The following is a 221,306-nucleotide window of genomic DNA, read 5'->3' as shown; positions in this document are numbered from 1 at the left end:
CCAAACTTCGTCCGTCCAACCCCCCTCCCTTCCCCGCTCGGTGGGGAGAGACGTCATCTCCTCAATATCCATTCGCAGCCCCGCTGGAAGGGAGCCGCAGCCGAGGGGATGTCGGCGGCAGCAGCTGCCATGGCGGCATCGCCGCGAACCTCCCCGTCCTCACGGGGGGCTGGGGACAGGCACAAAACCTCGGCAAACCCACCCCCCCGATGGGGGACAGTCAGCAGCGTCCCCTGCCAGCAGACAGCCAGCGATGCCAAGCGCAGCCGGGATCGAGGGGGAGCGGCTGGGACATGGAGGCAGCACTTCCAGGGGCTCCCGGGGTACTCGGGCTGGAGCCAGCAGTGTCTGCTGGTAGGAAACTCTGCCCAGCAGCGGGGCGAAAGCAATGGTGACAAAATTTGGGCTTCTGGGAGTTGAGGACCACCAGCACATCCCCACCACCCTCCCCGGATGCTCTGAACAATGTTAAGAACAGCCCCGCGCAATGAGGAAACACCCCAAAAGATGCTCGAACACCAGAGGTTTGGGCGCTTCCCCAGCCTCCCCGTGGCTGGGTGTCCCGCTTGCCCCCAGCACCAGAGATTTTGCAGCCCAGCCCCATTTACCCACGGTTTGCACCGTGCTGGGCGTTTCTCAGGGTTTCAGTTCTTTCCGGAAACGCTTCCGCCGCCGGCGGTACCAGGAACGGAGCAGGGAAACTGAGAGCAGCCCCCCCGGCCCCCTGCCCTTGTAACCACAAGCAAACGGGGTGGGGAGGCTCCCACAAAGCCTGGATTGATCTCAGAGCCCATCGCGTCCCCGTGCCAGCTCCAGAGGGAAGAAACCGGCTCTTGGATAGAGGTTGCACGGAACTAAAGGCTCATTTTTTCGCCGTTACCTTCTCCCAAGGGCTCAGACCAGAGAAGGTTGTTCTGCCGGAGCTCGGGGGAGTTGTTATGGTGAGCGTGGCACAGAGCAGACCTGCAGAGCATCAGCCTGGCTCAGGGTTTACTGGTGGGAGAGCCAGGAATCCCAGCTCAGGTTCTACTGACCTGGAGATGCAACTCATGCAGGGCCAGGTGCCATCCCACAGCTCCCGCTCCACATTTGGGAAACCCCACGAGGTCCAGGGTTTCATGCAGGTGCAAGTAGAGACTTATATTGTATTTATAACCCTGAGCACTTCCCCAAACCCAACAGCCACCATCTGGTCAGGCACACAAAGAAAACCATATCAAGCAAAACCGGATAGACCAAACATCGCCTGAAACATTCCAAAAGCTGGCACAGTTTGACTGAAGAAGCTGTGGCTGCCCCTGGATCCCTGGAAGTGTCCAAGGCCAGGTTGGACAGGGCTTGGAGCACCCTGGGATCGTGGAAGGTGTCCTTGTCCATTACAGGGGTGAGGAATAAGACGATCTTTAAGGTCCCTTCCAACCCAACCATTCCATGACCCTACAACTGCATCATTCCCTGGGGTTCCTGCAACCCCCACATCTGTCGGGACAAGGAGATGGGTGACAAAAAATACAGAATTACCCCGGGGCTCGGCGCTGCTGCAATGTATTTTCCAGAGCTCCATCCCTGCCTGGATGAAAAATATCCTGGCATAGTTTTCCTCCAAAGCCGTCTGCTTTCTGTTAAGGCTGCAGGAGGAATGACCCACCGCAAGGCAGGCATGAGGCCACCATAAATGGGCCCGTGGTCCACCCTGAGCGGGGCGAAGAGCCTCCTGCAAAGCAGAGATGGAGCTGGGATGTGCCAGTGGAAAAGGGTACAGGAAGCAGGAGTTGGTTTCCCACATCCCCTCGTCCCAGGTGCAACCATGGGGGGCTCAGCTGCTCCTGTGCTTCCCGGGTGTTTCCTGCATGGAGGGGCTGACAAAACGCACTGAGCTCCAGCTGGACAAGGCTTTGGGTGAAATAAATTCTTAAAATAGATATAATCACGTGTAAATATATGGATTTTTTTTACATTTATGCATACAAATATAATTTAATGGAATCGTAGAATGCCCTGACTTGGAAGGGACCCACAAGGACCACTGAGCCCAACTCCTGAATATATTTATATAAATGTATATTTATATATATCAGTACATCCCTCTGCTGCATCAGGACACCCCAGGGATTCCTGTGACCCCAAATTCACCCAGCTCAGTTTAACACCATCACCCCACTTTCCTTTTCCCGCTGCAGGAAGCTGATAAGGCGGGAAGGAGGTGGCTGATCCGGGGTGTCAGGAGCCAACGGTGGCTTTCAGGGTGACTCTGCCGAGCTCTGGGGACCACCCAGCCCCGGATGCAGCCACCAGCCCCCACACCACCCCCCCTCCCTGCCATGGAAACCACCCTGAGCACCCAAAACACAAACAGCTCATTTTTAGTTCCTTGCAAGGCGGCTTGGCCCGGAAAGGAAAGGGGTGGGGAGAGGACACATCTCTCGCCCGCGCAGGAATTTGGGGAGCGGAGAGGCCCTGCCCTCCCACAGAGGGGTCCCCACCTTGCAGGGCACTCCCCTTATTTCACAGAGTGCCCTGGGCAGCATTTTGCATCACCCAGCATGGTGGGACCCCGGCGCTGCCCCCCACCCGGGTTGAGGGTACCCCGCAGCACAGCCGTGGGGACGCGGATCCCGGACCCCCCTCGCTCCAGCCGCGCTCCTGCCCGGAGCTGAGTCATGCCAAGCTTTGGGTGTCCTGGGCTGTTCCTCCCCCCTCCCTGTGCCTCCCCAGTGAGTAATGCTCAGGCGACAAGAGATCGGCTCCCGGCTCAGCTCCCGGCTCCGGCATCTCCTTATATGACCGGAGAAGCTGCCGGGCAGTGTCACACGGGAGCCGGGCACAGCCCTCGTGTCCCTGGCGCCACTCAGGGCATGGAGGCACCTTGGCATCGCTGTGGCTGAAGCCACCGCAGTGCTCCTTCATCCCCTGGGTGCTGTGGCCTGGCAGAAGGCAGCAAAAGCTCCACGAGCTCCCGGCCGGGGCGGCGTGGCCCAGCCCCGGGAGGTGGCAGCCAGGTGGCACTGTGGAAACGCCGGAATGGGGCATCGCTGGGGACAGAGCCAGAGCTGGCACCTGGCGGCGTTGAGCCGGGGTGAAGCATCGCTCCGGCGCTCTGCCTGCACCCCGCTGTGCCCGGCTGGGCGGGGGTGCTGCCAGCTCCCCCCCAGCCAAGCCTAACAAAGCGCCTCCGCTGCCTGCAGCAGGAAAAACTGGACATGGGAGCAGCTGGGAGTGCCCTGGAGGGCTTCTTTGCCCCAAAGGGTCATCAGGGTCACCGCACCCTGCCCATGAGGCACCCCAGTTCCCACAGCAGCTACAGAGCCTGCCCAGCAGCAGTGCTGAGCACGCACAAACTCGTGACTGCAGGACAAGGAGCCAGGTTTCCTGCCGTGCTTCCTCAGCGAAGCTTTTCTCCTTTCTGCTGTTTTTTAACTCCTTTCTGAGGGGCTTTGAGGGCAAATCTCAGTCGCTTATGGCAGAAGCTGAGAATCGATCGGGAGGGGAAGGAGACTCCAGGTTTTGGATCGGGGTGCCCAGGTAAATCAAAGACAGCATCACCCAGGGACAGGTCCCGCTCTGGAGTGGGTCGAGGAGCCTGTCTGGGCTTCCGTGGGGGCTGGATGGGGTCACAGGGCTGGAACAAACACTGTTCCTAATCCTGAACCAGGGCATGGAGCACAGACCCCACTCCAGTGCTCAGATCCTTCCCCCTTGGATCGCAGCTCTTCCCCCTCCCCACCTCCACAGCATCACACCCTCCCGGCAAACCGCACCAAAGGCAGCTGCGGACAGACAGACAGACAGACAGACAGCTCAGCAAGACCCATCCCTGGCTGCCGAGCGCTCCCGCACGTGCCAGGGCACCGCTTTCTGCCGGCAAGCACGGGCAGGGCCCCGCCGGGGCGCGGAGCCTCGCTCCACCCTGCCCGCGGCGCCAGGAGCCTTGGGAAAGGAAAGCCAGAACAAAGATGACGTTTCTTCTGATCCGGGCTATTAAAAACAAAGGTGGAACGAGGCAGGTCACGGCTCCCGACGCTGCCCAGCTCCTCGGCTCCAGCTCCCAAACCCTCTCCCGCTGCCGGTGAATCACCCGCCCGAGCGTGTGCGGGCACAGCCGGTGAGCCCTCGCCAGCCGGCTCCTGGCGCCGCGGGCACATTCCCCACGTTCAACATTTCCTTCTGGCTTTCGTCATCCCCCAGCGGCCACATTCCCGCTGGGAGGGACGGGGAGAAACCCGCGGGGTCCCGTGCCGGCCCCTGGGCATCATCACCCCCCTCCACTAGTGCAAAAATGAGGATTATGGAAACTCGCAGACGGCAAGGCTCTTGTGGCCCCGGAAAACCAACATCTCAAGCACGGGGGGGGGGGTTGTGCAAATAGGGATTTTGGCTCTGATTACCCCTCCATTGCTCCCCATTTGGACAGGGAATCGTGGGAGCTGGAGCTGGGCTTCATCCGGATTAACCGGAGCAGCTCCATCCCACCCAGGGCTGCAGGGCTGTTCTGCACCAGCTCCCCCTGGTCTGCACCGTGAGGGCAGCACAAATCAATATTTGCCTGCGAATCTCTCTCAGAGCAGCTTCCAAAGGTCAGCTGGACTCGGCAAAACAAGGGGAGAGGGAAGGGGCTGGGAGGGAACCTCGGACACCCCCCCCAGCACTAAAATCGGAACTGAGCAAAAGGAAGCTCCAGTGATAAGAATGGAGACGTTCCCTTTTCCAGCAGACGTCTGGGCACCAAAATTAGAAAAATATCTTTAAAAAAAGACAAGACTTCCCTTCCCCAGCAGGGCTGACATCAGGGGGGACGTGGGAAAGGACCCTGGGACCACCTTGCTGTGGGACACGGAGGTGGAGGGCAGGGGTAAGAAGGTTCGAGGCAAGGCTGGAAGCAAACATCATTCCTGTGGCTTTCATCCTGCAAAGGCAAACGGCTGAGCTGGACGGCCACCTGCTCATGACTTAATCATTCCCCAGCAGCATGAACTCCTGGGCTGGAGGGCAAATCCCCCAGCACGGCAGCAGTTATGGGGTCTGCGGGAATGTGACATCCCAACAGGGCCCGTCCAAAGGGACCAACTCCAGCGAGACGGACAGAGCCAACGGGAGAGCCCAGGGCCTCGAGAATCTCAAAAATAACTCAGAAAGAGACCGTTCCCTTCACAGCAGGATCAGGGAGAGGCTCCCACATCTCCTGCAGGAGGAGCAGCCAGCATTCCCAGGGCACCAGCTTCCTTTCCTAGGTGGGGCTCACTTTTTGGTGTCCCAGAACCAGCACCTTTCCCACGGGCATCCAGAGCCACCAGCACTCCCAGCCCAGGCAGGGTGCCCGCCCCTCCATGCACCCCCCCAGAGCGACCCCAGCTCCATCTCCCCGACACGGATCCCAGCAGATCCTTGCCCAGGAGCCACGTGCACGCAGTGCCAGCCTGGATACATCCCATTCCAACTCTCTCCCGGCCTTTGGAGCTCTCCCTCCGCGCCGGGAGCGAGCGTCACGCTGGAGGGGAGTGATCTCACCGCTGCTTTCCCAGCATGACAAACCTCCCTCCATCCACCCTCCCCAAGGCTGCGGGGATTGTGCTGACGCGGCAGCTCGGGCATTATTTCACCGCTTCCCGCTTCTCGGAAGCCTCCCGTGGTTTGTCACCCCTCCGAGGACGCTGGCAGCGCCTGCTCATTGAGCGATGCCACGAAATTCACGGCCACGTAACCCCGGCTCCCGGAAAGCACCGAACCCCGCTGAGCTGGCACGGACTCGGTGGCATCGTCCTGCAAGGAGAGGGCAGGGAACGGGGACAGGGCACTGGGGGCACGGATAAAAGCTGCACGGAGAGCTTGGAGCCATCCGTGGAGATGCTGGGTGAGAGGGAAGAGGTGAAGCCGGTGCCGGAGGCGAGGAGGATGGGGATGAACGGGGAAAGGAACAGCAAAGGTCTCCCGGCAGAAAACCCCGTGGGCTCTTCAGGAGGGAGCAGCATCAGCCCTGGGCAGAGGAAGGCTTGCTCGCACGCCCACGTGCAAGAGGACACACACGTCTGCACGCCTTCCCAGGGGCCTGTGCTGACACGAGAGGTGGCTTCTTTCCCAGGCCGGGGGAGGAGGAGGAAGGCGATGCCATCTCCGGGTCCCTCCCTGCCCCTCCGGCCACGGGGACAACGCCGCACACCTCCACAGAGCCGCCGTCTCCGCGGCTGGGTAAACACCCGCTCCGCAATTCCCAGCACACCCCGACAGCCGAGGGAGAAAGCCATGAAAAAACAGAACACCGAAAAAAAACCCCAAACCCCTCCACCACTGAGATTTGATGGAAACCCCGGCAGAGGGGACGGGCACAGCCCCGTACCAGAGAGCAGCCCAAATCCCAAATCCCAAATCCTGCACCCGCTCGCACCGCCTGCACAGGAGCTGAGCACCAGGAATGCCCTGAAGGCTGGAAAAATCCCCCAAATTAAGTCCCAGGCCCCGGCCCCTCTTGGAGGAGCCAGACCCCGCTGCTCCCCAGCACCGCCAAGCCCCAGGGAGAGCCGCGGGGAGCCGGATCGGAGCCGCGGCGCTGGGATCATCCCCGGCAGCTCAAGTCCAAGCTTTGCACTTCCCACAGCAGCGGCTTAGGGAGCAGGAAAGCCGGGGGGGGCGGAGGGATGGCCGGCATCAAAACTCCTTTTCTAGCAGCTAACAAAAGAGCCGGTGTCTCCGCAGAGAGGCTTGTTATTCCAACGCCAGCCAGAGGCTGCTTGGCAGTGGGGGAAATAGAGAAATGTTGGCCTAGTGGGAACTGGCTGCGCTTTGTTTGGGGGGTGCTGTGTTTGCACAGCCCCCCACACAACGGGGGTGTTGGGGCCAGCGGGGTCAGGGCTGGGCTCTCCCCTGGGTATGGCCACCGGGTCTGGTGGCCCTGTCCTGCTCCTCACAAATAAAGCACAGAGGTGACTGCCCAAGGTGCTGTTGGGAAGCTGTGTCCCCCCTTTTTTCTGCCTTCAGCTCCCCAGTTGTGCCCCGAAAAGCAGCTCAGGGTCTCCCCACCCTCGCCACGCTGCGAACACGAGGACGGCAGCGTTGGAGCCGGAGATGTGCAAAGTCTCCTCTGAGAAATGGAGGTCAAAGAGAAGGAAGCGGCCGATTCCCTCCTCTTCCTCTGCAGATGGAGGGCAGGCAGCAACCCTGAGCCCTGATCTCATTAGATGTCCCAAACTAAGCAGTGTGAAACCTGATTAGCGCCGGGCGGGAGGCGGGCGAAGGAGCGGCAGCTTGCTCTGCCAGCCAGCCCCAGCACCCTGCCTCTGGAGAGGGGGGTCTGGGCAGCAGGGCACCCACAGCTGCCTCCCCACAGCACCCAGGACCTGTCCTGGTCCTTCCAGGTCCCTCCATCACCCCTGGTCATGGCTGTGCCATGCTCTGAAGTGATGCTTCATCCCAGCTCCGGCCGGCCTTGGCGTGCAGCAGCACAGAGAAATGTAGGATTATAAAAAAAGGGGAGGTAGGAGCCCAAAACCTCTGTTCCCTAGAGACCTGCTCTCCTGCAGAGAAACTTAATCCCTGTTAAAAAGCAAATGAAATAATCCAGTTGCTAACACTGCTCTGGCCGCTCCGTTCAAGCCCCAGGCCTGCCAGACCCCTCCAGCCTGGCCCAAGCCCAGCAGATTCCCTCAGCAGGGCTGAGCCGGACCTTTCCAAGGCTAAAACCATCCCTGGCACCACAGAGCTGTGGTGGGAAAGCTGTAAATCAACAGAGATCCTCAGTCAGAGCACAGCCCGTGAGTGTCCCTGCCTGGCTGTGCTGCCCAGGGGACACCTCTGGTGTCCTGCCAGAAAAGTGCCACCCACCCTTTCCCAGGGGACACCAGCACCATCCTCCTCACACACAGGGACACAGGGCTGGCAGAGCCACGTGCTGGAGGAGCCAAAACTCACCAGGGCCTCCACCCACGGCAGCCAGGGAAGATGTTGGCCCTGGATCTCTTATCACACCCGGCCACCTTGGGCGGCCTCGGCTCCTCGGGGAAGCCACCACATGATGGAACGACAGCAAACAGTGACAAGGGGACGAGCTGTGGCACCACTCCAGCACGGTGGCACACAGCAGAGCAGGATGCTGCTCCGATCCCACACATCCCTCAGGCAGCAGGGCCAGCACGTTACACCTAAACCCCTCTTTTTTAACAGCAGAAACTCAGCAGAGCCACGAAATTCCTCACCGCTCGTGCACGGTGGTGAGGTGACAAGAACAAGCATGGACCCACTCCTTGGTCACGGGGAGGGGGGGAAAATCTGAGCCCGGTTCCCCTGGGGAAAGCACGTGGCAGCTCCAAGGTCAGATGGAGCCAGATTAGCTGGCAGTGCACGGACAGGGCCGAGGAGATGTCGGGTTTGAGCCGGCTGCCAAGTAAACAACAAAACTCCTCAGAAAGAGAAACCAGCCGTCCTCGTGCTGCTGGTAAAATTAACCCAGCAATAAATTTGTAATCAAATGGGTTTCCTCAGCCAAGCCCAAAGGATCTGGTCATCTCGGGGCCGTGACCGACGCCGCTCCGGGAAACTCAAGATGGAAACTGTGTGGAAAGTCTGGGTGACCCCACTGGGGCAGGGTCCCTCCCGGAGCAGCACCCTTTGTCCCCGGCATGGAGACAGGGATCTGGCAGGGCCCCCCAGCCCCATCCCAGCTGGGCGGGCTGGGGGCACTGGGATGCTCTCCAAGCCCCTTGGAGGGCTGACAGGGATGGATGCTGGCACGGAGCCGGGGGTCAGGGGCCTGGACTCACACACACGAGCATTTACATATGAAACACTCCCAGCTCCAATATCCGCTGCTGCCTCCACCTCCCCGGGGAGATGAATAGAGATGAGGGGGGAGAAGGGAAAAGAAACCTCTCCAGCAATAAAACCTTGTTTTCCTCCAGCTCTGGCCAGCCCCACAGCTCAAGGGCAGGCTGGGCTGGCTGTTTTCAGTGCTGGGAGCACACTTAGATCCATGGCAATGCCAAACAGTGACAGCGGGATGCACGGTGCAGCATCTCCACGCCAGCGAGCGCCACAGAGCCAACCATTCCCTGTGGGCACCCCTTCTGTGCTTGGATGCACAGGGAAGCCCCCCCAGCAGCGTGGAAGAACTCAAACTGTGCTGGCTCGAGCAGTGTTTGGCCTCCTCCAAGCACAGAATCCCAGACTGGATTGGTTGGAAAGGACCTTAAAGGCCATTTCATCCCCATGGGCAGGAACACCTTCCACCAGACCAGGTTGCTCCAAGCCTTGTCCAACCTGGCCTTGGACACTTCCAGCCTCCACCCCTTCCCTGCCCACACCACCATCTCCTGCCTGCTCTGCTTCCTGAATTAAACCCACGAAGGGCTGTGGTGAACACAGCTGGTCACAGACAAAGTCGGCATCACTGGGTCCAGAGGCAGCAAAACAGACCCAAATCCACAGACTGGGGCTCCTTGGGGACGTGCCACCTGCGTTGCCACGTCCTTGTTCCAGGCTCGCGGGCACGGAAAGCGCCACGAGCTCCGGGATGTGGGAGCCAGAGCGGGAGCCAACGCTCCCAGCAGGGCTCTGGGCAGCACCTGGAGAGGGGAAGGCTGCCAGCTCAGCTCCTGCAAGCAGTCACCTTGTAAACACGATTAATAATGTCATGTGGGCTCCCCACGCCTCGCTCGCGCCGGCGGGACGGGAACTCGCCGAGCTGCAGCTGGAGTCGGGGCTGGGAAGCTCCGTGTGAGAGCTTCAGCAGCAGCCCCAAAATGCAGAGTTGGGGTCAACAGCACTCAAACCCAGCACCCAAACCCAGCACCCATCCCTGCTCCAGCTGCCAAGGGGCTGGACATGGAGGGGACAGCGCTGGCCACCGTCCCCGGCACACCCAGCCCGGCACATGGCGACTCGGGGCTCCTTTTACATTGATTCCCAGTGCCAGCTGCAGCGAGGCTCAGGAAAAATTTATGATGGACACCACGGCAGCATAAGAAAGTGAATTATATTCCTCCCAGACTCGATAAGTCAGGGCAGCTGTCAGCCACAGAGCGGCGGGATTAACCCTTCGCGGCGGTGGCGGCGGCTGCACGGGAGGGTGGGGACACTGCCAGCCTGCTGGTGACAACTCCCTTGGCTCCCTGCTAAATTAAACATGGAATTGATTCACCTTTGTTATACAATGGGATCAGCTGGTAAAGCCCAGCCGAGGCCTTGCTGCGAAAAGGGGCGAGTCAATGACAGCATTGTCGGATGACAGGCGATGGCATTCCAGGTGCCTTCTGCTTTCCTCTCCTGTCCTTCTAGCAGGAGAACACCTGCAGCAGGATGGGGCTGGCAGGGAATTCCAGGGGAAAAAAGCTCCTCTGACAGCAGGGAGGATAAAAAAATAGAGAAAGAAAGGGGGGAGAAAAAGCATTCTCAGAGCAGCAGGTAAGCCGAGCTGCTCTCCCGCAGCCCGGGCTCGCTGCCTGTGACAGCGGGACAACGGGTGCCTGCCTCCAGCCACCTGCCAGGGGCCAGCCCGGCACGATCGGGTGTCCCAGCTGGCTCTCCAGGGACAGCCCGCGAGGCAGGAGAGGGCACAGCACTGGGAAAGAGCTTTAGAAAGAAGGGAAGTGGGAAAGCAGCAATCTGCAGCCGCAGCCACGCGGCGAAAACACCCTCGGCAGAGCAGGGTCAGCCCCCACGCCGTGGCAACAGCAGCCCACTCTCCCTCTGAGCAGGAATTGGAGCTCAATTCCTCTCCCAGTTGTTACTGAAGCAGCTTCCCCGGGCTCCCTGCGCTGCTCCCAGGGCTGGGCCGGCCGCTGCCCCAGCGCTCCCTTTGTGCCCAGCTCCAAATCCAAGGAGAGGACAAAAGAGGGAAGTGAAGCGGAGCCGTGGAAGCACCACCCCTCCCCGGCTGCCTCCCCGGGCAGCTCCTGGCCGTGCCGGGAGCGCTCGATCCGCCTCGATCGGCGATCGATGACAGATGGTGGGACCCAGCTGGAGCCGGAGCGGCTCAGCCTCTCCCCGCGCTGGGTCACAAATACCTCTCAGCGTGCCGAGCCCATCCAGGAACTTCTTGTACTTCTCCAGGTTCATTTTGCAGCCGGACCCACCACCAGCTCCTCAGCTGGGCGGCATCGGGGCACCCACAAGCTCCGGCCACTGTCCCCGGCTCAGCATTCCCGCTGGACTCCTCTGAGTCGCCCTTTGACCACTGGCAGTGTTTCCTTATTTGATGAAGCACATGAAAGCCTCCCAGGGCTGAGGCCACCCCCCTTTTTGCAAATGAGCCCAGCAACTGCCCCGCACCACCAGGGCCCCCTCCCCACCCCCGGCATCCCTCATCCCACCCCTCCACGCCGGAGGATTCAGGGATTGGATGTCCTGGGGATATTTCCAGCAGGGAGCATGGTCAAGGGAATTGGGAGGGGAAGGAAAAAACCCAATGGGATTTAAGGCTGGCAGGCAGGAGATGAGGTAAACGCAGGCAGTGGGCAAGTGGGTCCCAATCCTTGTGGGAAAAGCCACCCTGGCCAACAGTCTGGGAGAAGCCACCAGAAAAGTGCCATAAAATGCTGGAAAAGTGGGCCAGGTGAGACCCAGGAGCAGATGGGGAGCAGATCCCTCCTGTCTCTGCCCCCCGACACTCACCACATGTTCACCTGGCCCCGGCTGCGAGGCGCTCGCAAAGCTGAAAAGGAGATTTACTGGTTTTAAAGGAATTTTTGGCAGCAGGAACCAGCCCAGAGTGATCCAAGGGGATCCGAGCGCCTGACCCGCTCATTGCTGCCCTTCAGCAGGGCTGGTGTCCACCAGGTAGGGAGCAGGACTTCTGTTAAATCAAATAATAAAACTGATAATGATAATATCACTGTCAGTAGTGTTGAAATGTCCTGTCATAGAGGTAGATCCTGCTGTCGCCATTCCCTCTCTGGAAAGATCCCAGCAGATTGAGCAAGACCCACCACACGGTGCAGGATCATCCTGCCTGAGCTCCCACACAGCATCTGAGCTTTGCCAGAGGCAGAGGAGAGAGAGAAATAGAGCGAGGATGTGCTGCAGGAGCCAAATCTTCCCCCAAAAACCAGGGGGGAAGCTCCCTGGAAGTCAGGGGAGCGAGAAGATTCCCCCCATCCATGAATCCCTGGCTCCTTCACCGTGTGTTGAGGTGCCTCCCCAGAGCAACCCCCATCCCACGGCGACATTATCCATAAAAATATTCATAAAACCACAACACTCGTGGAAGCAGCCCCGTGTCCACCTCCTCCGCAGCTCCAGGACAGACGGACACTTCTCCAGGGACAGACACACACTGAGGGTATCACTTTGCATGGTGAGCAGAGCAAGCCCAGCAGGCCAGTTGCTGCTCGTGCCCCTGACAGCTGGGAACCAGGGAGCCAAAAATCCCTCTGGGAGCTCCAAGTTGGGGAAGGAGGCAGGTGGTGAGGTGCCTCCTCCACACTCGGGGTACCCCAGGACGCTCTGCACCCCTCTGAGCTCTGGTGGGATGGACGTGACATCCGTTCATCCCAGCAAGGAGCTGATCCAAGAGCTGATCCAACCACCAGGGAAGTGGCCACAGGAAGAGCCTGGATCCAGGGCTGGAGCTGGAGGTGCTGGCTGCATCCCTGGCATCATGGGGCCATTCCCAGCCATCCCCCCGTGCCCGCCGGCAGCGCCGGCAGCAGAACGAAGTTGTTGCGAGAAGCCAAGTTGTCATCACTAAAAATAGCACAATGGAATTTTCCTCTAAAGGAAGACAAAAAGAAACAGGGGGGGGAAAAAAAAAGTCCTGATTCTTCCTGACAAAGGGGCTGTGAGAAGGAAGGGTGGGAACAGCCCCACGGAGGGGCCACGAGGGCACAGCGGGTCCTTGCCTTCCAACAGCCCCAAACAGGCACGGAGAGCTGAGCCCATCACGGGGGGACAGCGAGATCCCACCTTATTTATCTCCATCCTCCCCTTCCCAGCAAAGGGGTGAGACCAGATCCCATCAGGATGGCCACTGGACACGGCAAGCAGGGAGCTGCTCCAAAACTACAGCAGCAGGAGGGAGATGGCAGGGAAGAGAGCCCAGAACCCACCGGGCACCCCCTGAACCCTGCCTTGATGGGGAGAAGGGCTCTTCCCTCCTCCCGTCCCGAGGGGGTTAATGGGAAGCGGGTCTGGCGCCACCAGATCCCATCCCCAAGCATCCCAGCTCCCTCTCCCCTCTGCCGGGAACGCCAGGAATTCCTGGAGGAGGGAAGGATCGCTCCAGCTGGCTCGATCATATTGAGAATGGGGCGGGGGGTGGGGAGTCAGGGGAGCCCCCGGCTCCCGCGGCGGCCACCGCGCATCCAGGAATCCCAGATCTCCCAGCACGGCAACTGCCCTCGCAGCAGGAACGAGAGGCATCCCAAACAGCCGGCCAGGATGAAATATCTCCACGGGCAGCAGCGTCTGGAGGCGCCCGCACGGAAACCTCCCGTGCCACCCGCGGCTGTCCCCAGCGCTGTCACCCCGGAGGTTGGGGCCGGGCCGGGAGACCCCACCAGCCCCGGGAGTGGGGATGGGGCTGTTCCAGCCACGCCGAGGATGCTGCCAGAGCCAGGGAATGGGGGTGTGATCCAAGGCACGCCTGAGGTGCGGGGTGGATTTATTTCGGGAGAGCCTGAAGGCTGCACCGTCACCGCCCTGGCGAGCCCCCAGCGGGGTCACAGGGACGGCCAGGGCCACACCGGCTGTCCCCAACATCGCCGTGTCAACTGAACGTGCCTGCAGCAGAGGGGTGGTGCGGGGGCACTAATTAACTAACGCTCATTAGCTGGCGGGGCAGCACGCGACCACCGGGCTGGGAAAGCATCCCGGCCCCGCTCCGTGGGGAGAGGAGTCGCTCCCACAGGATAGTTTTGAGTTTTACCAGGAGCAAAAGTGCCCAAGGTCACCTGGAATCTCTCAGCCAAGGGAGCCCTTGTATACAGTTTCCTGCAGGGAAAAATAAGCTGCTGGCAAAAGCATTTCTGTAGGGCCACAACAGATCCAAGTAACGATTCATAAAAACCAAGATGAGTCCCTGATTGGGACACGACCAGAAGTCAGCACAAAAATCCCACCGGGATCAAGGCAGGAGTGGGGTGGATGGCTGGGGGCAGCAAGGGCAGAGCAAGGGATTTGGAGAAGGAGCTGGTTTCAATCCCAGCCATGCCAGGATTACACCCCTGACCTGGGCAGGGGTCCCAGCAGAGCTGGAGGAAGGGGAAAAGTCTCCCAGCAGAGCTCAAGGTGGGCACAACAGAAGCTGGGAGAGAACACAGCCCACGCAGGTGCCGCAGAGATGCAAAACACAGCACTCATCACCTGTGGGAGGCTGGAAGAGCTTCCCCAGCATCATTAAAAAACGCTCATCCGAGCAGGGGAGGGCAGGTGGGGCAGGCGGCTGCCGGCACGCTCGGGCTCACCGGAGGGAAACAGGGCTCAGCAGGAAATGAAAGATGGAAATGCAGGCATGTCACGCACAGGAAAACAACCAAATAAACACGATTGTGGCCTCGCAGCACCCGGAGCTCGCTGGCTCAGAGCGCCGGTAAACAGGGGGTGACAAAGGGACACTCCAGGCAGGGCGAGGCCACGGCTACAGGGACCAGGCACAGGCAGGAGCCCTGCACACAGACCTGTCCCACCTCTGCCAGGCTGGGCTCCGGGGGGTGACAGGGAGCTGCAGCCCATCCTGCCGGGATCAGCATCCTGCTTCCCACCCGGAATCTCCCAACCCATCTCGCCCAACAGCCCTCCCCACTTCTCCCCCTCCCTCTTCCAGGAATCTCTGGGTTTATCTGACCCACAAGCAGGACACACATCTCAGATCACATCCCAGCGCTCGTTTTACCGTGTCCACGGCCAAACACACACCAAATCTGATCACTCAGCCTCCCGCCCCGCCACACATCCCTGTGGGAAGCTGGCACTGGAGGATCCCCCTCCCCAGCCCCTCCAGCCGGGTGGGATCCATCCAGACACACAAAACCCCACGACGTGAGCTTGGAAGTGAAACTTCCCAGCTTATTAACACAAGCATCCTCCGTGCAGGGAATTTCCTTGGCGGTTTCCCTCTCCAAGCTGGAGGCTGTTTCAACACCCTCAGACCCGGCAGCGGGCCCAGACCCCCCAGAGGTTAAATCTGAGAGGTTAAATCTGGAGTTTCCCAGGAGAAAGAGCATCTGGAAAGAAAGGGAGATCTCAGGGACAGCATCCAGCCAGGGATGAGGGGTGTTCTCCTCAGCTCCCTGCCTCCACCCCTGCTCTCCCACCACCTCCCAGCACCGGCTCTGCTGGTTCCCACCCCACCCGCAGCCTCCGATGGGATGGGATGGGAAAGGTGTGAGCAATCCGGGGTGCGGAGAGGAGCTGGTTTGCTGGTCCTGCCCATGGACCTGGGAGGGTTCACCCAGCGCCGGGGGGCACAGCGCGGGTGACCAGCCCCAGCAATCGGGGCTCCCGCTGCGTCCCCGCTGCCGGCCCCATCCCAGGTGTGCCAGCACCCCTGCACCGCCTCTCCCCAGGGCAGGGATTGCCTCACCTGCCTGGAAAACTCAGCTGGCGTTGCTGAGATCCGGCCACAGCACGGAGCTTCCACGGCAACACCGCCCTGGGCACGGCTGAGCCGTGGGAGAGCGCTGGGAAGGGCTGGATTTTTGGAGCTCAGGGTCCCTTCCAGGGCTTCCCTGCGCTGATTCCCAGCTGCTCCGTGCATCTTCCCACCACCCCACGCCTGTCCCGGCCCTGCTGCTCCAGCCGGCAGCGAAACACTGCCCCGTGCAGGAACCAGCCAGGCTGAGCCCACGGCCTGGGAAGGGCTCACAGCCCCTCTGTGCAGGAGGATGGAGCTGTATCCAGAGATCCCAGTATGGAGCAGCTCCTTCACACCCACCCCGAGCTCCAGCACAGCCTCTCCCAGCACCGGGATAGGAGGAACTGGAACCTGCAGCGCCCTGCTGCTCCCACAGCCTGGATTTATCCATTTCAGACCTATAAAAAAGGCACTTATCACCCGGGTATTCAAACAATGGTGCTAAGACACTTTACATTTAAATAAAACCTCTTGTTTTACTTCCCTCTGGGAGGTTCCTTGCCACTGGCATCAGCCACGTTATGTCCAGAGCAGTCTAAACTTAGCTGACACAAGCGAGACGAGCCTGGAAAGGAGGTTGGCTGGGACCCAGCAGACGGAGGTCAAAGACTCCGGTCTCGCCCTGGAGCATGAGCCGGGAAGGAAAAAGCTCCACGGGAATGCAGCGCTGAGGAGAGCAGGGAGAGAACAACCCCAGCCCTTTCCAAAGGCTCTGAGAGGAGATCAAAGTCATCCGGCACAGCCCCGCACACCCGCGGGTCACCTCCCGGTGACGGTGCCAGCGAGGTACCGCGGCTGCGGCCACCTTGTACCCACCCCCTGCCCTCCCAGGGGGTTTTCTCTCTGGACCAGAAGCACACGGAAAGGAGGAGAAGCAGCCAACAGCCCCAGGAGCTGCGAGAGCAGGGCTCAGCCACGGTTCTGGGTCATTAGCAGGGCACCAGGACAACGCCGGCCGTGGCTTCCGCTGATTGCGGGGATGCCGGCGGGATGGGGGGAGGCAATCCCAGCCAGGGAGGCACCGCTGAGCCTCGGGATGGGGATGACTCCACTGCCAAGGCTGCAGAGAGAGGCCGGGCTGGGAGGGGAGGATCCTGTCACCTGCAATGCCACCAGCCCTGTTTCCCTGCTGGCCACAACAAACACGAGCAGAACAGCTCCGTGCACCGAGCACTGGGGCTCTGCCTCGGACACCCAGGGCTGCCCCAGGCTCCTACCACCTCCTTGAGCCCCCCTTTGCCTCTGGTCCACCCCCCATGCCAGAGAAACCAATGACTCCCGCATGTATCCCCCCAAAAAATCCATGTTATTCACCCAGTGATGGAAAATCCCGTGGCTCCCAGCCCAGCTTCCCCCACGTTTGCTCAAGCCAGGGACTCTCCACTCCAAAAGTGGAACTTGGCCAACCCTCCTCCCGAGGGATGAAGGGGAAGAAGGGCTTCCTCTCCCCCGGCGAGGAGTCACCACCACGCCGCCAGCCCCAGCAGAGCTCTCACAGGCCACAGAGGCCTCGTGCAGCCCACTCAGCACCACCCAGGAGCGACGTCTGTCCTCGTGGGATGGATCTCCCAGCAATCCCTTGCATCCGGAGGCGGCTGCACGCTGGGAGAGCTGCTCGGCTCAAGGAACAAGGCCCCTCCAAGTCCCCAGACACCCCCAGTAGCATTTATTGTGGCACAACACCAGCCACAAGTGGAGAAAAGGAGATTCTTCAGAGCTGGGCATGGCCAGGAATGCCACGTACCACCAGGAGGGCTCCAGTCCCAACTGGGAATGAACCCTGGCTGATTTATACAAGGGTCCCCCACTTCTCCTGCCCACCCCAGGGTCTCCTCCAGGCCCTGGGAGGTTGTTCCCTCCCTAACTGGAGCCAGGTTACTCAGACAAGGTGACAAACCACCTTGTGCTGTCCCAGTCCAAACAAGCCAGGCCACGTGCTGGGCACTACGGAGCAGGCAGAGACGGCGTCGGGAGCGGGCAAAACCTTCCTGGATGCCACAGCTCCAGGTTTTCTACCCCCAATGCCAAAAAAACTCCAGTTAATTATGAAAAAGAAAGGATTTCACCAGGATTGATTAGTTAATGTTTACAGTGCTGGGAGCAGGGGAAGCATGACCTGTGTGTTCTGAGCTTGGCAGAGCTGCCGGACACCCTTGCGCTGCCAGCTCCTGCTTCCCATGGGCTGCCTCCTGATTTTCCAAGGGGACAGTGAGGGTCAGCACCCCCCAAAACACACCAGGAAGTTGCCATGGGAATGGAGAGCGGCCTCAGCTGCTGGGCCCCGCTCAGGGTAGCAGAGTCAGGCTGCCCTTCCTGCCCAGACCCCAAAAGAGAGGAGCCCAAAAAAAGCTCCACCATCACCCCCCACCTCAGTGCCGTCATTCCCACCTGGATCCGCAGCAGCACGTCCCAGCATGTGCTGCGGCACCGTGATCCAGGCACGAGGCAAGAGGGGCTGGAAACCGCCCCGTGGCCGGCTCCCTGCGGGGAACTGGCCTGCTGGCTTCCAACTGGGCCAGACTGCTGAAGGTCGTGGCATTGGGGACCTCCTGCTGCAGGTGTGGGGCTCTTCCCGGACAGGACAACCCCGAGAACACCAACAGCTGAAGGAAGTGAGAGAGCCAGGGAAGCGCTGAGGCAGCACCGGAGTCACCACCCCCAAAATCCCCACTTTTAGCCCCATCCTCTGGTTCAAGCCACCCAGCACAGCAGGTGGGTGCCCCCGCAGCGCTGATGCAAACGTCCTCCCCCGGGATCGGGAGCATCCCGGCGAGCCCCGGCGCCGCAGCGCTGCGGCACAGCTCCCCGGCACCCCGCTGCCAAGGGTGGGTGTTCTCAGAAAGAAAAGAATCACGGGGATCTGCCAGCTGGATCACTCCTGCTCACCAGGGAAAATCAGGACTCGCAGCTCCGGGACCCTTCCCGTGCCTCCACTCTCGTCGTCTCCGGACCGGTCGCAGCTCGTGCAACAGCAGAGGCCTCGCTGCTCAGATTGGGATTTTTTAGGGTGTTTAGTGGTGCTGTCTAAAAGAAATGCATTTGCAATCCCACCTCTGGCAGCGCCAAGTGTCCTCCTTGCCCTCTCCTTGCCCTCCTTGCAGCCGGTGCTGGCAGTGCCAGGTCCTGGATGTGGCAGGTCAGGGGTGGCCACCACAAGCCGGCCGCCAACGCCACGGGTCTCAGCCCCACTCGGCCCTCAGCAGTCACATTTCAGTGAAAACTCTCCTTTTTTGCAGGATTAAGAGGGGGAGGGGATGAGCCAGTGGAAAACTTGTTCTGGACAGGAAAGACCAAACGGTTCACGGGAGCTGCAGTATGGGATAACAGGGAAGAGACAACACAGCCACCAACTCGGGGCCAAACAACCCCAACTGGGGCTCCCACTCAGCCCTTGCAGCGTTGCTGGGATGCCTCAGGAGGGGTGGGGAGCTGGGAAGGGGTCAAAGGCAAAGGGAAGCTTTCCTGGAGGATAAACACTCATTTCCCCTACACCACAAACAAACTCCAACAACACCCAGCAGGCTATTTCCAAGTTAGCACCACCTTCCTAACACATCCCAGCGCAAAAATCAGGTATTCCCTCGAAAAACTCCTTCCCAGAAGGAGCCAATTGCTCATGGAAGGCGCCAACACCCAGAGCACGGAGCGGGCAAAGGGAGCCCAAGGTGCCAGGGGTGCTCCAGCTGGACCAAGTGTGCTACAGGCCCTGGAATTCCCATTTCTTGTTTGGAACGAAGCAAACAGCAGCTCCTTCCACGCCAGCACTGGCACCCGCGTCTCCACGCCGAGCCCAGCTACATCAAAGCAGCTTTTGGGTAATAAAAAAGTTTGCTGGGTACTTGGGCAAGCCCAAGTCACGTTTCCCAGCGCCTTTCCAAGGCGCCCGACGAGGTTTTATGCCCTGCTCCCTGCGGAGGCTGCGCGTCTCTCCCACCTCTGGGATGTTTGAGTGGCACCCCCTGGATCAGGGAGCCAGGGAATCCATTATTCCAGGCAGAAAGGAAAAGGAAACAGGCTCTGTGAGCGCCTGGCTCCTCTCAGCCCGGCCATTCGCATTTTAAAGAGACTTGGCTGCTAAACTTATCAAACGGAGCACTGGGAGCCCTGTGGGGCTGGAATCTGGGCTCCAGGACAAGCCTAGTGCTGCAGCGGGGAGGAGGAAAAAAAAAAAAATAATAACAAGCAGAAGAATGGGAACGCACACAGCTGCCGGGGATGAGCCGCTGACATCAAAACTGCACACTCACTGCCGGTACCGGCACCGGCCTCGGCAGCACCTTGGCCCCTCATCCCTGCCCGGCTGCGGCTCGGGGAGCGACCCCGGCGGCGTGGGGGGGCTGTGGGGACACGGATGGGCCCCCCACAGCCCTTGTGCCACCGCGGGTGAAGGCACAGGGGTGACGGACCTCGTGCTGCTCCGAGCGGCGGGGTGCCCGGGCGGGATGCTGGGCACCCCACGGAAGGGACGCAGGGACCCCAAAACTCTGGGAAAGCCAGGCGGGGGAGGTGGGAAGCTCCCGCAGGGCGCCCACGCAGGAGCCCCAGACACCCCACGCTGGGGACAGCAGTGCCGCTCATCCCTCGGGCACCCCACGCGGGGACGCGGAGCCCACGGGCAGCCCACGCCGGAGACGCGGCACCCAGGAACCCCACGCGGGGCCGCTGCGCCCCCAGACAGCCCACGCAGGAACCCCACGCAGGGGGACGCCTGGGACGCTCGGACGCTGTCCCCACGCTGGGGACACGCGGACCGGGACACCGAGGATGCAGCCCCCGAGCATCCCACCCCGCAGCGCGCCCGGGGCCGCCTCCAGCGCTCCGGCCGCGGGCACCGAGAAAACACCGGGAAAACACCGGGAAGGCACCGGGAAGGCACCGGGAAGACTCCGGGGAGGCTCCGGGACGGCGCCGGCTGAGCCCAGCGGGGCGGCCCCGGCGCGCTCCAGGCCCGGCCGCGGGCCCGGGCGGGCGCGGTACCTTTGTAGCGCTCCAGCACGTCCTCGTAGGCCTGCACGAACTCCTTCTCCTGGCTGCGGTTGGCCGGGAGCAGCCCCGGCACGTACCCGGCCATGGCGGCCTTTGTGCCCGGGCTGGGCGCAGCTGCCGGCGGCGCGGCCAGGGCCCGTCTGTGCCGGGGCCGCTTCCGCCGCGCCGCGCCCGGGACCGGCCCGCCCCGGGACCCGCCCATGGCCACCGGGACCGCCCATGGCCACCGGGACCGCCCAGAGACACCGGGACCGCCCAGAGACACCGGGACCGCCCATGGCCACCGGGACCGCCCATCGCCACCGGGACCGCCCATGGCCACCGGGACCGCCCAGAGCCACCGGGACCGCCCATGGCCACCGGGACCGCCCATGGCCACCGGGACCGCCCAGAGACACCGGGACCGCCCAGAGACACCGGGACCGCCCATGGCCACCGGGACCGCCCATCGCCACCGGGACCGCCCATGGCCACCGGGACCGCCCAGAGCCACCGGGACCGCCCATGGCCACCGGGACCGCCCAGAGCCACCGGGACCCGCCCATGGCCACCGGGACCCGCCCAGAGCCACCAGGACCGCCCATGGCCACCGGGACCCGCCCAGAGACACCGGGACCCGCCCATCGCCACCGGGACCGCCCAGAGACACCGGGACCGCCCATCGCCACCGGGACCGCCCAGAGACACCGGGACCGCCCATCGCCACCGGGACCGCCCATGGCCACCGGGACCGCCCATCGCCACCGGGACCCGCCCATAGCCGGGACCGCCCAGAGCCACCGGGACCTGCCCATCGCCACCGGGACCCGCCCATGGCCACCGGGACCGCCCAGAGCCACCGGGACCTGCCCATCGCCACCGGGACCCGCCCATCGCCACCGGGACCCGCCCATCGCCACCGGGACCGCCCATCGCCACCGGGACCCGCCCATCGCCACCGGGACTCGCCCGCGGACACGGGACACGCCCCTGGGGCACGCCCATTGTCCCGGGACACCCCCACCGAGGGGACACGCCCTGGGGTCGTGCTCACCGGACAGGGAGACGCCCCCAGACCCACCCGTGGCCCCCGGGATCCGCCCACGGATGGGGACACGCCCCTGGATGGGGACACGCCCATGGATGGGGACACGCCCATGGATGGGGATACGCCCCTGGACACGCCCAGAGCCCGCCTGTTTCGGTGGCCACGCCCAGAGCCCGCCTGTTTCGGTGGCCACGCCCAGAGCCCGCCTGTTTCGGTGGCCACGCCTGTGGCCGCGCCCGTCTGCGTTGGCCCCGCCCCCCGGAGCGCGCCCCGGCCCCGCCGCGACCTCTCGCGGCCACTCGGGGCAACACCGGGCGGGAGGGGCGGGGGGACAGCGGGGGGACACGGGGGGGTCACCTGGGGGAACACGGGGGGGACAGCGGGGGGACACCGGGGGGGACACCGGGGGGGACACCGGAGTGACACTGGGGGGACAACGGGGGTGACACAGGGGGTGACACCGGGGGGGAAACCGGGGGGGGACACTGGGGGGACACCGGGGTGACACTGGGGGGAAAACAGGGGTGACACAGGGAGGGACACCGGGGGGGAAACCGGGGTGACACTAGGGTGACACAGGGAGGGACACCGGGGGGGACACCGGCGGGGGACACTAGGGGGACACCGGGGTGACACGGGGGTGACACAGGGAGGGACACCGGGGGTGACACCGGGGGGGACACCGAGGGGGGCCACGGGGGCGGACACTGGGGGGACACAGGGGGAACACGGGGGGGACACCGGGGGGGACACCGGAGGTGACACTGAGGGGACAACGGGGGTGACACCAGGGGGACACCGAGGGGGGACACGGGGGGGGACACCGGAGGGGACACTGGGGGAGACAGCGGGGGGGACACTGGAGGTGACACCAGGGTGACACGGGGGGAACACCAGCGTGACACAGGGGGGACACCGGGGGTGACAATGGGTGTCATACCGGGAACGACACCAGGGGGTGACACTGGGAGTGACATCGTGGATAACACCGGGGAGTGACTGACACAGACAGTGACACCGGGGGTGACACCGGGGGTGACACCGGGGGGGACAGCAGCACTGACACCAGGGGTGACACCTTGGGAGGGGGGAACGACCCTGCTCGGCAGGGCCACGCGTGATGCCGTGACCTCCCAGTGCCATGCTGTCACCCAGAGACCCCCAGTGCATCCCAGTGAGCCCAGGGAGTTCATCCCAGTAGATCCCAGTAGATCCCAGTGCATCCCATCACATCCCAGTAGATCCCAGTGCACCGCCTCAGCCGCTCCCAGGACGGGGGTCCTGCTGCTCCTCCTCTGCTTCCAGCATGGGAGAGACTGGGGGGGCGTCCCCCGGGCTGGGATCCTGGCTGGAAGCTCTGACCGGGGAGGACCAGGCCCCCCGGGACTGCCTGGAGGGGCTGGGGGGGAATGGGGGGCCCTCAGCATCACCTGGTGAGGAATGGGCAGGAAAAAAGGGGCCCTGAGAATCACCTGGGGGACTTTGGAGGGGATGGAAAGACCCCACCAAGGGGAGCAGTGGGGCAGAGCCAAACGGGGAAATGGGGGTTCAGAGCCGAACCTGCCTGGCACCCCCATACCACAGAAACCCCACTCAGCCCCCCCCCCGCCCCCAAATCCCGGCCGAGCTGACGGAGCAAAACCTCCCATGGAAACAGCCCTTCCAGGGGCACGAGGGTGGCTGTCCCCAGGCCAGGGGACACCCCAGTCCCCCCAGCACACCCACGCAGCCCCCGCTGACCCCACAGGCCACCCCCTCGCCGCGACCCCCGCCGGACCCAGCCCCTCCCCTCTGGGGCAAATCCCGGCCGTTTTTTGGCCATCTCAAGATGTTGCTTTTTCACCCCGATGCGCCGTTCCCATGGCAACTGGAGGGCCCGGCAGGGTAACCATGGCAACGAGAAAAGCCCCATCCCGCTCAGGCAAACACCCTGTGTGTCCCCACTGTCACCCAGGGACCCCCGAGCCCCCTCGGGGGCGAGTGGCTGTACCCCAAATCTCTCCGGGGAATGAAGAGGGACCATGGGCAGCACCCCCATCTTCCTCCTCCTCCTCCTCTCCCAGCCCCCGGCCTGGGGTGGGGTTACACAAATCACTCCCCTCACCCCGGCTTTGGAGGCATCTCCCTTTCAGCGTGGCGCCTTAATTAGGAATAGTAATTAACGTGGCACAGAGCGCCGGTGTCCGGCTGCATCCCCGGCAGAGCCTCCATGGGGAGGAGGGATTCGATTGCGGCGACCTCGTGGCAGGGCCTTTGTGCCCAGCGGTGCCAGGGCCGGGCAGGCATCCTCAGAGGAGCATCCCACTGGGAATGGCCAGAAAATCCCCCGGGAACGGCCACAGGGGCGCAGCCCCCCCCGACTGTGCCCGCGGAGCCGCCCCGCACGGAGCCCTGCAGAGGTGCCCGCTCTCGCCACATCCCTCTGACCCAAAAACGCGTTCCCAGGCAAAGGGAAATTTGTGCCGGCCAGCTGGCACGCCGCGATTCCTCCCCGGGCAGCGGGAATGCTGCTCGGAACCTGCCCCGGCCCCGCGAGCCGGCGGCTCTGCTGCTCCCAAGGCAGCGGAGAACAAGGGGGTTTGTTCCCGTGTCCCCGAGGATGAAGCACAGCTCCCTCCCGCAGCCAGCGCTGGCTCTGCCAGCGGCGCGGGTGACGCGCCCGGGTGACAAAGGACTCCCAGGAACCTTTTCAAAGAGCCCTTGGAAAGCCCCCGCGACGCCTCGTCCATCACCCCTGTCCGCTCACCCCTGGCACCCCGGAGTCCCCCCCGCCCCAGCAGCGCCCCAGCACAGCCCTGGCAGCACCGGGTGCAAACGGATTTAGGATGAAAGAGCTCTTTTTTCCCCCAAAAGCGGCACCCCCCGCCCACCCTCACCCTCTGCCAAGCGCCTGGAGTGAGACAGAGGAAGGCAGGGCCAAGGGTCGGACTCTGACCCTCCACGTCCTGCTCTCCCCTCCCCTCCCAGCACTGCTTTCCAAGGAGACGCCAGAAAAGCAGGGAACGGCTCCAGAGCTGCCTGGGGACCTGGGCCAGCATGTCCCAGCCCCCCGCAAAGCCCTCCCTGGGCACGGCTGTGCCCTCCTTTCCTTGGCTCTGATGGCCAGAAGGGATGCAGAGACTGCTGGGCCCCATGGACAGTGAGGGGCAAGAGCCCCCCAGATCCCTGTGTCCCCCCAAAACCACTGAGGTCACTGAGGTGCCACTCCTGTGTCACCTCTGCCAGATCTGTGGTGGGTACAGGATGGGGCTCCCCAGCCCCAAATGATGCTCAGCTCCATCCCCAGGCCCTGGTGCCCCTTCCTGGGGATCCCAAGAAGCCAAAGCCCCATCCCCCTCCCCGGGCATTCTGAGAGGTGCCAGCTGCCCCAGGGCACATTCCTCAGGCCGCCATCCCTGCTGCCAAGCCTGATCCCAGTGGGAAGAGGCACTGGGGCAGCCAGCGCCCCACAGACATTCCCGCTGAATAATGCAGGGATCCCAATCAATATTTCAGCTCATTTTCAAACTTGGTGACACAAAACTGTCTCCTAACTCTTTTTTTTTTTTTTTTTCCCAGCTCAGCACTGTCTCACTGCACCTCCCGAGTTATTTTTAATGGGGAATCTGCATGAGACCGAATTTTGTGACATCCCCTTGCCTTTCATCACGGCCTGGATCCAGCCGGAGTGATGACAAGCACTCGGCATCCTGGGCAGGAATGGAGCTGGGGAACGGCCGGGCCTTGGCAGGATCCATCCCTGGGGTGTGGGAGGATGGGGATTTGGGATCCATGAGAAGTGGTGGATATGGCAGGATCCCGGTACCCCTCACCTCCCAGCCCCAGGGATTTGGGATTTGGGGCAGGGCCAGCCGCACCCTGCACATTTGCCTATCCCAGCCCCAGACGGTGCATTCTCAAGAACCATCATTTGAATCAACTGGTTCTTCCAGCCCCAAGATTCCCGGGATGGCACAGCGGCACCGAGGCACGGTCGGGTCCACACGCAGCCCCGTGCCATGGGGGCAGGCAGGGAGGGAGGGAGGGAGCAGCACCCATGGCCACCCCTGACCTGGTGGCACCCGCCCCTGTGCCAGGCGCTGTCCCTGCTCCCCAGTGCTCCCAGTCCGTGTCCCCACAGCACTTGGGCTGATTCTGTCATCGACTGGGGGCTGGGCAGAGAGGACACCTCAGCCACCCTTGTGCCCACCCCACCAGTGAGATTAAAGCCCAGCCCCGGGTTTGCCTTGGAGCAACAGCCAGGGACAGCCAGGCCAGGGCTCAGCGGGGGTCCCTCAGCACGGCCCCGAATCCCCAAATCCCCGTTTGCTCCAGCAGGGGCAGATCAAAGGCGCCCGGAGCGCCGGGAGATGTGGACAGAGCCCGGCAGACGCAGATCAAAGCCCTTGGTGGCCGTTTGGCCCCAGTGAAGAACTAAACCCCGGCTCTGGTGCCTGGAGCCACCGCCCTGAGCTAATTCCCCCATCCTCCCTCCCCGGCCATCCCGGAGCGGGGTCCCCACCACCCCTCTGAGCCGGCGCTTGGAGAAGGAGCCATCGGCCAAGGTGGGTCCATCCCTGTCTTTGTTTCTGCTTCCCATCCCCGTTCCTTCCCCGAGCTGTGACTGGGTCAGCAGCACAGCAGGCAAAAGGACACACGGGGCAGTGTCCCCTCCACACGGGGACACCAGCATGTCCCAATGACCACAGCCATGGAGCTGCTGATGGGCGCCACAAAGGAGCAGCCCCAGCTCCATCACCCGGGCGGGGAATCCCAAACCTCCCCGGGCAAATTCCTCCCCGGAGTTCAGCCAAGGGCGTTGTTGCACCAAGGAGCCATTCGGTCCTTAATTAAGCACTTTAATGGCACCCAACCCGCGAGCTGGAGGTGCCCAGTCATCCCTTAACCCCGGTGCTGAGGGTATGAACCGCCCGGGCGAGCCTGGAGTGGACAAAGCCACGGCAGACACAAGCCACCACCCTGGTCCTTAGCCACCAAAGCCACATCCATCCCTCCCCTCCTCTCCCCATCCATCTCCAGGCTCCCTGAGGAGCAGTGGGGTACAGGGATGACCCCAAGAGCATCTCAGCCACCGCGGGGGAGCGCAGGGAATCCCCGGGGGGGGGACCAACAAGGCGCTGCCTTACCTGCGACCCTGACGACAGCCCTCTCGGCCGGGTCCAGCACCGAATCCTGGCTCTTCCTCTTCCTCTGCTCATGGAGGGGTAAATTCCAGGGCAAGGTGTCCCCGGGGGGGCAGGGGGAGAGGCTGCCCGAGCGCTCGCTGCGGTAGGAGCGCTCGCTCCGGCACGACCGCTCGCTCCGGCACGAGCGCTCGCTGAGGGTCTCCTCGTCGGAGGACGACATGGCCCAGGCCACGGGCAGGAGGGCGGGCAGGACGTCCCCGCGGGCAGCAGCACCCTGGAGAAGGAGCAAACAGCGCGTGACACCGGGCCAGCAGCCGCGGGGCCCTCCCCGCCACAGGTGCTGGGGGTGGTGGAGAAGGGATCATCCACCATGGATGTCTCTGCTCTCTCGGCCAGGTGAATCAGCCCTCCTGGAGGTTCTAAAGGCTGCCTCAGTTTCCCCTTTGCTGGCATTCCCGGGGGCGGGGACAGTGGCACGGCTGTTCCTCTACCAGCAAAGCTCACACCGGCATCCTCCAGCTCACTCCCACAAAGCCAAGTCCAACCTTTTGGGCTCGATTTCTTTGTGCTCAGTACAAGAAGGAGCATCAGCTCGGCTCTGCCCTTTGTACCTGCAGGTTTTTCCCCTCTGAGAACGGGGATGGCTTTAAAAATCCTATTAATCATGGCAGGGGAAGATGGTAGGGCTTTCTGGAGCACGCCGGGAGTGAGCTGTGCCGCGTACACACGCTGGGCAAATAAGCACCTTGCCTGAGACATATTTAAAATAAATCTCATTGTGTCCTCTAGCACGGCCAGGAAAAATGCCTGAGACTCCTACAACCGATGTGCCGCGGCGCAGGAGCCGCCTCCATCACGCCGAGCCTTTCCTTATTCCCATCATTTAATCAGCAAAACAGGAACAAAGAGACCCAAAAAAACATTGAAAGAAACGGAGAAAGGATTCCATGAGTCATTCACCCCCCATTGAAAAGCTGCGAAAAAATGAATCGCGGCCCAAAACCGCGGCTCCCCCGGCAGCCCCCAGGGGCTCAGCCCCTGCCCTGCTTTTGGGGGACCCGGGGCGTGGGGCTGGGGGGGCTGCGGGGCAGGGTGGGGTTCGGAGCCCAGGCAGAGGCAGAGCCGGGGGCTGCGGGGGCTGGACCCGGGTTTGCAGCGCGGGCGGGGGGGCAGCAGGTGCGGGAGGCAGCGGGGTGCGGGCACGGCTCTGCGGGGGCACTCGGGGCCGGTGTGGCCCCCCCCGAGTCCTGCTCCCACCTGGTCCTACTCCCCGCCCGTCCCCCCGGCACCCGCCGGTGTCCGCAGCTTCGGCCCCGGCGGCTGCTGCCCCCCTTTCCTGGTCCATCCCCATCGCCGCCCGCCGCCCTTCCGCGCTCCATCCCCGCTGCATCCCTGTGTCCTGCCCTTCCCGCTTCATCCCCCGCTCTGACCCTGCGCTTTCCCGCTCCATCCCCGGCGCTTCCCCGCTCCATCCCCGGCCCATCCCCGCTCCATCCGCCGCCCTTCCCCGGTCCCTCCCCGGTGCGCAACCCCCGGCCCGGCTCACCCCCCGCCGGCGCTCCGGTTCCGACTCGGCGCGGGCAGGACGCGGCGCTCCGGTGCCGGCCCGGCCCCGCCGTGCGCTCCCGGTCCGGCCGCTCCCGGCCCCGCCGTGCGCTCCCGCCGCCGCGGCGCCTCCCCCGGCCCGGCCCGGCCCTGCCCACCGGGCGGCGGGGAGCGGCGGGGGGGTCCCGGCCGCCTCCCGCCCCGCGCAGCCCCGGGACCGGCCCCGCCGCCCGCCCCTGCGCCGGCACAACCGGCACCTCCACCCCGGGCACCCCCGGGCCTGCCCCGGGCAATCCCCTCGGGGCTCCCACCCTGCGCCCCCCAACCTGCCCGTGCTCCTCAGGGCACCCCAGCGCCTGCTGCCTCCCCACTCTGCGCCCCCATTGCACAGGGACTCCCCCCAAACCAGCCAACAGCTCCCCACACCCTACAGAGCCCCCCCCGGCATCCTCCCAGCATCCCCCTTCATCCTCATCGTCCGGATCCCTCCAGGCCCCGGGTAATTAGAACACCCATCGATCGGGGACCGGGGCCAGCAGCCGCAGCACATCGCGGGGGACACGAGCAGGGTGCGGGGGACAGGCACGGCAAGGTCTGGGAGAGCCGTGAGCTGCCCAGGGCCTCACCTGCGGGGCAGCCGGGCATCCCAGCCGCAGCCGAACGTGTCCCAGCGCCAGCCGCGGCGCGGGCAGGGACACCAGGAGCAGCCCGAAGGGGTGGCGGAGCTGCAGGACAGCCCCAGCCGCCTGGCAGGAGTGAAGCAGGATAAACCGCTCCGGCTGACGGCAGATCCAGCCGCCCCGCACCGACGGCGGCGTCCAACGAGCAGCAGCAGCTCCGTGCCACGGCCCCGGGCCAGCGCGGCTGCTCCCGCGGCGCCGCACGCGGCCCGGCCAAGCCCGGCGCCCCAGTCCCCCCGGGGTCTCGGCGCACCCGAGTGCCCCGTGGGCATCTCTCCCCCGCCGGTTTTCAGATCTCATCCCAACACCTCTGCTTCCCGGTGCCTGTTTTCCTGAGTACTCGCAGCGAGGGGGTGGGACGCGGTGGAGGACACACGGCGTGGGGTGTGGTGACACCCGCTCGTGGACGCTTTGGGACGTGGCTGGAGAGGAGCACGTGTTGCCCTGCGGCTCTGCCCGGTCGGATCCAGGGATGGGGAGGAAGCACTCGGCCAAAACCCGCCCGGGTGCGGATACACCCGTGGGGCGACCCCACAGATGCAGGGACAAGGCCTCGAAGACACGAGCTCCAGCTGGGAATGAGGCTGGGAGTTCCGGGGACCTGGGAACCCTCATGTGCTGCAGCCAGGCCAGACTGGTGCTGCGGAACTGGGGCAGCCTGAAGGGTGTACTGGAAAAGGGTGCGCTTGTGGGCTGGCACCAGTCCTGCCACCCCAGTGACAGGTGACAGTGACAGGCCCATCACCCTGGTGCCAGCCCTGCCACCCCGACGCTGCTTTCTGTGCAAGTCCCTCACCCTTGCAGGGTCCGTACTGGACGCTGATGGATAAATGCACTCAAGTCGGGGGGGCTGTGGTTCCCCACCATGACGAGGGACCCCAAACCCCGTGAGAGCTGTGGAGCAGGGAAGGCTCATCCCAGCAGAGCCCGCGGCCCCAGACGCGCTGGGAGGAGGGAAGCCCTGGAGAGCCAGACGCTGCCGCAGCGCCATTCCCAAAGCTCCCGGACGGGTTGGGCGGCTCAGCCTCGTGTCTGCAGAGCTGCCGGCCCTGAGAGCCCGGCCGCGGCCAGCCCGGCCCCTGGCACACGTGGGGTGATGCTGTGACACCCTCGGTCAGCCCTGCTCCCAGCCGTGGTGACCGGGCACCGCTCGCCCTCGGGACACCACCCAGGGTTCACGGCTCGGCCGGCTGCGGGAAGCCCGGTGCCGGCTGCAGGGTGACGCGTGCCTTTGTCACCCCGTGTCGCCAGCCGGGCTCCAGCCTCCTCCCTCACGGTGCTCTCCCAGCCCATTCCAGCCGTGCTGAATCCCGGAGGAGCGCGGGTGGCTGGGAGACGGCGCCTGTTCCAGCCTGCGTGGATCTCACACCCGGAACGCGCTTCCCGAAATCCCTCGCAGCGCCGGGAGGTGCTGGAATATTTGTGCTGCGAATCTGGGTTAGGATCGTGCGTTGTTTTGCCTACGTGGAGACGGGGAAGCGTTATTTCAGGAGGAAGGGGGAGGCAGGTCCTGCCTGAATCATTTCATCTCCCTGCTCCTGCGCTGCTCAGCAGGACCGTGGGGACCCCTGGGAGTGCCGAGACCTTGGGCATCCACAGGGATGCAGGGAAATGGCTCCTGGTGCAAATCAGGCAGGACCCAGCTCTGCCCCAGAACTGTCCCCTCTCCCTCATTAAAACCTCTGCCCAAGGCCAGGGCTGAAACCTGCCTTTTCCCTCGACTTTTGATAAATTATTCATCTCCCGAGAGTTGTTTATTCCCCCTCTGCAGATGATGCACGGCACATCCAGGGCTGTGGGAGCTGCACGAGGTGGGGGCTCACCCCAACCCCAGACCCCAGCTCCCACTCCTGGGGGCTCAGGGTTGTAGGAAAAGGGAATGAGGGGCTGGGAGGAGGGATGGTGTTCTGCCCTCACCGGCTCCTGCCCAGCCAAGGCCGTGTTGATGGCAGGAGCAGCTCCCCATGGAGATCTCCCACCCCATCCCAGCCTCGGTGCCTCCCACCCAGCCGGGACGTGGCATCACCCCGTGCCAGAAAAGCGACAAAAAAGGCAAAGAGCAAAATATAAAATTTGGAACTACTACAGGCTGGAAATGGATCCTGTTCAGGGCTCCGTGGTGAACCACACTGTGGAACTGAGGATGCTCCAAATCCCTTTGCCCAGGGGAACTCGGTCAGGAGCATCGGATCCATTTTCGATCCCTGCTGCTCAGCCAGAGCCTCGGCCTCGCTCTCCTCCCCGCAGAGCCGGGAGGTGTTGTTTTTATCCCTCCATGAATTTGATCGTTTTCATCAGGTCTTTGATTATTCCCTTTATTGGCCGAAATTCCTGACAGAGCTTTTAACTGCAGCAAACAGATCCTCCCGGCTCCGGCCACTCCCCGCGCGCCCTTGGCCGCGATAACGCCGGAGCAATCAGATTTTGAGCGGATCTAAAGAGCCACTGGGGAGCCAGGAGCGTTGGGATGAGTCACTCTCCACACCAGCGAGCTGCCAGGCTTTTTGCTGAGCCTGGTTTTTTCCCCCTCCTCTCCCTGGAAAAGCAACCCTTCCCAATCAAAGCACTGGTTGGGGTTTTTTTCCTCCCAAACCAGCAATTCCCGTGCTGCTGCGTGGCTCCCAGTGCCACCATCCTTCACATCCGGCTTGGGAGGAGGTTGTGATGCCACCAAGGTAAGGACTGTCAAAGCCTCCACCAGAAGAGTCATTCCCAAAGCCTTCTCTGCATTCCCGGTGCCTCCACAGTGCACATCTCTTTGGGAAAGGGAAGGATAATTAATAATAATCAATCAGCATCCATAATGAGCGATTGCAAGTGTGGAGGTTCACGAAGATTTGACCTCCTGGCTGGCCCCGCTGCCCAAATCTCCATCCGTGGGTGAAACCCAGGGACTGACCCCGGGGAACTGCGCTGTGGTTTGCTGAGGAATCAGCTCCTGGAGTAGCTCGGCCCTGCTCAGCACTTTCTGGATGTTCCATGTGGGTCCCTGCATCCCCCATCCACACAGTCCCATCCCATCCCCTCCCTCACTCCTCCTCCTCCCCAAATTCCCCCAGGATAACAATTCACTGGGGATAAACAACTCCAATGTCCCCCACGGCACCGCTTCATTTCCATCCTTTATTTGTTCTGGCAGCTCTGCAGCATCCCCAGTCCCTTTCCACCTGAAACCATCCCCATTTCCTCATGTGGCTCCCGTATTTTCCCTGTGTTTCCCTCCTCAGAGCTCCCCCTTGCCCACTTTTACAGCTGGAATGCTGAGAGCCATCGAGCACCGATATCCTGACGTTGGTTTTCCTCTGCTCAAGCTCATCACCACCAGAGTTCTCATATTTAAAGCACCCAACAGAACCCCTGAAGATTATCAGCCTCCCATCATTTACTGCAAGGACAGCCAGGAATCACACCAGGATCCAGCCAGGATGGGCTCTTGGGTCAATTACTGCTGCCATGGGCAGGAAACAGGAGAAAAATATAAAAATTGATGGAAAAACGATTCTTAAAAAGGACATCATTTCTGGAATGATCTAAAATAGAGACAACACAGCGGATCAGCAGTGCCAAACAAAGGCAGACACAGGGAAGAGCCAGTCCTGGGTCATGGATTTGAACCCAGACCGGGAATTTGGAGCTCTCCAGTGCCACCCTCCCCCAGTGCCTGCCCCTGCCAGGGAGAATGGTGGCTCCAGCCCCGGCCGTGAGTCAGCCGGAGCGCAGGGAATCCATCTGGGCTGGAGCAGAGGATCCATCTGGGCTTGGGGGAAGGGAGAAACCTCCGGGTAGTGCTTGGGAAGGCTGGTTTGGGGGGAGCTGAGGGATGAGGAGCAGCAGCAATCTCAGGAAAAGGTCAAACCCTTCCTGAGAGAAGTGAAATCCAGGGAAGTGCTTCTTCCAGGGCACTTTGTTCAAAGGGGAAACAACGGAGCTCTGCTGGTTCAGATCCCTGCCCTGGACACCCTGGGATGGCTCAGAGCCCCAAAACCACAGCACCCAGCTATGATCCCTCGTATCCAAGGGCACAGCCATCCCAGGAGTCAGGGCTCCATGAGACTCTTCTCCAGGAGAGATCCTGTGTCTCAGGAGCAGGCAGGGCAGGGGTCCCAGCCAGGAGAGCCTGGAATGTCCCTCCTGTCACATCCCTGCTCCCAGAGGCAACGCTGGGCTCAGCCTTTGTCATCCCAGCAGGGGGATTCGCCGGGATCAGGAATCTCACAGGCTCCACCTGCATGAAAGATCCAGCATTAACTCCACCAGCACCAGGATCAAAAACAGGGATTAAAGCACAGAGCTGGCCACTCTCCACTTCCAGGGACTCACCTGCTTCAGTGCTGCTCCAAAACGGAGAGGATTTGGAGGAAATGGAAGGAAAAACTCTCCTTGGGAGGGCCAAACCCCATGGCCATGCCAGGGACTCCAAGGATCCCGCTGGCACACGGGATTTCAAAGCCCCCAGTGAGGAAGTCTGCCTCCCACACACCGAAAAGGCACGAGAGATCCCGAATCCATCCACTTCCACTCCGAATCCGTGTGGAAACGAGCTGGTTTTTCCCCCCAGAAAAGACAAGACAGAGCCAAGGAGACATTCCAAAGGGATATTTACTGCCCCAGCAATGCCCGAGCTGAGGTGGGTTCCCCTTCAGCCACAGCACAGCCCCTGCCCCGTGCCCTGTGGAGCTTCTTCCAAGAGGAATTCCAGTGGGAATCACAGCCTGGGCTTGTCCTTGTCCATGTGGGGGGGTGTGTACTTCCCTTCTTTGATCATCTTGTCCCGCTGCTCCAGGATGGTCCGGAGCCGTTTAGCCTGGCAGGGACACAGGGGGGGGGTCTCAGGGATCCCTCAGGAGGTCCCCAAGGCAGGTCCTGGCAGCCCCATAGATGTGGAACCCACACTAAGCCTGCCCTGGGGCTCCTCACTCCAGTTTGAGGCTCCTCTCAAAGACTTTGAGGCTTCCAGGAGGTTGTAACACGTTCTGTACTGACGAGATTTGGGTTTCCAGCCCAATTTTCTGACCAGGATTTTGTCCCGGATGCGGATGCTGCTGGAGAAGGGCTGGGGGCAGGGGGAGAAAGGTCTGCTCCGTGCTGCCCGGCTGACCCAAAACACGGAATGGTTTGGTTGGGAGGGAACTAAAATCCCATCCAGCCCCACCCCCATGGGCAGGGACACCTTCCACCAACCAGGCTGCTCCAACCTGGCATGGAACACTTGCAGGAATGGGGCAGCCACAGCTTCTCCGGGCTCCTGCAGCCACTGCAGCCCTCGGGGAAGCGGCTGCTGCGGGGCCAGACCCCTTCCTCACACTGAGAACGACCAGGCAGCGCTCCCACCCTGGGCTGGAGCCCCCAGACCTTCCCCAGGACCCTCTGCACCCTCTCCCCAGCCTGACCCAGCACCCGGAGCCCCCTCAGCCCGGACCTGGTGCCCCCCCCTTGGTCAGGACCCTCCAGACCCCCGCGCCCCCCGTGTCCCCGCGGTGCCCCCCGCCCCCCCGCTCACCCACCAGCTTGGTGCGCTTCATGCACTCCATGAAATCCTCGTACTCGAGCTGACACTCGCGGCGGGCGCGGGTCTGGCCCAGCCCGTGCCCGCACTCCACCCACTCGCGCTCGAAGGCGTGGCAGGCCGCGGCCTGGCGGTGCGGCTGCGGCATGCTCTGCCGCAGCAGCCAGCTGTCCACATCGATGCCCAGCTGCTTCTGCAGGCCCCAGAACGGCATGGCTGCGCGCCTGTCGCGACACGGCCGCTGTCGCGCCGCCGACACCGCCGCCCCCCCCTCACGGCCCCGCCGCCGTCCTTCACCGGCCTTTCGCGACGCGCCCGCCGTCAAGCGCAACCGCCGTCGCGGCACCGCGCCGCGCTTTGCGGCTGGGCGGAGCCAGGGAGAGGAGCGCCACGAGCGGCCCCGCCTGCGCTGTAGCGCCCCTGGCGGAGCGGAGGACTCGCGGAACGCCGCGCCCCAGCGCCCCCTGGCGGCCGCGGCGCTCGAGGCTCTCCCGGTGCTCCCAGTGCTCCCAGTGCTCCCAATGTCCTCCCAGTGTCCTCCCAGTGTCCCCCCAGTGCTCCCAGTGTCCTCCCAGTGTCCCCCCAGTGCCCCAGTGTCCCCCCCAGTGCCCCCCAGTGTCCTCCCAGTGTCCTCCCAGTGCTCCCAGTGTCCCCCCAGTATCGCCCCAGTGTCCTCCCAGTGCTCCCAGTGTCCTCCCAGTATCCACCCAGTGCCCCCCAGTGCCCCCCAGTGTCCCCCCAGTGCCCCTCCAGTGTCCCCCCAGTGTTTTCCAAGTGTCCCCCCAGTGCCCCAGTGTCCTCCCAGTGCCCCTCCAGTGTCCCCCCAGTGCCCCCCCAGTACCCTCCCAGTGTCCTCCCAGTGCCCTCCCAGTGTCCCCCCAGTGTCCTCCCAGTCTCGCCCCAGTGTCCCCCAGTGCTCCCAGTGCTCCCACTGTCCTCCCAGTGTCCCCCAGTGCCCCCCAGTGTCCCCCCAGTGTCCCTCCCAGTGTCCTCCCAGTGCTCCCAGTGTCCCCCCAGTGTCCCCCCAGTGTCCCCCAGTGCTCCCAGTGTCCCCCCAGTGTCCTCCCAGTGTCCCCCCAGTGCCCCTCCAGTGTCCCCCCAGTGTTTTCCAAGTGTCCCCCCAGTGCCCCAGTGTCCTCCCAGTGCCCTCCCAGTGTCCCCCCAGTGTCCCCCAGTGTCCTCCAAGTGTCCCCCCAGTGCCCCAGTGTCCTCCCAGTGTCCCCCCAGTGTCCCCCAGTGCTCCCCGTGTCCTCCCAGTGCTCCCAGTGTCCCCCCAGTGTCCCCCCAGTGTCCCCCAGTGCTCCCAATGTCCCCCCAGTGTCCTCCCAGTGTCCCCCCAGTGTCCCCCCAGTGTCCCTCCCAGTGTCCTCCCAGTGCCCCAGTGTTCTCCCAGTGCTCCCAGTATACTCATCCCAGAGTCCTTCCAGTGCTCTGAGTCCCCAAATCCGGACATTAAGGGTGATCTGACCAACGCACGCCCCCAGTGCTCCCGGTGCCTCCACCTCAGCGTCACCCAGTATCCCCCAGTGCCCCATTGCTCCTAGTGCATCCCATTCCCATGAGCCAGGGTCCTCCCAGTGCCTCCCAGTTCTCTCAGTGTCCCCCTCCCCGTTCTCCCAGTGGCCCCCAGTTCTCCCAGTCCCTGGCCTTCAGGCTGTCACAGGGGCTGCACCCAGGGCAGGAGCCTTTGTGAGGGCTGACGAGGAGCCAGGGAGATGCCACAAGGCCTGGGTTTTCCTCCCACAAAACCTAAACCCATCCCCTATTTCCATCCCCTCCCAAAATCCCAGGGGTCCCTCTGGATGCCTGAACAGCACCCAAGGTTTGGGCGAATGGCCCTGCCTTCCCTAACGAGCAAAGCCTCATTAACTGCTGATTGCAGGGGGATTCTGCACCACCTCGGGCGCAGGGCGGGGAGGAAGAGCCGGGGGCTTCCTCACCCGACCCCTGAAGCCAACGCTGGGCTAGCAATTACCACCATCACTCTTAAAACCAGAGCCCAAACCTGCCAAACCCCTTCGGAAGGCGCACGCACACTGCACGAGCTGGAGGAGCAGGATTTATGGAGCAGGATTTACTTCCAAGTCCGTGAGAGCGGAGAGGGGCGATGCCAGAGGCAGGATGGCACCTTCCCCCTCCCTGGCGCTGCCATGGGATCCTCTCCCCCTCTGGCACCACCACAGGACCTCTCCCTTCTGGTACTGCCATGGGATATTTCCCACCGTGGCATTGCTGTAGGATCTTTATCCCTCCAGTACCACTGTGGCACCTTTTCCCCCGGTGCTGCCGAGGGATTTTTCCCACCCTGATGCAATTATGGGACATTTCCCCTGCCAGTACCACCACAGGACCTCTCCCAGCGTGGCTCCTTCCCCAGCAGTGCTCAGATGATGCCGGCAGGAGCGAAGACAGGGGTGACACAAAGCGTCTCTGCCATCTCCCAGCCGCAGGACAGAGGGGTGCAGAGGCTCTCACGGTCGTCTTCTGTCTGGGGTGGCTTTTCCTGGAAGAGCTGGATGGCTTTCCTGCAAATGGAGACACCTGAGGGGGAGCCAGGGGAAGGAGCAGCCCCCTGGGAATGGGAAGGGGACAATCCAGGGCTTTCGTGTCCCCCAGAACAACAGCCAGAGGTGAGCTGCCTGTGGCTCTCATGTCCCCCAGAACAGCCAGAGGTGAGCTGCCTGTGGTTCTCGTGTCCCTCAGAACAGCAGCCAGAGGTGAGCTGCCTGTGGCTCTCGTGTCCCCCAGAACAGCAGCCAGAGGTGAGCTGCCTGTGGCTCTCCTATCCCCCAGAACAGCCAGAGGTGAGCTGCCTGTGGCTCTTGTGTCCCCCAGAACAGCCAGAGGTGAGCTGCCTGTGGCTCTTGTGTCCCCCAGAACAGCCAGAGGTGGGCTGCCTGTGGCTCTCCTATCCCCCAGAACAGCCAGAGGTGAGCTGCCTGTGGCTCTTGTGTCCCCCAGAACAGCCAGAGGTGAGCTGCCTGTGGCTCTTGTGTCCCCCAGAACAGCCAGAGGTGAGCTGCCTGTGGCTCTCCTATCCCCCAGAACAGCCAGAGGTGAGCTGACTGTGGCTCTCATGTCCCTCAGAACAGCCAGAGGTGAGCTGCCTGTGGCTCTCCTATCCCCCAGAACAGCCAGAGGTGAGCTGACTGTGGCTCTCATGTCCCTCAGAACAGCCAGAGGTGAGCTGCCTGTGGCTCTCCTATCCCCCAGAACAGCCAGAGGTGAGCTGCCTGTGGCTCTTGTGTCCCCCAGAACAGCCAGAGGTGAGCTGACTGTGGCTCTCCTATCCCCCAGAACAGCCAGAGGTGAGCTGACTGTGGCTCTCCTATCCCCCAGAACAGCAGCCAGAGGTGAGCTGCCTGTGGCTCTCCTATCCCCCAGAACAGCCAGAGGTGAGCTGCCTGTGGCTTCTCCAGCGAAAAAACCGGCTCAAGCTTGAGAATATTAAAAAAGTAGGATTTTTGCCTCTGAGGCCATGATTTTACCCTGAATTTCCAGGTTCTGCGATTCAGATTTCACCCCCTCCCTCGGGCCAAGAGCCCAGGTGGAGGAGAAGCCAGCACCTCTCCCAGGATCCAGCCCTGCCCTCTCTCACCCTACCCTTCTCTTACCAGGCCATGCGGGACATGGCGTAGGTGACCTGCGGCTGGGGACACCCCGTGAGCAGGGACGGTGTTGTGATGGTGTAGGCTCCCATGTTCCCAAAAACCAGCCAGTCCCCCACGTGCAGCTGGGGCAGCTGCAGCCCGTCAGCGATGCGATCCTCGCCGTGCCCCGGAGGGCCCCGCAGGCTGCTGCTGTGCCAGGGGTGCTCCGGGCAGGGTCTCTGGCAGGTGAAAATTGTTGGGGAATAGAATTATTGGGATCAATAAAAGAACTGTGCAAGCAATAGGGCTGGAAGTTTTTAGGCTTGTGTGTGTGAGAGACACTTTCCATGGGAAAGTCCCTGTGGGAAGGGAAACAATCAGCCTGAGAAAAAACAGGGAGTGAAGAACTTGCAGCTGTGCTGTCCGGGAGTGAAACAAGGGAGGTGAGCACAAAATTCTTTTGATTGTAACAAGACTGTGGAGACTTGCCAATGTAGGTTCAATTATGTAGAAATAGAAATGTGTCTTGATAAGCTTGAAGCCACTTAGGAGCTAACAAGCTCTAGGGATACTAGATAAGTGCCTTTAGACTGCTAATAAAGGGAGTTCGTTTATCAACCATATTGGTTTGGATTGTCTCGCTCTCTCCCCCCGCTGGGATCCGGGCTCCTCGTCCCGTGCAGCTTCTAACACAAAATCATGCAGCAGACACAAGGATGAGGCTGTCCCAGTGTCACAGTGACACCCCAAAGTTCAACCCCGGCAGCCCACGGACCGGCTACAGCGTGCCCATGCTCTGCTCCCCTGTGGCATGGGATGCCAGCCAACGTGAGGGACATCCTGGGCTGTCCCCAAGGTAGGTGAGCCCCTCACCTTGTGCAGCCGAGGCCTGGGGCAGGGGCTGTCGAACAGGAGGCAGCTGAAGGCGCCGTAGATGCCGTCGCTGAGGTGATACACGAGGCTCTTCCTGCTGCCACACTCTTCCTCTGCAGCGGAGCAGGGACAGGGCTCAGGGGGGCTTGGGGACACGGGGGGACACATCCCGCTGTCACACCTACCGTCAGAGCCAGGCTGCTCCATGGGGATCTCCTCCAAGGCAGTGATGCTGACAGCCAAGGTGAAGGCTGAGGTGACATAGTAGCGCCCAGGCCTGGCAACCACGTCCACCCCACAGCCCTCGGGGAAGTACAGATCCAGGGCGGAGTTTATCACGGCAGAGATCTGTGTGGGAAGGAAAAGCAGCGTCCCCTTGGTTAGCTCGGAGCTCTGCAGGGAGCCAGAGCTGGGGAGAGCCTCCAGCCTCGGGCAGGTTTGTACCTCTTCGAGCGGGGCTCTGGTGTCCTCGGCGCCGGGGAAGCCGCCCCCGATGTCCAGGAGGTGCATCCGGAATCCCAGCTCTGTGGCCACGTCAAACACCAGCTGCGCTGTGGCCATGGCCTGGGTGAAGGTCTGGGGCTCCAGGCCACGGCTGCCGAGGTGGAAGCTGAGGGCACAGACCCCGTTTCAGCAGGGTTTGATCGTCCCCAGAGAGCAGAGGGAACACAGCACTGGGGGCAGCTTCCCATACACCATCCCAAACCAGACCCACAGAGCCTTTCTCAGGGTCAAACCTGCCCCAATTTGGTGCCAACAAGCTCATCCCAACAGCAAACCCCTGCCTTCACCTCACTCCTAAGCAGAGCAGCTGGAGCACTGCATTGTTCCAGTAGGGCAGAGCTCTCCAGATGCCGATCCAGGGGGGCTGAGCACCCTACAGAGGAAGGCCCACGTGCTGTACCTGATGCCAACAACCTCCACCGCCTGCTCCTTCGCCGTCTCCAGCAGGTGCCGGCAGGATTTCAGCGTGGTCCCGAAGGTCATGCTCGGGTGGGCAGAAGGGATGGAGTCAGCAGTGATCCCCAACAACATCCTGCACAACAAAGCCACACTGTTGTCTTGGAATCACAGAATCATGAAAGGAAAAGCCTTTGAGGGCTGGGAAAGCCCTCAAAGACCACTGAGTCCAAATATTAACCCCAACTCTTAAGTCCAGCACTAAACCACTTCCCCGAGCACCACATCTACGAGTTTTTTGAATGCTTCCAGAGATGTTGGTTCCACCTGGGCAGCCTGCTCCACTGCCTGACCACCCTTTCACGATCAGATTTTTCCCCATATTCAATGTAAACCTCCCCTGGCACAGCTTGAGGCTGTTTCCTCTTATCCTATCACCCAGGAGAAGAGACTGACACCCGCCTTCTACAGCCTCCTCTTGCACCCCACAGCCCCCTGGCCATCCCCTTCTCCAGCTCCCACTCCAGTGGCACTGCCAGACACCCACCTGGCACGGGGGTGGCTCCTGGCCACCTTGCTCAGCTCCACCTCGTTGTCGAAGGCCATCAGCCTGACCCCGTGGGTGGCCGCGTACCTGATGTGGGCGACCTGCTTGCAGGGGCTGCTGTAGAAGATCCTCTCAGCTGGGACCCCAATGCCTTGAACCCGGCTGATCTCTGCCTGCAGGGAGAAGGGGACACGTGCAGCAGGTCCCCAGGACCTGGGTCTGGACCAACCACCAGCTCTGGGTCTTGGCCAGCTTGCAGCGCTGAGGAGGGCAAACAGCCAGCGTTGCAGCCTGGGCTTTTCCAGGGAAAAGCGAGCAGAGCTCAGAGGGATCACAGTGGACTTTGTCCTGGCGTGGACAGGTTGTGGCAAGGTGTTTAAAAACACCACAAGAACGGGAGAGGAAACAAGTGGGGTGAGCAGGCCTGGGGCTGACCCCTGGTCTGAGCTGTGACAACTCCTGCACTTTCTCCCCCTGGAAACACGTCCTATTTAATTACATAAAAGTGACTTAATCTTGGCTTCTCCCTGGAAATCTGGCTGTTGCAAATGAAAAGCAGGAGGGAGCAAAGAGCTTTAGGCTCAGCCCTAAGGACACCGAGAGTTGGACAGCTGTGGCAGTGGCACCCCAGGGATGTGCTGTGCCACCAGCCAGGGACAGGAATGTCGGCCAAAGGGAACAACACAGAGAGGACAAGGATTCCTGGGCTGTGTCAGGAGGGTTCTGACAGCAGAGGGAGACTCCTGCCCCTGTAAATATCGCCTAGAGCAGAGACTTAGGAAAGGAGGGTGAGCTCTGCCACTCGCCCACAAACATTTCCCCTGGAGCTGTCCTCCCACAGCCCTACCTTGTTGGCACAGGCGAATCCTGCCCCCAGCTCTGCCAGCAGCCGAATCACCCCTTCGCTGCCGTTGCATTTTACTGGGAAATAGGGCTGCACTCGGGGCAAGGCCTTCAGGAAACGCAGGTGTTTCTTGACGATGTCCCCAAGGTCTGCCACGAAGAAGGCCTGCTGGTCGCTCTAGGGGACAGCTGGAGTGAGCAGCAGCTCCAGCAGTGCCTTTTCCAAAGGCAGCAGCAGAGCCTCAGCCCTCACCTCTTGGCACAGCTCCCCCAGGAGGTTCTCCAGGAGGTCTCTGGTGGTGAAGCCTTCCTCCACCATCAGGAAATGGGATTCGTTCAGGTACCCGTTCATGGTGTGATGGTCAGGGTGTGATGGTGCTCGTTTAAAGCCTCCTGGAGTAGGGGATGGATTCTAAGGATGAGACACACTGGGAAAAGAAAAGGGAATATTAGAGGAAGGGTCCAGAAGCTCCATCAGCGGGGACCACCCAGCCTGCAGCCAGGGGTGCCCCTGGGTAGAGCTCTGTGCTGCTCTGCTCCAAACCAGCGCCTCAGCAGAGCCCTGCTGTGGGTTACAGCATCTCCTCCGGGGGAGGAGACACATTTCTCTGCAGTTCAGAGCTCTGTTTTGGCACACAGCAGCCTTGTCTCCATCAGCAGGCACCAGCACAGCGAACAACAAAGCCAACTGCACCACAAAGAGGAGAGGTGCCTTTAGAGGCCAGGACAGGCCCCTTCACGCTCTGGAATGCAGCTGGATCTGCTGAGTGCTCAATGGGGCAAACATCCCTTATGGATTCCCAAAAGCTGAAGTCTCGTGGACACACTTTCCCAGCAGAAAACCCCAGCACAGGCTACTCGCTGACACCACCCCAGGACAGCCTGGATCCGTGCTGTGGGTCCTCTTTCACGGCTCTCCCACGACACAGGGTGTGGAACAAGGGGACAGTTGAGCAGCACAGAGTTTTCTGGCTCATCCTAGAAGATCTTTACCTTTGAGCTCACACCCTTAGCTTTAACAATCTCCTGCCCCGGATCCAGCCTGTCCCATAACCCAGGGAGCTGATGAGCTAGCAGGGAACATTTCCACTCCAATAATCCAGGTCTAGCCGCAGGGCTCTTCCAGGAGCACAGTCTCTCTGATTTGAAGTGAGCAGGAGGCAGAGGTTTTGTTTCTCAGAGCTGCCCACCACCTCCTCCCCACACAGACCTCCTGACAGCATTCCAGGGGGGCACTGGGAGAAAGACCACGCCGACCCCGGAGCAGCAGGGTGTTGTAATGCATTGAGCAAGCACCACCAGCGAATTCCAGAGACGGGGAATGAGGTGAAAAAACATGTTTTGAAGCTCTTAGAGCTTCAAATTCAGGAAAAAAGAGCAATTCCTCCAGCTCTACCCTTCACCAAACAGCACCCAGCCCACCCTGGTCGGGCACAGAAGGGATGAAAGGGATCATTCCTGTTGGAATATGTGCCCCAGCCTCGGACACCCCTTCCTTACCACCGTCCAGCTGTCCCTCCCAGGGGTCCTGGTGCGCTGTCAGGGGGGCTCCCCGAGGAACGCCGAGCTCCCGCAGCAGCCCGAGGTGTAGCTGTGCCTGGGGGTCCGGGGTCTCTGGGCAGAAGCAGTGCAGGGGCTGAGAGAGGCACTCACAGCCCGATGCCCTCCACCCCCATCCCCAAATCCAGCAACCACAGGCACTCTACAGCTCCCTCCTCACTGTGCCAGGCAAAACAGCTCCCCCACAGCCCCCCCAGAGCCCCCTCACCTCAGAAAGCATTTAAACAGATTCTGCCATGGGTCTCCCAAGAGAATGAACCGGCCCCGGGGCCGGCTGCTTGTCCTGCCCCAGCTCCCTGCCTGCCCCGAGCCCCTGCAGAGGATGAGGGAGCTCTGCACCCCTTCTCTGCCAGCACTGCCTCCCTGCTCTGCCTCCCAACCGTAACCATGACAACCAAATCCGGCCACCCCATTGGCTGAGCCGCCTCCGAGCATCCTTCATCCTTTTTGGAGAACGCTCCCCCTCCTCGCCCACCCTCTGCCAGGGCTGGGGCTGCCCCCAGCAGTCACCCCGGGCTCTCACCGGGTCCCCGCCGTGCCGGCAGCTCGTCCCCAGCCTGGCAGCCCGGCCCTGCTTCCCGCGGCTGCGCATCCTGAGCACGGGGACCCTCGCGGGGAAGAGAGCCCAAAATACATCGGAAATGCTGCTGCCAGGGAAACCAGGCTTCCTGCAGATTAAAGGCTGAGTGGTGTTTGGCTGGGACCCTGGAGAGGGGGAGGGAGTGGGGAAGATGTCAGGGACTGATGCTGCCCTTGCTGAGCTGCTGCTGGTTTTGGGGGGTGCCCCAGCAGCAGATCCAGCCCTGCCATCCATGCAGATGCTCTGTCTGGTCTGCAAGACCTGTCTTTGCTGCTTTCATGCGCTTGGAAATGGTGCCACTGCTCCGTCCCACACACAGGACGGGCTCAGCAGGGATTTTTTTAATTCTTCTTGCTAAATTTGGAGGTCTCTCTCTGGTGTTGCTGAGGAGCCAATGTTCTGTCTGGGGAGGGCTAGCTGCCCCCACTGAGGGGGGGAGTGAGAAGGACCAACTTATCCTGGGTTTCTGTATCCAACACTGTGCTCTTGGCTTTGCCACAGACTCTCCTGGCAACCAGGGCCAAGGAAGCTCTTGTCTGCTGTGAGATCCTGGCCTGTTTTCCTGGTGCTCTGGCCTATCACCAGCACTGGACTGTGCTGTGTAAGATGTGGGGGCCATGCAGAGAGGCCGGGAGAACAGAGAGAGGCAGAGCCCTGCAGTGCCAGTCCCTCCTGGATGTGCTGGGCAGTGCTGTGATGCACAGCTCACGCGGAGCGGGGCACTGAGCCCATCCCAGGCAGCGCCAGGGCCAGCACAGCTCAGAATCACAGAATCGATTAGGCTGGAAAAGATCTCTGCGATCACGAAGTCCAACTGTGACCGAACACCACAACTGGACCACGGCCCTAAGTGCCACATCCAGTCTTTCCTTAACACTTCCAGGGATGGTGACTCCACCACCTCCCTGGGCAGCCCGTTCCAATGTCTAATCACCCCTCCTGTGAATAAATCCAACCTAAACCTCCTCCTGCGTAGCTTAAGACTGCGTCCTCTTGTCCTGTCACTAGTCGCCCGGGAGACAAGCCCTACCCCCACCTGGCTCCAAACTCCTTTCAGGCAGATGTAGAGAGTGATAAGGACACCCCTGAACCTCCTTTTCTCCTGGCTCAACCACCCCAGCTCCCTCAGCCGCTCCTCATCAGCCTTGTCCTCCAGCTCCGTCGCCCTTCTCTGGACACATTCCAGCAGCTCAATGTCCTTCTTGAACCGAGCGGCGCAGAACCGGCCGCAGCACTCGAGGTGCGGCCTCACGGCCCCCAGAATTTGGGGACAGCCCGGCCCGAGCGCGGCGGCCCCGAGCGCCCCACGTGGCGCCGCGAAGCCCCGCCCACCGCGCCTTAGCCCCGCCCACTTCCGCCGTAACCCCGCCCAGTCGCTGTAAAACCCTACCTCTCATTTGCATACCAACCATCCTCATCTGCATAACCCCGCCCACCCGGCGGTGGCCCCGCCCACGAGGCGCGGGCCGGGCGCGCAGTCGGCGGCGGCCATGGCTCCGAGCGCGCAGGCCGGGGGCGGCCGCGGGCAGGTCCCGGCCGCGGGGATCCGGCACGGCATCCGCGCCGTGCTGCTGGGCCCGCCCGGCGCCGGCAAGGGCACGCAGGTGAGGGGGATGCGGGGGACTGTGCCGAGAGCGGCCGGCGGCACCGTCCCGCCCGGCCTTTCCCCACGCCCGGCGCCCGGCGTGTGACCCCCGCGAGGAGGGACGCGGCCGTCCGGCCTCCCGTTCCCCGCCGAGGGATCGGGGTGCGCGGTGTGTTCGTGCGGCCGCGGGCCTCCCCTCCGCCGGGGGCTCGGTCGTGTCCTGCCTCCAGGGGGCCCGCTCGGCGGGGCTCTTTGTCCCGGATGCCTTTGTCCCGGACTAGGGCCGGCCGCGGGGAGCCGGTGCCTGGCCCTGCTCGCTGAGCGCCGGGGCTCTGTGCCGGGCCCTGCCACGTGCTGGCCGGTCACCGACTGTCCCGCTGCCGCGAGGCGGGGACGAGGCCCCACCGGGGCGGGGATCCTCAGCCTCCGAGGTCCGGTCTCACCTCTGTCCTCCTCCGCAGGCCCCGAAGCTGGCCGAGACCTACTGCGTGTGCCACCTGGCTACCGGCGACATGCTGCGGGCCATGGTGGCCTCGGGCTCCGAGCTGGGCAAGCGGCTCAAGGAGACGATGGATGCGGGGAAGCTGGTGGGTCGCGGGGAATGTGCTGGGAAGGGAGACGGGCTGGCAGCACGTGGAATGAGAGCAGACAAAATCCACCTCCTAATTAGAATTCTCCGTGGCAAAACTAATTAGGGTAGGAAGGCAGATTGCAGGGTGAAGGCAGATTGCAGGGTGAAGGTAGGGATGGGGTTGGGGCTTTCCTTGTATCACCCTGCAGGAGAAGCATGCTATAAAAACATCCTTCCTCTTCAAAATTACTATTTGCTTACCAGCAGCCTGTGGCCCTGGGTTGTTTTTATCTTTTAGGGGGTGTGGTCTGGCTGGCAATTTTCTGGCTCCTGAACACTGAGGTGACAGTGTATCCTTGGAGCTGCAGGATGTTACAGCCCTGTTTTGCGGCCCGTCTCTCTTCATGTGATACCTGAACTCTAGGTATCACTTCACAGGGTTCATCTGCATCCCAGCTCTTGCATAAGCTCGAGTCACCTGTAACTGTAAGGTGAAAAGAGACTTAAAGGCGTTGCTGTGGTAGTTACAGCAGCTGCTGTGTGCGAGAGACACTTTGGATCCCCAAGAAACACGAGTTAGAATCTCTGACATTCATTTTCTGAGGGTCTAATTATCTCACCCAAACGACTGAAATATCTCAGGGAAACTTGAGGGACCATAAATTGCAGTGACTTGCCCCAATGTGGGGCAGATCTCGGGCATCACTGCGGCCGCCATGGGCTCGTAACACCCCGGGGAGAATCTGCAGGCCCCAGATGGGGAGAGCAGCCTTATCTCACTTCTGCTCAGAGCTCATTGCAACACCGAGCCTGCAATACCCAGCTGGTTATGAAAGATAGGGACGTTATCAGGCCAGGCTGGTGGTATCTGCCACGTGTGTGCGTGTGGCAGCCAGCTCCAGGCTGCTCCTCAGGTACATCCCGCAGCTCTGTGATAACTCAGCTGGGAGCACGGCAGCATTTCGGGGTGGGCATTATGCTCAGGATCTCTTTTCTCCGAAGGGTGTAATCAGGAAGTCACAGACGTGACTTTTTGCTTACCCCCTCTGCCTGCAGGGCTGTTGTTTGTGTGTTGTGACAGCCTGGTCCCCAATCCTGCTGGGTCCCAGCTGTGTGTGCTGGAGAAAGCAGCGCTGCTGAGGAGAGCTGCTCCCAAATAAACAGCCTTCCTTGGGGCTGCATCACCTGTGAGTGCTGCAGTGTGGAAAAGGCACTAATCCCAGCGGTATGCTGAGATTGTTAGATGGGAAAAAACTACCCAGTGAAGCCAGAGCTTGTCAGCAACTATTGGGCCTTTACCTTCACACGAGGTTTATGGGAGTCAATGAGCAACTCGGCTGCTCTGCCCTTCCTGCCCGGGCCTGCCTCCCAAGGGGGATGTGTGGGTGAAGGTACAAAGTAACAGGAAATCAAGGTTATGTCGATATTTTGTATTGTGATTTGGTTTAAAAAAAAAATAACAATCTGAGGAGTTTGAGCTGACAGCGTTCCTTGCGATACAGCAGCCTTTGTAACAGTGAGGTTACAGTGCTGCTCCAAGTCCCTGCACGGGCTGGAGTGTCCCTGGAGTGAAATGTGGCACTGCCCATGTCCTGGTGTTGCAGGGAGTGTTTCCCTGATGTGGGCAGGTCTGAACAGGCAGCCTGAGCATTGCCATGAATCATGGCATCACAGAATATCCTGAGTTAGAAGGGACGCACAAGAATTACCGAGCCCAACCCTTGGCCTTGCGCAGGACAACCTCCAAAAATCCCACCCTGTGCACAAGGGCAGCTGCTGTGTGTAAATTCAGGGTGTCCTGCTGACCACACACCTGTCTCCCCTCTGCAGGTGAGCGATGAGATGGTGGTGGAGCTGATTGAGAACAACCTGGACTCCCCTCCCTGCAAGAACGGGTTCCTCCTGGACGGCTTCCCCCGCACGGTGAAACAGGCAGAGATGGTACGTGGGCCCCTGCTCGGGGGCTGCTCCAGCACCTCCTTCCCTCAAAACCAGGGGTCCCTGCTCCCTCAGCCCCTCTGAGGTGGGTGTTTGCTGTTGCAGCTGGATGAGCTCCTGGAGAAAAGGAGAGAGAAGCTCGACTCCGTCATTGAGTTCAGCATTCCTGACTCCTTGCTGATCCGGAGGATCACTGGACGGTAATCCTTCCCTCCCGATGCTCAGTGCACGGGCTGGGGTTTCCTAGTCTAGGGAACAGCATCCTAATTTCAGATCCCAGGTCACCCTCATGGTGCTTAGGGCTGGCTGTGGTGCTGGTCTCTATTTCTGCCCTGATCCCTCGCCTCTTCCCCCATGCCTGGGCCAGCCTTGAGCAGAGCCCCTTCCTTGCCCTACAAATTAGGGATTTCTGTAGAAAATCTCAGCTCACCCTTTAAGTTCCTCCTCCTCCAAAGCTATTATTGCTGCCTTACACAGGATGCTGAATACATTTGGGCACCAGCAAACTTCCTGCAGGGTCAGGAGTGTGTTCTCTTGTGTTCTTGTTGTCCAGACCCCTTTCTCAGCAGAGCAGGAAGTAAAACTCCCCTTCTCCACCTCCCAGCACAGCTGCTTTTCCAAACTGAAGAGGCCCTTGGTACAGAAATAACTGGAGAGAATTTTCTTACAAGTGAAAGGCTGATGGTGTTGCTGTGGCAGATGTTTCTGTGCTGATGAGTGGCAGGTTCAGGAGACCTTGTCCTGACCGGGCTGCTTTGCTGACACTTCTTTTCTGTCTCAGGCTGATTCACCCAGCGAGTGGCCGCTCGTATCACGAGGAGTTCAGACCCCCGAAAGAGCACATGAAGGACGATGTATGTGAGCTCCCAAGGCCGCAGCTTACCTTGCTTTGGGTTTAGCTGATGCTTTGCAGTCTCTCCCTGGAAAAACTCATTTCTTTCCTTCTCTTGTACCTTCTTGTCCTGGCTTTCTGGGGAGCGTGGGGAACTGCTTGGGCAGCCTGAGCCGACGGCACTGCAGGGAGCAAGGCCTGGAGGGATGGATGGATGGATGGATGGATGAAGGGCATGGCCGTTCTGCAGAGCTGGCCCAGGCTCTGCCAGCCTCAGAACTTGTTGGACTCTGTCCACAGCTCAAGTTGCGGTGGGTTGTGACTGCTTTCCATCCTGAGGAGCAGCTGTAGCTGGCGCCTGCTCTTGAGGCTCCTTTTAGCAAGCAGAGTGGGGTGTGGGGGAAAAGACCGCGGTGCTGAGCCCTTCTCTCTTCAGTGACTGCTCTGGGACTTGTTCTGGCTGCCCCGGGTTGGCTCCGTCTCCCCCGCAGACCTGGGGTCTCCTCTGCAGCTCCGCCTTGGAGGAGGGGAGCAGGGAGAGAAGTGGGGAGCATCCCAGGCTGCAGCCCGCTGGAGACTGTCCCCTTGCTTCTCCCAGGTCACTGGAGAGCCCCTGATCCGCCGCTCGGACGATAACGAAACGGCCCTGAAAACGCGGCTGAAGGCCTATCACACCCAGACCTCCCCCCTGGTGTCCTACTACAGCAAGCGAGGGATCCATACGGCCGTGGATGCCTCCCAGTCTCCCGACGTGGTGTTTGCCAGCATCCTGGCAGCCTTCACGAAAGCAACATGTAAAGACCTGGTTATGTTCATTTAGGGCTCTGTCCCAGAACGGGGCTCTCCTTTTTTTTTCCCCCCGCCCCTCTCTCTTTCTTCTGTCTCTGTCTCTCTGGGGTCAAGGAGGGTGAAGAGCTGAGCAGAGTAGAAGGGGAAGGCACGAGGTGGTGCAGCCCAAGGCAGGGCTGTGCTAATTCTGTAATTAAACGAGCTGTTAACGGTCTCTATCTCGCTCTATGTGAACGTCAAGTCTGTGTGTGGATGTTGGGATTTTGGCCTCTAGAGGCCGCAGCGAGCCCAGGCTCCAGCTGCCCAAAATGGGCTCTGCGCTCCTTCGGGCCACAAAGCCTTTGTTTCATCCTAGAGATGCACCTCCCTGGAAAGAACTGTACTTCCAGCTCCTCCTGGCTACCCCACAGGGGCCTAGGAGAAGGTTGGGGATGGGGGGGGAAGGATTTCAGAGGAGATGTGAAGCTGCAGGATTGAAACGTGGCGTTGCTCTGTGTGTGTTGCTGTGGGAGCAGCCAGGGAGGGGCAGCCTGGCTCGGGGCTGGGTGACAACGTGTTCTCCTTGTGTGTGTTTTATTCCCTGTGGGGTGGCAGGTTACTTGGGAGCACAGCCTGTCTTCCTGTTCTGCTGGCACTTGGTGGGGCAGAAAGAGGGGGTGGGAGGTTTCAACCTTTATTTATTTGTGGGATTTATAGCAAATTAGTGAGATGCTTCTTGCTCTTTTTAGTGTGACATCTGTGGTCAGAGTCTGACGGTTACTGTGTGGCAGGTTGGGATGTCCTGAGGATCAGAAAAGGATTTGGGTTTTATCTCTTCACTCTTGTCTTGGTTTTGACCAAGGAGAGGAAGATGTGTTGAGCTTCTCCTGATCCCAAAGTCTAAATATAATAAAGCCTTATTGCAAAACAAATGATTTCTCAAGGCTCGAGAGACAGCGTTATTAACCACTGGCTCCATGTGCCCTTGAGCTAACGACCTTCGTTATGAGCTCATGGAAATGTTCCTGTTTCTTGAGCAAATCCAGCAGCTCCGTCAGGCTGTGTTTGAGGACGCTGTGTGTGCTTAGTGCCTCGGCCTTTGCGGGGCATTGCGCTGCTGTGTGGTGACACTGCAGGGCTGGCACTGACCTTTGGCCATGAGGGATTCCAGCCCTTCCTAGAGGACCTTGCTGTAAATATGGATTGGCCCAGATGAAACTTTGTCCTTTCGCATTCCATGTGTGTTTAGTGATTGAGTGTTACTGAGTATCCTCCTCTGTCTCTCTCGGGATGGCCCGCTCCATCCTGTGCACTGAGCTGCTGTGGGCTCTGTGGCCAGAGCAGATGTTTAATCCTCAGGAATCCCTTGCTCTTTTCCTTGATAATTTCTCTTCTGTCTCACAATCCCCTCTCTGTCCTCTCACATCCTTTCCAGGGACAGAACATTTTCCCTTCCAGCAAACTGGAAATAACACTGGGAACCAAAAGCAGTTGACTTGTTGCTCTAGAAAGCACATGACTGAGGAGAAAGGCTTTGACAGTAAACAGGGCTGGTTTTGCCAGCAGCCTGTGGTCCCCTGGGAGTCCCAGATGGGCCTTGCTCTGTCTCTGGCAGCCCCAGCACCTGGAGTTGGCGTGCTGGGAGGTCAGGATTTAGGATGGGGCTGGTATGGTCCAGGGAGTGGGAAAGTGTGGGTTACAGCTGCCCCGGCACCTTGGTGACTAAAGAAGTCGTGTGGAAGCAGCTTTTATCTTGAGAGAGTCAAAGGGAGAGCTGCAGCCCCCTAAACTCTATGAAGGGTTCCCAGCCAGTTGGCATTCCTGGATTTGGTCAAGGTTTTACTCTACAGCAAGAGCAAGATGTTCCCCCACTCTCCATGCCTTTCCTCCCTTGTGCTCACTTCACATCCAGCTCACCAGCCTTTTTTTTTTTTTTTTTGCCATAAACCATGCTTAATTTTGTTTGTTTGTTTTTCCCTAAATGTTTTTTTTTTCTCTCTGTTCCCATTTATTCCAGCTGAGTGACTCCATCAAGCAGATGAGACACCACCAAACGCTGCACACTCTGCTACATCACCCATTGCAGCCCTTCCCTGGGTGCAGGGAGGGTGGCTGGGAGGGGGGGCATGATTGATGGGAGGGGGGGAAGGAGGTGGTAAACAAGGGGTTGGGGGGCTGATTTGGTTGGGTTTTGGTCAGATTTCTTATTTGGCAGAATCATTGTGAAGAGGAGACAGACTTCTCCGTAGAAATCATGTTTGTGGAGGCAAAACAATTGTGGAGAGGGGAAATGCCTCTCATTGATCAGCTGCAGGTCCTTGACCTGTCAGAGGGTAGGGCTAGGAGCTATTCCAGGCTTCTCCAGGACTTTCAGGGCTTGTCTCATGGGCTCTTGGTACTCTGAGGCCGCTGAAAGGTTTGCTGTGATTTTTTCCTAAAGTTGCTTCCTATCAGCGAGGACCAGAAGGAACAAATGATTCATCGTGTCTGAAATGGAAAGGAAAAAGAGACTCCATGGTCTTTTCCTGGAAGTTTTGTTTTTCTTGTTCTGCTGCATTCCTAAACCCTGGCATAGAGACTTCTCAAGGATTCTCTGCTGCTGAACAGAGGGGCCGTGGCTCTAGTCCAAACCTGCCTTACTTGGGAACAGGGTGGCTTTTCTGTGATCGTGACCAAGCTGGAATTCACACAATGCTGAAGAAATGCAAAAGAGACTTTCTTAATTGCTTGCAAAAATAACACTTAATTGGGTTTGGGTTTTTTTGCATTTCTTTTTAGATCAAATGGTGCCTTGTCTAACCTCTGAATCGGTAATAAAATAACCCCTTTACATTTGTATCTGGTGCTGTGTCCTCTTTGACCTGCAGACAGCGTGGAGGATGAGGAGGCAGATGACAGCATCAACTAACAATTGAGCTGGGTGGATCCTGGGGCCTGATCCTATCTCAAGGATGTTCTGTGCAGCTGGAAATGTGGCTTGTAATTCCTTTTATCTCTTCTCCTTGCTGAGTGTGTCCAATGCTTTAGATCACCATAGCAATTGTGCTTTTTGCTGGTTCTCTCTCCTGTTTCTTCGTGCGTGAGGCTGAAAGCACCAAGCCCCTGTGTATCCTTTCTGTCCAGAGCTCCTTGCAGTATTTTAACTGATGTAATCCCTTTTTTTCCTCCTCCCTTTGCATCTCCAGTGTGTGGAGGAGCTGATGTTATTTCCTTCTCTCCTCCTGCAGCAACTGGAAGCCACATTATTGTGTCTTCTGCTTCTGCTCGTTTGCTTTCTGCCTTTCATACCTTGTGGCGTCCCTCCCTCTCTCTAAATTCACAGGGAAAAACCTGTCCTAACACAGGGAACAAGAGCATTTCCTGGCCTCCCCTTCTCCTGCCTCCACAGGGACCCTGACCCTCTGAGGTACCCCAGAGGAGGCTATTCCTGATGGACTGATGGAGGGTTGTTGTTTACCCACAGTTCTTGCAGCCCTGCTTGTGTTCAGGCACCGTGGCCCAGCACCAGGAAGGGTTGGGTTGTGTGTACCCATTTCCTGCAGAAATTACAGGTTTTCCATCATAATTGGGCTCTCCTGCTCCTCCGCCATTCTGTCTCTGTGCTCAGGTGTTTTCATTACCTCTCTGTACCTCCCATTACCATTCCTGTGCCTCTCTGGCCTTTGTGGTGTTCTTCCCTTGTTCCTTTTGATGCTGGATGTTAAACTATGTTCTTCCTCCTTGTCTGGGATTGTGTCCTCTGCTCCTTGCCTGCTGTTGTTTTGAAAACCTGTTCTGCCTGCTCCTCCTGGCTTTCTGGTCTGTGGGATGGAGGAGTCTTGGCTCCTCTGAGCTGGGCTGCCTCTGTTTGATCCTTACCCGAGTGTGGAGCATGAAATGGATTGCTGGGGAGCTGTGGGGAGGCTGCTGTGGGGAAGCTGTGAGCTCAAGCCTGGATCCTCTGGAGTTGGATCTGTGCTGTGACCTGTTTCTCTCAGGCTGACCTTGAATGTTTTCCACAGCACACGATGCTCTGCAGGTGCTGTAAATTCCTTCTGCTCAACCATTTCGTTCCAGCAAGCTGCTTATCAGGCACTCTTTTGAAAACTGTGTTCATATTTCATACACACAATTATTCAGCAACTATAAAAGGGGAAATTTCCTATTTATAGCACAAGGACCAGCATCAAATAGGACACTGAATTCTCACTGATAGAGGAAGTGACCTGTTCTCTAATGCAGCAATATTTCTGCTGAAAAGAAACAGCATCTTGAATGGGGGGAGGGATGAAAGCCCTGGGCCATCTCTTTCCATTAAAAATGTGCTGCAGTCCTAAAAATCTATCTGCCCTTCTCCCTTCCCAATGAAACCATCGGCGACAGGGATTGCAGGAAAACCTTTCCCTGTGGCTTTGTGGTTAGTGGTGATGAGCCCACTGACTCCCGATGGTCTGGTTTAGAGCTGGTCTTAAGTTTCTGATCAATAACCTGATCTCTGACCTTGATGTGGGGGTGAGGAGAAGCCACTGCAGAGATGTCTGTGGGGACTTAGTGCCATGGCGGTGCTCATGTGCACAGCCCCGAACGAGCGAGCACGTGGGGCTGGGGAACAAAGAACTGCCTGGGAGCGAGGAATGGAGGGAGTGGGAAGGTGGGAAGAGCTCAGGGGACACGGGAGGAACTGCTGCGGGTGGGGTGAGAGCCTGTTCGCTCTGAGCCTGCTTCCCCTGGCTGCCTCTGCTCTCCCTTCCCTCCCAGGTATGTTGAGCCACAAGGCCACCACTGGCCGATCCCTGCTGCTGTCCCCTGCCGCTGTCGCCCTGTCCCTCCCGCGGCCTCTTTAGGACGAGCTGCAGTGGGTGATACCAAGCGAGGCCCTGGGAGGTGGAGGACCAGAGGATGGGATTCCCCTCCTGTCGCTGTGGCAACGCTGGGCAGGGAAGCAGCAGCAGCAGCGGGATGCGATGGGCGGCTGCGTGGCGTGGAGGGTGCGCTGGGGAGGCTGCGGGGGCCGGGCTGCGCTGACATCACGCGGGGAGGTGGCGCAGAGGGAAGGGGAGTGGGGAAGGGAGAGCGGGGAGACTGCGGAGGGGAGAGCGCGGCACCGGGAGTGGGCTCCGGGGACAGGTAAGGGATGCCCGGGGGCAGCGGGGCAGGGGAGGGGGCTCCACGAGCTGCTGTGGGATCAGCGCCTGCCTCGGCATCTCTCGGGGTGATGGGGGATGGCTCCTGGGCAGCGGGAATGTTACACAATGCCTCAACAGCCTGGCACAGCGGGGCTCGGCTGTGGGACAGTGAGGCCAGGTCAGAGCCCAGCTGGCTGGTGCAGAAACTGGTGCAGATGCTTCCCCCAGGACAGCAGTGTGTGTGTGTCACTGGTGCTGTACTGGAAAGAGCCAGGAGTACCTGCACTTCCAGAACAGGATAAAGGGACTGGGGAGCAGCCCTGGCCCCTGGCTGGAGATGGGGAGCAGAGTTCTCCCTAGGGATTAGAGCACGGATCACTGACGAAATGAATCAGAAGTTTGAGACTCCATCCCCCGAGCTGCATCTATCTTGGAGGAGGCTGTGAGCAGAGCTGGTGCACTGGGACCGAGCCCAGCAGCGCGTTTGTGGTGGGAATCCTAAACTGCACATCCCCAGCAGCCTCAGCACTTACCCTGCCTGTGCAGCACCAATAGTTCTGGGGAAGGCAGCCAGGTGCGTGGTTACTGCCAGGAGCTATCTGGATGTGGATCCTGGGGATTTGCAAACCCAGAAGGCAAAATAACAAAGTCCTTGAAGCCTCTCTGGATGTTGTGTTGCCTTTCAGCACAAGGGTTGCATAACGGGATCTGTTTTGTTAGCGGAGGGAGCAAGGGTGACGGTCACCCCTGTGCCCTGCAGCAGCCCAGCAGCACCTGGGTGCTGTGCTGGCCTGTGGTCCCAGGGGGAATTTCATCTTTCCTCTAAATCCAAGAGCTGGGCTCGTTCCCTGATGCTTGTGGGTTCCCAGCCCCGATCCCACAGCAGCGGGGCATAGGGATTCTCCACCTACACTTAGGCTACACAGCCTTAGCAAACTAGAAAATGAGTTTGTGAGCACCCCACTCATCTGTGCTGACCTGATTCTGGCCTGGCAGGATTCTCAGTGTGTATCTGACTGAGGAAAGCACATTTGGGGTCAGAAGCCCAGTGCTGGTAACCCCTGTGGGTGTCAGAAACCAGTACGGGGGTGGAGATGGAAAAGGCACAAAGTAGAAACCTTGCTTGAAATCTAAGAACAGGGAGAGGCCAATGCTCCTGTCACGACCATTTTGTTGAAACAACGCATTTCCCGAGGCATTTAAAGGGCTGGGGGCTGTGACCCAGTGGGGCCATGGAGAAGTGTAGCCAGAAATGCTTGAGAATATAATTGCAACAAGAAGCATGAATATGCTTTAATTAGGGAAGCGATTGCTGTGTGATGAAGGATCCTTCCCCACCAAGGCACAGATGCTGGGTCTACTGGGACCATTTGGGAGTGGCCCAGGTGGCCATACTGCTGCTTATGGGATGGAAACTGCCAACAGCAACAGCTTGTGCTGCTCTGTGGGGCTTCTCTGGGAGCAAAGGGTGGGAGCCCCACACTTGGAGGGTGACAGGCAGTGCTGTCACCCAGGTGGCTGCGGGGCCAGCTGCATTCCAAGCCTCTGGCATGGGCGGGCAGGGAGGGGAGGGCCCATCAGCTGCTCCGTGCCAGCCCTCAGCTCTGCCCAGGGCAGCTGTGCTGGGAGGGAGCCAGCTCGGGATGGGCCCCGGCGCTCCAAGTGGGACCTCGCTGGGCACAGCCTGAGCTGGGCTCCCAGGGCCAGTTTGGGAAGGGTGCAGGGAGGAGTTAACGCTGCTGTTCTGCAGTTTCATCCCCGAGGTTGTGGTTCTGCATGACCAGCAGCGGGACTGCTTCAAAGTCATGTTCCAACTTGATTTTTTTTCAAGGTTATTCAAAATTCAGTGCGGGAATGGCACCAGGACCTCTCACAAACAGAAAGGCCAAGTCACCCCCTCCTAGTCCTTGACCTTCTCCGTGGCTCAGCTGGCTCTCCTCGCTTTCCCCCATACTTGCCTACACTGCAAAAGCGATGATCATGTGAATATTACAAAGCCTGACATCCGCACATCAGCTGCAGCAGCTGAGGCTCTGACATGTTCCCGGTGCCTTCGTGTGACCCTGTCCCCACAGCCATGCTCTGTTACCTGTGTGTTCGGCCCCACCACAGGCTGCCACTGCCAGGCACACAATAATACAGAAATACAATAACTGGGAACTTGTGCTCCCTCCTGGGAAAAGTGCTGTGGATCTGTGAGCCTCTGCAGAGACCCGGAGCATCGGGAAGAGCTGCCTTTGTGCCAGTGGCCAGAGAAGGCCCTGGGAGCTGAGCCAGGTCCTGTGAGACATTTTAATCCTTCCTGTTCCACAGTCTATCTGAGTTACAGGATCTGCTGCAGCGAAGGTTTTCCCGTTCCTTTGTCAGGGGCACTCACATGCACCTACCTTGTGTTTGTTTTCACTCCTTATCTGGCACCACTGGGAGCAGGCAGGGCAGCAGTGCAGCAAGGACAGTCAAGGAGAGTGGGAATACACATTCCCACTATTGCCTGGCCAGCCTGGAGTCCCCTGGATCCTCTCCCTGAAGCCAGGCTGAATTTTCTTTCTGCTGAGGTAGCTGTTTGTTAAATAGTTGAGGTTACTTGAGTAATCAATAGTTCTCTGGCTCCCAACAGAAATGTTATCCCTTTGGCCAAATCAGCTTTTCTATCTTTGCTATAAACCTGCTCCTGACTCTCAGCTCTCGAAGGATCGAGGCACATTCCTGATTTACCCTCACAGAACCCCACTCCTCTTCCTCCCTCCTGCCAGCACCACTTTTTCTCTCTGAGGTTAAGCAAGAAGGGCTGGGAGCACACGGAGAAATCGCTGGAGTCATTGGACTCTTCAGTCTCAGCCCTTCTCTTGGCTCTGCCCCAATAGCTCCTTCTCTGTGCTTGCTTCTCTAAGGAGCGAGGTGAGGAGAGTCAATATAATCCTCGTGGCCAAGGGCATTGCTGACATAAGTCCCAGTCCATGGACTCCGAGACAACTTGGCTCAGCTGCTGCCAGCTGAAGAAAAATTGTTCCCATCCCACAGCAGGAGCTGCATCCCAGAGAAGCAGGGCTGGAAGACAAGGCGCCCATAGTAAGGTTCCATGGCTGCAAATAAATTTTCCTTGCAAACAGGCAAAGGCACCGACTCCCTGGAGCTGGAGTTCTGGTTCCACCCCAGCAGCCAAAGGCTGGGCTGTGGCTCTGGGCTCCAATTTCCTGTGACTGAAGGAGGCCACGAGGTTTGTTCTGCTGCTGGGGCAGTGGAAACAGCCTTGCTGTGCATTGTGAGCATCTCTGCACATCTCTGTTCTTTCCAAACCAGAAAAGGTCACAGAGACCCAAGAGAAACCCACTTCCCTCCTTCACTGAACTCCTTCTGCCTCGCACATGCTTTTGTTGCCATCCTTTGCTTGCCAAAGGCAGGAACAAACACTGGGGTTTGGCAGGGCTCAGAGCCTTGGCGTGTTGGATGGGAAAGAGGCATTCTTGGTCCTCAGCCCGGGGACAGGGCTCTGCTCCACGTCCACTGCCAGATTTTCCAGCTGCGATTTTGCTGCTCATCCCATGCTGAGGGCACCGTTCTGGGGCTTGGGAGCACCCCTGGGTGCTGGGCTGTGAATCCTGCAGGAGATGCATGGAAAGGGGGAGGGAATAGCTGGAGCAGGACCCAGAGCTACGTGAACCCCTGCATGCTGCTGCAGCTGAGCTTCATATCCAGGGAGAAGCGCAGGAGTCGGCGCTGCCCTGAGAGGCTTTTCCCAAAGAATGATTCCAGGGGAGCAGGGGAAGGCAGAAGGAGGCCATGTAAAGCCAGGCTGTCTCTGCTTTGGTTAAATAGGGCAGGTTTTGCTGACAGCTCCTCCTCAGAGACTGCAGGGAGGGATCCTGTAACTCAGGGGCAGCTGGGAGGCTCTTGGCAGCTACCGCTGTTTCAGTGTCAGGCCCTGGACTTTTCCTGGTGCTCGGGGGAAAAGGGATGGCAGCCTGGATCAGAGGCTGGGCAAACGAGAGGCTGCTGCCTCCCTGTTAGAAGGATGCTCTGGGACAACAGCAGGGCCTGATTTCAGAGAAGCATTTGAGGTCTCAGTGTGCACTGATCACCCCAGAAACCTCCTACTCAATTTTCTGCTGTGCACAGCCCAGCCTGAGCTAGCACAGGGGGCAGTTTGCTCAAGCCCTGGTTAAGACAACCCACAGATGACAAATCCCAGAGAGGGACGAGTGTTTTTCATGGTGGTGAAGGGCTGAGGGAGAGGAAGGAGGGAGAAGAGGAATTTTCTGGCTGTAGTAAAGGTGGGTTGTGCTTGAAGTTAGAGAGAATGGGCTTGTGGTCATGGCATCAGGCTGGGGAAGGAAGGCATGGGTCAGCAGCAAAACCCAGCAGAGCAAACCCAGTTTGCCTTTCTATGCCGGCCCAGGAATGAAGGACAAAGTACAGCTCCCCCTCCCTTTGCCCACCTTGTTGTGCTGCAGAGAGAACAGAGCACAGGCAGATTGAGCCAGGCTGAGAGCAGGGGCCTGGCAGCCAAGGGTGGTCGGGCTGGGGAAAGATCTCAGCTGAGACAAGGGAACCCTGAGCAAGCACATGTTCAGTGAGAGGCTCATTCATTCCCCACCTGGTTAGTGCTGGCTCAGCCCTCTGGAAAATGACACACGTTTTCCTTTCCTTTCCTGCGGGGCCACAGGGCTGTGCTGGGAGCTCTCTGCTCTCCCAGCCCTGCTGCAGGCGAGAGGTGCTGCTGGCAGGGTCCAGAATCGCTCTTCTTTCCCCTTTCCACAGCTGTTGCTGGTTATGAAAACGGGAATGTTCCTCAGCCAGTTCTTGGCAGGAACTGCCCTTTCCAGGGCTGACTGCATGGGCTTTCTTCCTTTTCCCACCTCCTGACAGCAGTCACAGTTTTGGGTACGTTCTAGTCTTGGCAAAGCACTGCCTTTCCCTGCTCCTCTTCCTCACATGACACATAGGAGAGAGAGGCTGTGGCCTGTGGAAGGGGAATGTTTGTTCCTGGACTGAGATCAATACAATTCTTGAGCCAGTTCTCTTCCCAAAGCACAAAGAGAGAAAGAAGTAAAGTTGGGATCAGTCCTGCAGTGGGGATTTACACCCCGAAGTGTCAGTGTGTTCCTAGCACAGAGATCCTGACACCAGCTCTCCTCTTCCCAGTGCAGGATGGGGAGCACATCTTGCAGGAACATCAGGGCGTGTTGTGGGAAGTCATTATTTCTTGTCACATCTGAAGCAGAGTGTCCACAGCACAAAGGAACACTGGGCAAAGTTTAGGGAAGGCAGGAAGGAGACAGCAGAGCCTGTTGCTGCTGGAAGCTGAGGGTACAGAGCTCAGCAGAGGGGTCCAAACACCTCTGCAGGCAGCGAGACTGAGCAGGAGTTAGTACAGATATCAGCTGCAGCAGGGTAGGAAACCCCAGGGTTCAGAGCTTAAGCCAGTTTCTAAGAGAAAAGAGCAAGACTAGCAGGAAAGGGGAACGACTCCAGGCCAGCTTTCTGGCAGTGCTGGATACTCAGAGGACACTGATGGCACAGAAGGGGGTGGGTTTGGGCCACATCCTAGCCAGGAGCTTGAGAGTTCCTTGGAAAACCCAAATAATTCAACTGAGCTAACTCAGAAAGAAGTGGTCTGGCTAAGGCCTAGGTCAGTCTGAATAATTCCTTCCACTCCCTCTTCCGCTTTTGTGCAGCGAGGCAGGAAGCTGAAAATTCCCTGCCTACTTTTGGGAGTGCAGAGGTCAGTGAGCAGTGATCATCCTGGTTCTGAGGAACAGATGAGTGTGTTAGCACCCAGCCCTGCCCTCAGCTCCCTCCCTGACTCCTCAGCACACAGCCACAGAATTTCCTGGCTTCTTGTTTCAGAACTCAGGGAAAATTTCCTGCCACCAGCACTGAGTTAAATTCAAAGTCGGTAAATTCAGGAGGCTTCTTGCAACGAGGCGCTAACCTTTGGAATTGCCTCAAGAGTTGGTAAATGATAACTGGCTTGGAAAATCCTGATGGTTTTATGACCTTTCACAATGTCTGTACTTCTGTACCCAGATAAGGGTCACCACACTGCTCCAAGGCATGACCAGGGGGATAAAGGAAGAATTCTCTTCCTGTCTTTCCCTGTCCTGGTGTGACTGCCATTGCTCAGCTCCATAAAGCACAGGAAATCCCCCAGGCCGGAGCAGCTTGGCTGGAGCGCTGAGCTCACCACACGGCCTGTTCCCACCAACCCCACTTTGGGATGAGAATTCAGGTCTCTCCATGATCTCCTGGCAAGTGAGGGAATGAGGATGTGGCCATCACCAAAGGGGCTTCAGAAGACCCTGCTGAAGGCAGTCGTGCTCTTGTCCTCATAAGTTCCACAGAGACCTTTCCCTTCCCTGGTGCTTCGTTGGATTGAAGCCCAAACCTCCTTGGAGGCCAAGCAGCCACGGGGAAAGGCTTCATCCACCAGTGCCCATGGCAGCAGGTCCCAGTGGTGCTCAGTTCACTGGAGCTTTCTCCCACGAGCAGGTCACTGTGAGCAGTGGATTATGCCCTGGCAACAGGGACACTGCAACATGCAAGCCCCGAAACTGCAGCGCCTGCTCCACTACACAGCAAAATAGGTCGTGCATCAGCAAATGAAAAAGGACAGATGGTGTCTGCTAATACAGCTTAGTTTATGGCCTGCAGGATTAACTCACTAGTTGTCATGTCTGCAGAAAATAGGAAATGGGTGGGCCAGCTGAAGGAAACGTGTGGTGTGCCCAGCCCTACCTGTGCTGTGGGATGCACCAGCTGGAGAGGATGTCAGAGATCCTGTGAGGTTTTGAGATGCTGCTGAAGGGCTGCCAGTGTCTTTTGGGGGGTCTGGGCACTGGACACAGTGCCTTGTACCAAGCCTTCCCGTCCACCTGGGATTCCCACACTCCCACTACAAAGGTCAGCGCTGCAGGGATTGATGCTGAGCCGAGCAGGGATTTCCAGCAGAGACAGGGACCCCCTCTGTGGTCTCTGCTCCAGCAGCTCTGCAGGAGGAACCCACAGCTTCCTGTCCTCTGCCAGCTGCAGGACAGCCTCCAGTTCAGCCTTTTGAACTCCCAAGCACCCACGTGTCTGCAGGAGTAAGACAGAAAGCTGAGGCAGAAGCCTCAGGTCTTTTCAATGCCTTCTCTGTGACACACTGTTCTCCTTTCCTGGAAACCAGGCCAGTGCCTCACTCTGTTCTCCTTGTAGAAATCCAACCCCGTGCCAGAGCTCTGCCTTGTGCATCTGCTCTCTGAAGGGCAGAACAAATTCTTCCTTAGCTCTCCATGAGTGCTCCTCCTGAAGATTTCACCTTGATCTTGCTGCCTTTACTGTGGCCAGGTTTGCTCATGTCCTGCAAGACGCTGAGCATCCCCAAAACCAGCTGGCATCAGGGAGACACTGGGTTCCTGCCATGCCATGCCACGCCATGCCATGCCATCTCTGTGCCTCTTGGCCTTCTGCTGTCACTGGTGTTTGTCAAACCACAGCCAGCCACCACAGGTACTGGGGTTTTCTCCAGTGACTAATTTGCCTGTGTTTATGCCAACACCAAACACTTAATTGTCTGTTGAATGACTCAGGTGAGGAGGGAGTCTGGCTCCTTCCTCCTACCACAGGGATCTGGCCAGCCCTATCCTGATGGCAGCACCCTACAGTGCTAAACCTTCTCAGTTATAAATCCCCCATCATTAAGGGTAGCAGGTCACTGCTAAGAGTGACTTGAGAGCGGGGATCATTGTCACTTCTATCCCCAAAGCCGTTCAGTGAGCGTGGAGGTGAATAAAGAACACAGAACAGCCTGTGCTTTTATTACAAAAGGAAATGCTGCTTTTGTAGAGGGGAAAAGCATGTCAGATTACTATTATAAGCAATTGCTTAATGATCCCTACCTTTGCGTCACTGCTGAAGTACATCCGAGTCCCTTTTTGGGGTCTCTCCTCACTACACGTGTGTCACCAACGGGGCCAAGCCCGTGGCCATCCTGGCTGCTGGAGCCCTGGAGGAGACAGGATGGGGGAGCTTCGTGGGCATGAGAGCCTCCACATTCTTCCCCCTCGAAAACTCCCCACCTCCCACCTCTTATCAGCTCCTGACAAGACTTGCCATGTGTGTAGGCGGCTCCCAAGCTTACAAGATGATTCCCCGCTCCCCCCACCTCCCATCCATGAGAGGAGCGCTCAGGATTTCGGGGAGGGGGAGCGCAGCGTTCCTCCGGCTGTCGGCCTGTTCTGCAAGGCCTGTTCTGATGCTTTCAGAGAGCTCCATGTGGTGACTCTCTCCCAGGATTTCACATGACAGCCTCTTCCCCGGAAAGTCACAGCAGGGAGTGGAAGATTGCTGTGCGTGTGGGTGTTAGGAGGGAGCAGAGTGGGATGGGGAGATGGAGGGGAGAGGAGGTGTAACCACAGACTAAACCAGAACAAATCCTCTTGGAAGAGCCTTGCATTTCTGATCCCAAGGCTCCCATCTCCTGCCTCTTCCTCTTCATTTAAAAGAACGTCAATCCTTGTTAAGTCCAGCAGAGGAAAGAGGAGTCAAGCAGAATCATCTCGTTCCTTCCCTGAACACATCTCAGGGGACCAGGAGAGGCAAACAGAACACGAACTAACTGGATAGAGCCAGAGAGCGTGTGCGGTGTGCACACTGGGGAGAGCCCTCCCCAGCCACTGGTGTCTTCCCTGGAGAGACGTGAAGGGCTGTTAATGACATCTCCATCTGACAAACGATCACAGTGCATGTCATTACGACCCAGTGCTTCCCCGGGGCCCTGGCAGAAAATGACCCCGATGAGCTTCAGTTCTTGCAATCACAGCTGCTCCCCGTGAATGCTCAGCGTCCCTCCACGAAGAGCTCCAGGCTCTCCAGGGGTTAAGCCTTGCTGAATGCCTCGGGCAAGCCAAGACTGACATCCCTGCTCTGGAGCTGGGACCTGAGAAGAGGATTAGGGAAGCCCACGTGCCCCTGGCACAACTCTTCAGGGCAGGGAGCTGGGGGGAGACCTCGCACTGCACCTCTGAGAGGTTTAAAATGACCTCTGTGCTACTTGGATCTGTCTGTCCCTCTTGTGTTCCTCCAGATGCTGTGAGTGCAGCACATCTCAGGTGGGTCTCGTGGTGGGTCCTCAGCAGAGAGACCCCTGAAACTGCCATCTGCATTTTGGCATCCTGATGCACCTGGACCCCTTTAACAGCCCTGGCTGTCCCACCTTAATAGGGCCAAAGGTCTCAGCCTGCCCAGCAAGACCAGAGCTGAGTCATTCCCGAGTGTCCCTGTGCAAAAACAAGGAAGAATTCCTGGTGTAAAGCTGCTCCCCTCCTTCCCGCATTTCATCAGCAAGCAGCAGCACGAGCTGCATTTCCTCTAAACTCCATCTGCTCTGCAGTGCAGCCTGTCCCCCTTCAGTAAACCCCCATCCCTGCCTGGGAAAAGTAGGGGAAACCCCGAGGAGACCCACGGACTTCTAGAGAAAACAGCCAGTGCTGGGGAGGGGTTCACACCTCAGTGCCTGAATGAGCCGGAGGTTTAAGGCAGATTGAATCTTTGTGTGTCCTGAAATAGCTGCTTCAACACCCGCTGTGTCCTGCAGGCCAGGGAGGAGAGCAACAGGCAGGTATTTACCATCCCTGTGATAGTCGGGTAACCAGGAAGGGGGGGACGGTGAGCAAAAGGGAAGTGGTAGGAGCTGGAATTTCAATTTTATCGGCTGCAAACCCAAGCCGACGTGTCCCACCGCAGCGATATTCCCGGCCAGGCACACCCCAGTTCCTCCATGCAGTGTGACTTTCACAATCCCTTCCCAGCAGCCTAGCCTCTGCTTTCACTCTCTGAATTACCGAGGGAAATTTTCATTACATCACCAGAGGCTCTTCCTCCTCGACAGCGACAGAGCTGCCACTCTTCTTTGCAGGGGGGGGTTTGGGGCTGTGGGTGACGAGAGTATTTCTCTGGAAAGAGAAACACCTCCCAAAAGCACGTCCAGCCCAGCTCGGCCTCCCCCAGTGGCTCCATCCAGGCTGGGAATGGCACTGGGCAGTGCGGGGTGGCTCCAACCGGTGTCTGGACAAAGCCTTCTCCCTGGAAGCCTTCCTGAGGGATACGACGCTTTCAGGCAGTTTTAAAAGTCGCCTGTGCCAAATCCATCGGGGTCGGAAGTCAGCAATCTTCCAGCTTTCTGCCAGCGTAAGCAAAAGCAAATTTGCCTATTGGAGCTGGGATTTGCAGAATGATTCGCTGCAGCGTTTGAATTCCCCCCACGCCCCCGCCTTCTGTATCTTTTTTGTTTGTTTGTTTTGGGTTTGTCTTTTCAAATATTCCCCAGTTTAACGGTCGGGCTGGTGGCAGCTTCCCCGCAGCTCTGGGGAGGGGCTGATCTGATCGCACTCCCAATCCGGTGACCTTCCAGTCAGCCTCTTTCCTTTCCTCCCTGGCAGCTTGCTTTCCTGCTCTCTCCTTCCAGTTCCTGGCTGTTTGTTTTGGGGTGGGTTTGTTTGTTTTGTTTTTTTTTAAATCAAAACAAACTACCGGGTTCAAACTGCTAGTCAGGAACACGCTGAGCAGGAGCCTTTGCTCCTGGCAAGAGCTGCGGAAACTCGCCATGGAGAAACACCTCAGCCACGGAGAACTTGTTTTTTAAGTAGCTGGGATGTCTGGACCACAGCAGGGTCCGGACAGTTGGAAATCTGTGTCTCGGAGCTCCATAAAAGCACCGAATTCCCTCAAATATGGCAAGAGCTCTGCACAGCTTGGGAGCAGGGAAGATGGCTCTGAAGTCACTCGGATTTACGCTGGCCACCCCCAGCCCTGTTGGTATCGTGATTCCTCATATAAGGCAATGAAGAGTCATTTGTGCCCCATCAGAAAGCCGATGCTTTTCCCAGGAACTCCAGATGGTTTTGCTCTCTGTCTCTCTGTGTCTGCACTACTGGTAATTCAGGCCTGTCTGACATTAGCTTTTGAGCTGAAACCTTCCCACAATTAGTTACAGTCTGTGCTCCTGCGCTGCAGAGGACGTAGGTCTGAGCTGGCAGAGCGCTGTCTGGGAGATCCGTCCCACACACGAGTCCTGTTCAGGTTTCTCTATTTCAGTCAAGAGTGTGATTTTGCTAGTGAAATCATCAAAGCAAAGACAGTCTCTGCTACAGATGGGCAGCGACAGCCATTTGAAGATGCCTCATACCTGGCTCGTCTCAGACAGGAGTAGTTTCTTGCAATATAATCCCATTTTACACCAATATAACATCTCTCCCTTCTTCATCTGGCCCTCCTTTCCCAAGGAAAAGGGTCCTTTTCCTCTGGGAGCTCCATACCACAAGTGTCAGGGAAATGTTAAGAATCTTCATGCCTGCCCAAGGACCACAGCTCAGCAACTCACTGCTCAGGGACAACGTGCTCCACAAACACCCTCGTAGCATCCCTGCTTCTCTTGGAGCAGAGCTGTTTGGCCCTTGCCAAATTAACTTGCTAATTAACAGGGTTTTTGATCCCAGGCAGGAATTTACCACTTTGAGGCCAAACCTAAGTGTGGTCCAGAACTTCCAGCTGGTCCAAAGCCCTGTGTGCTGTGGCAGGAATGTGAAGAGCTGACAAATGTCTGGGGAATGCGATCTCCGGGGAAGGACTTGGGTGTAGCAGACATCTTGGGATAAGCTGTGAGGGAAGGTGTATGGCAGGCACGGAATTAATGGAGAAGAGCACAGGGAAAAGCAGGATTGCTGCAGGGCATTTAGGACAGGAGGAAGCTTCATTTGTGCTTGTGATTTACTCCTTCTGTGCCTTCATCCACCCATCAGACAGGGAAGTGTCATCATTATCCCCACTGTGCCGACAGATCTGGGGTCTTTGCCTACAGCAATCCAGCAGCACCAGCACCAAAATCCAGGTTCCTTGTTCCCACCCCAGCTCTTGGAAGGATCTTGGCAATAACAATTAAACAAACAGGCTTTGCTGAGAGAGATGATTTCAGGATGGCGATAGCTGGGAGACAGTGATGGAGCCACACTTGTCACATGAATAACCACAGTCTGTCCAGTCAGAGCTGACAGTCTCAGGCAAGGCAGCTCCTTCTGTGCTGATTTAAGAGGCTCTTCATAGACACAGCAGATCTTTCTGCTTCACCTCCCCTGCATAATAAGAAGCAGCATCCTTCCTGTTAGTTTATCTGCTTTTGGATGGGATATGAAGCTGGCAGACCCCTCTGGGCACGGGGGAACCCTGGAAGGAAGCGGAGGCTTTTAACTTTCTGCATGAGTGCAGTAAGAATGTGGGTTGTAGTTTCACTGCCTCTAAACCTGGCACTCGGGGAGGAGTTCCCAGCTGAGTAAATCTTTACATGATCTTCAGAAACATTATCAAGGAGGGACACACAGCGAGGGACAAGGTGCTCCCCTAGGATGGATGGATTTAGAGGGGACTCCTGAGGTTGTAGACACCCCTCTCCAACGAGAGATGTTAAAAAACAAAGTGCCACAGGGGTTTTTTTAACAGAAACCTTTTTTTTCTGCACAATCCAGCCAGGAGATTTACCCCATTCCAGGCCCTGGGTGAGGCAGCCATGGCAGTGCTGAGTGAGGGCAGTCAGGGGCTGAGGGGAGATGGGGAGCTGAAGGGAGAATCACAGAATAGGCCGAGTTGGAAGGCACCCATCAGGATCCAACTCCTGGCCTTATGCAGGACACCCCACGAATGCCACCATGTGCCTGAGAGTGTTATCCAAAGGGAGATAGGACATTGAGGAAATCGGGGTGCTGAGGGGAGCCAGGGACTGCGGGGAGGCGGGTGTTGAGAGGAGCCAAGGCGCTGAGGGGAAATGGGGAGCTGAAGGGAGACGAGGGTGTTTAGGAGAGATGGGGGCACTGAGGGGAGCCGGGGGTGCTGATGGAACCGGGATGCTGAGGAGAGTTGGGCGCTGAGGGGACATGGAGGCGCTGAGGGGAACCAGGGACTGAGGGGACATGGAGGTGCTGAGGGGACATGGAGGCGCTGAGGGGAGCCAGGGGCTGAGGGGACATGGAGGCGCTGAGGGGAGCCAGGGGCTGAGGGGACATGGAGGTGCTGAGGGGAGCCAGGGATTGAAGGGACATGGAGGTGCTGAGGGGACATGGAGGCGCTGAGGGGAGCCAGGGACTGAGGGGACATGAAGGCGCTGAGGGGACATGAAGGCGCTGAGGGGAGATGGAGGTGCTGAGGGGACATGGAGGCGCTAAGGGGACATGGAGGCGCTGAGGGGCGGGGGGCACTGAGGGAAGCCCAGAAGCAGAGCGGAGGCTCAGCTTTACCTCCCTGAGATGTTTCAGAGCCACTTACGGCACCGCAGGCTCCAGGGCTGCCCGGGGGCGTTGCCCACAACCGAAATGGCGGCGGCGGCGGCCGCGCCCGGTGCGGGGCGGGACGAGGCGGGGCCGCGCTCACCCGGCCCCGGCGCCGCTTTCGTTACAGCGCGGCCGAGGCAGCGCCCGGCGGGACGTGGCTCCCGGAGCCCTCGGACTGATCCGCTGCCTCCACCTCAGCCTCCACCGCCGGTGACACCGCCGGGCCAGCTTCGCCGCCATGGGCTCCGAGCGGGACTCCGAGTCGCCGCGCTCCTCATCCATCCACTCGGCCGCCGCCAAGTGCCCCAAGCCCGGCCGCCGCCGCCGCCTCTCCTTCCAGAGCGTCTTCTCCGCCGCCGCCGCCTCCGCCGCGGGCGGCCGCCGCCGCGCCAAGGCCGAGCCGCCCCCGGCCGCCCCGCCGCCGCCCCCCGCCGCCCCGCCGGCCCCGCCACCGCCGCCACCGCCGCCCCCCGAGGAGGCTCCGGTGGTCCCGGAGGGCGAGGAGGAGCTGGAGTGCCCGCTGTGCCTGGTGCGGCAGCCGGCGGAGAACGCGCCGCGGCTGCTGTCGTGCCCGCACCGCTCGTGCGGGGCCTGCCTGCGGCAGTACCTGCGCATCGAGATCACCGAGTCCCGCGTCAACATCTGCTGCCCCGAGTGCAGCGAGCGCCTCAACCCCGCCGACATCCGCCGCCTGCTCCGCGACTCCCCGCACCTCGTCGCCAAGTACGAGGAGTTCATGCTGCGCCGCTGCCTCGCCGCCGACCCCGACTGCCGCTGGTGTCCCGCCCCCGACTGCGGGTGAGTGCTGGGGGACGCGCTGGGGTGGCGGTGGGGTGCTGCCACTCCGCCCTAGGACAGCCCGGGGAGAGAGGGACCTGTTCTTCTCTCCATCCTGGGATATCCTGGGGTGCTGCCACTCGGCCCTAGGACAGCCCGGGGAGAGAGGGACCTGTTCTTCTCTCCATCCTGGGAGATCCTGGGGAGTGGGGAAGCCGCTGTCCCCGTAGGATGCTGTCCTCTCCATCCTGGGGCAGCATGTGGAGGGGGAGATCCCTGTCCTCTCCATCCTGGGACAGCTTGGCAGGGCAAACCGGCTGTCTCCTTAGGGTGTTGCCCCATCCATCGGTCCTAGGCTGTATTGGGGAAAGGAGACCGCCGCCCTGGAGGGATGCTGCCTGTCTCCAACACGTGCTGGGATAGCTGGGTGAGGTGGAACACACTGTGGGTTGCTGCCTATCCCCAGCAGGTCCTGGGGATGGCATCCCATCTGAGATGGTCCTGGGACTCACTGTCCTGCCCGTCCCGACGTGGGTCCCCGGACAGCACAGGGAGGGGTGGCTCACTTTCAGTGGGGTGCTGCTGCTGATGCACTTCTGGTCCTACTGTGTCCCATGAAGAGCCCTCGCTGCAGGGGTTCTGTGCTTATCTGCAGTCTGTTCGGGACAGCTGATAGACCTTGGGTACCAACATTCCATCCATCCCTATTATCTCTCCAGAGCACCAGGATTTGACCTTGGGGGTTGTGAAAACACAGCCAAATCGGGTAGGAGTGATACGACTTGAAGAGGGCTTTAGCTGAGCCATCGTTCCCCTAATTTAACAGAAACGGTTTTTTTCTGCACAAATGGGAAGTGTGGAGTTTCCCAGCTGCGTGTTTCGCTGCCTGTCCTGGGGACAGGGCATGGAGACAACACTGCAATCTCCAGGAGTGGGGAAAAAGGAACCGTAACCTGTCCCTTTTTCCCAGGGAGGACGTGAATACATGGCAGAGAGGAGGGATGTTGACTCACTGTCCCTTGCCCAAGTGAGGAAACGTCTGTCTGTCCAGAACTCAGCCCAGCCAAGCTTGATGACTGTGTAGTTATGAGCGTGTTGCTTTCATTTTCTCTTCCCTTTTCTTTTAAACGAGCTCTGTTAGGTTTCTGTTTTGGGCGTGAGCCAAAGCTGCCTGGAAAAGGGCTTTGTCGGGGAACTTAAGAGAAGTGCTGCGAAGTTGAGCTACGACTCAGCTTGGATGGCAATTCTGGGTAGCGAGAACATGAAAGGAAAGTCTGACCTAGTAGTCGGAATGGAAAAGGTGGTGGGAGGGTTGTGAAGATTTAATCAGAGCCCTGTAATAGGCATCCTATGCAAAGCAGTGAACCTGGCTCAGGTTACCCATTTCACGGCCTCTTGAGCATCCTGTATGAGGGCTTGTTCTTTCAGAGGGTGAAGTTAACAGCAAACAGCACCTTTGCTCCTTTCTGAAGCCAAATCAAGTGCGAGATCTTGATATTTCAGCAGCGCCGGGGGTTGAGATCAGGGAGATAGAGCAGGTTGTGCTGCCACGGAGGGAATGCCTCTGCTGGTAACCGGCTGGAGAAAATCAGGTTCCTGCTCACCGAATCTCAGCTCCTTGACTGTTGTGATGGTATCTGTGCCCAGGATAAGGTGTACAAACAGCGACGTCACCCAGGCTGGCTGGTTGGAAGGAGCCAGCTCCAGCACGGGCGTTGCCTCTGTGGCAGCAACGCAGCCTGAGCCTGATCCCTTCCTCTGGGGGGGGGTTCGGGCAGGCTGGTGTCACAGGCGGCTCTTTCTCTGGGCTAAGACCTCCTCCCTGGTTAGTCAGTGAGCAGGATGAGCCAGGTGACGTGCTGGCATCCTCCTCCCAGCTGCCCAGAAGAGCAAGAAGCGACCCCGGGGCTGTTGGAGATGTTGGAGACAGCTCTCGTGGACCAGCGCTGCTGGTGTGTCTGTAGCACTCGAACAAAGGCTGTTGGAATCAGCCCTCCGGCAGGGAGAGGAATTAATCACCCTATTCATTCTTCCCAGCAGAGCTTGTGTGGCTGTGCTTATGTAAAATCAGGGTATGAATTATTTACAGCGGGCTTTCCCCGCTGCTGCTGTAGTAGTGCCGGAGTACGGAGAGCGTAGGGCTGGGGGCACGGCTGAGTGATGCTTGGCACTGAATGTCACCCACCACTGTCACCGAAACCCCGGGAAAAGCAGAAACTCCCCAACAACATCTTTCTAGTGTCAGAGAATCAAGGCGTTACTTCATTGTGGCCGGGATGTGCCATAGAAATCGTTTCATCCACACATGCCCGATTTGTGCAGTGAAAATCCTTCCATCCCACCTGGTTCTTTACCAGACTTTTCACATATTTATACATTAAAGACCCCAAAGAAATTCAGGTTCATTGGTCTGAAATCACACAATGCTTAGGATTCGATCTCCTGTTGGTTATTGATCCCTTCGATGCTAATTTGGTCCTCATTATTTGGTTCTCTTATCGATCTTTTCCCAGACCAGGTGTCTCCAGCCTCAGCAGGGGGTGATGTTTGTTAATGTCCGTTTATCTCCTCTGTATCTTCTGGCTCCTCCCAGTCTGTTGATGTTCAGCTTATCAGGCCTCACTGGGGCTTTTGAAGAGAAACTTCACTTCCCCTCCCCTTGGGCAAAGGTGAACAAAACCCCTGACTGAAGTTAAGAAAAAAAAAATTTTAAAAAGCTGAAAGTTGTATAATTTCCACCACCACCAAAGTGGGCTGGGTATGGCCCTGGATGTCACCCCCACCGAGGTGCTGGCATCAAGGTCCTGTGACAGACAGGACCCTAAAAACATCCTGTGCATTCCTAAATGAAAGAGCCTGGCTGTGCTGCCGGGGGGGAGGAGGAGGAGGAGGAGAACACAACACCGGTGCGTGTTGCCATGGAAACCCCGGTCAATTGATGCGCCATCAATCGCAAAACAAATCCTTTTCTGTGTTTGCAGCTTCGGATTTTTTTTTCCCCCCTTGCTACAATCAGGTGGTATCGCTGTCTAGTGTTTGTCACACTGCAGCCTTCCCAAAAGCTTGGGAGGATAACAGAACCTTTGAAGAAAACGGAGCTGTGTGGGCTGAGATCCGTGAATGGGCAGGAGGAGGGAAGGAGGGAACTCGTGGCCGTCCAAGGAGGGGGCTGGAAGCGGAGCTGTGCGATTCCTAGGGTCTCAGGAAGACACTCACATTGCTTCCTGGGGAAAACTCAGGGAGGAGAACTCACTTTCCTCTCTCATCTGCTGGGAATTGATCCTGGAAATGGCCATTTAAGCCAGCAATGTGTCAGAGGTCAGTGGAAGAGGAGAGCCACTGTCTGTCCAGGTCCTGCCGTGACTATTCCTCAGCATTTCACTTCAAAACTCACTTTCTAGTTGACCTTGACGTGGAGATGTGTTATTTTTTTCCCCAATACACAGTCCTGGAGCTTCTTTCCCCACAGCTGTGGGCTTGTGCATGATATTTGTCATTTCAGCTCCAGCAATAAAATATAAATGCTGATGGTTTTAATTTCTTGAGTGTTTAAAAAAACCCAACGTTTTGAGCGAGGAGTTAATTTAGAGTGTGGGGTTGCTTAATATATTACACTGAGCTCTCCTAGCCTGCTGTTATGGTTTGAAATAGCAGTGTCACAACACAGCTGGGCAGATGAAGCTTTTCCTTTCTGTTTTGCCAAGGGCAGGCCTGGAGGATAGTGGCAGGGTGAAGACATTTAGTGGAATATTCCTTAGGCAAGGTGCACAGGAATTAAGTTTGTCCCTCCCAACCCCCTGGGCCAGCTGCATCACGGAATTATCATATAGGAACAGAGTGGTTTGGGTTGGAAGGGACCTTAAAGTTCATCCAGGTGTGGGCTGGGACACTTTCCACTAGACCAGGTTGCTCCAAGCCCTGTCCAACCTGGCCTTGGACACTTCCAGGGATGGGATTTTCCCATCTCTCCTCCTGCTGGGCTCAGGTGCAGGTGTGTGGATGCACAGGTAGAGCTGCAGTCGTTCCTCCCGGCCCTCAGATGTTGTTTCTTTGGCGATGATGTCGTAGCCTGGCAGGATGAAGTTGCTCAAACTCCCACGGGGTATGAATCATTGTGGTATGACACACTGAGCGGCTCTCACGCTGCTGCCTCTGAGCAGAAGAGGCAATACAACTCGAGCCACACGAGCTCTAAATATGAAACCCTAAATAGGAGTTACTCTCCTCTGACCACTAACAAAAATACTGAGGATGAGCAAGAAAAATACCCTTTTGCCATATGGGTGTCGCAGGACGGGGAAGGCACTTCTGGAATTGCTCATGGCAGCCCCTGCCAATGGAAACAGCCTCATCCTCAGTGGCTGTCGGTCAGATTTCTGCAGCAGTGCTTGGTGATGCTGCTTAGGTTCCCTCTTCCTTCTGGGAGTGTCACACCGCTGTCACAGTGAGCTGCTTGGACTTGGCCTCTCTCTCTGGCACAGTCGATTATTTCACTCCAATTTCGGCTTGTTCCAAAGGCAGGGCATTGTTCTTCTTCACCCCTCTTTGGAAGAGGAAGCTCTGTGGAGATCAGCAGGAGCTCGCTGGTTGACTTAGCTACATATGGAACTGTTACTCCACTTTTTTAGAATCATTCGGTTGACAGAAGTGGCCAGGACAACCTCAGCTTGCCTAGACTCCTCTGGACCACACAGCATCCACCCATAGGTCTGGCCTAAGGAAGTGAGGGATGTGTGTGCCTGGAAAGAGCAGCCAGAGCCTGCCCTGGGAGGAAACAGCGAGGAATTAGCTGGGCACACTGGGCCAGACAAATCTGGCCTGTGTGAATTGCCAGTGAGAACTGCCAGCAGTTACTGAGGAGAGAACTCGGCATCTCAAGCTGCCTGCATGAAAGATCCTGCCCTGAGTAACCCAATTAGCACTCTTTAATTTCAAGCCCTGCAGTTCAAGCCACAGGCCTGGAGAGCGCAGGAATGTGTCTGGAGGGGAGGCTGCTGCACCAGGGATCAGGAGTGAGATGGGGGAGGTGGGCTGGTGGCTCTGGGTGTCCTGCCCTGCTCGAGCAGAGCAGCTCGGGCACTGGACAGCCTGAAGGAGAGGACTCTCACTCGGTAGCTCTGTGTTTCAATTCCCACACTGTCTCCTCCCCGCAGGTACGCGGTGATCGCCTACGGCTGCGCCAGCTGCCCCAAGCTGACCTGCGAGAGGGACGGCTGCCAGACAGAGTTCTGCTACCACTGCAAGCAGATATGGCACCCCAACCAAACCTGCGACATGGCCCGGCAGCAGCGGGCACAGACCCTGCGGGTACGGACCAAGCACACGTCGGGCCTCAGCTACGGACAGGAGTCCGGGCCGGGTATGGATTTACCCCTTTTTCATAAAATATCCCAAGCTGGGACAGACCCACTAAGCTGCAGCTCCTTGCCCTGCACAGGACAGCCCCAAGAGTCACACCCTGATTTTTTGGTTGCTCAATTGTGTGTTTGTGTGTGTGCTGAGAAAGAGGCACCTCAGTGCACACCTCCCTCCCCTCAAAGCCAGCGCCCCGAGTGTCTCCAGCAGCTGTGAAACTCACGAGTCATTTCCCCTCCTCCTGTGTGTTAGAACACATCTGATCTCTTCCAGCAGCACCAAACAGATCAGTAGGTGATGATGTGCTTTGGGTCCTTCTGTGTCACGGCAACTCCCCTCACCCGCCCCAGCTCTGCTTGTGGCTCTTTTGATCTTGGATGTTCTCGCTTTTTTGCTGATCTACACCCTGAACAAGCAGTCACTTTTTTACCATTGCAGCTTCAAAGCTGCCTGGTGTGGTGGTGAAGAGCAGCATTCATGGCCAGCTGGGTGTGGGGAGCTCTGCTCTGTGCACTGTTAGGTGCTGGTAATGGCAGGTACCAAAAAAAATGCCAACCCACAGACTCCTCCGCTGCCTGCTGGGAGCTGCTGTGTCTGCTGAGTTTGTGTTCCTTAAAAATAACTCTATTGACTCTGGAAGTGGGCAGTGAGGCCATTTTTCAAAGCCCTGCCCTACCCCCAAACAAAATACCCTGTTTTTCCTTCTATGTGAGGAGTTTAAATGTTAATTCACTCCGTGTGGAGCTGTCGTTGGTGGTTCTGGGGTGGCTTAGTGGTGTGCCAAGGTCCAGCAGGCCCCAATTTAGAGAACCCTAAGAATGGACAGCATGGATACTGCCCCAGCCAGCAGAAAAACCCAGTGTATGAGTTTTTCTATCCTGTTAAAAGAGATCCCTGCCAGGAAGGGCACTTAGCCATGGAAAGGGAGGTTTTTGAGACAGTGGTTTCTCCCCACCCCGCTGTGCTGGATCCAGCCTGGTGATTAATAAGGTGTGAGCTGGGCTCACAGCTGGATTTCATCTTGCTGAGCTTTGCAGGGGCCAGCAGAGCCCCAAACCACGGCACAGCCATTGCATAACCACGGTCAGATGATGCCTGAATTACGGAAGGGATGAAAGCCCCTTATCCTGCTCTGCCAGCAGCAGGCTGGGGCCTGGGCAGCCTCTGCAGCTGTGCATGGCTGCAGCCCCATGTCCCCTAAACGCCAGGTTTAGGGTTTCTCCAGTGCCTGTTCTCCCAGTTGTTGTGTTTTTCTTGGCCCATGAATCATCTCAGTGGAGCAATTCAGTCATGGCTCGTTGTGCTGGGCAGGTAGGACTTGTTCCCTGTGTTTAAACCTGTTCTGGAATACATCCCATTCAAGATTTAGAACAAGCTTTTAAGAGCAGCTCTCATTCCCAGTCCCTGCTGCCGGTGGGGTCTGCCACATCAAAATCACCTCCTCTGAGATGAGCTAAAGCCACACCACCCCCCGTGAGCAGCAGCGACGGTGTTGTGCTGCAGAGAAAAGGAGGATTTCGGAGCGTGACGAGATTCCTTTGCTCTCACAGCAGAGATCCCATCTGAATTCCTTGTTTCCTCCCCTGCAGCCGATGACATCAAGCCGTGCCCACGCTGCAGCGCTTACATCATCAAGATGAACGACGGCAGCTGCAACCACATGACGTGTGCCGTGTGCGGCTGCGAGTTCTGCTGGCTCTGCATGAAGGAGATCTCGGATCTGCATTACCTCAGGTGAGCAGGGCAGCAGCACGTGCCTCTCCCAGGCTGCCTGGAGGAGTTCACTGCCTCCCTTGGACTTTCACCCTCCTGCTTCAGCGATCAGCCGGTGAAATTTTATTGTTTCTGACCCAAAAGGGGTGAACTCCGTTCCTGCTTCGCAGCATTCGGGTGTTTTGCCCACACACCAAAACAAAAGCTCCTGATAGAATTGCTTTTCAGAGCTCTTGGTGTACTGAGTATTAAACGTAGACCCAGTAGTGTGATATTCACCTTTTGGGGGGGAAAAAAAGACAGAAAACTTATTTGTGTTGTCTACCTGCTTCTTAAGTTCTGGCTTTTATTCATGTGCAAGTTGAATTTGGGTTCTCAGGAACATTTAGGAATTGCTGGCATGTTAATACAACTTTTTTCCCTTCCCATGAAGCCCCTCTGGCTGTACATTCTGGGGCAAAAAGCCATGGAGTCGTAAAAAGAAGATTCTCTGGCAGCTGGGCACGTTGATCGGAGCTCCTGTGGGCATCTCCCTCATCGCTGGCATTGCCATTCCTGCCATGCTCATTGGCATCCCTGTGTACGTTGGGAGGAAGGTGAGTGTGGGGGGCAGAAGGGTTTGGGCTGTTCTCTGTGCTGACCAGAAATTTAGAGCTGATAGGAAGGGTGGATCTTGTCAGAGAACCAAAATTCAGTTTTCTCTTCTAAAGCTTCTCTTATCTCCTGGGCATTGTGTGGGCAGGGGGAAGGTGGTGGCTGATAGCCCTGGTAGCCCTTTGAGTCCTCCCAAATGCGTTTTGTGTTTCTCTTGTGCCTCTGCCTTGAGCCAGGAGCACCCAGGGGGTCCCTTTTGAGCCCATCCTGTGATGCTGAGGGACTCTGAGGGACAGTGGTTGGACCTCGAGCATCACACTTTGCCCTGCAGTCACTTGTGTTTTGGTGCTGAGCCCAAACTCTGTGGTGCTGTTTGGGCTGGCAAAGAGACGTTGAGAGGGCAGAAGTGGCACATCAGCCCTGCACTTGTGGTTGCTTCTTTTTCTTAAACACAGAGCCTCCTGCTAGGTGTGCTCTGTGAGGAGATCTGTGCTCAAAATGAGGTTCTTCAAGGCTTCATGCAGCTGGCAAGGCTGGAAGATCACTTTTTCATGTCCTCTGGGTGTCTGCTGTTCTCACCTGGTGCTTTTCCTTCCATCAGATCCACAGCAGGTACGAGGGGAAGAAAACCTCCAAGCACAAGAGGAACTTGGCCATCACTGGTGGGGTCACCTTGTCTGTCATTGCCTCCCCAGTCATTGCTGCTGTCAGTGTTGGTAAGTGGGCTCAGCTTTGTCCTTTCTGCTGGCCCAGTAGCCACTGAGACAAGTGGGTAGCCCAGCCCTGTGGCATGGGGGTGGCCACAGGGCCGTTTGCAGAGTGCAGCTGTGTGTGGGTTTGGGCACAGTGCTCTGTCTCACACCCTGATGTGCTCCAGCTGGCCCAGAGCCAGCACAGGGCTTGTCTGGAGCACCAGTTGCCTGTGTCACATCCCATCGTGGAGCCCCTTGTCACACAGAGCTGTCTCTTGTGGTTTGGTGGCTGCTGTCATGGGGGTTCAGCGCTCTTGGGGTTCCCCCACTGAGCACAAAGGACTTCCTCCGCTGTCTGTCTGCAAAATTGTGAACTGGGACCTTTAAAAGCAACAAAAACACGACTGAGAGAGTCCCTAAAAAACCTTTTCTGTCTGCCCAACACATCCTTAAGCTCCTCTTAATTCACCTCATCCTCCTCTCCAGGAATTGGGGTCCCCATCATGCTGGCCTACGTCTATGGGGTTGTGCCCATCTCGCTGTGCCGGGGCGGTGGCTGCGGGGTCAGCACAGCCAACGGAAAGGGGGTGAAAATCGAGTTTGATGAAGATGATGGACCCATCACAGGTAATAACTGGTGAAGGGAAGAGGGTGCAGCAAAATGCTCTTGGGATGAAATGGTTGAGGGTCTTGATCCCTCCCCAGTCTGAGATGAGACATCGCAGCCGAGCGCTCCCACTGCCGATTCCAACCCCTGTGCTCTCCTTCCCCGCAGTGGCCGATGCCTGGAGAGCCCTGAAGAACCCCAGCATTGGAGAGAGCAGCATTGAGGGGCTGACCAGCGTGCTGAGCACCAGTGGCAGCCCCACAGACGGGCTCAGTGTCATACAGGGCAACTACAGTGAGACCGCCAGCTTCGCCGCCCTGTCCGGGGGCACCCTGAGCGGAGGGGTCCTCTCGGGGAGCAAGGGCAAGTACAGCAGGTAACTGGACTGTGGGAAAAGCAGAGAGGTTCCCAAGGCCTCTGTGGGTTGAGTGGGTTTATTTTGGGGAGCACTGGAGGAGTGTGAGTGAACGTGCTTTGATCTAGGGGTTGTGTCATGGTGGTTTTGTGCCGTGGGCTGTTGTGGAATAACCAGTTCTAGGAGATCACAGATTGCCCAGAGAGGTTGTGGGGTCCCTGGAGATGTTCCAAGACCTGTTTGGATGTGGCTCTGAGCAGCCTGGTCTCTAGTGGAAGGTGTCCTTGCCCGTGGCAGAGGGTTGGAGCTAGAGGATCTTTAAGGTCCTTTCCAACCCCAACCATTCCATGATTCTGTTTCTGGAGTCAGTCTAGTTCTTGCAAGGAGGACAGATCCCTGCTGAGCTCCTTGAGACCACGGAGCTGATGCTTCAGCTTAATTGGGAACAGCACAGAGCTCCTGCCTGGCCTGCTTAAAGCTGTTCCAGCCCTGTTATCCCAGCCTGGAGGCTTCAGTGCTTCCTGTTCTCCAGCAGCCAGGGTCAAGGCTCTCCAAGTCAGGAGGTTACACCGCAGTTTTCTTCCCAACTTGCCTGTGAGTCAGTTTGCTGGGTAATTAGAGCCACGTGTTGATGTGGCAGCCAGGATGCAATCACAGCTCTGTGCGAGATCCATGGAAATCAGCTCTTTGCAGGAATCGTGTGAGTCACGGATGCAAACACCGCTTTACCTTCGTCATGGAAAACGGAATGGATTTGCCTAAATGGAGCCAAAAATGAGACTAAATGAGAGCAGCCACTGGGGTTAAACTCCTGTCACGCTGAGCTGTGCCAGCTCACAGGGATTCTCACTTTCCCATGAGGAGCAGGGACAGGTTGGTGCTCCTTGGGGGCATTTCTGAGGAATCCTCTTTGTTTCCTGCAGGCTGGAAGTCCAGGCAGATGTCCAGAAGGAGATTTTCCCCAAAGACTCGGTCAGTTTGGGGGCAATCAGCGACAACGCCAGCACCCGAGCCATGGCTGGTTCCATCATCAGCTCCTACAACCCCCAGGACAGGTAGGAGGACGTGGAATGCTGAGAAGAGCGTTGGTGGAGGGTGTCCTGGAAAAATCCACGCTCTGTGAGCGCTGCTGTGGGTGGTGGGATGGCTGTGTTTGCACCAGGCTGCTCTCCTGCCTGGGATCCATCCTTCTCCTAGCCAAGGACAATTTGGGAGCAGCCTCCGTGTGGGGTGTGGAGGCTGAGGAGGGGATCTGCAGCCCAGCACCTCCAGGGGCTGTTCTGGCAGCTTGAGGGGACTCAGGAGCTTTCCCAGCTCAGCTCCTGGCTCAGCCTGGGGATATCTTGGCTCTGTTGGGAGGATCCAAGGAGAGCAGCGAGTCGTGGGGCGATGAGCAGCACCTTGCTCGTGTTTGGGAGGTGTGATCCTCCCAGTGCAGCCCAGTCGAACCCAGTAACTGCTCCCAGTAAAGTGAGGGTGCTTGTTCCTGCAGGGAATGCAATAACATGGAGATCCAGGTGGACATCGAAGCCAAACCCAGCCACTACCAGCTGGCCAGCAGCAGCAGCACAGAGGACTCCCTGCACGTCCACACCCAAATGGCCGAGAACGAGGAAGAGGAGGAGGAGGAGGAAGAAGAGGAGGAGGAGGAGGAGGAAGAGGACGGTGAGCAGGAGCAGACGTGCAAACACCAAAGCTGTGAGCAAAAGGACTGCATTGCCAGCCAGACGTGGGACATCACCCTGGCCCAGCCCGAGAGCATCCGGAGCGACCTGGAGAGCTCGGACAGCCAGTCGGACGACGTGCCGGACATTACCTCGGACGAGTGCGAGTCCCCCCTCTGTCAGACTGCAGCAGGCTGCCCACAGACCCCCAGAGCAAGAGGTGCCGAGAGCCCAAGTGCCCACCTGAGCCATTGTGCCCAAGCCGAGGGCTGCCGGCTGGACGAGATGGTCCAGCTGGAATGCATCGAAGCCAGAGTGTGACCTGAGCACGCTCCCTGTCACTGCAGCTCCTGGGCCCAGGGTTGTGTCCGTGTTGGCTTCTGTTTGCCATCCTCCAGCCTCGCCTCAGGGAGTTGCTGTTTCTTACGTGACAAAAAAAAAATAAAAGAAAAAGGAAAGAAAAACAAAACAGAACAAACAAAAAAAAAAGGAAATCCCCCACCCTCTTTTTGTTTTAATTTATTGGTTCAAACTCTGTGAGGTGTGTAAGAGTGTAAATATGTACGTGTGTCTGTATGTCTGCAACCATCCTAAGGGACTCTTGGAATAAAGACTCTGGTTGTCATTCGACCTGAATCCAGCTCGTCCTTTCCAAAGCTGCAGGGAAACCTTCCAGCTGCCTTTGCCCACGTGAATGCTCTTCCCAAAGGCTTGGCAAGAGGAGAGGTCTCTTCTCCCTGTGCAGCAGGGCTGGGTACAGGTTAAAGGAGGGGAAGAATGGGGGAAAAAAGCCAAATTTCCAGCTCTTCTGGGTGTGCAGGAGCTGAGGCTGCTGAGGGCGGTGGCTCAGGTGGGACACTGGGGCCAGTGCCTTTCCCCAGACCAGTGCCAGCAGCCAGGGCTGTCCCTGTAATGAAATTGTTGCTCCCCACAGCCCCTTGGTGTGAGCAGAGCTGGGGGCTCCTCCCACAGCCACCCCAGCACTCCTTGAACCTTCCCTGGAAGCTTCCTGAGGGCGATGGCCACCAAACCGGCTCCTCTGAGCCACCTTTTGGCCACCACCTGCCCTGACCCCTCTCCCTGCAGGTCAGTCCCTGGTGCCTGGCAGTGCTGGCCGGTGCCCCGTGGTCCGGCAGTGTCCCACCCCCAGGGGCTGCCCCTTCCCAGACCCTCAGGATCGCAGCCTGCTGCCGGGGCTTCGGGGAGTGCTGGGGAGCTGGGGATGGATGGGGAGGGGGGTGAGGAAGCATGGAAGGGTGAAGGGGCAGGGAAGGGTGAATTGGCACGGCACGGCATGGCACGGCATGTCACAGCACGGCTGCTGGCTTGGCAGCAAAGGGGAGGGCAGGGCTGGGACACGCGGGAGAAGGTGGAGTTATCCCTTAGTCCCGGGGAGCTGGTCCGACAGGAATCGGAGCAGCGGGCGGAGGCTCCGGTGGCCTGGTCCTGCCCCGTCCCAGCCCTGCTCCCAGCGGGACGCGTTTGGACCCCGATGGACGCGACTGCCCGGGGGCTGAGGGCAGGGCAGGCCCCCGGGGCATCGAGGGGCTCTGCTGGCCTGACCCTGGCCCGGTGAGGATGTGCCAAGTGGGTGAGTCCGGCTCTGGCGTGGGGATCGCAGCAGGAGGGCTCCATCCCTGCCCTCCTGCAGGGGGGAAACTGAGGCAGGGAGGGAGGGAGAGGAGCTGAGGGGCTCGGATGGGGTCAGGGAAGGAGCTGGGCTGAGCACGGGGTGGTGGTGGGTGTGTGAGGGTGGATTCCAGAGGGGGAACAGCCCCACAGTCACTCTTCAAAGTGCTGGGAGCCAGAACCCAGCCCCGGAGCTGCCATTTGGGGACAGCCGCTCTCCCACAGCTTCCTCATCACTCCGAGGAGCCCCAGCTCTTCCCAGCCCCACAGGGACCCTGTCCCCATGGTCACTGGCCCCACACCTTTGCCCCAGTCCCAGGAGAGCCGGCTGGAGCAGTGGTTTGCATACCTGGGCTACCAGTGGCTTCCACATCAGCTCCTGGCTTATCCCCTGCCAGCACGGGGCACGTCCTCTGGGGCTGTCCCCAAATGCCCCATCCCTGTGCCAAGAAGGGACAGCTCAGTGCCACCCCTCACCCTCCTCTCGCCTCGTCTCAGGCCACCTCGATCCTGGCAGCCACCGAAAGGTGCTGATGAAAACGGGGCTCATCCTCCTCATCGTCGGGCACCTCAACTTCATCACCGGGGCCCTCGTCCACGGCACCGTCCTGCGCTTCGTGGTCACTGCCCGGGACGCCACCTCCCTGCACTACGGTGTCACCAACACCGCCTCTGTCATCGCTGCGCTGCTGGTACCGCTGGGAGCGGGGCTGGGGACACGGGGGAGGGGATGTGGGGAGGGGTTGGGATGAGGGAGGGATGGGTTGGGGATGCAGGCTGGGAAGGAGACGGGATGCAGGATGGACGCTGCTCCGTCTCCCCTTCCCTGCTCTGAACAAGCCTTTCCAGCGCAAATTCAAAAATGAGTCGCCCAGGGATTTGTTACTGGCGAGGCTGCGGGAGATGAAGCACTGCCCCCTGGATGAGCTTCCAGGGACAATTCCAGCCGGGAATGGGAGCGGCGTCCCTGAGGCAGGCGCTGCTCCTCGCTGACCTCCCTGTGCTTCCTCCCAGACCATCTCCTGTGGAGTCTCTGCCCTGCTGCTGTCCCGTTACCTCGGCCCTGCTGCCCTCGTAAGCACCCCCAGCCCCTCTCCCAGCACCCGGGGGCTGCAGCCCTCCCAGGGAGCCCCCACAGCCCCTCTGTGGGCTCCGTCCTGGGGAGGGAACATCCCCACGTCCCCGCGCTGCCTCTCCTCTCCCTCCTGCAGAAATGGGCGCTGCTCGCCCTGAGCGCCTGCAGCAGCCTGTGCTGCCTGTGCTGCCTGCTGGGGCTGCTCGTGGCCATCGGGCTGACCCTGGGCAACCAGGGCCGGGTGCTGCTGGCCCCCTGCTCCATCGCCAACATCGCCCTCGCCCCGGTGTCCCGCGAGTGCCCCTTCGATCCCACCCGCGTCTACGTGAGTCCCCCGCGGGCTGGGGCTGGGGCTGGGATGGGATGGGATGGGATGGGATGGGATGGGATGGGATGGGATGGGATGGGATGGGATGGGATGGGATGGGATGGGATGGGATGGGGAGGACGTGCAGGGAGCTGATGTCCCCCTGTCTCCCAGAGCTCCACGCTCTCCCTCTGGGCCATGTCCCTCCTGCTCGAGGCCATGGAGATCTTCTTCAGCATCCGCTGCCTCCTGCTCACCCTCAGCCTCCTCCACCTCGGCCGCTGCTGCCGTGGGATGCTCCGGAGGAAGGTGATTCCTGATTCCTGGGCTCAGCTCCAACCCCTCCCCTGCAGGGCTGGGACAGACCTGGCTGGGTGCAGGGGTAACACTTGTGCATCCAAGGCTTCCATCCCTCTGGTCCCATTCTCATCATCCTCTCCGACTTCCAGGTCTCCTTGCAGGCAGCTCCTATGGAGAGCCCTGCCCCCGGGCAGTGCCTGGGCTTGCTGAGGCTGGACAGTGTGGAAGTTGCCCGGCTCTGAGCGGGGCCTGAGGGATAATTGACCCTGTGGATGTGTCCTGGCAGTTTCCTGCCCCATCCCAGCACCGGCACAGCCCCAGGACAGGACTCTGCTGCCTCCCAGCCCGGCTGTTGCTGTTGCGTGGACACATCCCCTGGAACACGAGCCCATCCCGTGGCCTGGGGCTGTAGCGAGGGAGGGAACCGGGCTGGATCCCGTCCCTGCAGGGAGGAACTTTCCCCGGAGGGTTCCATGGCCCCTTCCCCAGCACGGACTGCACTGACACGAACTTTATTCTGCAGGTATTAAAAGCCCAGAAGCGCGGCCCCCCCGCGGCCCCACCCCCCTGCACTGGTGTGGGGAAGGGGCTGACCCGGCCATGCCCGTGGCAGTGTCTTCATGCGGGGGGGGGGGGGGGGGGGATTTTTGGGACCCCCCAGCCACCGGGTCTTTGTCGCCTGGGCCGTGTCCCCGCGCCTGCCGGAGATGCAGCGGTGGCTTGTGGCTGCCAGGCTGGGTTGTCCCCTGCTCCAAGCCCCGGTGCTGGGGGGGACTGTCCTCACTCAGGGCTGACCCTGCCTCCATCCTCCCACCAGTCAAGCCAGTGCAGGAGCCCCCCCGGGGATGGGGGCTGTCCCCTGGGCTCCCCTCACCCAGCTGGGCTTCAGCTCTCATCCCACAGGGGGCTGTGGGGGCAGCAGGGACCGGGCAAGGGACAGTGGCCGTCGGCAGGGTCGGGGGTGGCGGGGGAGGCTGCAGGGGTCCGCGGGGCTCAGAACTGCATGGCCCCGCTGGGGTCGCACTGCAGCAGGCGCACGATGGACGGGTCGCTCTTGGCCCCTCGGATGAACTCCTCCAGCGAGAGCTTCCCTGCGGGGAAGGGGACACGGTTCAGCCACCACCCAGCACCAGAGACCACCCAGCGCAGCCCAGGGACACCCCCCACCACCCGGGAGGAGCACCCTGGGGTGCCCGGCACCCTGAACCCCTCTGGCCACTGGGGCCACGCCAGTGGACACGAGCCATTTAATCAGCGTGCGTGCGGCTCCCTCTAAGACCCCCGGATTTAGCCATGAGACCTTGCCCTAATCCCCTCCATCTCCTCTCATTTACCGTCGTTATTAGTATCCATCTGTCGGAAGATTTTGTCCGTCCTTTTCTCCGGAGTGGATTCATCTTCAGGCATGTTCATCACAGAGGAGACCATTTTGTAGATGGCCTGGGAGAAGGCGAGGGGGATGAGGGTGGGTGCGGGGTGGGCACCTGGTGTTGCCCACCTGGGACAGGGACAGAGCTTCAGGCTTCGCTTCCCTGGGAATGGGGCTGGCGTTTAACACCCTTCCCATGGGATCAGGCTGTGCTGGGCTTCAGCTCCCAGCGCAGCCAGGGCTGGAGCTGCCCCTGCAGGGAGGATTTGGCCACTGGGATGACGCCACAGTGGCCATGGGAACCACCAGGTTGGGATTTGGGCAAGGAGAGTGTCTCCTGCCCGTTTGCCAACACCGCCAGGTGTGCTCGGGGACCACGGGAAGCACGGGAGGAGTCCGGGATGGGGTAACAAAGGGACATCCCCGGGCAGGGAAGAACTGGGGATGCTCCGGGACAGCCTGATCCCTGACAACAGCAACAGGCTCATCCCTGGTGCTGCCAAGCTCTGCACCGGCGGTCCCACAGGGTGAAACCCCCAAGCCACCTGCACCCCGGGAGGGGACAGCCCCCGTGGCACTGCGGTGCCAGCCAGGAGCGCCCAGCAGGAACCACGGCGGGGCAGGACGGGGCAGCCCGGTACCTTCACGATCTCCAGCATCTCCTCCCGGCTGATGTAGCCGTTGCCATCCAGGTCGTACATGCTGAAGGCCCACATGAGCTTCTGCTCCAGCTTCCCGCGGGAGGTGACGCTCAGGGCGATGATGAACTCCCTGAAGTCGATGGTGCCGTCGCCGTTGGTGTCGAAGGTGCGGAAAACGTGCTCGGCGAACTTGGAGGCGTCGCCGTAGGGGAAGAAGTTGGCGTAGATCTTCTTGAACTCCTCCACGTTGAGCATGCCCGAGGGACAGTCCTTCAGGAAACCCTTGTACCAGCCCTGCAGCTCCAGGTCGGAGAACTCCGTGTTTTCCCGCAGGTCCTGGAGCATCTCCGGGCGGAGTTTGCTGTTCTGCTTCCCCATTCCGCCGGCACAGCGCTGCAGGGCCGGGGGCCTGGCCGGGCTCGGGGGGTCCCTCTGTGCTACAGGAGGGGAGAGGGACGGGGCAGAGCTCCCTGGCAGCCCCCGGACACCCGGCCGGACGCCGATGCTGCTCCCTCCATCCCCGCTGGCCGCTCTGAGCCGTCGGGGCCAGCCCCGGGGACCACCCAGTGCCAGCGCCAGCCCCCTCCTGTTTGCGTAATAAGCCCTTATAGCTCATTTGCATAATATATAGGTGATATATAGGTGGGATCAGCAGGGCAGAGCAGCTCGGAGGAGGGGACAGGACCAGATTCGGCCCCGGCAGAGCTTTGCCTGCGGTTCTGGGTCCAGCCCAGCTTCGGGGCTGGCCAGATCTGGGTCAGATCCCTTGGAGGAGGGTTATTTTCAGCTCCTCCGCTGTCTCCGTTAAAATTTGATGCCTCCGGCGGAGCCCCAGGGAGGGCTGGGGGTGGCAGGTCCCCGCTCGGGGCTCTCACCCACAGCCCACGGGGACCCAGCGCTCCCCATCCCAGCGGGGTCAGCCCCGAGGAGCGCAGGGGGGTCGGGAGGAGGGCGGGGAGGGTGTCCCACACCCGGGCACGCACCTCAGCTCCCCACCCTGGGGGCTCTGTGGTCACCCTGACCCACTGGCACTGCCCTGGGTGTCCCCCGGCTGTGTCGTGACCCCTCCGTGGGGGAGGAGGGGCTCGGGGGGATTCAGGGGTGCAGTGGGGGGGCTTCAGTGCCAGGAGCTGCCTCGTTCAGAGCAGGGAGAGGTCCCAGCACCCCCAAACTCCCCAAAGATTCCTTTGGATCACAGGGCAAACGGGAACCCTCCAAGAGGAGCAGCCGGGTAGGGCTGGACCCCTCAATTACAGGGGGATGGGACCCCTCAGAGTCTCCCCATCACCCCCCCCCCCAAGGCTCCAGCCCCACTCCAGCAGCCCGAGGAAGGATCTGCCTGTGCCCACCCCACTCAGGGCTCCCCAGTTTTGTCCCCCCAGGGCTGGCACGACCCCCACCCCCAATGCCCGGGGTCTGTGACCTTTCCCCACTGCCCGGAGCAGCTCCCGCCGCTGGGGAGGGAACCTGTGGGGGACTCACCACCCCGAGAGGGCTCTGCAAGGACCCCCCCAAAGGCGGACATCTCCGGAAGGGAGGTTGGGGACCCCCAGGGAATCCTCTCCCGGGGCGGGGGGGGGTTACAGAGGATTCCCCCCAAACCGGACACCCTCGGACAGAGAGGGACTGCCGGGGACACACCCCAGGGAGGGTCCCTCCCGTGGAGAGCCATCACCGGGCACCCCCGAAAGAAGCGTCCGGGACCTCGGGGGACACGGAGCAGCCCCGGCAGATGCGGCGGGGCGGGGGTGACTCCCGGCGGGGACGGACGTGCCCGGGGCTGGGTCCGTGCCGGTGCCCCGGACTCTCCGCTTCCTCAGTGCCCCCCGCCCGTGTTTGTGCGTGTCCACCCCCCCGCCCCGAGCCTCTTATCCCCGCCACCTCCTACCTGCCCGGAGATCGCCGCTGTCGCCGCCGCCGCCGCCGCCGCAGCCCGGGAGCGCCCGCCGGGAGCGCCCGCTGCAGAGGGGGGGCACCGGCACCGGGGGCAGCACCGGAGCATCCCCCGGGACCCCCACCCGCCCCGGCCACTGCCCCACGGAGGAGAGCTCGGGGTGCAGCCCCTGGGCCCCCCGGAGAAGGGTCTGGGGAGGGAGGGGGGATTGGAAAGGGCTGGGGGGGCTCTGGGAGCACGGGGAGGGCTTGGGGCGTTGGGGACAATGGGAGGACAGAGATCCTGGTGTTAATGGGAAGACTGGGAGCAGTGGGAGGTTTTCAGGCGCTGGGAACATTGGGAGAACTGGGAGATCTTGGGGCAGTGGGGACACTGGGAGCACTCAGAGCACTGGGAAGTCTTCAGGCAATGGGAAAACTGGGAAGGAGCGGTGGGAGCACTGGGTGGACTGGGAAATCTTTGGGCATTGGGAGGACTGGAAACACAGAGATCTTGGGGCACTGAGAGCTCTGGGAGGTCTTGGGTCACTGGGAGCACTGGGAGCACTGGGAGCACTGGGAGCACTGGGACAAGCTGTCTCTGCTGGCTCAAGAAGGTGGTGAGCCAGGTGTTTTGGGGCTAGAAAGGCACATTTTGGGTTTGGTGTCCCCAGGACTCATCTGAGGGCAGCAAAGCATCCCAAAGTCATTCCAGCAAGGAGCAAAGAGGTTTTGGAGCACTGGGAAAAGGCTCCAGGGCCGACAGACGCTCCCCATAGGGAGGTGCCATTCCCAGCAGGTTTTCCAGGGTCCCTGCACCAGCTCCCTCCGTTTGCAGTGCCCGGGATCGCCGTGGGGAGCAGATGGCAGGGGCAGATGGGAGCGAGAGCCACTCTCCTTGGAATTACACAACCAAAAATGCATCAAGTGATTAAATCACGGCCCCACAGCTGCTCTGGGGGAACAGGAACGTGCTGGGGTGGCTGCTCCAGCATGGGGAGCTGGGGGGAAGGACCCAGTGCGGGGCTAATTCACCCCAAAATCTGCTAGGCATTCAAAACTGTGGCTGCTCCATCCCTGGAAGTGTCCAAGGCCAGGTCGGATGGGGCTTGGAGCAAGCTGGGATAGTGGAAGGTGTCCCTGCCTGTGGCAGGGGTGGCAATGGGTGATCCTTAAGGGGTCTTCCAACCCAAACCAGTCCATGATCAGTGAGGCCAAGGGGCTTCAGGCACCCACCCAGGGAGACCTGGCATTGCCAGGCCTAAAACTGCAGCCTGAAGCAGGGCAGGAGGCAGGGACCAGTCCCGGCAAAGCATCCGAAATCCAGAGGTTTTGGAACACCAGTGGGCAAACAGAGGTTGAGAACAGGGCCAGCCCAGGCCCTGAGGAGCATGGGGACTTTGACACACCACAGGAATGAGGAATGCCTACTAATAAACCTGGGAACCCTCCCTGAGCTCCAGGTAGGGGGTTTGTGTGCTGGTGTCAAACCCCGTGGAGCGTTTTGGGAATGGGATTGGGCTGGAAACACAGGAACTGGTGATGGGAGCTGCTGCTGCTGCAGTGTTTCGTCCTCTCCCATTTAAGAAAGAGGTTTGGAATGGGGGATGGGATGGGATTTGAGTAGAAAGGTGAGGAAAAGAGAGATTGGTGCCGTTGGGAAGACGTCCTGGGGGGCTGGAGCTGAGCACCCCACAGGCAGCAGTGCCAGGGCTGGGGGAGAGTGGGGGCCCCAAGGTGAGGGTGCCACCTCCCCTCCGATAATCTTCATATCTATTTTAATCCCCCTGGGCATGAGTGACAGAGGCACGGCTGACGCAGGCTGATCTGAAAGCATCCCATTTCCGACTCCAACCCGACCCTAAACCCACCTAATCCCCGCGCTGGAAGGGATTGCGGGAGGGAGAGGGAGGATAATGCCCGTGAGGGGGGCACGGGCAGGGACATCAAACCCCCCGTGATTCACAGGGTCCTTGGCACCGGGGACAAACAAACACCCCCCAGCTCGTCCTGCCTGGTTCCCACCCCCTCCACCCCAAAACGTTGCGTTTGTTATGGCTGGAGCCCCCTCCAGCACCCCTTGCCACGGGGATGGGCACCACGGCTCGTGCTGCCAGGGATCAGGATGTCCTGGGAAGCGGGACCATCTCCTGGCGGTGCCAGGGCAGGCAGGGCTGGCCCGGGCGGGTCCCGCTGGCCCCGCGGTGCTGCCAGGAGGGTGCTGAAATAGCCACAAGCTGCGCGGTGGCACCTTCCCAAAGCTGCTGGGCACAGCCGTGGGGTGCTGGTGATGCCCGCCTGGGAGTTCCCCCTCGTTTTCCTCCCGTTCCTCCTCCTCCTCCTCCTCCTCCTCCCCTCAGGGATTTCTGTGGGGATTTCTGTGGGAATTTCCTGCGTTGCCATAGCAGCCGTGAAGCCCCCGAGGCTCCGCTGCAGCAGAGCAGGGCGGATTGGAGCTGCAGGGGACACCCCGGCAGGGGACACCCCGGCAGGGGACACCGCCGTGTCCCCGTGCCCCAGGACAGGGGTGCAGGGTTCCCCGGGCTCCGCACACACCTCTGAGTGTCCCGGGCGGTGCGTGATGGCCTCGGCGTGGCCCTGGCTGTGGTCCCCAAGCCGATGGGGTCGATGATGCTCAGGGTGCCCAGAGCTCGGTGGGTTTGGGGTCCAGCATCAGCCTCGCCGCCCTCACCGGCCCCAAGTGCCCGCGGGAGCATCCTCGTTGGTGCCCACACAGCCAGGGTGGCACAGAAGGAGCCCAGGTGTATCCAGGGTGGCACAGAAGGAGCCCAGGTGTGTCCAGGGTGGCTGTGGGTGTGTCCAGGGGGGTTTGGTGCTCAGCACACATCAGGCACCATCCCTAAAACCTGCTGGGACACTGGGACAAACTGGGAGGGGAGAGGGCAAAGCAAGAAGGGCTCAGCCCCTCGCTGTACCAGGGTGTCCTCAATACCCCACAGACCCCTCCCCGCTGCCCCACGCTGACTCCAGAGCGTGTCCCTGTCCCCACGCCCAGGCCCCGCGGAGGACACGGGCAAGGTGAGCAGGGCAGGGTGGGGCAGGGGCTGCGGGAATAGCCGGGGATTAAAAGCAAATACCCAGATAATGAGGATCTTTGGTAAAAAGCCCATTTGTATAATTTAAACCTCTAATAGGCTTCCTGGAATACAAAGCCCTTTGTGATGCCCGATCTCATCTGGATCAGGAGCCATTCTCTCGCTAAATCTTTGAGCACCGCGGGGATGCGGGCACGTTTCATAACATTTCCTAACGGAGCGGCTCCATCCCACGTCCCCGTGTCCCCACGTCCCCATGTCCCCACGTCCCCGTGTCCCCGTGCCCCCACGTCCCCTCATCCCTGTGTCCCCACGTCCCTGTGTCCCCGTGTCCCCACGTCCCCGTGTCCCCACGTCCCCGTGTCCCCGTGTCCCCACGTCCCCACATCCCCACATCCCCACATCCCCGTGCCCCCACGTCCCCACGTCCCCACGTCCCCATGTCCCCGTGCCCCCACGTCCCCACGTCCCCACGTCCCCACGTCCCCACGTCCCCACGTCCCCGTGTCCCCACATCCCCATGTCCCCACGTCCCCGTGTCCCCACATCCCCGTGTCCCCACGTCCCCATGCCCCCGTGTCCCCACGCCCCCGTGTCCCCACGTCCCCATGTCCCCACATCCCCGTGTCCCCATGTCCCCGTGTCCCCGTGTCCCCACGTCCCCACATCCCCACGTCCCCACGTCCCCACGTCCCCACGTCCCCGTGTCCCCACGTCCCCGTGTCCCCATGTCCCCGTGTCCCCACGTCCCCACGTCCCCGTGTCCCCACGTCCCCGTGTCCCCACGTGCGGTGCCCGCGGTGCCGCCCTGCAGCACGTCCCGCTCGCCTCGCCCAGCCGGCCAAGGTCGGGGCTCCTGGGGACACCGTGCCGGTCCCCGTGGGGCGCTGGCACCTGGACACGTGTGCCCTGAGCCTGTGGCACGGGGCTGCGACGTGGTTTGGGGCGGTTTGGGCACAGGCGTGTCCCCAACCCTGGCGGTGGCTGTGCTGGGGCCCCGTTTTCTCTGTCACTGCCCTGGCAGTACCCGCAGAGATGCCAGACCTGGAAGGGTTTCCCTACCATGGGGACAGTTGTGTCACCGTGCCCAGAGGGTCACAGGCTGCCCGAGCAGCCCACAGCCAGGCTCTGACCCAGTTCCCCCAGTTTGGGACCCCAGCAGGGCTCTGCTGGGGGGATCAGGATATGCCCAGGGCTGTTGGGGGGCTGCAGCTCGCCCGTGTTGTGTCCCAGCCTGGGGACTGAGGGCTGTGGAGGTGGCACTGCCATCCCGGGAAGGTCACGGCCACGCTGATGCAGAAATGGGTGAGACCGGGGGGGGTCTGGAGCTGGGAGGGCGCCCAGAGGGGTCTGGACCCAGCCTTGTCCCTTGTCCCCCCCGCCCTCCTCAAGGAACGGAGGGGTTAAACGCCATCACCACTGCCACCAGTGCCACCACTGCCACCAGTGCCACCACTATCCCCAGTGCCACCAGTCCCATGGCCGCGAGCGGGCCCCGGGCTCCCTCTCGTGGCGTCTCACCCCATCTCATGGGGTGACCGAGGGACCCTCGGGGACCCGTCGGGACAGCGGGGCCGGGGGACCTGGCCGGGGGGCTCCGAACCGGGGGGCTCCGAGCGTGGGGACCCCAGTCCGCTCCTTGCCAACCCCGGCTGCCCCCAGCCCCCTGCGCCAGAATCCCCCGGGGCGCGCCCGGGCGCGGAGCCGGGGTGCGGATCCTGTCCCGGGGGTGCCGGGGGGATGTTGGGGGGTCCCGGCTGTGCCCCCCAATCCTGCCCCGGCCCTCGGCGGGGCCGGACCCGGCGCGGTGTCGGCAGGTGGCAGCAGCGGCTTTCGGCAGCGCCGGGATGCGGGGGCTCCCCGCACCTCCTGCACCTCCTGAACCCCCTGCCTGTTCCACACCCTGCATCCCCCGCACCCCCTGCAGCCCACATCACCCTCAGCACCCTCTAAGGACGGCACTCAGCACCCTCTGCACCCCCCAGCCTCCCGCCCATCTCCCCCTGCCCAGCACCCCCCCCCCCAGGCACGACCCCACACCCAGCACCAGGAGCTGGGGGGGACCAAGACCCCAGAGAAGCTCCCAGAGGGTGCCCACACAGGTGAGGAGCTGCGGGTGGGGTCTGTGACGGGTGCAGAACCTTCCCCCCGAGGGTTTGGGGGGCCCCAGGGAGGTGCAGGTGAGGCATGGGGGTGGCTGAGCTGCTCCAGGGGCACAGTTACACCTGAGCCCCCCCAGATCTGCCAGCATCCCTCAGTTCCACCGCGATCCCCACTGTCCCTCTCGGGGGACACCCAGAGCATCTCTGCACGCACCCATTTCCCTCGTGGGCTGCACACGAGGCCCCTCACGACGGCCCCACGCCACAACGCGCGGATTTAGGGACAATTTTTTGGTGTCCCAGCGTTGTGGGCTCGGTGCTCGGCTCCTGCCAGAGCCCAGCCCGGTGAGGGCGAGGTGGGACAGGACGGGGCTGGGTGTGAGCAGTGGGACAGCTGGCGGCCTCCCAGGTGTCCGTCTGGTGCTGGGAGAGGGAAGAGGAGCGTCTGCGGAGCCTGAGTGCGTAATTAGAGCTGTGACTTAATTGGCAGACGGGGGACGCGTGACGGGCGTGGTGTGACTTGAATAGCGATGGGCTGGGGAGGTGGAGGAGGCTCCGCACTGCACGGGGAGCCTGGAGGGGACCAAGGGGACCAGGACACCCCAAAAAGCCTTGCCCAGTGGTGGGAAAGGAGAAGAGACAGGGGAAGGACAAGCACAAGGAGCCAGGGGCAGCCAGGACCTGAACCCCTGCAGGGGACCTCAGTGCATTGGTGACATCCCAGGGCACCTGCTGAGCGTGGCAGATGCCATGGGGTTGGAAAAGAGCAACGTTCCTCCTTTATTTGGAAAGGGGGAAAGGGAAAAAAAACAAGGAATTGTGGTGTTAGCTGTGTTCAGCCTCTGGAAAAATACCAGGACACATCAGAAACTCTCCTGTGGGAGCCTGGGAAGCAGCGGGATGACAGGGACCGGCTTTGCCACATCTTCCAGGAGCCACTGGGGCAAAACACTGCCTGTCCCACGTGCTGGGGCCCAGCCTCGGCTCCCTGTCGGCACAGGATGGGGTCCAGCCAGGCAGCAAATCCCTGGTTTTGTGAGCCAATCCCTCCATCTCGCTGCTGGGGGACTTGGAATTCCCTCTGCGGAGACAGGGAAGCGCTGCTGCTGCTGCTGCTGCTGCTGGCAGGGAGGCACATCCTGCTGGGACCTGGGCTTTGTGTTCCTGGAGCTGTTCTGGCATCACCAGCATCGAACTCGGGGCTTGTGATGCTGCCCCAGGTGTGCAGGCCACGGAGGAAGCGCCGTCAGAAGCCTGAGCCCAGCAGTGTCTCCTGCCCAGCCTCGTGTTCCGGGGAGGGAAGGCCCAGGGGAAGCAGCTCCTGGCCTGGAACCATCCCCCTGCAGGGCTGTGCCCAAATCCTGCTCCAGCTGTGCCCAAATCCTGCTCCAGTGAGCCCAGTGTCCCTGCAGGACTGTGCCCAAATCCTGCTCCAGTGAGCCCAGCCACCCCTGCAGGGCTGTGCCCAAATCCTGCTCCAGTGAGCCCAGCGTCCCTGCAGGGCTGTGCCCAAATCCTGCCCCATCCAGCCCAGCCACCCCTGCAGGGCTGTGCCCAAATCCTGCTCCAGTGAGCCCAGAGTCCCTGCAGGGCTGTGCCCAAATCCTGCCCCATCCAGCCCAGCCATCCCTGCAGGGCTGTGCCCAAATCCTGCCCCATCCAGCCCAGCCATCCCTGCAGGGCCGTGCCCAAATCCTGCTCCATCCAGCCCAGCCATCCCTGCAGGGCTGTGCCCAAATCCTGCCCCATCCAGCCCAGCCATCCCTGCAGGGCTGTGCCCAAATCCTGCCCCATCCAGCCCAGCCATCCCTGCAGGGCTGTGCCCAAATCCTGCCCCATCCAGCCCAGCCATCCCTGCAGGGCTGTGCCCAAATCCTGCTCCTTTCAGGACCGGATCTGGGGGGGTCCCCCAAGCTCAGTGCAGGCTGAACCCCCCCCCCCCCCTCCATCCTGGGGCTCCTGCTCCTCCCCTGCACCTTCTCCAGCACTGAAGTGATGAAATTTTAATCTGCTGCCAGGCAGGAGATGAAAGGGAGGCACCACAGGCATTTCCCTGGGATGCAGCCGGCACCGCAACGGGGAGCAGCAGCACGGACACGGACACGGACACGGACACGGACACGGACACGGACACGGACACGGACACGGACACTGTGCTGGGAATTGCCATCACCCAGGCTCGGGAAAGAGGGGTGGAACAGCGCAGGATTGGCAGGACAAGGGATGTCCCTGAGGCTTTTTGGTTCTCCCTTGGGTGCCTGTCGCTTGTCCAGGAAGGATCTCTGGGGACATCGGGATCTCCTCTGCACGAGGAGACGCCTCCACTGGGGGCCCTCCAAGCACCCCGGTGCCTGTGCACGGCCAGAGGGTGACGGCCGGAGGGAGGGTGCCAGCACCAAGCCCCTCACACCTCGTTCCCTCCCCTCTTCATCCAGCTGGATGGATGAGAAGAGAGAAACCATCGGTCCATAAACCAAACCGTAGGGACCGGGCTTGGCATAAATGCGAGGACCCCACTGATGCTCCTGGGAGTCCCCATCACACCTGGGCAGGTGGCAGATGAATACCTGGGACAGACGGACAGAGAGGGACACACAGCCCTCGCCCCACCACGTCTCACCCCCAGCATGGCCGGCTGCTCCCAGTCAGACCTGTCCGTGGGTGCTGGAATGTGCCACCCGTGCCCAGTGCCACCCACGCCATGTCCAGCCCCTCACAGGGCCAGGACACCTCATTGCTGGTGGGGAGCAGCGGGGGGGTCACAGCAGGGTCCCCCCTCCAGTGTCGCAGGATCTGGGAGCTGAGCTGGGGACTTGGATTCTGTTCCCATCACCAGCGAGCATCAATCAGAGGGTGCCAGTTAATTAACCTGGAGGCACGGCTAATTCCAGAGGCTCGTCGTGTCCTCTTCCCACGGAATTTAGCGCCTGGTGACTGGCAGGGGCTGTGTGACACCCCGGCGGTGACACGTCCTCGCTGCTGTGCCCCAGGACTGCTCTCGGCTGGCAACGGGACCCCCGGTGGCCCGAGCAGCCCCCGGGAGGGCTGTTCCGGGACCCCGGCGGGGGCGGGAGGGGCGGCACGGGGAAACTGAGGCAGCCACCGGGGCCGTACTGGGCGAGGGGCCCCGAGCCGCCCCCGTCCCGCCGCCCCCGGGGCCGGGGGAGGGCCCGGAGCGGGGCTGCCCGGCGCTGCAGCGGGCGGAGCCGGGGCTCGGCGGGGCCGCCTCCCGGTCGAGCCCAGCCGTACCGTACCGTACCGAACCGAGCCGAGGCGAGCCGGGCGCTGCCGGGCGCAGCGGAGCCCCGCCGAGCCGCGCCGCACCGGGCGGCACCGGGCGGCACCGGGCGGCACCGGGCGGCACCGGCGGTACCGGCAGCACCGGCCCCGGCGCTCTCCGCGGTGCTGAACGGCTCCGCCGCGCCCGCAGGACGCGCCGCCGGCGGGGCCCGGCCCGGCCCGGCCCGGAACGGCTCGGCCCGGCCCCGAGCGGCCGCGGGGGATGGAGCCCTTCCTCGGCTGCACCGGCGCCGCGCTCCTGCTCTGCTTCAGCTACGCCGGTCTGCGCCCGGTGGAGGCAGGTACGGGCGGCCGGGCCCCGGGAGCGGCTGCCGGGGCTGTGCGGAGGGGGCTCGGTGCGAGGAGAGACCCCCGGGGGGGAGCAGCGTGAGCGGGCAGGGCTGCGCCGAGGGGACGGAGTTTGGGGGCGCCGGGACTTTGCCGGGAATCGGGTGCGGTTTCGGACACGCAGCCCCGCGGCACCGGGCTCGGGCAGCGCCGGGATCTCGCCCCCGCCGTGTCCCAGCGTGGGCGCTCGCAGCCGGGCATCCCCGGGGAGGGCGGCTCGGGGGAGATGTGGAAACGGGGAGAGGGAGCGGAGCCTCTTGCCCAGCGCTGGGCAGGGGGAGATTTTGGGCATCTGAGCAGCGGCCCCGGTTCGTGTCACGGGGCTGAACCGGAGCCGAGGGGGGAAAGCCAGGTCTGCTCTGCCGGTGCCACGGGCACGTCAGCTCTGGCAGTGCCCCTTGCCGGCTGTCCAGGGCCCAGCCAGGCTCTGCTGGGAGCCCTGTGAGCGCTGGGGAAGCACCGTGGTCCCACAGGAACCATGGTGGCCCCCCAGGAACCGTCTCTCCAGGGGCACTGCACATCCCAGCCGTGCAAACCAGGCCCCTCCGAGCTGAGCAGGTCACCTGAGGTGGGGGATCTTTGGGGAAGGATGGTCCCTGCGAGCTGGACCTAATTCTGGAGCTACCAGGATGGAGCCAAGTCCACTCTTGCCTGCATTGGCCAGGCTGAGCCTTGGCCCCAGCTCCCTCTGTGTGGGTGTAAACTGGGCAGTGCTGGTGGAGCTCCCCAGCCCAAACCAGTCGTGCTCCCAGGCAGCCCAGGGTTGTCTCCTTCGCTGGCTGTAAGATGTTGGTGGAACAGCTGCTTTGATTCGCAGAATGCTGACAGCCAGGATATCTGGCATTCCAGGAGGCTGGGGGTGATTATTAGGGATGCAGAGCTCCAGGGAGTGGAAATTCCTTCGCCCCCAGCCAGCCCTGGAAGTTGCTGGAGTTAATTCGGCCTCGTCGGGGCTGCAGCAAACCCCGGCTCCCTTCAGCTCTGCCACCCGTCCTTAGCCAGGCATCGGCCTCTGAAGTTGCTGTTTCACAACTGCCAGATCCGGGGAGATTAATGAAACATTCCCAAAGGGAGGGAGCGATGAGGAAAACACCACGGCACAATGGAGGCGTCTGCAATTGTGACAGCACTCGGGGTTTTCTGTAAACTAGGCCACTTCCCTGCTCTTCCTTATCCTTGAATCACCTCGTTTGGCATCTGAGAGTAAACAGGGAGTTGTGTCTCTGCCCATAACCACCTCCTGCTCCTGCCTGGGCCGGGAGGTGTCCGTGCCACATTCCCGGGAGCTCATGGGGAGCTGTGTGACTCTGGTGTGGTGCCACGCACCCCCCGCTGCCTCCTCCTTCTGTGCCACCCATGCCAAGGGTCCTGACGAGCTCTCCCTGCAGCCAGGTGAGGCAGAGAACTTGTGCTGTCCCTGTTTTCCAGAGCAGGAACAGAGGGATGAGGGTACGGAGTGATTTTCCCAAGGTCACACAGAGGTAGCGGCAGCGTCACCGCCAGCTCCGTGTCCCCAGCCCTGCCCGATGATGTGGCCACAAGGCCACCAAGGAGGAGTCATTGGAAAAGCCCATGGGGAGGAAATCATTCCCAGGCAGGGATGGAGGCTCCAGGGTCTGTTCCCTTTGGACCCAGAGCTTGTGTTAGCGGGTTTAAAATAATTCCTGTCATGAAAGATTAAAGCCGTTGTTCCCGGGAGGGCACTGGTGCAAATTCCCCCCTGGCAATGCCAGGGGAAGGGCTGGTGAGCGGCACCGAGCACAGGCCCTGCTCTGGATTCAGGGATTTTGGCCAGGCAGGACCATTTTTTGCCAAGGTGATGCCAAGGTGAGGGAGGAGGGGAAGCAGGAGCAGGAGGATGAGGTGGCTGAGAAATAATCTCCACACCAACGCTCTTTGGCGGCCCCCAAATCCCACCCGTGTGGGTGATGCCCTCCCATCATTCCCACTGCTCCAGAGGAAACACTCGGGATGGTTGGCGAGTCAGAAATAGGATTTAATTTGGCCACAGCCTTGCTCTGCCAGCAGCCCCCTCCTCGTTAGGCTGAGCTAATGAAGAGCTGGGCTGGGCTGGGGGCACTGCTGAGGGCTCGAAGAGCAGTGGGGGTGATGATGGAAGACCCCAAAATAGGCCACGGACCCTGTGACTTGCAAAGAGCCTCGCTGCCAGGTGCCAGCCCGTAGAGCAGCTCAGTTCAGGTTTATTTTTGTCAGATGGAGAGCAGAGGTGACACACTGCTCAGGTAAAAGCTCCCCTGCCAGCACAGCTCTGGGCCAGCCTTCAGAACCTGGACAGACTCCAGTTTGAGGAGCCCCTTCACAGCTCCCCCACCTCGGCTGCCCAAAAAGCTGCCAAACCCCCCTGACTGGATTCTGGTCTCTACTCAGCTCTGAAGTGTCCTCACCCCCTGAGCCACTGCAAACCCCCCTCACTCCCTCCCCAGGAAGCCCCCCCCAGCCTCAGGGGGAAGGACAGCAAAGCAAAGGTGACAATCTCACTCCAGGTGCTGATTCCCAGCTTGTCCGAGCTGGATGTGCTCCCCTGAGCCCAGGGAGCTGGGATCAGCCACGGGCTGGCAGGATCAGGGCGAGCAACACGCTCAGCACGCTCAAGAGAGCAGGGAAAGGTCTCTCAGCTATTTGGAAAGAACAAAGCAACCCATTCCCAACCCATTCCAGCCCTTTCCCTGCATCCCAGAGGCCGGGGAGATTCCTGGCCAGCTGATGAGTGGCGTAAGCACTTTATTGATTCCTGTGGTCGGCGTAGGAGGGATTTAATTGGGATGTGGAGGTTTCTAACCCCGGTGTCAGGCTCTCAGCAGGGAGAGGCAGCCAAGGTTGAGCCATCCTCTTCCAAACGCTGTCTCCTGCTGGGAATATGCATGTGGAAAAGGGAGATTCCTCCCAGAGAGGTGTGTTTGCAGATATTAAGCGTGCATTCCGTGGCAGGGTCCTTCACGGAGTGTCATCCGTGTCCTGGTCCTGGATACATCCTCACCCTTTGCTAAATAAACTCTTGCTGGTTTATGAAGTGCCCAGAAGATGGATTAGGGCCTGGATCGAGCATAATTCAGTTAAAAGCAGAAATGTATTGAGCAATGAAGCTGCAAATCTTTATGTGGGCAGTAAAAAACGGGATACAAGAGCAGAGCCGGGCTAGGAGCAGGCAGCAAAATCCTGGGAGAGGTCTGGTGCCAGCAGGAAATTCCCAGGCTTCCTCACCCCCTCTGACTTCTCTGATACTACAGAGATGTGGGATAAGAGGAGCTAGAAAAGCCCGAGGCACCCAGTTCTTTGTGGATATTTGGGTCCTGCATAAAACATGTCAGGATGGCAACGACTCTGCTCCGAGTTGGCAGCATTTAAACCCAAACTGTGGCACTGGGGAGACCCAAGAGGATCCTGCCTGTCTTTGGGTCTCTCCAAGGTAGAAATATCCCTTCCTTCTGCCCTGAGGAACTCCCAGTGGCTGGCTGGCCACAGTCTCTGTGCTCCCTGGCAGCATTTCCAGCGGCACGTTTGGCCAGCTGCTCCCTGGGGAATCAGCCACGGAGCCAAGGGGTGGGCAGGAGGGGGCTGGGGGCCTATTAATATCCCATTTTTATAGGGAAGTGGGCGGTCAGCAGGAAATAATTGCCTCTTTCCCAGCTGAAGAACCACCAGTTGGCCTCTCTGCTCTTTGAAATCGCTGGATCTTTGCAAACAGCTCTGCTTCCCGTGGGGCTGGGAGCGGGACGGGCCCTGCTCCCACACATTCCCCATGGGGCTCCCTTCATTAAAACCCTCGGGAACGCTGAGCAATGTGCCAGCCCTTCCTACACAAGCCATAAAACCCACAAGCAATTACATCCACGGATGGGATCCATGCTGGGAGAGCACAGAGAGGCTCAGAGAAGCAGCAAAAGCAGCTCTGTGTGAATCCAAAGTCAGGGAAAAGGCAGCGGGGCTGGCAGAAAACATCACACGGGTTTAGGGTTGTTCCTTTCGGGTCGTGCCCTTCCATCTCCTGCATCTGCAGGGAAGGTTGTGGTGCAGGAATCAAGACTGGGAATCAAGGCTGGAATTCACTGCTTCGTGCAGGAAAGGGCAGCTGGAAAGCACGGGATGAGCTGCTTCAGAGCCTCAGCTCACCAGACCATGTCCCTGGGGCTCTGAGGCAGCTCAGCTCAGCTCAGCCCTTCCCAGCAGGGAAGGAGCTGCTTGGGAGAGGAGCTGAGTGACTTGGAAAATGCTGGGACTACAGCACAGCCTCAGCCATGCAGGATGCAACTCCCAGCACCTCCCTGTGACCGGGGTGTCTGGGAAAGGTGAATTCAGAAGGGGCTTTTGGGGTTTGAGCCCTTTGGCTGGGGAGATAAATCCAGGAACGTGCTCTAATTCCAGACCTATAGCCTGGACTTGGCTGGCCTGAGGTGACCCCCAGGGGTGTGACATTTCCACAGGTTCTTCCTTTCCTTCAGTGCTGCCTTTGTGGCCCAGGTACCTCCCTGATCCTATAGGACACCCCAGGGTTTGGACACCCCAATATTCAGCATCCCCACCCCCCACATTCCCAGCTGACAGCTGGATTTATGGACACAAATCTTCTCCCTGCTCTTTTTCCCGCTCATCCCATCCATGCTACAGCTCCCATGGGGAAGCCAACTCACAGGGAAGTGCGTGGGCTCCTCTTCCTTGTGCCAGTTGTGCCCATAACGAAGCCAGGGGCGAGTTGTAAAGTGTGTGTGGGGTTCCTCTCTCTCCAATTAAAGTCCAACAATAATGAGGAAAACATTTAATGGGAGGCTGGGAGGGGTTCTCAGCATCGGGAAGGGGATTCAGGATCATCTCCACGGCTCAGGATTTCTTGGTGCACAGAGGAGGCTCCGACCTGCTCCTGCCAAAAGGGCCCCAGGGGCGGCGGAGTAGGAGAGGGCTGGGACACGAGGGCCTGGGGGATGGAAGACTTCGGACTCTGTGGGAAGGAAACGAGATGGGATTTTAGAAATCCTCGGTTTTTTAAGCTGCCATTCGCCTTTAAAATTCCCAATTTCAGCCTAAATCACCAGGGTTTCCCTTAACGAGGGGTGGAGTGATTTCTGCTGACATGAAAATGAGAATATTTTTCCATCCAAATTCGGTCAAGCAGATCCTCTGCCAGTTTGCAGGGTGGGATTTGCTAAGCCAGGAATCCTGCACCATTCCCTCACGGAGCAGACAGGGAATGTGCTGCCCTCAGCAGCTCTGGAGTAAACAGGCACGAGAAAGACTTGATCCACAACCCATTCCCTGCCATCCCTGCAGCATTCCCACCCTCTGTGCCCGCTCCCAGAACACCAGCAGCTTTCCTGGCTGCCACAGGCACAGAAGCAAAGTTTCCAGGAGTTGCACATGACTCCAGAAGGAAGCAAAAACTTGGATTTGGCACCTCAAGGCCCTGCCTGAGCTGCCGACCCCCTGCAGCCAGCTGGGAAATTACAGGAATTGCACTTCTTCCACCTGATCTCAGCCAGGCTGGCACTAACAAAGAGCTGCAACAGGGCCAGGGAGCCAAAAGTCATGTGGAATATCTTGGAATGGTGTTTTAGATCTTAGGAAGTCATGATCTCATCATTTCATCTCCTGGGAACGGGGAGAAAAGCAACCTCATGGATGAAAATTGTGGTTCCAAATGATCCCTGCAGCTCTGGGAGCAGGAAATTCATTTTCCTGGGTTTGTATTTCTGTCAAACAGAGTTTAATTCTCTTTTTAGTGTTTTTATGCTGGTTTGACACCACTGATCTGGGTGTAGCTACTCCTGATCTGTGGCAGTGCAAGGGAAGGCACACTGGGATCTGCTGTCCCAGATTCCAGGATTTTAAGAGTTGCTGACTTCACTACCCCATCCCTCTCTCAGGTATTCCTATAAACAGGGGTTCTAGAATGTTCCTGACCATCCACTCCAGGTGATTTCTCCCTCACTTCCATCCAGATTCCAGTTTTGGAGGCTTCAAGCTCTGGGTTTCAGCTTTGCCAAGTGCTTCCCTCCTGCCTCACAGCTCTCCACCCTCTCCCACCACTTCCCAGAAGAGTTTTTTGCTCTCCTCCAGCTCTTCAAGGTCTTCCCAACTCCCCCACATCTTCTGCCATCAGGAAACTCGGACACCTTTTATGCTGTGCCTCCCTCAAGGTCACAAATTTCAACAGGCACCCGGGCACTCCGAGTGCCGTTCCCTTTTCCCAGTTTTTCCATGATCTCTGCTCTCTGTTCCTGTGGGGTTAATTCATCTCTTTTCAAAGGCCTCCTCCAATTGAAGCTGGGTAAGTCAGTGGTAGCTCCTAAAAAAAAATTATTTAGCTCCTAAAAATATCCAGGGAAGACAACCACGCCGGGATTGAGCGGTGCAGCCGGGAAGGGCGAAGTGCTTGGCTGCAGCTGGAGACTGTTTTGTCTCCCATCCCTCAACTCCGTCATGTCCTCCGTATGTTCCAGCAAATTCATCAGGCATGACTCACAGACCTTCCCTGTGCACATTCCTGTCTGCTGACCGCCCCTTCCTAAAATTAGACTCGACTTTTGTTGGTTCAGTCACGGGGGAAGGTGAGGAGCTGCAGACCCACGTCCCTTCCTGGTGTCACAGCCGGGTTTGGAAGGGTTTTTTTCCAGGATGGGGAGGATGATCTGTCTCCCTCCTCGGCTTGTCCTTGGCCCTGCTGCTGCAGGATGATGAGTGTTCCCGTTCTCCAAGAGGACAGATGGGGAATTCTGCCTCATTCCATGAGGGCCAGGCCCTGGGAGATGAGAATGCTCTGGGTCAGTGCTGACTCCATCATTACTCCAGAGAGGAATGACATCCCTCTGTGGAATCACAGAGATTTGCTGCTCCTCCTAAAGTCCCAAATTTGTGTGAATTCAGCCATTCAGTGACTTTTTTTTCTCACTGAGGGATTCACTAGAATCAGTCTGGCTCGAATGGCTTGTCCAGACATCCCATTCCTAAGGGTCTCCCTGCTGGCTGTGAAAGGAATAAGGGATCGCTGTGCCAAGTGACCTTCAGCTGGGGAATTCTGTGCTCCTGTTATTCCTCTGTTCCCGAGGGAACATTCACCAGGAGTGATGTCAGACACTGACACTCCAGCTTGAATATTTTCAGCCCCATCTGGGCGGCTGGGAACGACCATAAATCCAACAAGTGTCACTGGAGAGGGGCACAAGTGCATCCCTCTTGTACTGCTGACCTGTCCCAGCCCCAAAGGGGTGGTTATAATGATATAAAAGTATTAATTTCTTATAGAAGTCAGAATAAAACGACTCTTCCTCACCCTACTGACTCCCTGGGGCTAATCAGCATTCACTGCTTTGGGATAAGGGCACAAGCTGAAGATTGTGAATTAAATTTGACCAGGGGAGCAGGAACAGAGTCCAGCTGGAAGGGCTGTGCCAAGCCTGGGAGGTAAAACCTTCCCTCGAGATGCCAGGATGGGCTTTGGACTGGGCAGCTCCCTCGGGAAGAGGCTCCTGGGGAGGGTGTGCAGGAGCCCAGCTCTCCTTGGCAAGGCTGGGGCCATCCTGCTGGAAGTGCAGCTGCCTCTGGAATTGGGAATAAACACAGAGCCTCAGGCTCCTGCTTTCCTGGCCTGCCCTTCCCACATTTCAACATCCACCGGAGCCGTGGCAGCGTGTCCTGGCAGCTCCAAGTGGATGCTGGCTGGATGTGCTCCCACATCAGCCACAAAACATTGTAGGGAACATTTCCTGCCAGGCTCGCAGGGAAAAGCAAAAAGAAACTCTCCTGGTTACTCCACTCCCGAGTTTCAAACCTCCAGAGTGCTCATCAAAGCATTCCTTCTGTGTGCACTTCCAAGGCAGAGCTGGAATTTCCTCCCAGCTGTCATTGCCAGACCGTAATAGGGAACAACAGGGAAAAACAGGGCTGGGGAGGATGGGATGAATGAGCTGCTCAGGGCTCAGCTGTGGTCTTCAAGAAACTCTTCCCAAGGGTCAGGTATTTCACACATGGAACCCTTGGAAGGGACAGAAGGATCAGCCAGTGCCACCCCCTGCCATGGGCAGGGACACTTTGCGCTATCCCAGGTTGCTCCTTGGGCACTTTCAGGGATGAGGCAGCCACAGCTTCTCTGGGCAACCTCCACCACCCTCCCAGGGAAGGATTTCTTGCCCATATTTAACTTAAATTTCCCCTCTGCTAGTTTGAACCCGTGTTGAATGTAACTCATACTCTCTGCTGACATCTCCTAGAACCTCCTGGGAACTGAGACCTGGAGTACCTGCAATTTCCAGGTCACATACCCAAAATGGACCCTGAGGAAGGTCCTTTTGTGCTCCTTTCCTTGGCCTCACTGTGCCTCCTGCCCCTGTAAAGGCTCTGCTCTCCCTCCTTGCAGACAGCCCGTCGGCTCCAGTAAATGTCACAGTCAAACACCTGAAAGCCAACTCGGCCGTGGTCACTTGGGATGTCCTGGAAGACGAAGTTGTCATTGGATTTGCAATTTCCCAGCAGGTACCGTGCCTAGAATTACCCATTTTCAGCCATGTCTATCTCCTCCCCAGGTCCCTTCCGTTCCCAAACCCTCCTGCTGCAGTTTAAGCCCATTCCTTCTCGTCCTGTCCCTCGTGGTCCGAGAGGGGATTTGGCTCCCCGTCCTCTTTGCAGCGGCGCTTTGCGTGTTGGTGGCTGCAGAGAGGGAAGGATCCCGATGGTTTCTCCACGTCCACGTGGTGGGCAGGGCAGGAATCAGTGGCCTTAGGTGACAGCAGTGCACATGGGAGGCCTCTCCACCACTCTGTGCTCTCCTCTCTCGGCTTCCAGAAGAAGGACGTGCGGATGCTGCGCTTCATCCAGGAGGTGAACACCACCACCCGCTCCTGTGCCCTCTGGGACCTAGAGGAAGACACTGAGTACATTGTGCATGTCCAATCCATCAGCATCCAAGGCCAGAGCCCTGCTAGTGAGCCAGTCCTCTTCAAGACCCCCAGGGAAGCTGAGAAACTAGCCTCTAAAAATAAAGGCAAGTGTGGGTGAGTTCCTACGTGGCCCCTGGGACGCAGGGCTCCGCAGAGAGGAAGCAGGATCCTGTGTGGTGAGAGGAGCTGGGAGAAACCCTGGGGGATAAACACACTCCTGGGGCTGAGTGTCCTCTCAGGATGTGCTGAGGGTGCCCAGCAGACAAGGCTGGAGGGGGCACAAGGTGACAGGAGGTGGCTGCTCCTTTCTCCTGTTTCAGGTGAGATTTAACAAAGCGAGGAGGAGAAGGTTTCCAGCTCTGTGTCCTGCTCCCTACAAGTGGAGAATGCCGGGGGAAATTCCTGGCCAGCCTGTGAACTCATGTGGAACCAGCCCCACTTGCATGGCACTGGGCACACCACTGTGCTCACAGGGCACTTGTGGGATTCACAGAGCTTCCTGTACTTGGATTTCAGGGCAAAAAAAATACCCAGAGGCTCCCACTTTTCTTACATTTTCAATATTTCTGCCAAATCACAGAGAGCTGAGGTTGGGAGGGACTTCTTGAGATCACCCAGGCAGGGTCAAGCAGAGCAGGATCACACCCAGCTGGGTTTTCAATATCTCCATGGAGAAAATCAGGCGCTTCCTCACTGGCAACTCCTTCACTTGTTCCTCTTTAGCCAAACCAAAGGCTGATGAGGGTTTTCTGTCAGCAAGAATCCTGCTCCAAAGAGGGCCTGGCAGTGCAGGGCTGTGGGGACTCACAGGTCCCTCCCTGCCTGCTGAAGCCCCGGCCTTTTCCAGGGCTTGTTGGCCGTGATTCTGAGGACGTGAGTTCTCGACTCTCTTTATTAAACTGATTTGGAGGCTGTAAATCCTGAATTGCTGTTTATCTGCAAGCACTAAGAGGAGCACTGCTCCTTTCCTGGGGGCCTGAACTGTAATCTTCTTAATGCTTTGAAGGCAAGGAGGCGAATTACGCCCTGCAAAAAGGCTCCGCTCGTTTCTGAATCCCAGAGCTCCGCTGAGAAATATCCTGCCAGGCTCTCCACGCTGCTGAGCTGCAACTGCTGGAGCATGCAAGGCTTTGTGACAGGCACAGATGGCACTAACAGGGACAGGGACAGCAGAGAGAGCAGCCACGGGGACAGATAACGTGGGCTCACCCCGTGGCAGCCGCCTGTTGAGCCCCGTCCCCTCAGGATGTCACAGAATCACAGGATGAATCCCACAATCCCAGACTGGTTTGGGTTGGAAGGGACATAAAGTTCATCCCATTCCACTCCCTGCCACGGGCAGGGACATCTTCCTCTATCCCAGGGTGCTCCAAGCCCTGTCCAGCCTGGCCTTGGACACTTCCAGGGATCCAGGGGCAGCCAGAGTTGCTCTGGGCCTCCCCACCCTCACAGGGAGGAATTCCTTCCTAAATCCTATAACCCAAGTGCCCTAAGGAGTCTCGGGACTCTCTCCCTGCTGGCTCTGCCCCTGTCACCCCTGACTGGGGTCGGGGGTGCTGCTAAACCAGGGTCTGAGCCGGGTTTTGGGTCTCATGGTGTTTTTTTCCCCTTGTGCAGATGAGGTGACAATGAAGGAGATGGCGAAGAAAAACCAACAGCTGCGAGCGGGGGAAATTCTCATCATTGTTGTGGTGTTGTTTATGTGGGCAGGTCAGTCCAACCTCTCTGTCAGAAGCGTGTCATATCCATGGGATATCCCTCAGGAATGCCTGGCTGCACGTGGAATCACGGAAAAACCTGGGAAGAAACCCTTCCCCCCACAAAAAGTGGGGAGCTCTCAGCTGTAAGGGCACCTCAGGTTGGGCTTTGCACCTCAAGTTTGGTCCACCAGGAAGTAGAAAATGGATTTGATGGAAGCAATTCCCTATGGCTAATCCTGTAATCTCATTTTTTTTCCAGACTGCCCTGATTATGATGCCCTGATTATGATGGAATGGTTTGGGCTAGAAGGGACATAAAGATCATTTTGTTCCACCCCAACCTTCCAGCAGACCAGGTTGCTCCAAGCCCTGTCCTGGAACGTTTCCAGGGATCCAAATATCCAACAGGATATGCCTTGAGTCCTTCAGATATTCCAGGTTGCAGTAAATTTCTGGATATTATATGACTCCAGTGCTCAGGCAAAACAGATTTAAGAGTCTTGCTCACCACACCCGCTATTTGTATTTCTATTTCTATTATATTTTTATTTTTTATTTATAAATATTACACAGAAGGGGATGGAGGAATCCAGGTGACACTGAATCAGCTCCATGTAAAATATTGGGTTTTTTTGCCCTTATTTGCATCTCCACAGACCGGACAGCAAATTATTCCTAAAGCCAATAACCACATGAAAACCTAAAAGAAATTAGAAGATTTCCAGAACCTCTAGGCCATGTTTTTTTTCCCAGCATTTATGCCATGTTTTAGTTGTGCACATCCCAATTTCAATGCCCTGCCAGGGAAAATAATCATGAATAATTACATGGGGTGACTGAAAACTGATTCAGCTCCCGCTGGAGAATAATCTGAGACTCGGATCAGCTGGGAACAAAGAATTTGCTAATCCCACAATTTCCCTTCCAGACAAATTACTTACATTTAAAAAGGAAAAGGGGTGTGGGGAGAATCTCTCTTCACAAGTCTCAATGCACAAAAACCTCCTTCCAGCTTTTAACCTGTCCTGTGTGACCATGTTCGGCCAAATCCAAATGGAACCAGTCCAAACCAGAGCTCTGGACTGAGCCGAACCCCAGCTCTTGCGTTTCTGGCAATTTTCATGTCTTTGTGCCTCAGTTTTACCCACGGAAATCACACAAGGTGTGGCTGTGGCAGACGTTTAACGCCTTTTCTCCTGGAATCAGCCATTTATCCACATTCCCAAGGAAAGAATTTGGGCCACTGTGTTTATCAGTAAAGCCTGGAGGCAACTGCCACACTCACTTTAGAGAGCAGTTTGTGACGTGCTGCTGGAAGACTTAAATATATTTCACTATTAAGGAAGATTTTTCAGGGAGGGAAAAGCAGCATCTGCCAGCATCTACTTTCACCGACGTGTCTGGAATGTGCAGGCAGAGATGTTATTTGCTCCAAACATCACATAAAAGCTTCTCAGACAGACATTTGCAGTCATCTTACGTGCCACGGCTGCCCCTGCTTCCCTCTCCACGTGCCTGGGTGTGTGGGGGAGGAAATTTCCGCTGGCAGCTTGTGCTGCTGCCCATTCGCAGGTGCTGGCAGCTCCAGAACGTGCCTCTCCTCTGGCAGCTCCAGCTCCTTCTCCTCCCTCCAGAGGACAGGGATCAGAGGACAGGGATCAGAGGACAGGGATCGGAGGACAGGGATCGGAGGACAGGGATCAGAGAACAGGGATCGGAGGACAGGGATCGGAGGACAGGGATCGGAGGACAGGGATAGGAGGACAGGGATCAGAGGACAGGGATCGGAGGACAGGGATCAGAGGACAGGGATCGGAGGACAGGGATCGGAGGACAGGGATCAGAGGACAGGGATCGGAGGACAGGGATCGGAGGACGCGTCTGCACCGGGCAGAAATTCCAGGAGCTCCTGTGCTCGCTGAACCGCGGGCTTGGTGTTGGTCGAGGTCCAAAATGCAGGGCTTAAAACACTTCGTAACAGCGAGGCTGGGATATAATTAATCTTCTGTCGTCCTGTCTAACTAGTTTAGCATGGAATTAGGGGAAGGGAAGAGCCAGAGGGCTGCCCGGCTGTGGGATGGGAGGAACTGGGAACGCTGCCGAGGCCGGCCAGAAGGGATCTGTGATCTCTGCAGGCTGCTGAGCCCGTTTGTGTGACGGCCGATGCTTTCTCCCGTCAGGGGTGATCGCCCTGTTCTGCAGACAGTACGATATCATCAAAGATAACGAGCCAAACAACAGCAAGGAGAAAGCCAAGAGCGCCTCGGAGAACAGCACTCCCGAGCACCAGGGCGGGGGCCTCCTGCGCAGCAAGGTGAGAGCTGCGGGCAGGGAACACGAGGGATTTGTGTTAAATTACACCCCCCAAAAAAAGCCTCTGTTCAAAATCCTCCCCTCCCTCCGCCACCAGCCGGGATGAGGGAAGGGAACACCCTCCACACCCACGGCTCTGCTGATCAGGACGGCAGCGCTTCACTCCCACCTCCTGGATCCTGCGGGGCCCTGAGAAATCAGATTTCAAGCCACGTTTCTGGATGATCTGAGCATCTCTCTGGAGAGGGGAAAAAAAAAAAAAAACCAACAAAAAAAGAGTTCCTTGGGTCCTCCCAGAGCAGCCCTGGCGTGGCACGTGGCAAAGAGGATGTTGCTCTTGTAATTAACTGGAGAGTTAATGAGCAGGAGCGAGGATGGTAACACGCACGGCGTGAAAAGTGTAAATAGGTCAAGGTTTTAATTTATAACAACGTAGTTCAATTAATTTCACTTCCTCGTGTTTCTGGTCACATCCCTGCCATATTTATTTAGCACTTGAAACAATTCACTGATTTACGATGGTCCAGAAGCAGCAATGAACCCCACAAGCCTAAAACCTCAACTCTGACCCTTCTTCATCATCATCATGAGGGGGTGGGAATGAGAATTTTCACAAAACACGACCAGCACTGAGCTCTGATGTGATTTCCCCCTTCTAGGCATCCCTTTTTTCCTTTGTTTTCTCTCCTAGTTTCCAAAAAACAAACCCTCAGTGAACATCATCGAAGCATGACAGCCTGACGCCCGAGAGATGGACTCCATCCCTCACTCTCACTCTCTGCCTCTGAGCCATGATGACTGGGGAGGTGAAACGTCATGGTCGCAGCAATTTGGAAAACAAGACCTCCTGATTGTCACTCGCTGGCATCCACCTCCTCATCCGTGTTCTGCAAAACATCTGGCCAGGAAGGGAAACCCTGCCAAAAAAAACAAACCAACCCTGACACCCAAACGAAGAAGACGGAGAAGAATCAGCGATGCCGGAGCGATCCGTGACTCGTGAACCACCTGGGCTGGAGCAATGGTCTCCCACGCTCCTTTCCACCCTCACACTCCGTCTTCTGGGACAGTTTTCCCGGTTTTAGGAATGCACAAGGTTCTGTTGTGTCTTTCTCTGGTCTCACTGTCACTCCATCCTGGCGGTATTCCCAGGCATCAGGCACGTCCCTCTCCGAGCAGGAACGGAGGGAAGCTCATCGCAAACACCACCGAGAAGCCAAATTTTGGCTGCTGTGTGCTCGGGCCTTGCTTCCTTCATCGATGTGTGTCGTGTAACACGTCTTGCAGGTGGGTTTTTCAAACAAAAACAAGGAAAAAAAAAAGGCATCCCCCAGTTTCCATTCCCACCAGGAGAACTTCCCTCTGGTTGTTCTCCAGCCAGGCTGCAGCACATTCTCCACCGTTGCTGTCTCTCCTATCTCACACTGGTGCTCTTCACCTCAGAAATAATCGGGGAACGCTGAGGCACAGACCAACATGAGGGGACACCAGAAGCTGTTATTTAGCTTCCAGGAGAATTTCAACCATTTTCTTCGTGGTGTTTTCAGCTGGGCCTGAGTCCACCACCAGTGGGATAAAAGGTCCATTAAAAATGTAGCCAGTCAGCAAAAAAAAAAAAAATAGACAAAACACCTGATGATACCGGTTGCTATGCAAGGTCTCCAGGGGCAAGAGCTGTTTATTGTGGAAGGCTCTGGCCTGAGGGGCCTTTTTCTGAGGGCTTAAGTTCTTAAAATGCTTCTTTTAGTAAAGTTTCTGTGTGGGAAGGGCTGGTTCTCCTCACACGTCCTGCCTGCGCTGTTCTGGTGACGTTGGAATGGCAGGAGTCTGCTGGAGAGAGTCCTTCCCAAAAAGGGATGAGGGTGGATGGATGGATGGATAGATGGATGGATGGGAAAGGGGCTGGGGTTCTCCTCTCTCTTAGGAAGTGCTTGATGTTTGTAAGCTGACAGGATCCCTGGGGATTGCTGGTGCTCTGGAAAGCTGGTAGATACAGGACCATCACATGAAAAAGATTTACTCTTTCTAGTGTGCCATGGGGTATCTGTATTTATTTAACTCCTCCACAAGATCACTCCATATGCACTAGGGGATGAGGCAGGATCCGACTCGTTCCATCAAATGCCAACTGAGCTTGGCCTGAGAAAGGTTTGGAACTTGTCACAACAAACCTGCACTCAGAGGAGCCTGGGTTGGGAGTCCCTGCAAAGGAACAGCCTGGCAGTGAGGAGCTGCCATCTCTCCTCTTCTGCTGTCACCAACCTTTCCCAAAGAGCTGCTTTGGGAGAAAGGCACTGGGAAGTTCACCTGCAGATGTGCTGGTCTCAGCCAGGCCAACCCCAAAGGTGTCTCCAGTGGATCCTTTGCCTGAACATACTCTTCCATCACCAAGAAGGAGAGGTCACCACCTCTGATACAGACAGAGCAATAAACATTTTATAATGTACAATAAAAGATTAAAGGCATCTCTTGTGTCCTTGTAATGCCTGAATTTAATAATTTCATATTCACCTGCTTTGAGCAGCACACACACCCTAGAACTGGGGGACTCTCTGTTTCCCAGACCTAAAACCTAAACAGACCTACAACCTAAAATATTTTCTCAGTGTCTGGGTGGAGAAACCCAGGGAGGTTCAGAGCTGGCTCTGGCTGCAGGACATTAAAAAAATTTGCACCATAAATAGCACCCCAACCCTACCTAGCAAAATTCTTCAGCCACGTCTGTTATCTCCCAGGAAAGAAACAGCGCTTGGAATCCACAGCCCTACAAAGGGAGATTTAGGACAGATGGTACAGCATGTGCAAAATGATAAGGGAGATGCTCCCTCCTAATCCTGGAGCAGACAGCCGAGCAAGCAACCCTCGGAGAGCTGCTCCAGAGGAAATTCAGCCTGGTAATTTGGCAGGTTGGGGGGTTGTGTGTCTGGTTTTAAAGACAGTTGTCCCTGGGAATTCAGGCCATATCCCTTTTTTTTCCTCACAGTTGTTGTTCCCTAGGGACAGGTTTAAGCTATTTTCTTTCCTGACAGAGATGTGATCACTCATTTGGCAGAATAGAATTAAACTTAAAAGTGTTGTTGTGGGGCAGAGTTCAATATTCACACCATGGTGTGGCAAGAAGTGCCAGGGTTATTTTGATGCCCCATAACTGCAGGCTTGGAGAGTAAGGAAATCATGCTGTAAATGAGGAGAAACAAATGTAGGCTGGCAGAATTCAGCTCACACAGGGACCCCAAACCACTCAGTTCAAGAGATTCCCTTCAAGGAAATTTTTCAGCCACTCTGCACTGAAGTGACAGAGTAACTCCACATTTTAGGAAAAGGTTAGAGGAGAAGAAAGTTACTTAAAATGCTGCTGTTCTGAGGGTCATAAACATCAAAGCTTTAACTGCTGTTTGGGTATTAAATTCCAGTGTAACCCATGAGAGTCAGACACCGCTCAGGCTCCGGTACCTTGAGTTCAATCCTAAACCCATCTTTAGAACAGACACCTCGCTCCCATCAGCAGCTGCCAGAAGATACTCCTGAGGTGTTTTACAGTCAATAAAGGCAAGAGATCAAGCAAAAATAAACCCAAGACACACTGAGGGAAGTCATACTGGGCCACAGCACAACACACCCTACAGACCACCCACGTCCCCCCCACGTGTTTTTGCCCTGACTGCTGATTTTGACTCATTGTTGGAAGCGGGAGCTGGAAAAGGGAGGTTTCAATAAATACCAAAAAGCAGCAAGTGGGAGTGGGCTGCTGTGCCAGGGATCCCAGAGAGGCTGATTCCCTGCTGATCTCCCAAAGCAAAGGGAAGCCAGCCCTCCCAGCTGGCTCGGGATGAATCCCGCTGACTTCCAAGAACCCACTGAGCACAGACTCGGGGCACAATAGGAGCAAGGAGCTGCAAACAGAACCCTTTGGCAGCGCGCTCGGGGCGTGTTCCGAGTGAAGCACCGCTCGCCTCCCTCCTTCCAAGCACTGTAATATTATGCCTACAAGTACAATTTAGCCAATAGATTCCTCCCCCACGAGTTTAGGCAAGAGGAGCCGCGGGAGGGAAGTGTGGAGCAAACAATCCTGCACAGCGTGTCCTTCCAACTCACAACACAGCCCCAGCCACTTGTCACCCCCTCCCCCGGGCCACCAGGCACCGGCACAGGCTCCGTGCTCCAAGGAAAACGGGAACACGAGGCATTTGATTCCCTGGCACTTCAATAGAAGCCGAGGAGGAAACACCTACACGGCGGGAAGTGTTAGCACAATCTCAGCTGGTAATGGCTTTCTGGAGGAGATGCAAATGGAGAGGAACAGGCTGCTGATGCCAGTGTTTGCCAAAGACACGAAAGGTGACATCACTCCGAAGCGAATGTCACAGCTGCACAGCCACTTTCCCCAGCAAAATACGGCGAGGCCTGCGCTTCCCAAGGAGAGAGCTGGAGATGACACCATATGTTCCACCAAATGTAATTTCCCCAGATTTGCAGGGGAAAAAAAAGCTTCCTAACGACGTGTAATGAGCTATTACAGCCTCGTCTGGAAGCAGCCGCCCGCCCGAGCTGACCAAATTCAATCAGCTTTCCAGCGGTTGTTAAAAAGCTGCCTGATCAACGCGCTTGTTATGCTAAAATATCTTCTGTTTCCTCCACAAATCTGGCGTCTACTGAATTGTCTGGTGACCACAGGGATTAAAAGGATGATGTTCCCCCACCTCGGTGGTGCTGCAGCCCACACCGGCTGGAGGAGAAAGGATTCTGGATTCTCTTTCAGCTCCGGGAGCAGCCTCAATTTTGGTTAAGTAAGTTCCAAATGAAGAGTCTTCATTATTAGTGACAGAGCCAGGGAAGACACAGCTTGAACTTCAGATTCCCTGGTGGAGGCAGCAAAGCTGGCAGCCAGAAAAAACCCTCTTTTTCCTTGGAATCTGGACACGCCGGATGCAGAGGCAATAATGACAGAGCCCCACGATGCCATTGGACACTTTGCAGCATCGTTGTCCTTTTGAACTCACAAAACCCCTCACTTTTAATGCCACCAACTGCTAAATAAAACTTATTTATACCATCCAGACCTGCTCTGCACCTAAACACCCTCTCAAACCAAAGGGAGAATATTATCAGCTTCCACTATTTCCTGTTCCAGGATGGAATTTCTCCCTCCTCACAGCACAAAAGTAGGGAAGAGCGGGTTAGTTTTTGAGAGGAAGGCAGAAAAGAAACCCCACACAGCAGTTTAATTTCAGTCTCATTGTTTTCCAGCTGCTGTTGGCTGGCTGCAACACATTGATGAATGCTATTAAATTTTTAATTGTGAGGCATTTCATCAGAGCTCACGCAGGGCTTGCACAAAGCAGTTTTATTCCAGTTTCTATTGATGTCACTGGGTTCTACTACAGCAAAAATCATCATCAGGGCCCTTGGCTACTCTCTAGCAGCAAACACACAGCAAAACAACTCTGTCCCTTCCATGAAGGCTTCATCCACAACCCCTCCCTCCCCTCTCCACCCTTCAGATGTGAATCACTTGCAATGTCAAAGAAGGAAATTTGCAGCACTAAAGCTGCCCAGAAGCCGAAATCCTTCCCAAAGGACAGAGCTGCTCCACGGCAGTGCTCGTTCCTGGGAGTTTTACACTCCCAAAGAACACAAATCCCCTTCTGCCCCAGCTGCCCCATCCCAGGGGAGCTGCTCTGGGACACAGCACCCCTGGAGATGCCACTGGCGTGGTCAGGTGCTGCTTGCTGAGAATTTCCATCCCTGGAAGTGTCCAAGGCTGGGTTGGACAGGGATTTTGGAGCAGCCTGGGATAGTAGAAGGTGTCCCTACCCTGACAGGGGTGGGACTGGATGATCTTTGTATCCCTTCTAACCCGAATTATGCTGGGATTCCATGAGCTGCACATCAGGTGAAACTGCCCTCAGAGCACAGGGAAGTGATTCCTTTTCCAAAGAACTTGATTTGTGGGGTTCACTGGTTTCAAAAGCTAAGAACCACCACGTGCTGACAACTCCCACATGCTCCCAAGGGGTTTCTCCTTCTCCCTCATCCGTGAATAAAATTTACAGAGGTAAAAGTCACCTGAGAGGCTCTGGTGGCATCAAGGACCTGATATTACTGGAGGACATCACAAAGCCCAGCCCTGCCTGGACAACCCAGCCCCAAAAGTGCTGCCCATGGATTCCCTCCTGCCTGGATTCTGAGCCTGGATCTGCTCCAAGCTTCCCTGCTCATCCTTTGGACAAATTATTTTGATTCTCCCCGTTTCAGTCACTGCACATTCAGGACAGGGAGAAACTTTGCCTGTTTTTCAAAGCCACTTCCTTCTGTCCCACTTTAAAATCTATGAACCAGAACACTAAAAAACATCAGTACTGAGCCTAAATTTTTATTTCTTTAAGATCACATGAGCCAAAAGCATCTCCAGAAATAGTCAGATTACGATGATAAAAATATGAGATGATTTGCTCCCTGAATAAACTTAATTTGCTCTCCAAAATTCCACCTATAAATACCTAAAGGAGTCACAAGGCCCTGCTGGCACCCCTTGGAAGAACATTGGGAAGATCAACTTATCCACCTCCAACTCATTTGGAGTTGCTCAGCAGCACAGGAAAGAAGAAAGTGACATCTAAAAGCTGCAAAATATTTATAAACTCAAGCATAAACCTCACAAAATGCTTTTACAGAGAAGTTACAAATGAAAGTGAAAACCACTGAAAACCAGACCAATTAACACCTCTAAATGCAGAACAAGAACCAGCACAGCAGCAAAATCCAATGGGGTTACACTGGAAGTGCTCAGGAATTCTCTGGAAATCGTGGTGTTTGGCCAAGTTCTTGCTCACCCACTGTGTTAGGGTGGGGATTTGGGTAATTTCTGCAAAAAAAGTCGGTCAAAAAGTTAAAAACAAACACAAGAGGAGCATTTGGATGAGGCTGGAGCAGCAGCATCTCTGAAAACAGATCTCCATTTCCTTGGGGCTCTCAGCTGGTACCTCATTTTCTTGGTAGGAGGTTTTCAAAGTGAAACCACATCCTAAGAAGGCACCTTGAGAAGTGAGAACATCAAAGTTCCTTTCAGGAATTCTGCCTGGTGCTTCTTTGCAAAGCTCCTTCTCCCTGGCCCACCATAAAGGCTGAAGGTTCAACTTCAAACAGAAAGGAAATTTTCCTCACAAAGTGCTGTGCCAGCCTTGAACCCTCTCATTTGCACGTTCTGAAACAGCCAGACAAAACCCCACCAGCTTTAGGCAGCCTCAGAAAAGCAAGATTAAAACCCAAACCACTTCAAGGGGCTTGGTTATCTGCAGGCCTCAGAGTGCTACAAAGCTTTGCCCCATCTGTGTTTTGAAAAACACAACTTTGCTGCTTGATTTTTATCTTTTTTTTTTTGTGCACAGGGACGAGCCTAACTCAGGAAATCACATTTTTAAACTGCAAAACCATCTGGTTTTCAAAGCAAAATCCAACCACGGGGGGTCACTCCTGCAAATCCACTGTCCAAACCTGTGGTTTGGAGCAGGAACTTGTGCCTCGACAGCACAGAGAGTTTTATTTTCACAGCAGCTGCTCAGCAAGAACAGGCAGGGACCAGAAGGGCTCCAGCTTGGTCTGGATTCCACTCAGAACAGGCAGCAGAGCTCAGGGAAAGGCCAATTCCCTGGAATATTGCCCTTGCTGAAGTCCAGCTTCCCCAGGGGCTCTCAGCAGAGCACACAGTGTGTCCTTGCCCAGTCCAAACTCCAAGGATTTTCCGTGCTGCCACTGCAGTCATGTCAGGGATGTGAATCACAGCTCCTTCCCAGGATTCCTGAGCAATCCCGGGTCTCCTTCAGAAACTGCAGGATCAGCTGCTATTTACCCAACTCCTGGCCAAAAATTGGTACTTCTAGAAGGGATTTTTAGAGGTGCTCTTGAGAAATCCGTGGATTGTTTGGGAGGAAGGGAGGTTCTCCAAGGCAAACTCTCACCCTACACAGCAGTTCCCATTGTCTCCAATGAGTGCAGAAGAAATCACAACTTTTTTACAGATTTTGAGCCTTCTTACATCTCAGTTCCCTCCCTTATTTGGAGTCAGAGGTGAAACAGGTCATAAAAACAGAGGGAACATTTCCTACTGCCAGGGGTGTGCCTTTCAGGAGTTGGACAAACTTTCACAGTGCCTCATTCCAGGAAAAGATTTCAGCTCCTCTCCCAAGAGGGGAAGTCCCAGGGGCAGACCAATCCCACCAAATATTTGGAGAAACTTATCCCAGTGCCTCACCATCTACCTCAGGGCTCAGAGTCCTTCTGGCCTGAGGAAAGGGGGCCAGATAAACTGAGCTGCCATGGAATAGTGCTTCAAACATTCTGAGCTCTTTCTCCTTGGGCACATCCTCATTCCTTCCAAAACAGTTCAGACCAAGCTACAGATTTGAGATGGGGTTTTCAGGTAAATTCCACTCATTTAGAAATCAGGAGCTCTGATTATTTCAGCTTTGCCACTCGAGAAGCCCCCGGACCAGAAGGATCACACTCTGAACCCAGCAACTTCTCCCCACAAACCTAGAAATCTGCTTTATCAGTTCCTACCCCATCCCACAGCTCTTGAAATTTAGGGTTTGGAGGTGGATTTCATTTGCTTTGAAGTGAAATCTCCCTCCTGAGCTCAGCCACTAAATGTAATTCCTCCTTTATGCCAGCACAGCCCCAGCCCTGCACCTTCCCTGCCTGCTCTCCAGCCAAGCAAAATTAAGTTGGGCAGGTAAAAACTGCTTCAAGATTAAGGTTTGGGTTTTTTTTTTTCCCCCCTCAGCCAGCTCAGCATCAACCAAGAGACCAGAGTCTTTCAAGGCAGAGTCTGCAAGCAGAGAGTTCATTTGTATTTCACAGATCTGTTTCTCCAAATGTTCCCTGACACTGCTCTCCCTTTCCATCACCTCAAACACAGTGTCTGGGTTTTTTTTTTTTTTTTTTTTTGTTTTGTTTTTTGTTTTTTGTTTTTTAAGATATTGATCTTTGTTATTACAGTAGGACCAGATGGTTTGTGCCCCTTTATAAGGTATTTCCTCCTCCTCCTCCTCTCCCTTTGATTCCAGGGAGATCCAAGGAAATAATTTATCAGGTTTCTGCCAGGTTGTGATAAAATTTTTAAAAGCATCCAAAACCTTCAGCAAGCACACCAAGCCTCAAGGAGAGTTCCTGATGGAGTCCTGGTTGGGAAAAAAAAAATGGATGGAGGTCAGACAGGAGCCAGCTCAGCTTCCCAGAGGTGCCTGGATGGGGCTGGGAGCAGTGGAAGGTTCCCTGCTCATGGCAGGGGGTGGAACAGGATGATCTTTAAGGTCCCTTCCAACCCAACCCATTCTTTGGTTCTGCTCCAAATAACACAGTTTTAGGAGCCTCATTATTTGTGTAGCTGATACGGCCCCAGAATGGCTGAGAAGGATCTCACCAGGAAGGAAATAATTCCATTTACTGCAGGATAAAGGGCAGTAACAAAGTGCAAACGCTGACAAATGGTCAGCTGGCAGAAATCTTGTGTGGTCAATTATCAGCCCCCCATTGCCAAGCAGATGCTCAAATCACAGCTCATTTTTACATCTGCTCCAGCACAGCCTCAGCAGCATTTAAATTCTTAGGGGAAGCTGCAAATAAGTGAATATATTAGGATTTAAGAGCATCTAGAAAGCAGAATGAGAAGAAGCACAAGGAGAGTCATGGGGTTGTCTCCCAACACACTGGAGACAGCTCGATGTGAGAAGTTTATTCTGAATATAAAAGGATTTTTCTTCAACTACTCAGTGTGACTTTTAGCACTCAATCACCCAATTTAAGAATATATATGAGATATATGCAGATATAGAAGATATCTATATGAAAATTAAGAATATATATGAGATATATGCCGATATAGAAGATATCTATATGAAAATTAAGAATATATGAAGATATAGAAGATATCTATATGAAAATTAAAAATATATATGAGATATATGCAGATATAGAAGCTATCTATATGCAAAATGTATTTTTTAGAGATACAGAAGTTGTATTTATATATTGGAAAAATGTATTTATATATATTTTTATATATATATATATATATATATATGTTGCATTTATATATATGAAAGTTGCATTTCCTGCAAGTGCAAGACACTGTGCAGAAAAGGGAAAAGACAAAATCTCTGCTGTAGCCAGCTTGGAATTCCCTCAGACAGCACAGCAGCAAGAGCCAGGATCCAAGGAAGAACAGACAGATTACGTAATAGATGGGATAGCAAAGCAAACATTACCCTGAGACAAATGCCAGGAGATTTGCAACTCAAAACAGAGCTGAAGATTTGTGGCAGCAATATATTAGTTACTGCTTCCCAGAAGGAATTCCCTTGCTGGCTCTAAACCTGCTGATTTTCCTTCATGGATTCCTTGGGATCACTCAGCGTTTCCCATGCAAATCACACACCCAGGAACACTGCTGCAGATGCAGGTGCAGGGGAACAGCACCCAGGGCGCTGCCAGCCCACAACTGGGACAACTGGGAGAGCCCACTGCTGTCTGTCGGGCTGCATTCCAAGCCTCCAGCTATTTGGAATAAGAAAGGTTTGCACTAATAAGAAAATCCAATTGTGTGCATCACAGACAATGTTCTTCCCCGGCAAAAGGGAGCTCGATTTCACTCGTCAGCCTCGCTCATTTCGAGCTCCTGCCTGATTTTCTGTGACTCACAACATACGTCTTGCATTTTTAATTTGAAAGCAAGAGAAAACAGGCCATTTTAGCTTTCCTTGCCTCATTCCCCCCCCCTCCCTGCATTACTTATGCTGGATTCATCCTCTGGAAGCAGCCCTGTGGCTATGCAGCTGTTCCTGCTGCCTGCCTAAGTGCAGGCTCCACACACAGAACTGTCAGCTTCTTCTGCCTCGCAAGAAATGGCAATTATTGCACCCATGAACACTCCAAATAACCACAGGGAGCTGGGGCTGGAAGGTACCAGAATATTTTGCCTCTCAGAGCATCCCAGTCTTACCCATCAGCTGCCACCCCTGAGCTGAAATCCAAACCTGCTCTTTGCAACACCTTCCTTTCCACACCCCCGCAGTCGGTGGCTCTTGGATGACACCATTGAGGCAACACAGAGAAGGTGTCAAAAATAAACCCAAATCTCAGCATTGAGCTCAAGATTCTCCCAGTCTGAATCCAAATCTCAGCACTGAGATCAAGATTCTCCCAGTCTGAATCCAAATCTCAGCACTGAGCTCAAGATTCTCCCAGTCTGAATCCAAATCTCAGCATTGAGCTCAAGATTCTCCCAGTCTGAGTCCAAATCTCAGCACTGAGCTCAAGATTCTCCCAGTCTGAGTCCAAATCTCAGCACCTGAGCTCAAGATTCCCCCAGTCTGAATCCAAATCTCAGCACTGAGCTCAAGATTCTCCCAGTCTGAATCCAAATCTCAGCATTGAGCTCAAGATTCTCCCAGTCTGAGTCCAAATCTCAGCACCTGAGCTCAAGATTCCACCAGTCTGAGTCCAAATCTCAGCACTTGAGCTCAAGATTCCCCCAGTCTGAGTCCAAATCTCAGCACTTGAGCTCAAGATTCCACCAGTCTGAATCCAAATCTCAGCATTGAGCTCAAGATTCCACCAGTCTGAGTCCAAATCTCAGCATTGAGCTCAAGATTCTCCCAGTCTGAGTCCAAATCTCAGCATTGAGCTCAAGATTCCACCAGTCTGAGTCCAAATCTCAGCATTGAGCTCAAGATGCCACCAGTCTGAATCCAAATCTCAGCATTGAGCTCAAGATGCCACCAGTCTGAGTCCAAATCTCAGCATTGAGCTCAAGATTCTCCCAGTCTGAGTCCAAATCTCAGCACTTGAGCTCAGGATTCTCCCAATCTGAGTCCAAATCTCAGCACTGAGCTCAAGATTCCCCCAGTGTGAGTTCTGAGGTTTCAGAGAGGTGGTGGAGTCCTGGAGGTGTCCACTCAGTGCTCTGGGTTGGTGACAAGGTGGGAACTCGGTGATCTTTGAGGTCTTTTCCAATTTTGATGATTCTGGGATAGTTGTGAACTGACAAAACCAAGTCAATCCCCAACACAACAAGCCAGAGCTCAGCTCTGCTTTTCCCAGGGAGTACAAACCTGCTTTGGGAGCATCCCTGATTTTCCACACCAAACTCCCTTTACAATATTTCCCAGCCAGGCTGATTCCTGTGCAGGAATTTTGTGCATGGCAGTGCACAAAAGTGTCACAGGCACTTTTTATTCCCCTCTGAAAACCACCACGCTCCAAACAAAGAACACAAATCCAGCCAGCCAGGATATCAATTTTTTTTCCCTGCCCACCAGCCTCATCCCATCCCACCTGGGGGTTACCTGAGGTAATAGCCACACTTTTCCTCATTGGGATTGCCACAGCCTGGAGAGAAACGTTTCTTTTGCTCAGGTTGCACTTCTGAAATGCAGATCCGTGGTTTTGGCCTTGAAAATAACAAAGAGCGTGAACATTTTTTTTATAGATTATTTGTCAAATTAGGTTACAGTTGGCAGAGAGGGCAGAGAGCCCTGCAGAACTACGGCAGACATTCTCATAGCACCGTTCAGGGATTGAGGAAATAGAAGTGTTTATTTGAGTAAAGCCGCCAAGATCAAACACACCGAGAGCAAAGCAGCTGAGCCACCCAGCCGGTCACTGCCCCGCTGACCACGCCGGGAACCCGCAGGGAGCTCTCAAAAGCAGCTTTTTCACACCACTCAAGGCTCAGAACGCGCAGGAAAAGCCCCGAGGTGCCGCCTCCAGGAGCGGGGAAGAGCAGGAGCAACATCCCGATCCGCTCTGCTGCTGCCACCTGCAGGGAACGGCTGCGGGAGGAGCGGCACAAACACCCCCTCCACTGCCTGACCCACCTCCTTTCCCACTCCCTGATATTCTTTCCCCCCTCTTCCAGTACCTTACAGGGTAAAATAGTCATTGTTTCCCTACTGTTTCAGCGCATCTTCATTTTAAAATAGAAATAAACCCAGCAACGCACGACCAACAAAGTGGAGGGAACAGCTGGGATGTTTTTCAAAGTGTGGGTTTCCTAAATTACCTTTTTTCCTCCTTCTGTGGGACAGGAATTACTTTGTCACTTTTCTTCCCACTGGTTGTCTCTTCCTGCCCAGTCTGGCCTACAGCTGTCTGGAAAGGGAAGGGGAAAGGGGATTAAGGTGTAATTAAACTTTTCCATGTAAGTTTTGCTTATGCAGTTACATAAAAACCCGCTTGGCAAAACCTCCCCTGTATAAACACAACACTTGTGTGCACATGGGCACGGCCACGAGCACAAATCCAAAGGGATGGGACTAAAACCATTCAAGTTACAAGAATTAAGACGTGAGTTTACTTTAGTGCTGCCTGATGGCTGCTCAGCTCCTGTGGATTCCCCTTCAGCACCCTCTGGAGAGCCTGATTTCCTTGAGGAACAGCTCGTTGTTGCTTTGGCAAGTTCTTTGTTTGATGGCAGCACAGATGCTGGACTCTCATCCCCCTTGCTCTGGCCACGGGGAAGGTCGGACGAGGGCACGGATCGTCCTGAGCAATCCTGAGCCAGGCTTTGCTGGCCTTTAGGCATCACCCCTTCCGAGGATTCTTTGGGAATGCAGCTCCCAGCAGCTGTAGAATTCAAGCAATCATCTATCATTGCTTCCAAAGTTTCCACCTCTCCCAGGTAATTGTCCTCCAGAGCCTCATCGGAGCAGGCGGCGGCGAACAGGCTCAGGCTCAGGAGCTCCTGCAGGTCAAGGTCCAGCTCCTGCTGCAGCTGGGCCCCATCCAGAGCAGCACTTCCACTCAGAAAGGCAGGATCACACCCAGAACTGCCTGAGGGATGCTCCTGGCCTTCCTTTGCTTCCTCTGTGACCTCTGAGGCCGCCTCACTGACCGACGTCCCCGCGGTGCAGCTGCTGCTCTCGGCTTTGTCGCTCTCTCCGCTCACGTTTTGGCTCAGGTGGCTTTCACCAGCGAGGTGCTGCTGCTCAGCATCCGTGGAATCATCTGCCAAGATTTCCTGGATCTCTTCCTCGGTGTAATCAAAGGGAGAATTCCCTTTCTCACTGCCTGACAGCTCCAGCAGGGAATCATCCAGCTCGCTGTCGTCGAAACACCCGCTGATGTCCAGGGAAATGGCCACGTCGTTGTACTTGGACACTGAAAAACTGGCAGCAAGGTCATCGTGGCCACTCTCCTCCAGGACAAGGGAGCAGCCAGAACCTGGGGAAGGGAATGGAGGATTCCCTGCTGGATCTGGAGTGCTGCAGCCACGGCTCAGCACACAAGCTTTCTTAGCTGACTGCAGGGCCTGAACCTGCACTGCACAATCTGACAACCTCTTGGCCCTGGGAACTGGGTCCTCTTTAAATTCCCGGCACGGGCAGAGCCCAGGGGAAGGAGGGGAAGTGTCTCCCATGTCGCTGGGGCTTCCTGGATCTCTGCTTCCAGCTCTAGAGGCCTGAGCTGAGGCTCATCTGCTGCTGGTGGCCTTTGATCAGCCTTTCCAGAGGAGGAATCAGCAGGAGTCAGCTCCAACCTGCCAGCAAAAGCAACATCCTCAGTAAAAGGAACTCAGCTGTATCCCAAAGATGATGGAATTTAACAGGGAAGGCAAAAAAAACCTGAGACACCACAGTTTGGTGCCTGTTCTCGACTATTTTAGCTCCCAACCCCGAGTGTTCCCTCAAGCAGCACCAATGGAAACCCCAAAGATTGGAAACCCCCACAGGCTGTGCCCTCTCCTCCAAAACTGCTGCCAATCACTCACAGCAGACCCCGGGAGTCCCAAATTGCAGCCTCAAATTGCAGAACACGCTTGAGGCATTAAATAAAACCTCCAAATGTCTCCTCGCCCACCTCTGCCCTTCAGAGATAAATAAACACACTAAAAACCTTTTTTTTTGGGGGGGTTGGGAAAAACTGAGCAAAGGAAGAGGAACCCTGGAGGGAGCAGAGGGCACACGGAGCAGGGATTTAGTGGCTGAGACACACAAAATACTCATTATCATCCGAGATCAGCAGATAAAGAACCTTCCTGTAAAATTCAAACGTTTCAAAGCATTCACAAACAAACCCTGTTGTCCCCCGGAGTGAGGACTCATCCCAAAAGGAATCTTTGGACTTGAAAGCCCCGCACTTGACTCTCACCCAGCAGGAGAATTTGGACTAAGGGAAGGTATTTCCTGTCCTCTTTGACCAAGGATTTAAAGGAATGTCTTTTGTCTTTCCTGTTGCTTGGACTACTGTTTAAAAAAAGGGAGGGTTACACACTCCAGGAATGAAACCTGGGCCATTCTGCTGCTTCCTCTTGTCATTCTGCCTGAACAATGAAAAGGGACACCTTCAGAACCGTGTTGTAGGGGAAAAAAAACCACCTCAGGAATCTGCTGTGTGCGTACACGTGTGGGTTTAGCCCTATGGAGGGTGGTAGCCTGATAACTCAGCTCCTAACCATGGAACCCCCAAATGATTTGGGTTGGAAGGGACATAAAGTTCACCCAGTGCCATGGGCAGGGACACCTTCCACTGTCCCAGGCTGCTCCAAGCCCTGTCCAGCCTGGCCTTGGGCACTGCCAGGGATGGAGCAGCCACAGCTTCTTTGGGCACCCTGTGCCAGGGCCTCCCCACCCTCACAGGGAGGGATTTTTTCCCAACATCCCATCTAACCCTGCCCTCCAGGCCCGTCTCCAAAGCCCCTTTTCGGCATTAAAAACCTGCAATAAAATCATCCTGGAGCCTTTCCCTCTCCAGATAAAAACCTCAGGAGGCAGTAAGGCCCCGCTCGCGCCTCGCCGAGGGCACAGAAGCGAACACCGCCCACCTCTCTCCCTCAGGGACCTGCCCGGCCCTCAGCGGGCACCGCCCAACCGGCGCCTCAACGGCACCGCCCCAAGGCGGGCACAAACCCGCCCCACCCCCGGCTTCTCCTCCCGGCCCGGCCGAACACGGGGAACTCCCCGAGCCCCGGGGGGAAAAAAAAAAAAAAAAAAAGGGGGTGAAAACCCCGAAATAAACGAGAAAAATTAAGTTCCGCTGAGACAAAGCCGCGGCCGCGGCCCGCCCGGGTCTGGCGGGAAGGGCGCTCACCCTCCGCCATCTTAACGGCGCCAAGGCCATGCCCCCGCGCGCGCGGAGCGCCCTCTGATTGGCGGAGCGCGGCCCCCTCGCCGCGCGAGGCGCCCTCTGATTGGCGGAGCGCTTCCCCCCCGCCGCGCGAGGCGCCCTCTGATTGGCGGAGCGCTTCCCCCCCGCCGCGCGAGGCGCTCTCTGATTGGAGGAGCGCCACGCCTCCCCGCGCGCTCATCCCCATCGGCAGCTCGGCGCTCGGCAGGCCTAGGCGCGGCAGTCGAGCGCCGAGCGGGGCTGATGCAACCCGGGGCAGGTCGGTGGGAGCGGGCGGGGGAAAACCGGGCGGGTTTTGGGGGTCCCGGGAGGTCCCGGGGGGCTCCGGGGGGCCGAGGCTCCGGTAACGCTGTGTCCTGCCCTGCAGCCGCCGCTATGGAGCCCGCGCCCGGCCCGCAGGAGAAGTATCAGCTCATAACGCGGAACCTGCAGGTACCGGGAGGCGGATGGGGCCGGGGCGGCGGGATCCGGGCAGGAGCGGGGGCACCGGGAAGGGGGGAATCTGGGCTGGATCTGAGGGACGAGCGGGACTGGATCGGGGTCGGGCGAAGGAATTGGGGCCAGGCGGGTTGACCGAGGGGTGATTGGGGTAGGATGAGGTCCAGGTACCGGGGGGATGGGGGCAGGATCGGGGCTGGATCGAGGGAAATACGGCAAGATTGGTGCCCGAGAGGGGGGAACGGGGCAGGATCAGGGCATGGGGAGGCCGGGATGGGGGGATCTGAGCCAAAGCAAGCCCTCGGGATCAGCCCCGGGACACGCCGTGTATGAAGCCCGGGCACCCGGCGGGATTTGTTCTGCCACCTCCTTCCCGGTGTGACCCCGGAGACGGCCCAGCCCTGCCAGACCTGTGCGTTTTGGCCCCTCACAGGAGGTGCTGGGCGAGGACAAGCTCCTGGCCATCCTGAAGGAGCGAGAGCTGAAGATCTACTGGGGGACCGCCACCACGGGCAAGCCCCACGTGGCTTATTTCGTGCCCATGTCCAAGATCGCGGATTTCCTGAAGGCTGGATGTGAGGTGGGACCTTGTCACCGTGCTGGGTGGCAGCTGCAGCGAGCAGGGGCGGTTCCCCTGACCCAGCTGGCACCGCCTGTCCCCCCCCATCCCCAGGTGACAATACTCTTTGCCGACCTCCACGCTTACCTGGACAACATGAAGGCTCCCTGGGAGCTGCTGGAGCTGCGCACCCGCTACTACGAGCACGTCATCAAAGCCATGCTGGAGAGCATCGGGGTGCCCCTGGAGAAGCTGAAATTCGTCCGGGGCACCGATTACCAGCTCAGCAAGTGAGTCCTGGGAGTGCAGGGAGAGCCTGACTTGGGGCTCTGCTGATCTCCTCCAGAGTGTTGGCACTCCAGGAGGTGCCTCCAGGCTTTGTCCCCTCTCAGTGTGGCCAGCTCAGTGCGTGCCAGGTGGTCACGGTGCTGTCCTTCCCACAGGGAGTACACGCTGGACGTGTACCGCCTGTCCTCTGTGGTGACGCAGCACGACGCCAAGAAGGCAGGAGCAGAGGTGGTGAAGCAGGTGGAGCATCCCTTGCTGAGTGGTTTGCTCTACCCAGGCCTGCAGGTGAGGCAGGTGTGGTGCAGGGAGGTGCTGGCTGAGCCAGGGCCACGGGGGTGTTTGGGGCTGAGCGTCAAGGTCGTTGTTCCCCACCCCAATGTCACACCTGGCCGTGGCACAGAGCGTGGCCTGAGCACGGAGCTGCTGTTCCAGCAAGCAGCCTGGAATGTTCCCGTCCTTCCCAGGGTGGGAGTGCCTCAGGAGAGGCTGAGGGACAGGCCAGGACTGTTTTGGGCCCAGCCTCGAGGCTCTGTGTCTCTCCACAGGCGCTGGATGAGGAATATCTCAAGGTGGACGCGCAGTTCGGAGGGGTGGACCAGAGGAAGATATTCACCTTCGCAGAGAAGGTCAGGAATTGGGGAGGGGGAGGGGTTCTGCCAGGCTGGGGCCTGAGGAAGGGCTTGGACACTCCCAAATCCATGGGGAGAAGTGTGTGGGATTCTGGTTAGTGTCACAATGCTGCTGCTGCTGCTGCTCTCGTGCTCTGTGTGGCCACACACCCCTGGCTGTGACTCTGTGCTTCCTGGGAGCTGTTATCCCACATCCCAGAGTTATCTGGAGCCAGGAGCAAACGGGGATTGTGTGTTAGAGCTGAGTGAGGGTCGTGCCTGACTTGCCTCCTTGTGTTTTCCCAGTACCTCCCTTCCCTGGGCTACGCCAAGCGTGTCCATTTGATGAACCCGATGGTTCCTGGGCTGACAGGCAGCAAAATGAGCTCGTCAGAAGAGGTTGGTCCTGGATCTGGCTGGGCTCAGGGGGCTCTGGGGAGGTTCCCAGGGAAGGTGAACTCTCCCTCCCCACTCACATGGCGTTTTAAGAAGGTGCAGCAACTCCAGCATGAGTTTTCCGGGCAAAAGCTGGGGTGAAGGGCTGAGGAAATCTCTTGCTGCAGGACTCCAAGATTGATCTTCTGGACCGCAAGGAGGATGTGAAGAAGAAGCTGAAGAAGGCTTTCTGTGAGCCAGGGAACGTGGAGAACAACGGTGTCCTCTCCTTCATCAAGCACGTCCTCTTCCCCCTCAAGTCAGGTGAGGGGCTCGCCACGCTTGGGTGTGGATAAGAGGAGGGGACAGGAGTGTGTCCCCTGAAACCAGCTGTCCCTGAGTGCCACCTCCCCAGCCCCTGCTCCTGGGCACAGTGGGGTGGGTGCTTTGTCTGAGCCTTGAGTTAATCTGAGCCTTAAAACCTGTGTGTCCCAGAGTTTGTGGTACTGCGAGAGGAAAAATGGGGAGGAAACAAAACCTACACGGCCTACGAGGCCCTGGAGAAGGACTTTGCTGAGCAGGTGAGTGCAGGGAGAGGCTGAACCTTCTGCCTGAGGTTCCTGGGAGCAGTCAGGGAGCACTGGGAGATGGAAATGTGCGCTGTGGAGGGGGTGGCCTGGTGGTGTGGGATGCGCCCAGCCAGGAGAACCTGGGGGAGGGAGGATGAGTGAAGGGTGTGGGGTGAGGACAGCACCACGTCAGCCACGTCCTGGAGCAGAGCAGCACTTGAGCCATTCCCAGCTGTTTCCAGGCTGGAAGCAGAAATGTCCAGAAGCCTCTTGATGTCCAAGGAGAATTGGGTCAAGGGTTTGGGATTCATCTTCCCACCCTGTTTGGTCTCCAGTTCCCACCCTTGGCCTCAGACAGGAACCTCTTTGTCCTGATACAGGTTGTGCACCCTGGAGACCTGAAGAACTCAGTGGAAGTGGCCCTGAACAAACTCCTGGACCCCATCAGAGAGAAATTCAACTGCCCAGAGCTGAAGAAGCTGAGCAGTGCTGCGTATCCCACCCCAGCCAAAGCCAGTAAGGAGGAGCTGGGAGCGTGGGGAAGGGAGGCCTTGGGAGCTCAGGGAAGTGGGGCCCTCGCCATGCAGGGCTGGGTGGGACAGAGTCCCTCCAGGAGCCGAGGTCAGAGAAAAGTTCTGAAGCTCCAGACTCAAAAACAGCTCTGGAGAACACCGGGAAAGGTGAGGAAAGCCAGCACAGGAAGGACTGTGCTCTCTGGTATAGGGACAAGCATGGAATTCCCTGCAGGGAATTGCCCCCAGGGCCTGCATTTGGGGCTGACCACCTCCCTGGGTTTGTGCTGGGCGTTGTGACCATTCCCTTCACCCTGCAGAGCCTGGAGAGAAGGGCACCAAGAACTCGGAGCCGGAGGACGTGGTCCCATCCCGGCTGGACATCCGTGTTGGCAAAGTGATCAGCGTGGAAAAGGTATGGGCACAATGGGCAGCAGGGAGTAACCTGCCCGTGTGGTGACTTGGGGTGTGCCTGAGGGCACTGCCACCTTCTGTGCCACCCCATTCCCATCCCTGCTCCCCCTGGCAGCACCCGGATGCCGACAGCCTGTACGTGGAGAAGATCGACGTGGGCGAGGCCGAGCCCCGCACCGTGGTCAGTGGCCTGGTGCACTTTGTCCCCAAGGAGCAGCTGCAGGACAGGCTCGTGGTGCTGCTCTGCAACCTCAAACCCCAGAAGATGAGGGGGGTGGAGTCGCAGGGCATGGTGCTGTGTGCCTCCAGGTGAGGGACAGAAGGGACACCAGGGCTGGCCTCCCCCTCTGCTGCCCCAGGGCGCTGAGGGGCAGCTGGGCAGCACTTTGGGGTGACTCTGGTGTCTCCACACCCCTTCTTAGCGTGGGGGAGCCCCGTCAGGTGGAGCCTCTGGACCCCCCAGCCGGGTGCTGTGCAGGGGAGCGCGTCTACGTGGAGGGCTACGAGGGCGGGGAGCCTGACGAGGAGCTCAAACCCAAGAAAAAGGTCTTTGAGAAGCTGCAGGTGAGGACTGGGAACAGCTGAGTAGCTGGAGCTCCAGGCATTGAGCAGAGCCACTGTCCACACCTCTGGGTGACCCCAAATGGGGTGTTTGCCCCCTCAGTGTTCCTGGCAGCAAAGCTGTGGAGGAGATGAACCCCTCCAGCTGCTGACCCTGCCTCCCTGCTCTGCTCCCCAGGCTGATTTCCACATCTCCGAGGATTGTGTGGCACAGTGGAAGCAGAGAAACTTCCTGACCAAGCTGGGGACGGTCTCCTGTAAAAGCCTGAAGGGCGGCAGCATCAGCTAACAAGTGCCAGGGCTGCTCTGGTGCCTCCTGCCTGACTCCTGCACCTCAGCCAGGCTCCTCCCGGTCATCTCCCCCCAGTGCCCCGAGTCAGGGGCTCGGCCCTGGGGGCTCTGGGACTGAACTTGCAGCCTCTCACCCTGGGAAGGTGCCTCCAGCATCCCCCTGGGCCTCTGGGGACCTGAGGTGCCACCACACCCAAGGGACCCGTGTGACTCATCCCCTGTGGCCTTGGGGCCACAGCTCGCTCCCAGTTGTGCCATGGACTGGACTCCCTGCCCGCTGGGATGGCACGTGCGGGCGCTGTGGTGTGGGCAGAGGGGAAAAGCTGCTTCTCCAACCTCGTGTTGCTGCTACCAGAGCTGGGGACAGCCCGGCCGGCCCCGGCCCCTGCTCCTCCCCCAGCCCACCTGGGGCTGTGGCCACTGGTGCTGCTCTTTGGGCCAGGAGCCCAGGCAGCACCCGTGAGTCTGTCCCGAGCCCGTGGGGGGGGTGTGGGCCTTAAACACTGACTCGGGAACCATCTGTCTGTCATCAACCCAATAAAATGTCAAGCTGACTGCACGTGGCTGTGCCCGTCTGTCCAGGGTAGCTGGCAGCCAGCCCTGCTCCAGAGTTTTACTGGGCAGTGGTGCTGGGAGCCAGCCCGGGGGGGTCCCTGGAGCTCAGCACCACCCAGAAGGAACCTGCAACCATAAACCAGGAAGAACAGGAGGCAGCAAGCTTCGGTCATCATTTTAACCAGCCAGGTACAGAGCTCTGAGCAGCTACTCGGCGGCAGAGGGTCGGTTGCTTTTGGTTTGGTTTGGTTTGGTTTGGTTTGGTTTGGTTTGGTTGGGTTTGTTTTGTTTGGTTTTAGTTTTCTTTTGTTTGTTTGGTTTTGTTTTTTTTTACAATCAAAGAAATCAAAATGTGACCCGAGTTTACAGAAACAGAATCGAGGCTCTACCCCAGAGCCCAGGGCCAGCTCGAGGGGCAGCCAGGCCCTTCCTCCTGCGGCATGGCCGGGCAGTGGCGAGTGGCCAGAGCCAGTGCTGGCCACGAGCTCCTTCTCCCTTTCCATCAAGAGCCAAACCCTGGTCCCTCCCAACCAGCACCTCCATCCCCTCCTGCTCCTCCTGTTCGCATCCTCCCCGGCGCTGTTGTGGCCAAAACCTTCCCATTCCCTTGTCCAAAGTGCTTCCAGTCCTCACGGGCCTGTCTGGCCGGGAGTGGTGGCCCCAGCTCCGGTGTCTTTGGCCCCAGCTCCGGTGTCTTCGGCCCCCAAACTCCTCTGGGCGTGGCTGCTTGGCTCCACACACCCAGACCAAGCATCGGCTCGGCAGGGAGGAGGTGCTGGCTCCAAGCACGGGCCTCGAGTCCAGTAAAAAAAAGCAAAATAAAGCTGTAGTACTTAGGAAAGTGAAACCAACACCATTTTTGCATAAATATCATCAAGGCCGTGGAGGCTAAGGCTGTTTGCTTCCTGTATTAAGTTAGTTGCCAGTTCCACACTCGTCCATTGACCTGCCCAGGTCCCTGAGAGATTTGGATTCCTGTCCGTGGGGGTTCCAGTCCTGCAGCGTCGTCCTTCAGGCCGTCTCTCCCCGTCCGTCTGCAAGGCAGGAGGGAAGAGCCCGTCAGCCACCCCACATCCCAGCTTCCCACAGCCCTACCAGGCTCTCTCCCTGCTGTCCCAGTGCCACCCCAGCTGTAGCACAGCCCAGGAGCTGTGCTGGGTGTCTGTAACTTGGGAATAGCTCAGGATCCTGAGCAGCAGCATCCCAAGGCAAGGCTGAACCTCCAGCAGCATCATCCCGTGCCTCCCACCCCACGTACCTTGTGCAGGGAGGCTCTGAGCCGGCAGCTCCGTGGCGTTCCTGCCCTCCGTCCCCGCCGGCTCGCTCTTAGTCCTGCTCTCCTCCACCTTGGCATTCCCGTCCGGCACCGGGGAGCCCAGCGCCTCTGCCCCCGCTGCCTTTGGGGAAGGAGCCGGCCCCGAGCCAAGCGAGGGCTTCTTGGCTACCGGAGGGGGGATCTTGCTGGGTTTTCGCTGGGCTTGTGCCTTTCCGGGGCCCTGCGGGGCGGCAGCGGCCGGGGCTGCCGAGCGCTGCCCCGAGAAATTCATCAGCTCGGCCACCAAGTTCCTCTTCAGGTCGGCCTGCGCCTCGGGGGACGAGGCCGTCTCGATCACCAGCTTCCTGGAGCTCTTGGCGAAGATGAAGCTGGCGGTGGAGGCCGGTGAGTTGTTCCTGGGGGACAGCTGCCCATCCCCAGGAGGCCCCTCGGGGCCGGGCTGGGCCGCTCGGCCACCGGGCAGCTTCTCCGCGGCCTCTCCGCAGGCCAAGGCGGCGGCCTTGAGGTGCACGGCGTGGTGGAGCTGGTTGGAAGGCACCGCGTCTTTGGCAGGAGGCGGCTGCCGAGTGGACAGGGAGCGGCGGACGGGCTTCTGGGGGGCCGGACGCTCCTCGGCCCCGGCTCCGGCCCCGGCTCCGGCCGCGGGCTCCACGCTGACGGAGCGCAGCCGCACCATCTGCAGCAGCGAGGGTGTGACGATGGGCAGGCTGGCGTCCTCCTTGGCTGCAGGGCCACTCTTGCTCCGCGACACCGGCTCCTTCTTGGCCTCTGCCCGAGGGCCGTTGGCCGCCTTCTTAAGGCTGATTTGGGGCGGCAGGCCCAGAGCCGAGGGCGGCGGGAGAGGCGGCGGTGGCGGGGGCACGACGGCCGCGGGAAGGGGCTCGGCGGGGCACGGAGGCTGCGGAGCCCCGGCGGGTGGGTCTGGCTGCTGAGAGATGGCAGCTGAGGATGATGAAGATGCAGCCCCCGGGCTCGGTGTTGCTGTCTGCCCGTCCGCCGGGCCCGAGGTGGCATCGGGCAGGCTGGAGAGATAGGATTCATCCGGAGGGGGGAAGTCTGCCATGGACAGGTCGTGCTCCTCGGGAGCTGGCGGTGGAGGCGGGGGCCAGGCGGTGTCGGCGGGGGGTTCACCGCTGGTCTGGGGGCTCCCCTCCGCCTTCTTGGCCGGCGGGGGAGGCGGCTGGTAGGCAGGCGGCGGTGATGGTGGTGGGGATTTGCCGCTGGGCTTGGCCAAGGGCTCCTGGCTGGCAGTGCTGGGCACCGGGGAGGTTTGTGAGGGCTGGAGGGGGCCGGCGGGGGCCGGGGGCTGCTGGAGCTTGGTGGGTGGCGGGGAGAAGGGAGCAGGAACCTTGGGGTGCGGCGGGATGATGAACCGGTCTGAGCGACTGGTCAGCGCCTCGGGGGGGGTCGGGTCCGAGGCCGAGGAGGAGATGGAGGTGAGGGAGGAGGACACAGAGAGCGCAGGCGACTGCAGGGAGCAGACCCGGTCCGGCTTCTGGGGTTGAGACTTGCCCGGGGACGCAGCTGGGGGTCCCAACCCCTTGGTGGGCAGTGTGGGTGTCCCACTCTGGCTGGAGTAGCCGCTGGAGGGGGACATGGTACGGTCAGACCCATCGGGGCAGCTCCACTTGGGCTGAGCTTGGGGCTCCCTGAGCACCACCGTCACCCCGGGGCGGCCCCGCGAGGCCTCGGGGGAGCTGGTGCCGGCCAGGCTCTCGGAGCGGAGGCTGCTGGTCTCGCTCAGTGATGGGGAGAACACCTCGTCCTCGCCCGTGGGGCTGAAGGGCTCGGGCCGCGGGGACCAGGGTGCGCCGCTGTCCCGCTGGGGCCGGTGGTCGGGCCTGGGGGGCAGCCCCAGCACCTTGGGCTCCCCATCGGCTTTCTGGTGCAGCGAGTAGGTCCTGCGGGGAGGGGCTGGGGGCTTCTTCATCTTCCTGAGGGAGACGCTGCGGGCAGAGGAGCGCTCGCTGGCCAGGCTGGCCGTGTCCGAGCCCTCCGCCTGGCTGCTCGTGCTGTAGGCGGGGGACACGCGGCCACTGCCGCTGCCCACGGCCAGGAGCCCGGGGGCCGCAGGAGCGAGGCCGGCAGCGGGCTTGGAGCAGGAGCTGGCGAAGCTGGCGGAGCTGTAGATGCTGATTTGGTCGGTGTCGGAGCGAGCTGCCGCCTCTATCTCGCCGTGCGGCCCCGCCTCGGGCTGCCGGTGGTCGCAGCCGCCCTGGGAGGAGATGGTGGAGCTGTTGGAGACGATGGTCTCCGTGGACTGCGAGTGGCTCCAGTTGTCGCTGGAGGAGGAGGGCTCGCGGCTGCGGGCGCTGCGCTCCGAGAAGCGGGACAGGGAGCGCACCGAGGCCGGGCTGGACGACACGAGGCTGCAGCGGCTCAGCGTCCGCACGCTGCTCCTCGTCAGGGCCACCACGTCCACCATGGGCGGCAGGATGGCGTTGGGGATGATCTTGGACATGTAGGTGCCCTGGGGCGAGATGGACATGACAGGGCCCACCAGCATCTCCGGGGGGTTGGCGTAGGTGGTCATGCCCGGCACGGCCAGCGACTTCGGCCTCACCATGGGTGACAGCTTGGCCGCTGTCTTCCTCCCCAGCAAGCTGTCGTCGTAGTAAACCCTGTTGATGTGCTTCTGCAGGGCTGCGTCCGCCTCCTCCAGCACTCCCAGGCAGACGCGGGCGCCGCCGGACACGGGCGGAGGCTGCAGCTTCCCGTCGATGGTGGGGATGCGGACGGCATCGCCGGACACCTGCCCACCGTTCAGCAGGGGCTGCACTGCCTGGCCCACCCCGCGACCTGCCGGCCCTCGCCCGTCCGCCTCGGGATGTCCCTTGGCTCCGAGGCTGTTCCTGAGACCTGGGAGCAGGGAGAGATGACCTCAGCGTGATCCCAAGGCGAGGCAAACAGGTCCTAAGACTCTCTCCTTGCCCCCGGTGCTTACCCAGCTCCTTATGGACGTGCTGGGGGATGCCCAGCACTGTTGTCCTCCTCTCCTTCCTCTTCTTGCCAGCCCTCTCCGAGGATTTGGGAAAGGAGTCGTGTGGTCGGAATGTGGAACCTACAAGAGGGTCCAGCTGGTGTGAGGGGGGGCCCAGTGTCCCCAGCATCCCCAGCATTTCCTACTGCCAGAGATGCTCTGGGATAAGCCGGGCTCAGGCACTGGAATAACCCAGAGAGGCACCAGCTGAACAGTCTGAGCAGGGAGGAGACGCTGTCTGTCTGTCTGTCCATCCCCCTCGCCCAGCCCCAACGCTCTGACTCAGCCAGAGCCGCTCTCATCTCTCCCAAGGGCCCCCAAATCCCTGAGCTGGCTCGTGGCCACACCAAGACAGAGCCCAGCTCCCCTGCCACACTCCCCGACCCCCCTGGCACCCCTTCAGCTCACATCCCCCCCATCCCACAGCTCCCAGTCGGGTACCTTTCCTCTGGATCATCTCGGAGCGGATGGAGAGGGCATCCTCAGAGGTGCTGTCCGTGGCACAGGAGGCTGCCCGGCTCCGGAAGGACAGGCTGTCATCCTCCGAGGATGCACAGGACTGTGGGGACAGGGTGGGCTCAGCGGACCCCGCGCTGCGGGGACGGAGCTGCCCCGGCCCCGGCCAGGCCCCTTCCCCGCCGCGAACTGACTCGGCAGCCGAGACAAAAGCTCTTCCGAGGGCCAAAGGCTGAGTCAGCCACGCCGGCATCCAGAGTCCTCCCACCAGGAGCGGGGCTGGGAGCAGCCCCTGGGACCCTGCACAGCTCTGCAGCCCCCCGGAGAGCAGGAGAGACAGGGTCTGGTCCATGCAAGGAGCAGCTGAAGGAACTGCTGGGCTCGCCACGGTGCCAAGCCCAAAACGACCCCATGGGTGTTCCCAGCCCTGCTGTGCCCCAGAGCCCAGGGCTGGAGGGCTGCCATGGCTGGGAGAAGGGCGTGGGACAGGGACAGGCGGGCAGGCAGGACCCCCGGCACTCCCTGGACACAGCCAGTGTCACAACCTCCAGTGTCCCCATTCCTCCAAACCATCCCTGCCACAGGCAGAGGTTGGGGTGAGACACTTCAGAGTTAACCTGACCCCTCCACCTCGCTCTGCCCATCTTGGGGTTTCCAGTCCCCCACTTCCAAGGGGTTAAAAGGGCTGAGAGCCAACGAGAGGCAACAGCCTGAGCAAACACAGGCGGGTGAGGCACTGGCAGTGGGGTCAGAGCCCGGGGCTGTGCCAAAGCTCAGCTTGGCCAAAACAGGGGGAGTTTCTTCTCGTCAACAGCCGGGAGGGGGCACAGGCACCAGGCTGGATATGGCCACCTGTCCCCATCACGCCACCACGTCACCCCTCCTCAGCCAGGGCTCCCAAGGGACACCAGTGGGGCAGGAACAGGGGGACAGAGGGATGCAGGCAGTGGGCAGGCCCTGGCAGCGCCCCACAGGACACAGCAGGACGTGCCAAGGCTGAGGATGGGGAGAGCGGCTCGTCCTGGGACAAAGGGGACACCACCAAGGGACACACGGCCAGTTCCAGCCCCACAACCCCCCTGGACATGGTCCTGCAACCTTGGCTGGTTGCCTGTCTGCCCCTAAACTCCACCCAGGGAGGACAAAAGAGCCACCCTGTGTCCCCTCACCCCCAGGACACCCCAAGAGCAAACGAGGCAGAGCCTGGGCAGGGCTCACCTGGAGGCTGCTGGTGTCCCCGTGGTCCCAGGCACTTTTGGTCTGTTTCTGCTTCTCTGTGGAGGGAAGACAGAAGGTAAATCCCTCCAGGGGAGCCGGGGCAGCCCCCACACAAGGAAGCAGCTGCCGAGCTGGCAGTGCCCCCCGCACAGCCCAGCCACCGGCGCTGGACTCTGGTCAGCCCCATCGCGCCGCCCACACCGCCTGGCCAGCCAGGAGCTGGGGACAGCCCTTCCGCCGTGTCCCCAAGGCCACCCTGGGGCTGGGGACACCTACCCTGGTGCTGCAGGGACTTCAGCCCCTGCTGGGCCTGGTTGTGCAGCTCCTCCAGGTGCGGGGGCCGCGTGCTGGGGAAGAAGACGTTGTCGGGACATTCCTCGCCCGCCGTGTACTGCACGCTCAGCCGCTTCTCGCCCTCGCCCTTGGCAGCGCCTGCGGGGACAGCGGGGTCAGCTGGGCTGGGGGGACGCGGCCACGCTGCCACCAGTGCATCCCAACCCACAGGGGACAAGCGCCGGGAGGTGACAGCCACCCCAGGATGACGTTATCCCGCTCAGCTCCAAAGCGGGCACTGGAAACACCGAGAGAAATCCCATCCCGCGGCTCTGCCCGGCCCAGTCGATATTCCGGAGTCGGGATGTCTCCGCTGGTTTTCTCCAGTGCTGGGATGTGGGACCACCCTCCTTCCCCAGCGCCTTCGTTAGGAGCTAACGAGGCGGCGAATTGTGCGGGACTGAGGGAGAAGGAGCAGCACAGGGGGGGATTAAATGTGGATGAAACCACGATGACTTTCCCTTCGGAGCGTTGCGTCATTCCCAGGCCTTGCTCATCACCCCAAGAGCAGGGACTCCCCCCATGCCCAGGCAGGCTGGGAACTGCACAGAGGAGGGAAACTGAGGCACATCCAGCTGCAGAGACCCCAGAGGACCCAAATCCCTTCTCGGAGCCCCGCTGGATGCTGAACACCCCATCTGCCACGCCTGGGGCAGCACGGAGCCCTCACTCCCTGCCTCGCAGCACCCTCCCCACAGCTGCCACCAGCACCCTGCGGTGCCCACGGCCAGGAGCTGCCCTGGCATCACCCAGCCCGGGCACTGCAGCACCGTGGCACAGCCCTGCCCGCACGCCTGAGCGAAGCCTCAAACTCTTCCTGCCCAGAAAATAAAAAAAAACAATTTCGAGGAAGGGAAGGGCGAGCGCAGGAAACCGTCGGGGCCGGCGGCGGCACCCCGGGGACCACGGGCACCTGCTGCTCGGCACCGGCAGCACCACACGCCATCATCCCCTGTGCTCCCCGTGTGCCCGGTCCCCTCGGGGCCAGCCCGGCCAGGCAGAGAGGCGGCCGTGCTCCGACTCCAGCACACAAAGGAGCAGGCCTGGAACAATGGAGCCTCCCGCCCTGCCGCCATGCCGGCCTCTGCCTCCGCCAGCACCCGCGGTGCGAGCGGGCACCGGGGCACAGCCAGCCCGGCACAGCGGCTGCTGCCACACGGGTGCCCTGTGCTGGTGTGAAATCCCTGCAGGGGACACAAGACACCCACGGCCCCCGCCACCGTCATGTTCCTAATCCCCTTTTCTCGCCCCATTTCGGCAGCCCCTCGCCTGACACCCCCCCCAAACACGCTCGGAGCTGCCTCGCGGGGAGAGGAGCGCAGTGATTTATTCCCGTAACTTCGCGACGGGCGAGGCCAGGGCTGGGGTGACCTTCCTTGCCCTCCCCCGGGGATGGAAGCCCCCCTGCCCGCTGCGGGTGGGCGAGCACCCCGTGCCGGCCCGGGGCGGGGGGTGTCCCGGCGGGCAGGGGTTGTGTAAGGACAAGGCTCTGCTCCTTCCCTCCCTCCCTGCTGCTCACTCACCCTTCTTCTTGAAGAAAGCCAGAAGCGACGAGAGGTTCCTGCCCATGAAAACCACCATGGTGGCCGGGGAGAGGGTCTGCTCCCCAGGGAAGGGGGGCTCCGCCGCCCCCCGAGGAGGCTCAGCCTATTGTGCCGAGGCGACTCTCACCCGGCGTGTGCCGGCGGGGCGGATTCCGGCGGCCCCCAGCTCCCTCCCTCCCTCCGTCCTCATCCGCACGGGCGGGAGGATGCTCGGCCAGGCGAAGACGCTCCGGCGCAGCTGCTTGTGAGCAGGGAGAGCAGGGAGCAGCCTGACCCGGGGACGGCTGCGCGGTGGCAGGAGGGGACAGTCCCAGCTGCGCCCACCGCGCTCCTCGGCCGCGGCTGAAGGAAAGAAGGGGCCCCTCCTCTGGCCTCCGGCTCGCTCCCCCCGGCCCTCCCGCCTCCTCCCACGCACGACACAGACCACAGGGATCTGTTCTTTCAGCATTTCCCCAACTCCTCCCTTTTGGACCCCTGGGACCCCCCCCCCCCAGGACCCTGCTGGGCACAGCAGCGCTGCAAACCAGTTGCTCGCTTCCACAACAGTGCGACCAACTGGGAGGAACTGGGAGGTTTTTCCACCTTGGGCTATGACACAGCAGAGGCAGCAGTGTCACATTCTCCATCCTAGACTGTCCCCAGTTCCCCCCAGGACTCTGCCAGGAGAGCCCCATTTCGGGCAGGGAACAGGAGCCAGGACGGGGCAAAAGGTGTTTGTCCTTAGGGACGGGGCTACGTCATGGTCACAAGGGCTGGCAGCGCTGGGGGAAAACCAGGTCTGGGACCAGTCTAACCAGTAGCTCCAGCTGCTGGCGTGGGGGCAGGTGAAAGCAGGGGCAGAAATGTCGGGCGGTCACACAGTGGCACTGCCCTGGCACTGCCGGTCACTGTCCCCACCACAGAGGGTCTCCCAGGGCAGTGGGTGCCCAGCACCTCCAGGAGCTCCATCCCCCCCCATTTACAGGTGTTTTAGCCCAAAAGGTGAACAGCACCCAGTGTTTACCCAGCAGGTACCCGTGTCCTCGTGCCAAACCCTCTGCCCCCTGCCCTGCAGCTCCCCCCGGGCTGTGCCCAGGGTTTATTCCAGCAGGACACAGCTTGGGCTGCAGACAGAGCAGCCGTCACCCAGCAGGGTCCCCGCGGGCCCCAGGCAGTGACTGCGCAGCCCAAGGGACAGTGTGACCTTGTGAAGGGCATTTCTGTGTCCCCAGCCAGGCAGCTCCGGGCTCAGCGAGGATTTCTTCCCCGGAATTCCGACATGGCCATAACCCCAAACCCCAGCAGCTCCCTGGCTGTGCCTGACCCAGCACCTGCTCCAGCGTAGGCAGGATGGGGGCCCTGCTGCCCACACACCCCCCCAGAAGGTGCCGGTGGCCACGGGCAGACATTCCCCAGCTCTTTCCACAGCACAAGTGGAAAAGGGACATAATTAAAGGGCTGAGGATGCACAAAGCAGGCGGCCACGTGCTGCACCGAGCACTGCCCTCCGCTCTGGGCAGCCTGTCATGAGCCCAGAAAGGGCCACGGCCAGTGGTAGCTCAGAGGGACACTGCTCCCGGCTCCACAGGGAAGGATCCAGCCCTCCAGCTCTGCCCACAGAGATGGGGCTGAACCAGGACCCCCCTTCATGGCACCAGGAGCTCCCACAGTAAAGGGAGAGCCCCTCCTGTGCTGCTGGTGCACGGCCCAGGCACAGCTGAGCTTCGGCCCCGCAGGTCTGCTGATGGCAGCACACGTGGAAGCTGCTTCCAGGGCTGTGAGGACATTCCCGGGTGCTGGCACACAGCCTGGCCCTGCTTCACCTTCCTGCTGTGGCCCACTGCCTGCACAGAGGGCCTGGAGAACATCCCTCACAGACAGGGACAGGACGTGTCCCTCTCCCGAGTGTGACACCGCTGCGGATGGGGCAGGAGGAGCTCAGCACGGGTGGCTGCCATCTCCCGAAGGATAACCCAGGGCTCAGCCGGGGCAGGAGCCTCCCCTTCTCCCACTCCTTGTGACCTTCGCTACCTCATCATCCTCATCCAGCCGGCCTCACCTCGGCTCTGTCAACAACACACGGTGAAACCTGCTGGAAAAGGGAGGGGAATCGAGGAGGGAGAGAGCCCTGATCCTGCCACAGAGGCTGCAGGTCCCGCTGGGCTGGGGAAGCCGCTGCAGCTGCAGCCGCTGCCGGTAGCAACACGCCCGGTTGGAGCCGGTGTCCCGGGCCCTGTACATTCCTTGCGGTGCATCCCGGATCGCCCCGTGGCCTCCGGGCTCAGCCGACACACGTGCCTCGGCCACACGTGGCAGCGGGATTCTCCCAGATAAGGAGCCAAGGGAGCCGGAGGGCTCCCAGTGACGGGCACCCTCTCAAGGATGGTCTCCCCGGCTCAGAGCTGGGGTCTGCTGCTGCCAATGCCGGGGATGGTCCGGAGGGAGCAGAGCATCCCTGGAGCAAGGCAGGATGACAGGAAGGGACAGGGAACCCCAGGTACTTTGTCTTCAGCTCTGCCTCGGTGCTGGCAGAGAGGATCTGGAGGTATCAGAGTGGGAACGGGAAGGGCTGCACAAGGGAGAGACCAGAGCCGCAACCCCTCAGGAACACGGCCAGGGCCGCCCAGCCCGATGCTGCAAACAGAACTCGGCGCTGGCCCAGCTCCTACGATGCTACTTTTCACCTGGAGAGAGCCGGAGGAGAAAATCCCAGCCCCTGTCCCCCTCCTCGCCAGGCCTGTGCCTCCTGCCAGCAGCAGGTTTGGCCGGGCTCGGCTGCAAACATCCATCTCTGCCTGCTCGGCACTGCCCCGACTTGCCTGCTCCCCGCACGGCGCGGGTCCTGCGGCGGCAGCAGGGGAGCAGCGAGCAGGCAGCAGCTCCCTGCCCGCCCCTCCACCGCCACTGACTCACCGCAGAAAAATGGGGAGGAGGGGGAGCTGCCAGGGGGGCGGGAAGGGGCTGCGAGGTCCCCGGGGGGAGCCCGCTTGCGTCCCTGCTGCTCTGTGGGATGCAGGCTTTGCCTCCCTCCTCCCGGCAGCCAGCGAGAAGCCCTCCCTGCCCCACGGGGTTGGTGCTCTCCCACCCTCTCACCACGCTGCTCCCAGCAGCATCCTGCTCTGCTTCCCGGCTGCCTGCAAGATGCCACGGGCATGGGTAACATCAATGGGGTGCACCATGAACCCCATTCCTGAGAGCTCCGTGGAGCTGTCAGGACACGGATGGACCCTGATAGAGCTGTGAGAGCCCCCAAACTCCGCTCCAGTATCACAGGATATCCTGGTTTGGAAGAGATCTTATCCAGCCCCTCTGCTTCAGCATCCTGTCCCTCTGCAACCTTAAATTGTTTAGGGTGTCCGGGAGCCCCTAAAGACAACCAACTCGTTCCCCAAATCCTTGTCTCAGCACAGGATCCACGCCCTGGGACACGCCACGGGATCCTGATGACTCCAGGCAGGATAAGAGCACAATAATATTTACGGTGGCTCTGGCCACACAGCCCCTGCTGCCAGCCTGCCCTCGGCCACACCTGGGGGGCTGCTCCTCCAGCCAGGAAAACATCTCCACCAAGCAAATAAACACCGCCCAATCCACGCTCTTGGCTCGGCTCTCGAACGCGATCCCACGCAGAGGCTGAACTAAAATTAATTTCAACTGGGAAAACAAACTTGGGTCGTTTTTTTTTTTCTTCCTGTAAATCGCAGCGGAGAAAGCTGCCTGGTATCACCTCGGTGAGCCAACAGGGCCTGGCGAAGGAGCTGGTGCAGCCAGCAGGACCTGGCTCCGGTCGCCTCCAGCCACAGCTGCTGTCATGACAGGAGCACACGGGGTTGTGCAACGGGCCCTGACCTCGCTGCTGTCCCACACTTGCCCCACAGCCAGCCCTGAGGTGACACAGAGTGTCTCCTGCTCCCTGAGTTATCCCAGATCCAGGCGAGGGGCTGGCAGCAGTCCGGAGGGGCTCTCAGGGCAGGACCAATGCCCGGCTGTGCCTCACTCCTGGCCCCTGCAACAGCCCAGCGAGCCTCCATCCCACCACGTCCCCACCCCGTGCTCGTCCCCTCCCCGGAGAAGCCACCAAACAGGTTTGAAGGTAAATAACAGCCTTCCCCAGCCAGGAGCCGGATCCGGGCGGGAACATCCCAGATGGGGAGCGTGGGGCGGGAGAGGGCCGCAGGCAGAGCCTGGATAGAGACACGGGGCCGCAGAGGGTGCCACCGGCGGCACGTATGACCAGGGGTGGGCCACCAACACCTCCTCCTTCCATACTCCAGAGCTTTTTCACTCCCTGATCCCCTTCCCTCGGTGTCCTCCCGCTCCCGCGGTGCTCCGGGCTGGCTGTCCCCTGGTGCGTGCCGTCACACCCGGCGGGGTTTGCAGGGCACCCAGGTGCTCTTGCCACGGCAGAGGCGTTGCCTGTCACAGCAGGCACTTGGCTCCACGCAGGAGCAAACCCAGCAGACGGATTAAGGACAAGACGTTGCAGGTTTTTTCCATGCACGGATCCCCCGTCCTTGCAAGCAGCACCCAAACCCCGCTCCCGCCCGCGGGGCTTTTCCAAGGAAACGCTGCGGAGGTGCCGATCCTCCCATCGAGATGGACACGGCGATGTGGGATGGCGGAGAGGAGCTGCCACCAAGATGGGGTGGGGGATAACCCACAGCCAGCAGGGCAGGTCCCATCCCTGCCTCTCGGTGACGGGATCGTGCCAAGCGGGCACGGCACGGCATGTCAGAGCCGAAAGCTGCGGCAGCTGCCTGCCCAGGACACCCGCGGATCGCCTCCTCCCCTGCTCCGGGAGCAGGAGGGGGCACCGGGAAGGGCTCGGATGTCCCGGACGCAGCAGGATGCTGGCTGGTGCGCCGGGCTGGCGGTGCCTGGAGAAAGCGCCTGTGTAAATCTCGGCGTGTCCCCCCGCCGGGAACAGCCCTGCCCTCATCCGCCTCTCCCGGTGTTTGCGGAGCCGGCCCAGCGTGGGTCTGGCACGGAGAGAGGCTGCAAAGGAGAAAGAGCCCAGAGCTGCTCAGCCCACCCCGGAGCTGCCCCGCAGGAGCCGGGGCTGCCGAAGGGCTCCACGCTGCTGCTGCTGCTGCTGCTGGGGACGTTCCCAGCCACGGGTCACCCCTGCGGCACTTGGATACCCCATCCCTGGAAGTGTTCCAGGCCAGGTTGGAGCAACCTGGGGATAGTGGAAGGTGTCCCTGCCCATGGTGGGGACTGGAACGCGATGAGCTTCAAGGTCCCTTCCAAATCAAACCATTCCGTGATTTTTTTTCCTTGCAACCCTCCCCAGACCTCGCACCCAGAGCTCCACGCCGGCCGCAGCCGCATCCCCGCTGACTCCGCGGGGCGCAGCCTGGCCAGCAGCCACGTTCCTGCGCCCTGACTCAGCAGGGCCCGGCGGGGAGTCCCGATAAGGAGGCGATAAGAGGCTGCGGTCTCCCTGGGGCTCAAGGACCTTCCCCAGCATGAACGAGCCGGGGGACGAGAGGCTGGGGATGCCCCCGGAGCAAGCCAGGCCCCGCTCTGGCACGGGAAAATGAGAACGGGGTGCGTGGGTTCGGCACTGGCGGGGCAGAGTGGGCAGGCTCAGAGCCACCCCGGAGCTCTCAGCCGTGCTCCTGCCCCCCATCCTGTCCCTGGGGAACCCTGCTCTGTCCCCTCAGCATCCAGAGGTGCTGGCTGCCCACACCACTGCACACCTGGCACAACCACAAAAGCATCTGCCAGTGCCTGCCCGGGCCTGATGCACCAACAACGGGCACGGCAGGGCCAAACTTAATCTTCCAGTCACCACAAACAGGAACTGGGGACACTGGTCCAGTCGCCCGCCATATGCAATTATTCTCCAGCCCTTAATCCAGAGGCACCCAGGGTCTTCCAGGGGGGAGACGGGAGCGCCGGCGGGGGCGAGTCCGGAGGGTGCCGGCACACCCTGCCCCCAGCCGGTGATCCCGGCTGCGCCCTCCGAAATGCTGAAGCGACACAATGCAAATTCTTTGGCTTTGTGGCCGCCGCGCCGTTGCCATGGAGCCGTCGCAGAGAACAAACACAACTCGCCCCATGTTTTCTCAGCACCTTCCACCCCACGGCCTTCGGCCCCAGCGCCAGCCCTCGCCTCCCGGGATCTGCCCCGGCTGTACCAGTCCCACATCCCGCCCATTCCAGGGCATCCGAGATGGAGCAGGGCTTCTCCCAGCCAGCCCTGGGGAAGGGTGGTGCGGTCCTGGTTCAGGGATTGACAGGGGACACCGAAGGCTGGCAGGGATGGAGAGGAGATGGAGGTCTGACAGGAATGCCACGTGGAAAAGGGGGAGGATGCGCCAGGGATGCAGCCACAGCCCAGCCTGCCCAATGGCACCGAGCCCTTCCCGCGTGGAGACCACGACAAGAGGACAAGTGTGGCAGAGAGGAGCCTGCAGCCGCCCGGCGAGGAGAAGCGAACGGTGAAGAGCCTGCAGTGAAGGAGATGCTGTCCCTGCACGGCCGTGGGCGACGCGGGACCCTCCTGCCTCAGTTTCCCCAGGCACTGAGCGGATGCTCTCAGCCAGGAGAGCACCTGTGGGGTCTCCCCATCCCGGGCCCCACCTCTGGGACAGCTTTGCTCAGGGTGGTGCTCCCCGAGCCTGTGCAGAGCTGACTCCAGCCCCTGTTCACACCACGGACAGCTGGGCTCACACACCTGGGTGGCTGCTGACCCTAAAGATCGAGGGAAACAGGGCAGCCAAGGGGACAGGAGGGACAGCAGGGCCGAGGATCCCACAGGAGGAAAACCACCCAGTTACCAGCCCTTGGTCCTGTTCACCCTGGTCCTACGATGCTGCCCACGCGCTTGCCAAGTCTCCTCCTGGGCTCAGGCTGGGCTGGGGACACGGGGACAGTTTAATGACACCAGTGGGGGAGTCAGCAACGCCGGGATGGGGACGATGTCACTGCGAGAGACCTTTCCTGCTGGCATCACCCTGCTCCGATGGGAGAACCGCGGTGGGAGCTCAGCAGGCACCCCACGGGGCTGATTGTTCCGCGGGTGGGTCCAGGCTGGCGTGGGACCCTGTCCCTGCGGGAAAGGTCTCGGCCCCTGCTTCCCTCCTCGGTTTTCCAGTGGCATCCATGGAGACGGAGCATAAAGCAGCGGAGCAGTCGGTGTGTGGACAGACGGACAGACAGACGCAGAGCGAGGGAACGGGGACGGGGGGGGAGCAGCCCCTGCAAACACTCCCAGATCCGCCGCTCCCCGCGGCACAGCGAGGGAAACCGAGGCACGGGGTGGGAGCGGGGGGCCGGGGGAGGAAGGCGACGCTGGCAGCGCTGGGATCCCACTTGGAAAACAAATCAGTAACTAATTCAGCTGATCCCGTCCTGATAGCGCGGCGAGCCCACGGCTGCTCCCCGGCGCGTCGGCACAGCCCTGCCTGCAGCCAGAGGGGCTCCCCAGCTCCCACACTGGGGCCGGGGGGCTCAATCCTTCCCCCCCAGCACAGGGAGAGCACAGCGAAACCTCCCCCCCCCGCAGCCCCCCGCTCCTGCCCAGCCCCGGAGAACACAAGTGGCGAACTTTCCCAGCGCGACCCCTCAAAACTCCCCAAGCGGGGACGCCCCCGCGCCCCATCCCCAGGCATCCCCATGGCTCCTACCTGCCCTGGGCTTCCCGGCGCGGCCGAAGGGCCAGGAGGAGCCGGGCTTGGCGCCCGCCGGGCTCTTCTTGCGGTGCGCGTTGCCCATGAGGCCGCTCTCGCCTCCACCGCGGCCGGGTGGAGGGCACCGCGGTGCTACATGGCCGAGCCGAGCGGGCTCCGGCGTGGCCCGGGCGGCCCCGGCAGACGACGGCTCTCAGCCGCCGGCTCCCATCGCTCCGGCCCCGGCGGAGCTCAGCGCTCGCAGGCGGCCGTGCCGGAGCCAATGGTACGGGCAGAGAGGAGGGGCCTGCAGGGATCACCCGGCGGATCCCACAGCACCCTCCCAGCCCCATCCCTCCGGCGGGGATGCCTGGGTGATACAGAGAGGCTGAGCGGGCTAAAGGGAGACGCCCCGGTGGCCAAACATCGCTGAGCACCGGGATAGCAGGGCAGGGATGTCGCCTCCAGCCGTGCTCGCACCTCCCTGGAGTTTGCCACGCTCCACCGAGCCGCCACCACTTCTGGCTGTCCCCAGCTCCCACAACCGCGGCTACAACTCCCTTCGTGGGTTTTGGGGAGAGGGACACCCCACCGAGCCCGGCCAAGGTTAGGACAGGACTACTAAGGCTTGGAGCAAAGCGCCCGAGGCCACGGGCTGGGTCCGGCCGCTGCCCAAACTCAGGGCGAGCACCCACATGCCATCGCCCACGCAGCCTGGGGTGGGTGGCAACCCCCCGCCGCCCTCCCCACGGCCACTCCTGGCTCTGGGGCAAGTCACGAGGAGGTTGCTCACACTGCCCGCACCTTCCCGTGCCCTCCCCGGGTGCACCTCGGCCTCTCCCGGCTCCAGTCCCTGCTCCACCAGCGGCCAGGGCTGGCAGGGTACGAGCAGCTCCGTGCCACGGGAATTGCTGCTCCAAAAGCTGCCCACACCGCCCGGACAAGCCCCTCCACAGCCCCTTCCCAAAGCCCAGCTTTCCCTCCTGGTTTTTAATTAGAACATTAAATGCTGCGAGGGCAGGGAGGGGTCAGCCAGCCAGGCAGCGGTGGGCAATTCCTGCTGGCAATGTTTATGTTCCTGAGGTGATTCATCAAAGGCTGGGATAAATAGGAAGGAGGGTTTTGTGGGAAAGGCACAAAACCGGGGAGGTGGTACAAGAAAGAAAGGGAAAAATTAAAGATCAACCAGCAGCTCCTGACCTCCCAAGGTGATCGGCACCGAATTAATCTTTGGACTTCAGTCTTCTCCTCCGCAGTGGAAATATTGATGGTTCAGTTCCTCACCAGCTTGGTTGGGTGCTCAGGGCACGCTCAGCTGGGCAGGGATTGTCCCTGCGGGTTTGCTGCCCCATCTGCGGTGAGAGCTGATAAGGAAATGGGGGATGCAGTGGGAAATGATTCCCTATTTCCCATTACTGGCTGTGCCCATTTCACAGCACAGCCCTTCCACCTTGGGGCAGCGGGGATGAAATCAGGTTATGGTCACAAGGGCAGCAGACCAGAGGTCCCTGCCCAGCCACTGTGGGACATGATTCTTCCTCTGGTCAGCTAGGGGCATCTCCAGCCTGGGACGAGGCTTCCTCCCGCTGCCCTGGGATGTCCATCCCAAAACACGGACCCCACGTGCCTCTCAGCCCCCTCTCCAGCGACTCTGCAGCCACACGGGACAAATCTCCCGGTGCAGCTCTCATCCTTCTCTCCCTGGGAGACACAGCGAGGCTGGAGCCTGCACCTGCCCCAGATACCGGGAGATGCTTCCCCCTCCACTCCCAAAACAGCCGCCCTCTGTGCCAGCACCTGCTCAGGGAACGCGGCCACCGCCAGCACCGAGGCGTCACCGCCCCCGGGCACAGCCTGGGAGGTGCCGGCAGGGCTCCGGGAGGGAGCCGAGCCCCCGGCACCCAGCAGAGCCCACGTGTGCCAAAAATACCGAGTGGCTCCTCTGAGCTGGAACAACCGTGATGGGGTAACTCACAGCCACGTGGAGCCGAGCTCCAGCTCCTCCTGGGCCTCGTGGTTCAGTCCCTGCCAAATCTGGGGGGCTGAGAGCAGCATGGGGGGCTCCAGCATCCCCACAGACCCCACTGAGCTGCCCTGTTGTTGCTCCAGGGCACAAAGCCCCTGAAATCTGTGGGCAGGCCTGCTCTCATCCTGCATCCCAGACCTGGTTCTCATTGCTGTGAGCAGAAATCCGGCTCAGGGAGCCTGGGGAGTGGGGACAGCTGAGCACCCCAGTTCCTTGTTCTGTGTTAGAACCTCAGTGCAGCCCAAAGGAGAGGGGAGGGAAAGGAGGGGAAGCATTCTCAGCCTCCCCAGCACATGAGAATGGAGAGCTGGGGCCCAGAGATGCTGATTCCAGGCAGAATCTCTTCTCCAGGCCAGAAATCCCCGGTTTTCTTCACTGAGAGAACTCTGATAAGAGCTTGGAGCAGCAGAGAAGCTGTTGATGAGACACAGATCTGGCCAGCACGGCATGACTGCCCCAAGCACATCTGATCATCCCAAAGTCACACATTCCCTTGGTCAGAGCGGCCAGCCCAGGCATGGGCACCCCTCTGTGCTGGCACGGGGACAGATCTGTCCCTCCTGGTGCTCCACCCATCCCTCCCAGTGTCTCATCCACTCCTGGTGTTTCCTAAACCTGATCCCATCTGCAGGCAAAGCAGAGCAGGAGCTGAGCTGCCTGAATGAGAAAGGAATTCAGCCCTTGTTCCCTTCACGGGGAAGTAAAGCTCAGCGAGGCAAAGGTAACACAAAAACCCCACTTGAGATCCCCAATCATTAACAGAAATACATAACCAGAAGGGTTTCAAATGATTTCCTGCTCCAGCCGGAGTCCAGGCCGGCTCTGCTGATGACAGGTCTGGCTCCAGCCTGCAGAGGTGGAGGGAGCCCAGCTCCCTGCTCAGGGTCAGGTGGATTTTATCCACTCACAGCAGGACCAGCCCAAGGCTCCAGCTCCTGCTTGGCAGGGAAATGGTTTTTCACTTCATCCTTGCCCAGCTCTTCACCTTCCCGAGGGTTATGTTCCCATCGCTGCCGGACTCAGAGTCAATGATGATATTGTCTTATGAAATCAGACCTTCCTTCCACGGGGAAACGTGACCCCGCTGAAATAGTTTTATCGGATCTTATGGAACGTTATTCTCAGGAGTAATTCTTCCAGTTGTCTCCAGGTGGAATAGCTGTGGTTGCAGACACACCTCTCTTTGTTCGCCCAGCCGCTCGCCGGTGCCAGGCCAGGCCAGCCGGGGGATTCCTGCTGCTCACATTTTCTGAAGTGTCACTCTCTGCCTCTGGCAGATTAACAAACTCGTTCCCACACACACACACAGGAACAATCCCCACGCCTCTCCCCTCTCTCCTTTGAGCTCAGAAGCTCAGGGCTAAACGCAAGCCCTGTGTTTACACCAAACCGTGCGTGCCAGCAGAGGATGGAGGAAATAATCGTCCAGGGAGATTCCACAGCTCAGCCCTAAATTTCCTTGAGGGCTCACGTGCACCCCCTGGCACCGAGTGTCACCAGCACAGAATCACGGAATTATTAAGGTTGGAAAAACCCTCCAAGATCATCAAGCCCAACCTGTGATCAAACCCCGCCCTGTCAACCAGCCCAGAGCACTGAGTGCCACGTCCAGGTGTTTCTTGAACACCTTCCAGTGCTTAACAACCCTTTCCATGAAGGAGCTGAGCACCATCCCCTCCACAGCCCAGCCCCTCCACCCCCTGCTCACCGCAAATCCCCAGTCCCAACGAGCACTTGCTGCTGTTACAAAGCAGCTGTGAGCATTGAAAGCTTTATTTTTAACATCACTATCCACCCCCCCTCCCTGCCCCAGTCAGGAAATCGTTGCTGCTGGACTAAGCTGGCATCAAAAAGGAAAATTAAAAAAAAAAAAAAAAAAAAAAAAAAAAAAAAAAAGCCAAACCCAATTTAATATTTCTGGAACATCGATTCCTTTACTTCATCAAGGAATTAAGAAGAATGTTGCGAAAGCCGGATAAAGCAGCAGCCAGAAAAACAGACTAAAGCCACTGGACCCCAGCAGCAGCTCATCCTTCATCCCAGAGCTGTGTTTACATCTCTGCACCCAGAAACCCAGCCCAGGCAGTGGGAATAGCCGGGCACCCCAAATCCCTGCTCCGTGTTTGACCCTTGGCACAGCCCAGCTGCTCTCCCCGCCTCAGTTCCCACCCCAGGGCTTAATCCCTCCTCTGCCTCCAAAGGTTATTGTGGAAATAAACACGGTTGGAATGGCGAGGTGCTGGGATACCACCTGCAGCCAGCAGGGCCCATCCACCCAAACAGGGCAGAGCATCCAGAGGATGCGCTTCCAGCTGGGATGGAGCCATCTCCCCCCCCCACCCCGCTCCCAGAGCCGCTGGTGTCCCCCGGAGAGGCGGCTGATGCTGGCCCAGGAGCAGGATTACCGAGCCTTTCCCCTACACAGCTCAGCTGTTTGGGCAGCCAGAGATGGGATCGCTGATAGCTGGACCCACGGGATTGATCCGAAGTGGAAATGCTCTCATCCTCCCGCTGCCGTGATTTCAGTGCTGAGCAATGCCGACCTCACCAGCACCCACAGCGGAGCGGGCAGGTGCTCAGGGATGAGTCCTGATCCACATCTCCTGCGATGAATTCCCTCTCTCCCACCCCTTGGAGCCACCCTGCTCCCCCTCCCCACCTCCAGGCTGGTTAGACATGCCCTGTGCCCACTCCAGGACCAAACCCACCTGCGGGAAGGGTGGGGTGATGGAGAACTGCCAGGTCACAAACCTGATCCAAACCCCCCCAGCACCACACGGAGACAGGGGAAGCTGAGGGCACTCAGAGCCTGCAAGGCCCTGCTGCAGCTCTCCCCTCTCCCCCTCCCACAGCTCCCAGCTGATGTTTGGAAAGATTCCCAGCTGGTCCCGCTGCACGAAGGCTCGTGATGTCGGCGGCGAGGCTGGCGCTGCCTCCGGGCAGGTCAGAGCCGCGTGTGGCGCAGCCGATGCCGCCGGCTCCAGCACCCGGCGCTGCGGCCACGGCTGCCCACGGAAAACACCCGGGGCTGACACTCCTTCCCTCCCCACAGCTCATCCCGAACCTCTGCTGGAGGCATCCTGACCCCATCCTCCAGGGAAACGTTATCCCCCAGCCCACAGGGATGGATGCCGGTAACCCCGGCATGTACTGGCGGCGTCCCGAGGACACAGCGGAGCCAGAGGCTCTGGAGAAGGGAGGGGTTCCTGGCGTGCTCTCTGTGCTGGAAATGCACGGGGAGGGTGATTCAGTCACGCAGGCAAGCTGCAACCACTGCACATCCGTGCTGCTTCTCCCAGCACTCCAGCAGGAACCGGGGGAATTGTGGCACCTCCCGTCCCCCCAGGATGCCAGCGCTGCCAAAAGCGCAGCCTGGAGGGGAAAGGTCCTCTGGGCTGGGGCACTGAATGGTGCCTCCGTCACCAGCACGGACTGTGGGCACTCAGGACAGCTCTAGTGGCTACTGGGATGGGACATCCTGGCCATCTGATGGGACAGCACGGTGGCAGCACAGTGACAGAGCCCTGGCTGGCACGAGCTGTGAGGGAGCAGCACGGCACAGGCAGGAGGTCCCCAAGCTGTGACCCTGACAGGCCGTGACTTGGCATTTTGAGGATTAGCTGGTGAACGGTACAACTTCAGGGAAAAAAATAAGAGGAAGAAAAGGGCTGGCAGGGCTGCTGGGGGCGTTTCTGCGCCGTGAAGAGGAACATCACATGCTCCGGCACATCTCATTTTTTCTGCTCAGGTTTCAGTGCTGGGCTGTGGCAGCAGCGTCCACGCATGGAGGGCCAGGAAGGAGCCACCAGCAGCATCTGATGGATCAGCCCAGCAGAGAGCTCGGCTCTTCCCGAGCCTCTTTTCCCTTTCCATGGCCACTCCTGTCCTATCACAGATCCCCGTGTGCTCCTCCAAGCAGGAAACGTGCCTGCATGAGGTCTTGGATGCCTGGAAATTCACTCCCTGGAGCAAACTGAGGAAGAAAGTTCCAGCTGACAGCATCCTGCTGCGCTTGGGTGCCGCAGAAGAGGCCTCTCCCTTGGCAAAAGGGCCAAAAGATCCCTGCCAGAAGTGCCCGCAGGGAGGGCAGGGGCGTGACACAGGTGGTGTCCCCGACAGTGTGAGGTGGGAGAGGCTTTTGGGGTGATACCTTCCTCGTTGGGACATCAGCTACTGCCAAAGAAGCGCTGAGGAGAGGAGCGTGACCAGACAAGCCAGCACCCATTGCTCTGCCAAAGCTCCCGGGATGAGCCCGTGGATCCCCAAAACACGGCCCCGGGATGGTGAAGAGAGGGGATCTTCCCCTGCAAGATTGTCCTGGTCAAGGTGGCAGGGACGTGACTGGCACCCAGGGATGTGGAGGCAGCACCCACAGACGGTGCGGGGTGAGGGCCATATCTGGGACAGGAAGGGCCACACCTGGAGCATGCAAACACCCTGCCCAGGAGGAGGAGGAGGAGGAGGTGGAGGTGGCAGCGGCTGGCATCTCTCCAGATTTCCCTCAGCCCCAGTGACCTTCTGACTCAGCACAGGCAGAACCTACCCAGTGAACCAGCACCAGCCCTCGGGGCAGGGGCGAGATCGCGCCAGGGACTGCCGGATCCGGCCTGCTGCCACCGCAGCCATGGCCACCGCGGCCCCCACGGCCACCGCCGCCACCTCCTTCACCCCCTGCAGCCACCTCTGCTGCCACCACGGCCAGCAACTCCACCTCTCCTGGCCACCACCATGGCCAGCAACTCTGCCCCTCCTACGTCCCCTCTTTAGCCATGGCCACGCTGCCAGCTCAACTCCTTTGCAGCCAGCACTGTGACCCCTCTTCGGCCACCTCCAGGGTCAGCACCCTGACCTTCCTTGGCTTCCACTCTAACACCTCCTCAGCCTCCATGGCCACCACCTTGACCTCTCCTTCACCACCTCCATGGCCACTGCTGTGACTCCTCCTTAGCCACTGCCACAACCCCTCAGCCACCACCTGGAGCCTTCCACAGCCTCCACTCGATCCCTCCTTGCCCACTACCTCGGCCACCACTGCGACCGCCACCCCAACACCTCCTTGCCCACTCCCACAGCCACCACTCAACACTTTGCCATCACTCCAACACCACTGCGGCCACCACTTGTGACCCCTCCTTAGCCACCATCGCGGCCACCACCTCGACACCTCTTTGAGCAGCTCCCTGAAATCTCCTCGCCCACCTCCACGGCCGCTGCCGCGACCCCTCCTTCACCGCCACCGTGGCCACCTCCCCGAGCGCTCCTCACCTGTTCCCTCCGTCCCTCCCGAGGTGCTGCCGTCCTTGGGCGGCCGCCTCCGGCCCCGGAACCAGCTGAACGCCCGGCGCAGCGAGCTCGCCCGGGCCTTCTTCCGCCGGGGGGGAGCCCCGGGAGCCCCCTCCGAGCCGCCGCCGCCGCCGCCCCGCTCCGGCTCCCGCTCGCCGCCCGCCGCAGGTGCAGCCCCGGCGGACATGGCCGCGGCGGGCAGCGCCCCGCACCGCCCCGCACCGCCGGCAGCCGCTGCCCATAGGGCCGGGCCCGCCCGGCTCGGCTCGGCTCGGCTCCGGCTGCAGCCCCGGCCCCGCTCCGGGCTCCCGCCGAGCGCCCGGCGCCGACGGAAAGTTTCTGTGCGGGGCGGGGCCGGGCTGCGGGAGCTCCGCCTGTACCGGCCCCCGCCCCTCCACCTTCCCCCCCCCCTCCCGCAGGTGGCCCCGGGGGCGTGGGGACCGGGGACCCTCCCCTTGGTGCCACCGGCGTCACCGTCGCGGCTGCCGGGGCTCCCCGAGATGTTCTTCCCGTTCCCCGGTGGGTCCCGGCTTTGTCCCTTCGGGACGCGCTCTCCGCGCTGGGGGAAGGGGGGGGGGGGGGCGGTGCGGGGACAGCGGGGGCTGATCCCAGCCCTTGGGACCCTCTGTTTTCCTTGCCCGAGGTGCTGAGCAGCAGCGGGAGAGAAGAGGAGGAAAACAGGGAAACACCCGAGCGGGAGAGGAGCGCGGAATTCCAGCATCGTCATCCCCGGAACAGCGTCCCGCACATCCCCGGGGAGGCTGTCCCTGTCCCTGTCCCTGTCCCTGTCCCTGTCCCTGTCCCCAGCAGAGAAGCCGGAGCTGCCAGCCGTGTCCTGCCCCTGCTCTCCCATCCCGCAGCCACCACCGGTTCCTCACCTGACGGTCCCGAGGGTGACGCTCGCCGTGTCACCGCCAGTGGCAGCGCCCAGGGGGACACGATGCTCCCCGACCCTGAGGCCACCAAGACGCTGCCTGCAGCCTGTGCCACGCTGCTGTTTGTTGCTGATAACAAATCAGCTCCTGAAAACGGGATGGCACAGGGCGAGGGGGGGGGGATTCAGCCTCTTGGCGAGGTTCTGCAGCACCGGGAGGGCACTGGGAGCTCACAGGGAAGGATTTCAGCACGCAGTACAAGCTGGCATTGCTCAGACCAAACCGATCTGATTTAGATTAGATTTCAGGAAGAAATCCTTCCCTGTGAGGGCGGTGAGGCCCTGGCACAGGTGGCACAGAGAAGCTGTGGCTGCCCCATCCCTGGAAGTGCTGGATGGGGTTTGCAGCAGCCTGGGATAGTGGGAGATGTCCCTACCCATGGCAGGGGCTGGGAACAAGATGAGTGTTGAGTTCCCTTGGCAAACCATTCCATGATTCTGTGATCCAGCTGGGAGGGGACAGCAGGACGCACAGGGGCTGGGCCGGAGCAGCAGCAGGTCGGTGACAGGACACGTGGCAGAGCCAGAGGAATGATCCTGACAAGAACACAGGTGCTTTCTGCTGCATTTCCACGCTCCTGGCTCCGAGGGGTTTGGGTCCCTGTGTTTCCTGTTGTGAAAAGCTGCGTGGTTGTGTTGGAGCCGCATCCTTCCCGGACGCTCCCAGGGCCTGGCCGCATGCCCGGAGGAGTTTGCCAGCCGCTGGAAATGGCTGGAAGGATTTCTAAAGCGAGAAAGCCTGTCCCTCCCTCAGGCTTCCCAGCACATCAGCATCTCCTGTGGGATTCGGGCCCTGGCACACGAATCTTGTGGGCTGTGCAAGCCTGAGCATCCTGCTGCTTCCCAGTAGCACCAGTGACCAGGGCTGGGGATGCAGCTCCAAACCCGGAGTGGCACCTGCAGAAGGGCTGAAGTTTGCTGTGCTTTTTGTGTCTCTGCCTCATATCCCCCCCCCCCTTCGCCCCTCTGAACCCAAACTCACGATCTTAATGAGCGCCGGAAAGAGTTGGGCAGAAATTTCCTGGCACCTCTGTGCCCCTCTGTGATCCCAGGGGATTGATTCCTTTCCAGGACGAGGGTTGAGCGTGTCACTGCTCCCCCAGGCTTTGCTGACCCACGTCTAGCTGAACTGCACTGAGGAGACTCTAATCCCCAATTAGGGCATTTGTGTTGACTTCCCGCTTTGAGCTCTGACTTCCGAGTCATTATCCTCCAAAAAAAAAAAACAAAAAAAAACAAAACAAAACAACAAAATCCCATTTTTCATCTTTCCCCTCCTCATGTGGCAGCAGAACCAGTTTGAAGGATGTTTTCACACAGTTATGGAGCATTGTCCAAATAATCACAGTGAGAGAGGGGGAGGGTATTGGGTACACTGTGGGGAGAGCTCCCACCAGAGGAGCGAGGGAAGCAGAGGAGGAATGTGAAGAGGAAGGTTGTCCCAGTCCTAGAGGAAAGGGAAATTCCAGGAGCTCCCTAAAGCACCAGCACTCCACGCAGGGCCTCAGGAAGCTTCCCCCGCTCCCAGAGAGCAGCTGGGCAACTCATTTTCCACCTGCGGGGCCAGGATGGTGACAGGACACTGGGATTCTCCTGGGGAGAGCAGCTCCCACGAGAGCTCCGCTCCCACGAGACCCAGGCACAGGGGAGGGGAGGCACAGACGCTGCCACGTCCCCAAGAGCCCCCAGGTGCCAGATCTCTGGGAAATGAGACCCAAAAAGGCACATGAGGAAGCCAAAACATCGGTTGCCGGCCCTGGCATCGTGCTCGAGCAGCCACAGAAGCTCCTGCTGCCCGTGCCAGGGTGCAGCCGGTGCCTTGGGCCGTGCTCATCCATCCCCTGCCCCCATTTCCGTCCCCTCCCCGGGACACGGAGCCCTGGCTGCTCCCTCATTACTCATTAACGCCTCCGTCACGCACAGGTGGCCGGGACAAGGTCCTCCCGCATCCCTTTGAGCCCCGTGGGTGCCTCTTCCCACCCTGAGCAGGAGCTGCTCTCTCCAAAGCCCTTCTGCAGGAAGCAGCTCCTGCTCCCTGTTTCTTGCCCCAGGATATGGAAAAAGCCAGCGCGGAGCCTGGGCCGCGGTGACCCCGCTGGAGATCGTTGGGACACGGGGACTGGTGGTTGTGGTGCTGGAAATCAGCTCAGTTGTAAAAATGGGGGGTTTTGAAAGGGTGCCTGGGGCACAAATGTCGTGGGAAGAGGGGGGCATGGATCTCCTTGCTCGGGTGCTGGGCACATGGAGGTGGGATGGATGGATGGGTGGGTGGGTGGAGGGATGGATGGATGGATGGATGGATGGATGGATGGATGGATGGATGGATGGATGGATGGATAAATAGCAGTGGTTTCTTCCTTCCCAGCTCCCTCGTGCTGGAAGGGACAGTTCTGTCACAGCCCAGGAGCATCACCCGTGTCTGTGGTGACAGGGACAGGTGGCCACAAGAGGCATCTCCGGCTGCTGTGTGATCATCCCGAACCTTTCCTGAAAGAGAAAAGCCTGTGGGAATGCCAGCACAGCCTTGATGCCCTGTGGGATGTCATGGATACATCAGAGCTGCCCCACTGGGCTGGCACGGGCCTGATGGGGCTGACAGCACGTGGCAGCCCCAGCCCTGGGGTGTGAAAACCCCCTGGGTGTGAAAACCCCCTGGGTGTGACACGGGTGGCACAGGGACACCCCGGGGTGCTGGGGGAGCTGCCAGGACAGGCAGCCTTGAGGCAGATGTTCAATCCCCATATCTGGGCTGAGCAAAGATAAAGCTGGAGGAGCAGGATGTGGAAGCAGACACACTCCAAGAATCCCTGCAGCTGGATCCTGGCCGGGCCGGTGTCTCTCTCAGGAGGTGCTGGGATGGTGTTTTCCTCATCCTCCTCCACCCAGGGAAAGCAGGACCCAGCACCCAGATAAGGGGGAGCCGCTGGCGCCGGTGGCACAAGGACACGGTCTGGCCCTGCTCCCGTGGAGCTGCCAAGGTCCCTGAGGGGCAGACAGCGCCTTCGGGCTCCCCCTTTCATCCCTGCCCCAGCTCCCAGCTGGGCACATGCCCACGCTGCACTCTTCTCCCTCCTCCTCCTCCTCCATCCCTGCTGGGCAACCTCCCCTCCCTCTCCAGGGGCCACCCCAGCTCTCATCTGGGGAAACTGAGGCAGGAGGCAAAGCCAGCCGGGCTGTTCTCAAGGGGACAGAGGCATCCAAGCCCCCAAACCTGGGTGAATCCCCTCACGTGCAGCTGCGGAGTCATGCAGGGACCCCTCACCTGGCCGGGGCAAAGGGGCCACGGTGCGAGGGCAGGGCAGGAGCGGGCACAATGTGCCACCGCCCTCGGAGCCAGGATCCTTCTCTGGAAGCGCTCCCAGCTCCGAGGATGAATCACACTTTCCCCGGGATCAGATTGCAGCTCCTACACTCGAGAGGCCGGACCTGGCACCGCTCTCCCGGCCGCAGCCGGACCCCCGAGCCCTCGGCAAACGCAGCGAGCGAGGGCAAAGCCGCTCCTAAATCCCATCCGCGCTGGAATTCGGGCAGGTTGGACACCCCACGGCGCTGCCTCTGGGCTAAGGAGGCGCCGAGGTTGGGCAAGTTCCCTGGTACCTCCAGCCTGTCCCTAACGATTGTGTGGGGACAGCGCGGGGACGGAGCCGCCGTGGCAGTGCCAGGGTGGTGCTGGTGGTGGCCGCGGTGGCGACGCCGCGCTGCCGGCTGGGTCCCTGCCCTCGGGGCAAATCTGCCGTGCGTGACGGGAAGGAAAAATCCACCAGGAAGGCAGACACAGCCCCAGGTCACCAGAGAGCGGGTGAAGCTCCCCACAGCCGCTCTTTGCTCCCCCCGACCGCCCTGAGCCGGGGCTCCGTGTTGGCAGCGCGGTGCCCGGAGCCGCCGCCACTCATCCCAAGAGCCGGATCTCAAACTCTCCGTCTCCCAAACTCTCTCCTGGCCTTTTTTCCTGCCTCTGGCAGTGCCGATAACACACCGCCAGCTCTGTTTATCGGAGCAAAGTCCACGCTGCTCGCTGCCGGCGGCGTCTCCCTGCAGCGCCCGGCCCCAGCGTGTGCCCGCGGCCGGCCGGGCTCTGCCGGGCACATCGGGGACAGCGGAGCCGGCTGTTGCCTGGTTATATCCACAAAACATCCCCGTGCCGGGGCCTGGGCCGGGGTATCTGCTTACGGAGCAGGGAACAGCTGAGCCTCCTCACTCCCCACCCTGCCCTTGGCAGCTCATCAGACAAAGCCCAGCCCGGGCTGGCGTTGTCATTGTCCCCTCCAGGCCCTACAAGGGTTGTTGGTCCCGGCCCGTGCGATCCGCAGGTTTCTCCCCTTGGCAGTCGCAGCTCCAGATGGATATTTATACACCCAACTTGTGCGAATTAGCAGCATTCCTCTCCGATGGAGTCAAAAATAGAGGCGCTTCATGGAAAAAAAAAAAAAAAAAAAAAAAAGAGAGAGAAAAAGAAGGTGTGTCGCGCTGCAAAAAGCAACAGGATCCAAAAAAAGAGAAAAAAAACCCCACTCAAATCTCCCTTTTCCTTTTAAAGCTCTGTTCCCCAAGGATGGACCAGCACTGTTATTTTAAACTCGATTTCTGCAGCCCCGTGGCCGGCGAGCCATGGGCAAGGTGACGGTGCCAGTGACGGGGGTGGCACTGGGCGATGTCGCAGGCTGTGGTGTGCGCTGCTGGGTGGTTTTGGGGCACGTAAGCTGGAGACTTCCTGAGAGGCGAGTGGCGACTTCCTGAGCACGGCAGGAGCGGGAGCGGGCAGAGGTAGGCTCGGGGGGCTACACCGTGAGGGGTGGACAGGCCAAAGGGTGACCCCAGGATGATGCACCCATGCCAATGTGGTAAAACATATCTAAAATAGGTCTTTTATGTAAATATTTGTTGGTGATATTATGGACAAAAGGTTTTAGGATCCATGGAGTGGGGAGGATGGGGATGGGCAGCACGGGAGAGAAGAGCTGTGGGTGAGCAGAGGTGGGGAACCAAGTGGGTGAGGGCAGAGTCGCTGTTGGACACCCAGGAAGTGTGACCATGGTCACCACGGGGCTTTGCAGAGAGAAACGGCACCTTTTGCACCCCCAAAACAGAGGGAAAAGGGTGGCAGGGATGGGTTATGGGCGGAAGAGGAAGCAGAGGCTGCCCTCTGCCATTACTGGGGTTTGTGGGCTTGTGGGGCCAACCTGGGGCGTATAAAGAACGCCGAGATACTGGTATTTAATCCGTTGATAATCGATACCTGGGGAGTGCAGCTCTGTGCTACCAGCGCCCTCACAAATCCCATTCCATGCTCAGGATGAGGCCGCGGCATTCGGAGGCCACGAGCTGCATCCTCTGGCATTTCCCCTTCCACCACAGCCCCAGGGGACCCCACCCCGGCACCCCATTATCCCCATCCCAGCCCTGCCCAGGACTCCGGTGGGATGGGGACCTGCGGATCCAGGGAAGGATCCACCAGTGAGGCTGGAAGGGGCGTTCTGAAGACCCTACAAAACAAAGCTCCCCCATAAATCAGGGGGCGGGAACAGCCGGGGCTGGATGGGAGCTGGGGAGCCGCTCCCCAGGGATGAGGGCTGGCTGTAGCCAGTCCCTGCGGCTGCCTCTGCCAGGGATGCAGCCAGCCTGGCCTTCCCCGCCCTCCTCCTCCTCCTCTTCCTCCTCCTCCTCCCCGGGGCGGAGGAAGGCAGCGCCCGCAGCTGGCACCGCAGGCGGTGGCCGGGGGAAGCGGCTGCTCCGGGGAGTCTGATTTCCAGCGCTGTTTATTAATAACCCCTCTCCGCCCCATGCTAAGCCCATGTGCAGCGCAGAGCCGGCGGCGCTGGGCTCCAGGGGAGGAAGGTAAGAGCCCACCCGGGCGAGCAGGGCTGGGCAGGAAGGGGCCGGTGTCCGCCCGGGGTCTCGTGGGTGCGGGATCCTCGGCGAGGTGGGGGGCGTGGGGCAGGCGAGGGGGCAGGGATGGGGTGGGGGGAACGGCGGTTCAGCGTTCCTGGACCCTCAGGAATGATCAGGGAGAGGGGGGTGGTGGTCTCTCTGGGGCACCCAGGAGTTCTGAGGGGCCCTGGAATGAGGGGTGGTGGGCGGGAGAGAGCCCCCAAGCCCCGCTGGGAAGGCAGAACGGGGCCCTCCCCTCCCGTCCTGCCCATGCGAAGCGGATCCAAGAACTTTGAAAAACAAGCCCTGGCAGCGGGGAGGGCGAGGAAAAACGGGGCAGAGGAGCCCTTTTCCCACCTTTCCAGGCGCTGCCCCCTCTCCAGCCGCCGGCTGCTGAGTCCGAGGCTGCGATGTGTCATCAGTGCCGAAAACTGCCTTATTAGGAGAGAAAGTATCGGTGAAAATCAGTTCTTTGCTTAAAGCCGTTGCTCCGAGCCGAGGGCTGCCTGTGAGTGCCAGCCTGCGCTCATTCCTTCGGCAATGACTAGACATGAGCTCAGCGGCGTGGCCGAGAGGTGAGAGCATCCTCCCACCGATCCCACCGGCTCTTGGCAGCAGCAGGAAAAGCCCCGGCTCGTCCCCGAGCGTTGTTGTGTCCATCCTACCCCAAATAGCAGCCGGGGGGAATGCGAGAGCGAGGGTTTGGTGGTGGCAGCTGCAGGTGCCGGGGCTGGGGACAATGCCGCGATCGGATGACTCTGCAAAGCGCCGGCTGCTGCAGACGCTGCCGCTCGCCCGGGGCTGTGCGTGCGAGGTTCGCTCCATCTCAGTCATCCCGGAGCCTGCCTGGGCTTCCAGCAGCGCATTCCCTTGCCGTGAGGTTATGGCACACCCGCTAAAACCCCCCGGCAAGTTTTCCAGGGAGTGCTCGCACGGGTCACGTCGGTGCCGCTGGGGAGGGTGGCCGTGACAGGTTGGCTCCAGAGCAGCTCTTGGGTTTGGGGTCTGGGTTTGCATCCCTCGCTTCTCCTCCGTGGCAGTCAGACACTTTAATAGGGTTTGAAGAGGGTTTTCTTTCCTTATTTTGGATAGTCTGGGCCCAAGTTGACACCAGAGCGTTGAGCCCTGTGGGTGATGTGGGGATGGTCATGGCAGCAGGGCCATGGCAGGACCCCCCTGGCTCTGGGGTCTCACAGGGTGGGGAGGAAAGGCTGAGACCTGTTACACTCATTGCTCTGGTTCATATCCCCTCTCCTTCCCAGGGACCTGATGGCACAGCCCGAGCCTACTCCAGAGCTGCAGTTGGATGAAGCCGGAGCATCCCCAGCCCCACAGGGAGCAGCTGAAGGAGCTGCTCCACACCCAGAATGTCCTCACCCACCATTGGATCCAGTGAGGAACGGATCTAAACCCCTGCACAGGGACAGCCCAGACTCCAGCCGGGATCTGCAGGCTGCCAGCAGGGATCCTTCCTTGGAGCTAAACCCACCAGGGATCCAGCTGAATGAGGATGCAGCAGGGGCTGGGATCCCGCTGGATGTGGACGTGGCAGGAGTCCCGCTGGACGTGGATGCAGCTGGAGTAGGGATTCCACTGGATGTGGACGGGGCAGGGATCCCGCTGGACGTGGATGCAGGTGGGGCAGGAATCCCACTGGACATGGATGCAGATGGAGTAGAGATTCCACTGGACGTGGATGCAAGCGGGACAGGGATCCCAGCGGATGTGGATGCGGCAGGAGTCCCGCTGGATGTGGATGAAGCTGGGACAGGGATCCCACTGGGGGAAGATGCAGATGGAGTAGGGATCCCACTGGACATGGACACAGACAGGGCAGGGATCCCAGAAAATGCAGATGGGGCAGGGATCCCGCTGGACATGGACGCAGAGGGAGCAGGCAGCCCTCTGGATGCTGATGCCACAGAGCACCAGTGCCTGACCCTGGAAGAGCTGGGGAATTATTTCCAGGAGTGCATCGAAATCGTGGAGCAGCTGGAGAGGGAGCGGGACAGCCTGATCGCGGAGCTGGCCCAGCTGCGGGAGCCGGCGCTGCAGGAGATCCGCCATGCCCACGAGGAGATCCAGGCAGCCTGCAGGCTGCTGGCCAAGGTGGAGCTGGAGAGGGACAACCTGCGGGATGAGATCCGGCAGATCAAGCAGAAGCTGTTCAAGGTGACCAAGGAATGCGTGGCCTGCCAGTACCAGCTGGAGAGCCGCCGGCACGACCTCTCCCAGCACGCCGCCTACCAGGGCGAGCTGGAGAGCCAGGCCGGGCAGCTCTCCGGGGAACTTTCCCAGCTGAAGGAGACCTGCGAGAAGGAGAAGGAAGTTCTGAGGCAGCGCCTGGAGGCTCCGCCGTGCCGGCAGGACAACCTGTACCTCCAGGAGAGCCGCCGGCTTTCCATGGAGTTCGAGAGCTTCGTGGCCGAGAGCCGGCGGGGGCTGGAGGAGCACTACGAGCCCCAGCTGCTGCGGCTGCTGGAGCGGCGCGAGGCCGGGGCCAAGGCGCTGCAGGAGATGCAGGGCGAGATCCAGGGCATGAAGGAAGCCCTGAGGCCCCTGCAGGGCGAGGTCAGCCGGCTGCGGCTGCAGAACCGCAGCCTGGAGGAGCAGATTGTCCTGGTCAAGCAGAAGCGGGATGAGGAGGTCGGGCAGTACCGGGTACGTGCCCCAAAGGGCACCACTCCACCTTCTTTTGGGAGTGGGAGTCATGCTTTGCATCCAGGGAAATGTGGATGCTGCAGGATTTGCTTGTAGGGCCCAGGGAAGGAGTGTGGATGAGGAAGGGGAGGATGTGGAACATCTCCTGCTGGTTGGAATCAAAGTTATCCCCCAGCCTGGCACAGGGCAGGTGAAACAGGAGGCCCTGGGAATAAGGCAAACCCAGGGATGCAGTAGGAAAGTTCGGGGCTTCACCCAGCTTGGAAAATAGGTTTCCCCTGAATATTTTCTCACTTGGTTTTCCCTGCCCCTCAGAAATGGCTCTGGGAATGAGGTGGAGGGGATGGGGGTTTCCTTCCCAAAGCTCAGCAGTGCTGCTGAGCGCAGGCACCACACGTTTCCCACAGCTCCTCGGAGCACAGGACTGAGCCAAGACGTTTGGAAAAGCCAGCTTCAAATAAAGGTGGCTTTTCTTTCAAAAGCCTCTCCTGCTGGGGCAGATTCTGCCACTCCTACTGCCAGGAAGGGTCTCACCCCCTGTCCCCACAGCCCCAGGGCCAGGCTGCCTCCTGGGAGGGTTATTTCTGGCTGGGCCAGGCATCCCCTCAGCCTGAGGGACAAGGCAATTCAATATCTCCAAGAGCACATTTGGCAAAGAGGCTCCACAATTAACCTCCCCCCTTTCAATGCTCTCTGTTCTCGGCTCGCAGTTGCTGCCTCCTCCCAGCAGTTTCTGGAAGCTGCCATTCCCCTTCCATCACAGCTCCTCCCTGCTGGGATGGGGACCAGAACCATCAGCACCCATGCCATGGCTTGTCCTGGATTTTCAGGGTCCCTTGGACCCCTGGTGTGCCTCCACGTTTTCCTTTTCCCAAATTCCTTATTTATCTTCTTCTGACTCACGGGTTTATACAGCTCTGGCAGCTTCTCAAAACACACACTAAGTAGTTTAGGGGACAAAACTGAGCAGCCAGGAGAAGCCTTAAGGACAAAACGCAGCCCAGCCCAGCCCGAATTCCCACCTTTGTATTAAAGCAAAGCTTTTTTTTGCAGTGGTTTGTAAAGAGGGTGCTTGTCCAGACCAGCCCCATCCACAGGGGGATCCCTGAGGAGAGCGAGGGAAGCAGTGGAGCACAGGCCCCTTCCTCCCTCGGATTATCCGCTCATTTTCTCCCCCCAGGAGCAGGTGGAGGAGCTGGAGGACAGGCTGAAGGAGCTCAAGAACGGGGTCCAGCTCCAGCAGCGCAAGAACCAGGAGCTGGAGGAGCTGAGGACCAGCCTCCATCGGGAGCTCTCCATCTACAAGTGCGTTTGGGTGCCAGTCCTGAGGGGCAGAGGGGCTGGGAGGAGGAAAGGGATGGGTGGGAAGAGTCCAGGGTGGGGTCACAGGCTTTTCCTCCTGATCCCCAGTAGATCACAGCAGGAATTCCAGCCCCTTTGCCCAACAGCAAAGAGGGATTTGCTGGAATCACCTGCAGAGGAGTGGAGTGGCTTCCCAAGAAGCAGGTGTGGCAATTTAAGTGGTGGTTTCCTCAGAAATATGTGGAAATGAGCTGAGGTTGAGCTTTGGGGAGCCGTGCTGTGGATGATGGAACCGTCCTCTCCTGGTTTCACTCAGATCTTCATTGCACATGAATTCCTAAAGCTGTAGGGAACATCCATGAGTTTGTGGATTGTTTTACTCACCCAACTTGGAGCTGTGATGTTATTCCAGCCTCAGCTGGACACACTTAACCATTTTCTGCAGCCTTTAGCAGTCCTTTTCCCCTTCTCCACCCAAACCCCCTCATGCAAACGCACCACAGGAGGATATTCCCTACCCCAAAGCTTCTTTAGCCAAGCACAGGGAAGAGCTCTCTCAGCCTGTGCTGTCACCAGCCATTCCCAAGGGAGGAGTGCACTTAGGATTCAGCCCAGATCCCACCACCACCCTGTCCTTGCAGGGTTCTCCTAAAGCACAGACCAACATTTAATCCCAAGTGCAGCAGTGGAGTCTCTTAACTCCTGGAATTTACAGATTGCCATCCCTGGAAATGACACGTTTCATGAGGTTTCACATTTGCTCTGGGGCCCTCAGAGTTAAGTGCAGCTCTGAGCTGCCTTTTCCAGTGGCTCCCACCAAAAATGACATTCCCTTCTGTTAAATCCTGTTTGCCAAGGGCTCTGGAAGGGCTGGGCCAGGCCCACACACTCACAAGACCATGGACTGAACCTCTTGAAGCATTTCCCAACTCCTTTTTTCTTCCATACTGTGAAAAGAAAGAACTTTTCCCAGAAACAGCACACCCCTCTCTCCTTTTTTCTCCAGCCAAAGCATTGATGTAAATATTCCATAGCCTAAATTCCCTTTCTACCCTTACAGGAGCTGCTTAGAAATCTACGGCCACCTCTGCAAATCGGAGGAAAAAGCAGAGCAGGACTGTTAGAGCCTCTCTGTAGCAAAAACATGGACAGAGGATCTACAAGGGATGTCTCCTCCTGCTGCTTTATCCTGCCTGATGTGCAGCAGCTCCCTGGAGTTGGGAATGCTGGGCAATCCTTTCCCTGGGTATTCCCCCAGGTGCTGCTGCTGCTGCTCATGTAGCAAAACTGCTTTTCCCCAGAGGAGCAGAGCAAACAATCTTTGCACTGAACAATGGATATGGATGAGGAGTAACTGGTTGATGTTTTGCTGTGTTTGGGAAAACGTTATCTTGTCTTGTTCTAGATTGTTTAAGCCTGCACAGAAAGTTCTGGAAGCTGGTGTTGGAGGGTTTGATTTTTAAAGTTTACATGCCAGAGAAGCTTTCTCCTTTGAAGAGGATTTTCTTTTGTATTTCAAGGGTCTCTGCTGTACTGGGAAGTGCTCCACAGAAACGAGGTGGTGGGGAAGAGGTTTCCACTTAATATTGAGTCTCACACTGAAAATAAAAGGTCAGAGTTTAAGGAGCCTTTTCATTCTCAGAGCTGTGTCTCAAAAGCCCGAGTTTGTCTGTCAAGCCAAGGTGTTTGTATCAAATTCATGCTGCAGGACAACAAAAAGCAATTGTGGAAAGGGCTAAAGGCAGAGTTAAAATGCAGACGGCAGCAGGGCTTGAGGGAAGAACAGTTCAGGGCTTTGGTGGCTGCTTGGGGGTTTAAGTGCTCATTAAATTTATTTCACAAGGCAGCAGAAATGAGAAGTGGAGAAATATCCACGTTAAAAATTAAAAAATATCTCTACCAGCTTCCAGCCTCGTGGAAACACATAGGCAGAGACCACATTCAGCTCCCTGAACAGGTAAATACCCTCAGCAAAGCAGTAAATGCAGAAACAGCACAAAACTCCCCCAAATTTCGCAGCGTTTACGTAGAAAAACTTTATTCCAACTGAAGGACTTACACGCAATTAGTCATGAGGAGATGGAGAGTAACAGGCTGCTGGTGGCACTGGACACCCGAGTGGAAGACGTGCAGGACCTTGTGGTCAAGGACTAACTCCTAAAAAAAGTAGCTCATCCACGTTTCATTTGTTTTCCACCAGCTGCCAAGGCTGTTGAGGGCACCGGGGTCATCCGTTGGTACAAACAAACACCTTTTACAACTTGAGGGCTCCCCCAAGTTTTAAAAACCATTTCACAGAAAGGAAAGAAACATGATGTGAAAACACAGCTCAAGAAACACACAATAGAGCAAAAAACATGGGAGGTGAAGGAGGCTCTGCAGGAATAGCTAACGAATCCAAACCGCTGGCGCCCAGCAGGAGGGAGGAAAGGGAAAGGAAGGAAGGAATGAAAAACCCAGAATTGCCAGGAGAGACAAAAAAATAAAGAGAAATTTCAGTTCAAGTCAGAACTTGCAAGTCTTGTATCTGCAAAGGCAGACAAAGCCACAAGGTACAGATAACTGAAGGAATTCCAAGGCTTCTGAGTTGTACTGAGGAGGACAAGGCCTTCCACACCATTTCTCAGCTGTGGGAGGATGAACACTTGGATCATCTCTGTTGGCTCAAGCCCACTCGGGCAGCTCTGCCAATGCAACTTTTGTTTAAATTAGGCAAAAGCCTGTGGCTGGAGCAAGCAAAAGAGAGAGGAAAAAAACCCAATCCCAAGCTTGCTCTGTGATGAAGGCAGTTAAAATGGGACAGCCAGAGCAATAAAGGAGGTTGCTGTAGGAATTCTGGCCAAGGAGCCGCAGCAGGGACCTGGCTGAGGGGGCTGAGCCCTTTTGTTTTTGGGGTGGTGGCTTCTCAGTGTCTGGGTGGAAAAACCTGTGATGGGATCTACAGGAGGATGGCTGAACACAAAGTCTACGTGTGTCTCAAAACCAGTGTTAAGTCAATATCAGGGTTCAGAGGGAAGAGAAGGAGAAAGACTAAAAATAGGGAGAAGTTGTCATCTAGGATCCTTGACCTTCTGGATCCACGCTTCCTTCGGGATCTTCATCGTTGTAGATGTTCTCTGCCTGCAAGACAGGGATGGAGAGACTGAGGGAGCATTTCCCACCCCTTTGGACAGGATTCCACCTGCCAGAACACCTCAGAAAGTCCTGGTAATTTTTAATTTGCTGGATCACCCATCCCTGATCCCATTAACATTAAAGCAGCAACACAAACAACCTTATCCATAAAAGCCAGGTCTCGAAAAACTTCCTAAGTGTCCTGTAAATAGGAATCTGCTAAAGGAGAGTCCACTGCAAGACTTACAAAAGTGTTTCAAGTATTTATTTTGTAGATCCTCTACTCAGCAGCACTTTCTAAAAGAACTACACAAGAAAGCTGCCAAGAACAAAATTTAGAGATAAACAAACAAAAAAAAAAATAGGCAAATGGTCTTGTCAAAGGTCAAAATTGTTTTCCAAAACCTTCAACAGCTGGGAATGTAGGGGCCAGCAAATTGTTCCTTTTCATCTTTGGAGAATGAAATCTCAAATATTCTTAAAGACCAGTAACTACAGAAACCTCAGCTTCATCCTTGGTTCTCACACACTGTTTTCATTCAAACAGAAGGGAAAACTTTCCTTCTGCACCAGAACTTCTTTTTTATAAACACAAAACGTGTCCTGAGTATTTGGAAACCACTGTTCTGGCCAAAGCTAAAGGGGATTTCACTGCCCCTTTGAGATTTCAGCAGTGCTACAAACTGGGTAATTCTGAGGGCTGTAAATAAAAGCAGGAATGCTGAAATCCAGGAATTTCAACACCATCTCCCACCTGCCACTTCCTGCACCTTCTCAAGCAACTCACCATTTGCCAGACTTGCATGATATTATCTTCTGATACAGAACAAATGACCCAGGGCTCATTGGGATTCCAGGAGAAATCCGAGATCTTTGCAGTATGACCCCCATGGATAAACTAGGATTGGGGAAACAAAAAGGGGAATGGTTTGAGATTTGCATTGCAGGGTGAGTTATAGGTTAAAATCATTCATGAGAGTGAAAAGACTCACCAACAGCTCTGGGGGACCATCCTCAGCATCCTCAGGGGATTGCTCCTCTCCAATTTTACTGCAGAAAAAAAAGAAAAGGTGGGGGTTGGTTGTTTTGTTTTTGTGAAGTGTGATGCAATTCATCAATAATATTTTGTGGGGAAAACCTGAGGAATTTGGGATTTACCTCAAGTCCCAAACATTTAGCCTGCGGTCTGTGCCACTGGAGGCCAGGATGGTTTCATTATGGGGAGACCACTGAACCTGCAGACAGGGATAAATTTAAAAGTGAGTTTAGAGAAGCTGGAACAGGACATTCCCAACAGTTCATTTTGTACCCTGGAAGCTCTACAAGAATTCAAATTGCTAACAACACAAATATATGCAAGTAACATTTATCACAGGAAGCAGTTTGTGTATATTCACACACACAAAAAAAAAAAGACATTTCACCAAAAAAGTGCCACCTGGAATTTTTCCTCTAACAAAGCCCACGTGTTTCCAAGTGCAAACAGCTCCCAAGGGTATTGGCTGCTCCTTATCTTAATAAGGATTGCACAAATAGAACCCACGGATTCCTTCAGCACTAGGCACAGCTCTCACATGAAAAGAAATCACTGTAATTAAGCTTAACTGCCCAAAAGCTCACATTTACTGCTTCTGCTGGAGATAAAGCTCTCCAGAACACACCACCTAATAGGATCACAGGATTAGGAAAGAACACTGAATTCTGCACACCAACGTGGCATTTCAGGATTCTGTAATTTTATTTAGACATAACACAGTCTGAAATGATAATCCCTCCACCAAAAAAACCTCTACATATTTTTCCTCTGATTAAGGCACGAGCTGGTGATGGAAATATTTAATCTGCTAAGCAGGTGCTGCCTATGATGTGAACATTCTCTATTTACAGCAGCAAAACCAGCAATTATCTTTTGTCAGAGGGTGTTAAACCTTCCTGCAGGAGCAGGCTGAGGAGGTGGAAACACTGCAGCCATTTCCCTGGGCCTCCTGCTTCAATCTGCTGCCATGAATAATTTAATGGACTCTGCACTGCTACCATTTCATCCTTCTGCTGTGGTTAAAGCTCCAGAGCATTTCCCTGATCCCTTTCTGGACACTCTTTCTGTACTGAAGCTCTGGAGCTCCACAACACCACCCAGAAAAGTATAAGCAGGTGAGAGAATAAAATATGAGGTTTAAAGTGCAAAAACATTGTGGAAAAGACTGGTTTTCTTTCCCAGACTGTTGAGTAGAACTAAGTCTGTGAGGATAAAAGATAAAGACTGGTTTCATACCTGAAATATTTCATCTTTATGTGATTCAAAGGAGTGCAGCTTCAGTTTTAGGTTTCTCAAGTCCCATAGAGCAACAGTCTAGGAAAAAAAAATTAAAATATTTTGTTGAAGTAACCAACATGTACATCCACCCCAGAAACTGAGCAAGGATGTTCCAAGATCAAGGCAGAAGTACCTTATCAGCTGATCCTGTGGCCAGGATAAACTCACTGTAGGGATTGAAGGAGAGGCAGTTCACTTCAGCTGTGTGAGCATCCACGGAATGACTGGGTTTGGAGGTGTTGTTTGACCGGGTGTCCCAGCTGGGAGGGGAAAACATAGAATTAAAACAAAGCTTTATATCCCATTTCACCGAGGGATTATGGAGATGGCAAAGCCTGAGGGGCAGAAGCAGTTTGGGAAGGGATTCCCCCACTTACATCATGAGCTTCTGATCATCAGCAACGGATCCAAAGAGGGATTCATGGAGCAGGTGCCAGGATACATCTTCCACCACTGCTGTGTGTCCTGTGAAGATGGTCTTGGCATCCACCACTTTGCCTTCTTTGGGAACAGCGCTGATATCCCACAAGCAAATGGTCTTTAAAACAACAAAAATGTACAAAATTACATCTTGAACCACTCTCTTTCCCCCCTCCCCCTCAAACCCAGGATGTTTTTGCCCTTCCCAAGGCACACCAAGTGCAGGTTTAACCCAGCTGTGCTCCAAATACTCACATGATCATCAGAAGCACTCAGCAAATGCCCACTGAGGTTTGGGTTCCAGGACAGTCCATACCCCTCCTTCTGGTGCCCACGGAGACGCAGGTCCGGGTTGCACTCTCCAGAAGGATCTGGAACGAGGCAAGGTGAGAACTCCAGTGCCTGGAATCATTTCCAGCACATCCTGCAATACCTGGCATTAAGTTTACTTTTAGCCCAGTAGCCACCTCCATGCTTCGGTTTGAGTTCCCTGGTCCAGCTGCGTGGAGAAAGAGCAGCTCAGCTGTTACTGCTCAAAAAACTCCTCCTGAACACCCAGAAATAGAAGGTGGGATATTTCTCTTTCTCTCATCTTCTCCAAACTGTCCTTTTGAAGTGAGGAAGGCACTTCTGATGCTCCTCACAAGTGGCAAAAGGAGTTACTTTAAACAATCTTGATGAGTTCGTAGGTAAATGACTTAATATATTTACAGGATATCAAGGGAACAGCTCAGCTACCCACCAAATCAATCATAGTTTCCAAAAAATCCACCTTCTACCACCTCAAATACCTCACAGTGAGGTGACAGAACAAGCAGTGAAAGTGCACGAAAAGGTTTCCTTTTCCATGGATACCTTTGGATACATCTGTTTAAACTCCATACAAAATAACCTCATACACAAACACCCACTTGACCTTAAAATCCCAAATAAGGGGTAATCCACACCACTTTTCAACCTCTTTTTCACCCTTAGGGAATGAGTGGCTGCTCTCTGAGGCACAGACCTGGTTTGGAGGGGTGTTTGGTGTAATCAAAGACCAGGACATCACTGGAGGGAGTCTTGGTGGCGATGATGCAGGGGTTCTGGGGCATGTAACGGGCTCTGTTCACCTCTCCCTCGTGGTTTATCTTGATTTCAATTTCAATTTTTCCACTCACTGAGCCAAAGCCTCCAAACTCTAGGAATAAGAAAGCAGGAGTTGTGAATAATAAGCCAGTTTCAGAACAAGGCACAAAGAGTTGATTCAAGGTTTGCTATCAAGCTCTCAGAACAGACAAAGTTGTGGTAAAAACAAATTGCAGTTTTAGGACTGTGACACAACTTGCTGAAGCTCCCTCATCTTTATATATAAAGTAACCTGATAATTCATAAAACTGCACAATTTTGGCAAAAAGAATGGGTTTGGGATTATCTTAAAATTGGAGTATATATTTTTGAGAGATACTAAAATAGAAGAGAAACAAGTATTTATTAGACAACCCCCATGTTTATAAATAACTTTAAGAAGCCCAAAGATCAAAATACTCATTGCACAATCCAGACTTCCAGTGAAAAGAAGAGCAAACATTGGATCATTAAGGACTTTCACCAGGTGGAAAGATTGATTCAGCCAAGCAAACAGGAGAAATGCCTAACTTGGGACAGCCACAAAGGTTACAAAATCATCAAATTCAAGTCTGATTCACTGAGTAAAACACAATTTCACCCCAGAGGGGCTGGGACAACAGTCAGGCAGCAGAACTCAAGACAAATGAAGAATGTTTGAAATGTTACACTCCTCTGAAATAAAAATATTTCACACGAGCATATGTAAATTTTTTTTGCTTTATGTAATGCAGATGTGGTAATAAAAATACCAATAAAAAGCACTGCATGAGATTCAACATCAATTCCTGAGAAATAGGGAAGGGAGAGGTTTTCCCACATAAATATTTTTGCAATTAACCTGCCCCTTCTGTTTTCACCATTAGATTATTAAGACATTCAAGAAACAGAGTATTTTTCTATCAAGGAGGCACCACTTAGAAATAAATTTGTTTAGAAGTAAAATCTGAGCTTTGCTGCCTGAACTTTAGGAAAAGACAAATTTTCTATTGAGAAGGGAAGGGGGAAAAATGGTTAAAATCCCCCTTTTTGGGCTCTTACCTCCTTTCTCACTGTCATAGTGGGAAGCATCAAACTGTGCATCGTCGTTGGGCAGCTGCACACTGGCAATCACCAGGTGGTTCTGTTCATCTGAGGTGTGGGTGCCCAGCACTAACCTGTGGATGCTGAAATCTTTGCCTTCAGGTCTGCAGGGGAAGAGAAACAAAAACAGGAATCACAAAATTGCTTCCCTGTGAGGATGGTGAGGGCCTGACACAGGAGAAGCCGTGGCTGCCCCTGGATCCCTGGCAGTGTCCAAGGTCAGGTTGGACATTGGGGCTTGGAGCAGCCTGGGACAATGGGAGGTGGCATTGGATGGACTTTAAGGTCCCTTTCAACCCAATGAGTTTGGGATTCTGTGATCTCAACCTAAAAGTCTCTCAGCACAATCCTGGATTTGCTGTTTATTCCACTTTAGAAGGAGAGCAGAAGGATCCCTTTACCTTGTGACATCAGGAAGCCACTGAGCAGTCAAGCTGGGCCACTCCAGGGCATGGGTCATCACCAAATCATACAGGAAGGGGGTGTTCTTTTTCCATATTTTATATTCCTCATTGATCACACGCTCTTCCACCGCATCATCAAAGGCTGCTGAAGTGGGTTTTCAAAAAAAAATATACACAAAATTAATTATTTAATTATTTATAAATTATTTATAATGATATATATATATATCATTATTTATAAAAGTATTTACAGACACACAGCATCGTGGGCACGCAATGGATTAGAGTCAACTACATCAATCACACCTTGGTCTGCTGCTGGATGCTCTGTTGGAGTAGTTACTAAATGGTTAAAAATCTCCTGTTGCACTTGTTAATCCTTTTTTTTTCTGGATATATGGCTGGGAACAAATATAAACTATGTCAAATTTCATCCCTGGAAGTGTCCCAGGGCAGACTGGACAGGGCTTGGAGCAACCTGGGATAGTGGAAGGTGTCCCTGCCCTTGGCAGAGGTGGAATGGGATGAGCTTTGATGTCCCTTCCAGCTCAATCCATTCTGGGATGATTTGATGTTGTTACAGCAGCACAACAAAATTCTGAGACCTAGTGCACAGAGAGGCCAAAACCCAGACTTGTAACGATGTTTAAATGTAGGAGATCCAGCAACTGCTCTTAAACAGACCGGTCTGGGCGCAGCCTTGAACTACTTGTTCCCAAAATCCAGTCTTCCAAGGCTCCTTCTGCTGCCTTGTCGCTCTCAAACACTTTCTCAGCCCATCTGCCACCAGCCTCCGCTGTAGAGGAGAAGGCGACGGGCAGACCCGGGGAGCTCACCCGCAGAACGGGAACACCCCCATGCAACCGGGGCTCATCCCCTCGGAACCGGGGGCACCCCTACGGAACGGGGGCACCCCAAACGAACCGGAGGTGGCCTACGGAAGGGGAGAACCCCCGCGGAACGGGAGCTCACCCATGAAACCGAGACACCCCCGCAGAACCGGGGCACCCTCAGGGCGCGCGGCAGCGGCCGGTGACACCTCTTTGTCTGCCCGCCCCCCTCGCAGGGCACGGCCCGGCCCTCCCGGCCCCACAAACCCCCTCCTCGGGGCGCAGGGGGCGGGCAGAGGGGCCCGGCCCGGGCCGCTCTCCCCGCTCGGTGCCGCGGGCGCGGGGAGGCGGCGGCGGCCATTACTGAGGGGGGGGCCCCCCCTCAGGCCCCGCCCCCGCGCGCCCCCTGGCGGCACCGCCCCGCTCCCCTCACGCCGTAACGGGGAGGGCGGGGGGCACCCCGCGCCTCAAGGCGGAGGCCGCGCCGCCCATACGGAGCCTTTACCTTCCTTGTCCGCCATGGCGGGGCGGGGGGAGCGCGGCGGCCGCGGGGCGCGAGGCGGGGCGGGCTGGGCGAGGCGGGCGGGCGGTTCCTACGCTCGCTGCTCCGACCCCTCCGGCCGCGGCTCCGTCTATTGTTTCCTGCCCCCGCTGCGTGCGGCTCCCGGCGCCGCGCACCCCTTCGCGCGCCAACGCCGGCCAATCAGCGCCCGCCGCCGGGAGGAGCCGGCCAATCAACGAAGGGCAAGGGGGCGGGGACGGGAGCGCGCGCGACGGTCACGTGGGAGGCCTCCCCCTGGGAGCCGCCATTTTCCGGAGGGTCCCCAGCGCGTCCTTAAAGGGGCCGCGTCCCGCTCTGAGGGGCGGCGGGTTCGGGGTCCGGTCTCGGTTCCTGCTCCTCGCTCCCGGTCCCCGATTGGGAAGAACCGTGGCTGCGGCTCCCTCCAGTCGTCACAGCTGTGGGCAGAGCGTGTCGGGGCGGGACTGGACCGGACTGGTGCGTGTGTGGGCCGAGGCCTCCTTCCAGGGCCATCCTCGGCATGTTATTAATTCTCAATAATCATAAATATATTCCCTTTTTCCACAATTCAGTGCCGCGGTGAGTTTCAGAGATGTAATATTTGCTGGTTCTGGTTGACTGCTGAGGGTAACCCGGGACCTGACTATCCACAGCTGAGGCTTAACAGGTTTAAAATCAAATATCAAATCAATATCTGGGTTTATTCCTCACGAGATACCCCGACTTCTCAGTTTCAGACTTCTCCTTGCAAAACACCTAGATATTTACCTGGAATTAGAAACTGGATATCCTATGTCTTGATTCTAAGCTTTGGAGTAAGAATTAACTCCTGTGGTAAAAGGTACGGGATATCTGTAAATTATTTGCATTGTTTGTGGAAGTGTTGGGCTCAGCTGTGGATAAATCTTATGGTGCACAAAAATACTAAAGAATGGTTATGATGTCTGGAAATCTGGAGAGGAAAATTAATTAGCCTGAAGTTAATCAGGTTTTTCAGTTCGTGTCTGTTGGATTTACAAGTGAACAGGAAAACAGCAACTACTGAGATCAGGTCTGAGAATGTGACTTTTAAATGGGGCAGTTGATACAGTTCTTTAGGGGCTATTTGGTTTGTTTTATTTTTAAAAACTGCCAGAAAAGGAACACAGGAAACCCTTTGCACTTGGGTGACAGCTGGATTTGCCACGCACGTGCCTCTAGGTCTGGAGGTTTAAATGTAATCCTTGCCCTAAGACAACACGACTTCCCTTTTTTTCCTGAAGAAAAATCCTCTGTAAGGTCACACCAGGGGGTTTTTGGGGGAAATGGCATTTCAGGTGTGTGATGTACAATGGGCTGAGCACCCTTAAAAAATATTAATTTAGAAGTTAACCTAAAGCGTGGAAGTTTAATTCGCTTTACAGCTGTTTCCATCAGGGCTGTAATTTTTGTGAACGAATGGAATGCTCAGAGTACACAACAAGGAGGAAGAAACATCATTCCTCCCAGAAAAGGCCAAAGTCCAAAATTTCCTTAGGGAATGTTTCCCCTTGGCTCTGCTGGCTGGGCAAACATCAGCTCGTGGGGATTGAACTCCCAGCTTCCCCATCTCCCCCGTTTGACACCAGACGACTGAAATCACCCGAATTTAGCGCTCAGGAGGAATTCTCCGTGTTCTCCACAGGTTGAACACGCCGTGGCCGTGTTTCCCCAGCAGCAGGAAGTGAGGGAGAATTCCGGGATCTTCCCCAGCGCCAGGAAGTGAGGGATTCTTGCAGAGCCCTCAGCGATGGCAGCCGAGGACAGGGATTACAACCTGACCGAGGAGCAGAAGGCTGTGAAAGCCAAGTACCCCCCTCTCTGTAAGAAATATGAATGTGAGTATTTTTCATATTCTTTTCTATTATCCTGATGCAGTGTGAGTGTGACAGTGCAGTTGTGAGGGCAAGGACGATGACAGGAAATACAGAAATGAGAAACCAATTGTCCTCATCATGCTTTTCTTGTTATGGGCACTGAAAAAAATCATGATGAAAATAAATTAAGTCTCACCTTGAAAACTTTTGCTCTTCTGAGCCCTTCCTTAGCAAGGCAATGCATTTTTCTACCTCTCACGTAGGAAGAGACTTTCAGAAGTGTGCTGGTCTTGTGTGTGGTGCTTTTACTAAAGGTGATTATCTCTGCCTTTCCCCACCCCTGGAATGTCTCCTAAGAGGATGTGGGTGGCAGCCCAAGGGCCAGCTTAAGGCAGGAGACCATTCCCTGCCTGTTTTCCATATTACCAGTGTCTGTCTGGAGGGACTGTGTCTGTTACCTCTGTTAGAATTTATATTTTTAGGGCCTGTTCAGATCTTTATTTGATAGAAGTGCAGAAATACGGTGACATATCACAGTAGCCATAACTGGAAGAGGTTTTATCCTTCTTTTACATCCAAAGGAATTTGTTTGCTTTAGAGACCGTTGTTCAGAACCCTTTAATAGTGTGTGAACTCTCTAAACAGCACCAGAAGAATTTTTTTTCAGTTGAAGTGATCACGGTGTGGCATTTATTTCACATCCCAACTTAGTTCTGCTGTAACTTTGCATTTCTTTCATTCCTCTGAATAAATATAAATGAGGTTCGTGTAAAACTGGATACATGCTTGGCATGTTAATCATGCTTCATGAGTAAAGTTTGCCTTCTATTTTATATTATATCCTATGTTTTAAATTCTTCTCTTTGCATAATGGCTGCTTTTGGGTGTGGACAGGTAGATTTCCTCACTGAGCTGGAAATATTTGCAAATCTCATCCTCTGCATGAATAACTTGTAGTCCTGCAAACTTCAGCATAAACTCTTTACTCCTGGTTTAAGTTCCTTTTTATTGGAGTTAACTTGTGGAAGCCTGTTGGGTTACAACAGCCAAACCCTGCACTGACATAATCACATTAAACAGGGGGTTTTTCTGCTGCTTGGCAGAAATAATCCAAAATCCCACCTGTGCTAAATGTTTCTAATGTACAGATTTATCACACCTGCAGATGAATGCAAAAATGTTCTGTTAGAAAATCGGGTATTGATGTATTTTTTTTTTCTTTAATCCTCATGCTATAAATACTTCTGGTGACATCATTCCTTTTCTTTTCTCTTCCCCTCAGATTTGGATCACACAGCAGACGTGCAGTAAGTGTGGGCAGCTGGGATTTGGATGACAAATTGATTATTTCTTACCCTGCTTTAAGCCTGGAGTAACAGCCAAGGCCACTTTGCAGATGTAACACCTTGTGGAGCTATGAAAAGTCACTTCACTGGGTGCTTTGATGGTCGAGTTTGTTCCTGCTTTTGGGGCACCATAGAATCATGTTTGGTTTCTTTTCGAATGTTCCCATGGTGCTTCTGAGTAAGCCTTTGTGTTATTTGGAAATGTCTTTTGAAATCTCCTTCTAAACTCCTTTTAAATGAAATTTCTTCTGTGTGGTTTACTTTTATAGACACCAATTAGCCATATTAGGAAAGACCTTTTTGCTGACTGGTAAAACATTTATTTTCCATGTTCTCCCAAGAAACTCTTCTCACAAACTAACAGAAAAACAAGGTGTTTTTTGCTCCTTCACCTTCTCTGCATTAATTCTCATGTTCTGATTGCTCACCTGCAAGTTACTTTGGGGCTGTTTCTCTGTTATGATCCAGTATTATATTCCAGTAATTATTCCATGTGTTTTTAGGCTCCATGCCTGGGGAGACACGTTGGAAGAAGCCTTTGAGCAGTGTGTTATGGCCATGTTTGGCTACATGACAGATACAGGGACCGTGGAACCTGTGGATACAGTGGAGGTAGAGGCAGAAGGTGAGGACTGCACTTCTTCAATGGAGAATTATGAGAGGGAGAAAGGTACCAAAAATCTGAATCTTTACATTTAGTCTCACTGCAGTTAATTAAAATCTAACTAAGCATCACAATCTGAATCTCCTGTACATCTGAGGTGCTCTTAAAAATGTTTTTTTTTTGCTGAGACAATCACCTGACAATTCTGCTTCAACCACACAGGGCATGACATGTTGTCTCTTCTCTTCCACTTCCTGGATGAGTGGCTGTATAAATTCAGTGCTGATGAGTTTTTTATACCCAGGGTAAGTGGTCTGGTTTCAGTTTTTTCCATTTGTAGCACGAGGCTGTTCCCTGATAATCCCAGCTCTGGGAATCCTAAATGGGATTTTAGGGGAAAAAGGAACACCAAAAAAAAAAAAAAAATACAAGGCCAGGTTGGATAGGGCTTGGGGCAACCTGGGCTGGTGGAAGGTATCTAAACAGTAGAAAATAACCTTTGTAAGTGGGATTTACTGTGAATTTCTGCCTGAAGGTAGAAGGTGTGACTGACACATTTCTCCTCCCGCTTTCTCTGCAGGAAGTGAAAGTGCTTCACATCGACCGAATGCAGTTCAAAATAAGATCGATTGGGTGAGCTTAAACCATTGTCTAAAAATGGATTGTGGACTTTACCTGCTTCCTTTGAGGCTTTAAATGAAACTGGCACTGTTCTGTGCTCATCACTGAAACTAATTATTTGGTAAATATTACCAAAATTACAACCACCTCTCTCCTTTTGTTTTTGCCTTTACAGGTGGGGAGAAGAGTTCTCTTTGGACAAACACCCACAGGTAGGCAGGGGTTCCTCTTTTCCATTTGGTGTCCTTTAAATCAGACCTCCAGAGATCAAAATATAAATGTGGCTGAATGCTACCACTGAACTCAAGATCTCACTTTCTGCATGTTTTTTGTGAATGTGTCCCTGAAACTGTTGGCCTAAGCATGACTTTTTCCCTCAGCACTAGCAAAACTCAACAATTGGCTTCCTTTTTGTGATGCTGGTAACACAGAAAACCAACCTATATTCAGAATTTGTGTGCTTGGGTTCCACATTTACTGGTACAGCCTTTTGCTTAGTCAGTTTTGGCTTTTTTCTTCTTTTTTTTTTTTTTCCTAAAGAATTGCTAGAAGCAAAATCTGATGTCTTTACCTGTGTCATTTTTAGCCTAGCAAATGTTGATGGTCTGTCAGAGGTAAGAGGAGGAATTTGTGGTACTGAGAGGATATAAAATAAGGGAAGAGTTCCCTTTCCACTGTTTGGCCTGGCCATTAGTATGGCATCTTCCTTATTCATCAGAACAAATACAGTTACAGCTTTTTGGGGGAAAAAAATGGATAGCATTTGAGGAAGGGGCTAAGAACTGGGGGTTATGAACTGATAAAAGGGATAAAATTTAGAAACTCTATGGTTTGTGTCTCTTTCCTAGGGCACAGAGGTCAAAGCCATAACTTACTCAGCAATGCAGATCTGTGAAGATGAAAAGCCAGAAGTCTTTGTCATCATTGATATTTAAAGCAAGAAGAGTGTGGTTGAGTTGGATATTGGTCATCATCTGGGAAAAGCCCCCTAAAACTGTAATCCCTGTGGAAAAAACAAAGGAATTGGCCAGTTAAAACCAGAAATTGAAGGGAGTGATTGCAGGGAATGTCAGCCAGTGAGACAGAGAATAAGAAGAATTAATTGGGGGTTTGGGGGATATGGAGAAGGAGAGGTTTGTACAGGTTGGAAGTCTCCCAGGAATTCTGGCAGTCAGCTTTTAAGGCTGATAAATGTGCTAAGGGCTGTATGAAATACAGAAATTGGTGGAGCTGATAACTAAAATACTCCCTTTTTGCAGGGTGGCAGGAGATAATGTTCATCTAGATTGATTCCATTTGCATATTTCATGTTCTAATTCTGGGCTGATGTCCCTCCTCCATTTTACATAAATCCGAAATAGCTGCAGCAGCTCAGATGTAATGTCGAAAAAAAATTGGAGTGTTTAAAATTAGACACCAGAAAAAAATGATGCCAATTAAGCAAACAAACCACCACATCTTTTAAACAACTTAAAAAAAGAAGTCATGCCAGCAGGTGGTGCTGAATTGCTGTAAATAAATTGCCACGTGAAATCCTAAAGCATGTGACCGTGTACCTGGAATCCTCTTATCACCTATGAGAACTCTGGAAAGTTGGCAGCTTTGCTGCTGTGGTGGAAGGGGAGGCACCAGGTTGTAAAGGGATGTTCCAGGGAGAACATGTTGTGAATGTATGTTGTGAAAACAGAGTCTTTTTTTAAAAAGCAGATGGTTTGGATCAGTCTTTTAGAGAGGACAATACAGACCATCTTTTAATGTCAAAGGACTATGGGCTTCACTGAATCAGAATTAATCAAAAATAATCAAAGTTGTGGTGGTGTTGTTTTTTTTAAATGGGATGGCAAATGTGCATTACCTGCTGTTTTAACTTAATTTAAAGGTGAGGAGCACAGGCGTGGCCTGCTCTGTTACCATAAATGCTCCAAGTGCCTTCCTCTGGAGGTGGTGTCTCATCCTATAAAGTTCATCTTAAATAGTTCTGGTTTTATTTCCATGTTGTAAAGACTGAGGGATAAAACCCCTCTTATTTTTTTAAGCAAGCCTCAATGCTGAAATAAAACCTGGACTGAAACAATCAATGGCTTTGTGAGTGATTTTGACCGGTCAGTTCGGACACAAATGAATTACACATGTGCTTTGTTCCCCGCTAAGGTGAGCAGACTTTTATTTTATCAGTAAGAATTGCAACGTGCCAGTTTAATGGTACAAAATAAGCGTGATTTTGACAGACTGGGGTTTATTCCTCCTCAGGCAGAGCCCTGGATGCAGTGAGGGCATGGCCGCCATTGCGGCCCCTCAGAGGCCGCTCTGGAACCTCATTGGCTGGCTGGGTCACGTGACTGGGATCGGCCAATCGGGCGTCGAGTTGAGGTGGCGCTTGTTCTCCACAGCCTGAGGGGCTCAGTTGGGGCTGAGGGTCAGGGGCTGTGGGGACACGGACACTGACTGAGGGGCTGTGGGCAAGGGGCTGGGGCTGTGGGGACACGGACACTGACTGAGGGGCTGTGGGCAAGGGGCTGGGGCTGTGGGGACACGGACACTGACTGAGGGGCTGGGGCTGAGGGTCAGGGGCTATGGGGATATGGACACTGACTGAGGGGCTGAGGGTCAGGGGCTGTGGGGACACGGACACTGACTGAGGGGCTGTGGGCAAGGGGCTGTGGGGACACGGACACTGACTGAGGGACTGTGGGCAAGGGGCTGTGGGGACATGGACACTGACTGAGGGACTGTGGGCAAGGGGCTGGGGGGACACGGACACTGACTGAGGGACTGTGGGCAAGGGGCTGTGGGGACATGGACACTGACTGAGGGACTGGGGCTGAGGGTCAGGGGCTGTGGGGACATGGACACTGACTGAGGGGCTGTGGGCAAGGGGCTGGGGCTGTGGGGACACGGACACTGACTGAGGGGCTGTGGGCAAGGGGCTGGGGGGACACGGACACTGACTGAGGGACTGTGGGCAAGGGGCTGTGGGGACACGGACACTGACTGAGGGACTGTGGGCAAGGGGCTGGGGGGACACGGACACTGACTGAGGGACTGTGGGCAAGGGGCTGGGGGGACACGGACACTGACTGAGGGGCTGTGGGCAAGGGGCTGGGGGGACACGGACACTGACTGAGGGACTGTGGGCAAGGGGCTGTGGGGACACGGACACTGAGGGACTGTGGGCAAGGGGCTGTGGGGACATGGACACTGACTGAGGGACTGTGGGCAAGGGGCTGGGGGGACACGGACACTGACTGAGGGACTGTGGGCAAGGGGCTGTGGGGACACGGACACTGAGGGACTGTGGGCAAGGGGCTGGGGGGACACGGACACTGACTGAGGGACTGTGGGCAAGGGGCTGGGGCTGTGGGGACATGGACACTGACTGAGGGACTGTGGGCAAGGGGCTGTGGGGACACGGACACTGACTGAGGGACTGTGGGGCAAGGGGCTGTGGGGACACGGACACTGACTGAGGGGCTGTGGGCAAGGGGCTGGGGCTGTGGGGACACGGACACTGACTGAGGGACTGTGGGCAAGGGGCTGGGGCTGTGGGGCCACGGACACTGACTGAGGGGCTGGGGCTGAGGGTCAGGGGCTGTGGGGACATGGACACTGACTGAGGGGCTGTGGGCAAGGGGCTGTGGGGACACGGACACTGACTGAGGGACTGGGGCTGAGGGTCAGGGGGTGTGGGGACACGGACACTGACTGAGGGGCTGTGGGCAAGGGGCTGGGGGGACACGGACACTGACTGAGGGGCTGTGGGCAAGGGGCTGGGGGGACATGGACACTGACTGAGGGGCTGTGGGCAAGGGGCTGGGGCTGTGGGGACACGGACACTGACTGAGGGGCTGGGGCTGAGGGTCAGGGGCTGTGGGGACATGGACACTGACTGAGGGGCTGTGGGCAAGGGGCTGTGGGGACATGGACACTGACTGAGGGACTGGGGCTGAGGGTCAGGGGGTGTGGGGACACGGACACTGACTGAGGGGCTGTGGGCAAGGGGCTGGGGGGACACGGACACTGACTGAGGGACTGTGGGCAAGGGGCTGGGGGGACATGGACACTGACTGAGGGGCTGTGGGCAAGGGGCTGGGGGGACACGGACACTGACTGAGGGACTGGGGCTGAGGGTCAGGGGCTGTGGGGACACGGACACTGACTGAGGGGCTGTGGGCAAGGGGCTGGGGCTGTGGGGACATGGACACTGACTGAGGGGCTGTGGGCAAGGGGCTGTGGGGACATGGACACTGACTGAGGGGCTGTGGGCAAGGGGCTGTGGGGACACGGACACTGACTGAGGGACTGTGGGCAAGGGGCTCAGGGGTGGAGCTAGGGCTGAGGGTCAGGGGCTATGGGGACATGGACTCTGAGGGACTGTGGGCGAGGGACTGGGGCTGTGGGGACACGGACGCTGACTGAGGGGCTGGGGCAGAGGGTCAGGGGCTATGGGGACACGGACACTGAGGGGCTGTGGGCGAGGGGCTGGGGTGGAGGGTCAGTGGCTATGGGGACACAGACACTGAGGGGCTGTGGGCGAGGGGCTGGGGCAGAGGGTCAGTGGCTATGGGGACACGGACACTGAGGGGCTGTGGGCGAGGGGCTGGGGTGGAGGGTCAGTGGCTATGGGGACACGGACACTGAGGGGCTGTGGGCGAGGGGCTGGGGCAGAGGGTCAGGGGCTATGGGGACATGGACACTGAGGGGCTCAGGGGTGGAGCTGGGGCTGAGGGGAGGTGGGCACAGGGGCAGAGGGGCTGTGGGGAGGCGAGCGAGGGGCTGGGGTTATGGGGAGATGGGCACAGGGGGCTGAGGGGCTGTGGTGAAGTGAACAAGGGGCTGAGGGGTCAGAGCTGGGTCTGTGGGGAGGTGGGTGTAGGAGCTGAGGGCAGCCTTCCTTTATCTCAGCTCTCTAAAACGTGAGAAAAGAAATTTATGTGGTTAAATTTTAACTTTGTAGACAAATGCTGAGGTGCCCCAAGATCAGTCTCAGGCTATAGTAACACACTGAAGTGCTCTACTCTTTGAAATACTGACAGGAGCTTGCTAGGAAAACATTTGGAATTAACTAAGTGTTATTAATCGGTTTTTTTCCCCCAATATTTATTACTTACTATAAAACAGGCCTTAAATTCACCTTGTTCATTTGCACAGCTGTGGTAGTGGCAGGTTTCAGCTCACAGTGCTGCTCTCCCAGGGCTTTACAGGAGACCACTGAGACAATTAACTACTTGAAGGTGGGTAATTAAAAAACACCCTTAGACTGCAAACCCTTTAGGGGGATGTCAAAGGATCCTGTTGATGTAGGGTAGAGTGATGAAGTACTTTGAAAAGACCTACATTGGTGGTTACTAAATGTACAAATCTCAAGGAAAACTGAAAAAGGCTGGAGATTGGGAGAGCATGAGGGAATTATTCCAGGAGCTTGCCCCATTCTCAGTTTTCCTGAGTTTAATGGCAGCTGTTGGAGGCAGAGCCTGGATGTGGATCAATATGGCTGTTCTCAAATTCTCTGTGGGGAATTTCTGCTTTCTTGGCAGTAACCTCAGGCTACAGATGCTGCTACCGGGAAAGGAAACACAGCATCAAATGAGACATGAGACCAAACAGTGGCTCTTTATCAGGAGTACCCACTGGGAATGCCATTCTCTGCTCTCAGGCAGAAGGTTTCCTCTGTGCACTCCTTGAGCTTTTATTTTTTAATCATTTTAGTACCGAGTGGTTTTAGTTTCTCTACCAAGTGCAGGTTTTCTGAGCCAAGTGACTGGGGAAATAAATACGACTAAGAAAGCTAAAGAGACTCCAGAATTACAAAGGTTGCTTAACCCTCTGAGGGAAATTGTGCTTATAAAAATGTTTTCATGCTGTCAAGCACCCTAAAGTTTTACAAGCAGGAAACCCTTCCTAAAGTAGCTGCATGATCTTAAGGCATAAATGTCCCACTGAAATTCGAGGGACTTGGCCTCTTTATTCCTAGAGTAAGATAGATGGGTTTAAGCAAATCTTGCAGCAATCCTAGGAAAAAAAAAAAAATGGAAAAAACCTGACAACTGTACTTCCAGTGATTGCACTTTTATTTTCCTTGGAACCACGTTGGTGTATCTTTCTATAAAATTCACAGTACAAAAAAAAAGGCAAGTTCATACTACCCAAGTGCACTACAGATGCTCTGGTCACCTACTCTACTCTGGCTGTGGGAGCTCCTAAATCATGCTTTTCTCAACTATAAGAAGCAGTAAGTTCACTGAGAAAACAAATCTCTGGTAAATAGGTCCTTCAGCAGGAAGAATTCCACTTGTTTCCTTCGCTCCTTTCTTAGGAAGTTTCTGATGTCTTATGTACAAATTAATTACAGTATCAGCAAAAAAAAAAAAAGTGGTTTAACATTTCTCAGCTGCTCACCTCAGTACGAGTTTTTCCAAAGCAAATCAGCAATATTTGTTTTTTTAAAAATCTGCACCGTACAGAACCTCTGTAGAACTGTAAAGTGATTCACACTTTCACAATGAGCTCTGAGCAAGTCTTCGATGAAATATAAAACAATTCTCCTAAATAGTTTCCAGATAATAAGTGAGCAGCTGGACTTCGATGTTCCTTGTGGGTCCCTTCCAAGTCAGGCTATTTTATGATTCTCAGTACTTTCTGGATGACATTTAGAAGCAATTACACTGTTCCATGTGGGCAAAACAACTTGTTTCAGTCCAAATTTTGCTTCTCAGGACAGAATTTTAGCAATACTTCCGTTTTATTAAAAGTAGTAAACCAGCATTAGTTGGTAGGACACGAATCATTTAACCTTGAACCCACCAATAACAAATACACAAAAATCTACCTAAGATTTGGCTTCACCTTTTCCTCTGCCTCATCCGGAATATCATCATTATTATGCCGGACAACCAAATTATAGGGCTCCTCCTCCATTGTCTCTTCATCTGATTTCTGCTCCTCCTCCAAAGCCCATTTGGGACGTTTGTTGCCCGGGGAGGACACAAGAGAATGTTCAGATGCATCGAAATCCTCGGGGATGCTGTCAAAATTGGCTTCTGCCAAGCACTTGTGGCACAGTCTGTAGCGTCGAGTCCCTTGCTGGACCACGCAGCCCGTGAGCTCCGTGACGTGACGCTTGCACTTCCTGCAGATCAGTTTGCCAGCTTGGTGTATCTGAAAGCATTTCAAATTTGGAAAGTCAGCCTTTGTGGGAACCCAGAGTGCTGAGAATATTTCTCTGCCTGTTTTTAAGGGGTTTTACCCCCCTGAACAATGCTGGTTTAGCTTCAAACCTTGGAAAAAATTACCGACAGTCAGACAACAACGAGAAAATACAGTGGTGAGAATTAGGTGATAGACTAGGAAATGCAGTGGTGGGAATTAGGGGATAAACTAGGAAATGCAGTGGTGGGAATTAGGGGATAGACTAGGAAATGCAGTGGTGGGAATTAGGGGATAGACTAGGAAATGCAGTGGTGGGAATAAGGGGATAAACTAGGAAATACAGTGGTGGGAATTAGGGGATAGACTAGGAAATGCAGTGGTGGGAATTAGGGGATAGACTAGGAAATGCAGTGGTGGGAATTAGGGGCTAGACTAGGAAATGCAGTGGTGGGAATTAGGGGATAGACTAGGAAATGCAGTGGTGGGAATTAGGGGATAGACCACGATGTGAGATTGTCACAGGGTGAAAAATGTAGAGGTTTTGGGCTTCTCTTTGTAGTAAATAAGAGTAACAAATATCAAAATGGAGGATTGTTGTTGTTCTCCAAACCTTCTTCTCCTTCTTCTACTACTCCATGTTCTGCAGTAAAAGTGGTTTGGGATGATTGGATAGAAAATTCCACAGTTCCTGCCCGTGTTGCTGAATAATTGGTAGGAAAGTGAAAATAATGTACGTTTTTAGTAACTATTGGTTAAAATATCTTTAAAAGGCTGTGTAAGTCTTGATAGAGAGCCTTCACTCCTGCTTTCTGTGCTCTGTGCTGTACCTGGGTCACGCTGGTGGCTCTGTTCCTCTGATAAGACTTCATAAACAACTATCTGGAAGCATTGAAACTCCAGGAAAAGTCTCAGTTTATCTTTGAAACTCCTTGCAAGGACTTTCAGTAAATTCTCTCCCATCAGGAGGGACTTGATTTACGGCACAGTAAAGTGTCAAGCCTTCATCTGTTTTTTAGACAATGAAAAAGTGCTGAATTGTGCTAAAAAAATGACATTTTAAATACAATTTGCCACGTTAAATAACGAATCATTCGAGCTGCTTTTCTGGTGTTGGGTGTGAAATGCCTACACAGCTGCCACTGATGCCATGAAGATTTTTTTGCCTTTTCTTTTATACCCCTGTTATACCTTTTTACAACTTCTGTACTCTCAGTGCTTTTTGCCTCCATTCTTGGGCTCGTTTGTCAAGCTGAGAGGCTCAGCATTTTAGAAGCTTCGTAGCCAGGGATCAGTGTGCCCCAGAGCCCAAGGTCCTCTCCAGAACACATTCTGTAAACTCAGATAGAACCATCCAGGGGAAGGCTCCTTGGGGAGGGGGGCTCACTCGAGCCTCTCCTTGGGGAATCTTTGATAGATCTGCTAATTAGTAACACCTATAATGATATACCAGATCTTTTGGGGGTGCATTGTGGGGTGCATTTCAGTGCATATGACCTGGACGTGTGCACCTAAGGATCCTTAAAATAAATCCCAAGGTAAAATCCCTTTTCCCCTTCTAACCGTGCATGACTCTTGATTTTAAGCCCAGGGAAAGGCACCACCACCAGTGAACCTGTTGGGGAATAGAATTATTGGGATCAATAAAAGAACTGTGCAAGCAATAGGGCTGGAAGTTTTTAGGCTTGTGTGTGTGAGAGACACTTTCCATGGGAAAGTCCCTGTGTGAAGGGAAACAATCAGCCTGAGAAAAAACAGGGAGTGAAGAACTTGCAGCTGTGCTGTCCGGGAGTGAAACAAGGGAGGTGAGCACAAAATTCTTTTGATCGTAACAAGACTGTGGAAACTTGCCAATGTAGGTTCAATTATGTAGAAATAGAAATGTGTCTTGATAAGCTTGAAGCCACTTAGGAGCTAACAAGCTGGGATACTAGGTAAGTGCCTTTAGACTGCTAATATCGGAGTTCATTTATCAACCATATTGGTTTGGATTCTGTTTCTAGCTCCCCCCGCCGGGGATCCGGGCTCCTCATCCCACGCAGCTTCCAACACTAAGGATCCTTAAAATAAATCCCAAGGTAAAATCCCTTTTCCCCTTCTAACCATGCATGACTCTTGATTTTAAGCCCAGGGAAAGGCACCTCCACCAGTGAAGCCTGGTGGGTTTTCCTACCGTTTGGAAGTGGTTCCGGAGGTGCTCCAGGCGGGTGAACCTCTTCCCGCAGGCCTCGCAGGGGTAGGGCCGCTCCCCGGTGTGACACCGCAGGTGACGCTTCAGGTCCGCGCGGCGCTTCACGGTGTGGGTGCAGAACGGGCACTTGAAGCGCATCCGGGGCAGGTCACCTGGCAGGGACAGGGCACACAGCAGAGCCTGGATTGCTGCACTTTTGTTGGGAAATAGAATTATTGGGATCAATAAAAGAACTGTGCAAGCAATAGGCCTGGGAAAACTGAGAGGGAGTGAAGAACTTGCAGCTGTGCTATCCGGGAGTGAACGAGGGAGGTGAGCACAAAATTCTTTTGATCGTAACAAGACTGTGGAAACTTGCCAATGTAAGTCCAATTATGTAGAAATAGAAATGTGTCTTGATAAGCTTTAAGCCACTTAGGAGCTAACAAGCTGGGATACTAGATAAGTGCCTTTGGACTGCTAATAAAGGGAGTTCGTTTATCAACCATATTGGTTTGAATTGCCTCGCTCTCTCTCTCCCCCCGCTGGGATCCAGGCTCCTTGTCCCACGGAGCTTCTAACACACTTTCATCAGTATTCAACTTAAAATACGTGATAGCTCTAATTTCCTTTAAATAGGAGAAATCTCCAAGTATTTGGGATATTTGGATGCTTCTGTAAGTATGTATTATATATAACTATATAATGATGCATAAAATACAGGCTTTGGGGGATATAGATTTGTTAGATTTATATATACATATAAACTTGCATTTTTATTGTGTTAATTGGCCACTTGATGGTGTTTTCTTTCTTACTGACAATATTTTTTAGATATACAGGTGACGATAAATACGCAGCTATTTATATATAGCTGTCATATCTGACTCTTCCACCAGCTAATGGTTCATAGCTTTGACATTTATAATCTCTGTGTGATATATAAAGATGCCTTTAGCATATGCAATTATGATCTACAGATGTGTTCATTTCCAACAGAATGCACACGGGAATGAACCTGTCAGCTTTGTTCCACCCTCTCCAGGTAGGTGATATCAATAGTGTATCCACAAAGCTTGGGCTGGTTGGACCCCAAAATGCAACATCCCAGCAATGCCAGGACCTCCAATGTGAAGGACTCGGGTTGGACTGAGGTTGAACACTTCTGTTACTGCCAAATAGTGGAGAAATTTAATCCTTCAGGTCCCCAAATCAGTTACAGCCCTTGAGGCTTCATTAAACTCTACTCGGGCCCAAATAATCAGGCATGTTTTGGTTGAACTTTACAGAATACCTGGATCAGTCTGTCACTCCCATTCCAATTCCCATGCCCTGTTCTGGCTTCAACATCTTAATGTTAGCACTAAAATTGAGTAGACAAAATCACCTCTAATTCTAGGCATCATTTTGGTCTCTATGCAGCCATACAAATTCGCTCCAAATCATCACCTGAATTCTCCTAAATAAAACCAAACTTTTCCACTGTTTACCTTCATTCCAGCTACTCATCACCCCTAAAATTGTGGGCATTGAGGTGTACAGTTCTTCTGCCTTTAGCTCCATGAATTCGGGAGTTCTGGAAAGTTCTTGTTCTAGCTGAGTAACTGACCACCTCTTGGGTACCGCCTCTGCTCCGTGATGATATCCATAATCATCCTGATCCACGGCGTTCTCGGCATCAAACTCGGCCTCCTCTTCCCCCCGGGAGATGTGACCGGAATCCGAGGCTCCGGCTCGCTCCGCTCTGTCCGATTTGCACCCTCCCAGCTCCCGGCTCTGCGACAGCCCCAGGTGCTTGCGGCGCTTCCTCGTGGAGCCCTGTTTCCTGCCTCTTTTGGACAGCTGGGTCTCTGCCCGCTGCAGGATCACCTGTGAGGACAGGTAGCTGCTGTAACTGCTCCAGGAGTTTTCATTCCCGTTAGGCTTTTCATCCGGGATCGAGTAGGAACGCCGGGGGTTGCTCTTTGCTTTCCTTCGGGAGCGATAAAGAGCCGGGCGGGCGGGTTCAGTGCTCGCACTTTTGGCCGAGAGGCTGAGGTAATGATCCTTTTCCTTTTCATTAATATCCAGTGAGGACTTAATGAAGGTCTTACAGACATTGAGGATATCTGTCATCTGCAGATAGCTGGCGGCTGACATGACTTCGATCACATTCTGACCCGTCAAAGACAATATCCCTGAATACACAAAGTCCAGGATAACCATGAACGTCTCTGGAGAGAAGACCTCAAATGTGGCTATTGTTGGCTGACTCGTCTCCTTCGAGCTCTGCGAAAGGAGCATTTTGAAGTAGCCACTGCTGGCAAACAGCACATTGCGATGGGCTTTGAAGACCTTTCCCTCCACCAGGATGTTGCAGTCACAGAACAAGTCCTGCTTCCGCTGTTCGTTCAGCTGCTCCAGGAGGTGAGACTGGTGGGAAGAAATCTCCATTCCAGGCTGGAAGTAGGAGGAAGGTTTGCTGTAAAGGAAAAAACATCATCATGACAATCTAAATCAATGATGCTGAATCCTAATTTAAAGAGATGACTCTCTTAAATTTAAAACAACTCCATCACATTCCCAATATATCTCCAAACTCCCTGCGGCTGCTACTCTGTAGAACAAGAGAGAAGAAACTTAACAACTCCAAAAGAGCTGAAAAGATGCCCCAGCGGGATTACTCCGTATCCCAAAAGAACGAAAATTATGCCGACCAAGCCATGATGGTTCTCAGACTGGGCAAGAGAACTTGGCCCTCCCGCCGTGGGCAGAGTCGCGGCTGACGCGGGTCCGCGGTGGGCGCAGCCCCGGCGCATCGGGGCCGCTCGAATGCGGCGGCAGCGCCCCGGGGCCACCGCCCGCCCGGCGCGGGCCCCCCGGCATTGGCCGCGGCCGCCGTCACTCACCCGCCCGCCCGGCCGAATTGGCCGCTCGCTCCCTGGCAGCCCGGGACGCCCGACGACGCCGGAGCAGCTCCGCCAGCGCGGAGTCGCCTCCCGGCCCCGCTCCCGCCGCGGGGACCGCAGCGCCCGCCAGCCCCGGCCGGGCTGCGCGCTCCCCTCCGCCCGCACGGACCGCCCCGGGCCGGGCGTGCCGCCCGCAGCCGCCTGCGGGAACGGAGCCGCGTTTGCCGCTCCGCCACAGCCCCCCGTGTCCCCGCCCGTGTCCCCAGCGCCCGGTGCCGGCCGCCCGTGCTTACCCGGGCCGGTGCCGCTCCCGTCCCGCCGCCCGCAGCCCCCTCCGCGGGCAGCGCTCCGCCGCCCCCGCTCCGCTCCCGCCGCGCCCCCGCCGCCCGCCCCGCGCAGCCCCTTTGTGTCCGCGCCCGGGGCTGCAAATGGCGCCCGCCGGGGACGCGGCAGCCCCGGCACCGGGCGGCACCGGGCGGCACCGAGCGGCACCGAGCGGCACCGGGCGGCCCGAGGCGCCCGCGGACACTGCGCAGCCCCGCGCCCTCCTCGCCGCCGCCCGCTCGCAGCCGCCGTCAGCCCCGTCGCCCGCCCGGTCCTTCCCATCGGTGCAGAGCAGTGCGGGAGCCGCCACTCACCGGCGGGGTGCTGCGGGCGGCTGCCGCCGAGCCGGGGGGAGCGGGCGGTGGCTGCGGGGTCCCCGGCCCCGTCTCGGGGCTCGCCGTGCCTGGAGGCGACGCGCCGCTGCTCCCGCAGCCCCGAGCCCTGCGAGCCCGAACGGGAGAGAAACAAAAGGTATTTGCTGACGTGGGCGTTGGACAGAGACGCCCGAGGGCTGGGGACACAATTAAAGGGGCAACGCACCGATTGCAGCCGCAGCCCAGCGCCTGCCTCGGCCCGAGCGCCCCGCGGCCGCCGCCGCTCGCCGCTTCCCACACCCACATGCTGCCCCGGAGGCCGCTGCCCTGCTCACACAAAGCTTTGTTGTTGCTACCTTTGTGTGTGGAGGGAAGGAGCCACCTGAACGGGAGAGATCCGGAGCTCCGCGGTGTAGGATTAATGACATTAAGTCGATATCGCAGCTTTTTTATAACGGGATTTTTGTATTCAGACAATGAGGGTAATCCCAAAGCAAAGCGCTGCACGTGGGAGTGCAAGACACAAGATTGTCCTGTTTTCCCTTCTGGGTGGAAAAATGGAATCAGGATGCCTGTTAGAAGACAAGACACTTTCAAATTCGTGCCTGTTAGATGAGATTCTTTCAGTCTTATTCCGCGAGATCATGGAATAATTTTGAGAAGGAAGCTCTGCAGTCATCGGTACATTCCCCTCCTCAGAGCAGGCTGCCTGAACCTGGTAAAGAACAGTTCCCATTTCCACAGTCAAGCGTCGGGTGAGATCTCCAACAGTGTTTAATTTAGTCCAGCAGCTAAGCCAAGATAGGGAAGGCTCTTTCCAGCCACTCCTCCCAATTTTCCTTACAAAATCTCTTGTTCTGTGTTCTTGCTCTGTTTAAAAATCTTGATGTACTGAATAAGCCTCCTCTTTGCATTTCATGAGTTAAATAGGATGAAAGGTTACGCCTCCAATGTAGAAGGGTTTTAAGTTAAACAGTATAGAAAATATTTAACTAAATGCCATTATAAGCTTTTCTTAGTAGCTTATCAACTTATACCCATCACTCAACAGACAGTGTTGGTACAGATTTGTACCTAATGGAAAAATTCTGCAGGCAAGGACTGGAGGATTATAACATCCTTTTCTTTAAAACTCAATCTTTTGGGCAGAATTGGAGAATTTTTCTTCTATTTCATTTCTGTACATGTTGCCTCCAACCAACAGTAATTAAAATATAAGGGAGACATAGGCACGGCTCTGTAATGGGATAACTCTTGACAGTGACCAGATGCTGCAAGGAAGAAATGTATATTCCATCATTTTATATCCAACAGAGTGTTTTGTGGGGTTTTTTTCCCCCCTAAGTTATCATTGAAAACTTGAGATGGATCCCAAAATCCTGGAGGATGGAACATTCTGCAGAGCCAAGAGTAAAGGAAGGATACCTGCAGCAGTCAGTGTCAGCCCTCTGTGAGAGATCTGTGGGCTTTCAGGTATTTTCAAAGCCACCCTAAATCAATATTTTTGCTTTTTTTTCCTTATGTCAGTTCTTTAGAACTGGAATAGAATCCAAATTACAAAAGGTTGGAAAGGGAGATTCATTCTGAAGTCAGGTTTTTGAAGTCTGTCTTTTTCTTTTCAATTTAAGGAGGGGTTCCTAACAGTTTAACCTTTAAGATAAGGACAAGTGACATTTTTTTGGATTGTAAATACAAATGTTTAGGTAATTTAATGGAAAACAAAAAAAAAAAAAGGGAAATGATGTGAAAGAACTAATCAAGCATCACACAAGTCATAGGTTTATGTGGTAGAGAGAATTCTGTGAGAAACACCTGAAAAGGGGGAAAGGGAATTTTTTAATTCAGTATTTCAGCCTTCAAAGGATGGGAAGATATTGTCAGATAATAAGGGTAGTTAAGAGGTGAGACATTAATCAGAGGATGATGAACTTTGTCTTCACTCTTGACTGTGGTTTTGTGAACACAAACTAAACACAAGCCAAGAAATAATCACAGTGTTCCTGGAAAAGACCTTTAAGATCAAGTCCAGCACTAAACCTTGTCCCTAAGAGACATGAAGACGAAAGAAATACAAGGAACAAATAAATTCAGTGGGAGCATCCCTGTGTGGCCTTTACTTTCCTCCTTGAAAGGAAAGGAAATGTTACTTGTGCTGATGAGTGGCATGTGATCCTCACAGAAATATGAAGAAGACAATCAGAGACAATGGAAGGAGACAAAAAAACCCCAAATATTTTCATTTAGAGAAAAAAAAACCCCAAGGGAAACATGTGACTGTAAAATGAAGGATGTAGAAAACAGAAGGCACTTAACATTGATCTTGTCTTGCAATACAAAAATAAGGAAACAACAACCAAAATTAAGGCAACAAATGTAAACACGGTAACTTTTAAAGAACAGAAATCATAACTGACCTGTGGGAATCGCAGTCTTGAGCTCAACCTCCAAGCTTAATAAGATACTTTAAAAAAGACTACAGACATCTAGTTATGCTACTGAGAATAACAACATAGAAATCCAGAAAAAAAGCCCTTATTTGCCCAGCAAATCAACGATTAATCTGCCTGTGTTTAAAAACTAAAAGTCTTCCTATGGATAGATTGTTCCATTTGCCCATTTAGAGCCACTTCAGATCTTGTTCTGAAGCATCTGGTCCTCAGTACCCTTAGATTTATGGTATCTAATTAAATTGAGTATTGATCCAAAAATCCCTTTGCTTCTAAAAACACCCCCACTATTAAGAAACACTTAATAGGCTGACCTTTGCAGTTGGCAGTTAAGATTTCAGGCCTGCAGAGAACACTTCATTTTCCCCTCCCCTTCATCCATCCCCAAACACACAGAGACCAATTCCAGCCACTTTGTATCCCAGGCACTGATACCTGGAATTTGTTGTCAAACTGTTTAATGGAAAGGGAAAGGGAAACAGCTGCGAAATTTGAGCAAAGTTACTCCATATTCTTTTCAATATTTCTTGTTCTGTGCATTTGATTTAGTCCAGGTTGCTCAGGAATATTTCTTAGCCATTTAATAACAGGCATTTTAGGAGTTTAAAAGCTCCAAGAAATTAAATGTCTGTTTTCACACCAAGTCCATTTTGTGGGCTGCTGACCAAGTGTCCCATAAAATCGAGGCAAGTCTTGTTTAAGGTGTTTTCATGTGGGTCATCACAAAGATTTTTAAGTCACCCCCTCCCCAAGTCTAAGCCAATGAATGATAATTTTTGTAGGAACAATAAAATACCATTTCTTGTGTCCTTGGGATGCTTCCCATGGAGGGGAGGGTGCTCAATGCTTACACTGAATTTAGCATGAAGTTCTCAAGTTGTCATTTAAGAGACCTTGGGCTGGTCACCTGCAGCCTGGAATGAAAATGTTGCACTCTCTGGTCATGGTGATACAAGAAGGTTATACAGTTTTTACACGACTAAAAATAAAATAGAGACTTTTTAGCTGTCCCTGGGAAAGATTAAATAGTATATATATATAGATATATATATATATATATGGGATTGTTGTGTAAGAAACCCCGGGGTTCAGCCAAACATGCTTACAAAGCTGTAAAAATGAAAAAAATATAGATAATTTTTCTAAGTCTACAGCCATTGAGCTCCATGATCCCAAGATGAAGAGTTGGAATAACACTCAGGTCTGTCCAAGGAACGCAGAGCAGCAGCAGCACCCCGGGAGCATCTTCTGCTCCTCTCCTGTTGACAGTGCTGGGTAAGAGAAACTCCCTAAGCAACAAAACCAAGTAGCTTCTTTTGTTAGAGGAGTAAAATTTCTTCATCATTACTCATCTCTGTAAGCCTAATTGTAGATGGAATTACACAAATCTGGTGTCTAGAACTTCCAGTACATCTCGATCTCGCTGGCATATGGTACAGACTGGAAAAGGTTCACAGAATTCAATATCCTGAGCTGGAAGGGACCCACAAGGATCATCCAAGTCCAACTCCTTGCCCTGCACCCCAACAATCCCACCATGTCTGGGCACTTTTGAGAGGTTTCCAAAAAAAAAAAAAAAAGGGAGTATTTTAATAGTGCTTATTAAAACAGCCCAGTCTGAGATCCCAATTTTGAGACTAAAACATCTACTGGCATCAATTAATGATCCAAATTTTTAATCAGTTTGTCTCTGATACGTTAAGCATTCATGTGCTTATTTTCTTTTAAAGAAATAGGGTCTGGAACGAATGATCTACTAAAGATTCACCTTATCCTAATAAATTTTACAAAAGTCTTTTTCCAGACAAAAGTGCCAAAACATTTTGAATGCTCTTCCTTAATTAGCTGCCTTTTTCCTTATCTTAACGTGAAGAATTCATGACATTTCATGGAAGATTCTCTTCACTTCTGAACACTCAAGAGAGGGTGTCTGGTGTCTGGGGTCTTTATACTTTGTTTATTGCCCAATGATATAAACCCCACCTCTCTGCAGGTGTAAAAAATGGGCAATTTACAGTAATCTGTGACTTTGTCTTAAGTATTTAGACCTCACTCCCTTGCAAGAGGCTTTGAGACGTGCCCCATTGCCTGCTGTAAAAATTATCCACGTTATACTGCAGTTTCCTTGTTTATCCATTATTTCATGACGGATTCTTTTTACCAAAACAACTTCTGGGGGTTCTGATAACAAACCAGAATGGCCTCAATGACGTGTCCATAAATACATGCAAGTCTGGACCTGTTCAACCACATGTCCCTGTAGGATCACCAACAGCTGGCAGAGGGCACATGGCCACAGTGCATTCTCCCTCTTCCACGCAATTCCCAATCCTCATCTTCCAACTACCTAATATTTGGTTTCACTTCCTTCTCCTCTGCTTCATCCTCACTGTCATCCACCTGCTGGATGACCAAGTCGGTCGAGCCATCCTCCACGATCTCCACGTCAGACCTGTTGTCTTCCCCGTAGTGCCACCTGGAATCCTTATCCCCATCCTGTGGGAATTCCAGAGGTGCCTCAGCCTCCAAGTCAATGCGGATGCTGTCTATGCCAGCCTCTGCCAGGCACTCGTTGCAGAGTCTGTAGCGACGGGTCCCCTCCTGCACCACTTGTCCCGTCAGCTCGGTCACGTGGCGCTTGCACTTCCTGCAGATGGGCTTGCACGCCTGGTGGATCTGGGGGAATGGGAAGGGATGGATTTGGAGAAAGCGTCCGCCAAAGGGGGCGTTTTGGAGATGACAAAAAGTAGGGTTGGAGCAGCGTCAAATTGTAGGGTTAACTCGATTTGAGAGACATCAAACAGGGAACTGCGCCAGGCCAGGCACGGTAATTGGCCACAGGAGCTCTCACAGGCTGCAGAGAGCAGAACCTCTGCAAGCCATCAATTACCCAACAAATTCCTCCCCTTTCCTGCAAATTATCCCTCAATTTGACTGCAACCAAACCAAATTAATTTTCTATTCCCTCTCCTTTACGGGAGTCATTAGATCAACCAGATACACTCACACTGTGTTTAATTAGCCAGATTTACACATTAAATAAATCATGCGGGTGCTAAAAATACTCACAGTTCGAAAATGGCTGCTGAGGTGATCCAGCCTGCTGAATCTCTTCCCACACGCCTCGCAGGGGTACGGCCGCTCTCCCGTGTGGCAGCGAAGGTGACGCTTGAGGTCGGCTTTTCTCTTCACCACGTGGCTGCAGAACGGGCACTTGAACCTCATCCTGGCCAGGTCATCTGTATTTTATCAGAAGGTAATGGTATTTAAAAAAAAAAAAATCAAAGTCATGCTCTAGGAAAAGGTGTTGAATGTGAAGAATAGCACGTGGGTTTTATTAGAAACAGTATTCAGAGGTGGTTTCAAGCACGGGAGTGCAACAAAGGAGGAGTGGACCATTGGCTGTGTTAACACAGACCAGGCAAAGCCAGCTTGAACAGGGCTTGGAGCAACCTGGGATAGTGAAAAGTGTCCCTGCCCGTGGCAGGGAATGGAACAAGATGGGCTTTAAGGTCCTTTCCAACCATAACCATTCTGTGAAAACGAGCTTAAAAATCTCCCCACTTAAATTCATTTTGAAAGGCCAGCTTTATATCCCAGGTACTTCAATCACCTAAAATCATTTCAAAATAACGAGTCAAACTTTCCAAACCTACATTTCTGGACAATACATCTGTCTTTTTGGCAGTAGTGCTGTACTACTGAGTAAGATCTATTTCCTCAGGGCTGGAACAGAGCACTACCAGGTGTCTGTGTACCTTCAGCACTAAACCCCACTCACCTTCAGCCCAGCTCCCCATGACTCCCAGGATGGAAGGCATGCTCCCGTACTGCTCCTCAGCTTTAGAAGACTTGGATTTACTGGAGGAGCGGGGTGACTCGTGCTCCTGCTGCGGCACAGCCAAACCCCTGGGCATCACCTCAGCCCCTTGGCCGAACTGATAGCCCACGTGAGGAGCTTCAACCTCGGTGTCGATGTGAACTTGCTCCTCGGCCGGCGCGGCGTGGCCCGCGGGCTCGGCAGCCCTGTCCTCCAGCTTGCTTGATTTATAGTGGGGGATGTCAGAGGGTTGCTGCAGCCCCAGGTGCCGGGATTTCTTGATGGAATCCTGCCGCTGCTCGTGTTTGGACAGCTGCTGCTGGGCATTTCTTTGAGAGGTGGGGTAATAGTTGAAATTGCTCCAAGCATTCCCGCCCATCATACAAGTCCCAGGGTCTGGGCTTGAGTGGGAATGCGGGGGGCTGCTCTCTGCCCTCCACCCTCCACCGTACACACAGGATCGGTCCACGCCGTTGGAGCTCACATCTTTGTCTGACAGGCTGAAGTAGCGATCCTTCTCCTTCTCACTGATGTCCAGCGAGGACTTTATGAAGGTTTTACACACGCTGATCACATCGGTCATCTGCAGATAGCTGGCGGCTGACATGACTTCGATCACATTCTGACCAGTGAGGGACAATTTGCCTGAATACACAAAATCTAGGATAACTGTGAAGGTGTCAGGAGAAAAGGCCTGGAACGTGGCTGTTGTGGACTGACTCGTTTCCTTCGAGCTCTGCGAAAGGAGCATTTTGAAGTAGCCACTGCTGGCAAACAGCACATTGCGATGGGCTTTGAAGACCTTTCCCTCCACCAGGATGTTGCAGTCACAGAACAAGTCCTGCCTGCGCTGCTCATTTAGTTGCTGCAAGAGGTGAAACTGGTGAGAAGAAATCTCCATCCCAGAAAAGATGAAATGAAACGTCGCTCTAAAAAAATGAAGAAAATTATTACACTCTTGACTTCAATGCTGCGTAACTCAGCCAAAGATGTCAGACCCAATTTTACGGCTACCTTTACAAATAATCTCATTTCTTTATATCTATAAATACATTTAAACCACGATATGCACAACCACAGATTCATTTTGCAAGAAGACAAGAGCGATGACAAAGCCAAGACCGCGTTATTTGGCAGAGACAGGAGCATCTCCATCCCCAGGATGCGGGGCTGGACTCGTGCCGCCCGCTGGAGCTGCGCAGCCTTCAGGCAGCTCCGGGAAGACGAGGAGCCAACAGCAGCTGCGGCTGCGACCGCGACCGTGCCCCGAACCGGCGATTCCGCCGAGCCCCGCTCCGCCCGGGCTCCAGCCCCACCACCGCCGCCGAAGGCTCCGGGAGCGGGGCTCGGCGGCAGCGCCCCGGCCCCCCGGCATTGGCCGCGGCCGCCGTCACTCACCCGCCCGCCCGGTCTCCGGCAGCCGGGGACGCCCGACGGCGCCGGAGCCTCCCGGCCCCGCTCCCGCCGCGGGGACCGCAGCGCCCGCCAGCCCCGGCCGGGCTGCGCGCTCCCCTCCGCCCGCACGGACCGCCCCGGGCCGGGCGTGCCGCCCGCAGCCGCCTGCGGGAACGGAGCCGCGTTTGCCGCTCCGCCACAGCCCCCCGTGTCCCCGCCCGTGTCCCCGCCCGGTGCCCAGCGCCCGGTGCCGCTCCCGCCCCGCCGCCCGCAGCCCCCGCGCCCCCGCCGCCCGCCCCGCGCAGCCCCTTTGTGTCCGCGCCCGGGGCTGCAAATGGCGCCCGCCGGGGACGCGGCAGCCCCGGCACCGGGCGGCTCCGGGCGGCACCGAGCGGCTCCGGGCGGCTCCGGGCGGCACCGGGCGGCCCGAGGCGCCCGCGGACACTGCGCAGCCCCGCGCCCTCCTCGCCGCCCCTCGCAACCGGGCTGGCTGCGGGGCCCTTTCCGCCCCAAACCCAGCGCCCTGCCCGGCCTACCGGCGTGCGGGAGCCGCCACTCACCGGCGGGGTGCTGCGGGCGGCTGCCGCCGAGCCGGGGGGAGCGGGCGGTGGCTGCGGGGTCCCCGGCCCCGCCTCGGGGCTCGCCGTGCCTGGAGGCGACGCGCCGCTGCTCCCGCAGCCCCGAGCCCTGCGAGCCCGAACGGGAGAGAAACAAAAGGTATTTGCTGACGTGGGCGTTGGACAGAGACGCCCGAGGGCTGGGGACACAATTAAAGGGGCAACGCACCGATTGCAGCCGCAGCCCAGCGCCTGCCTCGGCCCGAGCGCCCCGCGGCCGCCGCCGCTCGCCGCTTCCCACACCCACATGCTGCCCCGGAGGGGATGGGATGCCCTAGATGCCTCCTTTTCACACCTTTATCTATAGCGCGGGCCTCGATGACCCAAATCCTTCTCCTTTCTCTCGCAGCATCCTCCAAAGGAGATGTGACATCTTCTTTTCTCTGTTGGTATCTGTTATCTTCTGAAGAAAGCATGTCTGAAAGCGAAACCTGGACCTCTCACCTTCTCTCCCTCGAAGTTTAGTGTCTTTCTCCTTCCTCTTCTTACCACCAGGGTCTTTTCTGTGATTTTGACGCCCCAGTTATTGTTCATAAATATTTATTTTCCCATGGAAACCATTCTTCCTTAACCGAGTCCTTTGTGGCATTTTTAGCCTTCCCTTCCCTAACTTCAGACTTTCCACCTTGAAACAATTCATCTCTCTTTCCCCAGTGTAGCAAAATTGACTGAAGACTCTTTACCTAGAAGATAATAATCCAAAGACTCTTTCCTTTGATTATTAGAAGCATTCTCCCACTAATTAATATACATTTATTCATCTCCAATTTTTATCCATTCCTATTTTGTATATATATGTATATGGGTTTTATATATGTAACAATATTTTTTCCAGCTTAATTCCCCTTTTTTTATAAACTTTCTTAGTTTTGTAGATTCTCCTTTCAAACTCAGGCCATGCTCTTAAAATCTTCATGAAAGCCATTTTGCTTCTATAAGATTCTGCTCTAAATTAATCATTCTCGAACATGAAACGACTGGAACCCACACCAGCTTCTCGCAGCTCTCACCACTGAGAAATAAGGAAGACAGCCAACTAAACAATCAGTTTAATATAAACCAGAACATCTATTTGTAGTATCAGGTTTTAATACCTCCTGAATTCATGCCTTTAAAGTTTATTTCTGCCTGTCAAGCCAGCTAAGTCACACCTCTTTCTATTGAACATGGAATCACAGAATCCCGGGATGGTTGGGGTTGGAAAGGTCCTTAAAGACCGTGGGCAGGGACACTTTCCACTAGACCAGGTTGCTCAGCATTCTGCATATTTTTATTCCACATTTATGCCCGATTTATTTCATCGGCTGAAAGCTTGGAAAAGCGTCACCTGTAGGTATTTGTTCTGTTTGACCTGCCTGGGTGGTGCTTTCATCCGTCTGTCAGTGGGGGTTTGTGTCGATGTCAACAGGAGCTCGAGGGTTCTCCATCTGCCAGGAACAGGCAATAGAATTTAAAAAACATGAGGAAAATGTTCAGTGGTATCTGGAGTAGCTTAATTAGAATTTTTAAAGCTGCTGCGAGTGCTTTCCTCAGAGCACTTCCTGCTCGCTGCTCTGTGCTGTGGATCCACGAACAGCCACGGAACAAACTTTGGTTTTCTCATGAGTGGGGCTGATTTCATCCTGTTGTGCACAATAATGCCTCCCAAACGACCCCAGACATGCAGTGAGGTTTTCTGCTTCGTGTTTCTAAATTTTAGAGCCGTTGATTCCAGCTGAGAAAGTCCCACTTGAAGCTGAGATGCTGTTTGGAGAGTTTATCCAGGGGGAATGTGCTTGGCAGCTGGGTGAAGGAGGTGAAGGAGGTGAAGGAGGTGCTCCTCACATCAAGAGTGTTGCAGAGTCTGCTCTTCAGAGAAGAATTTACCAATTACTCTAAAAAAAATTTCCATTTTTCTTGCTGATACAAAAATTGACGGACATTTCTCCTTGGGTTTGGTAATCAAACGTGATTAATGGTAAGAATATATAATGGTATCGTGTATTAGATAGTAATAATTTAATTAACAGTAATGCCAGTTAAAAGAAATGTTCCTCAAGAATCACAGCCCTCGGTGATGGTGCACTTTCCAACTTTAAATATCCAGGGGTATTTTTTACCAAGGAAAAACTCAAGAGCCTGTGCCGGAACAACTTCAGGAAGAGTTCAAAGCCTAGGAATTAATTAAGATTGAGATTACGATTTGCATGTGATCACTGCCAGCCCGGATTTGGGTTTACTTCATTTGCATCATCGTTCGTGTCCTCAGCTTTCCCAAGGACCAAACCAGGGGAGGTGAATCGGGTCGGAGCTGCACCTAAATCCCAACCTCCAGGTACAAATCCACGCAGCCTCGGGCTCCCCGGGCGATCGCTCCCTTCTTCAAAATGAACGGGAAATCCGAATGCCCTGTCCTAAAGCCCAGGGAGGAATCTCCCCTCTGGCAGCAAGGTACAATTTAGGAAAAGAAGGAGATTTGGCGGCAGCGTTTCCAGGAGCTGCTCGCGGATCTCAGCAGGATTTGTCAGGAACTTCATCTCCGCGGGAGCCCAAACCCCTCATCCTGCTCCAGCAGGATAATTAAAAACCCTCGTTAAACTCTTTATCGTCACGCGGAACACCCAAATGTCCCGTATTTGCATACAGCTCGCGGTGGTGATTTAGGGCTGCCTCCAAACGATTCTCCTCCCCAAATCATGAGGGAGTTCTTTGACACCCTCTGATGGCCCTTGGCTGCCCCTCTCCTGCTTCCCTCCCTCCTCGCCTCTCAAAGAATGCTTTTCACCAAGGTGGAGACAACCACCCTCACCCCCTCTTGAGTTCTTCAGCGCCTCACACCTTTCATGGGGGAAAAAAACAAAAAAAAAAGGAAAAATTCTGTATTTGCCGCGAGATCGTTTGTGAAATATTCGATATAATTCAAAATTATCTGGGAAGAATATTTGGGATGCTGTTCTCCCCATCCCCATATGCATTTCCTCCTAGCTGGGATCGGGGTTTGCCTCCCAGAAATGAAAAGTTTTAAAAGGAGTTTAAAAAGTTAACATAAAACTACAAAGACTGTTAAGAAAACCAAGTCAGTGTTAATAAAAGAAAAGATTTTCTAAAATTTTCCCTTGGCTGGGGTTTAAGTGAATAGGACCCTTTTAGTTCTTTCTGATTTTTCTTGCAAACGAACTGTCCCCAGAAATAGATCTATTCATTTTTCTGTTGGATTAATGAAATGGAAATATTATTTCATTTTAATGCAAGAAATTGAAACGTGAGCCTCAATCTAGACACTCTCAGGTTTACTCAGTCAACATTTGAACAGTAAAAAAAAAAAAATCCAAGCAACCCTCTCAGAGAGTTTTATTTTCTAGACAATCAAAAAACTCCAGAATGCTCCAAGATCCACAAATATATTTCAGTCACTTCTACAAATAAGGTTCAGTTTATAAGAATTTGTCATCGTTACTGGACTAAAGGACTTGGGTTATGAAACTGTCTTACAAAACATCAGGAAATTAAACGAGCACAGTTGGAAGATTTACAAGGGCTTTGCACCAAGAGGTGAAATGCACTACAAATACCAGTGCAGCATGTATTCCTTCAGCGAAATACAGTGCATTTATGTGCAAAAATACATTAAAATGTGTATTCCTAAACAAAGTCGAGTACGACGAGCTAAGACTTCAAGATATGTCATCTGCACGGCCTTTAAAAACCTTTGAGAACGAGATTCTATTAGAAATAACTCCCCTAAAAACGACTTTTTTTGATTCTCCATCAAGCACCAGAGGAAGGTTTTTAAACAGCCAACATCATTTTCTCAAAGCTTGTAGAGGCTGGGTCTACAAATGGGAGATTTCAGGGGAAAAAAACATCCAGAAAACGAAGTGGGAAGCACAAGCAAAGGGATTTACATGAACTACACCCTCTTCTACATCCAAAGGCTGAAAGGACTCCACGGAAAACAAAGCAGCACAAAATGACAATTCAACAGGAAACCCCGAGTTTGGTGGTGCCTTTCCCTGGGGAAAAGCTGCCCCCCCCCCGCCCACCCCGCACCCCTGACAGCTCCATTCTCTAGGCACAAGACACACAAGAAACAATCTCTAAGACCAAAGAGAGCAGGGTGAAGGAAAAGGTCTCTGCAGCCATTCCTGCAGCTCTTGCAACACCCAGACTTCCCGAGGGGTTCCCTGCTCCCAGCGTCTCCACAGGCTCAGAGGCAGCAGAGCTCGGCCATGCCAGGAGCTTCCCAACCTTGTGGAGCACGAGCCAGAGCCAGGCTCAGCTGATATTCCAGGTCTAGTGGCTTCTACCGATATTTACAGTGAGGTGGAATCTTCCTTGACCAGAACTGGGGATGCCTGGTCACTAAATATCATTTTGGATCCCTATTTACATTCCTGCCCCTGCTTCCATCAGCAAGCAAGTCTCCCAACAAGCACGGGTGATCTGTGGCTCGTTCCCAGGTGCTCTCAAGGCAGAAAGTCCCTCCTTTATCTCCTTTATCACCCCTTGGTGTTGGATGGACTCACCGAAAATCCAGCAGTCCAAAAGACAAGCCCCGGGAGGCTGGAAGAGGCATTTCCAAATGTTCCAGGAAAATTTCCAAGCCCCACATTTAGCTCAGGTTTTGAAGAGCACCAAGGAGCCAAAACCACAGCAGGATTTGCAGAGGAGCTCAGCTCCAAATGTGGCACCCACCTGAGTTGTCCCTCCAACGTCCCTTAACTAGATGGGCTAAAACAGGAGCAGGGAATTCTGTAAAGGTCTTGTCTCAGCTACTACAAACCCAGATTTACAGATGACCTGGAACAGGGGTGACTGAAACTCACCCAAATGAAGGGATAGAAAATAAAACCAGCACATTCCATGGTGACATTCATCAAGAACTTGGACTAGACCACTTCAAAAGAAGTCTCTTTACCTTTTGCTCTCTTCAGCAGCCACCAGTAAAGTGAATTCTTTAAGAAGAACCTCGTTTCTTCTTTCCTCATCCTGCCTGGTGTGGCAATGAACCCTTGGCTGCACTTGTGAGAGCAGAATCAGCTCTGGCAAATAAATCTGACATCACAGTGGGACTGTTTCACTGCTGGATGAAGGAGAGGGAGAAGCTGAGTTGCTCTTTTCCAGCGTGTGAAACAAAAGCACGAGGTATGCAGAAAAAAAACCCCTGGTTAAATCAGAGGGCTCTTGGGTTTTTTAGGTTTGCCAAGTGTAAAATCTTTACACCAAAACCCTCAGGAAACACTGTCTCAAGTGGGAGGAACCGCTCCCTCTTTGTCAGCCAAATCTGTCTACAGAATTCTGATCCAGCACTTGCTCCAGGCAAAAAGGCTCATCAAATTTGCCTTTTCGTGAAACACTTGGGAACAGCAGAGGGAAGAAGCATTAACAGTCTGATTTCACAGTATATTTCAGTTTTGTCCCTTTGTCAGGGAACACGAGGTCACCCCTAAGCAAACAGGCTTTCTCTCGGTGGTGGGTTTTCTTCTAAAGCTTCCCAGCCTGAGTTCTGATAGCTCTTATCAACTTGCTGCTGGAAAGGTGACAAAATCTCACCTCCTTTGAAAACCTTTAGCTGCCCCAGAAAAGAAACAGGAGGCTCACAGTGGAGTATTTTAGAAAAAATAAATAAATACCGGATAAAATCGCAAAACGTAAACCATGAGAGGATCTAAATTCTAAAAGAATTTACATTCTAAAAGAATTCAGTAAAATTCTAAAAGAATTTAAAGAAATTCTAATTCTAAAAGAATTCTAGATTCTAAAAGAAGTTACAGTAAAAGAGAAGGAAAAGGATTCCAAAAGGGCATTCAGAGCTCTTTGACAGCATTGCTCAGATATTTCACTGCTCCTCAGCTACACCAGGTGTGGATCTGGTTATTCAATCTGCCAGAGTCAGAATTCCCAAGGAACCTGCTTGACAGCTTTTAACTCCTACTGTAAAAAGCTGAAAAGAATTTGGGCTTTTCTCTTAGTCCAGGCCACTAAGACACCATTATTTGTGCTTGATATTTAAGCCAAGCCTACTGATATCTGAGTGACATTAAAGACACGGCTGAAGATCTGCAGCCCGAGCTCTTAGGACAGGAAGATGCAGTAAAAATTCAGAAAGAGAAGCTTGATCTCTAAATTCCTGCAATTAAGGACATGTGAGATGTGTTTATTCTTCCTGCTTATCCTTTCAGCAGCAGCATATTCTTGTTTTGTTTTGTTTTTGTTATCCTGGTTTTTCTGCCCTGGTTTCCAGGCCAAACCCAGTCTCAGCAAACACTTAAGGTTCATAATTTAGGTAACACTGTCCTAAAGCAGAAGGATCACAGATTAGCTTGGAGAAGTCCCAAGGTAAGAGATGTAAACCACATTTCGTGTCATCTTCAGAGAAAAGGTGGTGCCCCTTTCAGATCAGGGGTTAAGGACCACAACTCATTACCTGAAGAAACCCAGAGGTGTTCCACCTGCAAAACCAAAACCAAGGGGCAGAAAAACTGCTCGAGTCCAACCTCTGTGAACCCCAGGCAGAAGATTCCTCACAGACTTCTGGTGCACAGCACTGAAAACTTAAAAAATCCTAAAAATTCCAACTCTCCCCGCTGTTGAATTAAAAACCAGAACAATAAAAACCAGCACAGTGTCACTGAGAGTGGGCAGAGGTGCAGTTCTCTGTCACAGACACTGCTGGGGAACCTCTCAGTGCTCCCCCTCTCCTCTCACTGCTACATCAGAGTTTCCCTGTCTGACAAACTCCGGTGGATTTCCTGCTTGTCATCGCCATCATCATCATCAGCCGCCTCATTTTCCTCTCCGGACTCCACGTAGATGGGCCAATCGTTGTCAGCATCCCCTTTTTCCTGGCCTTCTGAGGCTGTTTCCATGAGGCTGAGGTTGATGGGCATGGAGTCCTCGTGGGTGGTGGTGACACAGGTGCAGCTGTCGCAGAGCCCGAAGCGCCGCAGCCCCGGGGACAGGCTGTTGGTGAAGGTTCTCCTGCAGCCCTTGCAGATGATGGGCTTGTTGGAGCGATGGACCTGCAGGGAAAACAGCAAACTTGAGGGGAAAACCAGCAAAACTGGGGGGAGAAGCAGCAACCTGCTGGGTTGGGAGAGATTCCCAGAACAGGAGAACAGCCGCGCTTCAGCTGAAGGGGATTCCATCGTGATTCTGGCCATAAAGGACAAAAATCGGGGAATGGGTTGGGATGGAAGGGACATCAAAGCTCATCCAGCCCATCCCTGCCATGGGCAGGGACACCTTCCCCAATCCCAGGTTGCTCCCAGCCCTGTCCAGCCTGGCCTGGGATACTTCCAGGAATAGGGAATCGACAACCTCGCCACCCTCACAGGGCAGAATTCTTCCCAGATGGAACAGATTGGGAAAACAAAATGCCTAAATCCTTACTGTGTGCTTCAGGAGAAGTACCAAATATCCAATGGGGCAAAACAACGAACCAAATACTAATTATTATTATTATTATTATCATTTTATTATTATTATTATTATTATTATTATTATTATTAACGTTTCTCTCGCTTTGGCAACTGACACTGAACCATGCCATAAATCAAATCCCTCCTGATGGGAGAGAATTTTCTAAAAGTCCTTGCAAGGAGTTTCAAAGATAAACTGAGACTTTTCCTGGAGTTTCAATGCTTCCAGAGAGTTGTTTATGAAGTCTCATCAGAGGAACAGAGCCACCAGCGTGACCCAGGTACAGCACAGAGCACAGAAAGCAGGAGTGAAGGCTCTCTATCAAGATTTACACAGCCTTTTAAAGATATTTTAACCAATAGTTACTAAAAATGTACATTAGTTTCACTTTCCTACCAATTATTCAGCAACACGGGCAGGAACTGTGGAATTTTCTATCCAATCATCCCAAACCACTTTTACTGCAGAACATGGAGTAGTAGAAGAAGGAGAAGAAGGTTTGGAGAACAACAACAATCCTCCATTTTGATATTTGTTACTCTTATTTACTACAAAGAGAAGCCCAAAACCTCTACATTTTTCACCCTGTGACAATCTCACATCGTGATCTATCCCCTAATTCCCACCACTGCATTTCCTAGTCTATCCCCTAATTCCCACCACTGCATTTCCTAGTCTATCACCTAATTCCCACCACTGTATTTTCTAGTTCTTGTCTGATCCTTGGTAACTTTTTCCAAGGTTTGAAGCTAAACCAGCGTTGTTCAGGGGGGTAAAAACCCTTCAAAACAGAGAAATATTCTCAGCACTCCTGGTTCCTACAGGCAGCAATCATTTCCTTTGGGAAATACACCTGGAAAACGCCAAGGAAACCCTCGGAATCTGTCATACATGAAATCCCTATTTGTGCTTGGTCTTTGCATATTAAGTGCTTTAATTAATTAATTTTGAGTTAAATATTTTTAAACTGAATGTTAAAATTAACCCGTCGGCCCAGGTACAAAAATCAAGTTCCATTATCAGTGTTTTCAATTGTTCAAAGTAGTTTATTAAGAGAGTTCCACCCTTCCCAGTTAAAAATTCCCCAGTTAAAAATTCCCAACTTAATGCTCCCTTTTCAAACTTCAAACCACCTGTACACCAGAAGAGTGATCTTCCCTGTGTTTACTGTATACTTTTACAAGTGTTTTAAGATGTGTTGGACGTATTTTAATACTTTTTTTAGGCGTTTTTACTTGTACTTTGGTTCCAAAGCTAACTCCAAAAACCCCAGTTCTAACAGCAAGCAATTTTTAGCCCCATAGCCACCACCCTGCAGGCAAGCTCCGTGGCAACCTGAATTTTAATGAGGGCATTTTAGCACCCTTATCTCAACTGATACCACCCCTCTGACAACGATGAGCCATTGGTGGATGGAGATGATCTGTCAGAGGGAAAGCACAAATCACTTTAAATGAAGGGGTGGGCTGTGGGTGGAGCAAAGGCACTATAAAATAATGAGACAGACAGAGAGAAGCTCTCTGTCTCTGCAGGCTCGCTGTGGTGGATGTCAGTGCTGGGCTTTAAAAGCCTTACTCCTATTAATAATTTTTTACTCCTTTAATAATTTTTTTTCCTGACTTTTGGACCTGCTAAATCTCAGCCCAGCACTGCAACTCCTTTTCCTCTACCTGAGGTCCAGTGCTGTCCCAGCCAGAAGATGTCAAATCCCTGCGCTCCTGGGCCATCCCACCTACCGAGCCACAGGATCCCAACTTTTTATATCTAATTCCTGTAATTTCTCCATTTTCAAGAAACCATTTAAACTGTTTTATTTAACGAAGAGTTGTCCCATGTCTCCCAGAACCAGCTCCCTGGTGGACACCACCACGCAGACTCACGCTGAGCGCGTGGCTCCGCAGGTGCTCCTGGCGGGTGAAGCGCTTCCCGCAGGTCTCGCAGGGATAGGGCCTCTCCCCGGTGTGGGAGCGGATGTGGCGCTTGAGGATCCCCTTCTGCTTGGCCGTGTAGGGGCAGAAGGGGCACTTGTGCAGCTTGATGGGCACCACCAGCACGTCACCTTGGGGAGAAGAACACACAGCGTGGGGTTAGCTCAGTGGGCCCGGTTTGGCTGGGTTTTGAAATAGATGCTCTGAGAGAAGGCACAGCCATCCCTCCCCCCCCACCAGGTTGGGGGAAAAAATGAAATTTTCCTCAGAGGAAAGTGAAGGGGATAAAGCTATTTATTTAACAAGCAAACGGGGAAGGATAATAATGCTAAATAATAAAATCTGTCGCTGTGGAGAAAAAACCTGGGGAAGTGTTAGAGTTCTCCCTTTGGTCTCCTCAGAGCTGGGGCTTGGCCCTCTGTGCCTGGTGGAAAGTCCTCCTGATGTGCTCTGAGGCTGAAGCAATCCAGTGGAAAAGGGAGAAAATCCAAAATTCCAGGGGAGGAAAAGCAAAGCTCAACTCTCAGTCTCTCACTCTGGAGAACAAGAAACTGAAACAACTGGCCAGAAGCAGCAAGCCGGGTGCTTCCCCACTGCCCTGCCACAGCTGGGGCAACAAAACTTCTCTGTGTGACCTTGAACAAGCTGCAAACTGCTTTGAAAAAGTTTTGCTCAGTTTTTCCTTCCCCCTCTCAGGCTCAGCTTAGAGGCATAGAAAGGCACAGGAATTAATTTCCGGGCATGGGCAGCGATAGGGGATCCACAGCACAAAGTCACCCCAAGACACTCAGGCACCTCGGGTTGGCTCCTTGTCCTGCTGACTGCAAAGCTGAGGCCAGAGAGCTGCACTGTGCCCTCTCCCTGGGCTTGGCTTACCTGGGCTCTCCTCAGCTGGTGCCATTGCAGAATTCATGCAGCTGCAGACGCCCTGTTGCTCATTTTATTTTAAGAAGCCATTTAATTAAGTACCAAAAATCTGCTTTTAGTGCGATGGGGTCTCTGCTCCATCTCAGCCACTTCCTTTTTTTTTTTTTTTGTTAATTATTAACCCATTAACATTAAACAACAAAAACCTCGAGCACAAACTGCAGGCAGGAATAGCACAATTTGTCCAGGTGCTTTTATATTTAGCTCTGAAAATATGACTCTTTGTTTCTACTGCCCTCCTGCTGGGAATAGCACGATGAAGGACTCCCAATATATTTCCTGACAATGTTTTACTGTTCCTAAAACCAAACCCCAAGTAATGCACAATCCATGGAGTCAGGTGCAAGAAGAAAATTAAACTTGAAGATCCCATTTTACATAAACACGGGCACTGCCAAGTTTTTCAGCACCAGCCCAGCTTCCCTTCCAGCAGAAAGGTGGAGATGTGATGCCAAAGGATTAATTTTCCCTGTTCCAGGCACTGATTCAGGGAAATGTTTTGTGTGTCAAGCAGGTGAGGTTGCAGAGCATCCTTTGTATTAAGGCTTATCCAACCCACTATCAAAAAAGGTGTGTCTGGTGTTAATGGTGTGAGCGAGAGTCATCTCACCCCATTCTGGAGCTTCCCAAAGGATTGCAAATCCCTGCTGGGCGTTTAGAGCTTCATTAAAACCCCAACCAACCCAGTTCTTAGTCCTGGCCTTGCTTCCAGTGCTCTGCAGGTGCCTGTTTCCCTTCCATCTGCTGTGAAGGGGACCAGGGTGATGGAACAGAGGTGGACACGTGAAAGGAAGTGGTGTTTATCTCTTCTGTTGACCTGAGTGCACCATTCTGGTATCAGGACTTCGTATTTCTCATTTCTGGTGCCTTGGGAGGAAGCTGAGGCAGCAGCACCATTGAAAGCTGAGAAGCTCCCACTCTCCTTGCTGCTACAACGTCCTGGTTTAGCACAGAAACAGAAGGAATGGGGAAGGTTTGGTTTCTTTTCCCTCACTCCTACTCAAACCCCATCTCCCACTGATTTCTGCTGCACTGTCAGGACACCTGATGTTCCCTGTCAAACTCTGGAAGCATTTCCCTTTTCATGACTCATTAACAGCCTGGAGATGTTGAGAGAGGGAAAAAGAGAAGCCAAGTTTGTGTGTTGGATGTTCTCACCCTGCCACACGTGGAAAAGCACCAGCCTGAGTGGTGCCAGCCCTGCTCTGAGAGCTGCTGGTGGCACTGAACCTGGATTGGTGATTTTATCAGTGCCTGATTGGAAAGCAGAGAGAGGATTTGTCAGTTTTATTGGCTTTGAGATTGCACAGGCAGCTTGAGCTGATGTGAAAATAAACTTGTGTGCTGCCCACAGCGCTGTGGCATTTGCCACATCCTCGGCACCTGTGGCACTTGCAGTTTGTCCGAGCCACCTCCTGTCTTCACAAGGCTGTTTGGACAAGGCACTTATCAAAAACCAGATAAAATGCCCAAATCTTTATTGTCCACATCAGGAGAAATGCTCACGGGCCTGATTTTCTTCTTCTCCAGGTGCCTGACACTGCTGCCAGGAAATATTCCTGAGACATTCCAACTGGTGCTGGGCTCAGGGCAGCAGCAGAACCTCAGTGACCAGCAGCTGACAAGTGACAAAAGCCTCATCTTTATGCTATACCACAGAGTTTAAAGCTTTCAGTGCTCCTAAAGGACTTGTAGGGATCCCTCAGTGTTGGATAAAACTGATTCCTGCCCTCTGAAATTCCAAGCAGGAGCAAACAGAGCACTGGCAGGAGCTCCAGTGGGATGAGCTCCTGCTGCAGCAGGTCGTGCAGCAGATCCCTCTTGTGGCAGCTCAGCTGCTGTTGGATTGCTCTTAATGATTTTTAAAAATGCACCTGCCTTTCAACGAGGTCCCAGTGAGTTTGTTTATTGAAGCAGAATCGCCCCCACTGGAGTCTGGGGGGTGATTTGGGAGCTGCAGAGCTGTCAGGAATACTCACCTCCCACGGGCTGCACCGAACAAACGAGTACAGCTGCTTTTCAAGTGCACAACAAGAGTTTATTTCACTGTGCCAAAAATACTCAGCAATATATTCCTCAACAAGAGTCACAAAAGGAGAGGCCCAACAAAGCTGTTCCCTCCTCAGCTCCACAGGCTGCACCCCTCGAGTCCTCTCACCTGTGTCCTCACCATACCAGTCGCTGTGAATGTCCATCATGGAGCTCACGGCCACTCCTGCATCCTCAGCCCTACCCTCAAATCCCCGGACAAAGTGATGCACCACGTCCTCCTTCCTCTGAGCCGAGCTGTTGCGCAGCAGAGCCTCCAGGAACTGCTTCATGTGGTAATTATTGCAGGCCAGCTCCACGGGCTGCCCCTCTTCCATCTGCTCCAGGGCCAGCGGCGTGGGGAACTGGGGCAGCCGCTCGCCCACCTCCACCTCGTCGGGGTCGAACTCCACTTTGGGTTCCACCCCTTTGGGCAGCGAGGGGTCATCGGGGCAGTCACTGCTCAGCGGGTCCCTGACCACCAGCTCCAGGGGGTGGCAGCTGCTGCAGTCCCCGCAGGGAGGCTCCCGCTGGCACTGGGGAATCCTCTCCTTCTCCTGCAGGCAGGACACGGGGGCGGAGCTCTTGGGGCCGAGGGAGGTGCCCTCCCTGGCTGAGCTCCCGCTGTCAGCCTGGTAGAAAGCCGCCTCCCTCTCGATCTTCCTGCAGATGTCCAAGGAGGACCTGATGTACGTCTTGCAGAAGTTGACCACGTCGGTCATCTGCAGGTAGCTGGCGGCCGACATCACCTCGATCACGTTCTCCCCGCACAGATCCAGCTTCCCGGAGTAGAGGAAATCCAGGATGACGGAGAAAGCCTCGGAGGTGACGATGTCCAGCGAGGCCGTGCTGTGGCGGCCGCTGTCCTGGATGTAGTGGATGAGCAGCGCTCGGAAGTAGCCGCTGTTGGCGAACAGGATGTTCTTGTGGGCTTTGAAGATCCGGCCCTCCACGATGATGCTGCAGTCGCAGAAGAAATCCCGCTTGCGCTGCTCGTTCAGCTCCCCCAGCAGTTTGGTGTAGTACGACTGCACCTCCATGGCTGTGCCGGGAACAGAGCGAGCCGTCAGCACCGGGACCCGCGGGGACAGCGCCGCTGCCACCGCGGGGACCCGGGACAGGGGGCGAGACCCCGGAGACCCCGGCAAGAACCGTCCTGCGCGGCCCTGCAGGTCCCACACCCCTCCAAGGACCGTCCCGCCCGGTACTGGGTATCCTATATCCCTTCAAGGACCGTCCCACCCAGTACTGGAGTCCCACACCCCTCCAAGGACCGTCCCACCCAGTACCGGGGGTCCCACACCCCTCCAAGGACCGTCACACCCAGTACCAGGTATCCTATACCCCTTCAAGGACCGTCCCACCCGGTACCGGGTATCCTATACCCCTTCAAGGACCGTCCCGCCCGGTACCGGGGGTCCCACACCCCTCCAAAGACCGTCCAACCCAGTACCGGGTATCCTATATCCCTTCAAGGACCGTCCCACCCAGTACCGGGGGTCCCACACCCCTCCAAGGACCGTCCCACCCAGTACCGGGGGTCCCACACCCCTCCAAGGACCGTCCCACCCAGTACCGGGGGTCCCACACCCCTCCAAGGACCGTCCCGCCCGGTACCGGGGGTCCCACTCCCCTCCAAGGACCGTCACACCCAGTACCAGGTATCCTATACCCCTTCAAGGACCGTCTCGCCCGGTACCGGGGGTCCCACACCCCTCCAAAGACCGTCCCACCCAGTACCGGGTATCCTATACCCCTCCAAGGACCGTCCCACCCGGTACCGGGGGTCCCACACCCCTCCAAAGACCGTCCCACCCAGTACCGGGTATCCTATATCCCTTCAAGGACCGTCCCACCCAGTACCGGGGGTCCCACACCCCTCCAAGGACCGTCCCACCCAGTACCGGGGGTCCCACACCCCTCCAAGGACTGTCCCACCCGGTACCGGGCATCCTACACCCCTTCAAGGACCGTCCCGCCCGGTACCGGGGGTCCCACACCCCTCCAAGGACCGTCCCACCCAGTACCGGGTATCCTATACCCCTTCAAGGACCGTCCCGCCCGGTACCGGGGGTCCCACACCCCTCCAAGGACCGTCCCGCCCGGTACCGGGTATCCTATACCCCTCCAAGGACTGTCCCGCCCGGTACCGGGAATCCCACACCCCTCCAAGGACCGTCCCGCCCGGTCCCACGAGTTCCACATCCCGCCAAGGTGCCGGTACGCCCGCTCCCCCAGCATGCCCTAGAAGGCCAAGGAGCACCCTACCCGGTACCGGGATGCCCCGCCGCGCCAAGACCCATCCTGCTCCGTACTGGGACCCCTCCCTGCTCCAAGCACCGCCCTGCCCGGTCCGGAGGTGCCCCGGAACGCGGCCCAGCCCGGTGCCCATCGCTCACCTCCGCCCGGCCCCGCTCCCGGCCCCGCTCCCGGTCCCGCCCGGCCGCCGTAGCCGGGGCGCGCCCCTGGGGCGGGGCAGGAAGTGACGTCAGGAGGACCCGGCTCCGGGGCGGGGCCCGCGGGGTGAGGGGTCGGTAAATATTGGTGACGTCACCGCGCCAAGATGGCGGAGGGGTGAGCGGGGCACGGGCGGGGGCGGCGGGGCCGGGACCGGGAGGGAACGGGACAGGGAACGGGACAGGGAACGGGACAGGGAACGGGATGGAACGGGATGGAACGGGATGGGCAGCGCGGCGGGGCCGGGGCGGAGGTTTGGGGTGTCGGGGTGAATCTGGGATCGGGATGTGGGGTCGGGATGTGGGGTCGGGATCTGGGATCAGGATCTGGGGTTGGGATGTGGGGTTGGGATCTGGGATCAGGATCTGGGGTTGGGATGTGGGATGGGGATCTGGGCTTGGGATCTGGGATCGGGATATGGGGTTGGGATGTGGGGTTGGGATCTGGATCTGGGATCGGGATGTGGGATCGGGATGTGGGGTTGGGATGTGGGATCGGGATCTGGGGTTGGAATCGGGATCTGGGGTCTAGGATTTGACATCTCGGACACCTGAGGTCTGGGATCAGAATCTGAGATGTGGATCTGTGGTCTAGATCTGGGTCGGGGTCTGGGGTATTGATCTGGGTCTGGATTTGGGATCTGGGGTTTGGTCTGGGATGCTGCTCTGGGGTTGGGATTTGGGTCTGGATTTGGGATCTGGGCTTTGGGGTTCGCTCTGGGATGCTGCTCTGGACTCAGGATCTGGATTTGGGACCTGGGCTTTGGGGTTCGCTCTGGGATGCTGCTCTGGGGTTGGGATCTGGGTCTGGATTTGGGATCTGGGCTTTGGGGTTCGCTCTGGGATGCTGCTCTGGGGTTGGGATCTGGGTCTGGATTTGGGATCTGGGCTTTGGGGTTTGCTCTGGGATGCTGCTCTGGGGTTGGGATCTGGGTCTAGATTTGGGATCTGGGCTTTGGGGTTCGCTCTGGGATGCTGCTCTGGGGTTGGGATCTGGGTCTAGATTTGGGATCTGGGCTTTGGGGTTCGCTCTGGGATGCTGCTCTGGGGTTGGGATCTGGGTCTAGATTTGGGATCTGGGCTTTGGGGTTCGCTCTGGGATGCTGCTCCGGGCTCGGGCTCTGTGCTGACGCCGCCGTGTCCCACACAGGGAGGACGGGGGCTGGTGGCGGAGCTGGCTCCAGCAGAGCTACCAGGCTGTCAAGGAGAAGGTGGGAACCACTGGGACCTGTGGGGTGGCACCAGTGGGGCAGCCCCGGTTTGCCCAGGCTGGGATTGGGATGGGTTTGCTGGGGACCTTGTGGCTGAGCGAGCCCTGGCTCCTGTTGGGCTCTGTCACCTGAAGATCACCCCGAGCACGGAGGGCTGCGCTCCCAGCGTCGCTTTGGGGTGTGTCATTTCCTGCCTGTGGCAGCACTGCTTGTGTTAATTAGACACAAAACTTAAAACCAGGCTTTTCCCAACCTGTGTTTTTCTATTCTTGGCTTTAAACCCTCCTGGGATGTGTTTTGGGCATAGCAAGTGCTGTTGTTATTCAGGTTATTCTGGTCTCGCGCTTTGCCCAGGCAGCCCTCACGGCTGAATTTTTGTGACATGCTGGGAGCAATCCTGGCTTTGTTGGAGCACCAAAAGCCTGGACAATGCATCTGCTGTCTCCTTGCAGTCCACAGAGGCTTTGGAATTCATGAAGCGGGACCTGGCTGAGTTCACCCAGGTGGTGCAGCACGACACAGCCTGCACCATCGCCGCCACGGCCAGCGTGGTCAAGGACAAGCTGGCAGTGAGTAGGGGCTGGGAGAGCTTCGAGATCATCCAGTGCCACCCCCTGCCATGGGCAGGGACACCTTCCACCATCCCAGGCTGCTCCAAGCCCCGTCCATCCTAGCCTGGAACATTTCCAAGGATGGGGCAGCCACAGCTTCTCTGGGAATCCCATCCCACCACCCTCACAAGGAAGAATTTCTTCCCAATATCTCATCTCACCCCTCTTTCCTTCAGCTTAAGGCCGTTCCCCCCTTGTCCTATCACTCCATGCCCTTGCAGATGAGCAGAGGAGGGTCCTTGTGGTTCCCTCTCCCCTTACACTGAGCAGCTGGGACTCTGGCAGTGCCACTGTAGGGTGACACGGGCTCCCCACACGAGCTGTGAGCCCTCAGCCCCGCACAGCTGCTGCTGGGACAGTCCCACCCCAAAGCAGCCAGCCCCAAACCTGGCTGTGTCCTTTCCACAAAGCCTCAGCTCAGTTCCCCACCTGAGGCCTCCCACCACCCCCACCCAGCCCAGTCTCCTCCATAGCACTCTCCTGAAGGGAGAGATCCCGCTTCCTTAAGGTTCCCACGCAGGAATTCTGGGGTGTTACTGACACTGTGCTGCCTCTTCCCTTGAAGAGGACAGAAGGTTCCTCAGGTGCCACGGAAAAGGTGAGGAAGGGGCTGTCTGACTTCCTGGGGGTCATCTCGGACACCTTTGCTCCCTCACCGGACAAGACCATTGACTGTGACGTGATAACACTGATGGCAACACCCTCAGGTACCACCGAGCCCTACGACAGTGCCAAGGTGAGGGTCCCGTTCCCAGGGGGATGCTCTGGGATGTGGCATCCTCAGCCCTGTCCCCTGGCTCTGCTGCTGTCCCTTCCCTGACAGCTGTCCCTGTGTGTCTCCTCCAGGCTCGTCTCTACAGCCTCCAGTCCGACCCAGCCACCTACTGCAACGAGCCCGATGGTATGGGAGGGTCCAGGGGGGTCCAGGGTGCTGTTCCTGGGGGGTCTGGGGGTCAGCTGGAATTCCCTGAAGCCTTTGGCCAACAGGGCTGGTTTGGCTGTAGCTGGGGCCAGCTATAGAGAGCAGATCTGGCTCTTACCTCAAGGACCAGCTTAGGCTGAATTTACTGGCCCAGTTTAAACTGGTGCCACGTGGCCTTGGGCTGGCAGAGGATCTCTGAGCCCTGTGTCTCCTTCCTCTTTTGCCCCAGCACCTTTTCAATTAAACCTCCCAAGTCTTTCTGCCCTTTTGTGCCAAGGATTTTTATCCCTGTGCTCATCCCAAACAGGCCCTGCTGAGCTGCTCGAGGCCTGGCTCGCTCAGTTCAGCCTGGAGGAGAAGAAAGGGGAGATTGCAGAGCTGTTGGCAACCAGCCCTTCCATCAGGGCACTCTACACCAAAATGGTGAGGCCCTGCCTGGGCAATTCCTGACTCAGGGAATGCTGCAGGGAAGCCCTGAGCTGTTTGCCCCTTGCAGTTGGAATGGAAACAGCTGTGGTTGCATGCTGAGCTATGGTGAAATGGTTCCAGGCTTTGGGAGGAGAGAGGGGCGCAGCAGCAGCAGCTGCAGCTCTCCCTGAGGGGCTCATCCCTTTCCTGATCCCTTTCCTGGTCCCTTTCCCAGGTCCCTGTGGCTGTTTCCCACTCGGAGTTCTGGCAGCGCTACTTCTACAAAGTGCATCGCCTGGAGCAGGTAGGTCAGGCTGGGGGTGCTTTTCCCAGGAAAACAGGGATCTGGGCTGCCTTCTTGGAGTCAGGGATGCCGAAATGGCTGGGGGAAGGATGGGATTGGGGATGTGAGCTGCTGCTGATGTGGAATTCCCTGCAGGACGAAGCCCGGAGGGAGGCTCTGAAGCAGCGAGCGGAGCAGAGCATGCACCAAGAGGAGCCAGGCTGGGAGGAGGATGAAGGTGGGTCAGGTTTGGGGGCTCTGAGAGGCTTTGTGGAGAACTCATCATCCTTCTCACTCCCACAAATCACAAGGGGCAGTGAAGGGGCAGCTCCGATCTCTGCTCTGTGTGACCAGCGATGGGATCTGAGGGAATGGCTGGAGCTGGGTCGGGGTAGTTTAGGTTGGATATCAGGAAAATGCTCTTCCCCCAGAGGGTGCTGGGGCTCCCCAGGGAATGGTCACGGCCCCAAAGCTGCCAGAGCTCCAGGATGATGCTCTTAGGGATGCACAGAGTTGGGGATTGTTGGGGTGTCTGTGCAGGGCCAGGGGTTGGACTCCATGATCCCCGTGGGTCCCTCCCAGCTCAGGCCATTCCCTGATTCTGTGAAATCCGGCTCCCAGCCCAGCTGCTGCTGCACTTGCTGAAACATCTCTCGCTTCTCTTCTGCCTCCCTACAGAGGAGTTCTTGGGGATGTCCCCTCTGCCTTGTGCAAACATCACATTTCCAGGAGCAGCACACAAAGAACCCACCCCGGCAGCCCCGGAGGGAAACCACCCCGCTGCTGCCAAGGGCCCCTCTGGGGAGAGCTGGGCTGTGCTGCCCCCAGAGCTGGTCCCAGTGGAGCAGAGCCCCTCGGAGAGCAGCGAGAGCGTGTCCCTTGTGACTCAGATTGCAAACCCTGCCTCTGTGCCTGCCACCCAGCTACAGACTGCAGCTCCACCCACGGGCACCGGGGACCTCTCCCAGAGGCTGGTGGAGGCCACCTTGGAAGAGCAGAGCTCCCTGCCAAAGCCCCCAGAAGCTGCTCAGCCTTCTGCACCTGCCGAGGAATCAGCAGCATCCTCGGAGCCGGCGGCTGGAACAGAGCTCAGGGAGCTGGAGAGCAAAGGGCAGGGCAAGACAGAGACTCAGAGAGAGGAAGGGCCCACAGATCTGCGAGTCTTCGAGCTCAACTCGGATAGTGGCAAATCCACCCCCTCCAACAACGGCAAGAAAGGTTTGTGTGGGGGCTGGGAGCCCTCTTGGGGAAAGGGCTCTGGGTTTATGGTGATGGGGGAGAGGAAAAAGAAAGAAATCAAAGGTCTGCTGGCTGAGCAGAACAGGCCTTTGGTCCCTGGATGCCAGGAAAGGCTGTGCTCTGTGGAGGGAACGTGGTGATTGCTTCCCTCTGCCTGTCATCCCTAGGAATGTCCCTGCTGGGACAATGACAGTCCCCATATCTAAGTCCCTCCTGTCATTCTTTACCCTCTGCATTTTCTGTGTGACTGGAAGCTGACACGTCCCAGTTCTCCCAGGCCAGAGGAGAAAAATACTTGAGCATCCACCTCTCCCACTTGTTCCCCGAGGGAAGCAGGCTCAGTCCATCCCATCTCTGTCAGAGAGCTGTTCCTGGGAATGTGGAGGCTTTCCCTCCTCAGGCAGGCTGTGGTAGCTCTGAGCCTTGGGGATTCCAGGGCTTTAGGACCAGCTCTGGTGGCTCAGTGGGGGATGTTTGTGTTCCCAGGCTCCAGCACGGATATCAGCGAGGACTGGGAAAAGGACTTTGATCTGGACATGACCGAAGAGGAGGTGCAGCTGGCGCTCTCCAAGGTGGAAATGTCTGGGGAGGTGAGTCAGGGGAGGCAAAACTGCTCCCCAAAAGCATCACCAACCCCTGAGCAGAGAGGGACCGGTGGGATGAGTGTGCTGAGGTTTCCCATGGGGAACAGAGCAGGCAAATCCCTATTGGGAAGGTGTGGCAGCATGAGGATACATCGGGCTTTGTGCTGGCTCAGGTGTCCTGGGCAGGAGGAGCTGCTGAGTGACAGAAACAAACTGTTGCAAACAGCTCAGAAACAGTTCAGAAACAAACTTCCTCCTGTTCACAGCTGGAAGATGAAGAGTGGGAAGACTGGGAATAAAGCAGCTGCTTCCAGCGTGTGTCACAGGCTCATTTCCACCATCGAATGTGAATTCAATCACGGACCGGCTGTTCCTTTGTGTGTGACTGTGCTGGGGATTGCAGTTCCAGGCTGGAGGAGGAGTTCCATTCCTGCTAAAACCCGTGGGCAACTCAAGTGACCCCTTCAGATCCAGGAGGAGGAAGCAGGAGGTCACTGGCACCCGGGGGAGCCCGACTTCTCCATAGGTCCTAGAGACTGGCAAAGCCAAAACTGACCCTGACGTGTCAGGAGGAGGCAGAGTGAAGGGTCCCTGGGGCCAGCTGGGCACTCAGAGCCCTGCCAGGTGTGCTGGGGGCTGCCAGGTTGCCAGCTGGCTCCTTCCTTGCTTGTGTGTGCACGTGTAACCTCCAGCTGAGAGGCTCCTGGATGTGGCTGTGCCTGCTCCGCTCGCTGCTCCGCAGTTCCCACCCAGAAAGCAACACCCAGGGAGGGCTTGGGGGGCTGGAGGTGCTGCAGAAAAAGGCACTTGGCTTGTGGCTTTGACCTTGGAAGGAGCCAAACCCCCTGCCAAACCCTGAGCTTCTGCCTGGCTTTTTGTCTTGGAAGCTTTTTCTCATGGAAACTCCCGTTTCCAGCAGTTCCTCGAAGAGCCAAGGCCTGCTGCTCCCCCCTTTGCAGCTGCACCACCTTCCTGCACTGGGTTTTTGTGTCTTTCTAGTTAAATTCTCCAAGCAAAATCCTTGTGGCTTGCTCTTACTTGAGGCCCTGCTGGGCTGGCAGAGGTTTGGGTCACCCTGGAACAGAACCCCTCGTTGTGGTGCCCAGTTCAGCCCTTGCAAAGCCCCAGCCTGACCCACTGACCACTTCAACCTCTGCTTGACCGTTCCCTCTCCCATTTGGGGAGAGAGAGGCCCCCCAAATGCAGGTGGTCCCTGTTTGCTGAGGCTGTGTGTGCCCATCTGCCCCCTGTCCCAGCCGTGCCAGGCCCTGCAGCCACCACCAGCTTTGCTGTGCTCACTTGGGTTCCTTCCCGTAAGCCCCCGTGACTGCCTGCGACGCTTCCTTCGGCCCCACGGCCTCTTTTTGGGGCCGTTTCCTTGTCACGACACAAGATGTTGCTACTGCACAGTTATCCCAAGGGGACAGTGGCCTTGCTGCTCTCCCTGACCTTTGGGGTGGTGGGGTGACACTTTTTGCCTTGGTCCTGCCCCTTCCAGGGCCGCTCCACTGGAGCTGGGGGTTTCCTGCTGGGTTTGGAGAGCACTAAATGAGATGCACTGAGAAGAGTTGGGGTTTTGGGGTTGGTTTTTCCTCTTTTGGGGTGACTTCTGGTAGGTGCATCCCTGTCCTGCCAAACCCCTGGGGACCGGGGACAGCTCTGCTCCTGCCTGGGGTGTGGTGGGTCCAGCAGAGCCTCACCTTGTCCTGCCTCAGATTGGGGTGAGCAGGGGACACAGGGGACACCAGTGGGGACCTGGGGCTGGTGTGAGCCCCAGCTGATCCCACAGCAGAGCTCAAGGGTGCAGCATCTGTGTCACTTTCTTTTCTTCTTTAGTCGAATTAACCGTTGGGTTGGTTGTGCAATATTCTCTGTTCTTGAACTATTCCGCATCTCCCTGAGCCTTTTCTAGCTGGGGTGACAAACCAGGAACAATTCTAACAGCTGGTAGTTTTGTAACGACGACTTTCTCCAAACCTTTTACAGACTTGCAGTTAACAGCAATTAAAGGAATTCTCAGAGTCGCTGCCAGTCCCCGGTGTTCTCATTTCCTCTGCCATGGGGATAACACAGACAATTTTTCTTTCCTCCCATCTCCATCAGGAGAGGGAAAGGGGATCCTCACTTTTCAGGGCTTTGAGTGACCCCATAAAACCGCCCAGTGTGATCCAGGTTTGTCTCTGCCTGGCACATCACCCACGAGCCTGGATAGATGGAAAACCCCCTCCAGCAGTTCCACGGTTCCACGACACCACTGGGCCGCTGGCACTGGAGGGGATTTGTCCCAAAGGCACCATTCCCAAAGGATGCTCCTCGTGGGGGAATGCTGAGCTCCACCACCTCTTTTCCTTCTCTGCAGCCAAGGGAACGGGACACGAATGAGGGGGGTGGGACTTGAGTGCTGGGGCACGAGTGACAGAACACGGATGACGGGACAAGAGTGACGTGACACAAGTGGCACGAGCGATGTGACGAGAGTGAAGGGACACGAGTGACAGGCCACGAGTGACAGACCATGAGTGACAGACCATGAGTGACGTGACATGAGTGACGTGACTCGAGTGGCAGACCATGAGTGAAGGAACACGACTGATGGGACATGAGTGACAGGCCATGAGTGATGTGACAAGAGTGATGGGACACGAGTGAAGGGACACGAGTAACAGGCCATGAGTGACAGACCACGAGTGATGGGACACGACTGACAGGCCACGAGTGACAGACCATGAGTGATGTGACACGAGTGATAGGACACGAATGAAGGGACACGAGTGATGTGACACAAGTGACACGAGCGATGTGACAAGAGTGATGCGACACGAGTGAAGGGACACAAGTGACAGACCATGAGTGACGGGACACGAGTGGCAGACCATGAGTGAAGGGACACGAGTGACGTGACACAAGTGACATGAGCGATGTGACAAGAGTGAAGGGACACGAGTGACTGACATGAGTGACGGGACACGAGTGGCAGACCATGAGTGAAGGAACACGAGTGAAGGGACACAAGTGATGGGACACGAGTGATGGGACATGAGTGATGGGACATGAGTGAAGGGACGTGAGTGATGGGACGTGAGTGATGGGACATGAGTGATGGGACACGAGTGACACACCACGAGTGACGGGACACGAGTGATGGGACACGAGTGATGGGACTCGAGTGGCAGACCATGAG

At 56.8% G+C, this 221,306-nt stretch overlaps 17 protein-coding genes across 39 annotated transcripts; 8 read left to right on the top strand and 9 right to left on the bottom strand.

Moving 5' to 3' along the window:
* Nucleotides 1–33,498: 33,498 nt before the first annotated feature.
* On the bottom strand, nucleotides 33,499–34,755 carry NDUFS5 (NADH:ubiquinone oxidoreductase subunit S5). The gene is made up of 2 exons (XM_069036180.1): nucleotides 34,422–34,755; nucleotides 33,499–33,721 (listed from the first exon to the last, which is right to left on the bottom strand). The coding sequence occupies exons 1-2, from the start codon at nucleotides 34,635–34,637 to the stop codon at nucleotides 33,623–33,625; spliced, it is 315 nt and encodes a 104-aa protein (XP_068892281.1). The 5' UTR covers nucleotides 34,638–34,755; the 3' UTR covers nucleotides 33,499–33,622.
* A 1,728-nt stretch (nucleotides 34,756–36,483) lies between these two features.
* AZIN2 (antizyme inhibitor 2) lies at nucleotides 36,484–44,610 on the bottom strand. 6 transcript variants are annotated; one of them, XM_069036121.1, is made up of 12 exons: nucleotides 44,353–44,610; nucleotides 43,371–43,441; nucleotides 42,677–42,790; nucleotides 41,430–41,604; nucleotides 41,181–41,354; nucleotides 40,334–40,506; nucleotides 39,791–39,922; nucleotides 39,331–39,496; nucleotides 39,072–39,234; nucleotides 38,887–38,999; nucleotides 38,038–38,252; nucleotides 36,484–36,948 (listed from the first exon to the last, which is right to left on the bottom strand). In XM_069036121.1, exons 4-12 carry the CDS (start codon nucleotides 41,526–41,528, stop codon nucleotides 36,807–36,809), a joined length of 1,377 nt encoding a protein of 458 aa, XP_068892222.1. In that variant the 5' UTR covers nucleotides 41,529–41,604; nucleotides 42,677–42,790; nucleotides 43,371–43,441; nucleotides 44,353–44,610; the 3' UTR covers nucleotides 36,484–36,806. The 6 variants fall into 6 exon arrangements, with proteins under 6 accessions (XP_068892222.1, XP_068892218.1, XP_068892220.1 ...); XM_069036117.1 differs by having other exon boundaries at nucleotides 38,887–39,234; XM_069036119.1 differs by having other exon boundaries at nucleotides 38,887–39,234; nucleotides 44,408–44,610.
* Nucleotides 44,611–44,769: 159 nt separating this feature from the next.
* On the top strand, nucleotides 44,770–51,848 carry AK2 (adenylate kinase 2). Of its 3 annotated transcripts, none has more exons than XM_069035883.1 (7): nucleotides 44,770–44,920; nucleotides 45,363–45,488; nucleotides 47,303–47,413; nucleotides 47,516–47,610; nucleotides 48,192–48,264; nucleotides 48,841–49,036; nucleotides 49,760–50,972. In XM_069035883.1, the coding sequence occupies exons 1-7, from the start codon at nucleotides 44,807–44,809 to the stop codon at nucleotides 49,762–49,764; spliced, it is 720 nt and encodes a 239-aa protein (XP_068891984.1). In that variant the 5' UTR covers nucleotides 44,770–44,806; the 3' UTR covers nucleotides 49,765–50,972. The 3 variants fall into 3 exon arrangements, with proteins under 3 accessions (XP_068891984.1, XP_068891982.1, XP_068891983.1); XM_069035882.1 differs by lacking the exon at nucleotides 49,760–50,972 and adding an exon at nucleotides 51,028–51,848 and having other exon boundaries at nucleotides 44,772–44,920; XM_069035881.1 differs by lacking the exon at nucleotides 49,760–50,972 and having other exon boundaries at nucleotides 44,771–44,920; nucleotides 48,841–49,249.
* Nucleotides 51,849–54,068: 2,220 nt separating this feature from the next.
* RNF19B (ring finger protein 19B) lies at nucleotides 54,069–79,797 on the top strand. Its single transcript, XM_069035986.1, has 10 exons — nucleotides 54,069–54,116; nucleotides 67,538–68,208; nucleotides 73,341–73,546; nucleotides 75,132–75,276; nucleotides 75,689–75,851; nucleotides 76,451–76,565; nucleotides 77,028–77,168; nucleotides 77,317–77,524; nucleotides 78,427–78,558; nucleotides 78,996–79,797. The coding sequence occupies exons 2-10, from the start codon at nucleotides 67,649–67,651 to the stop codon at nucleotides 79,486–79,488; spliced, it is 2,163 nt and encodes a 720-aa protein (XP_068892087.1). The 5' UTR covers nucleotides 54,069–54,116; nucleotides 67,538–67,648; the 3' UTR covers nucleotides 79,489–79,797.
* Nucleotides 79,798–80,681: 884 nt separating this feature from the next.
* On the top strand, nucleotides 80,682–82,720 carry TMEM54 (transmembrane protein 54). The gene is made up of 6 exons (XM_068994459.1): nucleotides 80,682–80,758; nucleotides 81,295–81,488; nucleotides 81,811–81,870; nucleotides 82,008–82,196; nucleotides 82,353–82,487; nucleotides 82,628–82,720. Exons 1-6 carry the CDS (start codon nucleotides 80,746–80,748, stop codon nucleotides 82,718–82,720), a joined length of 684 nt encoding a protein of 227 aa, XP_068850560.1. The 5' UTR covers nucleotides 80,682–80,745.
* Nucleotides 82,721–83,471: 751 nt separating this feature from the next.
* Nucleotides 83,472–84,866, bottom strand: HPCA (hippocalcin). Its single transcript, XM_069036009.1, has 3 exons — nucleotides 84,489–84,866; nucleotides 83,813–83,918; nucleotides 83,472–83,569 (listed from the first exon to the last, which is right to left on the bottom strand). Exons 1-3 carry the CDS (start codon nucleotides 84,864–84,866, stop codon nucleotides 83,472–83,474), a joined length of 582 nt encoding a protein of 193 aa, XP_068892110.1.
* Nucleotides 84,867–95,020: 10,154 nt separating this feature from the next.
* FNDC5 (fibronectin type III domain containing 5) lies at nucleotides 95,021–111,751 on the top strand. Its single transcript, XM_069036106.1, has 6 exons — nucleotides 95,021–95,099; nucleotides 103,511–103,626; nucleotides 103,936–104,134; nucleotides 105,648–105,740; nucleotides 107,911–108,044; nucleotides 108,735–111,751. The coding sequence occupies exons 1-6, from the start codon at nucleotides 95,021–95,023 to the stop codon at nucleotides 108,774–108,776; spliced, it is 663 nt and encodes a 220-aa protein (XP_068892207.1). The 3' UTR covers nucleotides 108,777–111,751.
* Nucleotides 99,918–123,265, bottom strand: S100PBP (S100P binding protein). Of its 2 annotated transcripts, none has more exons than XM_069036104.1 (5): nucleotides 122,936–123,265; nucleotides 121,398–122,579; nucleotides 121,104–121,192; nucleotides 120,388–120,492; nucleotides 99,918–100,099 (listed from the first exon to the last, which is right to left on the bottom strand). In XM_069036104.1, exons 2-5 carry the CDS (start codon nucleotides 122,457–122,459, stop codon nucleotides 99,982–99,984), a joined length of 1,374 nt encoding a protein of 457 aa, XP_068892205.1. In that variant the 5' UTR covers nucleotides 122,460–122,579; nucleotides 122,936–123,265; the 3' UTR covers nucleotides 99,918–99,981. The 2 variants fall into 2 exon arrangements, with proteins under 2 accessions (XP_068892205.1, XP_068892206.1); XM_069036105.1 differs by lacking the exon at nucleotides 99,918–100,099 and adding an exon at nucleotides 116,997–117,222.
* Nucleotides 123,266–124,353: 1,088 nt separating this feature from the next.
* YARS1 (tyrosyl-tRNA synthetase 1) lies at nucleotides 124,354–129,334 on the top strand. Its single transcript, XM_069035734.1, has 14 exons — nucleotides 124,354–124,424; nucleotides 124,533–124,597; nucleotides 125,037–125,183; nucleotides 125,277–125,452; nucleotides 125,606–125,735; nucleotides 125,996–126,076; nucleotides 126,365–126,457; nucleotides 126,622–126,757; nucleotides 126,929–127,014; nucleotides 127,383–127,518; nucleotides 127,835–127,929; nucleotides 128,044–128,237; nucleotides 128,351–128,492; nucleotides 128,668–129,334. Exons 1-14 carry the CDS (start codon nucleotides 124,409–124,411, stop codon nucleotides 128,776–128,778), a joined length of 1,608 nt encoding a protein of 535 aa, XP_068891835.1. The 5' UTR covers nucleotides 124,354–124,408; the 3' UTR covers nucleotides 128,779–129,334.
* Nucleotides 129,335–129,499: 165 nt separating this feature from the next.
* On the bottom strand, nucleotides 129,500–152,340 carry NHSL3 (NHS like 3). Of its 2 annotated transcripts, none has more exons than XM_069035732.1 (7): nucleotides 152,029–152,340; nucleotides 135,542–135,697; nucleotides 135,266–135,321; nucleotides 134,033–134,150; nucleotides 133,556–133,672; nucleotides 130,594–133,470; nucleotides 129,500–130,369 (listed from the first exon to the last, which is right to left on the bottom strand). In XM_069035732.1, the coding sequence occupies exons 1-7, from the start codon at nucleotides 152,231–152,233 to the stop codon at nucleotides 130,347–130,349; spliced, it is 3,552 nt and encodes a 1,183-aa protein (XP_068891833.1). In that variant the 5' UTR covers nucleotides 152,234–152,340; the 3' UTR covers nucleotides 129,500–130,346. The 2 variants fall into 2 exon arrangements, with proteins under 2 accessions (XP_068891833.1, XP_068891834.1); XM_069035733.1 differs by lacking the exon at nucleotides 152,029–152,340 and adding an exon at nucleotides 137,122–137,502.
* Nucleotides 152,341–157,479: 5,139 nt separating this feature from the next.
* On the top strand, nucleotides 157,480–164,437 carry SYNC (syncoilin, intermediate filament protein). Of its 4 annotated transcripts, XM_069035715.1 has the most exons (5): nucleotides 157,480–157,744; nucleotides 158,769–158,815; nucleotides 160,111–161,509; nucleotides 162,690–162,814; nucleotides 163,872–164,437. In XM_069035715.1, exons 2-5 carry the CDS (start codon nucleotides 158,772–158,774, stop codon nucleotides 163,933–163,935), a joined length of 1,632 nt encoding a protein of 543 aa, XP_068891816.1. In that variant the 5' UTR covers nucleotides 157,480–157,744; nucleotides 158,769–158,771; the 3' UTR covers nucleotides 163,936–164,437. The 4 variants fall into 4 exon arrangements, with proteins under 4 accessions (XP_068891816.1, XP_068891818.1, XP_068891815.1 ...); XM_069035717.1 differs by lacking the exon at nucleotides 158,769–158,815 and having other exon boundaries at nucleotides 157,481–157,744; XM_069035714.1 differs by lacking the exon at nucleotides 157,480–157,744 and having other exon boundaries at nucleotides 158,597–158,815.
* Nucleotides 164,438–164,822: 385 nt separating this feature from the next.
* RBBP4 (RB binding protein 4, chromatin remodeling factor) lies at nucleotides 164,823–172,749 on the bottom strand. 3 transcript variants are annotated; one of them, XM_069035718.1, is made up of 12 exons: nucleotides 172,589–172,749; nucleotides 171,251–171,398; nucleotides 170,808–170,953; nucleotides 169,666–169,839; nucleotides 168,915–169,030; nucleotides 168,617–168,777; nucleotides 168,373–168,499; nucleotides 168,198–168,275; nucleotides 167,084–167,160; nucleotides 166,918–166,975; nucleotides 166,713–166,823; nucleotides 164,823–165,931 (listed from the first exon to the last, which is right to left on the bottom strand). In XM_069035718.1, exons 1-12 carry the CDS (start codon nucleotides 172,602–172,604, stop codon nucleotides 165,866–165,868), a joined length of 1,278 nt encoding a protein of 425 aa, XP_068891819.1. In that variant the 5' UTR covers nucleotides 172,605–172,749; the 3' UTR covers nucleotides 164,823–165,865. The 3 variants fall into 3 exon arrangements, with proteins under 3 accessions (XP_068891819.1, XP_068891820.1, XP_068891822.1); XM_069035719.1 differs by having other exon boundaries at nucleotides 171,251–171,395; XM_069035721.1 differs by lacking the exon at nucleotides 172,589–172,749 and adding an exon at nucleotides 172,226–172,416.
* A 126-nt stretch (nucleotides 172,750–172,875) lies between these two features.
* ZBTB8OS (zinc finger and BTB domain containing 8 opposite strand) lies at nucleotides 172,876–179,083 on the top strand. 2 transcript variants are annotated; one of them, XM_069035722.1, is made up of 8 exons: nucleotides 172,876–173,080; nucleotides 174,267–174,459; nucleotides 175,721–175,745; nucleotides 176,288–176,409; nucleotides 176,611–176,693; nucleotides 176,969–177,021; nucleotides 177,185–177,221; nucleotides 177,858–179,083. In XM_069035722.1, exons 2-8 carry the CDS (start codon nucleotides 174,372–174,374, stop codon nucleotides 177,942–177,944), a joined length of 495 nt encoding a protein of 164 aa, XP_068891823.1. In that variant the 5' UTR covers nucleotides 172,876–173,080; nucleotides 174,267–174,371; the 3' UTR covers nucleotides 177,945–179,083. The 2 variants fall into 2 exon arrangements, with proteins under 2 accessions (XP_068891823.1, XP_068891824.1); XM_069035723.1 differs by lacking the exon at nucleotides 172,876–173,080 and adding an exon at nucleotides 173,088–173,182.
* Nucleotides 179,084–183,059: 3,976 nt separating this feature from the next.
* Nucleotides 183,060–189,928, bottom strand: LOC138098110 (zinc finger and BTB domain-containing protein 8A-like). Of its 2 annotated transcripts, none has more exons than XM_068994361.1 (4): nucleotides 189,849–189,928; nucleotides 187,813–188,783; nucleotides 186,326–186,495; nucleotides 183,060–184,164 (listed from the first exon to the last, which is right to left on the bottom strand). In XM_068994361.1, exons 2-4 carry the CDS (start codon nucleotides 188,753–188,755, stop codon nucleotides 183,832–183,834), a joined length of 1,446 nt encoding a protein of 481 aa, XP_068850462.1. In that variant the 5' UTR covers nucleotides 188,756–188,783; nucleotides 189,849–189,928; the 3' UTR covers nucleotides 183,060–183,831. The 2 variants fall into 2 exon arrangements, with proteins under 2 accessions (XP_068850462.1, XP_068850463.1); XM_068994362.1 differs by lacking the exon at nucleotides 189,849–189,928 and adding an exon at nucleotides 189,504–189,550.
* A 1,285-nt stretch (nucleotides 189,929–191,213) lies between these two features.
* ZBTB8A (zinc finger and BTB domain containing 8A) lies at nucleotides 191,214–203,813 on the bottom strand. 5 transcript variants are annotated; one of them, XM_069035916.1, is made up of 4 exons: nucleotides 203,025–203,813; nucleotides 196,077–197,044; nucleotides 195,365–195,534; nucleotides 191,214–194,971 (listed from the first exon to the last, which is right to left on the bottom strand). In XM_069035916.1, the coding sequence occupies exons 2-4, from the start codon at nucleotides 197,014–197,016 to the stop codon at nucleotides 194,639–194,641; spliced, it is 1,443 nt and encodes a 480-aa protein (XP_068892017.1). In that variant the 5' UTR covers nucleotides 197,017–197,044; nucleotides 203,025–203,813; the 3' UTR covers nucleotides 191,214–194,638. The 5 variants fall into 5 exon arrangements, with proteins under 5 accessions (XP_068892017.1, XP_068892018.1, XP_068892015.1 ...); XM_069035917.1 differs by lacking the exon at nucleotides 203,025–203,813 and adding an exon at nucleotides 198,572–198,642; XM_069035914.1 differs by lacking the exon at nucleotides 203,025–203,813 and adding an exon at nucleotides 198,047–198,210.
* A 715-nt stretch (nucleotides 203,814–204,528) lies between these two features.
* Nucleotides 204,529–212,878, bottom strand: ZBTB8B (zinc finger and BTB domain containing 8B). Of its 3 annotated transcripts, none has more exons than XM_069035912.1 (4): nucleotides 212,680–212,779; nucleotides 210,542–211,453; nucleotides 207,409–207,587; nucleotides 204,529–205,128 (listed from the first exon to the last, which is right to left on the bottom strand). In XM_069035912.1, exons 2-4 carry the CDS (start codon nucleotides 211,449–211,451, stop codon nucleotides 204,817–204,819), a joined length of 1,401 nt encoding a protein of 466 aa, XP_068892013.1. In that variant the 5' UTR covers nucleotides 211,452–211,453; nucleotides 212,680–212,779; the 3' UTR covers nucleotides 204,529–204,816. The 3 variants fall into 3 exon arrangements, with proteins under 3 accessions (XP_068892013.1, XP_068892011.1, XP_068892012.1); XM_069035910.1 differs by lacking the exon at nucleotides 212,680–212,779 and adding an exon at nucleotides 212,811–212,878 and having other exon boundaries at nucleotides 204,532–205,128; nucleotides 210,363–211,453; XM_069035911.1 differs by having other exon boundaries at nucleotides 204,532–205,128; nucleotides 210,363–211,453.
* An 87-nt stretch (nucleotides 212,879–212,965) lies between these two features.
* Nucleotides 212,966–219,597, top strand: BSDC1 (BSD domain containing 1). The gene is made up of 11 exons (XM_069036096.1): nucleotides 212,966–212,985; nucleotides 214,018–214,078; nucleotides 214,531–214,647; nucleotides 215,255–215,425; nucleotides 215,536–215,590; nucleotides 215,919–216,034; nucleotides 216,255–216,323; nucleotides 216,459–216,540; nucleotides 216,981–217,520; nucleotides 218,028–218,131; nucleotides 218,392–219,597. The coding sequence occupies exons 1-11, from the start codon at nucleotides 212,975–212,977 to the stop codon at nucleotides 218,422–218,424; spliced, it is 1,359 nt and encodes a 452-aa protein (XP_068892197.1). The 5' UTR covers nucleotides 212,966–212,974; the 3' UTR covers nucleotides 218,425–219,597.
* The last annotated feature ends 1,709 nt before the right edge of the window (nucleotides 219,598–221,306 follow it).

This window comes from Aphelocoma coerulescens, chromosome 23 (genome assembly GCF_041296385.1).
Source record: "Aphelocoma coerulescens isolate FSJ_1873_10779 chromosome 23, UR_Acoe_1.0, whole genome shotgun sequence".
Lineage (NCBI taxonomy): Eukaryota > Metazoa > Chordata > Aves > Passeriformes > Corvidae > Aphelocoma > Aphelocoma coerulescens.
Note: the sequence above shows the minus strand (reverse complement) of the source record. Positions and strands in the feature narration are given on the sequence as shown.

What these genes read in the sequence shown, in the direction of transcription:
- NDUFS5 (XM_069036180.1), bottom strand. Translation starts at nt 34,637, where the DNA reads ATGCCGTTCTGGGGCCTGCAGAAGCAGCTGGGCATCGATGTGGACAGC. An exon ending in GCATGAAGCGCACCAAGCTG is followed by an intron (nt 33,722 to 34,421) that starts GTGGGTGAGCGG and finishes TGTCCCTGCCAG; the next exon opens with GCTAAACGGCTCCGGACCAT.
- AZIN2 (XM_069036117.1), bottom strand. Translation starts at nt 41,528, where the DNA reads ATGAACGGGTACCTGAACGAATCCCATTTCCTGATGGTGGAGGAAGGC. An exon ending in AGGAGCCACCCCCGTGCCAG is followed by an intron (nt 39,923 to 40,333) that starts GTGGGTGTCTGG and finishes TTTGTTGTGCAG; the next exon opens with GATGTTGTTGGGGATCACTG. An exon ending in CCAGAGCCCCGCTCGAAGAG is followed by an intron (nt 39,235 to 39,330) that starts GTACAAACCTGC and finishes CTTCCCACACAG; the next exon opens with ATCTCTGCCGTGATAAACTC.
- AK2 (XM_069035881.1), top strand. Translation starts at nt 44,807, where the DNA reads ATGGCTCCGAGCGCGCAGGCCGGGGGCGGCCGCGGGCAGGTCCCGGCC. An exon ending in GCGCCGGCAAGGGCACGCAG is followed by an intron (nt 44,921 to 45,362) that starts GTGAGGGGGATG and finishes CCTCCTCCGCAG; the next exon opens with GCCCCGAAGCTGGCCGAGAC. An exon ending in ATCCGGAGGATCACTGGACG is followed by an intron (nt 47,611 to 48,191) that starts GTAATCCTTCCC and finishes TTTCTGTCTCAG; the next exon opens with GCTGATTCACCCAGCGAGTG.
- RNF19B (XM_069035986.1), top strand. Translation starts at nt 67,649, where the DNA reads ATGGGCTCCGAGCGGGACTCCGAGTCGCCGCGCTCCTCATCCATCCAC. An exon ending in TCGGATCTGCATTACCTCAG is followed by an intron (nt 75,277 to 75,688) that starts GTGAGCAGGGCA and finishes CTTCCCATGAAG; the next exon opens with CCCCTCTGGCTGTACATTCT. An exon ending in CATTGCTGCTGTCAGTGTTG is followed by an intron (nt 76,566 to 77,027) that starts GTAAGTGGGCTC and finishes CCTCCTCTCCAG; the next exon opens with GAATTGGGGTCCCCATCATG.
- TMEM54 (XM_068994459.1), top strand. An exon ending in CTGTCATCGCTGCGCTGCTG is followed by an intron (nt 81,489 to 81,810) that starts GTACCGCTGGGA and finishes GCTTCCTCCCAG; the next exon opens with ACCATCTCCTGTGGAGTCTC. An exon ending in ACCTCGGCCCTGCTGCCCTC is followed by an intron (nt 81,871 to 82,007) that starts GTAAGCACCCCC and finishes TCCCTCCTGCAG; the next exon opens with AAATGGGCGCTGCTCGCCCT.
- HPCA (XM_069036009.1), bottom strand. Translation starts at nt 84,866, where the DNA reads ATGGGGAAGCAGAACAGCAAACTCCGCCCGGAGATGCTCCAGGACCTG. An exon ending in AGATGCTGGAGATCGTGAAG is followed by an intron (nt 83,919 to 84,488) that starts GTACCGGGCTGC and finishes GCCTTCTCCCAG; the next exon opens with GCCATCTACAAAATGGTCTC. An exon ending in GATGGATACTAATAACGACG is followed by an intron (nt 83,570 to 83,812) that starts GTAAATGAGAGG and finishes CCTTCCCCGCAG; the next exon opens with GGAAGCTCTCGCTGGAGGAG.
- FNDC5 (XM_069036106.1), top strand. Translation starts at nt 95,021, where the DNA reads ATGGAGCCCTTCCTCGGCTGCACCGGCGCCGCGCTCCTGCTCTGCTTC. An exon ending in TCTGCGCCCGGTGGAGGCAG is followed by an intron (nt 95,100 to 103,510) that starts GTACGGGCGGCC and finishes CCCTCCTTGCAG; the next exon opens with ACAGCCCGTCGGCTCCAGTA. An exon ending in GGTGTTGTTTATGTGGGCAG is followed by an intron (nt 105,741 to 107,910) that starts GTCAGTCCAACC and finishes TTCTCCCGTCAG; the next exon opens with GGGTGATCGCCCTGTTCTGC.
- S100PBP (XM_069036104.1), bottom strand. Translation starts at nt 122,459, where the DNA reads ATGGGAGACACTTCCCCTCCTTCCCCTGGGCTCTGCCCGTGCCGGGAA. An exon ending in AGCCATCAGGCAGCACTAAA is followed by an intron (nt 121,193 to 121,397) that starts GTAAACTCACGT and finishes TTCCCTTTCCAG; the next exon opens with ACAGCTGTAGGCCAGACTGG. An exon ending in AAGTGTGGCTATTACCTCAG is followed by an intron (nt 100,100 to 120,387) that starts GTAACCCCCAGG and finishes TCCTTCCCACAG; the next exon opens with AGTCCGAAGTCTTCCATCCC.
- YARS1 (XM_069035734.1), top strand. An exon ending in TCATAACGCGGAACCTGCAG is followed by an intron (nt 124,598 to 125,036) that starts GTACCGGGAGGC and finishes GGCCCCTCACAG; the next exon opens with GAGGTGCTGGGCGAGGACAA. An exon ending in AAATGAGCTCGTCAGAAGAG is followed by an intron (nt 126,458 to 126,621) that starts GTTGGTCCTGGA and finishes CTCTTGCTGCAG; the next exon opens with GACTCCAAGATTGATCTTCT.
- NHSL3 (XM_069035732.1), bottom strand. Translation starts at nt 152,233, where the DNA reads ATGTCCGCCGGGGCTGCACCTGCGGCGGGCGGCGAGCGGGAGCCGGAG. An exon ending in GGGACACCAGCAGCCTCCAG is followed by an intron (nt 134,151 to 135,265) that starts GTGAGCCCTGCC and finishes CTGTCCCCACAG; the next exon opens with TCCTGTGCATCCTCGGAGGA. An exon ending in TCAGAGCCTCCCTGCACAAG is followed by an intron (nt 130,370 to 130,593) that starts GTACGTGGGGTG and finishes CCTGCCTTGCAG; the next exon opens with ACGGACGGGGAGAGACGGCC.
- SYNC (XM_069035715.1), top strand. Translation starts at nt 158,772, where the DNA reads ATGTGCAGCGCAGAGCCGGCGGCGCTGGGCTCCAGGGGAGGAAG. An exon ending in AGGAGGTCGGGCAGTACCGG is followed by an intron (nt 161,510 to 162,689) that starts GTACGTGCCCCA and finishes TTCTCCCCCCAG; the next exon opens with GAGCAGGTGGAGGAGCTGGA. An exon ending in CGGGAGCTCTCCATCTACAA is followed by an intron (nt 162,815 to 163,871) that starts GTGCGTTTGGGT and finishes CTACCCTTACAG; the next exon opens with GAGCTGCTTAGAAATCTACG.
- RBBP4 (XM_069035718.1), bottom strand. An exon ending in CAAACACCCCTCCAAACCAG is followed by an intron (nt 169,031 to 169,665) that starts GTCTGTGCCTCA and finishes GCCTCGTTCCAG; the next exon opens with ATCCTTCTGGAGAGTGCAAC. An exon ending in CCACAGGATCAGCTGATAAG is followed by an intron (nt 168,276 to 168,372) that starts GTACTTCTGCCT and finishes TTTTTTTCCTAG; the next exon opens with ACTGTTGCTCTATGGGACTT.
- ZBTB8OS (XM_069035722.1), top strand. Translation starts at nt 174,372, where the DNA reads ATGGCAGCCGAGGACAGGGATTACAACCTGACCGAGGAGCAGAAGGCT. An exon ending in GATCACACAGCAGACGTGCA is followed by an intron (nt 175,746 to 176,287) that starts GTAAGTGTGGGC and finishes ATGTGTTTTTAG; the next exon opens with GCTCCATGCCTGGGGAGACA. An exon ending in TTCAAAATAAGATCGATTGG is followed by an intron (nt 177,022 to 177,184) that starts GTGAGCTTAAAC and finishes TTGCCTTTACAG; the next exon opens with GTGGGGAGAAGAGTTCTCTT.
- LOC138098110 (XM_068994361.1), bottom strand. Translation starts at nt 188,755, where the DNA reads ATGGAGATTTCTTCCCACCAGTCTCACCTCCTGGAGCAGCTGAACGAA. An exon ending in GATGAGTAGCTGGAATGAAG is followed by an intron (nt 186,496 to 187,812) that starts GTAAACAGTGGA and finishes TGTCCCTGCCAG; the next exon opens with GTGACCTGCCCCGGATGCGC. An exon ending in TCCGGAACCACTTCCAAACG is followed by an intron (nt 184,165 to 186,325) that starts GTAGGAAAACCC and finishes AAATGCTTTCAG; the next exon opens with ATACACCAAGCTGGCAAACT.
- ZBTB8A (XM_069035916.1), bottom strand. Translation starts at nt 197,016, where the DNA reads ATGGAGATTTCTTCTCACCAGTTTCACCTCTTGCAGCAACTAAATGAG. An exon ending in CATGGGGAGCTGGGCTGAAG is followed by an intron (nt 195,535 to 196,076) that starts GTGAGTGGGGTT and finishes GATAAAATACAG; the next exon opens with ATGACCTGGCCAGGATGAGG. An exon ending in TCAGCAGCCATTTTCGAACT is followed by an intron (nt 194,972 to 195,364) that starts GTGAGTATTTTT and finishes CCATTCCCCCAG; the next exon opens with ATCCACCAGGCGTGCAAGCC.
- ZBTB8B (XM_069035910.1), bottom strand. Translation starts at nt 211,451, where the DNA reads ATGGAGGTGCAGTCGTACTACACCAAACTGCTGGGGGAGCTGAACGAG. An exon ending in TTCGGTGCAGCCCGTGGGAG is followed by an intron (nt 207,588 to 210,362) that starts GTGAGTATTCCT and finishes CTTCTCCCCAAG; the next exon opens with GTGACGTGCTGGTGGTGCCC. An exon ending in TGCGGAGCCACGCGCTCAGC is followed by an intron (nt 205,129 to 207,408) that starts GTGAGTCTGCGT and finishes TTTTCCCTGCAG; the next exon opens with GTCCATCGCTCCAACAAGCC.
- BSDC1 (XM_069036096.1), top strand. An exon ending in AAGTGCATCGCCTGGAGCAG is followed by an intron (nt 216,324 to 216,458) that starts GTAGGTCAGGCT and finishes AATTCCCTGCAG; the next exon opens with GACGAAGCCCGGAGGGAGGC. An exon ending in AGGCTGGGAGGAGGATGAAG is followed by an intron (nt 216,541 to 216,980) that starts GTGGGTCAGGTT and finishes GCCTCCCTACAG; the next exon opens with AGGAGTTCTTGGGGATGTCC.